The sequence below is a fragment of the Corythoichthys intestinalis genome, chromosome 6 (genome assembly GCF_030265065.1).
Source record: "Corythoichthys intestinalis isolate RoL2023-P3 chromosome 6, ASM3026506v1, whole genome shotgun sequence".
In the NCBI taxonomy this organism is placed as follows: domain Eukaryota; kingdom Metazoa; phylum Chordata; class Actinopteri; order Syngnathiformes; family Syngnathidae; genus Corythoichthys; species Corythoichthys intestinalis.
In genome coordinates this window covers 16,917,688-17,148,549 of record NC_080400.1, presented here as the reverse complement: position 1 = coordinate 17,148,549, position 230,862 = coordinate 16,917,688, and the positions used below count along the sequence as shown (strand labels likewise).

Sequence of the window (230,862 nt, the reverse complement as noted above, 5' to 3'; positions counted from 1 at the left end):
TTTAATAGGGAACATTTATCTTTACACTGCCAACTAGAGGCCTGGCATGCATATTACACTTGTATTTCTGTGCGTGAAACTTGGCTGCCTCCCCTTTCACACGCGTATGCTAACTGCGGCAGGATTGGACTTTATGCAAACACTGGAGCTCAGCTTTGATTGTACGCCCAATCCAGGGATTTAGCGCCACATTTCTTACCCGTCGCCCCGTCAGCACTCAGGTTTGAAAATCTGCTGCATCGTGACAGAATGTTCCTTTTAGATAACATGCACTAATATCTCCAGTTTTGTGTTGTTGTTTTTTTTGTGTCGCACTGCTGCAGCTATGACTCACGTGAATTGTTTTTGATGTATTAGCTCCAAAATGACATCTGTTGTATGTTGTGCACTGGAAATTTACCTTTGTTGTACCTCATTATTGTTTTTATATACTGTATGTTAATGTATTTTGTGCTCATTTTGTTTTTGTCGTGTTCGACTCAACCACCTTTGACACACCTAGAAAGCATGGAAAGAAAACCAATGCCTGGTGGTTAAGAAGCCCGCCATGTTTTGGGTGACCCACCAGTGTCATGTATTGTATATAATTTCCTTTTTCATTTTTTTAAAACATTTTTTCCATTCTATACATGTATGAATGCTGTTTTTAAGGTATTTTTTCCCCCATGCATTTGAAAGGTAAAAATCTGACTTTGTTATTTGTTCCACGCTAGTTCAGGGTTGGGCAAACTTTTGAAGTTGGAGTGACATTTGTTTTTTTCAGACAGACATAGGTTAAAAGGTACAATTTCTTAAATACTTTTATAAATCTAATTTTCTATATTTTCTCTGTTTTTCAGTCATTTGTGACGGTAATGAATTGAAACAGAGCCAGCTTTTTCACAGCACTTTGACTGATCTTCAGAAAATAGTATTCTGTGACAACAACAACAAAAAAAAGCAAACAATTGTCACATGCCAGACAGAGGACGACCACAAATGTGTCATGTTTTGACAGTTTTTGTCCTTTTATTGAAGGGTTTGGGGAGCACACACACAACAGCAGGGCAGGTGAAAAAGAGGCAGCAATACATATAATGGCTAGGCAGAATTCGGAGCTCCAAAAACAATGGACGTCACGTTACCGGGGCAGGCGAACAGACAGAAGTCAGGCGGGTTCAAAAGTCAGCTTTAGAGAGCTAAGCAGGCATCCCGCCAGCCAAACCGTCAGAACCACACTCGTGCAGTTCCAACGACCCGGGCTGGTGGAACCCTAACAACCCAGCCAAAAGGCCAAACTCTGCACGTCCACCTTAGTTTTAACCAGTGTTGTTAATAACAGCGTTAGAATATAACGGCGTTACTAACAGCGTTATTTTCTTCAGTAGTGAGTAATCACCGTAATTTTCGGACTATAAGCTGCTACTTTTTTCCTTCATTTTGATACCTGTGGCTTATAGTCCAGTGCGGCTTATTTGTTGATTTTTTTAGGTAACACTTTATTTGACAGCAGTGTCATAAGATCATCAAAATTATGACATGACACTTATCGTGGACATTACTGAATGCTTATGTCATTAAGTGTCATTTGGCAAATTATGTCATTAACTCAATTTTTGTCCATCATGGATCTTTTGCATCCATTCAAAAGTGAGATCATTTGCCGGATAACACTTAATGACATCTGTTATAAGCATTCATGAGTGGTCAGGACAGAGACATGTCATAATTATGATTGTGTAATGACATTCTTATGGCACCACTGTCAAAGTTTAGCAAATACCATAACTAGCAATTGATGAAACAATTGGAACAGTAACTGAAGAAATATTTAGCACAGAACATGATTTTTGATTGTTATTTAAATCTGTAGCGCTGCAATGCATGCTAAGAGGCATGTTGGATGGCAACAGTCAACAGCAGGTGGCAGCAGAGGTTGAATGTCTTCCCCAAGGGAGCGGTGATGGCCAAATAAAGCTTCTTGAAGCAATAAAGCTTTGCAGTAATTGGTTCAAAGTTTAATGATGGTTCATTTGGTCTTATGACAGTCGGTCGTATGATGCCGCTGTCAAGTAAGGTTGTACCGGTTAATATCTTTTGGTGTAAATATCCCATGACACAGTGAGGACAGCTGCGGCTTATAGTCCAGTGCGGCTTATCTATGAACAAACGCCGTTTTCATGCCAAATTCGGTGGGCTGCAGTTTATAGTCAAGTGTGCCTTATAGTGCGAAAATTAGGGTAATTACTTTTCTCATCTTGGCAACGCCGTTACTGAGGCGGGAAAGGCGTGCGTTACTATGTCGGTTTACTGACGCGAGAAAAGTCTAAGAAAGAGTGACTCATGGAGACAAGAAAGCAGAGCAGGAGTGGGGAGGAGGCAAGTGAGGGTGACGCAGTTGCAAACGCGATGCTACTATGCTAGGTGGCTCCAATAATACCTGACTGTAGCAGATAGCCTACCAACTACGCCCACGTGATGCTTCGGTAGATATCACATACATACAGAACTAGATGCAAATGACGGACACAGCTGCATTAGCAACATGTATAATAAAGAACTAGATGCGTTAGTAAACAGCCGCCATCTTAAAGCAGTAGACTTCTCAGGAAGGCTCTGTTGTAGAGAACCTTCCTAGCGAACCTGAGTCACTTTTTATCTAAAATGCTCCGAGATCGGCAAAATCTTGACAGAAATCTATCTTTAAATGCTGAAATAGTTTTAAAACTTACACATGTCAAAAGTAGACAGAAGGGAAATAATGCAATAACGGGAGCAATTTTAACAACTTGAACGGTTGATTCACAACATTAAATGACTTCCACACATAGCAAAGGTTACTATCTAGTTATTGCAATATCCGCAATACCCCTGTGTCTAGTTACAGTATAAGGGCTAGGCAAAATTCGGGGTTCCAAAAACAATGGTCAGGTTACCGGGGCAGGCGAGCAGACAGAAGTCAGGCGGGTTCAGAATCAAAAGTCAGCTTCAGAGAGCTAAGCAGGCAGGTGTAGGAATTTGACTTTCTAGCCAGACTGCTGGAATTCCGCCAGCCAAACCGTCAGAACCACGCTCATGCAGTTCCAACGACCCGGGCCGGCGGAACCCTAACAACCCGGCCAAAAAGCCAAACTCTGCGCGTCCACCATAGTTTTAACCAGCGTCGTTAATAACGGCGTTAGAATATAATGGCGTTACTAATGTTATTTTCTTCAGTAGTGAGTAATCTAATTAATTACTTTTCTCATCTTGGCAATGCCGTTACTGTTACTGAGGTGGGAAAGGCGTGCGTTACTGTGTTGGTTGACTGACGCGAGAAAAGTCTGAGAAAGACGGACTCACGGAGACGAGAGAGCATAACAGGAATGGGGAGGAGGCAAGGGAGGGTGACGCCGTTGCAAACGCGATGCTACTATGCTAGGTGGCTCCAATAATACCTGACTGTTAATACCATTATTAACAACACTGGTCAGCAGGCATCTTGTATCTGTTATGTCCTTATCTGCCCGTTGTCTTGGCACTGCAAATTCCACTCACTCCAAGTCCAACTACTCATAATATCTAACAGATTCTACTTGCTTTCTTAAACTATGATTTAAATGCCATTTATTTTATATTGGGTGTGTTAGACGTGCCCAATGTATTTTTGCAATCACAAAACATGTTGGGACCCCTTAAATAACAACAAATATTTTGCCCAACCCTTGGACGAGCTTGTGAAATTGTTGGGATTTGTCATGGTTATTCCTTTGAAAATAATCAAGATAGTGTGTCTTTAAGCATCATCGAATTTGTAGTCCACTCCTTCCTCAGCTGGTCGGCTTAAATTTATATACATTTTTTTTCTGTGTGTTGTGAAAAGACCGAAAGCAAAAAAGAAGCTAAAGAAAATCTGATCACGTGGTCATGTGATTCCCATTCCTGCATCCTCAAGTGCAATTAGTGAAAAACTCAACCACGCAATGTATGATCCTCCACATCACTAATGACAAAAGTGCCACACAAAGTTCTAATTGGTGGCAATGTAATTCATGTAATGTGCCCTTTTGTTGAAAACATTGAAACTGTTTTGTTGTGTTGCTGCTCTACCATGGATTTCTTTATGCAAAATTCTACTATGGAGCAACACTCTCACTCCTAATGCTCTTCACTGTACAGTAGAGTCACTATAAAGTCTTTTAACAATGATTTCTGCCGTTGTCAAGCCTCCTTTCTTACTGCTTTCTTTCCAGCAGTCAATCAGGTTCCACATTCAAATTGGTTTGTCCTGGTCAAGTTAGGGGAGAATGGAGTTGGATAGGGTTGTTCCGATCATGTTTTTTTGCTCCCGATCCGATCCCGATCATTTTAGTTTGAGTATCTGCCGATCCCGATATTTCCCGATCCGATTGCTTTTTTTTTGCTCCCGATTCAATTCCAATCATTCCCGATAATTTTTCCCGATCATATACATTTTGGCAATGCATTAAGAAAAAAAAAAGAATAAAACTCGGACGAATATATACATTCAACATACAGTACATAAGTACTGTATTTGTTTATTATGACAATAAATCGTCAAGATGGCATTTACATTTTTAACATTCTTTCTGTGAGAGGGATCCATAGAAAGACTTGTGACTTTGTATATTGTGACTAAATATTGCCATCTAGTGTATTTGTTGAGCTTTCAGTAAATGATACTGTAGCCATGCTCAAATGCATGATGGGAAGTGGAACCATGACTGTGCGTAGTGCTACCAATTGATATATCTTCTCTGCGTTGGGAAATAACATAAGGTGTTAAGAAAAAGATCAATTGCTACCTTGCTTCCCCACATTGCTTCCCATGATATTTCTAATCGTAGGGAGAGGGATTGTAAGGCTTTAGCCAATTAAAAAAATGTTCCAAAGGCTGCCAAAATTCACTCTACTCGTTTTACGCTGCCTTTTAGTTCTCTATATAGGTAAAACGGTGTCATTGCAGATTGAGCGCAACAATGAGTGAGAGTGTCGTGCAGCGCATACATTAATTACGTTAAATATTTTAACGTGACATTTTTTAATAAATTAATTGCCGCTGTTATGGGGATATTTTTGATAACCCTACCTTAAGCCTAAACTAAAGACTCTGGATGAGTGTAACATATTATGTCTGTAACATTAAAAACAATTAGAAAACAATTTAATTAATATATATATATATTAGGGCTGTCAAAATTATCGCGTTAACGCACGGTAATTAATTTTTTAAATTAATAACGTTAAAATATTTACGCAATTAACGCACATGTCCCGCTCAGACAGTATTCTGCCTTTTGGTAAGTTTTACAGCAACGTTTTTGTGCTGTCTAACAGCGAACTCTTGTGGTCGCTTTGCGACATGGTTTATTGCTTTCTTGCCAGTTCAATATGGCTGCACGACGTCTCGGGCTGATGCCTACGTTGTAATGTTGTGCTTATATGATCCTTGGACAAGATTTGTCCGTAAGTATGGTTGTTGTAAAGAATGTACATATTATGTTAGTAAGCGAACTGTTATATTTTTTGTGTGAGACGCTTTTTGTTTATGTTTAGTGAACCTGTATAGCGTGCTAAGCTAACGTTGTTGCTAATGCAATGCTTGTGTACTTTTTTTTTTTGTAGTTTCACTACGGTCTAAAGAGGACAATGGTTTGAGGCCATTTTATTAATAAATCAGATGAAAAAAGAAGAAGTCTGATTATTAAGGCGTCGTTCACTAGCTGTCTAGCTTTGGAAAAAGTAGACGCTTCGGAGTGAGGACAGCATAGATAGATTTAAATGACAGTAGAGTGAAATGCCCACTACAGTCCTTATGTACCGTATGTTGAATGTATATATCCATCTTGTGTCTTATCTTTCCATTCCAACAATTTATTTTACAGAATATATATAATTTCCAGAAAAATATGGCATATTTTATAGATGGTTTGAATTGCGATTAATTGCGATTAATTAATTTTTAAGCTGTAATTAACTCGATTAAAAATTTTAATCGTTTGACAGCCCTAATATATATACAGGGGTGCACATAAGTGGTCCGCATGCGCGCATGCGTACTGGACGTAGACAAACGCGCTGGCCCTCAACGGCTTCCATACGCTTTTGCGTACCGATGGCTGACCACTGTATTTGCGGCGGACACGAGAAAATAACTTCTCAAAATGTCGAAGAGGCAGGCCACACTGAGTAATTACTTCCGTATTCCCCCACCCCCGTCTAAAGACAGACAGACGACAGAGACGTCACCGGAGCTACCGAAAAAAAGGACTTTTGCTGAAAAGTGGCTACAGGAGGTAACTATAGGTGACTACAAGCTATTACCGTATTAGGCCACTGCCATTGATGGCGATAGATGTCCAATCCATTCTGACTGTGAGGTTCTGTCAGCGATGGAAAGGGTTAAATGCTGCTATTGGTGACGTCGCAGTTTAGCTCTCCTGCACCGGAATTTAATTTTTTAAAATGAATCTACTGAAGGATCTTATAACTTGAATTTAAAAGATATTAATTTTTACTACACTTATCCCATTGATAATAGTTTTGAATATTTATTAGGTTTCGTAATTCTTTGCTGTTTTTTATTCACGAACAAAGGTTAGTTAAGAAACCTCCTATATTTGCAATTTTTCTAACAAATAGATTAGACACTAAAATCAATAAGACCAATTAGCAATTAAAAAAAAAAAAAAAGACATAAACTGATGAGAATATATGATGTATTTTTTCCCTAAATTCTCTGGTTAAAAATTCTATATCATTTTTACATGTTAAACTGTGGATATTATGCTTTTGATTACTGTCTATTATTTTTGGAATGATGATGTCACCAGTATCGAATACATCTGTCAATTTTTCTCACTTGTTTTTGAAGCAGATGTTTGTAAACAGGTAATTATGAATTTAAAAAAATAATTCAGTAGCAACATGTTAAAATTAGGGCTGTCAAATGATTAAAATTTTTAATCGAGCTAATCACAGCTTAAAAATGAATTAATCGCAATTCAAACCAATAAAATATGCCATATTTTTCTGTAAATTATTATTGGAATGGAAAGATAAGACACAAGACCGATATATACATTCAACATACTGTATATAAGTACTGTATTTGTTTATTATAAAAATAAATCAAAAAGATAGCATTAACATTACATTCTGTTAAAGCAATCCATGCATAGAAAGACTTGTAGTTCTTAAAAGATAAATGTTAGTACAATTTATAGAAATTTTATACTAAAACCCCTCTTAATGTTTTTGTTTTATTAAAATTTGTAAAATTTTCAATCAAAAAATAAACGAGTAGCTCGCCATTGTTGATGTCAATAATTACACAATGCTCATGGTGCTGAAACCCATAAAATCAGTCACACCCAAGCGCCAGCAGAGGGCGACAAAACACCAAAAGACACAAGTAACAAGTGGACATGACACTGTGCTGTCATTTTAATCTGTTTGAGCGGGTGTGTGCGTTAAATGCATCAAATATTTTAACATGATTAATTTAAAAAATTAATTACCGCCCATTAACATGATAATTTTGACAGCCCTAGTTAAAATGTATGTTATTTTCATTTTTATGCATACGCGGAGATTAAGGGGGGCCCGGTGGGACATAGCCCCCCTCTCCCCAGGTGGCCAAAAATGTCATTGCATATATTTGACTTTCCAATATATTAATTAAGACTGCTGGTAAAATGTTGTCTATTAAAGTTGTAAAGCAACAAAACAACAAAAATGAATGAAATTAACAAAAAAGTATATATATATATATATATATATATATATATATATATATATATATATATATATATATATATATATTTCAAACAGATCATGTGCCTAGCACCTTACAGACGGTCATTTGCTTTGCTTAGCCCAAAAAAATTATAGAATAGAATTCCCCTAAAAAGTGATGGGAAACAAAAAAACGCTTATTTTCAATATATTTTAAATATTCCTGGCTGGAATATTCAGTCAAAAAGGATGCTGTCTCCTGATTTGCCTGCCGCTGTTTTCAAACTCACCACGGTGAGAATTCGTTTCACAAGAGTGTGAGAGACTGGAAAAACATTAAATCGGATATCTCAGCGGAACGCAAAAATCGGCGTCTACTTAACCACAGAAAAACGCACGCACACCCACACCCACATAGCCTGGATGCCTGTATTTACGAACATTGGCTATGCTACTAACCGAGCATATATCTTGTAAGTTAATTTTGCTCTCGCAGTCAGCGTGATGTCACAATGACATCATCTCGCATAGCTACGTGTCGCTATTTTGAGATGGGTGCACGCACAGGTAAACATACGTAGACAAAAGTTGTCTGAAATTCATATATTTCAGCTGTGTTTTGCATCTTTTTTTTTAAAAAACGTCTTAAACATGACTTATTATTATCACGAGTCACGGCCGACAGACGAGAGGAGGCGATACGACTTAAAATTAGCGTGTATTGGCCTGCAAATCTGCCCATACAAAGTCGCAGCTGATAGCTGGATAAACAATCCAAAGGAATTGCCTGCAGTGGAGTTCGGAAACATCTACAACTACCTCATAAAGTCACCCAGTAAGTTGACCTTTATCAATTACATGGAGTATGTACTGTGTGGAACTAAGAAAACTGGTAGTATATACGCGGTGATTATTTCTGCCGTCACCGGTAATTCGCCTCCAAGCGTTATTGAGCCGTGAACACGTCACGGCAAAATAATCAATTCCCGCCAGGCCAATAATTGGATAATTGACCGATCAGAGCAGTTCACGGCAAAAGAAAAATAACGCTTTGCGAGTTCTCGGTTATGGTAATAATAACCACTGCCTAGTCTATTGAATCATAGCAGCTAATTGGGGCAAGAAAAAAAAATTGATTGTTTACTCACCATTAATAAAATGTCGTCTGCAAACGTAAATGTGCCTGGATTTAGGTTTCCACTGGCGAGAATGGTCCACAGAACAGTCTTCTTTTACTGTTCCTCAATTGATTGCTTTCCGCCATTAGCTTGTTCTTTTCTTCTCACGAGGAAGAATGAAGAACTTTAAATGCAGCTCCGAACTCTTCCTTGTGTTACAATCCGCAACACGGCAACTTTTAGTCATTCCGACGGGAAAAAAAGACCGCAAATAATACAAATGTTCAACGGGTTTGTACTACAATGCACGGCAGAGCAACTGCTTGTGACTCATGTTTTGCCCCCATTTCAATATGGCAACGCTTTGTTGTGGCTGGTGACGTCATTAATGCCCGGATGTCCGACTTCGAAAATTGCTCCCACACAGGGGTGAAAGTGGCTAGAATTTCTTCGGAGCTAGAAATTGTATTTATTTATTACTTTTTTTTATTTGGGGGGGTTGGGGGGGGGGGGGGGTCAAACCTCTAAAACTACTGAAATTCAAAGAAACTTGTTTTAGCACAGTTATTTCTATAACACATACAAAAACTGATTTTCATTTAAAATTGTATTTTTTTCAATGATTTGCTAAATAAAAGTTAACAAAAGCAGCAATAACCCCAACCTCCATCTCCTAATTTTTATTTTCCCTCATTTCCTCACATACTAAATGCCAAATGCAGGGCCGGCCCAGCTTTTACGCAGATTATGCAGCTGCTTAGGACCCCTGACCAATAGGGGGCCCACAATCTGGCAATTGTTTAATTTATATTCTATTTTGTTTACTACAGTTTGCTTTATTTGACTTTTGTGAGTTTTGATACTTGATTACAAGCTTAAAAAAAATAAAAGTTCTTCTTTAACTTCTTTCTTTCCTCTTTTAGAAAAAGGTTTGGCGCTATCTACTGTAAGTACTGACAATCATTTGGGGTGAGAAGTTTGAAGTATGCAGTGCAACAAAATCTGATTAATATACAAAATATGGACGTATGGGTTGGATTGCATGTATGGGTTTCACAGTACACTGTGACGAAATGGTGGGCCAAAAATGTGGGCCCCTTTGCATTATTTTGCTTAGGGCCCCCAAATGACCTGGGCCGGCCCTGCCAAATGTCAATTTTAACTACTTAAGAACACAGGATATATATAGACATTGAAGTTAATGTAAACATTTACTTTTTTTGTTTTTTTATAATAAAGATATTAGTAACATACATTCAGGAAAATAATTACAAATGACTGCAGAGTGAAATGGAATATATTTTGAAGATTGCACAAACATTGACTTTTTTAAATCATAAGGAAATGAATAAGTAGCCTAACATAAATGAACAAATATAAGTCCAAAGTGCACATTGACAGCTAAGATGTTCTGAACCTCCCCATCAGAGTAAATCAACTAAATATGATAAATAAGCCTCCTCAACTCTTTCGTTGCTCTTAAAGATTTGATCCATTTTATGTTGCATTGCCCTTTTTTTGTCGCATCAATTCAACAAGCTTTTTTTTTTTTTTTTTTTGCTGTTCCAGAAAACATGCACATTTGAACCAATCAGAGCTAACCATCTCTGCTGATCACATGTCAGTATGTCAGCCAATTGAACGGATAATTGAGTTTAGGCGTTTTGCCTTGCATTTGCACATTGACGTGACTCATCATCGTCAGACTCAGATACCAGCAACAGATGGGGAAACCTCCATGCCGTCCGTGGAATAAAATAAATAATAAATATCGGTGGAAACGGATTATCCTACACAAGCACTTTATTATGCTTGTTTTTAACACTTGTGTATGTAAATCTGATGTTGATTGTTTTCTTCTTGGAGATGAAATGCATGTGTGGCAGCTTAGCATTTTTTTGTTGTTGTTGACATTTGCCGTCATATTTTTGGAATCAAAGCACCGTGAACCGGAACAGCATTCCGGCCCTGAATCTTACACCTGAACTGCGTTCCGGCCCTGGATCTTATACCGGAACTGCGTTCCTGACCGTTCTTGTCTACTTTCACCCCTGCTCCCACATCACACTGCGATTCGGGGTCATCAGCATGTTTTGCCTCCCCTCCACAAAAGTCAAACTCCGCCTATGTTTTCATAGTCTATTAGGCTCGAGCGTATGACGTGGCACTCGCGAGGTTTCCGCCGCTATCGCCATTTTGGAAGCGGGAAACATAAACAGTGAGGCATTTCAACACAAGTCACTCTTTAAAAATGGTTGGAAATTATTGTGCGGTAAAGAATTGCAACAACCGATCGAATAGAAAGGAGAATGTACAGCTCGACGGAACACCATTGAGTTTCTTCCGGATCCCTACATGGAGAAAAGGCGAGGGAAAGGTCATATCTGAACTTACCAAACTTCAAAGAATGGCATGGGTGGCCTCGATCAGAAGGAAGGGCATAACGTTTGATTCTCCAGTTACACACAGTTTGCTCTATGCACTTCCACTCCGGTAAGTTAATTTCGTTTGTTTACGCAAATTTCGGTAACTTTACGCCCTAAGTCGGCCTGTTGTTAGCTATAGCTACAGCTAAACAACTAGCATGCATACATGTGCATTGTCTTCATAAGACATAATTCCTGTCGTTGCTAAATGAAAAAGCTGTAATATTTTGACGTGAGAGAGTGGCAAAGAATTTGTACACAGGCTACATTTTCTGCAACAAAAAATGTGTACATCCGTGGTCACAGACTAATGTAAACACACATTGCCTACCTTTGCTAGAAAGATGGTGTTGCCGTTTGCTATGGTCATAATGTGCAGATCCTGCACACATCCGCAGCAAAACTGTTCGTAGCTTTGTAGCGATTTGTAGTTTCAGAATTGCTGATGAGTGTAGTAACTTACACCAAACACTAAATACAGCATGATGTCTATTTCGCGTAGTGGTGGAAGCTTGTCGACATCTTTATTCCATTTGTGTTCGGCTTGCTCGTAAGGGTCAACATTGTTCTCATCCTTAAAATTGCTCACATATCTGTCCTTCGCCATTGTAACAAGTTTGTCTCTGTAACGAACTGGCAAGTTTTCCTTACTTTTTTCCATCTTTGGCACTCGTAGTTGAATTGTATTTGACGTTAAAGTGCCTGTGACACGAAAAAGCATGTTTATTTCATAATACATGCGGTATTTTATGCCCCTGAATGATATGGACCGCTTGGATGTGTGTGGAAGCGATCGCTATTTTTATTTAGTTTTTTTAATCCCGCGCCATGAAAATGAGTGACTTCCGGCTTCGGTCTTGCATTGAGGAGGAGGGCGCTGTGACGTGTACGGTAGAAGATGTCCTCTTCACGCTACTGTGTACTTTTGTGTATGAGGATGAAGGATTCAGCTGATTTTGCGGATTAATAAGTTTATTTTTCGCATCACGCCAGCCAAACGGCTGCAGAAAAATCATTCTGTATGAGGGAGAGGCGTATGCGCCTTTTTGGAGTTTTAAAAGGTTCCCATTCACCGTGGATATTTACTGTGGGACCATTGGACTTACGAGGAAGTGAGTAAACATCTTGTTTTGTATTATGTCAAATACGAATACAGCGATTACAAAGTAAACACTACAAACTTCCTTTAAATGAAGAACTACTTACGTTTGATCATTGATAGGCATGTAAAAAGCTCTCCTAATGCTCATTAGCAGCAGCACGTTAGCTGCACAACAACTCCAGCCACCCTCCTCCGGGGAACGAACTGTAAATTGCTCTCCGCCAGGCGGTTTAGCGATCCGCAAAGACAATCGACAACCGGGTCGTCATGTCAAATAATCCAGGATAGTTATGTGTGATTTTCCGCTTCGAAGACTTTGAAACATCACTCGGTTCGGGTTAGCATGTCGGCTAGCTGTCATGCCTTCTGGTTTGTTTACATTCTCCGAAGCCGGGGAAGGGAAATGACATATGTCAAATTTAGGTGTCATAAAATATTGTTCGGGAGGTGCGACAGTAAAGGTGAAGTCAACAATTTTGACCATTATGGAGTCATTTTGCCATGTCATCCTGAATGAATGCATTTTTATGATTTCATATTCCATTCAGCACAAGACTGTTATTTGTCATGACCATGCCATTTATTTAGCAATTGGGGAAAATACTTGGATAAAAAGAATATCCTGTAAAAATATTGAAGTAAAGAGACAGAAACAATGACATTTTGTGGCTCTCTTCGTCGCGTTTTCCTCGTTGTGAATAGTTCCCCCTCGACGGGCTGACTGGTCCTTCTCAAGCCATTTATATAGCTATTGAGGAAAATACTTGGATAAAAAGAATATCCTGTAAAAATATTGAAGTAAAAAGACAGAAACAATGACATTTTGCCGCTCTCTTCGTTGCGTTTTCCTCGTTGTGAATAGTTCCCCCTCGACGGGCTGACTGGTCCTTCTCAAGCCATTTATATAGCTATTGGGGAAAAATACTTGGATAAAAAGAATATCCTGTAAAAATATTGGAGTAGAGAGACTGAAACAATGACATTTTGCGGCTCTTTCGTCGCGTTTTCCTCGTTCTGAATAATTCCCCCTCAATGGGCTAAATAGTAAAAGCGATGAGCCCAGTCTACCGCTGACATCATCCACCTGTTGGGGACGCTAAAGCCCTATAATGGTAGGCGTGGCTAACCGGCAGATTAAAAAACTAATTTATCGTCATCTGTGCTTTGCTAAATTGTTGTATATAGACCCTACCCACCGACGTCACAAAATCACGTGCTCGCTGTATGGTTCCGCCCCCTTGTCCGTCATTTTGTGTCTGTATTATCAATGGTCTCAATTGATCGAGCAATTTATAATGCATTTCATGGAAGACCCGGTGCTTTCGGATGCCGTAAACTCACTTGATGCGTTGCATAAAAGGCGTTATGTGGAAAAGCTTCAGTTTATCCATTCGCCAGATCCATATTTGATGCCTAAATCGATGTTTTTCGAGCCGCTGTCTCCGCCGTATTTGCCTGACATCTGCTAGCTAGCCTGATATGTACAACTATCTTGTCCACACAAAATCAGCCTATTCTCACGAAAGTTTGAAAAACTTTAAGAGCTTGGAGGCTTATAAATACTTCGTTGCTGGTTGGGTGAAACAGGTCCTCGTCCACGAAAATTCGGCAGGAATCTATCTTGTGCTTGGAAAGGTGAGTTACGAAATTTTCAATTCAAAAGCTTTTGTTATTGCTAACATCCACTGTCAAGTCTAATGTATTTCATGTCGTTTGTCAATGGAGTTAGGGCTTTTAATGTTTATATGGTTTAGCGATAGCACTCTCACTTCATACATACGTGTATGTTGTCGGCGATTAGCCTAGCAATGACCTTAATTGTGGTTGTCAGCCCAAAACCCTCTATATATATATTAAATGCATCTTACCAGATATAAAATGACTACTACATAATCTGTGGTAATCGTTTGGAGCCCAGTTTTCTTGTCGAATTGCAGCAGCCCATCTCGCTCTCTTCTCTCCGGGTCTCTCGGAATCCGGTAGAACTTCAAGTCTCTCCGTCTATCTTCTCTGTTATTGCAACCGACCGCCACACACGCCTTCACCATTTTGATTATTAATGTTAACGAGCAGAAAAACACGTCGTAAATAGGAGGAATGTACGTAGCCGTAACAGGTAAACATGATGTGTTGACGGACAATTGGGCGGCACCAGTCAGGAGGAAGGAGTTGTGACGTCACGTGGGTAGGGTCTATAGTCGAATGAATCGTCTCAAAATATGATTTTAATTCACATAATAACGCAATTTAAGACTTTTTTTTCTCGTGTCATTTGCTCTTTAAGTTTAAATGTCCCGTGATGCAGACGTGCTTCCGAAATGGCTGCGTTGTCGCAAATCTCGCATGATCCCGTGCTGCTGTGACGTAAACGCTCGAGCCTAATTGTAAATTATGTTCTTTATTAACTTATTGGCTGCCATTGACGGCGATAGACGTCCAATCCAATTTGACTGGGACGGTTGACAGCGATCGCAGTTGAAATGGATTTGATGTCTGACACTGTCAAATGCAGGTTATAAGTCAAAAGCTAAAAGACTGAAAGAGACTGAAAAAGAAACGGGAGAGAGAAATTGGAAGAGGGAGAGTTGGAGGAGAGAGACTTTGATTGGATGACAGAAAGAGGAGAGAGATTGGTAGAGCAGCAAACGTTCGAGAGACATTGGAAGACAGAGGGAGAGAGAGCTAACGAGAGGCGCAGGTGAACGCAAGAGCCTCGGCGGGAAAACAAGCTCTTTCTTCGGCTGATTTTCCCGCTCTTTCACCTCCATTTTGACTAGCTAGCTTCCCTTCGGGTTGGTAGACATTGTCGGCCGGGTACATCGACGCACCCTCCCGGCAACGCGTGTCGACTCGCCCTTCTGAGCCAGAGAAAAAGGCGACGACGAGAGGATAAACGCCGGACTGAGCTGCCGAACCGAGCTGAGTCGACATGGAAGGCAAAGAGAAGGCACCGGCAGGTAGGAGGGAGAAATGGCCGCAAGTTTGCGGTGCGGGATGTCGGGCAGGGAAGTTGGGGAACGGAGGGTGGGGACCACCACGACGGGAGGGAGGAGGGAGTGATGCATGTTGGGTAGAAGTGGACTGTATTGCGGTATCCTCAATGCAGCTCCCCGGATCCTAGGTGTGGTTATTATGGGATGGGGTGCAGTCGGTCTGTGTGTGCTGGGTTTTTAGCAGTCAAAAATAAATAAATAAAACCTGATGCAGCTAAGGAACGATAGACAGGTGGGCTAAGGGAAGACAGACAGGCAGAGAGACAAATGGGCTAGAGGACACAGAGATTCGTGAGTATGAGAACGCAGACAAGAAGTAAAGCAACTACTGTAGCTATATAGCAGTGAGACAGGCAGATTCTAATTGAGACAGGGTTGTAAATAAAGGCAGTGAGACAGGTAAAGGTAGCAGAAATAGGAACTTCGGAGAAGTTTGACAGACAGGTAGACAACAGGCGGCACTAATGAAGATTTACATTGCAGATGATAGAAAGGTGATAGTAACAATGGCAGGAACAAGGACATATTCTAGTAGGAAGCAAGAAGACAGACATTCTCACTGAGACAGTATGTTGGACAGTAAAACTGGGCGGTAGAAAATGTATAGGTTACAAGTAGATTAGTTACTGAACATTCTTGAGTTATGTCTCAATGTGACAAAGTTTGAATCAGTCAGATTCAGGATCACCTTTTAGTATTAAATGACAGTAATCACAACATATCTTACAAATGTAAAAAAAAAAAGAAAAGAAAGCGAGGGATCATTCGAACAACTGTGCCCGTCATCTTAACTGTATGCTTGTTAGTCTCCCCAAGAATGTGGCGGAAAAGCATGGATTCTGCAGATAACAATTCTGATTCTGCGGAGAGGAGTTGTTGATTCTGCAGCCTTAAAGTTTGCAATTAAAAACAACAACCTAAAATGACCACTTACAAAGCAAATGTATGCAATAATGATGTAACAATTCTCTTATGAGATTATGAGCAGCACATACATACACTGCAAAACTTTGTAGTTATAAATAACAAAAATCAATATTGTCCTTGTCATTCTTGATCAGATTTATTTGCAGTACTTATAAAGTGCAAAAAATGTAGTCAAAGTATTAGTTTGAGGCAGAAGTGGTATTGAAGGAAAAAATTAATAAAGTGCTAAAAAAAAGGATATCCTTTTGACCTGGATATTGTAAATGTAAGCCTGTAAGCATGTGTCAGAAGAAATGACATATATACAGTGGTATGAAAAAGTATATCGTATATAATATAGGTTTTCATATTTTATTGAGGCTAGTATGCAAACAGTGGCAGAAGGGGGAAAGATAAGTAAGTGAACAATCACATTTTGTATTTAATTCCATTAAAGTACACGAAACAAACAGTCAAATTAATGTATACTACAGAGGTTGTCCGAATTAAACGTACAGTGTATACTAACAGTGGTATGAAAAAGTATCTGAACCTTATGGAATTTCTCACATTTCTGCCTAAAATCACCATCAAATGTGATCTGATCTTTGTCAAAATCACACAGATGAAAAAAAACAATGTCTGCTTTAACTAAAACCACCCAAACATTTATACGTAAGTTTTCATATTTTAATGAGGATCGTATGCAACCAATGACAGAATGGGGAAAGATAAGTAGGTGAACCATCACATTTAATATTTTGTGCCCCCCGCACCCTCGGCAGCAATAACTTCAACATGACACTTCCTGTAGTTGCAGATCAGTCCGGCACATCGATCAGGACGAATCTTAGCCCATTCTTTTTGACAAAACTGCTGTAGTTCGGTCAGATTCCTGGGATGTCTGGCATGAATCACTGTCTTTAGGTCACGCTACAGCATCTCATCTCAATAGTGTTCAAGTCTGGACTTTGACTTGGCCACTCCAGGACATGTATTTTGTTGTTCTGAAACTATTTTGAAGTTGATTTACTTCTATGTTTTGGATCATTGTCTTGTTGCAGCATCCATCCTCTTTTAATCTTCAACTGTCTGACAGACGGCCTCAGGTTTACCTGCAAAATATCCTGGTAAACATTTGAATTCATTCTTCCATTAATGATAGCAAGTTGTCCAGGCCGTGAGGTAGCAAAACAGCCCCAAAACATGATGCTCCCTCCACCATGCTTCCATTGGGACAAATCATGATGCTCCCTCCACCATGCTTCACGGTGGGGATGAGGTGTTGTGTTGGTGAGCTGTTCCATTTTTCCTCCACATATGACGTTGTGTGTTACTCCCAAACAATTCAACTTGGGTTTATCGGTCCACAAAATATTTAGCCAAAACTTCTGTGGAATGTCCAAGTGCCTTTTTGCGAACATTAAACGAGCAACAATGTTTTTTTTTAGACAGCAGTGGCATACTCCGTGGAGTCCTCACATGAACACCATTCTTGGCCATAGTTTTACAATAGTTGATGTGTGCACAGAGATATGTGACTGTGCCAGTGATTTCTGTAAGTCTTTAGCAGACATTATAGTGTTCTTTTTTTACCTCTCTCAGTATTCTGCGCTGGAACACTTGGCGTCATCTTTGGTGGATGGCCACTCCGCAGGAGAGAAGCAGCAGTGCTAAACTCTCCATTTGTGGACAACTTCTCTGACTGTTGATTGATGAACATCCAAACCTTTAGAGATCCTTTCCCAGCTTTATACAAATCAACCATCCTTGATCGCAGGTCTTCAGACAACTCTTTTGACCGAGCTACGATGCACATCAAACAGTGCTTCTCATCGAGACATTTCTTCCCAGGTGTGTGTTTTATCGTGTCCAGGGCAGCTTTAAACCACTCATCAGTGATTGGGCACACACCTGACTTCAAATGTTTGGTAAAAATTTGTTTCATTTGCTCTTTAAGTCTCCTTAGGCAGGGTTCACTTACTTATTTTTCCCCCTTCTGTCATTGTTTGCATGCTATTCTCATTAAACTATAAAAACCTATGAATGTTTGGGTGGTTTTAGTTAAAGCAGACACTGTATTTTCATCTGTGTGATTTTGACAAAGATCAGATCACATTTGATGGTGATTTTATGCAGAAATGTGAAAAATTCCAAAAGGTTCAGATACTTTTTCATACCACTGTAAGTATATAAGTATAATTTGAGCAACCTCTGGAGTATACATTACTTTGGCTGTATGTTTCGTGTACTTTATTGGAATTAAATACATCACTTTAAGCATATCTGCTTCTCCTACCTATTATCTATGTAATTTTGACTCTCCAGTAAATAAATGCAGGCATCCAAGTGTAGACTTAAACAGTAACAAAGACAGGTTGGCAAATCACCATGAATGGAAAATTCTTTATCTCATTCATGTTCACTTCAAGCCCTCCGAGTAGGCCTGTCGCGATAACAAATTTAAGTGTTAGATAATTATTGTCATAGATTCTTGCGATATGCGATATTATTGCGCCCCCCCCCATTTTAAAAAAAAACCAATTTACAATAACATAGTGAGAATACAATATATATGAATAGATCAAGTACACCCATTTAATTGCGATAAATATTTACTCTTAAATTCAAAAATACTTTTTAAGAAATCACAACTAAAAACAATAGACCATGCCTCTTAAGTAAAAAAACAACAATATTGATACCGCACAGAAACACAGAATAAATAAAATGTGTTTAAAAAAAAAATTGCACTTAATAACTTGAAAACTTTTCCCGTCATAGCTTCTGCAATGGTGTTCCATAGGGATGCAACGATACAGTTAAGTCACGGTTCGGTACGATTTTTGATACGTTGGACAGAATTTTCGATCCGATTCAATACATTTATACATTTATAATTTATAATTATATTGTATGTTTTTTGTTTCTTTTGTGTGTGCATGCTCGAAATAAAAAAGTTTCATCATCATCATTTAATGCTCTGTAAAAAAATAACAATTATGTTTTTTGTTTCATTTTTTGTTGTTGTTGTTGTTTTTTTTGTAACGAGCAAAAATTAAATTGCCATCATATAAACATGCATTTTAGTGCATAAAATTTATGTGCTTACTTCTTACTGATCTGAAAAAAAATTGTATAAAAGTGCTGAGAACAATCTTTACTGTTTGTAAAGTGATGCAGGGCACACTGTTGATTGCTACAGCTCTCTTAGCAGCTAGGTTTACTACATGAGCAAGACATCCTATTTGTGGTCCGAATCCATCTGTGTCACGTACTGAATTAACAATATTTGCAACATTATCTATAGTCACTGGTATGGATTGATTTGGCCTTCTTAACTTCCATTCACTCATGGCGGTTTATAATTCATCGATGTAGTATATGGACTACGTGTCCCATAATCACTCTGGGCTCACTTAGCCAATGGCATGGGCCGTAGCACATCTAGTTTGCCATTTCATGATATCTAGTGTGTGCGCGCATTGAAAAAGTTAGCAAGCGCCGCTGAAGTCACGTGTGCTCATTACTACACAACACCAGCATATGACAATCGACTTTCATAAACAGGACGAGTTTGAAGCACAGCGCTCTTAATTTCATTCAGCTGTTCGTTGTTGTTCGTAAGGTTGTTCGTAGCAGCCAAGTCGGTAACAATGGTTTGGCGGACTTCGTGTTAAATATCCGGCATTGTGCCGAAAAATAGCCGCCCCGCGTGAAATGTAACTGCTGACGGGAGCGCCCACACGTCAACAACACCGGCGCGCCGTAGATGGTCCACAGTCACTCCGGAGCAGGCCAGTATACGTTGAACAATAGGATATAATGGGAACGATTGGCTCCGGCGCTAGTTTTTGCCGGACCTGGAACGAAGATGCATTTTGCGCAGTTGGTAACGAGGAATCTGAACTTTTAACAGCAGTCTGCCGCACGTGCACACGCACGTGCACGCGAGGCGATAATCGCAGCGGGAAAATTACCGCCTTCATTTTTATTTATCGCGCGATAAATGGAATTATTGCATATTGCGACAGGCTTACTTCCGAATTCGAATGGCTTGGACGTCAGTTACCGTCAATGGCAGTAAATTAGTTGTTTAAGGTTAAACAAAATATCCATAAACTGTGTATTCCTGGAAATATGTAGCTGCTGTCAATTTGTTGCAAGCATTCATTTGCTATCCGTAATAGTAAGACAATTCAACTTGCCAGATAGATATTAAATAACTGCTCACACAGCATTATGTCAAACAATTTGAGAATTTATTCAATATCCTACTACAGCACAGAAATAGATATGAGAACTAGTGCGCTCCGAAACAATACTCTAAACGCTTTAGGGCAAGCTGTTTGAGCATATCCAGAACTACTACAAGCACATTGCTAGTAAACATGGACACAATGTGGGATATCAATCTACAAACATATTGCTAGTAAACATGGACACAAAGTGGGATATCAATAATTAGGGATGTAACGGTACACAAAAATCTCGGTTCGGTACGTACCTGGGTTTTGAGGTCACGGTTCGGTTCATTTTCGGTACAGTAAGAATACGAAATGCAAAATATAAATGTGCTAGTTGTTTATTACACACCTTTGTGCTTTCAACAATAGGAACATTAGCCTATACAAAGCTAGAATTCTGCTCAGAAAGTAGCGGGTATTTAAAGATAATCCAACAACAATTTGCCTTGCAGACCCTGCGTATTGGTCAGCTTTCTTTCTGAAAGAATGAAGAAAAAAGAAGTCCTGTGCTACAGAGAAAAGCAATACCAATGACAAAGATTTTAACATGTATTTTACAAATTAAATGACTCAATGAATCATTTTTTTTCTTATGAACGGTTTTCAAAAGCTTTATTGTTGGATTTTCTCAAGTTAAAGCGCCACACAGAAATTAATACATTTAATTGTGTAAGCAGGATCTGTGTATTATTCTTATTATTTAATTACAGGTGTTTTAGCTCATTTCAATTTATTTTATTTAAATGGGCTATTATTTATTTTATTATGTGTTTATATTTTACAAATGTGATGTATTTATTTATATTGTATATTTGGTGTTGTATAACTTTAGTTCCTATGTGAATATTAGTTCCTACTTGTTTTGTTGTGGTAGGAGGGTTTTGTATTGAACACGGGGCCGTGTTGGTTATTATTATAGCAGAGAAGATAGCAGTAAATCAGCAAAGACAAGTTAACTGTGCCCCGATCTACCACTCAAGAGATCTGATGGACTCAAAAAGTGGGTTACGATTGCATATTTTTTTGAAAATTGACCGGCTCCACCGTATTTTTACACGTGTGACTTCCGCTCTGCCCGATCCTAGCTACCGGTAGTAGTATTGCTGCAGGAGGGTCGCGTCTCGCGTCAAATAATAAACTCTGCCATTCTTTTCACCTGCTTCGTGTTGAGCCGCTTCTGGGACGCGTCTATGGCTGATTGACTTTAACGCCCGCGTTTCACGTTATCGCGCCGTTGACGTTTCTGGGTTATACTGTCCTACCGTGTTGGTCCTCATTATGGTAGAGAAGAATGAGTAAATATAATCTACAAAAAGAAACTGTAACCTGATTTACTCACAGCCTCGAAAAGTAAGGGTTACATTACGTCAGAAACTCGTTCAATACGCCTCCGTTCCGAACCGAGCACCCCGTACCGAAACGGTTCAATACAAATACATGTACCGTTACACCCTTATCAATAATCTAGAATAAGTGTACCTAGTAGGGGTGTGACAAAATATCGAAATGGTGATATATCGTGATACTTTGTATCCCAAAAGGTTATTGATATGCTCCTGCCAAGAATCGAGATATCGTTTTAAAAAGGTGTCAATGTGTAAAACTAAATAAATAAAAAGGAACCAACAAGTTGCTACCAAAATCTTCCACCATAATAGTGTCTCATTGACGGTGCGTGAAGCCCAATCCATTTAGAATGGGAACGTTCATTCATTCGAAACCAGAGCATTCACAGTCATTCTGTCCGATTTTCAGGGCATTTCTAGGTCACTTGCGGTTCATTTTAGGGCATTTACAGGTCGTTTTCTGTTGAGTTTGAGTCACTGCCTATTCATTTGGGTGATTTCCAGGTCACTTCCTGTTCTGTAACTCAAAATAAACAGGAAGTGACTAGAGGTGTGCGAAATTTCCGATTCTTAGATTATTCGCGATTCCGCCGTGCAAGATTCGAGAACGATTCACAAACATCCAAATTCTGATTATTGAAATATGTCAAGTAAAGCGGAACTAAAACACAGTCAGCGCAATCTTCGGGACGCAATGAGGAACGGACCGCATTGCGTCCCGAGAGTAAACATCATGCTTGTCATTACCTGGCTAATGATAATGCTCAACTCATGGCTCTGGCTCAACTCATGCCGCTAGATAAAAAAAAAAAACAATAATACCTGACTGCTGCGGACAGCCGCTACAAACTACGTCCATATCATGTTAGGGTAGGTAATAGTAATCATATGTATACAGAACTAGATACAAAATAACAGACTCAATGGCGTTCGCAGCACATGTATTGAAAACTAGATGCGAAATGACAGACTTGCCGGCATTGGTAAACAGCCGCCATCTTAAAACAGGAGACTTCTCTAGAAGACTCTGTTGTAGCAAATTTAATTAACTTTTTATCTAAAATACTCCTAAATCGGCAAATCTTAACTTGAAACTATCTTTAAAACAGTTTTAAAACTTTCACATGTCTAAAGTAGACCGAAGGAATAATGGGAGCAATTTTAACAACTTTAACGGTTGATTCACAACATTTAAATGAATTAAATGTAGTTTAAAGCTGCTGATACAGAATGGGGACTTGAATATTTTATTATTATTATTTTATTAACTTGATACTGAAATAGTAGTTTACTTAAGCCTGAGAGGCTTTTTGTACAATTTTTGTAACTAATGTACGAAGCATTGAAAACTGCTAATAACTTGGGGGCTTTGTGGGTGTCATCAATAATCAATTTATAATCGAATCGTTGCCTCTGAATTGTAATCGAATCGTTAGGTGCACAAAGATTCCCACCTCTAGAAGTGACCCATAAAATACCAAAATCAACAGGAAGTAACTGAACATCAACAGGTAAATGACCTTAAATGGCCCAAGATGACCTCATTGCCTGGCATTTGCTGCCAAAGACGGCCATAGACGTTCAATAAGTTTGAAGTGGGAGGGATGGCAGCAAATGAACACCTCCCAATTCAAACGGATTGGATGTCTACTAGTGATAAACTCATTCCAATTCACAGCAGAAGCTTGTTTTTCTGTTTATTAGTTGTTTGTCAAATATCCTAGAATGATTTCCTGACCAATGTATCGATAATCGTTGTATCGCCATATCGTCAGATCATCGTTATCGTGAGCTTTGTATCGCGTATCGTATCGTGAGGTACCAGGAGGTTCCTGCTCCGAGTACCTAGTATCCAATGTATTTTCTTAGACCAGCTACAGAATGTTATGTAGAAATACTGCAAGCCTGAGACGTATCAAGGTATCCTTTAACAGGAATTCCACTTCAGTCGATATAATACGCAATAATAAAACACTTAGTTGCCGGAATGCTATCACAAAGAACAGACTGCTGAGTCATTCCCACTTTTTCCTTTTCAAGTGTTTCGCTGACACGAGCACAGCCTTCGTTCACTTCATGTCCCACGGGGCCCCGCCAATCCAACATGTCTGTCTGACCGTAAATAAAGGGACATAAATACTGTAAAGTAAGTTGAAGTGAAGTTTTTGAGAAGGTAAAAAATGAACAGTCATTCTCGTGCTAGTGCGTGTTTGTTTACAGCAGACATCAATCAGTGTGTGTGTATTGATTGCGGTATGAGCTCGATACCATTATGTATTGTTGTGACCCGCTGCCAGTAACCTGAGAGACTCCATACCAGAGGATGAGTGTTTTTTTCTTGTTAGCTTTCTGTCGAGACACACCCAAACACGATGTAATAGAAGCCGGAACCCCCTAGTTCATAGCTGGAAATGAGTTTTGAGTCCACCCGCAAATGTGAACATTTCGAGATGTAAGCGTAGTGAGTGTATTAAAGTGCCTGTGACACGAAAAAGAATGTTTATTTCATAATGCACGCGGTATTTTATGCTCCTGAATGAAATGGACCGCTTGGATGTGTGTGGAAGCGATGGCTATATTTATTTAGTTTTTTTAATCCCGCGCCATGAAAATGAGTGACTTCCGGCATTGGTCTCGAGTTGAGAAAGAGGGCGCTGTGATGTGTACGGAGGAAGGAGTCTATGAGAGCTCTATGAGAAGGACTAAGGATTCAGCTGATTTTGCGGATTAATGCGTTTATTTTTCGCATCACACCAGCCAAACGGCTGCAGAAAAATCTTGCTGTACGAGGGAGAGGCGTGTGTGCCTTTTTGGAGTTTCAAAAGGTTCCCATTCACCGGTGGATATTAGCCAAAACAAGCCCTACTACTGTGGGACCATGGGACTTATGAGGAACTGAGTAAACATCGTGTTTTGTATTATGTCATATACTGGGATCATTTTAATACGGAGGTGGCTTGCATTTTGTGGCTGACATGCTCCTTGTCCCCTCTGCCGACAATCGGCGGCTTGTCGCACATCCCCCCGCCGGGCGAGCACTTTACTCGGCTTTTGCCCTCTTGGTGTGCCCTGTGTACTGTGAAATTTTCCACCCGATCAGAAATTGCAACTTTCTGTTAAAAATAGCCGCGAATTAAGCGATTACAAAGTAAACACTACAAACCTTCTTTAAATAAAGGACTACTTACGTTTGATCATGGATAGGCATGTAAAAAGCTCTCCTCATACACATTAGCTGCACGTTAGCTGCACAACAACTGCAGCCGCCCTCCTCTGGGGAACGAGCTGTAAATTGCTCTCTGCTGGGCGGTTTGCCGACAATTGGCAACCCAGTCATCATGTGAAATGATCCAGGCTAGTTATATGTGATTTTCCGCTTTGAAGACTTTAAAACATCACTCTGTTCGGGTTAGCATGTCAGCTAGCTGTCACGCCTCTTGGTTTGTTTACATTCTCTGAAGCCGGGGAAGGGAAATGACATAAGCCCTATTTAGGTGTCATAAAATACCGTTCGGGAGGTGCGACAGTAAAGGTGAAGTCGACAGTTTTGACCATTATGGAGTAATTTTGCCACGTCGACCTGAATAAATACATTTTTATTATTTCATATTCCATTTAACACAAGACTGTTATTTGTCATGACCATGCTATTTATTTAGCAATTGGGGAATAATACTTGGATAAAAAGAATATCCTGTAAAAATATTGGAGTAGAGAGACTGAAAGAATGACATTTTGCGGCGCTCTTCGTTGCGTTTTCCTCGTTGTGAATAATTCCCCCTCAATGGGCTGCATATTAAATCAGATGAAATCGTGACTCCGCTGACGTCATCCACCTGTTCGAGACGCTAGAGCCCCATAATGGTAGGCGTGGCTAACCGGCAGATTAAAAGACTAATTTCTCGTCATCTGCGCTTTGCTAAATTGTTGTATGTAGTCGAATTGTCTCGAAATATGATTCTAAATCACATAATTATCCCATTTAAGACTTTTTTTCTCCTGTCGTACGCACTTTAAATCATTCATTTTGAAGTATTTCTTAAACCCATGCTCTTGCTGTTTGGAAATGCAAAATCGTGCAATTTATAATCAATTTGAGGAAAGAAAATAAAGAAGACTTGATCCAAAAGAGATGCTAAGAGCGCTTGTGTCTAGTGATTTTAATCGTAAAGCCAAATGCATCCATATTCCATAAAAAAATATACATTTTGTGCACTAAAACTCAGGATACAGGGTTTCCCCTAGGATTTTTGAAGCTGTGGTGGTGTTGGGCTGCATCGGAGTCGAAATTGTTTTATATCATGACAAATAAGATTTTTTTTCCCAACAACATTTATTTTTTTTTCCCAAGAAGAACCATAACAAAAACCTGTTTGCAAAGTTTGGTTCCTGCCTGCACTTTATTTTCCTGGATTTAACAACAACAACAAAATTGAGGGCTCTTTCATAAGGGAAATCAGCAATCGGTGGTCACATTTATATGATTGTGAGGCAAGCTCTCAGTCCCCCTGCAGCCGGTTCCTCAGGTCTGTCTACGCGTACACAAGAATTAAAAAAAAAAAAAAAAAAGATCTAGGAAATGAAGACATACATCTCTAACTGACATTGTACAATTCTGTACATTATACAGTTGACCAAATGTCTTACTGTGTTCATTGCAGAGAAATCTCTCTCACAGTTCACTGTTGAGATGGGCACTGTCAACGCAATGGCTAACTGTTGGCTTAAGCAAGGGTACAGCCCTCCCCATTCATCAGTCAGTGATGCCATCTTTGCCATCATGCTGACCTGGTCCATATTCTGAAACACATTCAATGGATTAGCCATTAGGACTACTCTGTTTCAATCCCATGTTTTCACAGATTATATCAAATCAATTCAATTTTTTGAGTTTTTTTGTGGGAGTTACTTTTCTGATTGTTTTTAAGCTACTCCCTTGTGCAATCTGATATTTTAAAAAAATAATTTGTTTCAATGACATGAAAAACATTTATTTCGCCATCTGTTTTGTAATCTTTGGATAAGGAATATGCCAATTTATAAACAATGAACCTATTTCAACACCGTAGCTTTAGTTAAAACAAAACAACTGTGATAAATAAAGAATAGAAGTTACACAATTGTTCATACTCACCTTGATTTACGCGGTATAACCAGGGTTTGAACTTTGCCATTTCTGTGCATGTTGCGTCCCAGCCAGATTCCCTGTTGGCTTAGTTCTCCTTCCCTGGTCTTATAGTGCGCCTTCCTGATTTGCATCCCCAGCTGTGATCTTGCTTAATTCAGTTTTTGAAAATGTTATCTCAACATTAAAATACAATGCTTGCCATAACCATTTGGTAACTTTCTACTCCTTAGAAAGTGAGAGCTAAATACATTCGGAACCTGGGAGCATGAGCATCACATTCCAAAATATTTAATTAGCACGCTAATTGAACATGACACTCTACATCACCACAAAAAGAATAGTCTTTTTGTTACATGACCCTCCTCTTCAGGAACTTTTCTCTTTCCAAAATACTTCAAAGTACTAATCTGAAATTAAAACGAGTGACGTCAGCAACGAACAAATGCTATGCTAAGACGCGACAATTTGGGTTAATTAAGCCATAAAGAACTTAAAGTGCGTACAACAGGAGAAAAAAAGTCTTAAATAGCATTATTACGTGAATTAGAATCATATTTTGAGACGATTTGACAATATACAACAATTTGGCAAAGCGCAGATGACGAGAAATTAGTCTTTTAATCTGTCGGTTAGCCCCGCCTACCATAATAGGGCTCTAGCGTCCTCAACAGGTGGATGACATCAGCGGAGTCGCGATTTCATCTGATTTAGTATGCAGCCCATTGAGGGGGGAATTATTCAGAACGAGGAAAATGCGACGAAGAGACCCGCAAAATGTCATTGTTTCAGTCTCTCTACTCCAATATTTTTACAGGATATTCTTTTTATCCAAGAATTCTTCCCCAATAGCTAAATAAATGGTAAGATCATGACATAACAGTCTTGTGCTAAATGGAATATGAAATAATAAAAATGAATTTATTCAGTACGACATGGCAAAATTATTCCATAATGGTCAAAACTGTCGACTTCACCTTTACTGTCGCACCTCCCGAACGATATTTTATGCCACCGTACTTAGTCGGGCTTTTGTCATTTCTTTGCCGGCTTCGGAGAATGTAAACAAACCAAGAGGCATGAAAGCTAGCCGGCATGCTAACCCGAACCGAGTGATGTTTCAAAGCCTTCGAAGCAGAAAATCACACATAACTAGCCCGGATCATTTCACAGTGCGGCGGGGTTGTCAATTGTCTTCGCCGATCGTCGAGCAGCCCGGCGGCGAGAAAGTTAGAGCTCGTCGTTCCCCTTCTGAGGGCAGAGGGCTCGTTTGCTGGGAAGCAGCTGGACAATGACCGCCGGACCAACTGGCCAACGTTGGAGGAGAGCGTAGCTGCCAAATGGTCAACACGAATATGGCAAAATAATATTTTACTACACGGCGAAGACGTAAACAGCGAGAGAGTCATAGGAGAGCCGTTGCAGTTGTTGTGCAGCTAACATGGCAGAATGTGTCTTAGGAGATCTTTTCTACATGCCCATCCATGATGAAACGTAAGTAAATAGTCCTTTATTTAAAGAAAGTTTGTAGTGTTTACTTTGTAATCGCTGTATTCGCGGCCATTTTTAACACAAAGTTGCGATTTCTGATCGGGTGGGAAATTTGACAGAACACCGGGCACATGAAGAGGGCAATAAGCCAAGTATAGTGCTCTCCCGGCGGGGGGATGTGCGACAAGCCGCAGGTCGTCGGCAGAGTGGACAAGGAGCATGTCGGCCACGAAATGCAAGCCACCTACGTATTAAAATGATCCCAGTATTTGACATAATACAAAACACGATGGTTACTCACTTCCTCGTAAGTCCAATGGTCCCACAGTAGTAGGGCTTGTTTTGGCCAATATTCACCGGTGAATGGGAACCTTTTGAAACCCCAAAAAGGCTCACCCTTCTCTCCCTGGTGCAGCAACATTTTTCTGCAGCCGTTTGGCTGGCGTGACGCGAAAAATAAACGAATTAATCCGCAAAACCAGCTGAATCCGCAGTTGTTCTGCATACTGTAATATTGGCTGCATACTGAAGATGTATATTCCGCTGACGTCACATTAGCAATCCTCGTCAAAACAGGAAGTCGCTCATTTTCATGGCGTGGGATTAAAAAAACTAAATAAATATATCGATCGGTTCCACACACATCCAAGCGGTCCATTTCATTCAGGAGCATAAAATACCATGGAAAATATGAAATAAACATGCTTTTTGCTGTAATAGGCACTTTAAACGTTAACGTCGATGCCCATGTTAAATTCGTTTTTATTGTCTTAATCCACAATTACATTAATTAAGTTGAAATATCTTTCTGTGGATTTTTATCCCTATTTCCAACTCCGCGCGGACGAACTCAGGCGAAATTTAACAACAGGAGAACCGATGTGATTTTCAAAATAAGGTGTGTAAAGTAACAATTTGTATTTCAAGTGCTATTTCAGATTATTTATGGCAAATAGTACGCAAATAATGAGATATACTCTATACTATATATTCTTTTAGACGTCATTTTGAATTATACAAATTATAAATTAGAATGTACTGTATCTTTAAATCTTAAAATTCTCATTTGCAATGCGTGGCGGCTTTTATTTTGGTGTGGCGGCGCACCACAATCTTTCCTATGCACGGGAAACTTTTGATTTTTTAAGCGCCAGCTTGGCTAATGCTAAAATAAAACGATAGGCGCCGTTGTATACAAAAAACTTAAAAATAACACAAAAAAACCAAACAAATGCAACCACATAAAAACTAAGTTAAAAAAGAATCAAGAAGAGAATAAGATTGGAAAATGTTTTTAAAAATTTGTGTTTTTTGTCCAGATCGCCTAGCCCTAATGTAAATAACAGCCAATCAATTAACTCATTCACTGACATAGACAGCGATAGATATCAAATTCAGTCATTTGAACAGGGATGACTGCCACCGAATTATTATGTTTCAGCGATGTTTAAAATAAGAATCATGTAAAAATGTGTGATATTGTGGGAATTTCCACCAAAATGTGTGAATGTGAGTTCATGATTGTCACTTGCTAAACTTCTTAACTGTTTGCAGCTTTCAGTGCCAAGTGCACTTTGTCAGCACTACTGACAGAATATTGAAATAATTCTCTTAATGAGCCTTAAATGACTTTGGAGTTGTCAGTCACAATGAAAATGTCTCACTTTTTGTGGGATTCAGGGCTGCATCTCACATTAAAGACCATGTCCATATTTTTACTGTATATCAGTTCCTTTACAGTATTTTTATATTGATTGGTATACAAGAATTGAGTTTTGTACAGTCCACAGACTTCAATGAAGCAGCCCGCCACTGCCTCCTATTAACTAAATACTACTTCTATTGCAAGTCAGTCAGTTTCCAATGCTGTCCAATCATTCCAACTAACGTCAATCAACCAATCCGTAAAGATCAATTAACCTCCATTGTTGTCCTGAAGTGCATTTCCAATACCTGCCATTGGCTTCAATTACTTCAAAGTCCTCTAATCAGTTTGATTTGCCTTTAATATCTTTTATTGTCTTTAATAGACTTACTTCCACTACCCCTCAACTAGTTCTAAATATCATTTACACTTATGTCAATCAACGCTCATACGTTCCATTTACAAACTTCTGTTTAATTCAAACAACTTCAATTACTTTCTAGTACCTTCTAGGGATGTCCCGATCCAGGTTTTTGCACTTCCGATCCGATACCGATATTGTTTTGCACTTCCGATCCGATACCGATACTGGCCGATACTGATACCGGCCTACCTGAGCATGTATTAAAGTTTAAAGTTATTTAGCCTCCTTACTTAGTTGTCAGACTTATGTTGAAAAGGGTTTTAATACTCTTGATAACAACTAGCCAGCTGAATTAGGCGAGTTGAATAACACACAATGGTTGGTAACAAGAAACTGACCTGTTTATTCAGTGATAAACACAAAATATTATAAATAACAAACAGAAATGGCATAGTCAGTCAGTTACTCAGTGCAGTTACTTCCGGTAATGAGTGGCGAACAGGAGGGGTTCTTAAAAAAGAACTAAGCTGAAATATTTACTAGTTGGTAATGTATCAAACACTTATTTCATGCAGTTAAATTCAAATTTATTATTTAAAAATTATACAATGTGATTTTCTGGATTTTTGTATTAGATTCTGTCCCTCACAGTTGAAAAGAACTTATGATACAAATTACAGACCTCTACATGGCTTGCAAGTGGGAAAACCAGCAAAATCGGCAGTGTATCAAATACTTGTTCTCCCTACTGTATATATAATTTTTAAATGTATATTAGGCCTGAACGATATATCGTTTAAACATTGCCATCGCGATGTGCGCATGCGCAATAGTCCCATCGCAAGGACGTGCGATAGTTTTTTCATTTCATTTTTTTAAATCCACAAACGTTTGTTTTGAGGAAGGAGCGCGAAGGAGAGCGCACAGCCTCTCATCTCATTCCCTCCAACTCGCAGTCATCGGCTCCTCCCCCTCCCCTGCTACAGCGGAGTGGAGGGAGGAGGGGCCGAACAGCAGAGCGGAGGGAGGAGGGGCCGTTTTCAAAGTGAAAGCAAGCAACACGTTGAATAGGGAAGACTGTCTCCAAAAGGAGTTTTGGAAGTATTTTGGCTATCGACAAGAATATAAGGAACAAAAAACAGCCCTGTTGACAGTGCCTCGCCATGGTTGCCTCAACAAGAAGTAATCCGTCGAACATGTGGGACCATTTAAAACGCAGGTATCTATGCATTCCTGCTACGAGCTTCCCATCAGAGGCTTTTTAGTACAGGTGGGAACATTGTTACGTGCCAACGTTGTTGTCTCAAGCCTGCAATGGTGGATAAACTAGTAGTCTTGGCCAAAAACCTATGAGACCCAGTTGAGAATTGCTGAGCAAGGAAGGTGGACGATATGCAGACAAATACATAACACAGCTGCAGGAATGTCTTTTCTTCTTTTTATTCATGTGACAGCTAACAGGAAGGCAGGAAATTTGGGAGTTAAAATGGTTCTGTTATTCATCAGTTATTTGCTGTTATTCAGTTCAATTATTTACAAGTTCAATTGAGTTTCTGTTTCTTTTATATTTAAATTAATTGTAAATCGTATTTTTCAAATAACTATAGTACAGCTGCACATAAAGTTTTGATACTTAATATTTTTAAAATATTTTTACAACTTTGTTGCAGTTTTGCAGTTTTATATTGTTATATTTTGTGTAAACAACTCAGGGGACTAATGCACTTGCACTTTTATTTGACAGATTTAATATTTAAGTTCAAATATGTTGACAACTTTATTGTTTTACTGAGGTTTTTATTTATTGTTATAGTTTGTGAACAACTCTTATTTGTCATATTTAATATTTTTGTTCAACTATGTTTACAACTTTGTTGTTATTTTACAGAAGTTTTTATTTATTGTTATATTTTGTCAAAAACTTAGGGGACGAATGCACCTGCTCTTTTATTTGTCATTTAATGTATTTGCTGCTGTTGAAGTGTCAAATATTGTGTTCAATAAATTATTTATTTTGTGCAGACATTGCTTCCTGGATCCCTTCATAATAATACAGCAATCTTAATCATTCACAAATGAAACGGTATTATATGAATACACTGTGGTCACGGTGTGTCATGCAAAGTATTTCCAAACAGCTATTCAAGTCATCTAGTGAAAATTTCTTTAAAAAAAAAAAAAAAAAAAAAAAAAAAAAAAAAAAATATATATATATATATATATATATATATATATATATATTTTTTTTTTTTTTACTATCGCAATATAATATCGCAATATATTGCACACCTCAAAAAAATCGCAACAATAGTTTTTTCCAATATCGTTCAGGCCTAATGTATATTCACGTGAGTTTCTGAACACCTATAAGTAAAAAATAATAGTGGTGAATTCAGCATAGATTTGCCTTTGACCTAACCAGAATTTTTATGATGACATGAACATTATTATGATGAACTAAAACAAAGACAAGAAGTTTTTATTTTTTTTCAAATAAACATAATTTGAGTCAATCACAATAAATTAGTCAGTGTCATTGAAGATGTGCTCCCTGAACAATAAGCACTGAACTAAAACATAAACCCAACAGGTATTGTGCTTTGTCATCAGATAAAAACATTTGGTGCAACAGGAGAGGAGACTTTTGTGGTCTTGGCCCATGAAACAACTTTCTTAACCTGGCAATTATAGGACCACAAGCCTATCAATCCCCAAAAGGCCTCTCAATAACTTACTAACTTATAACTAAGGTTTATCACTCAGTGATGGAAAAATACGGCCTCAAGAACAGTAACGAAACTTTGCATACTGGCAAAACAGGAATGGAAACAAACGCACACATCCGAATCCACCGACACCGTGGCAAAATTATTATACAGTATATTATAAATAATAGATATAAAATAAATAATGTTATTGGATTTATTGGGATGACGTCATAATTCCTATTATCGAATCGATAATTATCGTGCACCTCTATTTGAGATTGACACCTTTTTAAAACGATATCTCGATTCTTGGCAGGAGCATATCGATAACCTTTTGGGACACAAAGTATCACGATATATCACCATTTCGATATTTTGTCACACCCCTAGTAAACTCAATGCCTCGTGATCGTTTATTTTTTTTCTACAACTAATTCACAAATTCAATAACACCAAAACGTGCAGCTGCCTTTATCATTCTATTCTGCTAAAAGTCTTGAACATGGTCCTCGATATGGCTTGCGACTGTAGCAGCTTCTGTTATAGGGAGGGGTCAGGTTATGTGCTAGAAGCCAGAGGAGACTCTAACAGCCGTTGAGTGTTCTCCATCGATTAAAAAGTCCCATTAAGTTTAAAATATACTGCTGCGCTGGCATGGATCATCAGCGTTCAAGTGCAAGGACGACGTGACCGCAAAGCCTCATGCAAATGCTTTTACAGTCGTGTCGAGAACTTAAGGGGACTCCGGCCTGACCGTACGGCTCCTTTAACACTGTCGCTATGGAGACATGTGAGGGATAGTGAATATGAGTGACGATATCTTTAAAGTGTTCGTCGTCATGTAGCGGCATTATGCGCCCCTTTCAATTATTTATGAGATACGTGCGCTATATTATTGCATGTTGAACATCAGTTTTGATGCACGGTTTAGTGTGACGCGACTGTGTGGCTGCAGCAGTTGGAGGGCAGAGCTGCATTAACGGCCTCACCGCCACCACTGCTGCAACACGGATCACTTCCTGAATGAGGAAGCATTTTCCTTAATGCGATGTCAGTTTGAGATGATTGATTTAAAGCAGTAATGTGAAGTAAGGTTGGCCAACCATGTTTTTGAATAATATCAATGGCTAAACAGTTATAAGCATATTTTCGTTTTTTTTTTTTAACGCAACCCTTCCAGATTCTTTGTTTAACCCGTAGCAACGCCCTTGACAACGAAAATGCTTCGGCAGTCTTCGGAAATCTTCGGAAATTATGTCACACCTAGAAGTGCGAGGGAAGTCCGCCATAGAACAGTATTGTCTGTTGCATTGCTTCTCGGTAAGATGCCACGGCGGTGCGTGGCGATGTTTTGTTCTCACTCAAACGAAAAGTTGTATGAGTGGCCAAAGGATAGCAGGGCACGTAAATGGACATCTTTCGTTCGCACAAAGCGAATGAATTTCACGCCATCATCGAGTAGTGTTCTCTTCTGCAAACACTTCGAAGATGCCTGCTTCCTTAACCGCTCTGCTTATGAGCACGGATTTGGCAAAAAGTAAGTGTGATTTTTGGATAGATGACTGATGACTTTGTCAAAGCATAGCAGCCAACTGTTGTGGAATGAACAGTATAAGCCAGGGGTCCCCATCTGCCGGGCCGTGGACCGGTACCGGTCCGTGGCGCATTTGCGACCGGGCCGCAAAGAAAAAAATAATTTAATAATGACCGCATTCTGGCGGAATTAACCCTGTGCCCCTGCTTAACACACCAATATCTCAACATCTTGTTTGTGTATATAAAAAATCTATGTGCGCTTGTCCTCGATTATAGCGTATTACTAGGCCGCGGCGCAGCACATTTGTTCCCGGAAATAATTAGCCCCCATACGAGCGAAGATAACAGGAAAACAGACGTCTTTGGAAATATTTTTACGGCGAAAAGGGCACCTGACGAGCCTACAACCTCGAAGACCCACGAACTGCGAAGGAGTGGATTCGTGACCCGTTTGTGAATAAAGAGAGAGAGATCGCAAATGACGGCGACCTTATTAAACGTACATTTGAGACAACAAGTCTATCGAGGTTCTGGATTAAAGTCATTCTGGAATATCCTGACATCGCGACAAGACCGTTGAAAACCTTGCTACAATTTCCAACATCGTATCTTTGTGAAGCGGGCTTCTTATTTAATGTTTAACGACCAGGCAAAGTCGTTAATGGTGAGCGCATTGTGCAGCTGTTGTGTGAAGCTTACATGGCAGGATGAATCTGAGGAGAACTTTTCTACAAGTCCTTCCATGATCAAACGTAAGTTAATATTCCTTTCTTTCAAGAAAGTTTGTAGTGTTTACTTAGGAATCGCTGCATTTGCGCATTTTGCGGCTATGTATAACGTTACGCGCATGCGCAGAACCGCATCGTTGCAATTTTTGATGGGTTGCAAAATTTGTCAGAACACCGGTCCGTGAAAAAAAGACCCAAATAACACCGGTTCGTGGTGCAAAAAAGGTTGGGGACCCCTGGTATAAGCTAGCGATGTTAGCCAAAAGTTAACTCGTTGCAATCCCCGATCATAGTTGTTGTTGTGTTCGCTACGTTAAGCGTGTTTAAATTGTGCTTCATCGACGATCTTGTCCGAAAGGGTTAATCCACTGTTAATCGGGAAAGGGTTGTGTGGATGTGCATATAAGCGGGTCGGCGTCGCGGTAATTCACGGTCACGTTGCTGTAAGAGACACACAACGCCGGTGAGTTTGTGCACATTTATTTGGATTTGTATTATGTATTTCCACCTTCATGCTTCAAGCATTGCATTGCATTTGTACGGTTCGGCGTTTCTTTCACGGTGATCGCTTGATAGCCTTCTAGTTTTTGTTTCGCGAGAGCTGCTGACAGGTGACAATTTAGCGAATTGGCATTGAGTCAATCTCGCAGCGAATCAGCCAGCGGCTCAAGTCACGCAGTGAATCATGGCAAATGTAGTCTCGGGACAACACTGAAGTGGTGCTTTGTAATCTGTTCGCTTGTGTGAAAAAACTACATTTCCTCACGCCATTAGACGCCACTTCCTGCCGAGAGCCCCGAGCCGTGTTGTACTGTTAGCTCCATGTGTTAATAAAGAAACAAAGTTGTCAGCACGTCGTGTGTTCGATACATTTGTAAACAAAAAGCTCATAACAAGACACTATGCACGATCCGTTTAAGAGACGCTGGAGTAGGAGGCGAGGAGGAGATCAGCGATAAGCAAAACTTCGCGGTCGAATGTGGCGGCAGTCCGCTATTATTTTGTTTTCTTATTGTTGCCACAATAAAGTGGAGAAAGCCATCGACGACTCATCTCCATCTTTCCCCCCAACGTTTTTATATTATTATTTTAAATGCATGAGAGCTGCCGGATCTGCCAAAATGAACATGAAGTCTGATTATTATTTTTTTTAACAATGTCATCAGATAGACAAAAACATAAAATTATGTGCAAATGCCTGCATCTTCAAATCAGGAAAATAATAACAGCCTATATCTTACCAATGTTGTAATCTCGATGGGTCTTGTATCCATTCCATGTCAGGTAGTCTAGGCACATTGTTTGCATCCTGTATAGCGTCTGGCTAATACATGTTAGGTCCAACATAAAATTCCAAGCTCCTCTTCTTCCTCCAACGCTTCAAAAACTTGGATCTCCTGCCTTGCGCTCGATCTATCGCTTATATCGCTGTATGAATAATTGTTTGAAGGGCTTTGTATGGCGGCCGTATGTATGGAGCTGCCACCGCTGTTACCGGTGTGACGTATCACTTCCGGGTTCGTCCCCTTTCAGGCTCGAACTTCGGAAACGCGATTATTTTGTCAAATATACAACATATAGATTATTTTTTCATGCTTTATTCGTTGGACAATGTTTAATTACTTTAATTGTGACCCTATTTGGCATGTGAAGAAATTACTTCACATTACTGCTTTAAGATAGACGTGAATCTTCATCCAGTGTGGTGACTGTAAAGTAGGGGTGTGACAAAATATCGAAATGGTGATAATCGTGATACTTTGTATCCCAAAAGGTTATCAATATGCTCCTGCCAAGAATCGAGATATCATTTTAAAAAGGTGTCAATGCCTAAAACAAAAATAAATAAAAAAGAACCAACAATTTGCTACCAAAATATACCACCACAATAGTGTCTCATTCGCCCTTTTCACACATATATCCAGGGAAATTCCCGTGTAAGGTGACGCGGGATTTACCTGCGTCATTGCTTTCACACACAAAAAATTGTCCCGAGAATGAAGCGGGTTGGAGCATTTACAGACTTGACCCGTGTTGCCCACTGGCGCTCTCTGTGTGGGGAGGGCTGCTGGCGCGATTTTATAACCAGGATATTAAGTCATTTTTGGTCGGCACCGGCTGTCACAATAATGTTGGTCAAATCGTGTTTTGTTCCAGAGGGAGCGTTCCGATGTCACTTTAGCCAATTTAAGCTCGACCTGATCCGAGTCCGCGGTTATCCCGAGCCCGAAAAATGAAAAACTAAATTTTATATTTTATTTGTAGGCCCCTAGCTGCGTCTCCACCCCAAAAGTAGAAGCAACTGAGGAAACAGGCTTTTTGTGAAATAAAACATGATCCTAGTATTTGTCTTTTTTGTGATACCACGAACATTTAAACATTTTTTTTCTGTACTGAAACTATTGTAAAACAGCATTTTGGATTTATTTTTGATTGGAAAACAGACATGTATTTAGCAATGTCTATTGCTGTCAATAGCACTGAATGATCATGTTTCTGTGCCATTGACAGCGATAGATGTCAAATGTATTCGACTTTGGAGAGGCTGGCAATTTGCATTTATTGATGAATATAGACATTCTAGAATATTTACTGTACATTTTTTAAAAAAATATTTATTTAAATTAAATATTTAAATGTACACGCACACACACGCACCCCCCCATATATATATATATATATATATATATATATATATATATATATATATATATATATATATATATATATATATATTTACACTGCTGGCCAAAAGTATTGGCACCCCTGCAATTCTGTCAGATCATGCTCAATTTCTTCCAAAAAATGATTGCAATTACAAATTCTTTGGTCGTAATATCTTCATTTATTATTATTATATTCATTTATAATATATGTATATATAATATATACAGTATATTTATGCATAAATATATCAGATAATTTTTCCTATTAAGAAACCCAAAAAAGGATCTGGAATTCTTAGGTCTACAAAGGCGCAAAGTGGATAATCGAATATTAAAATAGTTGCCAATTAATGTGATAAATCATTACTTTTAGATTAGTCGGGGGCGGCTCTATACCACTTACAAGACCTGAAGTCACTTCACAAATGTATAAATATAGCTTGAAACAGCTCATTAGGTAATCAAACTGAATAAAGCATATTAATTAAGCTGCTGCACTTCCAAACATGATCAATACAGTATTGTATGTAGCACTGAGACAAACTGGCAAGTGCAGCTGTAGGTACAATAGCGCCCCCTTACAGTGTTTGTGGAACACTCCTGATATAAATAGTTCCTGTATCACCTTCCCCTCCTAAAATAACTCCTCTCCTCTTACTGACACATCACGTTCTCCAACCCCAATGCGGATCTCAGAATCACACTCCTTCGGAGACAAATCACTAGATCTTCATTTCAGTCCATGTCAGTTGAACTCCAAAATAGCCACACGCTAACACAATTTCAAAGTCATCCTATCAAGTTCTGGCCAAGGGTCAGATGCTTCGTCTGTCTGGTTAGTCTTTTATTACCCGCGATTCCTCAGTGTGTTGACACCATTGCTGGTTAAAAGTGTTGCAGGGAAAACAGCTGAGAGGTGTTTTATCATAATACAAGCTGTGCTCAGCTCCTAACACTCCACTCAATTCATCAACTTCTACATTTGGCCCTCTGTTCGATCGTTCGAGGAACCCAATGAGTCCGTATTGCGGTCTTTGTGAGAAGTCGAGCAAGGAGGTCCACCAGGATGAAGGCAACGTTGTCAAAGAGCGCTGCAAGCCGGGTGAGTTGTCACGTCAAGTCATAACAGCCAAGTCAGTTGCGTCGGCCTTTTCCATCAGCTTGCTTGTCTCTCGCTCATGACAGCTTCAGTTGACAGAAATACCATTAGAGAACTTGCACAAGAAATGACAAAAGATTGTAGATATTATGCATCAGGGTGGAATATTTGCAAATGGGGGTTAGGGCAGTCCTCCGTCGTTTATTTTTTTGTTAGAAATAAGGCATTTGTGCTACATTGGTATGAAAAGGTATCTGAACTTTTTAGAATTTCTCACATTTCTGCATAAAATCACCATCAAATGCGATCATTGTGAAAATCACACAGATGAAAATACAGTGTCTGCTTTAACTAAAACCACCCAAACATTTATGGGTTTTCGTATTTTAATGAGGATAGTATGCCAACAATGACAGAAAGGGGGAAAATAATATAATATAATATAATATAATATTGCCCTTTTTGGCAGCAATAACTTCAACCAGAAGCTTCCTGTAGCTGCAGATCAGTCTGGCACATCGATCAGGACTAATTCTTGGCCCATTCTTCTCTACAAAACTGCTGTAGTTCAGTCGGATTCCTGGGATGTCTGGCATGCCATAGCATCTCAATGGGGTTCAAATCTGGACTTTGACATGGCCACCCCAGAACGTGTATTTTGTTGTTCTGGAACCAATTTGAAGTTGATTTACGTCTGTGTTTTGGATCATTGTCTTGTTGCAGTACCCATCCTCTTTTTAGCTTCAACTGTCTGACAGACGGCCTCAGGTTTTCCTGCGAAACATCCTGATACATTTTTTGAAATCATTCTTCCATTAGTGATTGCAAGTTGTCCATGCCCTGAGGCAGCAAATCAGCCCCAAATCATGACGCTCCCCCCACCATGCTTCACGATGGGGATGAGGTGTTGATGTTGGTGAGCTGTTACATTTTTCCTTCATACATGATGGACACGTCTGTTACTCCCAAACATTTAAAATTTGGTTTCATCAGTCCACAAAATATTTTGCCAAAACTTCTGTTAAGTGTCCAAGTGCCTTTTTGCGAACATTAAACGAGCAACAATTATTATTATTATTATTATTATTGTTATTATTATTTTTTTTAAAAAGACAACAGTGGCGTCCTCCGTGGAGTGCTCCCATGAACAGCATTCTTGGCCATAGTTTTACATATAGTTGATGTTTGCACAGATATTGGACTGTGCCGGTGATTTCTGTAAGTCTTAGCAGACACTCTAGGGTTCTTTTTTACCTCTCTGAGTAGTCTGCGCTGAACTCTTGGCATCATCTTTGGTGGATGGCCACTCCTTGAGAGAGAAGCAACAGTGCCAAACTCTCCATTTGTAGACAACTACTCTGACTGTCGATTGATAAACATCCAGGCTTTTAGAGATGGTTTTGTATCCTTTCCCAGCTTTATACAAATCAACAATCCTTGATCGCAGGTCTTCAGACGGCTCTTTTGACCGAGCCATGATGGACATCAAGACAATTCTTACCAGGTGTGTGTTTTATAGTGGGCAGGGCAGCTTTAAACCACTCATCAGTGATTGGGCACACGCCTGACTTAAATTGTTTGGTAAAAACATGGTTTCAATTGCTCTTTAAGTCTCCTTAGGCAGAGGGTTCACTTACGTATTTTTCCCCCTTCTGTCATTGTTTGCATGCTATCCTCATTAAAATATGAAAACCGATAAATGTTTGGGTGGTTTTGTTAAAGCAGACAGTTTTTTTTTTCATCTGTGTGATTTTGACAAAGATCATATCACATTTGATGGTGATCTTATGCAGAAATGTGACAAATTCCAAAAGGTTCAGATACTTTTTCATACCACTGTATAAAAATTAAAGGTGCACCTGTCGATTTCATAATTTTTGTGAGATTGGTTCCATCTTTAGTGATCATCCAATCACCGATCTTGTACCTTGAGTTAGAGCAGGGGTGGGCAAACTATTCCACAAAGGGCCGCAGTGGGTGCGGGTTTTTGTTCATACTCATCATGAGGACAACTTTTCACCAATCTGGTTTCTTACAAGTGCAATCAGTTGATTGCAGGCAGGTGCTTCTTGTTTCCACTGAAATCTCATTGGGTAAACTGTCTGTGCTGAATCAGTTGGAGCAAAGACCAGGACCCACTGCGGCCCTCGAGGACCGGTTTGCCCACCCCTGAGTTAGAGTCTGTTAGCCATATTAGCCCACTAGCATTTGGTTGTGGATCAAAGTGTTTATCAATAAGGGCATATTAGTGCACTTGTTTGGTATTTTCATGCTTTCATGAACGCAACATGTTTATGACTGTAAAGTCTAACATTCTTTGGTGCCTTAATGTGTGAAAGGATGGAATTTGTATTGCCATTTGAAGAAGAAAAACATCAATTTTCTCTTATTACAGGCTCTTTTATTCTCCTAATAAATAGGAGATGACGGCACACAGTTAAGGAACAAAATGAAAGCAATAATCATCTAAGATAGATAAATTTACCAAGGAAAGAGGGCGATTCGAGGGCCCCCCGCAGGTTCCCTCGAAAAGATCTGCCCCAAACTCAACACATACACTTTTTGTTATTGCCAAAGCAAATAGGCAGGCCCCCATGTTAACACATGAAGTGGAAGTGGCTCAAAAGAAAGTGGAATTTTATTAGGCAGCTGTGTTATATGTTTATGACCATGCGTCTGAGAAGAAGCTGCGAGTTTGAAAATGTTATCCGGTACAAAATTATATAAAAATGAATGTACCAAGTACAATGAACAGGCATATGTGAACAAATATCTCTACAAATATCTCTACATGTTCCATATTGTCATTGTGTGGCAATTGTGGGGATGCCAGATGGCCTATTTACTAGAGGTGTGCAAAATTTCCGATTCTTAGATTATTCGCGATTCGGCCGTGGAAGATTCGAGAACGATTCACAAACATCCAAATTCCGATTATTGAAATATGCCTAGTAAAGCGGAAGTACAACACACTCAGCGCGCCGCGCGGTCAATGAGCAACGGAGCGAGAGTAGCTAAACATCATGCTTCTCATTACCCGGCCCCTCGGGTAATGCCAATGCTCAACTCACGGCTCTAGCTCAACTCATGCCACGAGATAAAAAAACACAACAACATACCTGAAGCTGCTACAAAAGTACGTCATCCACATAATGTTACGGTAGATATCATTTATATAAGACTAGATGCACTACGGTAGCGGTAGCCTTTGCAGCACATCTACAAAAAGCTAGATGCAGACGTAGTAAACGGCCGCCATCTTAAAGCAGTACACTTCTCTGCAAGGCTGTTGTAGCGAACCTTCCAAGCAAACCTAATTAACTTTTTATCTAAAATACTCCTAAATCAGTAAAATATTGACTTGAATCTATCTTTAAAATAGTTTTAAAACTTTCACATGTCGAAAGTTGACAAAAGGGAAATTATGGATTAACGGGAGCAATTTTAACAACTTTAACGGTTGACTCACAACATTAAATTAATTGAATGTAGTTTAAAGCTGCTGATACAGAATGGGGACTGAAGTTTTTTATTTACTGTTATTTTTGTATATTTGTTTACTGCTATATGTTAACTTGATACTGAAATAGTAGTTTGGTTTAGCCTGAGAGTATTTTTGAACAATTTTGGAACAAATGTACAAAATATTTAAAAAAAAAAAAAAAAAAAAAAAGGGGGGGGGGGTGCATCAATAATCGTTTTAGAATCGAATCGGACCATCTGAATCGTAATCGTAATCGAATCGTTAGTTGCCCAAATATTCCCAGCTCTACTATTTACTGTTTTTCCTTTGTCACTGAATTCAGTTTGATAATACCTTGTTGTTTAGTGAATGCTCACATTTGATGCTACACTAAGGCTGTTCCAGCATTAAAAAGGTATTAAGATGCAGAAGAGAAAAAGTGTGATTTAGCTCTGTTCTCCAGAAATTAGAATTTAGTAGTTTGGAAAGGTTAACCCTGGATGCTGTTTTTAGAAATCAGGATCTGCAAAAATCGAGGGTTGGCCATAAATTTGTGATTAGTGTACCACTCGTGCCAACACATGTACATTCACAGTGTGTCTCCAATTAATTCATTGGCTTCCACTGAGAAGAGCTGGCAATACTCACTTACTCAAATCACTTTTAACTGGAGTGGCAAGCATTGAATGATCATGTTTTCAGTGCCATTCATCTTTCAGTGCCATCGATGGCGATAGACATCCAGTCCATATGGACTAGGAGGGACTGTCAGTGATCGTTCGATCCAGTCTACTTCCCCCCAGTCTAAATGGATTGCATGTCTATCACCGCCAATGGCAGCTAATGAGATCATTTAGAAATTAAAAAAAAAAAAAAAAAAATTTAAAGCCATTAGAAGAGTATGAAGGATGTTCATCTTTTACCGTAGTTTCAGTGTTGTAAGTCGTAATTTCACAAAAGTCTCTGTGTGCTCAATTTAAAAACTGAGTATTAGATCAACTCTGGTCAATCTGTCTACCTCTAATGTCAGGCAATGGGTTAACTCAAATGTTGTCAATAAACCTATCAGAAGCCTCCCAAAGCATGACTTCAATACTGGGTTTTGTTGGAGTCTTTCAGGTCCTCCGCGTGTTCTTTTTCAATTCAGATGAGACGGCTAGACTGGATTGTTAAATGAAGACTGGAGGCAAGAGATCAATACTAGGCAGTTTTAATTTCAGAAATTTCTGGGTGGATTCAGTTACAGAGCGAGCCGTGTAGAGAATGCACGCTCAACAGATGACTCTGTTTTCCTTTTATACAAATAAGGAGGTGTGTTTGTGATTAACTCTTCATGCTTATCTTGCAAAATAGGTCATGAACCTTGCTGGTTGGCAGTTAAAAGTCCATGATTATCTGAGGCAAAACTAACTATCAGCAGTTTAAGTGAAAAACAACTGGTCATGCTTGCAAGCTTATCAGAAAATTGCATTAGGCGAGATGCATACTGGCTTCAGTTTTCCTATATTTTCTGCGACAGCAATCTTAATTCAGGTAAAATTTTGACTTTGAAGAAAATAATGAAAATTGTTGCTGTAACTAGTTCAAAATGAACTCACTCCCTAAATGTCTCATCATTTGAGAGACAAAAAAAAAAAAAACAACAACAACCAATGAGTAGGCATGCCCACCACTGGTTATCTCGGAACTTACAGGCAACAATAAGTCAATAATTAATACATCTAATCAATCAGCACTGAGATTAAAAAAAAAAAAAAAATCAGGCTCAGAGGATCAGTGCATTTACATCCCTGAGTGTCGACAAATAACCGAGGAGAAGCAATTAATGGTGGCCATCTTGGGGAATATGATACAAACATACAGTGCATATAGCCCGTTAAAACTTATTAGTATGCCTCAGTCTTATAAGTCATTCTTCAGTGAGGATAGAACCAGGGGTGAAAGTGGACCAGAACGGTCAGGAACGCAGTTCTGGTATAAGATTCAGCGCCAGAGCGCAGTTCCGGTATAAGTTTCAGGGCCGCAACGCTGTTCCGGTATAAGATTCAGGGCCGGAATGCTGTTCCAGTACACGGTGTTTTGATTCCAAAAATATGACGGCAACTGTCAAAACGCTGTGTTAAAAAAAAAAATGCTAAGCTACCACACATGCATTTCATCTCCAAGAAGAGAACAATTTACCATCATCAGATTTACATACACAGATGTTAATAATAAGCATAATAAAGTGCTTGTGTAGCGTAATCCGTTTCCACCAATATTTATTATTTATTTTTTTATTCCACGAACGGCATGGAGGTTTCCCCAGCTGCTGCAGTTATCTGAATCTGACGATGATGAGTCACATCAATGTGCAAATGCACACAGCAATGCAAAACACCTGGACTCATTTATCTGTTCAATTGGCTGACATACTGACATGTGATGAGCAGAGATAGTTTGCTCTGATTGGTTCAAATGTGCATGTTTTCTGGAACAGCAAAAAAAAAAAACAAACAAACAAAAAAAACAAAACAAAAAAAAAAAAGGTTGTTGGATTGCAGCATAAAATGGATCAAATCTTTAAGAGCAACGAAAGAGTTGAGGGGGCTTATTTGTCATATTTAGTTTAATTTGCTGTGATGGGGAGGTTCAGAACATGTTAGCTTTCAATGTGCACTTTGGACTTATATTTGTCATTTATGTTAGGCTACTTATTTATTACATTATGATTTTAAAAAGTCGATGTTTGTGCGATCTTCAAAATATATTCCATTTCACTCTGCATAACATTTGTACTTATTTTTCTGAATGTATGTTACTTATATCTTTGATATGAAAGAAAAAATAAAATAAATGTTTCCATTAACTTCAATCTTAATACACATCCTATGTTCTTAAGTAGTTAAAATTGTGATTAGGCATTTAGTATGTGAGGAAATGAGGGAAAATAAAAATTAGGAGATGGAGGTTGAGGGTATTGCTGTTTTTGTTGACTTTTCGTTTTGCAAATCATTGAAAAATACAATTCTGAATGAAAATCAATTTTTGTATGTGTTATAGAAATAACTGTAAAAAGTTTTCTTTGCATTTCAGTAGTCTAAGAGGTTTCTTTCACCCCTGGATAGAACATTATATGCCTGTACAGTGAGAATTGCAGTATTTCATAAAATGAAGAGGTCTCATAAGGCAGGGGTCTCCAAACCGGTCCTCTATGGCCACTGTGGTTCCTGGTTTTTGCAGTAGCTGACTGCAATCAACTGATTACACTTGTAAAACACTTGTTTTGTTGGAATGAAATCCTGCACCCACTGCAGGCCTATTTGGAATAGTTTGGACACCCCCTGTTATAAAGTAACCAATGTATTTTTGTCTTTAGAGGTTCTCTATAGTGTCTCTGTCTCCATCTAGCGGCTGAAATAATATTACGTCTTTATCGTGGGAAATCCACACCCCAAAAACTCATCAAATTCTTCTACTCTTATATAAGTTGATGTGAATTTTAATGACTATGACAAAGCGATGCAGTGAAACGTGAGCAAACTGAGACCACTCACTGCTACTTCTTGTTGTTTTCACATTCATAAATGTTGCAGTAACAGAGCGTCCTCAATTAAGGATTTGCCATCAAATATTTAAAACACGCACTCACACTCAGGATCTACTTTCATACGCTGCTGTTCACTTTACGTGTGTTAACTAACTCACCTCAGTTAAAGTTGCCGCTGACGGCGATGGACGTCCAAACTATTTGAACTGACGTCTTCTCACTCATCGTCAATGGCAATGAAAGAGTAGTCAGTTGTTTTACATACCTTTCACTTGCAATTAATCTTGCGTCCAGGAGGTGGCGACATTGCCCCACTCATCAAGTCCTCTCATATCTGGCGTAGATGGAATTCCATGTTTGTCATTTGTTGTACCCCCTGATACTGGCGACCAGTGTAAAGCCAAAAAAAGCTGCATTGAAAGTAGAACGCTAGTAACTATGCTTTCTCCTGACTTTGTTTTAACCCATTACAGGGGAACTGACTTTTTTTTTTTTTATCGTGAAGTAACCTCATTAAAAAACCGTTCATATCCATGGACAGCACATTTTGGACATGACCCAAAATATGAGTCAACATATGTGGGAGCCAGAGCTAAATTTTAATTATTCTTATAAAATAATGTGTATGAATTATACAATTTACTTCTATTCTATTCTTCATTTTTTAAATATATTTTAATAAAATCTGAATCAAAACCAAATCATTAATTATTAAATAAATTAAAAAACCATCAGCCCCAATAACATTCTAAATAGAGTGTATTATATATTGCAGGGTTCACTAAATCCGGACCTCGGTGCCACTTTTCCTGTCGTGTTTTCCACGTCTCTCTCCCCTAAGACACCTGAATCAAATGAATCGATTATGTCATCAGCAACCTCTCCAGAAGCCTGATAATGATCCTGATTATTTTGATTCAGGTGTGTTTGAGGAGGGAGACATGGAAAACACGACAGGAAAAGTGGCACCGAGGTCCGGATTTAGTGAACCCTGATAGATAGCATTTAACTCATTGCCTGCCATTGACAACAATAGACGTCCATTTCATTTATACTGGGAGGATTGGCTGTGAAGATTCAGTGCTATTGACAGCGCTAGACATCTCATCCAGCTGGCCTTTCTCAGTCCAAATGGATTAGACAGCTAGCGCTGTCAATTCACACATCGGCGTCTAATCCATTTTGCTTTTTTTTTTTTCTTTTCTAAACTTTCCCAGTAGTATGGTGTTAAATCAAGGAGAAAAGTATTGTAATCTGAAAAAAAGAAACAATTGGAAAATAAAATTGAAACAATGTTTAAGTTTTATTCTTGAATCTTTCAAAAACGGGGGGGAAAAAAAAAAAAAAAAAACGTAATCAAAACAGTTTTTTTCAGTTTCAATTTGTTTTTCACATGTAAATCTTTTTTTCTACTTTCATATCTTTTTTCCACTTTCAGATCTTTTTTTTTTTCCCCCCAATTTCAGAACTGGGTTCCCCGTTTTAACGCGGGGGTTGGGGGGGGCACGTCCTCAACGAGAGGAATGTTGACTTGTGAGACAAGCAACCCCTAAATGATGCTGCCTTCAGGAAACGTGTGTACTTTGATGAATTATCACTCCACTCTCTCTTCACTTTATTTTCTTGATACATGTAGTTAAAGTAATGCTAAGAATGGGGGCGGGCTTTGTCTTCTTTAACTCAAGACGACTCTTGGTCAGTTTTGATGAATACAAATTGAAAAATATGCCAGGTTGTTGGCTTTTACCTAAAGAAATGATGTGTCTGAAATTCAATAGAAAACGCGAACACAGCGTAGCATCTTTTTTGCCAGTTTCTGCTGTAATATTTTTTGTTTGTGCTGATATCATTTCTGAGATATGAGTGCAAAATGGACCCGAAGTGGTGCCATTTGTTTGTCCTAGTTCATGATGCTACGGGTGTAGCGTCTGATAGGTCTCATAGATATCACACATATAGAGCACTAGATGCGAAATGAAAGACTCAGCGGCGTTAGCACATGTATATACAACTCAGAGGTTGCGCTAGACTTTTTCGTTGTCTGTCATTTTGACTGACAGTGTCATAAAAATCCGGTCATAATCTATTTTTACCCGTCACTAACATTTTTAAAATGATAGTAGTGACATATTCAATAGTATTTAGTTTTCGTTCATTTTTAATTAATATTCTGTCCGAACAAGCTTAACAAGAGGCAAACAGACAGCGGAGTGCACCAATCAGCGACGTGCAGACGTGCCGTTAGCGACGAGGGCAGGACGAGGAACTTGCGCGCGGAAGTAAACATACGAGGAGAACGGAGTTTATTCAACATGGCTAGCGCGAGACAGACTGTTGTCAATGTCTTGTGTCGATGTGTTTTAGCTCATTTAAAACTGAATTTACCGCGGATTGGAACATATTGTCGGCTCTCCCGCCATCCGTGTTATTGTAGAGACGACTTTCGGCGCGCAAGAGTGACGTTGCTCGTGAAGAACGCGTCACGCAAATAAACAAACCTGATTTGTCAATTGATTTTGTACCTACTCGAGAGGCTGTGTCCCAGACTTTTCTCTGTGTTTGAAAAATACAGGGAGAACAGTCTGGCCGTGCCAAGCAAACACTCAGTTGCCTTGACATTTTTCCGAGTAAGGCCAACGACGTCATGCATCAAAAGAGACAATAGCTAATTAATATGCTCACTCGCCCCCTTGTGGTCTGGGGTGTGAATTGCAACCTGTCAAAATGACGGATGGACTTCAGTTTTTTCCGTCACCTTTTAAAAAAAACGGTCAACGACGGAAAATATTCGGTTAACGCGACCCCTGATACAACTAGATGCGAAATGAGAGACTCGCTGCGTTAGTAAACATTCAGTTTCAATTTTTTTTTCAATCGTTTCTTTTTTTCAGATTACAATACTTTTGGCCTTGATTTCAGTTCATTGAATGCCATATAAAGGGTTAATAAACTAACGTTTTGATTAATACATCATTATCAAGCTGACTTTACTTTGCGTTATTGATTATTGGGGTATGTGTGTGCAACGCGGAGGTTTCGTCTTCAGCGTTCGACTTTATTCTGCCCTCTGATGTTGGCACTTTGTGTATTGATTGGGAAACATACCTGCGGGTGTGTGATGATACAGCAGGTCAGGTCCATCTCAGCAGTAAGTTGACATACAGTACAAAACAGCTATGTAAAAGTCTTAAAGCTAGGGGTCCGCCAGTCACAAATTTCTGACTGATCACCATTTTTGATAAACCGGACCTGCCAATCTGGATTTTTTTTGCCGATGTCGATTTCTTTTCATAAACAACAGCATGCACCTTTCAGTATTCATCAATCAAACAGGTTTTATTTTAAAGCATTCAACATATGCTATAAGACTGTTTTTTAAAACTGTACATATCGCAGATCTCCAAATATAAAAAATGGAAAAGTTTATAACTTTTTAGGAACTCCAAAATATATCTTCATTATTTACCAAAACTTAAAATTCAGGTATATTTTGGTTTACAAAAAGAGAATCACAAGGTTTAAAAGAATTGTTAAATTAAATGTCTGTAGTAGGGAACTACTAAATCACAATCAGATCTCTTTTCCCATCTTTAGTACATTTTAACGCAGAAACAATCTGAATGCGAGCCAAATATGAGCATTCACTAAACAACATGTACAGTCTTATCTGACTGAATTCACTCACAATGTATAGCGTCGTACAATGACTATATGTGATGTCAAATCAAATTTCACCCCTTTACTCATTAATGTAGCAAAGAGCGACAGACAGTTGTAAACATTATGCTGGCATTGTGGAAGTATTAAAATACCCAACAAGTGCACTTATATATAGTATATATATATATATATATATATATATATATATATATATATATATATATATATATATATATATATATATTAGGGCTGTCAAAATTATCGCGTTAACGCGCGGCAATTAATTTTTTTAATTAATCACGTTAAAATATTTAACGCAATTAACGCACATGTCCCACTCAGACAGTATTCTGCCTTTTGGTAAGTTTTACAGCAGGCTTTTTGTGCTGTCTAACAGCGAACTCTTGTGGTCGCTTTGCGACATGGTTTATTTTTTTTCTTGCCAGTTCAATATGGCTGCACGACGTCTCGGGCTGACGCCTACGTTGTAATGTTGTGCTTATATGACCCTTGGACAAGATTTGTCCGTAAGTATGGTTGTTGTAAAGAATGTACATATTATGTTAGTAAGCGAAATGTTCTATTTTTTGTATGAGACGCTTTTTGTTTATGTTTAGTGAACCTGTATAGCGTGCTAAGCTAACGTTGTTGCTAATGCAATGCTTGTGTACTTTTTTGTGTTGGAGTTTTACGACGGTCTAAAGAGGACAATGGTTTGAGGCTATTTTATTAATAAATCAGATGAAAAAGGGAGAAGTCTGATTATTAAGGCGTCGTTCACTAGCTGTCTAGCTTTGGAAAAAGTAGACGCTTCGGAGTGAGGACAGCATAGACAGATTTAAATGACAGTAGAGTGAAATGCCCACTACAATCCTTATGTACCGTATGTTGAATGTACAGTGGGGAGAACAAGTATTTGACAGTGTTGGCAGTGTATATATACTGTATATATATGTATATATATATATACAGTATATATCTCTCTCAAATTAATCACCACAAATGTTTAAGACCATGATAGCGTCCTAATTGGTTAACAGTGCATTCTGACATCACTCCTGTAACGAGTCACATGACATTTTGGAGGGAAAATGACAAGCAGTACTCAATTTGGACATTTAGGGATGTACTGTACGTTTTTTCAAAGGGGTGCACTCACTTTTGTTGCCAGGGATTTAGATATTAATGGCTATATTTTGAGTTACTTTGAGGGGAAAATAAATGAATTATATTATATGGGCTGCATACAGACTACTTTTCATTGTATCAAAAAGATATACTTAAATATCTGCAGAAATGTGAGAGGTGTACTCACTTTTGTGATACACTGTATATTTATAAAGGCCGTAAATTTTGTTAAAAGAATAAACAGCGGCCACATTGAGCTGTAAAATACAGTGGTACCTCTACATACGAATTTAATTCGTTCCAGGACCTGGTTTGTAAATCGAAATAGTCATATGTAGAATGGGATTTTCCCAATAAGCTTGCGACTTCCTTGCCGATGTTACAATAATAATAATTGTCACCTTAACTTATAAAGACTAGCGAACGGAGTGGACTGTCGAGATCGTAGACATATTCCGGCTGTATTGTCAAGCCAGTTCACTGATGAGCACACCACGGTCATAGTTTTCTATCATTTCCTTCACTCCCAGCCATTTTCACTGGCGCAACCCCCTTCGCTCCCGGCCGTTTTACTGGATTTTGACAGATTTTGCAAGGCCCACAGAAAATTCTGTTCTATTGTTATATAAACATGGAACCCACCAAAAGAAAGATTAGACTCTCTTCTTTCATCAGGAAAAAAAGTAAGTTCATGTCTTTTTCCATTCTTTACATATCAGCATTCGAAAAAAGCTTAGTTTGAGCAATTTTCCAATTTCTGATGAAAAAACAGAGAAATTGAGCTTTTTGTAAAAGCATACATTTCAAACATAACTTTGACTTTAACACAGCTATTTTTTGCTTTTGTGACATCCCAAACATCTGAATAATGTTTTCCTTCTACAAAATAACATAAACAACAAGACAAATAGAGCTTTTGTTAGCAGAGTAACAATTTATTTACACATAACTAAACTATTGAACTGAGTGATGGCGCTGTTGTGGCCGTGGCTGTATCGGCAGACGGGGTAAATTTTTCCCTCATTACCGCCTGTCTGTCTCATCAAGATAGATTTTTTTTTTAATCTTTCTTTTGTTGTGACCGCTACCTCATAACAGAATTCACCTAGGGAACTTGTGTGGGGCATGTGCCTTGTGTTTACATCGTTCTCCACATTTTATTCACGCTTCTTATTTCTTCCAACTTCCGTTTCCTGACTATTTCTCTTCATTCATTTCCTTTCATGGTCCGATATGAGTTCTTACTAGGGTTGTTCCGATCATGTTTTTTTTGCTCCCGATCCGATCTCGATCGTTTTAGTTTGAGTATCTGCCGATCCCAATATTTCCCGATCCGATTGCTTTTTTTTTTTTTGCTCCCGATTCAATTCCAATCATTCCTGATAATTTTTCCCAATCATATACTGTACATTTTGGCAATGCATTAAGAAAAAAATGAATAAAACTCGGACGAATATATACATTCAACATACAGTATGTAAGTACTGTATTTGTTTATTATGACAATAAATCCTCAAGATGGCATTTACATTATTAACATTCTTTCTGTGAGAGGGATCCACGGATAGAAAGAGTTGTAATTCTTAAAGGACAAATGTGACTTTGTATATTGTAACTAAATATTGCCATCTAGTGGATTTTTATGAGCTTTCAGTAAATGATAATTCAGTCATTTAACTTCTGTCCAAATGCATGATGGGAAGTGCGATCATGACTGTGCGTAATTGTACCAATTGATATATCTTCTCAGCGTTGGGAAATAAAATAGGGTGTTAAGAAAAAGATCAACTACTACCTTTCTTCCCCACATTGCTTCCCACGATATTTCTGATCGTTGACAGAGGGATTGTAAGGCTTTAGCCAATTAAAAAAAAGGCTTCAAAGGCTGCCAAAATTCTCTCTACTCATTTTATGTTGCCTTTTAGCTCTGTGTATACGTAATACGGTGCCATTATAGATTGAACGCGACTATGCGTGAGTGGGTAGTGCAGCGCATGCGTTAATTGCGTTAAATATTTTGATGTTATTACCGCTGTTGACGCAATACATTTGACAGCCCCACTTTAAGCCAAAACTAAAGACTCTGGATTAGTGTAAGACATTTTGTCTGTAACGTTAAATAAAATTAGAAAACGATTTAATTAAAAAAGAATATATATATATATATATATATATATATTAGGGCTGTCAAAATTATCGCGTTAATGGGCGTTAATTAATTTTTTTAATTAATCACGTTAAAATATTTGACGCAATTAACGCACTAGGCCCGCTCAGACAGATTTAAATGTCAGTGCAGTGAAAGGCCAACTTGTTAATTGTTTTTTATGGAGTTTTTCCGCCCTCTGCTGGCGCTTGGGTGTGACTTGCATATGTTATGTGGCGTAATGTCGCCCTCTGCTGGCGATTCAGTGCAGCTGATTATTTGGGTTTCGGCGCGCTTTTCTGACGTGATTATATGTCCACGCGAACTCACACTAATAGACAGTGCTATTCAGACCAGCTAACGTCCGCATCCAGTATTCAGTGGCAGTTCTCATAGCCACATCACACTGTTTGTGTCTAATACATGCATCGCTTGTGAGTTATATTCCTCCTTTGTTTATATTCATGAGCATTAGATAGTTACTGATGATGTGTATTTGAATTTGTTCACATATATGGTGAAATGCAGTTACATTGTTAGATGCTTGTGAGCTAATTGGCTAGTGCTACTGCTCAAATGGACACGTGTGTGTACATTTTATGTTATTTTATGATTTATGCAAGTTATTGACACATTGCCTTGTTATTTTCAGTTTTACAAAAATACAAGAAACGTGCTCCTGTCAAAAAGAGATGACTTCAGGAAAGCCCATGCAACTTTGCCGCACCGTCTGATTTCTTTTTGGAACTTATGTTCGCTATCTGTCAATTTGTATACTCACACACATTGAGGACAGAATAGGGCTACTAGTTTATTTTTTGATTGAAAATTTTATTAAAACGAAAACATTATGAGGCGTTTTAATATAACATTTCTATAATTTGTACTAATATTCATCTTTTAAAAACTACCAGTCTTTCTATCCATGGATCACTTTAACAGAATGTTAATAATGTTAATGCCATCTTGTTGATTTATTGTTATAATAAACAAATACAGTCCTTATGTACCGTATGTTGAATGTATATATCCATCTTGTCTTATCTTTCCAATCCAACAATAATTTACAGAAAAATATGGCATATTTTATAGATGGTTTGAATTGCGATTAATTGCGATTAATTACGATTAATTAATTTTTAAGCTGTAATTAACTCCATTAAAAATTTTAATCGTTTGGCAGCCCTAATATATATATATATATATATTAAAAAAGGCATGTCCGATACTTTTTTGCCGATTCGGATACTTTGAAAATGACATGATCGGACCCGATCGATCGGGGTCTGAAACGTTAAATACAATTAGAAAATGATTTAATTAAAAAAAAATAATAATAATTAAAAAAAAAAAAAAATATATATATATATATATATATATATATATAATATATTAGGGCTGTCAAAATTATCGCGTTAACGGGCGTTAATTAATTTTTTAAATTAATCACGTTAAAATATTTGACGTAATTAACGCACTAGGCCCGCTCAGACAGATTTAAATGTCAGTACAGTGAAAGGCCAACTTGTTAATTGTGTTTTATGGAGTTTTTCCGCCCTCTGCTGGCGCTTGGGTGTGACTTGCATATTTTATGTGGCGTAATGTCGCCCTCTGCTGGCGATTCAGTGCAGCTGATTATTTGGGTTTCGGCGCGCTTTTCTGACGTGATTATATGTCGACGTGAACTCACACTAATAGACAGTGCTATTCAGACCAGCTAACGTCCGCATCCAGTATTCAGTGGCAGTTCTCATAGCCCCATCACACTGTTTGTGTCTAATACGTGCATCACTTGTGAGTTATATTCCTCCATTGTTTATATTCATGAGCATTAGATAGTTATTGATGATGTGTATTTGAATTTGTTCACATATATGGTGAAATGCAGTTACATTGTTAGATGCTTGTGAGCTAATTGGCTAGTGCTACTGCTCAAATGGACACGTGTGTACATTTTATGTTCTTTTGTGATTTATGCAAGTTATTGACAGATTGCCTTGTTATTTTCAGTTTTAAAAATACAAGAAACGTGCTCCTGTCAAAAAGAGATGACTTCAGTAAAGCCCATGCAACTTTGCCACACCGTCTGATTTCTTTTTGGAACTTATGTTCGCTATCTGTCAATTTTTGTGTACTCACACACATTGAGGACAGAATAGGGCTACTAGTTTATTTTTTGATTGAAAATTTTACAAATTTTATTAAAACGAAAACATTAAGAGGCGTTTTAAATATAACATTTCTATAACTTGTACTAATATTAATCTTTTAAGAACTACAAGTCTTTCTATCCATGGATCACTTTAACAGAATGTTAATAATGTTAATGCCATCTTGTTGATTTATTGTTATAATAAACAAATACAGTCCTTATGTACCGTATGTTGAATGTATATATCCATCTTGTCTTATCTTTCCATTCCAACAATAATTTACAGAAAAATATGGCATATTTTATAGATGGTTTGAATTGCGATTAATTGCGATTAATTACGATTAATTAATTTTTAAGCTGTAATTAACTCGATTAAAAATTTTAATCGTTTGACAGCCCTAATATATATATATATATATATATATATATATATATATATATATATATATATATATATATATATATTAAAAAAGGCATGTCCAATATGTTTTTGCCGATTCGGATACTTTGAAAATGCATGCAGAAACATCTCTAGTTCTTACCAAATGTGCTACTGCCCTTCAGTGGCCAGTTTTATTGCTTTAAAATGGATTTTGCTTTGGAGCGAACTTGCAAAGAACCTAGAGGTGTCTCTTGTGAAAAAAAAACGTAAAAGATGTATTAACACGTTTTTTGGGAAACTGAAACAATTAACTTATAGTATTTATACATTTTTGGTCGCAAATGAGTTCATTTCAATGGTAAGCGTCACCTTTTTCCTTTTTTCATCACATGCACTAACCTTTTTGGAGCCCATGTTGATTTCTCTCACAAGAAAATCCGCTGTGCGCCCGTCTTGCGGGAAAACTATGAATGCGTCGCTGTCATAAATCGCCGTATTTCGAGCATGTCGACATATGTCGAGACAAATGAAAAGTCAAATTTTACGTCGGGTGTCGAAAGGATCTTGTACTTGAACAACCAGTCCCAGTGGGTAGGTACACAAATACACGACAGTAATTGAAAGCGCCAACCTGTTTTTTTTTCCCCCTTCCTCTTTCCTGATGATGAAGTTCTACTTTATCTGTGCATATTGTGGTCGCTGTGGCCTGCGTGTGTGCGCGGGTCTGCCTCGGGCAAACTGATTGGATGTGGTGGATTAGTTTTTAATAGCATCAAAGTGTTGGTACAGCTTGCTAAAATATTCAGTGAACTGCGAAGTGTTCGGCGAGCAAACATTTGGATCTTAAAAGCTGCGTCTGCTTGTGTGACACCGGTCACCATAAACACAGGGGGTACTTCTAATCTGAACGAATTCAATTATAGGAACTACAAAATTTACCAGTTCCTTGGAAAAATGTTTTTTAAGATGTTTTTGAGCACAAATTCAAACTTATTCGAACGGCTCCAAGTCAAAATGGATTGAACGTCTATTGCCGTCAATGGCAGTGAGTTAAGATCATTCAACGCTAGCCAGCCCAGTTAAAATGGTTTTGATGTCTATTGCTGTCAGTAAATGAGGTAATGTAGATTAATTCAGACTGCATAATTCCTATTTCCCCCAAGAAATAAAACTTAAAGTCGATGTCAAAGACTCTTGACTTCTCACTTGAAAACATTTTCAAAGTACTTCCGAAACATGTGAGCTCTCCGGAGTTTGTCAGGGGTGCACCGGCACCCTTTGAGCAGAACAAAGTTGCTTCTGCTGCATCTGATTTTTTGATCCTCTTAGTTTCTGACACACGCTCGACTGCATCGGTGTGGAATGAATTCCTTTAAATTGACAACAAACTGGATTTTTTTGGGGGGGGGTTGTGTCCACTAAGAGTTGGCGTTTGTCGGTGGAGCTAAACGTTGTGATGTGGGAGCAACATGAAACATCAGGCTGACTATTTTTAGGAGCTTCTTCCAAACCAACACCTCCCTCCTCTCTCGCTCTGCCTCTCTTTCTCTCTCTCTCTCGCCCTTATTTCTCGTCCCTCGGAATCCCACCTCACTCGTCAGCTTTCAGTGGGCAACGAAGACTAAGACCGATCGAGCGTCAGGTCCATCTCAACGCCTCCTTATTTTGGATTTCCCAATCCTTTTATCTGGTCAACTTCTCCCGTGTTGCCGCATTGTGCTGGGTGAAGTTGAAGCCGCAGAAGAACCTCCTGCCAGGCATGTACTGTAGACACCCTCGCTGCTGTCCTTATGAATATTGATGAAGAAAGCTAAAGCGGAGGTTTGTTTTTTGGTGGTGCATCTTCTTTGCGCCTCCGAGGGGATACCCAGGATGCATCGTGACTGTGGTGGCACTGAACTTGGATAAAGGGAAGTTTTTTTCAACTCCTTTTTGTCATTACGTGATCACGTTTTTGCTTTTGTACGTCCGTCACAAACAAATCGAGGTTAACTAACTGGATTTTTCACCGCTTTCATAGTTTGATGCAACTTTTCAAAGTTCTCGTCAAAGGTTGGATTAAAATACTCCACATATTTTATTCTTCATCATAGAGCGAAAACAGTACGGATGTCTAAGTCAAGGAACAACAATGGACTTGCATCTGGATTGAAATTTATGTCCGCAATAGAGCATTTTATCAAGGATCCTTCAAATAATTTTGTGCCTGAAACTGAACACGGAAGCACGTGGATATCGACTTCATGGCAAACAAGCAAAATTGCCATATCATCAAGAATCCTTCCGATACCGAAGAGCTTTTTCCAGGTCTTTTTGTTTTATCTTGGTTTGTAATTGAAACATTCACAGAACAATCTGCTTTTGAACCTTTTCACAATAGTCATCTGAATTGAAACAGAATTCCAGAAAGTCTACTTTGACATCATCAGGGATCCTTCAAATGCAGTAGAACCATCTCCAAGTCCCTTTGCTTTATCTTGGTTTGTAGTTAAAATATTTACAGAATAATCTCGATATCAACTTTTTACTAAATTAACTGACTCTTCATCTGCCTTGAAACAAATTTCCAGAAAGTAAACTTTTTCATCGTCATGGATCCTTAACGTGAAGAATCTTGTTCAGGCCCCTCCAGGAACAATATATCTTTTACAGAACACTCTGGATTTCAACTTTTGCACAAACGAGTTGGTTGGTAATCAGGAACTGAAAGAGAAATCTTGAAAATACAGTTGAACCTTCTGCTCGATATCATGATGCAATAGCAGTCGACAGCCTCAGACTCTTGGGCATGAAGTCTGTCCTGGACTAAAATTCGCCCTCTTACCCGGCAGAGGGTATGGCTGCGGCCATCGCCAGTTCCCTAATCCGACAAAAGCGCCAGGCCCGCGAGTCCAACAGTGAGAAGGTCGCCACCAACAAGAGGCGCTCTAGTCCCACTAAGGATACTAAATCATTTAGACATATCTTCAGTGTCTTTAGCAAAGTCCGTTTCTGCAGCGGCAACGGCAAGAAGAAACCAGTACGACGGAAACCAGGTGGGTTGACTGAAACCTAATCATTCGCTGCTTGCATACTCATTTGATGTTTTCCAACTGATCTGAGTCAATTCAGTAAGAAAAATCCATCTTGTGATCATCATGTTTCCCTCGGAAGAAACGACATTTCAGCACATGTGACAGATTTCACGTTACACATTTATGAGCTGCGCGTTTCCACGGTGATACTCTGAGCTGCTTCTTATAGGGGCATCGTGACTGACACCATTTGAAGCATCTGGAATTCAATGAGCATTTATTTCATACCCTTGGAAACCTGGAAACATTTCATGGCAATTTAAGGCAAGGCAAGGCAAATTTATTTATATAGCACAATTCAACACAAGGCAATTTAAAGTGCTTTACATCACATGAAGATCATAAAAAAACACATTAAAATCAATAGAACGTAAAAAATAGACAATCGAAATAGGAAATAAAATTATACATAAAAATCTCATTTATTCTCGAATAGAATAAAAATAAATAAATAAAAATTAAAACATACTACTACTACTGCTAATAATTGAAATCAGCATTGGAGATAAGAATAGAGAGCAAATAGAAATATATAGACAGTTATGGATATGCAGTGCGTTTTTAGCCCCGATTTAAAGGAGCTAACCGTTTGAGCATACTTCAGATCTTCACGTAACTTGTTCCAGAGGTGAGGAGCATAATAACTAAATGCTGCCTCACCCTGCTTGGTTCTTGTTCTTGGAACATACAGGTGACTGGTTCCAGACGACCTTAGGGGTCCAGATGTTTCATAGGAATCTAACAAATCAAGCATGTACTTTGGTCCAAGGCCATTGAGTGTTTTGTAGACAAGCAGTAGTATTTTATAGTCTATCCTTTGACTCACTGGAAGCCAGTGTAACAATTTCAAAAGAGGTGTAATGTGGTCCAGTTTCCTTGTATTTGCGAGGACTCTGGCTGCAGCATTCTGTACTAGCTGCAGCTTCCTGACTGATTTTTTATCAAGACCTGTAAATATACCATTGCATTAGTCCAATCTGCTGAACATGAATGCAATGAATTTAAAGGGAACCACGGATAGAAAGACATGTAGTTCTTAAAGGATAAATCTTAGTACGATGTATAATAATTTGATATTAAAACTAGGGCTGTCAAACGATTAAAATTTTTAAACGAGTTAATTACAGCTTAAAAATTAATTCATCGCAATTAATCGCAATTCAAACCATCTATAAAATATGCCATATTTTTCTGTAAATTATTGTTGGAATGGAAAGATAGGACACAAGATGGATATATACATTCAACATACGGTACATAAGTACTGTATTTGTTTATTATAACAATAAATCAACAAGATGGCATTAACATTCTGTTAAAGCGATCCATGGATAGAAAGACTTGTAGTTCCTTAAAGATAAATGTTAGTACAAGTTATAGAAATTTTATATTAAAACCCCTCTTAATGTTTTCGTTTTAATAAAATTTGTAAAATTTTCAATAAAAAAATAAACTAGTTGATGTTGATGCCAGTAATTACTTACACAATGCTCATGGGTGCTGAAGCCTATAAAATCAGCCACACCCAAGCGCCAGCAGAGGGTGACAAAACTCCGAAAAACACAACAAGTACACATTTCACTGTGTTGTCATTTTAATCTGTTTGAGCGGGGCATGTGCGTTAATTGCGTCAAATATTTTAATGTGATTAATTTAAAAAATTAATTACCGCCCGTTAACGCGATAATTTTGACAGCTCTAATTAAAACCCCTCGTAATGTTTTTGTTTCAATAAAACTAAAGTAAAAACTAAACTAAAACTATTTTAACTAGTAGGTCGCCATTGTTGTTGACATCACAGGGCGGTGACGTCACATGGTCACGCTACAGGAATTCCACATGTCACCCTTTTAAAAAAAAAAAAAAAAAAAAAAAAAAAACGGATGCAAGGTAGTGATGTAAATACGCCAGTAGGTGTCAGTAGTTTAAATTAATTAGGGATCAAGCCAATGAGTGCCTTTTGTCCCTTGACTGACGCCATTGTTTTCCTTTAATCCACAGTGGGGTGTAAGGCAGACAGAAAGCAGAGTGGACACAGATTCGACACAGGCTACTCTTTCACAACAAACAGAAGTTTCACATAGTGAAAATACAATAAAATTAATGTTAAAAAAGTGCTTCTATCTATTAATGAGGCCATATCTCACACGGTTAAACAACGCATGCAAGAGAACTGCAATTGCAAAGAGAACTGGCATTCGCAAATTCAAAATCGATATACAAAATACACATAAAACTTACTCAGACTTTGGTCAAACTCAAAACATTTTAGGAACTCGTTAAGCTCAACAAATACACTGGATGGAAATATTTAGTCACAATATACAAACTATGATGCTGGGAGCCATTATCAGGAGTCTTGTTTGTTGTGAAGACACACTCAAATGAACGTAAATCACAATGGACCCGCACAAAAAAGAAAACTACGGCGTCAGTCGAGGAACAAGTCAAGGAACGCAATCGTTGCCTTGATCTCTTATTAATTTAAACCTCGCCATTGACACCTTGTTGTGTATTTAAATCACTACCTTCCATAGTTAAAGAGTGACACTGTGGAGTACGGCTGCGTGGCCATGTGACGTCACCGCCCGGCGACGTCAACAACAGTGGCAAGCTACTAGTTAATTTTTTTATTTAAAATTTATTAAAACGACAACATTAAGAGGGTTTTGATATCAAATTATTATAAGTCGTACTAACATTTATCTTTTAAGAACTTCTATGTCTTTCTATCCGTGGTATCCTTTAAGGTTGAACACTCAACTAAATTAAACATGATACCTCTTTTGTCCCACAAATTCCTGGTATTTCTAATGAAAGTTTGCAATTTTAAAAAATTGCCACAATTTATCACTGTTTATAACGGCCTATGGCTAAACTGTTAGATTTATTTATACATGTAGGTTTGTTGTGTGGTGATTTATCACTCCCCTTGTTTGCTTGTATTGGGACATCTAGTGGCCATTACACGTTACTGATTTAAGTATTAACAATGTAGAATTGGAACAGTCCATATGTATAATGACCGTTCCACTCTGAGACCCCCAATTTGGCCAAATTTCAAAATTGATATATATGCACGTGTGATACATAATTGGAAAGCTTTAAATCTAAATTTTCTGGGGGAAGAAAATTTTTGAACAGGAGGGCATTTAAAAAAAAAAAAAAATTAAACAGCAAAACCCTTGCCTGGCACGGCCAGACTGTTCTCCCTGTATTTTTCAAACACTGTGAGAATAGTCTGGGACCCAGCCCATTAACGGCCTCTCGAGCACGGACAAAATCAACCGTACAATCAGATTCGTGTATTTGCGTGACGTGTTCTTAACGAGCAACGTCACTCTTCCGTGTCGGAAGTCGTCTCCACATTAACACAGATGGCGAACAGGAGAGCAGAGAATATGTTCCAATCCACGGTAAAATCAGTTTTAAATGACCAAAAACACATCGACACGAGTTATTGACAACAGTCTGTCTCGCGCTAACCATGTTGAATAAACTCCGCTCTTCTCGTATGTTTACTTCCCCGCGCAAGTCCCTCGTCCTGCCCTCGTCGCTTTACTAACGTCGCGTCCGCCCGTCGCTGATTGGTCCACTCCGCTGTCTGTTTGCTGTGGCTTGCTCCGCCCTGGAAATTGGATTCGCTGAATGGTGGCCAGACTCAATAGCTTGAACAGTGAGTCTGGTGTACCAGGCTAGCAAAACCCTAACTAGAGGTGAGAGCATGAGAGAGCATAATTAAAGACGCCATGATTTTAACGAGATATTATCGCGTACTTACCTTGTTTCGATCCAAAAACTCCATATAGCATGTATTACCGTGTGTCAAGACACAGCTGTGAATGGCCACAGCTGGATTTTTGGGGGATTTTATGGTTGAAACATGGTAATATAACGATGCACCGATACTAGTATCGGCAGGGGGCGCCGATCCGGCCCGAAATGGTGGTATCGGTATCGGCGAGTACCAACAAAGACGGCGCCGATACCATTTACCGCTCCATTATTATAACATTTGACCACAGCCTTTTTCTCCTCCTGGCGCTCACTACACTCTGTCTCTGTGTTGTGTGATGACACGTGAACACCAAGCAGCTATCGCTATTGGCCTGCTCCAGACCAATGAGAGCGGGCCAATAGCCACTCCTGACCAATCAAAAGGGGGCTTTTTCATATGGACGAAAAACAAACCAGGAAATATGGCGGCGGTCGGGAAATATTTCCAAATAGAAATCCCGTCGATTAAAATCAATGGCTGCATGCAAGATTTGCGGCCTGAAAGTTTGGAGATGTGGAGTTAAATCGGCCAGTTTCAATACCTCGAACTTGATAAAACATTTGAAGACGAAACGTGAATGAACACAACGAGTTTGAGCCTGCAAAAGCAGGACTGCTATCGAGAGGAAGAAGGCCGCTGGAGGGGAGCAACAATCTCTGGTCAGTTCACTTCGTCTACTTTACTTTTATTGTCTTTTACTGAAAGAAATGCCGCAGTAATTTGGGAAGTGTTTCCAAAGTAGGGTTGCCACCTTTCAGAAATAGAAATAAGGGACTCACACCTCCCGAAAAAAAGGAGAGACGGGATGCTGTGGTCAATTATTATTACTTATAATTGTTAGCGTCCGCAAATGCGGAAACAAGGTTGAACCTCGAAGCAGACAACAAGCGGGGGATACATAAAAGGGTTTAATGATTGCAAACAAAAAATAACATGCGATCGCGGGATAGTAGAAATAACAAAAGGAGTCCGTGACAGCAGGTCGACGGACAAACTCGAAGGTTAACTAGAAGGTTAACTAAGACGATAGGCAGCGGTTACAAACGAGAGCAGCACACTAACAGAAAAACCCAATGCAGGGGCGTAACAAGCAAATGTAGCGAGATTATTGTGCCAGATGTCAAATAGCGATCAGCAAGGCAAATATCTCGGCAGCCTTCTCTGAGATCACCCATGCTTAAATGTTGTGTTGATGAGCCTGCATTGGATTCAAGTGCGATGTCAGGAACGCCCCCACTACCAGCCCAGCAACAAAACACAATCTAACCAGCAGCAGAATGTGACAATAATTTCATGAAAGTTGCACTGTTTGGACTTTGAGAGGTTTAAAAAAGTGTATTCAGTTCATTCAGAGTTTATTATTATGAATTTATTTTTACTTTCTTACTGTTGGGCTAGTATTATACATGTTTTATTAATTTCACAAATTTAGCACTATTTTGGCCTTTGAGAGCCAAAGGTTTATTCAACTATTGTTTACTAGGGTTTAGTGTACTTTTTCCTATTTTGCAAAGGTAAGCAACAGCCTGACAAAGCCTTGATAGCAATGATTTCACATCCAATTATGTAGCTCTTTGGGGGAAAAAAAAAAAAAAAAAAAAGGGTCGCGATGCAGAAATCGCAGACATCAAGGAGTGGTTGAGATTTTCTTCTTCCTATATTTACCCTATTAAACGTGTTCTTTCTATTTTTCTTTGTTTGGCTCAATTAATTATCATCTCACATATCAGGAAAAATGCGATAGTCACAAAAAAAAAAAATGCAATTAAGCGATAGTTATGAGGTAGATATCCGTGACTTTTTTACCAACGCCATTTTTTTCATTGTGACGTAATTGTGGACGAATGTTCATTCGCTGCCACCCTCCCATTTCAAATGGATTGGACGTCTACTAGTGATAAACTCATTCCAATTCAAAGCAGAAGCTTGTTTTTCTGTTGATTAGTTGTTGGTCAGAAAATCAAGATATTCTACAAATGTATCGATAATCCTTGTATCGCCGTCTCGTCAGATCATCGTTATCGTGAGCTTTGTATCGTATTGTGAGGTACCAAGAGGTTCCTACTCCTAGTAGTTGGTGTGAGAGCAGAGAATGCAGAGGACAGGGTTAGATGGAGACAACTTGATTTGCTGTGGCGACCCCAGAAGAGAAAAGCCGAAAGTGAAAGAAGAAGAATACCAGCGATTACTGTCCATGGGCTGTCCTGTCTTGACAGCTTAGTAAATAGCAGCGGAGAAAACTTTTCAGCAGAACCAAATTACAGTACTTGCACTCGTGAGTAAGTGGCCAACAGCCATTGGCTGTAGCGTTCACAAGTCTTGATTCACAACAGAAAAAATTGAGAAATAAATAAAGAGAAGTAAATTCATATGCTGTGCAAGTAATTCCGTAACTCCAATTTTCCTTCAAGTCTTTTGTACATTTTTCCGGGTATTGATGCGAAATAGGTCTTAAATTGTATTCATTGTGGTCTTAAAAAGTCTTAAATTTGGCTTATCGAAACGTGCAGAGACCCTGTTGATGGTGTTCTAATATTTTTTTCTAGGGCTGTCAAACGATTAAATTTTTTAATCGAGTTAATTACAGCTTAAAAATTAATTAATCGCAATTAATCGCAATTCAAACCATCCATAAAATATGCCATATTTTTCTGTAAATTACCGTATTGTTGGAATGGAAAGATAAGACACAAGATGGATATGTACATTCAACATACGGTACATAAGGACTGTTTTTGTTTATTATAACAATAAATCAACAAGATGGCATTAACATTATTAACATTCTGTTAAAGCGATCCATATATAGAAAGACTTGTAGTTCTTAAAAGAAAAATGTTAGGAAAAATGTTAGTAAAAGTTATAGAAATTTTATATTAAAACCCCTCTTAATGTTTTCGTATAAAATTTGTAAAATTTTCAATCAAAAAATAAACTAGTAGCCCGCCGTTGTTGATGTCAATAATTACTTACACAATGCTCATGGGTGCTGAAGCCTATAAAATCAGTCGCACCCAAGCGCCAGCAGAGGGCGGCAAAACTCCATGAAACACAATTAACAAGTGAGCGTTTCACTGTACGGTCATTTAAATCTGTCTGAGCGGGGCATCTGCATTAATTGCGTCAAATATTTTAACGTTAATTTAAAAAATTAATTAACGCCCGTTAACGCGATAATTTTGACAGCCCTAATTTTTTACATTGTTAAGGCTTGTCTGGTCAAAACTAAAGTTGTATTTGCTAGTGTATCCAAAGCTTTAAGACAGGGGTGCCCAAGTCCGGTCCTCGAGTGCCCCTATCAGCTTGTTTTCTATGTCTCCCTCCTCCAACACACCTGAATCAAATGATCAGCTCATCATCAAGCTCTGCAGGAGCATGATAACGATCCTGATTATTTGAATTCAGTGTATTGGAGGAGGGAGACATAGAAAACAATAGGGGCTCTTGAGGGCTGGACTTGGGCACCCCTGCTTTAAGACTCACAAACAGAAAAGGACATCGTCCCAACCAGAATGCATGTGGCCCCAATAAACCTTTACATAAGTTATAAAAGCCTGGAAGAATGTGTTAAGGCCCCGAAAATGCATTTGCACGAAAGGCAAATCAGCAAAATATATGACTTTATATAAACAAATGATAGAAGGTACAGGAAAATGATGAGAATTCAAGAGCATGACTGAATCTTTAATTTATAATAATACAATTGGAGAATCCAAAAAAGCTTAGCATCTCACAAAAAGTAAGACAAGGCAACACAGAAAAGCACTGAGGAGGCACAATCGTGGGCGGTCGGGGTGAGGAGGTAAAACGTCCACCAACATGGCGGCGCATGTCGTTCGCTGCGCTAACGTCAAATATAAGCCTCCGCTTGAATTATGAATGTGCTAAGAGTGTTTAGAGTGGACAGATGGGTGCTGATGGCACAGCAGCACTCACTCAAACTGTATATGTTCATATTTTGTGTGTGTTGGGTTGCAGAGCCGCAGCTGAAGGGCATCGTGACGCGTCTCTTCAGCGAGCAGGGCTTCTTCCTGCAGATGCAACCTGACGGAACCATCAGTGGAAACAAGGACGAGAACAGCGACAACAGTGAGTCTACGCTACTCCTTAATAAAAAACTGCTGAAAATGCTCTTATTGAAAAGTTCGTCACAAGCAAATGCTTGAAAGTAGTACCACATACTATTGACGAATGGATGAACATTGTGTGTGACTTCAACCTTTTATAGGGAAAATGACTATTTTTGGTACTTTTGGAGTCTACATCTTGGGTTATATAGGCCATTATATATATTAACATTTGGCATACAAGAAAAAATATCAATATGAAATAAATACAACGAAATAGAAAAGGCAATTCGCAAATTACTAGAAAAATTCTAAAATATTTAGCTATTTTATCAAATTAATATACAGGTAGTCCCCTGGTTACGAACGAATTCAGTTCCTACGCTGGCGACGTAACCCGAATTTCCGCATAAGTTGGAATTAACCCTTTAAATACCCCCCCAAATCTAAAAAAAAAAACTATCCAAAAACATGTACTATACATCATTGTACCGTCCTTGCTAAGATGTTGGCGCTAAGTGCTAGCTAGACAGTGAACGAAGCTCTGAAATGTCAGCAATGTCAGACGTCCGTGTGGTTTGCTGAATTTATTCAGCTGCTCATGACCAGTGTTGTCACGGATTACTTAAAAAAGTAATTTAATTACTGATTACTAAAGATGTCCCGATCGATCGGGATGCCGATCGATCACGTCATTTTCAAAGTATCGGAATCGGCAAAAAAATATTGGACATGCCTTTTTTAAAAATATATGTATTTTTCAATTAAATCGTCTTCTATTTGTATTTAACGTTACAGACAAAATGCCTTACACTCATCCAGAGTCTTTAGTTTTGGCTTAAAGTAGGGCTATAAAATTTATCGCGTTTACGGCGGTAATTATTTTTTAAAAATTAATCATGTTAATAAATTTCAAGCAATTAACGCATGCACTGCACGACGTACTCACGCATTTTCGCGTTCAAATTATAATGCCGCCGTTTTACCTATATATAGAGTTAAAAGGCTGCGTAAAATGAGTAAAGTGAATTTTGGCAGTCTTTGGACCATTTTTTTAATTGGCTAAAGCCTTACAATCCCTCTCTCAAAAATTAGAAATATCGTGGAGAGCAATGTGGGGAAGCAAGATAGTAGTTGATTTTTTTTTCTTAACACCCTATGTTATTTCCCAACGCAGAGAAGATATATCAATTGGTGCCACTACGCACAGTCATGGTTCCACTTCCATCATGTATTTGTGCAGAACAGTTAAATGGCTACAGTATCATTTACTGAAAGCTCAACAAATACACTAGATGGCAATATTTAGTCACAATATACAAAGTCACATTTATCCTTTAAGAATTACAAGTCTTTCTATCCGTGGATCCCTCTCACAGAAAGAATGTTAATAATGTAAATGCCTTCTTGAGGATTTATTGTCATAATAAACAAATACAGTACTTATGTACTGTATGTTGAATGTATATATTCGTCCGAGTTTTATTCATTTTTTTCTTAATGCATTGCCAAAATGTACATGATCGGGAAAAATTATCGGGAATGATTGGAATTGAATCGGGAGCAAAAAAAAAAAGCAATCGGATCGGGAAATATCGGGATCGGCAGATACTCAAACTAAAATGATCGGGATCGGATCGGGAGCAAAAAAAACATGATCGGAACAACCCTACTGATTACACCTCAAAAAAGTAATCTACCGTAATTTCCCGAATATAAGGCGCGCCCATGTATAATGCGCACCCCAAATTTACTTGTAAAATCTAGGGGAAATTATTGTACCCGTTTATCACGCGCACCCTAATTTTAGCACCAATAAATAGAAGAATACAAGAAAACAGAGTTCGATGTACAGATACAGAAATGTCATTTTACTGACTGGTGAAACACAGCACAAGCATAGCATATTGGTAGTTCAAAACATTACCATAAACTGACAATATTTACGGTACTAATATGATTTGACAACGTCTCCAACTTACCAGAATCTAGGAGAAAACAAAACAGATGTGACTTTTCTTTTAAAGGCTTCTGTATGACTTGCTCGTTTCATCATGATGAATAAATGTTTCTTCCATGGATTTATACAGTAAAATGAAAGTGAGAACATAAGTCGGAAATCCAAGAGAGCTCATCGCTGTCGACACGACAGTAAAAATAGGAACTATTGTTATTTGGGTTTGAGTTTCCCGAGGGACAGATATAGTTGACGGACACACACAGGAAGTCTTTGTTGTTACGTTTGTTATGGTCCGAGTTGCGGAGCTGCAATGAACGTTGACTCAAATGAGTTCAAGAAACTAAATTCTGTGCTTTATGAAGAGTGAAAAAAGCAGAATTTACAACAGATGAAATCATTCGGCCGATCAGAGTGAAGTATTACCGAAACAAAATGGTGACGTCACGTACCGTAATGGTCGGCAACTGATCGCTGCATACGTTTCTTCCACACAACGTGGCCGTGTCAGTAAAAAAAAAAAAATCGGTTTATATATATAATTCTGTATCCATCCATGTACCCGTTTATAATGCGCACCATGATTTTACAAGTTGATTTTGGGGAAAAAAGTGCGCGTTATATTCGGGAAATTACGGTAGTTACTTAACTGATTACTTTATTATCAAAGTAACTAAGTTACTTTAAAAGTAACTTATCAGTTACCTTTTACTCCTTTTACTGCCTCAAAAATAACAGAAAAATGTAATCGCATGTAATTGAGTTTTTCACATAAGGCTTAATCTTTGAGTTAGCGTGGGTTTAATTAGTCGATGGAGTTGATTTCAACCACCATTGACACGCCTTAGCTTAACCCTAACCCCTTAAATCAACTCTAACGACTAATCAAGCCACCACTAACTCCAAGATTAAGCCTAATATAAAAAATTCTGAACTTCCCCTTTGAAATAAAGACCTAGCTGTTAAAATGTTGCCTATAAAAGTTGTAAAGCAATAAAACAAACAACAAAAATCAATGAAATGAACAAAAATCCTACAACGTAAAGATTTCATAATGGGTCAAAATCATTTTTCGAACAGATCATGTGACTAGCACCTTGGAGACTATCCTTTGCTTTGCTTAGCCAAAACTACACCAGAGGAGGCAAGATGGATATTTAGAATTTCTTTAAACCTAAGCTTTCTATATATATATTAGGGCTGTCAAAATTATCGCGTTAACGCGCGGTAATTAATTTTTAAAAATTAATCACGTTAAAATATTTGACGCAATTAACGCACATGTCCCGCTCAGACAGTATTCTGCCTTTTGGTAAGTTTTACAGCAAGGCTTTTTGTGCTGTCTAACAGTGAACTCTTGTGGTCGCTTTGCGACATGGTTTATTGTGTTCTTGCCAGTTTAATATGGCTTCATGACGTCTCGGGCTGACGCCTACGTTGTAATGTTGTGCTTATATGATGCTTGGACAAGATTTGTCCGTAAGTATGGTTGTTGTAAAGAATGTACATATTATGTTAGTAAGCGAAATGTTGTATTTTTTGTATGAGACGCTTTATGTTTATGTTTAGTGAACCTGTATAGCATGCTAAGCTAACGTTGTTGCTAATGCAATGCTTGTGTACTTTTTTTTTTGTAGTTTCACTACGGTCTAAAGAGGACAATGGTTTGAGGCCATTTTATTAATAAATCAGATGAAAAAGGAAGAAGTCTGATTATTAAGGCGTCGTTCACTAGCTGTCTAGCTTTGGAAAAAGTAGACGCTTCGGAGTGAGGACAGCATAGACAGATTTAAATGACAGTAGAGTGAAATGCCCACCACAGTCCTTATGTACCGTATGTTGAATGTATATATCCATCTTGTGGTGTCTTATCTTTCCATTCCAACAAATTATTTTACAGAATATATATATAATTTACAGAAAAATATGGCATATTTTATAGATGGTTTGAATTGCGATTAATTACGATTAATTAATCTTTAAGCTGTAATTAACTCGATTAAAAATTTTAATCGTTTGACAGCCCTAATATATATATATATATATATATATATATATATATATATATATATATATATATATATATATATATATATTAGAGCTGAAACGAATACTCGAGCAACCGGAGTAACTCGAGTTTAAAAACTGATCCGAGTAATTTTATTCACCTCGAGTAATCGTTTATTTTGACAGCTCTAAGCATCACGTTTTGCTCGGACTACTTTTAATGCGGGACAACGCGCTGATGTCACGTGCGTAGAGGAAGAAGCAAAAAAAAAAAAAAACACTGCAGCCGACAACCGCTACAAACGACGCCGACGTTGCTAAATACTAGCCCGCACATGCTACGTTAGTTGCATGTAGCGTCCAATGAGTCTCATAGAGATCACATGTATGTTGAACTAGATGCAAAATGACAGACTAGGCCGCGTCTGGGCAGCGTTAGCAAACAGCCGCCATCTTAAAGCAGTAGAGCGCTAAGCGCTAATAAAGAACGCTAAGCGCTAATATATAAGATTGACGTTACTGTCACTACTAGCACACCTTACGTTAGCACTGCGGAGGGCTAGGTTTCAATTAATTAAGACCACTTTCGATGCGTGGCTAACGTGTTTTACATACAGGCTTTAACATAACATAGCCTTGTGGAGTGATGAGGGTGTCAAATAAAAACTCAATAATGCTAACTATCAATTTTAGCTCAGTAGTCATTGCTGGATAAAACACCAAGTAGCACTAGTCCCTAATGTGCTCCAATACAACCTGTATCATACATTTATTTTGTACAGTGCAAAAACTCAAAATCCTATCAGGACTTACAGTTTAGACTAACTTAAAACTTAACTAGAACTTAAAAATGGCTTGACACAAATAGAAATTCAATTGAAAAACGTGGGAAAAAATCGTAACTTTTAAGTGATGTGTGTTATCAAGCGTAAAGGCATTTTTAGGTGTGTTTATATATATATATATATATATATATATATATATATATATATATATATATATATGTATATACTTTTCTAAAATAAGATCTAAAGGTTTTTTGAGTGAAAGCAGTGAATTAGTAATTTTTTTAAATTCTAGTTACATCTGAGATGCAATTGTTGGCTGTTTTCAAAAATATACATAAAAAATAAAGACATTGATTGACTGAAAATGATAAAATGTCTTGTTTTCTCATGTATATCTATAATTGCTCTTCACCTAAAAATATATTTGTTTTATCCGATTACTCGATTAATCGATAGAATTTTCAGTCGATTACTCGATTACTAAAATATTCGATAGCTGCAGCCCTCTATATAAATATATATATATATATATATATTGGCCAAAAGTTTGGAGACACCTCAAAGGTGGATACTTTGAAGAATGAAGAATACAAAACCTGTTTTCAGTTATTTCACTTTTTGTTGCCATTCGTTCGTTCGTAGTTTTGATGTCTTCAATGAGAATTTACAATAGTAGTGAAAATATATAAAACGCAAAAATGATGAAGTGTGTCCAAACTTTTGACTTTTGTTTCAGTCTTCAACATGCTTTTCCCCCAGTCCCACAAATGTAAAACTCCGCCTATGATTACAAACTCTAAGTATAAAATGTACATAATTACACATATCATAAAGGCTGGTTACAAAGTGTAGAAGTGTCTCGTTACCTGTCGGCTTTGTTTTGTGTTTTTTCGCGTTGTGCTGTAATTCCAAGTGCTTCCTTGTTGAATTGGATGTCGAGTTTTTAGCAGTCGACAGTCTTTCGAAGCCAGCGCAGAGTTTGCAACGCACAGAGATATTTTTGTCATTTTTACTGGACAGAAATGTGAAGTAATGGCTTTATTTCCATTGAGCAAATGCAGCTGTTTGTGGTATATTCTGACAAGGTAGCCAGGCTATATTGTTGACCGCCGTGGCAGACGGCGCACACACAGCACGGTAATACACGTGACCCTTTTTTTTTCCCGATGAGAAAACGTGAGACGTGATGTCACTCCCAAACTCAAGAGCAGTATTTTCTATTCAAATGCTCTTCGTACATGACTACAGTATTCTTCATTCTACATACAGTATGAGGCAACAACAAAATAATAACGCACAGGCACTGAGGAAACTAACTTTAATCAGATTACTGGCTTGGAAAAATGAAGGCGTTAGATTGCTCGTTACTGAAAGAAAGTAATCAGATTACAGATTACACTGCTCATGACATCAACACTTGCAGAATGAAACTAAAATAAAAATGAAATTACCGTATTGGCCCGAATATAAGACGGCCCTGATTATAAGACGACCCCCTCTTTTTCAAGACTCATGTTTGAAAAAAAAAGACTTTTTGAACACCGAATTAATTTTTATACAGAAAATAATTACAGTACATCCGAAACAAATGATTATAATAATATATTTGAGAGAAAAGGCATACTATTTTGCCTCATTCAAATCTTAATATCTGAACATTTAAATATGTAAACTAAAGTGCAATCACATTGTAAATGAATGGCTTCTGGTTTTTGAAATGTAAATAAACCAATCTATTGTAATAAAAAAACAAGATTGCAATAACTGCATTAACCATCATAGTGAAGTCAAACTGTAACTGTACTCTTTAAACAAATCTGAATAAGGAAAAACATTGCAGTAAAATAATGCAAACTGGTTAAATTAAAAAGAGTAGCTGAGATCTATCATGACAGAACATTGCTTGCTTCAATGATATCTGGCGCCATCTAGCGTTGTGAATGGGGAGAGTAGCTGAGATCTGTCATGACCGAACATCGCTTCAATGATATCTGGCGCCATCTAGCGTCATGAATGGGTATTATTTCGAGACCGCGAACATAAGACGACCCCCTCTTTTTCAGTGTTATTTCAATGCAAAAAACACCGTCTTATATTCGGGCCAATACGGTAAATAAGTTTTCAACTTCAATAACAGCAATTCAAATTTGGATTGATAACTAGCTGCTGATACACCAATAACAATCCACAAAAATGATTAGAATGTATCCGTTAGCGTCCGCACATCATCAAAAACGGTCACGGGGGGTGGGGGGGGTCACACGCGGCTGGACTCAAATGTAAGAGACGACAAAAGAAATGCAGTTTTCAATTACTTTTATTTTACTGGCATTCAACAGGCTATCTTCAAAGTCCAGAAGAAATCAAAGTAACAACATAAAATCTTCGGCACTGTAGACTTGGGACAAATCACACAAGGTTTAAAGATACGTGATTCAAGAAAGGTTTAGGGCAATGACTATTTTTGGTAATAAAAAACAAATTATTATCATATTGCAGCATCCACAAGGACAACGCGCACTTAGTGATGATAATGCACTCTCAATTGGAAAATAGTCCATTATTATAAATTTATTGTACCCACCTGAATGCCACGAACTGTATGTTAACAAAAAAGTTGCCCGAGAGTTTAAGATGACGCTGGCTGCGCTAAATGCTAATGTTAGCAAGATAGCAAATGCTATGTTAACTCTCCGAGCCACCTAGCATCGCGTTTGCAACAGAGTCACAACCTTCTTCCCGTTAGGAACGCTGTTACAGTAGTATGAAAAAATATCTGAACCTTTTGGAATTTCTCACTTTTCTGCATAAAATCACCATCAAATGTGATCTGATCTTTGTCAAAATCACACAGATGTAAAAACAGTGTCTGCTTTAACTAAAACCACCCAAACATTTATAGGTTTTTCATATTTTAATGAGGATAGTATGCAAACAATGACAGAAGGGGGACAAATAAGTAAATGAACCATCACATTTAATATTTTGTGGCCCCCTTTGGCAGCAATAACTTCAACCAGAACGCTCCCCAAAGAGACTTAAAGACCAATTGAAACCAATTTTTACCAAACATTTGAAGTCAGGTGTGTGCCCAATCACTGATGAGTGATTTAATGCTGCCCTGCCCACTAAAAAACACACACCTGGTAAAAAAATGAAACAGATGAGAAGCATTTTCTGATGTATATCATGGCTTGGTCAAAAGAGCTGTCTGAAGACCTGCGATCAAGGATTGTTCATTTGTATTAAGCTGGGAAAGGATATAAAACCATCTCTAAAAGCCTGGATGTTCATCAATCGACAGTCAGAGAAATTGTCTACAAATGGAGAGAGTTTGGCACTGTTGCTTCTCTCGCAAGGAGTGGCCATCCACCAAAGATGATGCCAAACGTTCAGCGCAGAATACTCAGAGCGGTAAAAAAGAACCCTAGTGTATCTGCTAAAGACGTACAGAAATCACTGGCACATTCCAGTATCTATGTGCACACATCAACTCTATGTAAAACTATGGCCAAAAATGGTGTTCATGGGAGGACTCCATGGAGGAAGCCACTGCTGTCTAAAAAAAACATTGTTGCTCGTTTAATGTTCGCAAAAAGGCAAAATATTTTGTGGACTGATGAAACCAAAGTTGAATTATTTGGGAGTAACACACACGTCATGTTTGGAGGATCAGCATATAATTTGGGGCTGTTTTACTGCCAATGGGACTGGACAACTTGCAATCATTAATGGAAGAATGAATTCAAATGTTTAGCAGGATGTTTTGCAGGAAAAACTGAGGCCGTCTGTCAGACAATTGAAGCTAAAAAGAGGATGGATGCTGCAACAAGACAATGATCCAAAATACAGAAGTAAGTCAACTTCAGAACGGTTTCAGAAGAACAAAATACACGTTCTGGAGTGGCCAAGGCCAAGTCCAAACTTGAACCCCATTGAGATGCTGTGGCATGACTTAAAGACAGCGATTCATGCCCAACATCCCATGAATCTGACTGAACTACAGCAGTTTTGTGGAGAAGAATGGGTCAAAATTAGTCCTGATCGACGTGCCAGACTGATCTGCAGCTACAGGAAGCGTCTGGTTGAAGTTATTGCTGCCAAAGGGGGGGCCACAAAATATTAAATGTGATGGTTCACTTACTTATTTGTCCTCCTTCTGTCATTGTTTGCATACTATCCTCATTAAAATATGAAAACATAAATGTTTGGGTGGTTTTAGTTAAGAGTTTTTTCATCTGTGTGATTTTGACAAAGATGGGATCACATTTAATTGTGATTTTATGCAGAACTATGAGAAATTCCAAAAGTTTAAGAAACTTTTCTATACCACTGTATACTCTAACACCGTTATTAACAATACTGGTTTCAAAACATTTACTCATTGGTTGCCATTGACAGCGCTAGACGTCCATTCCATTTGGACTCAAATGGATTGGGCGTCTATCGCCGGCAATTTCCATAAGTTATAATAACCTCCAAAGTAGATAACGAACTAGGAATTGCATAAGCAGTGCAAAGTAAATGCATGTTGCACAGATTGGAAAAGAAGAGGTGAGAGAGATATGGTTTTTTTTGTTGTTTCCCAGTTCTCCCTGAGAGGATTAACACCACGGGTTCCTTCTTTCCTCCTCCTCCTCCTCCTGCTCCTCACCCACAATGCCGCGCTCTTTTTATCTTTGAGCTCGTCCACGGCGATTAGAATCGTCAGCGTTCGTCCACACAGATGTTGATGTTCTTTTGTGGAGCAGCTTCATCATCCCGGTTCCTGATTGGCTCCCCTGCGTTTCGAAGCAGCATTATGCAACATTTGAGGCTTACGTAGACCTCAGCCAAGGCTTAAATTTGCTCACGAATGGAAATTAAAATGGATTTGAAGGTTCACATATGACATATTGATGCCATCTTTTGAATAAAGTGAGCTGATTTAAGTCAAATTTGGAGATGTGAGTGCTTTTTTTGTTTGTTTTTCGATGTCGCCATTGTTCTCATTTTTGTGTGCGTTTGCAGCTCTCTTCAACCTGATCCCAGTGGGCCTGCGGGTGGTAGCCATGCAGGGCGTCAAGGCTGGACTGTACATGGCCATGAATGCCGAGGGCTTTCTCTACACGTCGGTGAGAATGTCGTTTGATCATTTGGGGAAAAAAAGTTGAATATAATACATGTCTTTTGATAACATGGCAGTGAAATTGGGATGCCGTGATTAGTTGATAACTAATTAACTATCAAATTAAAAGACAGCTATTTAAAAGAGGATTAATTGAAAGCCAAAAGAACTGTTGTGTTTGATAGAACAATATGTCTACTATATGCTGCCATAGCAGATTCATGGCGCATTAAGTCCCCGAACTATTTTTAATTTGTCCGTTTTACCCTGGAAACCCCCTTTTACAGACATCACGCAACCTCTTTTGTTTCAACCTAGCCATAAAAAGAAGGTAAATAATTATATTTATTATTTGAAATGTCTGTCATTTTTAGCTTAGAATCATTATTTGATGTCTAATATTTAGTTTCAAAAACTGAACTAGTTCATACCACTGAGGTCACAAGAGGTATATTTTTATTCATTAAATTATTAAAGAAGAAAATTCCGATCCAACATTTCTTTTTTGTAATAGTACCGAAACTAAAGAATTTCCTGAAAATGTTTGGTGCAAAATTATGATAGTCAATGTCATTTGTAATTGACAATAACAGTTTTCCTTTATTGGTTTCCCAAAAATATGTGGTTACTATATAGGCCAATCAGGACATCATTGTAGTTATTATCGACTTTAAAAAAAATTATTCACTCGCATATTTTTAGTTTTAAACAAATTACGTCACAATGAAAAAATTGGCGTCTGTAAATAAGTCACGGATATTTACCTCATAGCTATTGCTTAATTGTATTTCTTTTGTTTTTTGCATTTTCCCTGATATTTTAGATGATAAATAATCGTTCCAAACAAAGAAAATTTTAAAAATAACGTTTAAAAGTGTAAATATATGAAAAAGAAAATCTTGACCACTCCTTGTTGTCTGCGAATTCTGGGTGAAACACTGTAATTTAACAAAGGTCATAGTCATAGACAGAAATGGTCGAGATTTTCTTTTTCAAATATTTACCCTTTTAAACATTTTTTTCCCCAATTTTTCCTTGTTTGGATTGATTATTTATCATCTAAAATATCTGTGGTCTAATTATAACAAAGGACATTTCAAGAGACTACAAGTGGCATATAATGATTCCTTAAGAATTTTGTTGTTTATCTATCTACCTATCTATCTATCTATCTATCTATCTATCTATCTATCTATCTATCTATCTATCTATCTATCTATCTATCTATCTATCTATCTATCTATCTATCTATCTATCTATCTATCTATCTATCTATCTATCTATCTATCTATCTATCTATCTATCTATCTATCTATCTATCTATCTATCTATCTATCTATCTATCTATCTATCTATCTATCTATCGGGGAAAATGCATCATGACAAAAAAATACAAGTACCATATTTTTCGGACTATAAGTCGCACCTGAGTATAAGTCGCACCTGCCATAAAATGCCCAACGAAGAGGAAAAAAACATGTATAAGTCTCACCGGAGTATAAGTCGCATTTTTGGGGGAAATTTACTTGATAAAATCCAACACATAGAACAGATATGTCATCTTAAAAGGCAATTTAATATAAAAATACAATAGAGAACAACATGCTGAATAAGTGTACAGTAACATGATGCATTAACAACGAATTGCGAATTTACTGTCCTCACCAGGACGCTTTGGCTCGGTCCTGGCTATACAACGAGCTAAACTCCCAAATGATGATGCTGGACGTCCGTATAATTTGCTGAATCAATTTCGTCCTCGATACCAAAAAGGTTCGCATCAACGTAAATAAATGATGATTAGGTGCTATTACAGCAATGACACAAACGATTAGCATGTGTTCGCTAGCATTAGCACATCGTTGAAACAACCACACAACTGGCTCTAAGTGTCCGATCGCGGGTGGAAAACGCACAACAACAAAAGAAAAGATGATACACACAGGCGTTGCCTCTGTAGAGATATTTTAAAACCACAAGCAATGACCGTAAGTTCGCAGCCGTGTTTCTCTCTCTCTCGCTCTCTATCTCTCTCTACCCACTCGGTCAGAGACGCTGCATAGCTGTCCGTCTTCTTCCAGCGTGTGAGCGCTCTTCTTCGCGTAAACAAGTGCGAGTGTGCCCCCACTTGAGTGTGAAAGTGCCACAAACTAAAAGCATGCATTTCAATATAAAAAATTCAAATATACAATTGAACACACATTGCCAAAGGCAGAACGCGAACGTGGCCATAGCTATTTAGTTATTCAGATAACTATAGCATAAAGAACATGCTAACAAGTTTACCAAAGCATCTGTGTCACTCCAAAACACCAAAATGACATGTGAAATGATATCATAATGTGTTTATAATTTCACACATAAGTCACTCCTGAGTATAAGTCGCACCTCCAGCCAAACTATGAAAAAAACTGCAACTTATAGTCCGAAAAATACGGTAAGCGATAGTTATCAGATGTGCAGGACAGCTACAAATACCTGGGGATCCCGCAGACAAATGGGAACCATGAGGAAGCTACTAGGAGGTCTGCCACTACCAAATACTGACAGAGGGTGAGGCAGGTCCTCAAGAGGCAGCTGAATGGCAAGAATAAGATCCAGGCGATTAACAGCTATGCCCTACCAGTAATCGGATACCCAGCTTGCATCGTATCCTGGCCGCTGGAAGAGATGCAGGCTACTGACATCAAGACAAGGAAGCTCCTTACAATGCACGGAGGGTTTCACGCTAAGTCCAGCATCCTAAGGCTTTACACAAAGTGGAAAAAGGGAGGCCGAGGACTAGTGAGCATCAGAGCCACTATCTAGGAGGAAACTACTACCTCCAAGAGTACATCATGAAAATGGCCCCCATTAATGACCTGCTCGGTGAATGCCTCAGGCAACAGAAGCCCAGTAAGGAGGAGGACCCTGAGGAAATATCATGGAAGGACAAGCCCCAGCATGGTATGTACCACTGACAAATTTAGGGGGTAGCTAACATGGGGAAAACATACCAGTGGCTGGAAAAGGCCGGACTGAAAGACAGCATGGAGGCACTGATCATGGCAGCACAAGAACAGGCCCTAAACGTAAGCTCAATAGAGGCCGGGGTCTATCACACCAGACAGGACCCCAGGTGCAGGCTATGCAAAGAGGCCCCTGAGACAGTGCAGCACATCACAGCAGGGTGTAATATGCTGGCAGACAAGTCATACATGGAACGACACAACCAGGTAGCAGGCATAGTGTACAGGAACATCTGTGCCGAGTGTGGACTGGAGACTCCGGAGTCAAGGTGGGCGACACCTCCAAAGGTGGTCGAGAACAACCGAACCAAGATCCTATGGGACTTCCAGATCCAGACAGACAAACTGGTAATGGCCAACCAGCCTGACATAGTGGTGGTGGATAAACATCAGAAGACGGCAGTAGTGACAGATGTCGCAATCCCAAGCGATAGCAAAAACAGGGGGAAAAAAAGAACACAAAAGCTGGAGAAATATCAAGGGTTGAAGGAAGAGTTGGAGAAAATGTGGAGGGTGAAGGCAACAGTGGTGCCAGTAGTGATCAGGACACAAGGGGCAGTAACGCCCAAGCTAGGTGCATGACTCCAACAGATACCAGGAACAACATCCGACATCTCCGTTCAGAAGAGCGCCATCCTCGGGACAGCTACGATCCTGCGGAGAACCCTCAAGCTCCCAGGCCTCTGGTAGAGGACCCGAACTTGAAAGGAGAGAAAAAGAGAGAGAAGGCGAAAAATATATACAGTGGGGCAAATAAGTATTTAGTCAACCACTAATTGTGCAAGTTCTCCCACTTGAAAATATTAGAGAGGCCTGTAATTGTCAACATGGGTAAACCTCAACCATGAGAGACAGAATGAGGAAAAAAAACAGAAAATCACATTGTTTGATTTTTAAAGAATTTATTTGCAAATCATGGTGGAAAATAAGTATTTGGTCAATACCAAAAGTTCATCTCAGTACTTTGTTATGTACCCTTTGATGGCAATAACGGAGGCCAAACGTTTTCTGTAACTCTTCACAAGCTTTTCACACACTGTTGCTGGTATTTTGGCCCCTTCATCCATGCAGATCTCCTCTAGAGCAGTGATGTTTTGGGGCTGTCGTTGGGCAACACGGACTTCAACTCCCTCCACAGATTTTCTATGGGGTTGAGATCTGGAGACTGGCTAGGCTACTCCAGGACCTTGAAATGCTTCTTATGAAGAAACTCCTTTGTTGCCCTGGATGTGTGTTTGGGATCATTGTCATGCTGAAAGACCCAGCCACGTCTCATCTTCAATGCCCTTGTGGATGGAAGGAGATTCTCACTCAAAATCTCTTGATACATGGCCCTATTCATTCTTTCCTTTACACAGATCAGTCGTCCTGGTCCCTATGCAGAAAAACAGCCCCAAAGCATTATGTTTCCACCCCCATGCTTCACAGAGGGTATGGTGTTCTTCGGATGCAATTTAGTATTCTTTCTCCTCCAATCACGAGAACCTGTGTTTCTACCAAAAAGTTCTATTTTGGTTTCATCTGACCATAACACATTCTCCCAGTCCTCTTCTGGATCATCCAAATGCTCTCTAGTGAACCGCAGACCGGCCTGGACGTGTACTTTCTTCAGCAGGCGACACGTCTGGCAGTGCAGGATTTGAGTCCCTGGCGGCGCATTGTGTTACTGATAGTAGCCTTTGTTACTGTGGTCCCAGCTCTCTGTAGGTCATTCACTGGGTCTCCCCGTGTGGTTCTGGGATTTTTACTCACCGTTCTTGTCATCATTTTGACGCCACGGGGTGAGATCTTTCATGGAGCCCCAGATCGAGGGAGATTATCAGTGGTCTTGTATGTCTTCCATTTTGTAATAATTGCTCCCACAGTTGATTTCTTTACACCAAGTGTTTTACCTATTGCAGATTCAGTCTTCCCAGCCTGGTGCAGGTCTCTGGTGTCCTTTGACAGCTCTTTGGTCTTGGCCATAGTGGAGTTTGGAGTGTGACTGACTGAGACTGTGGACAGGTGTCTTTTATACCGATAATGAGCTAAAACAGGTGCCATTAATACAGGTGGAGCCTCGTTAGACCTAATTAGACCTCGTTAGAAGAAGTTAGACCTCTTTGACAGCCAGAAATATTGCTTCTTTGTAGGTGACCAAATACTTATTTTCCACTCTAATTTGGGAATAAATTCTTTAAAAATCAAACAATGTTATTTTCAGGGTTTTTTTTCACATTCTGTCTCTCATGGTTGAGGTTTACCCATGTTGACAGTTACAGGCATTCCTAATCTTTTCAAGTAGGAGAACATGCACAATTTGTGGTTGACTAAATACTTATTTGCCCCACTGTATAAAAGGTAGGGATTATAAATATTAACTTTTTATTTATTTCCTAAATTTGTTTTATTTTTATATGAAAAATAAAAAGCGGAAAAAATGTAAATGTGCTGTCATTTCTAGAGTCCTTGTTGAAAGTAGATTTTTTAATGTACTTTTTCTCATTTAAAAAAAGGAATAAACACTTTTATTTCATGTATTTTTTTTCAAATATTTTGAATGAAAAACGAACAAGGAAAAAAATGTTCGCCTTTTGCATTTTTTTTTTAATTTTGTAAAGCTTACTATTCATTCTCATTTACATTAAAAGAATTACAAACAGGAGAGAGAAAAAACGTAAATACATTAATGCTATAGCTATTATAAAAATATCTTTTTAATGAGTATAAATGAGCTCTTTAAAAACATCTTCTTTCGCTTAGTAAACAATGATATACTGTACTGTTCTTCCAAAATATTTATCATCCAACTTTTATTCGAGCATCGCATTGCTCTCAAGCTAAAATGTAAATCCAAGAGTAGTATAACAGTAAACTCCATGTAGCCAATCAATTGACAAAATAATTTCTGATTCGTCAACTATCAAATAATCATTTGTGGGAGCCCTACTCTGAAAGACGATCATTCCATTTTCAACTGGATCGGACTTCCTCATTGCAAGAGCTTTCTCGGCGGAGCTCATGATGCCGCGTTATGCATTATTCATCCTTCTGCTCGCATGAAACTTTAAAATGTCATTCTTTGCTGACTGAGTGGTGCGAGAGATGTTGTGTTGCCTTTGCGTATGCTCAAAACGTCTGAAAAATTAAATACAGTTCACTGCTGCTAAGTCGCTTATTTTTTAATTTAACTTTAATTTTGAATTTCGACTTACCATTGATTATTTTTCTGATTAGTCGACTAATCGGCTTTTATCTAAATCATGTTATTTACAGTTATATTACTCTGGGCTTAACATTTTAACTGGAAATGCGAATTTGAGCCAAAATCTACATTTTTAGTAAAGTTACTATACTGTATCTCTACTTTTATTGACGACTACACAAATCAAGAATATTTACTTTTAACTGGCTCAGAGACGACGATTTTGACATTTAGGTAATCATTGTCTCTAAATTGTTAAATCATTGCCTGCCATTGATAGCATTTTTTATTTACACAATTTAAAGGGATCCTCTATTTTTAAGACAAGTAATTCTTAAAACATAAATGTTAGTATGAGTTATAATAAATTGATATTAAAACCCCTCTTAATGTTTTTGTTTTAATAAAGTTTGTAAAATTATTTTAAGTGATAGGTCGCCATTCTTGTTCCGTCGCAGTGCGTGACGTCACTGGCCCAGAATGCCGAAATTTTAGCTTGTCACTCATTAGCTTTCCCAACATGTCGTCAGTTCTACCCTTCCTATTTTAACCAGATCTGAAAAGTGAAGAGCAGGACAGCACTGTCGGTCGTTCACAAGACGAGCTTCAGGGAAAAATGCGTGCAGCAAATACCTGATAAGACAAAAGTTGGGCAAAACTGGTGATGCGAGAGAGTCCTGTTGGGAAGTCCGGTTGGGAGCGAGAGTGTATGCTGTTCGGTTTCGGGAACTCTGGTTTTATTAGCAGATATTCAAGGTAAGCATATTGCATTTTCAAACGTTTTCCCAATATAATTATGTAGATTGTTAGCATCCAGAGCTGTCGTGTGCTTTACATACAGTACAGGCCAAAGAGCACACCTTGTGTAATCCAGGTCTTGTACATTGTAACGCGTGGTAGCTAGGATACGTGTATAAAAGTACCAGAAAGGGGAGAAGCTTCCACTTATGCACATTTATTCACAAAAAATAATATTTCCACCTTGACCACTCTTCACTCGGGAGCTCAGCAGTGCGCAAACACGCATTCCCTGACGAACTCCAACATTGTTGTAAGGTCCACTTCAGTGTCACTGTCGTCACTGTAGCGTGCTATAGTGCTTTAATTATTTAGTATGATTTGGGGAAAACTCCCACGAAGAATAGTCAACAAAAAAGACCGCAATACTAATCCAAATCCGCGTTTTTTAATCACTTGAAGATCCAGGAATTAGACCGTTCCCATGGCAATATCGCAGCCGCGATTAGGCCGTCGATTCCACAAAATAGACTGATCCGAAAAGCCGCTGTGGGACCGACGAATAAAAATAAATGGACAGATCCAAAACCATTATTGCAGACGCGATGGGACCCTTACTTGACTGAGGATCCAGGAAAAATGTTCGGGCGCCAGTTGTAACGCGTGGTGGGTAGGATACATGCCTACAGGGACCAAAAAGGGGGAGAAGCTTCCACTTATGCACATTTATTCACTAAAAATAATAATTCCACCTTGACCACTCACTTCACTCCCCTTTTTTCCATTTGACTGGAAATTGCATCCAAAAGCAGCACATCGTGGCATTTTACTTCGCGAGTTTAGGCAGCAATAAGCAATTGTTGAACACGCTACACATTCGGAAAGATGCCAATGACGTCATCACTGCGAGCCCGCAAACCATGGCGCCAACTAACGGTCAAAATATGGACTAAATTTTATAAAATATTGCCATTGATTTAACATTTTATGTGTTTCTAACAACATATTTTAGTGCAAGAGAACAATTGTGGTTTATTAGAGCCTACATATATTTAAATCAGAGGATCACTTTAAGAAAAAAAAAAAAACTTTTTTTTTTAAATTTAAAAAAGGGGAAACGATAAAGATTCTCATTGAATTTAAAATAGATGGGAAAGCCAGCAAATATTCTTTTTTATTTTTTATTTTTTCCCTTTAAAATAAAACCCAAAAGGAAAATATATACCGTAATTTTCGCACTATAAGGCGCACCTGACTATAAGCCGCCACCCACCAAATTTGGCACGAAAACAGCATTTGTTCATAGATAAACCGCATTAGACTATAAGCCCCAGCTGTCCTCACTGTATTATGGGATATTTACACCAAAATATAATAACTGGTAACACTTTTATTTGACAGCGGCATCATGTGACTGTCATAAGACCAAATGAACCACCATGAAGCTTTGAACCAATTGGCTGCAAAGCTTCATTGTTTCAAGAAGCTTCAATTGGCCATCATTGCTCCCTTGTGGGAGGCAGTAAACCTCTGCTGCCACCTGCTGTCAACACTGTTGTCATCCAACGTGCCTCCTAGCATGCATTGTGACGCTACAGATGTAAATAACAATCAAAATTCATGTTCTGTGCTAATTATTTCTTCAATTACTGTTCCACTTGTTTCATTGATTGCAAGTTATGGTATTTGGTAACACTTTATTTGACAGTGGTGTCATAAGACTGTTGTTAGACAATCATAATTATGACAAGGCATTGTCATGAGAATTCATGAATGCTTATAACAGATGTCCTTTAGCGTTATCCGGCAAATTATCCCACTTTTAAATGGATGTAAAAGATCCAAGCTGGACATAAATGGAGTTAGTGACATAATTTGCCAGATGACACCTAATGACATAAGCATTCAGTAATGCCTATGATAATGTCATGTCATAATTATGACTGTCTTACAGTCTTATGACGCCGTTGTCAGTGTTATCTATTAACCCAAATATATGAACAAATAAGCCGCACTGGACTATAAGCCGCAGGATTCAAAATGAGGGAAAAAAGTAACGGCTTATAGTCCATAAATTACGGTACATAGCCAGTACATAGTATTAGTTTTTATTTTTTTCATATAAAAAATATATTTTAAAATTAAAAAATTTAAAATATATTTTAAAACTCATTTACATTATTTGTTCATTTATTTCAAATATAAGAAGCTGAGAAAAAGCATGAAACAAAATCCGTAAAATTCAGTTTTTTATTTATTTAAAAAACTATATATTTTGTAGTTTTTGTAGTTGGGGGGTTTCAGCGCAGCCCAGCAAAGACCCCCCTCCCCTGGGATCCATTGGGGTCCTCCGGGCCACCCGCGCACCCATCAACCGGCCTTCAGGGATGGCAATAGGGGACGCACCACCAACCCCACGCCCACGCCACAGCACCTGTTACTTACCCGTGGCACATAACAGTTAGTGGCAATAACCAAATCACTCCTGCAGCCAGTTAAAATGGATCAAAGCTGATTTAACCTATGTCTTCTCTCCTTGTGTGTACCACATTGAGCATGGAGAAAAGAAAGAAGACTAAATAACTGTCTGAGGACTTGAGAAGGAAAATTGTGAGGAAGCATGGGCAATCTCAAGCCCACAAGTCCATATCCAAAGACCTTAATGTTCCTGTGTCTACCGTGCGCAGTGCCATCAATAAGTGTAAATCCTATGGCACTGTGGCTAACCTCCCTAGACGTGGACAGAAAAGAAAAATTGACGAGAGATTTCAACAAAAGATTGTGCGGATGGTGGATACAGAACCTCAGCTAACACCAATCAAGTTCAAGCTGTCCCGCAGTCCGAGGGTACAACAGTGTCAACACGTACTATCCGTCGGCGTCTGAATGAAAATGGATTCTATGGTAGGATGCCCAAGGAAAACCTCACTTCTAACCCTGAGACATAAAAAGCCAGGCTGGAATTTGCCAAAACTTAACCTGAGAAAGCCCAAAACGTTTTGGAAGAATGTTCTCTGGTCAGTTGAGACAAGAGAAAAAATTTTTGGGAAAAGGCATCAACATAGAGTTTACAGGAAAAAAACAAGGCCTTCAAGGAAAGAACAAGGTCCCCAGAGTCAAACATGGTGGAGGTTCCGTGATGTTTTGGGGTTGCTTTGCTTCCTCTGGCACTGGACTGCTTGACCGTGTGCATGGCATTATGAAGTCTGAAGACTACCAACAAATTTTGCAGCATAATGTAGGGCCCAGTGTGAGAAAGCTGGGTCTCCTTCAGAGGTCATGGGTCTTCCAGCAGTACAATGACCCAAAACACACTTCAAAAAGCACTAGAAAATGATTTGAGAGAAAGCACTGGAGACTTCTAAAGTGGCCAGCAATAAGTCCAGACCTGAATCCCATAGAACATCTTGTGGAGGCATCTGAAAATGGCAGTTTGGAGAAGGCACCCATCAAATCTCAGAGACCTGGAGCAGTTGGCCAAAGAAGAATGGTCTAAAATTCCAGTAGACCATTGTTAGAAACTCATTGATGGATACCGGAAGCGGTTGTTTGCAGTTATTTTGTCTAAAGGTTGTGCTACCAAGTATTAGGCTGAAGGTGCCAATACTTTTGACCTGCCCATTTTTGGAGTTTGGTGTAAAATGATAATGATTTCATTTTTTTTTTCATTCTCTTTTGTGTTTTTTCATTGTAAGCAAAATAAATGAATATATTACGACCAAAGCATTTGTAATTGCAGTCATTTTCTGGGAGCAATTGAGAATAATCTGACAGCAGGGGTGCCAATACTTTTGACCAGCAGTGTATGTCCAATCCATTTGAACTGGGAAGGCCAAAGTGACATTCGCTTCCTATTAGTGACAAAGTCATTTAACCCTTTAACACCGAACGTGTCGGCAGCGACGCGTTTACGCATATCGTCTTTGAAGCTTCGTCACGCTGTAATTACGTCACCCACGTGCCGCTGGTTGGTCCCATTTGAAAGTGCGGAAGTTGATGTCCACACCAGTTTTTATTTCAAGTCAATTGACTAAGAAAAACGGGAGATAATGTCATTTGAGGTGCATAGTTTTACTGCACTCATAAATATGCATTAAAATGGACCATGTATCTATCTCCATATTTCCATCATTTCTTGTCCTTTTTCAAAACCGAAAGCAGCACAAAAGACTACATATCCCAAGAGCCGTTCTGATGTCAAGAAGGACGAACCGAATGTGATCATTTTTAATAAATTTCCGAACGAGGCGCCAACTAACGAAAGGGAGGCATGCGACGCAAGCAACGGCCGCTTAGTTTGAGCGAGCGACTTTGGAACGTGCAGAATGAATACATTTAGCGCAAGCTAATGCATTATTTCATTAACTCAAGGAAGAAGATGAGCGGTATTTGTTGTCTTTTTCTTTGCATGAGTCGGCGTCTCGGCGAATAGAAGTGACGGCAGCGCGCAAACGGCGAAAGAGTAGGCTTTGTGACGTTGTGTGTGACGCAGCTCCGTGACCTGTTCAAGCTCTATTGAGTGCGCAAAAAAAAAAAAAAAAAACTTTATTGGGTCGCATGCCTGAAAATTTTGAATTGAACTGAACTACTTGTCAATATTTTTAAAAATAGTTCTTTTCAATGTTATATATATATTTTCTTTACTTTAATCTTTTCAATTTTTATGTAGATGTGTGTTCGAGAAGCTTGATTGCATGTAGGTATATACTTTTGATAAGGTGATGGGTACAACACCTAACTTCACAAAGAGATATCCTCCAAACCCTTTTTGTGTTAGATGATATATATATATATATATATTTTTTTTTTCTCACTATTTTGCACTGTATATAACCTGTTTTGACCATAGTATGTGTAAAGGCCAAAAAACGCCTATGACCATACCTGCTGTTTGTGTTGAATTGTCAAACATAAAAATATTCAATCTTATTTTTTTTCTATTGAATGTTTATCCTAACAAGTTGAATAAATATGATCAAGCTTCAAAACGGTTGGTCGAGCATGTTTGGTTGTCAGTGGGACGTCAACATTACAAATTTTGAAAAAAGATTTTGGGATTTTTTTTGTCTTTTTGGGTCCAAAATGTGGATTAAAATTGGTCAGTGAAGAAAACAACAGGTTGGACATGAAGTTCAAGGTGTCCAGAAAAAAGGGACCCAACTTGGCCATTGTAAACAATTTTTTCTTTGAAATATAAAGGCAACCTCAAATGCATGCAAATTCGGCCAAAATAGGCTTAGGTGTTAAAGGGTTAAATCCACAGTAGAAGGATGAAAACAGCCACATGGTTGGGTGTGTTTCATACTCAATGGAACTGAAAAAGTTAATATATACTATATGTGTGTGTTTTAATCAGGACATCTTCACTGCTGAGTGTAAGTTCAAGGAGTCCGTGTTTGAGAACTACTACGTCATCTACTCGTCCACCCTGTACCGGCAGCACGAGTCAGGTCGGGCTTGGTTCTTAGGCCTCAACAAGGACGGTGTCATCATGAAGGGCAACCGCGTGAAGAAAACCAAACCCTGTTCTCACTTTGTTCCCAGACCCATTGAAGGTATCTTCACTGACCCAATTTAGACATTTAACATTCTGCAGAAAGGTTGAACTATTTTAGCTGTAATAACGGAAATGGAATGAAACGTCTCATGGGACAGAGACAGAAGACAAAGGCCTCAGACACTCGTCCGACTTCCAAAACGGTAGTATTTGTAACCCCTATAATCGACAAAGCGTCGCTTAATCTAATGAAAGTTGTGCTTAGGTGAATTCCCAAGTCATGCCGTTGACTTAGCGAGGTCGTCGTGGGTTCGCTTCCAGAGATCCGGTGTCACATTTGATGTTGCGAGGGGGGACGTCGAGCTCCGTGTCCGCTTTCGCCACTCCCGTCGCTCAGCCCTCCCCTCTCTTCATCCCGGCTCCCATGACTCTCATTTAAAAATACCTGTCGACTCCCTTGTCCTCTTCATCCTTCTGACCTTGCCTCTTCTCTTGACTGTAGTATAGACTTCATAATACTTGACAGGACACGGGAAACGGGGCCGAGCCGTAGGGGGCCTGTTTTAAAAAATTTAAAAGATAAATATTTTCAAAACCGAAGCTGCTAGTGACCTAAAACCAAAACAGGCACCTACCTTAGGCATATATGAGTCTCCATGAACAGCAGCATTAAAAAATTCAAAGTCGTTCCATAATAAAATCCTGATTAATGATTTTTTATATAAGTATAAAAAAACTTAAAATGGCTATAAAATTCTCAGATTCTACGCTAGATGCACGAAAATTACCAAATTCAGAGATAATCACCTATATTTTCAGGATCAATAGCAATATTTAAACATGTTAGTTTTTGCCTGAAATAGCAACTTAAATGTCACGTATAGCAATACAAAATCCAACTTGGCGACCGTCAAAAAACAAAGAGCTTTTTAAGTTGAAAATTCTTGTAAATAAAAGCTTAAATCGCGGAATTTCTATAGATATGAACGTAAAACCGTCTAGATTTTTGGTTAAAAGCAAACGGGCGGTTATGGTTCATTTTACGTAAATATTTCAAGCAAAAGTTAGGGTATTTTTTAATCCAACATGGCGGCCGTGACGAAACAAAAAGCTTTTTAAGTTGAGAATTATTGTAAATAAATGCTTAAATCGTGGAATTTCTATAGATATGAACGTAAAACAGCTTACATTCTTGGTTAAAAGCAGTTATGTTCAGTTATGGTTCATTTTACGTAAATATTTCAGGCAAAAGTTAAAGTATTGTGTAATCCAACATGGCAGCCGTCACGAAACAAAGAGCTTTTTTAGTTGAAAATTCTTGTAAATAAATGCTTAAATCGCGAAATTTCTATAGATATTTAGGTAAAACAGTCTAGATTCTTGGTTAAAAGCAAACGGGCAGTTATGGTGCATTTTTCGTAAATATTTCAAGCAAAAGTTACGGTATTTTTTAATCCAACATGGCGGCCATCACGAAACAAAGAGCTTTTTTAGTTGAAAATTCTTGTAAATAAATGCTTAAATCGCGGAATTGCTATAGATATAAACGTAAAACAGTCTAGATTCTGGGTTAAAAGCAAACGGGCAGTTATGGTTTATTTTACGTAAATATTTCAAGCAAAAGTTACGGTATTATTTAATCCAACATGGCGGCCGTCACAAAACAGAGCTTTTTAAGTTGAAAATTCTTGAAAATAAATGCTTCAATCGCGGAATTTCTCTAGATATAAATGTAAAATTGTCTAGATTCTTGGTTAAAAGCAAAAAATTGGATGTTATCATTCATTTTACGTAGATATTTGAAGCCAAAGATACTAGTTTTATTTATTGATTTTTTTACAGAACGTTTCAAAGTGCATGCATGGTGCTAATTTATCTAATAATTACCTTGATTCCTCGACTAATTCACTCTTGAGACACTCCTGCCTGCTTGTATACAGAAAAACCTTGGTCTGGTTTCCACCTAAGAACTAGGGGTCAAAGTGGGCTGGAATGGCCCGGAACACCGTTCCGCCATGACTTTCCGAGCCAGAACACTGTTCCGGCATACGGTGCTTTAATCCCGAAAATATGACTGTAACTGTCAAAACTCTATGTGTGATGCTTTGTTTACAGTATTGCATTTTGTGAAATGAGGCCCTGTGGTGGCGGCGTTGGGTGTGGCTGAACTCTTTACCTTTTATGACTGAGAAGCAGACATGTCTGACATGGCTAAGGGACAGCTACGCTCTGGTTCAGCCCACATCACATGAGGCTATAAATTGTTTCAGTTGATGTATGTCGGTGTAGGCATTTGTGGTTAGGTTTGGAAACACTGTTTGTTTAGTTTTGTTTAGCGATTTGCTTTGAGAGAAATGTTAATTCGTTAGCATTCGTAGCATCTAAGCTAGCGGACTTTATTATGCAGATAGGGCTAATTTGATTTACTAAATTTACATACCGATTGTACTGGAGGAAGTTTGACATATATCTTACTTCAATAAAAAATGAAAAGTAAACATTTGCATTAGCTTCAATTTTAAAGTACATCCAATGATCTTAAATAGTTGAAATTTAGGTTTTGCAATTAGGAAATGTGAGGGGAAAATTTGGAGATGGAGGTTGAAGTTACTGCTGCTTTTGTTGACCTTTATTTTGCAAATCATTGAAAAAAATACATTTTTGAATGAAAAGCATTTTCTTGTTTGTATGTGTTATAGGAATAAATAGAAGTGTGCAAAATTTCCGATTCTTAAATTATTCGCGATTCGGCCGTGGAAGAGTCGAGAACGATACACAAACATCCAAATTCCGATTATTGAAATATGTCAAGTAAAGCGGAACTAAAACACAGTCATTGTGGTCTTCGGGACGCAATGAGGATCATTCCGAGAAACATCATGCTTGTCATTACCGGGGTAATGACAATGCCCAACTCACGGCTCTGGCTCAACTCATGCCGCGCTAGATAAAACAACAATAATACCTGACTGCTGCCGACAGCCTTTACAAACTATGTCCACATAATGCTACGGTAGATATCACATGTATAAAGAACTATATGCAAAATGACACTCGGCGGCATTAGCAGCACATTTATAGAAAACTAGATGCAAAATGACAGACTTGCTGGCATTAGTAAATAGCCGCCATCTTAAAGCAGTAGACTTCCCCGGAAGGCCGTTGTAGCGAACCTTCCAAGCGAACCTAATTATTTTTTAATCTAAAATTCTCTGAAATCGGCAAAATCTTGACTTGAATCGATCTTTAAAACAGTTTTAAAACTTTCACATGTCAAAAGTAGACAAAAGGGAAATTATGGAATAACAGGAGCAATTTTAACAACTACTGTATAACGGTTGATTCGCAACATTAAATTCATTGAAATTAGTTTAAAGCTGCTGAGACAGAATGGGGACATCAGTATTTTATCTGTTTTGAACTGTTAACTGAAATCGTCGTTTATTTAAGCCTGAGAGGATTTTTATACAATTTTTGTAACTAATGTACGAAACACTAAAAGCAGCTAAATAGCTGTGGAGTGGGGTGGGGGCATCAATATTCGATTTATAATTAAATCGTAGCCTCTGAATCGGAATCGAATCGTTAGGTACCCAAAGATTCCCACCACGAGGACTAACTGTGACAAAAGCAGTTTTATCTGCATTTTAGTGGTTTAGGAGGTTTGATGAACCCCGAGAGCAACTTAAAAAAAAATTCTGGCTCCCTGGCGACGTTCATGTCATGGAGTTCCGGCAAGAAATTCCAGCCACCCTTGGTTAGAACGCAGCGTGTGATAGAGTTTATCAGAGTGAAAGCCAACTCAACGTTCTGCCTGGGTCGGCCCCCTATCGGAAGGCGTGGCCCAATATCTGTGGGAGCTGTCTTGTCAACTGATGGTGGAGTCTATGTTGCATCCTTCGATTTTTCTGAACGCGCCCCCCAGAAGAAAAAGTTTGAAAACCCCTGTTGTAAAGGGTTGATTTGATTGATTTTTTTTTTTATCTCAGTGTGCATGTACAAAGAGCCGTCACTGCACGAGCTGGAGGAGAAGCTTCTCCAAACCTCGCGAAGTCCCACCCTGAACGGCGAAGAGCCAGCCAGGAGCCCGCGGAGAGCCACAGAGGGTCGGGACGAGGACGGCCAGCGGGAGGACGACGACGAGGACTGCACAGAGCGGGAGGGCTCGTAGCCTGCGGCGCCCTCTGCTGGTGGAACTCCCGTGCAACACTCCTCCCCTTCACTGTTCAGCACCAAACAACCAACGCCATGACGACGGAAACGCCAACCCGAACGAGCAGGAAAAAAAGGGCAAGAATCTTCTTTCAACCTTTTTTTTTTTTTTTTTTTTTTTGGGTGACGACGATTTACATTTTATGCAAAAAGCCAGGAGGCTAGCACATCCACTCTTCATCGCCGCATCGTCTCCGTGACGACAGAGCGTTTCTTTTGCTGAGAACTTCGAAGCTTTAAGCCATGTAGAAACATTGCCACTATCAAAGCGTCACGCGTGCTTTTTTTTTTTTTCTTTAACAAACACTATAGCACTTTTTTAGCTTTTTATTGTGGTCAGTAACATTTGAGCATTTTTGAAATGCCACATGGCAGCCTGTATTAATGATTTTAATTTGAAAACGGTGAATGGAAGTTGTCCAATTAGATGTTAAACTCGCAGGCCATGGTTTGACTCACTCCCTGTCAGAGGCCATGTCCATCAAACATGGTCATTCAATTCCAGCCATCCTAGTTCAATAGCTGAAATGAGTTACAGGTAAATATTCTCAAATTTATTTTTTAAAGAACTTGGTTCCCTTTTAATTTTTAATTTTTTTTCCTAAGTAAAAAAAATATTTATATATATTAATATTATAAATATATTAATATATTTCTTTAAATTTTGTTTACTGTTTAATTGTTTGTTTAATTTTTACAAAAAAAACCAAACAAACTCAAAATGGATTGGACGTCCATCGCCTTGAATGTCACTGAAACGTATATATTATACAGTGGTATGAAAAAGTATCTGAACTAGGGCTGCAGCTATCGAATATTTTAGTAGTCGATTAATCGATGGACTAGTTAGTTCGAATAATCGAGGAATCGGATAGGGAACATGAAAAATTAAAATACCTCAGCTGAGCCTCAAACGGTATAATTATTATTATTATATATATATATAATTATTATAATTTTAAAAATGAGGATCTATGTACAACACAATAACATTTGGCTAACTTACATAGAAAAAGTCCGCTAGCTTAAATGCTATATAATGCTAAAGTTTTTTTTTTTTTTTTTTTACAACGGTCTTAACAAATGGTTCAGGCACATATTCCCACAAAAATGGCTAAATATACCCATAAACTACATTTTGAATGCATTAAAAAACGTTACCTTACGTTTGTCTTAACAGGGAGCAGTTGAATTCAGCCATGTGAACAGAGGCAGACCAGAGGGCAGTGTATCCACCCTAATCAATAAAACTAAATGCAAACACTTTCAAAATAAACCATTACAACGCCACTTTTATTGAATACTCGAAGCAACAAAACTGAATTCGAATATTTTTTTGTAATCGAATACTCGAGTTAATCGATTAATCGTTGCAGCACTAATCTGAACTCTTTGAAATTTCTCACATTTTTGCATAAAATCACCATCTAATGTGACCGGATCTTTGTCAAAATCACACAGATGAAAAAACAGTGTTTGCTTTAACTAAAACCACCCAAACATTGATAGGTTTTCATATTTTAATGAGGATAGTATACAAACAATGACAGAAGGGGGAAAAACAAGTAAGTGAACCATTAGATTTAATATTTTGTGACCCCCCTTTGGCAGCAATAAATTCAACCAGACGCTTCCTCTAGCTGCAGATCAGTCTGGCACATCGATCAAGACTAATCTTGGCTCAGGCTTCTCTACAAAACTGCTGTAGTTTAGTCAGATACTTGGAATGTCTTGCATGAATCACTTTTTTGGTAATGCATATTCTCTCTAAGGGGTTCAAGTCTGGACTTTGACTTGACCACTCCAGAATGTGTGTTTTGTTCTTCTGAAACCATTCTGAAGTTGATTGGCCTTTGTGTTTTGGATCATTGTCTTGTTGCAACATTCATCCTCTTTTTTAACTTTTTAAGTCATTCTTCCATTAATGATTGCAAGTTGTCCAGGCCCTGAGGTAGCAAAACGGCCCCAAATCATGATGATAACCTCCACCATGCTTCACGGTGGGGATGAGGGGTTGATGTTGGTGAGCTGTTCCATTTTTCCTCCACACATGAAGTTGTGTGTTACTCCCAAACTGTCAGGTAGTGCGGGTCAAGCAGGAGGTGTTGGACCCAAATGCAGGGAAAGTGAGGCGAGGCAGGTAGACGGTACAAACACGTTTTAATCAATGCCAACAAAAAACAAAGTATCAACAAAATGACCGGGGAATCCAAGAAGTCTTAACAAAGTCAGTCTAACAAATCAACTTACTTCAAAAGCAGGACGAGGAACACGAGGAACTGGGAAAAAATGCTGACATGAACGTGGACATGCGCGTAGACAGACATTGACAATGACGCAACAAGGAATGAAAAGAAACTGGGAGCTTATATACACACACGCAGACAAGGGGTAACGAGACAACGAGGAACAGGTGAGCACAGGAGGATGCAAGTTCAGAGATAAACTAGGAGAAGGCACAACAGGTGAAATTAATAGGCAATCACGGGGACACACTAGGAGGAAACTAACACAAAACCTAACACAAACAATTCAACTTTGGTTTCATCAGTCCACAAAATATTTTGCCAAAACGTCTGTGGAGGGTCCAAGTGCCTTTTTGTGAAGATTAAACGAGCAATTATGTTTTTTTGGACAGCAGTGGCTTCCTTCATGGAGCCCTCCCATGAACACCTTTCTTGGCCATAGTTTTACATAGAGTTGATGTGTGCACAGAGATATTGAACTGTGCCAGGGATTTCTGTAAGTCTTTAGCAGACATTCTCCAGTAGGGTTCTTTTTTTTTTACCTCTCTGAGTATTCTGCGCTGAACTCTTGGTGTCATCTCTGGTGAACGGCCACTCCTTGCGAGGGAAGCAAAAGTGCAAAACTCTCTCCATTTGTAGACAACTTCTCTGACTGTCGATTGGTGAACATCCAGACTTTTAGAGATGATTTTGTATCCTTTCCCAGCTTTATACAAATCAACCATTCTTGATCGCAGGTCTTCAGACAGCTCTTTTGACCGAGCCATAATGCACATCAGACAATGCTTCTCATCAAGACATTTCTAACCAGGTGTGTGTTTTATAGTGGGCCGGGCAGTTTTAAACAACTCATCAGTGATTGGGCTCGCCCATGACTTAAAATGTTTGGTAAAAATAGGTTTCAATTGCTCTTTAAGTCTCCTTAGGTAGATGGTTCATTTACTTATTTTTCCCCCTTCTCTCATTGTTTGCATGGTATCCTCATTAAAATATGAAAACCTATCAATGTTTGGGTAGTTTTAGTTAAATAGACACTGTATTTTCATCTGTATGATTTTGACAAAGGTCAGATCACATTTGATGAATATTTTAAGCAGATATGTCCGAAATTCCAAAAGGTTCAGATACTTTTTCATACCACTGTATGTTATATATGTATTGGACATCAATGACATTGAATGTGTGGATTTCGATATTTTGTCACACCCCTAATAATAAGACCAAACAGTTTGGGTGAACGGCGGTCAGGGCTACATTTCTCACCAATACGAACCTAATTAATTGATAGGCTAAATGATTAATGCAAAATAAATCTGTATTAATTTGTACTAACTTTCACACTGCAATTTTTACAGTATAATGTCTTAATCTGATAATTTTTCTTAAATCTAGTCGAACATTTTTTTTCATCTTGTTTTGAGTTTTAAAGCCTAGTTAACAGTTAAATGCGTCAGATTCTTCCACTTAGTTTTAGTAAATATTACATTTGTTCTTATTATGCCCATACATCTAAAAGTCGGTCATTTTTCACCTAAATCAAGAAAAAAATGCCTTCAAATAATGTTTTTAAAAATATCTATTCTTGAATCAGGAACATTTCTGACAAACAAGATTTTTTAAAGATTGAATATAAGAACTTTTTGTTTCAAATAAGTAGGGTTGTTCCGATCATGTTTTTTTGCTCCCGATCCGATCCCGATCGTTTTAGTTTGAGTATCTGCTGATCCCGATATTTCCCGATCCGATTGCTTTTTTTTTTTTTTTGCTCCCGATTCAATTCCAATCATTCCCGATAATTTTTCCCGATCATATACAGTACATTTTGGCAATGCATTAAGAAAGAAATGAATAAAACTCAGACGACTATATACATTCAACATACAGTACATAAGTACTGTATTTGTTTATTATGACAATAAATCCTCAAGATGGCATTTACATTATTAACATTCGTTCTGTGAGAGGGATCCACGGATAGAAAGACTTGTAATTCTTAAAGGATAAATGTGACTTTGTATATTGTGACTAAATATTGCCATCTAGTGTCTTTGTTGAGCTTTCAGTAAATGATACTGTAGCCATTTAACTTCTGCCCAAATGCATGATGGGAAGTGCAACCATGACTGTGCGTCGTGGTACCAATTGATATATCTTCTCTGGGTTGGGAAATAACATAGGGTGTTAAGAAAAAGATCAACTACTACCTTTCTTCCACCTCATTGCTTCCCATGATTATTCTAATCGTTGGGAGAGGGATTATAAGGCTTTAGCCATTTAAAAAAAGGCTCCAAAGGCTGCCAAAATTCACTCTACTCATTTTATGCTGCCTTTTAGCTCTATATACTGTATGGGTAAAACGGTGCCACTATAGATTGAATGCGACAATGCGTGAATGGGTCGTGCAGCGCATGCGTTAATTGCGTAAAATATTGTAACGTGATAAATGTAAAAAATATTAATTCTCGCCGTTAACGCGATAAATTTGATAATCCTACCTGAAGCTTAAACTAAAGACTCTGGAAGAGTGTAACACATTATGTCTGTAACGTTAAATACAATTAGAAAATGATTTAATTAAAAAAAATATATATATATATTAAAAAAAAAAGCATGTCCGATATTTTTTTGCCGACTCCGATACTTTGAAAATGACGTAATCGGACCCGATTGATCGGCATCGGGACATCTCTACAAATAAGTGTTATTTTCATTTAGCAATTTTTATTTCAAGAAATTTGAGTAAAATTTACCTGAAGCACTGGTAGATCATTTCACTTATTCCTAGTAGATTTACAATGCAAACAAGGGAATTTAAGTTTTTTTTTTTTTTTTTTTTTTTTTTTTTCCCAGTTTTAAGGAGGTGGTGATACACCATTCAATTTACCCTTTGTTTTCAAAAAGTACGAAAGACACATTTTGAAAACTTCCAGGATAAATGTCTGGATTTTAATATCAAATTTAAATTGCATTATGTGAACACAAATTATATTAACATACACAAGAAATACAAACTTGTTAATCATCTCTTATCCAGGAATGCAAAAAAAAAAATTTTTTTTCTTACTACCACTCAAAATGGTCTTACTAAATACATTAAATATGTTAAAAAAAAGTTCTTAGTCATGGAATAACAAAAATATGTAAAAATGGAGCCTTCTGTCAGGATTAACACTACTGTTTTTGTCCGCAAGCACAGCCAAACGCAACAAAAAATGAAAGCACCTTTGGGCTGCTTTAAGACCACATAAGAAAAATAAAAATGAAAACTGGGGAGGAGGGTGTAAACCTTGGTTCACTACATTTCTTACAGCTGAGCAGAGTTTACTATATATCACAGTTTAATTATCGTTAACATAGTGGAAAACACATACAGGAGGTAGGGATGTACGATATCCATTTTTTGAAACCGATAACTTCCTGCTCCTCAAGGCCGATACCGATGTGATAACCCATAATATATATAATTTTTTAAATGTATATCAATCAGTCAATATCGTTGACGATGTGTTCCCCTGAACAATGAGCATTGATCTAAAACAAACATAAACCCAACAGGTATGTGCTTTGTCAGCAGATAAAATATTTGGTGCAACAGGAGAAGAAACTTTTGTGGTCTTGGTCCATGAAACAACTTTCTTAGCCTGGCAATTATAGAACAGCAAGCCTATCAATAACCAAAAGGCCTCTCAATGACTTGTAAACATACAGTGGAACATATATTTGATACACCGCCAATTTTGCTGGTTTTCCCACTTGCAAGCCATGTAGAGGTCTGTAATTTGTATCATAAATTCTCTTCAACTGTGAAGGACGGAATCTAATACAAAAATCCAGAAAATCACATTGTGTAACTTTTAAATAATACATTTGTATTTAACTGCATGAAATAAGTATTTGATACATTACCAACTAGTAAATATTTCAGCTCTTAGTTCTTTTTTAAGAACCCCTCCTGTTCTCCACTCATTACCAGAAGTAACTGCACCTGTTTGAACTTGTTACCTGTATAAAAGACACCTGTTCACATGCTCAAACAAACAAACTCCAACCTCTCCACAATGGCCAAGACCAAAGAGCTGTGGAAGGACATCAGGGATAAAATAATAGACCTGCACAAGGCTGGTATGGGCTACGGGAAAATGAGCAAGCAGCTCGGTGAGAAGGTAACAACTGTTGGAGCGATTATTAGAAAATGGAAGAAGTTCAAGTTGACAGTCAATCTGCTTCGTTCTGGGGCTCCATGCAAGATCTCACCTCGTGGGGCATCACTGATCATGAGGAAGGCGAGGGATCAGCCCAGAACTACACGGCAGGACCTGGTCAATGACCTGAAGAGACCTGGAACCACAGTCTCGAAGAAAACCATCGGAAACACATTACGCCGTCATGGATTAAAATCCTACAGCGCACGCAAGGTCCCGCTGCTGAAGCCAGTGCATGTCCAGACACGTCTGAAGTTTGCCACTGACCATCTGGATGATCCAGAGGAGCAGTGTGAGAAGGTCATGTGGAGACCAAAATTGAACTTTTTGGTCTAAACTCGGCTCGTCGTGTTTGGAGGAAAATGAAGGATGAGTACAACCCCAAGAACACCATCCCAATCGTGAAACATGGAGGAGGAAACATCATTTTTTGGGGCTGCTTCTCTGCCAAGGGTACAGGACGACTACACCGTATTGAGGGGAGGATGGATGGGTCTATGTATCGCCAGATCTTGGCTGACAACCTCCATCCTTCAGTGAGAACCCTGAAGATGGGTCGTGGCTGGGTCTTCCAGGATGACAACGACCCAAAACACAGCCAAGGCAACTAAAGAGTGGCTCCGTAAGAAGCATCTTAAGGTCCTGGAGTGACCTAGCCAGTCACCAGATCTGAACCCAATAGAAAATCTATAGAGGGAGCTAAAAGTCCGTGTTGCCTGGCAGCAGCCCCGAAACCTGAAGGCTCTGGAGAAGATCTGCATGGAGGAGTGGGCCAAAATCCCTCCTGCAGTGTGTGCAAACCTTGTCAAGGACTACAGGAAATGTTTGGTATCTGTAATAGCAAACAAAGGTTTCTGTACCAAATATTAAGTTCGATTTTTGTGATGTATCAAATACTTATTTCATGCAATTAAATGCACATTTATTATTTAAAAATTATAAACCGTGATTTTTCTGTTTTTTTGTATTAGATTTCGTCGCTCACAGTTGAAGAGAACATGATAAAAATTACAGACCTCTACATGCTTTGCAAATGGGAAAACCAGCAAAATCGGCAGTGTATCAAATACTTGTTCCCCCCACTGTAACACTTTAAAATGCAAACATTTGCTAATTGCCATAGAAAGGTTTATACGTAACTCAGTGAAGGAAAAATACGGCCTCTAGAACAGTAATAAAACTTTGCATACTGGCAAAACAGGAGTAGAAACAAACGCACACATCCCAATCCGACACCAAAAATATTATTAAAAGGACCGATAAAATATATTGTTATTGCATTTATTGGGATGATGTCATAATTCCTATTATCGGACCGATAATTATCGGATCGATAATTATCGTGCGCCTCTAACAGGAGGACACTTCTACTGTAGCTAAGCAGCTTCCTACTCAAGTTAGCAAGTTCACACAGTTTATCTTAATGTCAACTCTATTACTTCCATTACTGACAGTGGCTGCTTGCCGAAAAAAACTTCTAATATCCTCCTTTTCAAAGCGGCAGGAGGAGGGCATGTCGACATGCAACATAATTCTGAACTGTGAGAGTGTGCGTGTGTGTGTGTGGGGGGGTCAAGTCATCAGCCAATCAAACATGAGTTTGAGGGGGGAAAAATGGAGCGGCACAAAATTTTGGAGTCTGAACATAATGAAAATAATTCATCTTATAACGGTAGGGTCAATTCTATCGTTTCAACATATGGGGAAACAATTTAAATGACCTATATAACTGAACGGATTATATAATGCAAATAAGGTTGTTTAAAAGAAAGAGCATCCTGAAAAGTTGGTAGTGTTTTGTCCCTACCATCCCTATACAAACTTACGCCCTTGGTTCTGGAATTGAATGATCATGTTTCAGTGCTAATGATGGTGATATACAGCCAACCCACTTGAAGTTCTTAAAAGTCTTAAAATTACTTATCTCAAAAAGACATTCAGTTTTTTTTTAGGTAAGTCTTAAATTCCTTGAATTTTAACTTGGATTGCAGTGCACGAAACCATCTGGAGAAATTACAAATTTTTTTTTCCTTCTGAGATTGGCTGAAAGAAATTGCCCAGAAGTTAGCGTTATATTTTCTTTTAAGTGGTCCTAATTTTTTTTTTTTTTTTTTTAATTTTTAACAGGATTGCTCCATCACTGGCAGCTAATCCTATGGACATGGCCTTGGACTGACATTTACAATTGCTGACATTTCACCCAAAAGACTCATACACATGTTGAAAAATGGATAAATTTTTTTTTTTTAATGCAACTGATCACTGCCATGTGCATGCCGGGCCACTAGTGGGCGCTGTTTAGTCAAGTGGATGAGTGAAAGCGCATGCGTAACATGACAAAATCTGTTATGTTTAAGTTTGCTTGTGTGCCGGCTTTTGGTTGGTTCTAATCAAAATAGGTTGTTTTAGACAATGCGTAGGAGCCTATCATGTGGTACAACATTGATGATGTCATTAGGCTCTGTCAATCAGGTTTCAGTGCCATTGACGATGCTATGAGGTCCAATCCATTTTAACCGGGAAACGCGATCTCTTCCTGCCCCATCAATTCAAATGGATTGGACGTCTATTGCCGTCAATGGCAGGGAAGGCGTTAATCATGAGAATATTGAGTGTTGTAATACATAGAAATCAAACTGGATATCAACAAAATCATTTTTTTCACCTGTCATGACACTCTAAAGTCTTAAGGGGGCGCTACAACATGCATACCAGGAAGAAGTCACCCCTCGTGTATTTTGAAACTTCTGCTGCTACAGTAAAGATTTATTAGTGCTGAGTGAAAATCATTTTTCAGATATTGTCTTCCACCGCTCATGCAGGTAAAATATGAATTAGCAGCTAACAGCAAAGTTTATTTTCTGCCTAAAGAAGCTCATTTGTAGGGAAGCGTATTGCTGACACGCACGTGGAAAAAAAAAAAAAAAAGAGAACAGTTTCACATTTTTACATGATAATTGTGATTTTTCATCAAATAAAAATGTGACAATTAACATGTTAAAACATCTAATCATGCAAAAATGCTATCAATATCATGTAAATTTATCTAAAAATGTGAAAACTTATGATAAAATGTTTTCTCATGATGTTTTACATGAAAATTATGTTTTTACATGCTATCACGATTTTACATGATACGCTCATGATACCGTCATGTTAAATGCCATATGTAAAAATTTCATGTAAAAAGGTGAAAATAGATCATGATCACACTTTCACATAATAACACAATTCTATTTTACATGATAATTATCATGTGTTTATGATACCATCATGTTAAAACGTGATTGTTACCATGTAAAACATCATCATGTAAACTCGTGCTATCATGTAAAAACGTGTTACGTACATAAATGTAAAAACATGAAAACTTGATAACACGTTTTCACATAATGACAGCAGGTTGAGAAAAATGAGATCAGTTCACGTTTTTACATGTTTTTACATCATGTAAAAAAAGTGATCATTATCATGTTAAAACATAATTTTTCGATAGATTCACATGATAATGATCACATTTTTACATTAATGTAAAAACAATTATGTAAAAATGTGATTTTTACATGAGTTCACTTTTTTATGTTTGGTCTCATTTTTCTCATCCTGTTATAATTATGAGTTCATTTTTACATTCATGCAAATGTGACTTTATCTAAAAATTGTTTTAACATGACAATGATCAAATTTTTATTTGTTATATTATTTTTATATGATGTAAAAACATAATATGTAACATAATTTTTTAAAATGCGATCATTATCATGTGAATTTGTCGAAAAATGTTTTAAAATGATAACAGTCACTTTTTACATGATGTAAAAACATCCGTTTTTAAAAATATGTAACAATAAATTATGTAAAAAAAACATGATAAACAATGTGTAAAAATTTGATGATTATCATGTAAAACCTTATCATGAGAAATCATTTTCACATGCAAACTCGTGTTATCATCTAAAAACGTGTTATGCACATAAAATATGAAAACCTGATAACGTTTTCACATAATAACAGGTTGAGAAAAATGATCATGATCGCTTTGATCATTATCATGTTAAAACATTTAGATGAATTCACATGATAATCGCATTTTTACATGAACATAAAATTGTGAACTCAACAGGTTGAGAAAAATGAGAAGTTTTAACAAATTTTTACATCATGTAAAAATGCGATCATTATCATGTGAATTTATCTAAAAATGACGTTTTTACATGATAATGATCACTTTTCTACATGAATGTAAAAATGTTTACATGGAAAATGAATGATGTAAAATTCATGTTTTTACATAATTATGCTTTACATCATGTAAAAACGATTGTTATCATGTTAAAACATCATTTTTAGATAAATTCACATAATGATCACATTTTTACATGAGTTCACGTATTTACAACCATGTAAAATTGCGATTATCATCTGAATTTATCAAAAAAATTGGTTTAACAATCTTTTTTACATGATGTAAAAACATAATTATCATGTTAAAGCGTGAACTGGTCTCATTTTTCTCAACCTTTTATCATTATGAGTTCACTGTTTACGTTCATGTAAAAATGCGATCATTATCGTGTAAATTTATTGAAAAATGATGTTTTAACATATAATGATCACTTTTTTACATGATGTAAAATCATCTATCATGCAAAAACTTGAACTGGTCTTTTTTCTAAACCTGTTATTATTAACGTTTTTACATACATGTAAAAATGCAATCATGTGAATTTATCTAAAAATGATGTTTTAACTTAATAACCATCTTTTTCACGATGTAAAAACATAATTATCATGTAAAAACGAACTGGTCTCATTTTTCTCAACCTGTTATCATGTGAAAACATGTTTTCGAATTTTATGTATGAAACACCTTTTTAGGTGATAACACGAGTTTGCATGTGAAAATGTTTTCTCATGATAATGTATTACATGATAATTATCACATTTTTACATCATATTCATCCTGTTTTTACATATTTTGGGGTGTGGTGGCAGCAATACAATACGCTTCCGTACATTTGTGCCCTTTATTTGTTTTGCTTTTGGCTTATATATGGTAGCATTTCACTGTAAACACCATAGAAGCAAATGTTATGTAATTGTAATGATATCGTTTATTTTCATGCAGATTTAAAAAAAAAAAAAAAAACCTCAGAAATGGTTTTCATCTGAAACACAATCTATTGACTTTTTTTTTTTTACAGCAACCCCGCAAAATATTTGCATGTGACTCCAACCAAAGTGTCCGTCCACCCGACAGCCGAATTGTGATGCATGCCTTGTGGTTTGTCATTTTGTGTGTCTCGCACCGACGCGGGAAACGGACCAATTGCAATCCACGTTGCGCTGCCTCTGAGAATGTCTTCCAATCGGAGTTTTGGCATCGTTTGAAGAATGTCGGACGATTACGAAAGCTCTCGAGGCTTGTTTGTAAGTCAACACTGTATTCACCGTCTTCTTGCGTTTTGTAATATTTTTGTGAAAACGACATCTAAATATCGGACAAACGTCACATCAATCATTTTACTGATTATTATGATTGAAAAACAGGATGCCGAGTGACGATGTCATAGCCGGAGGCAGCTGGTCGGCAATGTTGAACAGTTGTTGATCCCGTCATATTTCATTTTTTGCACCTTTTCCGCAACACGCTCATCATGTAGTAGAAATTATCATCGCGAATACTCAGCAGCAGGATGAAAAGATTGAAAAATCAAATTAAAAAAAGAATGACATTTCACGCTTGGTGTTTTTATTTCTTCCAAAAAAAAAAAAAAAAGTAACACATATTGTGTTTATTATTTTTTCAAAAATTGTCATGACAAATTCAGATTCTGACATTTGTTTTGAATAAACACAAAACTAAAAATACAAAGCACTCAAGCACCTACTTTAGTTTCCAAAAGATGGACATCATAAAATTACAGTGGTCTGAAAAAGTATCTGAACTTTTTGGACTTTCTCATATTTCTGCATAAAATAAGCATCAAATGTGATGTGATCTTTCTCAAGATCACACAGATGAAAATAATGTGTCTGCTTTAACTAAAATCACCCGATTATTGATAGGTTTTCATATTTTAATGAAGATAACATGCAAATAATGACAGAAGGGAAAAAAAAAGTGAACCCTCTGCCTAAGCAGCCTTAAATAGCAATTGAAAACTATTTTTGCCAAACATTGTAAGTCAGGTGTGTGCCCATTGATAGGCCCAATCACTGATGAGTGGTTCAAAGCTGCCCTGCCCACTATAAAACACACACCTGGTAAGAAATGTCTTGATAAGAAGCATTGTCTGATGTGCATCATGGCTGGGTCAAAAGAGCTGTCTGAATCATTGAGGATGGTTGATTTGTACAAAGCTGAGAAAGGATACAAAACCATCTCTAAAAGTCTGGATGTTCATGAATCGACAGTCAGAGATGTTGTCTACAAATGTAGAGAGTGGCACTTTTGCTTCCCTCGCAAGGAGTGGCCGTCCACCAAAGATGATGCCAAGAGTTTGGCGCAGAATACTCAGAGGTTTAAAAAAAAGTACACTACTGTAGAATGTCTGCTCAAGACCAAAAATCCCTGGCACAGTTCAGTATCTCTTTGCACACATCGACTCTATGTAAAACTATGGCCAACAAAGGTGTTCATGGGAGGACTCCATGGAGTAAGCCATTTCTGTCCCAAAAAATTTATTTGCTCGTTTAATCTTCACATAATGGCACTTGGACCCTGCACAGAAGTTTTGGCAAAATATTTTGTGGAGTGATGAAACCAAAGTTGAATTGTTTGGGAGTATAACACAATGTCATGTGTGGAGGAAAAAAATGGAACAACTCACCAACATCAACACCTCATCCCTACCATGAAGCATGGTGGAGGTTAGCATCATGATTTGGGGCTGTTTTGCTACCTCAGGGCCTGGACAACTTGCAATCATTAATAAAAGAATGACTTCATTTGTTTATCAAGAGGATGAATGCTGAGGCAAATCAACTTCAGAATGGTTTCAGAAGAGAGAATTTGGCACTGTTCTCTCCCAAGGAGTGACCGTCCACTAAAGATGACGCCAAGAGTTTAGCGCAGAATACTCATAGAGGTAAGAAAAGAACCCTAGCGTGTCTGCTAAATACTTACAGGAATCACTGTCACATTCCAATATCTTTGTGCACACATCAACTAAATGTAAACCTATGGCCAAAATGGTGTTCATGGGAGGACTCCACAGAGGAAGCCACTGCTGTCCAAAAAAAACGTATTTGCTCGTTTAATCTTGTCAAAAAGGCACTTAGACCCTCCACAGAAGTTTTAGCAAAATATTTTGTGGACTGATGAAACCAAAGTTGAATTGTTTGGGAGTAACACACAACGTCATGTGTGGAGGGAAAATGGAACAACTCATCAACATCGACACCTCATCCCCACCGTGAAGCATGGTGGAGGGAGCATCATGATTTGGGGCTGTTTCGTTACCTCAGGGCCTGGACAACTTGAAATCATTGATGGAAGAATGAATTCTAAAGTTTATCAGGATATTTTGTAGGAAACCTGAGGCTGTCTCTCAGTTGAAGCTAAAGAGCGGATGGATGCTGAAACAAAACAATGATCCAAAACACAGAAGTAAATTAACTTCAGAATGGTTTCAGAAGAACAAAACACAAGTTCTGGAGTGGCCAAGTCAAAGTCCAGACTTGAACCCCATTGAGATGCTGTGGCATGACCTAAAGGCAGCGATTCATGGCAGACATCCCAGGAATCTGACTGAACTACAGCAGTTTTGAAGAGAAAAATGAGGCAAGATAGTCCTGATCGATGTGCCAGACTAATCAAAAGCTTCAATAGGTGTCTTGTTATTGCTGCCGGGGGGGCACAAAATATTAAATGTGATGGTGCACTTACTTATTTTCACCCCTTCTTTCATGGTTTGCATGGTAACCTCATGAAAATATGAAAACCTATAAATGTGTGGTTTTAGTTAAAGCACTGTTTTTTCATCTGTGTGATTTTGACAAAGATCAGCTCACATTTGATGGCGATTTTATGCAGAAATGCGAGAAATTCCAAAAGGTCCAGATAACTTTTTCAAACCACTGTACTTAGCTTTACCGCAAAACATGAAAACACTGATTTAAACTTTCCAGAATTGCAAAACATGCAAAAAAACAAAAATTAAAATTCATGAATGTACTCAAATACATTCTTACATTCACGTGGCCAGTAGAAAGGATGCACCAAAATAACCTTCTGATTCATTCTGGTGTTATAACACGTCGTACCATCATTATCAATTATGACATTAATTCAGTCAAATGTAAGCAGACTGAAAATATTATGAATACATCCTACATGAGTTAAATTGCTTCATAGCAATCAAAACGACACAAAGAAACAAGAGAAGCAGTGCAAATAAATACATCAATTACTTTGATGATGTCCTCCTTAAAGTTTATGATGGTAGAACTGGTCACATGATCGCATAATATTTGAGCTAAGGCAGCAAAAAATGACAAACAACATGCAAATGAGCTGGATGGATATGCAAATGTGATGATGTGGCGGAAACATCGGCGGCCAATCACATCGCTCGCTGCCGCAGAGCTCCGCCCTCAATGTTTATTCTACCGCCAGTCACGTCTCCGTTGCCCGGCAACAAGGGAGTCAACTCTGCAAAGGAAATTGAGGGATATTGCACTTTTCAAAACAAAATATTTCATTTTCGTATATAACATTGCATTCACACATAAAAACCGGTTTCTGTTCCTTTTAAATGACTATTTTTGGACATAAAAAAACCCAACAAATATTACAATTCTTTCAAGTATCATATTTTTTTATCTTTTCAAATTAGGGATGTCCTCGATCCGATCACATGATCGAAAAAAATTTCATCATTCATCTCCCTACAGTGTGGCAAATAAGTATTTAGTCAACCACTAAATGTGCAAGTTCTCCCACTTGAAAATATGAGAGAGGCCTGTAATTGTCAACATGGGTAAACCTCACCCATGAGAGACAAAATGTGGAATGTGTGAAAATCAGATTGTTTGATTTTTAAAGAATTTATTTCCAAATTGAAGTGGAAAATAGGTATTTGGTCACCTACAAACAAGCAAGATTTCTGGCTGTCAAAGAGGTCTCACTTCTTCTAACGAGGCTCCACTTGTTACCTGTATTAATGGCACCTGTTTTAACTCATTGTCGGTAAAAAAGCCACCTGTCCACAATCTCAGTCAGTCACACTCCAAACTCCACTATGGCCAAGATCAAAGAGCTGTTGAAGGACACCAGAGACAAAATTGTAGAACTGCACCAGGCTGGGAAGACTGAATCTGCAATAGGTAAAACGCTTGGTGTAAAGAAATCAACTGTGGGAGAAATTATTTGAAAATGGAAGACAGACGAGACCACTGTTAATCTCCCTCGATCTGGGGCTCCATGCAAGATCTCACCCCGTGGCGTCAAAATGATAACAAGGACAGTAAGCAAAAAATCCCAGGAACACACGGGGGGGACCTAGTGAATGACCTACAGAGAGCTGGGACCACAGTAACAAAAGCTACTATCAGTAACACAATGCGCCGCCAGGGACTCAAATCCTGCACTGCCAGACGTGTCCCCCTGCTGAAGCCAGTACACGTCCAGGCCCGTCTGCACTTCGCTAGAGAGCATTTGGATGATCCAGAAGAGGACTGGGAGAATGTGTTATGGTCAGATGAAACCAAAATAGAACTTTTTGGTAGAAATACAGGTTCTCGTGTTTGGAGGAGAAAGAATACTGAATTGTATCCGAAGAACACCATACCCACTGTGAAGCATGGGGTGGAAACGTCATTCTTTGGGGCTGTTTTTCTGCAAAGGGACCAGGACGACTGATCTGTGTAAAGGAAAGAATGAATGGGGCCATGTATCCAGAGATTTTGAGTGAAAATCGCCTTCCATCAGCAAGGGCATTGAAGATGAGACGTGGCTGGGTCTTTCAGCATGACAATGATCCCAAACACACAGCCAGGGCAACAAAGGAGTGGCTTCGTAAGAAGCATTTCAAGGTCCTGGAGTGGCCTAGCCAGTCTCCAGATCTCAACCCCATAGGACATCTGTGGAGGGAGTTGAAAGTCCATGTTGCCCAAAGACAGCCCCAAAACATCACTGCTCTAGAGGAGATCTGCATGGAGGAACGGGCCAAAATACCAGCAACTGTGTGTGAAAAGCTTGTGAAGAGTTACAGAAAACGTTTGGCCTCCGTTATTGCCAACAAAGGGTACATAACAAAGTATTGAGATGAACTTTTGGTATTGACCAAATACTTATTTTCCGCCATGATTTGCAAATAAATCCTTTAAAAATCAAATAATGTGATTTTCTGTTTTTTTCCCCCCACATTCTGTCTCTCGTGGTTGAGGTTTACCCATGTTGACAATTACAGGCCTCTCTAATATTTTCAAGTAAGAGAACTTGCACAATTGGTGGTTGACTAAATACTTATTTGCCCCACTGTATTTTATAGAAATGTCCCGATCCGATCACATAAGCCTCTCACCCTCCCTCCAGCTGCTTTTCTTATTCACCAGGGCAGCTGCTTGTTAAAGTTAACAATAAGTGACAGGTGTACCTTTGGTTTTCCAAATCAATAGTCTCACCCTTCATCTCCGTTCCGCTCCTGCCGTCATCTTGCTGTTTGCGGTGCTTGGCCGCCTCTTCCTCTTGCACGACGAGCTGATCGGGTTTGGCGGCGACTTGCGCCACTTTCTTGGCATCCACCGTGTCCATCTTGACCAGACACAGCGTCTGCAGCAGCCCCATGGCGTCAAACTCCTCACCTGAGGATTCCCCTCCTTTTTTTAGCAGCTCCAAAACCTGTCGACAAGAAATACTTGGTGAACACCAAACCTAGAAAGTTTAAGAACGGCAGAGTAATGATACCGGAGGTTTCCTACCTTGATGTACTTGTAGGACTTGAGCTCGCTGATGTTCTCCTCCAGAAAGAGCAGATAAAGCGAGAGGTCGTCCCATTGGCCGCTGGACGCGGGCAGGACGCTGACAGTGGGCAGCAATTGGTAGGTTTCCAGGAAGCGTGCGTAGCGCTGACACAGGAGGGGGCGGAGACTGGCGTAGATCACCACGGGGATCAACGCCGAGAAGATGATCAAGTTGACCAGGCTGGGAAAAGAATACTTCCTGTTGACTTTCAAAAGAAAACTTTCTGGTACAGCACTGCCTTGTCTCAGGTCGCCTTGAATTTTCAAAGTAAAACTTGCATTTAAGTTATTTCTCACAGTTTGATGCATCAGAATAAGACTTCCTGCTTAATATCTCGCCTTTCAAAATAAAATTGCTTGCCCTCGTCTTATGCGTTTAATTATAATTTCTATAATACAACCACGAGCAAAAAGTATGGAATCACCAGTCTTGGACGAGCACTCACTCAGACATTTTATTATGAAGAGCAAATTCAGATTAAAAGCTTGAAAAAATAATGGATTAGTTCAAAAGACTAAAACTAAAAGAAATGAATAAAAAACATTGCGTTAGTCAGTAAATGTTACTTTTATAGAGCAAGTGCAGGGAAATAGAGAATCACTCCATTCTGAAGAAAAATATATGGAATCACTCCATTTTGAGTAGAAAATACAGACAAACCCAGTCAATTTCCTTTCCTTAATTGGGCCCCTGCCTCGGATTAGATCTGCTTGTTAGTCAGCAGTTAAAAACAGTGCAGTGATCACACCTTGGAAGGCTGCTGGACCAAGTGGATTTACAAGAATCATGGCTCCAACAAGAGAGATGTCTCTTGAGACCAAGGAGAGGATTATCAAACTTGTTGAAGAAGGTAACGCTAAACGTATGGTTGCCAAAAATATGGGCTGTACACAGTGAGCTGTATCAAAAATCTGGACCAAGTACAAACAGCATGGCAAGGTTGTAACAGTTAAGCATACTGTTAGACCAAGGAAGACATCCAAACGTCATGACCAACAACTAAAGGCCATATGTCTTGAAAACAGAAGATGTACAACAGGACAAATGAAGAAATGGGAGGAAGCTGGAGTCAAGGTATGTGACAGAACTGTGCAAAATCACCTAAAGGAAATGGGATTTTCATACAGGAAAGCTAAAAGAAAACCATCATTGACACTGAAACAGAAAAGAACAAGACTGCAATGGGCTAAGGAGAGGTTCTCATAGACTGTGAATGACTGGATGAAGGTTATTTTCAGTGATGAGTCAAGAACCTGCATTGGACAAGGTGATGATGCTGGAACTTTTGTTCGGTGCCGTTCCAGTGAGATTTAAAAAGGTCACTGCCTGAAGAAAACATCAAAATTTCCTCAGTCATTGATGATATGGGGCTGCATGTCAGGCAAAGGCATTGGGGAGATGACTGTGGTTAAATCGTCAATAAATGCACAAGTTTACATTGAAATTTTAGACTGCTTTCTTATCTTTTCAATTGAAAATATGTTTGTCATTTTCCAAGATAACAATGCATCATGCCACAGAGCTAAAACGGTGATAGCATTCCTTGGAGAAAGACTCATCCAGTCAATGTTATGGCCTGCAAATAGCCCAGATCTGAACCCTATTGAAAACCTGAGGTGGAAATTGGGGGAAAAATAATGGTCCACAGCAAGGGTCCGACCTGCAAGGATGATCTGGCAACTGCAATCAAAGAGAGTTTGCACCAAATTGATGAAGAATACTCATCAAGTCCATGCCTCAGAGACTGCAAGTTGTCATAAAAGCCAGAGGTGGTGCAACTTAAATCAGCAGGGCCGAAAACCAAAAGTGTTTTTTGCCATGAGGCAAAAAAAAATTTGCCATGTGACAAAATTTTTCTGCCATGTGGCAATTTTTTTTGCCATGTGGACATTTTTTTTTGCCATGTGGCATTTTTTTTGCCATGTGGCATATTTATTTTTGCCATGTGGCATATTTACTTTTTTGCCATGTGGCAATTTTTTTTTTTTGCCATGTGGCAATTAATTTTTTTTGCCATGTGGCAATTTTTTTTTTTGCCATGTGGTATTGTTTTTGGGTATGTGGCAAAATGCGTTTTGGTTTGTGGGGGGGGGGGGGGGGTATATGGAATTTTTGGGGGTATATGGCTGTTTTGCAAGCCATCCAAGTCCATGCCAATGACGGCACTGCACGTCCAAATTTTACTTTCATTTTAAATCGCAGAAAAACGTGTGGCTGTGATTTTTGACCATACACTTTACATTACAGTGCATTGACATTCAACCGGGCACCCAAGTAAGGCTCTGCCATTGACGGCTATGCACGTCCAAATTTTATATTCATTTTAAATGGCATAAAAACTTGTGCTGTTGTGATTTTTGACCATACACATTACATTAGAGCGCATTGACATTCAACTGGGCACCCAAGTAAGGCTCTGCCATTGACGGCTATGCACGTCCAAATTTACAGTGCCTTGCAAAAGTATTCGGCCACCTTGAATCTTGCAACCTTTCGCCACATTTCAGGCTTCAAACATAAAGATATGAAATTTAATTTTTTTGTCAAGAATCAACAACAAGTGGGACACAATCGTGAAGTGGAACAACATTTATTGGATAATTTAAACTTTTTTAACAAATAAAAAACTGGAAAGTGGGGCGTGCAATATTATTTGGCCCCTTTACTTTCAGTGCAGCAAACTCACTCCAGAAGTTCAGTGAGGATCTCTGAATGATCCAATGTTGTCCTAAATGACCGATGATGATAAATAGAATCCACCTGTGTGTAATCAAGTCTCCTTATAAATGCACCTGCTCTGTGATAGTCTCAGGGTTCTGTTTAAAGTGCAGAGAGCATTATGAAAACCAAGGAACACACCAGGCAGGTCCGAGATACTGTTGTGGACAAGTCTAAAGCCGGATTTGGATACAACAAAAATTTCCCAAGCTTTAAACATCTCAAGGAGCACTGTGCAAGCCATCATATTGAAATGGAAGGAGCATGAGACCACTGCAAATCTACCAAGACCCGGCCGTCCTTCCAAACTTTCTTCTCAAACAAGGAGAAAACTGATCAGAGATGCAGCCAAGAGGCCCATGATCACTCTGGATGAACTGCAGAGATCTACAGCTGAGGTGGGAGAGTCTGTCCATAGGACAACAATCAGTTGTACACTGCACAAATCTGGCCTTTATGGAAGAGTGGCAAGAAGAAAGCCATTTCTCAAAGATATCCATAAAAAGTCTCTTTTAAAGTTTGCCACAAGCCACCTGGGAGACACACCAAACATGTGGAAGAAGGTGCTCTGGTCCAGGGGTCGCGTTAACCGAATATTTTCCGTTGTTGACCGATTTTTTAAAACGGTGACGGAAAAAAATGAAATCCATCCGTCATTTTGACCGGTTGCAATTCACACCCCAGACCACAGGGTGGCGAGTGAGCTTATTAATTAGCTATTGTCTCTCTTGATGCATGACGTCGTTGGCCTTACTCTGAAAAATGTCAAGGCAACTGAGTGTCCGACGTTTCTTCAAAAAGCCCCAAAACGACGATGGTGTTGATAAAAGAGGTGAAAAAACAGGGACTGCACAAGCGGGAACGCAATTCAAGTCCATGCGTACCAGGAGGAAAGTGTGAGACTACGTTCAGGCCACAGCAGGTGAACTGTTAATTTCATTGTTCCATATGCTACATATGGTAGGCTACCTAACTACTGGGGCCACAATTAGCTGTTTTTGTCACTGCGGAGAAAAAGTTACATATTCATCTGCTTGATGTGTGATGGCACGGTGTGGATTCTCTGTTAAGCTTGTTCGGACAGAATATTAATTTAAAATGAATAAAACTAAATACTATTGAATATGTTGAAGCGGTATGCAATGTTAAGAGTCTTGTTAGCTGTAGGCGCACTATCCTAGACCCCTCACTATCCACTCGCGGGGGCCTGCGCTTGTCAGTGACGTTCCTTATTCTCGCTATATGATTATACAACTTTAACATTTGTTAATAATACGCTCTGTGTGTAGTATCATCCATCGCTTTTCCTTTTTAAATGGGCACTTATAAGCGAACGCAAGAAGTAACAACGGGAACATTTTTAAACGGGCATTTCACGGGAGAGCATTTCGACTCTTCGGCCAATCATATAGCGAGAGCGAGTGGAAAGTGAGGGGACCGCGCGCGGCTCTTAAGTGTCTCTGTCACGTGACTGTCGTAGCCGGTAACGCGCTCGGCCAAATGGACACACAAGTACGGAAGGTGAATTATGCCAAACAAAGGGTCACCACAATGTCATTATCATCATTTTAAAAATTTAATTGACGGGTAAAAATAGATTATGACCGGATTTTTATGACCCTGTCAGTAAAAATGACAGACAACGAAAAAGTCTAGCGCAACCTCTGCTCTGGTCAGATGAAACCAAAATTGAACTTTTTGGCCACAATGCAAAACGATATGTTTGGCGTAAAAGCAACACAGCTCATCACCCTGAACACCCCATCCCCACTGTCAAACATGGTGGTGGCAGCATCATGGTTTGGGCCTGCTTTTCTTCAGCAGGGACAGGGAAGATGGTTAAAATTGACGGGAAGATGGATGCAGCCAAATACAGGAACATTCTGGAAGAAAACCTCTTGGTTTCTGCACAAGACCTGAGACGGAGATTTATCTTCCAACAGGACAATGATCCAAAACATAAAGCCAAATCTACAATGGCATGGTTAAAAAGAGCTGAAGACTGCTGTTCACAAACACTCTCCATCCAACCTCACTGAGCTCGAGCTGTTTTGCAAGGAAGAATGGGCAAGAATGTCAGTCTCTCGATGTGCAAAATTGATAAAAACATACCCCAAGCGACTTGCAGCTGTAATTGGAGCAAAAGGTGGCGCTACAAAGTATTAACGCAAGAAGGCCGAATAATATTGCACGCCCCACTTTTCAGTTTTTTATTTGTTAAAAAAGTTTAAATTATCCAATAAATTTTGTTCCACTTCACGATTGTGTCCCACTTGTTGTTGATTCTTGACAAAAAAAATAAAATTTTATATCTTTATGTTTGAAGCCTGAAATGTGGCGAAAGGTTGCAAGGTTCAAGGGGGCCGAATACTTTTGCAAGGCACTGTAAATAAATACTACAGATGTGTTTTGATTGTTATTTCTTTGTCTGTTTCTCATGATTCCATATATTTTTCCTCTGAATGGAGTGATCCTATATTTCCCTGCACTTGCTCTATAAAAGTAACATTTACTGACCACCACAATGTTTTTTTTATTCATTTCTTTTAGTGTTTCTAAATGCTAAGGAGTTGCACTTTTGAACGAATTCATTTTTTTTTTTTTTCAAGCTTTTTAACAGAGTTTGTTCTACACAACAAAATATCTAAGTGAGTGCTCGTCCAAGACTGGCGATTCCATACTTTTTTGCAAGGGATTGTATTAGACTTTTGAAAGTACTCGCCGAGCAGTCTCATGTTTGTCATATATTTTTTCGACTTATTTGTCATCCTTAGTTTTCAAAATTAAACGTTCCACATGGCATCTTGTGTTGCATCCTTTTGGAAAGTTTGGCTTTAAAACATCTTGCTCAGTAGCATATCAAATTAAATGTATTTTTATAGCCCTGCTTAACTCACGAATTTATTATTTGAAGTTTTTTTTTTCCTCAATAATTCAATTTGAAATTTTTTATAATTTTTTTATTTTCTTTTTTTTTTTAATGTATTAAAAAATGGATCATTCATTCAACCCCTATACTACTATTAGATGTCAAATTGGGGCTGCAAGTGTGAGACCCATGTCCTATATGAATCGAATAAAAACACCACCGCCCACCAAAAAAAAAATTCATGCATGAAAGGGTTGAAGCTCTTAGAACAGTAGAAAGCTGGATGATGCCAGTGTTGTAATTTAAAGTGTGGTCAGTGTCGACACTTCCCTTTTAGAGCAACTCTGTTTATTCTATCGCTATCAACGCAGCCAATCAGTTCCTATTTATTTCTGCTAAGTTACATCTTTCCTTGTACTGATTTCTTACCCTGTAAGCATGTTTTTCTACAGAGCGTTTCACCTGAGCAGCGTGAAGACTCCCACGGCGATGAGTTTGCACTCCACCTGTTCGGGCACGGCCGAGTCGTTGGCCAGCAGCCCGACTCTTAGCGTGCAGCCGAAGTCGTCGGTGAGCGAAGCCAGGCGCAGGTAGTAGCCCAGGTAGAGGCAGGCGCACAGCAGCGTGGCTAGCGTCAAACCTCGGCACAGCAGGTAGCGAGCTAGCAGGGTGCGACAGCTACGCTTGGTGGTCAGGAACTTCTCCACTAGCGGGTAGTTGAAGCAGCCCTCCGTCAGGTCACTGCAACTTTACCGCGACAGCATTAAGCACACCAAATAACCGTCAGACAAATGGAAGAATAATCCTTTTATTCATTCCTGAGTTATCTTGAACAGAAATGTGCAGACACACGGGACAGAATACAGTGGGGCAAATAAGTATTTAGTCAACCACCAATTGTGCAAGTTCTCCTACTAGAAAAGATTAGAGAGGCCTGTAATTGTCAACAAGGGTAAACCTCAACCATGAGAGACAGAATGTTGAAAAAAAAAAAAAAAAAAAAAAACAGAAAATTAAATTGTTTGATTTTTATAGCATTTATTTCCAAATTAGAGTGGAAAATAAGTATTTGGTCACCAACAAACAAGCAAGATTTCTGGCTGTCAAAGAGGTCTAACTTCTTCTAACGAGGTCTAACAAGGCTCCACTCGTTACCTGTTTAATGGCACCTGTTTTGACTCATTATCGGTATAAAAGACACCCGCCCACAACCTCAGTTAGTCACACTCCAAACTCCACAATGGCCAAGACCAAAGAGCTGTCGAAGGACACCAGAGACAAAATTGTAGACCTGCACCAGACTGGGAAGACTGAATCTGCAATATGTAAAACGCTTGGTGTAAAGAAATCAACTGTGGGAGCAATTATTACAAAATGGAAGACATACAAGACCACTGATAATCTCCCTTGATCTGGGGCTCCATGCAAGATCTCACCCCGTGGCGTCAAAATGATAATAAGAACGGTGAGCAAAAATCCCAGAACTACACGAGGGGACCTAGTGAATGACCTACAGAGAGCTGGGACCACAGTAACAAAGGCTAATATCACTAACACAATGCGCCGCCAGGGACTCAAATCCTGCACTGCCAGACGTGTCCCCCCCCCTGCTGAAGAAAGAACACGTCCAGGCCGGTCTGCGGGTCGCTAGAGAGCATTTGGATGATCCAGAAGAGGACTGGGAGAATGTGTTATGGTCTGATGAAACCAAAATAGAACTTTTTGGAAGAAACACAGGCTCTCGTGTTTGGAGGAGAAAGAACACTGAATTGCATCCGAAGAACACCATACCACTGTGAAGCATGGGGGTGGAAACATCATGCTTTGGAACTGTTTTTCTGCAAATGGACCAGGAACACTGATATGTGTAAAGGAAACAATGAATGGGGCCATGTATCGTGGGATTTTGAGTGAAAATCTTCTTCCATCAGCAAGGGCATTGACGATGAGACGTGGCTGGGTCTTTCAGCATGACAATGATCCCAAACACACAGCCAGGGCAACAAAGGAGTGGCTTTGTAAGAAGCATTTCAAGGTCCTGGAGTGGCCTAGCCAGTCTCCAAATCTCAACCCCATACACAATCTGTGGAGGGAGTTGAAAGTCCGTGTTGCCCAACGACAGCCCCAAAACATCACTGCTCTAGAGGAGATCTGCATGGAGGAATGGGCCAAAATACCAGCAACAGTGTGTGAAAAGCTTGTGAAGAGTTACAGAAAACGTTTGGCCTCAGTTATTGCCAACAAAGGGTACATAACAAAGTATTGAGATGAACTTTTGGTATTGACCAAATACTTTTTTCCACCATGATTTGCAAATACAATAATTCTTCAAACAATGTGATTTTCTGTTTTTTTTTTTTTTTTTCACACATTCTGTCTCTCATGGTTGAGGTTTACTCATGTTGACAATTACAGGCCTTTCTAATATTTTCAAGCGGGAGAACTTGCACAATTAGTGGTTGACTAAATACTTATAATACTTAACCTCCACCCTCTGTCGGTTTTACTACTGGCATTGGTAATAAAGGAGGACAAATAGGCAGGAACTTTGATGCTGAAAGGCTTAACATGACAGTTTGAAAAGACTTAAGAGGAAATCAAAGTTACTGGAAGAGGATTTTTTTTTGGATGGATAAAACAAAGGACAGAAATAGAATTGTTGGAATTGAAGTTTTACTTTGAAATTTCAAAAGAGGCCATATAGTAAATCAGTGTACTGTACATCATTATTATATAGCCAAATATAGAAATAAACTACAATAAAAAAATATTTAAAATGGAAAAACTAAGACAATAACACAACAATAACAAATATAAAAAAAAACCAAAATAAACAGTAAAAAATAAAGCACTGTAAACAAAAAACACAAATGTATTGTAAGTTAGTCAAAATACATTTATAATAAATTTGTAAAAATGTAAAACACAAAATAACAAAAGTTTTTTTAAACCAACGTAAATGAAAAATTCATGGAAAAAAAAAAAAAAAAACTCATCAAAAATGTAACTAATGCGCATTAATGTTAAAAACCAATGCTAAATATCTTTTAAACTAATGTAAAGTAATAAAATGAAAATACTGAAAACCAAAAATAAATAGAAACAAATGTGAGTTAAAATAAAAATACAAAACTGAATAAGTGTTTTCGCGCATACCTTTCAGCGCCCTGCAACCCGGTGCTGGTCATTCGCTTAGCCAGCGTGACAGCCCGGTTGTAGCAGCGGTCCAGCTCCTCCATGATGAACGCCAGGTCGGATTGCAGCAGCGGAACCGACCAGAACCTCCAAAACAGAGCCGGGCTGTATGTCAACATGGCCACCAGCAGCAGGATGTATGGAAAGAACTACAGCCCCGGCAAATGTCAATCAATTGGTGAGCAAGCCAACGTGCGAGCATTGTTGTAAGGATAAGAGCTACACTTTTGCGATACATTTGCAGTAACAACGTGATGCTCCTATAGGTGCGTCTGGAAGCACAAAAAATTACGAGTGCCCTTTTTTGAGTGGAACCATCACCGTAAATAGTTCTCTTTTGTGTTTTTTCATTCCAAGCAAAAAATGAAGATATTACTACCAAAGCTTTTGAAATTGCAATCATTCTGTGGAAGAAATTGAGCATTATCTGACAGATTTGCAGGGGTGTCAATACTTTTAGCCAGCGTGTGTAGAGCTGAAACGAATACTCGAACAACTCGAGTTTAAAAACTGATCCGAGTACTGTAATTTTATTCACCTCGAGGAATCGTTTAATTTTGCCAGCTCTAAGTGTAACAGGTGTTAAGATTCCCTGATTTTAGCCAGTACTTGATTTTCCCACACTCCCTGAATGCACCACAGCACATGACAAGTCACATTACACCAATAATCCAATCACCAGTCACCTAGGCTCTATATAAGCTTCCTTGACTCCTCTCCCACACAAGGAGCAACAGCTGCAGGTCAGTCTCAAATGCTTTTTGATGCATCCAACCAATCAGTGATGGCAAACTGAAGCATCATGAAGCAATGAGGCTTTCCATCAAACTGGTTCGCCCCTGGGCCGAAACATCATGAGGCTTCATTTGTTCTATTGCGCCTTCATGTGGAAAATAAATGTCATGACAGACAGAGTGATTAAAATGATACCATGGATTTGATGGGGTCAAAAGGGCAGGGAGTTGTTATGTGAATGAATGTGCGTGTGTTACTTGAAAGTAGAGCCTAGATTGGGCCTAAGAAATCCAGCCCGAGCAATTAACTTAACTTTCAGGTCCGAGCCCGAAAAAACCCGAAATTGTATTTTTTTATTTGTATCCCCGAGCCCGAAAAAAAGCCCAAATTTTATTTTTTATTTGTGAGGACCCAGAAGGAGGAAATACAGGGATGCAATGCGTCAGTCAGACCTGGACAGAGCACTGCTTGGAAAATGGTTGCATTTTGTGTGATCACATTTGTGACAACACCTATGTGAATAATGATAACAAATTAAAGCCTGTCTTTTGTAACAAATTCTCCCAGTTGAACAAGACTGTAAAATGCATATTCAAAAAACATTTATATCTTTCATATTTGTGTGTCTGTTCCATCAAGTGGATAGTTCATGCGTCATTTCCTTGGCAAAATGCAGCAAGACATTTATTTTAATTTCTTCAAGTTGGCAGAAAAGAACGCAATTTTTCTTCATGTTTAAATAGTCTACATATTTTTATGATCATAATAAATGCATGTACACAACGAAATAACGCTGGATAGGTTTGTTAAATATATTTCTGTGTGGGATATTGTGCTCTCATGGACGCGCCTCTCTGACAAGGAGAGGAACAGCAGCATATACAAAAATAAACTAAAATACTTTTAAATAACATTCTTTATTTTAATGACTCGCATCAAAACAAACAAAAGAACAACCTGCCTTAAGGAGCACTGAAACAAAATAAGAACATTTTAAAGAACACCACGGAGTCCTGCTTTGCACAAAGAGGTGCGGCCCTTGAAACAAATGATAATAAAGATGTTTGACTAATATCATATACATATCAAAATTTGAAAAGGAAATATCAGGATGCAGATTCGCGGAGAGCCCCAGAGCCTTCATGTGCGCAAACAATGCAGTGGCTCAACTGCGGCTCATGTTTGGGATTACCACAGCGCCCTTTTTATCCAATTTATATATTATATAACAAGTATTCCTTAGTTTAACATCCATATACAAATATACATTTATTCTAAAAAAGAAAAAAAAGTTTAACATCCATATACAAATATACATTTATTCTAAAAATAAAAGTTAGCGAGAGAAGAAGTCCGACCCGACCCGACCCGAACGTAAATGAGTGACATTTTGGGCCCGACCCGAGCTCAAGATCTAGGCTCTTCTTGAAAGAATGATTGCTTTATTTTAGACACTGACATATAAACAAGGAACAAGACACACCTTTTATTCTATTTTATTGAGGAAAACTTTCCTAATTTTTTGTTTTTGGCTTTAACCGGTTTCATTTTTTTTTTAGATAGGATTTCTCCTGCTTTTGAAAATAGTATTTCGCAAGGGACGGATGAGCCTGGGGTACAATGCCTCAACATAGATGAAGTGTTCTATTGCTAAGTTCTTTAGAACAAAGTTTGCACTTCACCTTTTGAAAAATCAGCAAGTAGAAGAAAGACATTACAACGAGGGATACACTGTGTTGTCACAATAATTTACAATATATATTCACACTGGTTATTAGAATTTGTACCTTTTAAGGAGAGAACTGCTCAAAATGATCCCAGACAGGGGATGTTCTCTTCTTTTTCGATGTTGGACAGTGCGTCCATTGCAAAACGAATCCGATTGAATTTAGGTTTGAAGATGCGAGTTGGGTGTGTCAGTGTCACCTGTCCGCTCATTGTCGTCTCGGTGCGCCATTTCATTTCGAATCACCGGCGCACCGGCGAAACTATGTGTTGGCGATGACGTAGGAAGCCCGTCTCGTGAGGCTTCGGACGTAGCAACGTGGCTTCCGAGGCTTCGGGCGGGGCCACAAGCGTAATCAACACATGCCTCGATGCGCGCGTTGCAGATTTTTTTCCCCCGGTGTACTCGGCACACGCATCGGCGCCTCGGCACAGTAGGGCACATCACTACAACCAATTGTACTTTTCAAACTTGTTTAAAGGCTGTTTTATAACTTGTAGAACCAGACCTTTTTATTTGTGTTGGCGACCTGTTAGTGTGAGTTCTCCACTACATCCAAGTGAACTGGTGAGTCTGAATTTTTCAATCTGTTGTTAGCGGATTAGCCATCATGCTAATTTAGGCTAATGTATGTGTTCATGTGATTTTCTGTGCCCGTAGGTGCTTTATTTTTGTATTTCTGTATGTTAGCATGCTAATGATAACGTGCTAATGCTAACATGTGAATACTTTTGCATTTCCATGTCTGTCGGTGCTTAATGATTGTATTTTGTTATGTTACAGTTCTGGTGCTAATGCTAACACAGTATTGCATTTAGTCATTTCGATCGTTTAATTGGGTTGGTTGGTCCATACAGGCCAGGTGGTCCTGCCCTGCCTTGGGACCACTCCAACAGAAGGATGGCAAGCTAGAACTTGAGTCATTTGTACTCTTGACTGTTTGTAACTTACGAACGTTAGGGTGGGGAAAGTGAACTGGGTTTTTGTCTCCCTGTTGACCAACTGTAAATTGTGTACACACTGGTATTTTGTAAATATTTGTTTGTTTTTTGTGTCACTTTTTGTAAAATACATATTTCACTCAAACCAACTCTGTCTGTCTTTATTCATTGCTGCTGCCCTCTAGTAGCTGAACTAGATCTTCCTGATTTGCCCACTATTTTGTCACCTCAGTGGTGCTTTTAACACGGTTTATACTTGTTAAATCAGATTTTGCCCGGACTACTTTTAATGTGGGACAACGCGCTGACGTCACGTGCGTAGAGGAAGAATTAAAAAAAAAAAAAAAACTTACCGCAGCCGACAGCCACTACAAACTACGCCAACGTTGCTAAAAACTACACCCTCATGATGCTAGTGTGGTAGCAGGTAGTGTCCGATTCGTCTCATAGATATATCGCATGCATTTAGGACTAGATGTGAAATGAAAGACTCGGCCGCGTCTGGGCAGTTAGTAAACAGCCGGCATGTTTAAGCAGTAGACTTCTCATCGCTAATAAACATAACGTTACTGTCACTTGCTCACAGCTCTTCGGAGGGCTAGGTTTCTATTGATTATGACCACTGTCGATGCGTGGCTAACGTGTCTTACATACAGGCTTTATTTAATCTGTAAAAACACAGCGCTGTAGAGTGATGAGGGTGTAAAATTTAAGACATAATAAAGCTAACTGTCAGTTTTAGCTCTGTAGTCATTGCTGAATAAAACACCAAGTAGCACTGGTCCCTAATGTGCTCCAATACAGGAGGTATCATACCTTTATTTTGAAAACTGCAAAAACTCAAAATCCTATCAGTACTTAGTTTAGACTAACTTAAAACTTAACTAGAACTTAAAAATAGCTTGACACAAATGGAAATTCAATTTAAACACGTGGGAAAAACACGTAGCTTTCAAGTGATGTGTGTTATCAAGCGTAATTACATTTTTAGGTAAGAAATGTTTTTCTTTTATAAGATCTACATGGTTTTTTGAGTGAAAGCAGTGATTTTTTTTTTCTTCTAGTGACATCTTAGATGCAATTGTTGGCTGTTTTCAACAATGTACATCGAAAATAAAGACATTGATTGACTGAAAATGGTTCAATATTGGATGTCTTTTTTCTCATGTATATTTACAATTGCTCTTTACCTAAAAAAAAATGTGTTATCCGATTACTCTTAATCGATAGAATTTTCAGTCGATTACTAAAATATTCGATAGATGCAGCCCTACAGCAGTGTAATCATAATTTTAGAAACAAATGTTACTATAAACAGAGGTGGCAGAGAGTTGGCGGGGCGCGAAACGTTTAAGTCTTCCGTCAAGGGAAGCTAAATTTCGCCGTGAATTCTCACAAGCCCCACATTGTGACGGAAATGAAATTGAAATTTTGCGACCGAAGCGAGGTGAAAAGAGTTTTCATGGTCGACTAAACCGAGACGAAACTTTAGGGAAGTTTTGTTGACAAAAGTTAAGACGAATATGAAGAAGACGAACAATTATTTTCGTCCAAAATATGAAATTTAAAAAGACTGCCAAAAAAACATCAATGCCAGCGAGCGATCACGTACCTTGTGCAGCCACAGAGGCAAGGTGTGCGTGTGTACTGACGCCCAACAGTACGAATCCACGTAAGCCGCCTGTCGCCACGAGAAGTTGCTGGGAGCGAAGCAGCTGATCTGAGTTCCTGAAGTCAACAGATAAATGACAAGGCACATCAGAACAACTTCTTTTTGCACTCGGCGGAGGAGATGAAATGGTGCTGACCGACGGAGACTTCCTGCGCAAAGGCGAGCGAGATGAGAAGGAGAGGGAGGCCCACCGCCACACAGGTCACCATCTTGTCCACCGCCAGCTCCGTGCGTATATTCCGGTATCGGGTCTGGTTGGGATCCTTCAACAGGAAATCGCTGAATACGTACTCGGTGGCCACGTGGGCGATAGCCATGATGGCGCTCTGGGACACAAGATTGGGAGGGGTGCAATGAATAACATTCAGAATTGGAGGACATTTTAACTTCATAACCCTTGAAAAATACGCCTTTGTTTTTTTTTTATTTTCAACTACATATTCATCAATAATACAGTGGGGCAAATAAGAATTAAGTCAACCACTAATTGTGCAAGTTCTCCTACTTGAAAAGATTTGAGAGGCCTGTAATTGTCAACATGGGTAAACCTCAACCATGAGAGAGAATGTGGGGAAAAAAAATCACATTGTTTGGAAATAAATTCTTTAAAAATCAAAGTAGAGTGGAAAATAAGTATTTGGTCACCTACGAACAAGCAAGATTTCTGGCTGTCAGAGGTCTAACTTCTTCTAACGAGGTTTAACGAGGGCTCCATTCGTTACCTGTATTAATGTCACCTGTTTTAACTCATTATGGGTATAAAAGACACCTGTCCACAATATCAGTCAGTTACACTCCAAACTCCTCTATCGCCAAGACCAAAGAGCTGTTGAAGGACAACAGAGAGAAAATTGTAGACCTGCACCAGGCTGGGAAGAAGAAATCAACTGTGGGAGCAATTATTAGAAAATGGAAGACATACAAGACCACTGATAATCTCCCTCGATCTGGGGCTCCATGCAATATCTCACTCCGTGGCGTCAAAATGATAACAAGAACGGTGAGCAAAAATCCCAGAACCACACGGGGGGACCTAGTGAATGGACCTACAGAGAGTTGGGACCAGAGTAACAAAGGCTACTATCAGTAACACAATGCGCCGCCAGGGACTCATATCCTGCAATGCCAGACGTGTCCCCCTGCTGAAGCCAGTACACGTCCAGGCCCATCTGCGGTTTGCTAGAGAGCATTTGGATGATCCAGAAGAGGACTGGGAGAATGTGTTATGGTCAGATGAAACCAAATTAGAACTTTTTGGTAAAAACTAAAGTTGCACCGATACCGATACCAGTATCGGCAGGGGGCGCCGATCCGGCCCGAATTGCTGGTATCGGTATCGACGAGTACCAACATTTAGGGCGCCGATACCATGTACTGGCATCATTTGAACGCAAACATACTGTCCTCCCCATGTGAGCTAACTTCCCAAATCATTACATCTGTATGTGTCTCGACATTACCACACGAAATTTCCATCTTTGTCTTCAATATTATGGATGTACACAACAACGCATATCCGCGCTGTTACGCTGCTCATTTCACATGGTATTCAGAAACGATTAGCATGCGTAAGCTAACGCTTGATGTTGTAGCGCCGATGGGATCAGAAAGGTTAAGACCGTGGGAGACTCGGCAAACTCATGGTTTCATGATGAACAATGAGTGGCAAATTAAGAGCGCCGTACTTCAAACTCGTCCTGTTTATGAAAATCGATTGTAATATGCTGGTGTTGTGCAGTAATGAGCAGAAGTGACTTCTGTGGCCAGAAAACACTCAAGCGGCGCAGCGCGCACACTAGATATCATCAAATAGCAATCTAGATGTCCTGTGTTAGATCCCATGCTAACTCTAGCGCGCACACACTAGATATCATCAAATAGCAACCTAGATGTACTACATTAGATCCCATGCCATTAGCTGCGTGAGCCCAGAGCGACGCGTAGTCCATAGACTACATTGATTAAATAGAAACCGTCATGACTGAATGGAAGTTAAGCAAGCCAAATTAACCCATACCAGTGACTATAGATAATGCTGCAAATACTTTTAATTCAGTACATGTTACAGATGGACTCGGACCACAAATAGGATGTTTAAATATAGCTGCTAAGAGAGCTGCAGCAATCAACAGTGTGACCCACTTTACAAACAGTAAAAATTGTTCTCAGCACTTATATACAAAATTTTTCTTCAGATCAGTAAGAAGTAAGCACATAAATATTATGCACTAAAATGCTTGTTTATATGATGGCACTGTTATTTTTGCTTGTTAGCAAAAAAAAAAACATTAAAAAAAAAATTAATTAATAATAATAATAATAATAACAGTTGTATTTTCTGTTTCAGAGCATTAAATGTATTGAATTGTTTCGAAAATCGTACCGAACCGTGACTTAACTGTATCGTTGCATCCGTTATACGCGCACACACATACACATATATATATATATGGCGGAAAACACTCAGGTGACTTGAAGTTCCGCTCAGAGACCCCCAATTTGGCCAACTTTCAAAATTGTCCGATATGCAAGTGTGAGACATCATTGGAAAGCTTAAAATCTCAATTTTCTGGGGGAAGAAAAATTTTGAACAGGAGGGCACTTTTAAAAAAAAAAAATGTTTTTAAAAAGTAAAATCCTATCTGGAGATGAGAACACGCGAGAGCAGAATTACAGACGCCATGACTTTAATGTGATATTATCGCGTACTTATGTTGTTTCAATCCAAAACCTCCATCTAGCATGTATCACTGAGTGTAAAGACACAGCTGTGAATGTCCACAGCTGGATTTTGGGGGGATTTTATGGGTGAAACATGGCCATTGAACAAGGGTCGCGATGCAGAAATCGCAGACATCAAGGAGTGGTCGAGATGTTCTTTTTGATATATTTACCCTTTTAAACGTTTTTTTCCCCAATTTTTCTATGTTTGGATCGATTATTTATCATCTAACATATCGGATAATATGCTACAGTATCCCAAAAATACAATTAAGCGATAATTATGAGGTAGATATCAGTGACTTTTTTACAGACGCCATTTTTTTCATTGTGACATAATTTGTTTAAAAGTTTAAAATATGTGAGTAAATAATTTTTTGAAGTCGTTTTTTTTTTTAAACGAAATATGAGACATCAATTAATAATTCTAAGCTAAAAACGACAGACATTTTGAATAATAAATTTAACTAATTACCTTCGTTTCATGGCTGGGTTGAAACAAAAGCGGTTGCGCGACGTCTGTAAACGGGGGTTTTCAGGGTAAAACAGACAAATAAAAAATAGTTCGGGGGCTTCATGCACCATGAATCTGCTGTGGCAGCATCTAGACATATTGTTCCATCAAACACAACAGTGGTTTTGGCTTAAAATACAGCAGTTTCTTTTAAAGAGGAGTGCGAGAGCAGAAACTGCTTTTTTAGTCTTGTCTGTGTTTTCCGCCATATTTTGTTGTTGCAAACAGAGTGGTATCGGAATGGTATCGGTATCGGCCGATACTGCACAGCCAGGTATCTGTATCGGTATCGGGCCCAAAAAATGGTATCGGTGCAACACTAGTAAAAACACAGGTTTTCAGCATGCTTTTCAGCAGTCCCCAGTCCCAGGCTTCAACTGGGACCGTGTGCTTTGGTCAGATGAGACCAATATTGAGCAAACTCTCTAAGTGGGTCTGGCGTGCCACGAAAGATGCGCATGGTGAAAAGCACCTCATACCCACTGTGAAGTATGGGGGTGGGTCAGTGATGCTGTGAGGCTGTTTCGCTTCCAAAGGCCCGGGGAACCTTGTTAGGGTGCATGGCATCATGAATGCTTTGAAATACCAGGACATTTTAAATCAAAATCTGTTGCCCTCTGCCCGAAAGCTGAAGATGGGTCGTCACTGGGTCTTACAGCAAGACAACGACCCTAAACATATGGCCAAATCTACACAGAAATGGTTCACCAGACACAAAATCAAGCTCCTCCCATGGCCATCTCAGTCCCCAGACCTTGTTTTGTTGGCAAAAGGGGGTTGTACAAAGTATTAACACCAGGGGTGCTAATAATTGTGACACACATTATATGATGTCAAACAATTATTTTTTATGTGGGATTTTTTCCCCACTGAATAAATGCACTTGTATTGAAGGTTGGATTTTGCTCTTTTTTTCCCATTAAGGTCCCATATTATTTGAATTTTTAAAAAATTATTAGAAGCTAAAAAACACATCTTAACCAGAGGTGCCAATAATTATGGAGGGCACTGTATGTGCCACAGGTAAGTTACTGGATGTGTTTATGACACAAATTAGAGAAGCATCACATGATTTTTCACATGATTTTTCAAAGGGTTTGTCCGGCTCATTTTTTGAGTTTTGTGTAAAATGATGAGGATTTTATTTTATTTTTTTTCATTGCAAGCAAAATAAATGAAAATATTACTCCCAAAGCATTTGTAGTTGCAATAACTTTCTGGGAGTAAATGACCATTATCTGACAGAATTGCAGGTGTGCCAATACTTTTGGCCAGCACTGTAGGTGTTTTGCTAAGATATGAAAAATGGAAGCAAAGGCATCAATTTTCTCATTCCATTTTACAAGAAAAGTTTACAACCTTGATCAAAAGTTCATTCCGATGCGGCTTAAGTCATCGTTAAACTTGTGGTCAAAGGTTTTGAGACTCTTTGGCATTAAACTGAACGATAAGTCTCCAGGCCTATGACTAGGTTTGGGCATCGAGCATCGATGGGAACCGGTTCTAACACTCTGATGCTCCCGGAATCGTTCCAATTTTTAAATTTCGATTCCTTGTTTCGATGCCCTGACCGCCGAGCGGAAAAAAAATTGCTCGACTTCAAAAACTGATATTTATATACAAATTAGAATTAGCCCTGTGAGAAGTTCATTTAATTTAAAAAAATCGAGAAGTTTAAGACTTTAATATAAACTATGCCATTTTTTTTGACGCTACATTTTTTTCTTTGACCCTGCTTCTTAAAAGAATCGGAATTGAGAATCGTTCGGAACCGGAATCGAAATATGGAATCAGAATTGTTCAATTTCAAACGATGCCCAACCGTACTTATGACCGCAGGTGTAGGGTTATCATATTCATTTTTTTAAAATCCACTACTGCAAGAATTCATTTTCATTCTAAATGGAATAGTTGCAATTTTAATCACACAAAACTGTAGCCGCACCAAAATTGAACAGGAATTTGACCATGAACCAACGAACACAGCTGCCTAACTTTTTGTACCTATGCACGAAAATACAGATGTAACGTGGCGTCTACTTTGTCATCCATTTTTTTTGGGTCACATCGCAGCCTGTTATTATGAGTTGACACTGGCATCCACACTATGCAATAGATGCCACGCAGTTAAAGTTGCGAAACACGCAGCCACAACACCCAATGTGACTCATCACTTGACATTTGAGTGACACACGACCGCCATCACATGAAGCATTGTGTTTTTAAGTCATACACTGGCATTAACAGCCATGAACGTCAAATTCATTGTAATTAGGCTAGCATTGTATGACCATGTTTCAGTGTCACTGACGGCAATTGAATGATAGCTGCCGACCCCTCCCAGTCCCAACGGATTGGACGTCTAACTCTGTCGATGGCAGGCAATTAGGTAATTTAAGTGCTGCAACGATTAATCGATTAACTCGAGTAATTTGATTAGAAAAAAGCTTCGAGTAGTCTAGTCTACCTCAATTTACATGGCTGAATCCATTTGCTCCCTGTTAAGACCAACATAAGCTAAGTTTTTGTTTGAGGATTTTTTTTTTTAATGCATTCGTAATTTATGGGTATATTTAGCCATTTTTTGTGGGAATATGTGAACCATTTGTTAAGAGAAATGTAAAAAAAAAAAAAAGTTAGCATTTTATAGCATTTAAGCGAGAAGACTTTTGCTATGCAAGTTAGTCAACTGTTCTTTTGTTGTACATAGATCCTAATTTTTCTTTTTTTTTTTTTTTATACCGCTTGAGGCTCAGCTCAGGTATTTTCATTTTTTATGTCGTTATCCGATTACTCGATTAGTCGAACTAAATAGTTCATCGTTTAATCGACTACTAAAATAATTGGTAACTGCAGCCCTAGTTTGTTTTGACAGTGTTTGCATTTAGTTTTATTGATTGGGAGATGCACTGCCCTCTAGTAGCAATAGTGACTATAAGTCAATTAACATGGCTGAATCCAGCTTCTCCCTGTTAAGACCCACATAAGGTAATTTTTTGTTTGAGCTAATATGTGTTTTTATTAAGGGTGTAACAGTACATGTATTTGTATTGAACTGTTTCGGTACGTGGTGCTCTGTTCGGAACGGAGGCATACCGAACGAGTTTCTGACGTAATGTAACCCTTACTTTTCGAGGCTGTGAGTCGATCGGGTTACAGTTTCTTTGTGTAGATTATATTTACTCCGTCTTCTCTACTATTATGAGGACCAACACGATAGGACTGTATAACCCAGAAACGTCAACGGCGCGATAACGTGCCCACCGCGAGAACGCAGTGAAACGCAGGCGTTAAAGTCAATCAGCCAATGCACACCCGTCTCAGTGCGGCCGTGTGTTAGATGCGTCCCAGAAGCGGCTCAACACGACGCAAGCGAAAAGAACGGCAGAGTTTATTATGTGACGCGAGACGCGACCCTTCTGCGTCAATACTACTACCGGTCAGTGTTGTTAATCTTACTTTTAAAAAGTAATTAATTACAGTTACAAATTACTTCTCCCAAAAAGTAATTGGATTACTAACTCAGTTACCTGAATGTAAAAGTAATTAATTACTTTGCAAAGTAATTTATGATAATTTTCATGTTTTTTTTCCTCCAAAAAAAAAAAAAAAAAAAAAGCAATGTTCTGAATCAACCGTTAAAGTTCTTAAAATTGCGTTATTGCATTAGTTCCCTTCTGTCGTTCGAAATGTGTGTTTTAAAACGTATAAGTTTTAAAACTGTTTCATCATTTAAAGACAGATTTAGTCAAGATTTTGTCGATTTAGGAGCATTTTAGATAAAAAGTTACTTAGCTTCGTGAGGAAGGTTCTGAACAACAGAGCCTTCCTGAGAGGTCTACTGCTTTAAGATGGCGGCTGTTTAATAACGCATCTAGTTCAATATATATATATCTTGCTAATGCCACCTTGTCTGTCATTTGCATCTAGTTCTATAGTATGTGATATCTAACGTAGCATCATGTGGGCGTAGTTTGTTGGCTATCGGCTACAGTCAGGAGCCACCTAGCATCTCGTTTGCACTCCTGCTCTGCTCTCTCGTCTCCGTGAGTCCGTCTCTCTCAGACTTTTCTCGCGTCATTCATAGTAACGCATAGTAACGCACGCCTTTCCCGCCTCAGTAACGGTAACGGCGTTGCCAAGATGAGAAAAGTATTTAATTAGATTACTCACTACTGAAAAAAATAACGCCGTTATATTCTAACGCCGTTATTAACAACACTGCTACCGGTAGCTAGGATCGGGCAGACCGGAAGTCACTCGTGTAAAAATACGGTGGATCCGGTCGATTTTCAAACTAATATGCAATCGTAACCCACTTTTTGAGTCCATCAGATCTCTTGAGTGGGAGATCGGGGCTCAGCTGACTTGTCTTTGTTGATTTACTGCTGTCTTCTCTGATATAATAATAACCAACACGGCCCCGTGTTCAATACAAAACCCTCCTACCACAACAAAACTAGTAGGAACTAATATTCACATAGGAACTAAAGTTACACAACATAAAATATACAATATAAATGAATACTACAACACATTTGTAAAAATATAAACACATAATAAATTAAATAATAGCTCATTTAAATAAAATAAATTGAATGAGCTAAAACACCTGTAATTAAATAATAAGAATAATACACAGAATTAAATTTATTGATTTCTGTGTGACGCTTTAACTTGAGAAAATCCACCAATAAAGCTTTTGAAAACTGTTCATAAGGGAAAAAAATGATTCATTGAGGCATTTCATTTGTAAAATACATGATAAAATCTTTGTCATTGGATTGCTTTTCTCCTTAGCACAGGACTTCTTTTTTCTTCTTTTAGAGAGAAAGCTGACCAATATGCCGGGTCTAAAAGGGAAATTGTTGTTGAATTGTTATCTTTAAATACCCGCTACTTTTTAAACAGAATTCTAGCTTTGTATAGGCTAATGTTCCTATTGTTGAAAGCACAAATGTGTGTAATAAACAACTAGCACATTTATATTTTGCATTTTCTTTTCTTACTGTACCGAAAATGAACCGAACCGTGACCTCCAAACCGAGGTATGTACTGAACCGAGATTTTTGTGTACCGTTACACCCCTAAAAAACATGTTAGCATTTTGTAGCATTTGAGTTTGCGGACTTTTGTATGCAAATGAGCCAACTGTTCTCTTGTTGTACTTAGATCCTCATTTATTAATTCATTTTATATACTGTTTGCTAAACTCAGGTATTTAACTTGATTTAATTTATTAATCATCATTATCATTTATTTAAAAGAAAGTGCAATTCTGTATAGTTTGAAGAAACACCTGATAATTTTATCTTGTACTTCCATTCAATGCTCTTTCGAAAGTGCAATGTTAGCCCTCCTGTTTTCCATCTCCTAAAATTTAATCTGCAACGCAGTAAATGTTCCTAATTAGATTACTCGATTATTCGAACTAAATAGTTGAAAGATTAATCGACTACAAAAACAATCGATAGCTTCAGCCCTAGTTAATCTATGATGATAATGCCTGTAGGTGAGATACCTTGACGTTTATTTTAATAGTCAACAAACACACCGAGTCGCAAAAACACCAACACACCACACAGACGAAATGTAAATGTTACAAATACAGCAGCAGGCGTGAACAGGCTTGTCTCAAGCATCCCGTGCATTGCAAGTGCAGCTGTTTGCTTGCAAGTTATAAATAAAAGCAAACGCAAAAACAAACCGCGACAAGGAAAACAAATACAACGATACATCGTTTTCGGCGATATGAATGCTTGCAACAAAATATACGTTTACCAAGCGTCTAAAATGGTTTTCCATCTTATTCAAATTTCAAAAAGTGCAATGAAATCGATATTGTAACATTGGCAAAAGTCACCCAGTGAATCAGATTGCAATTCTTTATTTGTTGGAACCAGGGGCGGACTGGGACTAAAAAGCAGCCCTGGACTTTGACTCAGCCCAGCCCACAAGATACGCTATACGAAGGGAAGGGTGTCCGGGGGCATACCGCCAAACCCTCGGGGAGAATTTTTTTTTTTTTTACATTTTATTGTAAAATGCATCAATTTCTTGCACTTTAAGAGAAAATGAAGAAAATATGTCTAGACTGTCACTGTCTGACTTGGGGCGCTCAAAGTACTGCAAGGCTGAACTGGAGTTGGGTTCATTTTCTGTACTAGCTCTATGATAGACCTGAATAAACAAATGAAAATGTATTCTTCAAAGCAAGTTTTATGTATTCGGGCAAATTCCACATTCTGAAACTGTCAATGATTATGATGATGATGACAATAAATTCATTCATTCATGTATCCAATTGATTATAGTATATCTCTATATATCTGTCTATAAAACGATTTCATTGTTTATGCCATAATTCAGTGGTCTCCAAACTATTCCACATAGAGCCGCAGCGGGCACAGGATTTCATTCCAACAAAACAAGACAACACCTCTGCACCAATCTGGTGTCTTACAAGTGTAATCAGTTGATTGCAGTCAGGTGCTGCTTGTTTTAGCAGAAACTTCATTGGTTAAACTGTCGGTACTCGATCGGTTGAAAGAAAAACCAGGCCCCGCAGTGGCCCTTGAGGACCGGTTTGGAGACCCCTGCCATAATTAATCTTCCCATACAAATAATACATTTCAATGAAAATACAAAAAACATTTCAAGACAAATCCTGTATACATAACCTTCATTGGAAAGTATTAACCAGAAAACAAAACGATATATAAATGATTAAAAATATATATCAATTTAACTACCCAAACTTTAAAGTAAAACCATTCATTTTATTAATATTTTGTTATATTTCTTCTGAATTAATATTGCTGCTGCGTGTGCATACGTTGTTTTACAGCTATAATATTTTTTCTTAGGAGAGTGATAGTAGGACTAGCATATTATAACTTGACACGATTGCAAACGGGTACATCGACTAGCTGGCACTAACCCTTTAATTGTCATTTATTTCATTTAAAATGTACCTACCTTGTGGATAACAATTGTCAGTATACCGAGCAAGTGACCCTCTTCATCCCTTTTTACTTGCTCTGCGCTTGTCTGGGGAACTTCCCTCTCGAACTTCCACCAGCTTATCATTACCTCCTCCCTCTATTTTTCTCCCTCCCTGCACCGGCTGCACGTCAGAGCGGCTGCCCCCTCTCACCATCGCCGGGGCTGGGCTGCTGTTACCCAACGTGGCCGTTGCAGCCAGACTGCTGCTTGCGAAAATATTTGTCAATTTATGACATTTTAATGCTTTGCTCTCCAGTTTCTTTAATTTTTTTCTTCCTAACCTTCTCCGCGCCACCCTTCTCTTTTCTTTTTTTGCCACCACCATCCATATTGGGCATTAACGCTCGTCGCCATTTTGCTTCCACAAGGAACCAATGAAGGCAACTTTGTGCTTCTTTCGTTCTTCAATCGGACTGGCGATGAACAGCCAGGCGCATTGCTGCCACCTGTCGGATTGGATGCAAACTGTAGATAATCAGAGGCTAGGGGGGACAAAAACAGTGATCTATAATGAATGGCGGCCGCCGGCCGTCCAGGGCACCGGCCGTTCTGTGATCCTCCAGAACCCACAGATTACCAGTCCGCCCCTGGAACTTGGAACTTATGGAACAACTCAACTGCTGTCTGCCGCAGCTAACGCACTCATAACTCGCCAGAACAATAGCAACACCGGAAGGCACGTCCCCCCGCTCTCCCGCACCTCCCTCACTCCCGCACGTTACGCGGTGCATTCAGGAACATATGCAAACATTAGAATCCCCACATTATGACCCGATTCGTTACAATATGTACCGCATTTAATTCGTTGAAAGGGAGCAATCACAACAAGATGACTTGAAATGTCAAATTAACAGAATGTACCTGAACGCATATTTTCGTCGCTCAAAATTTTAATGAAAATTCATTAGCAAGAACAGCTAGTTGAAATCATTCAATTTTTGCAGCAAAAGCTTCGTAATGAATGAAAGCATACCTCTGCGTTCTTGACACGCTGTTTGCTAGTCGGACATGTCTGATTTTGAACGGGTTTGGCGGTAACGAGGACGAGCAAAAAGAAGTTAAATAGTGAGAAGACGAAAGATTCAACAGTTGGAACAAAAGGTAACTTTCACTCTGAATCCAATCCACTTCCGGTGTGCTTCACTGACCAGACCTTAGCTCGGATTTGACAACGTGCTGCCTTCAGGTTAATCGGGAAGATTCAGACTCAACAAACCCTTCAGAAACAATGTTAGGGAAGCCATGCTATGGTTGCAAAATCTAAAATTTGCCGTTTATGTAATCGTTCTGATAGCACATATACGCGATATAACACTTAACTTTTTTTAAGTCATTCACTGCCATTGACAGCCAAAGACGTCAAATCGATTTGTACAATCCAAATGTTTGAAGTGCCACTGACAGAAATAGACGTTCAATCAATTTTGGCAACTTTCTGATTAGGATTTTTTTAACCTTTGAAATCTTAGATAAAAAGTCTCCCATCGTCAACGAATAATTGAGGACTAAGGAAATCAGAAAATCTTCACTTATTTTAACCTTTAAATTTTTTTTTTCCAATTTAAAAAAAGAAGAAAAATCAGATCATATTTACTGCTCCACTTAAAAAAAAAAACAAAACTATATGGCGGAAAACGCTCTGAGACCCCCAATTTGGCCAAATTTGAAAATTGTCCTATATGCATGTGTGATACATCATTGGAAAGCTTAAAATCTCAATTTTCTGGGGGAAGAAAAATTTTGAATAGGAGGGCATTTAAAAAAAAAAAAAGTGAGAGCATGCGGGAGCATAATTAAAGGCGCCATGATTTTAACGAGATATTATGGCGTACTTACCTTGTTTCGATCCAAAAACTCCATGTAGCATGTATCATCGAGTGTCAAGACAAAGATGTGAATAGCCACAGCTGGATTACGGTGGGATTTTATGGGTGAAACATGGTAATATAACGAGGGTCGCGATGCAGAAATCACAGACATCAAGGAGTGGTCGAGATGTTTTTTCATATATTTACCCTTTTAAACGTTTAAAAAAAAAATTTTTTTCCCAATTTTTCTTTGTTTAGATCGATTATTTATCATCGAACATATCAGATAAAATGTGACAGTAAAAAAAAAAAAAAATACAATTAAGTGATAGTTATGAGGTGGATATGTGACTTTTTTACAGACGCCATTTTTTTCATTGTGACATCATTTGTCTAAAAGTTTAAAATATGCGAGTGAATCATTTTTTAAACTCTTTTTTGTTTTAAACGGAATATTGGACATCAATTAATGATTCTAAGCTAAAAATGACACCAACGTCTGTAAATGGGGGTTTCCAGGGTGAAACAGACAAATTAAAAATACAGTGGTACCTCTACATACGATCACTTCGACACACGATCTTTTCGACATCCGACGTAAAATTTGAGCCGCCATTTGTTTCTACATCCGACGAGTTGCTCGAAATACGACGACATGACAGCACTGCAAACGAACACACGGTGGATTTTCTTGTGTGAGAAATCAACACAGTTTTCAAAAAAAGTTGATACAGTTGGAGAAACAAGGAAAAAAGTGATGCTTACCTTTGAAATGAAGATGCAAGTTATAGAAAAATATGAGCTTGGGGTGCGCGTCCCTGAACTGGCTCAACAATACAGCTCCATGGTCCTCTTCCGACCACCGTTCGCCACTATTTATAAGTTAAGGTGACAATTATTATTGTGGTAACATTGCCAAGGAAATCGCCAGCTTCGTCACGTTTTTATCATTTATTTAAGAACTTATCCAACACAAAACGCCCATTGTCTTAAGCAGTTGACTGCTCTCAAGAAAACGAAAGTATTATCTCTACCGCACCGACCTATCTCACTGTGACGTCAGCTTCGCGGTGCGTTCAGGGACAGTAAAAAGTGTCCGCCATATTAGAATCCAATTCGTTACATTATTTACAGGAATAATTATTAATTATTCTTCTTATTATTATATTATTCTGACTTATTTATTTATAACTTATTTGTTTTTCTATGTTTAATTGCCATTTGTAACAGTGCCAGCAGTATTTATTAAGAATTTAGTGTATGTTTTTAGGCTTTGGAACGAATTAATGGAATTATAATGTATTCCTATGGGAAAATCCTGCTCGACATACGACCATTTCGACTTACAAACAAGGTCCTGGAACGAATTAAATTCGTATGTAGAGGTACCACTGTACTGTAGTTCGGGCACCTAACGCGCCATGAATTTGCTATGGCAGCATATAGAAATATTGTTCTATCCAACACAACAGTTCTTTTGTCCAATTTTTCTTTTTTTGGATCGATTATTTATCATCTAAAATATTGGGGGAAATGAGTACCAAAAAAAAAAATTAAGCCATAATTATGAGGTGGATATCCGTGACTTTTTAACAGACGCCATTTTTTTCAATGTGACGTAAATTGTTTAAAAGTTTAAAATATGTGAATGAGTAATTTTTTAAAGTCATTTTTTAAAAACTAAATATTAGACATCAATTAATCATTCTAAGCTAAAAATGACAGACATTTTGAATAATAAATATTAAATTAGGTTTAAAATATGCGAGTGAATAATTTTTTAAAGTCGTTTTTTTTTAAACTAAATATTAGACATCAATTAATAATTCTAAGCTAAAAATGACAGACATTTTGAATAATAAATATTAAATTAAATTAATAATTACTTAGCTTCTTTTTGTGGCTAGGTTGAAACAAAAGCGGTTGCGCAACAACTAGCGTTTTCAGGGTAAAACGGACAAATTAAAAATAGTTTGGAGGCTTAATGCGCCACGAATCTGCTATGGCAGCATATAGACATATTGTTGTATCAAGCACAACAGTTCTTTTGGCTTAAAATACAGCAGGTTATTTTAAAGAGGGGTGCAAGAGCAGAAACTGCTTTTTCAGACTTGTCTGTGTTTTCTGCCTTATATAAAAAAAATCTGAGAAAAATATTTACTGTTGAAGGGAATATTTATTTATTTATTATAGGGCTGACAAATGACACAAGATGGATATATACATTCAACATACGGTATATAAGTATTGTATTTGTTTATTATAACAATAAATCAACAAGATGGCATTAACATTATTAACATTCTGTTAAAGCGATCCATGGATAGAAAGACTTGTAGTTCTGAAAGGATCAATGTTATAGAAATTTTATTTAAAACCCCTCTTAATGTTTTCGTTTTATAAAATTTGTAAAATTTTCAATCAAAAAATAAACTAGTAGCCCGCCATTGTTGATGTCAATAATTACACAACGCTCATGGGTGCTTAATCCCATAAAATCAGTCGCACCCAAGCGTCAGCAGAGGGCGACAAAACTCCAAAAAACACAAGTAACAAGTTGGCATTGCACTGAGCTGTCATTTTGATCTGTTTGAGCGGGGATGTGCGTTAATTGCGTCAAATATTTTAATTCAAAAAATTAATTACCGCCCGTTATCGCGATAATTTTGACAGCCCTAATTTATTATTAATGAAAAATAAATACATGTTTAAAAATATAAAAATACATTTTCATCGGACCATTTGCAAAGCCTGGTGGTAGAGGAGTCCATGAATAAATAAATAATACAAAAATGACAAGAATCTTCAAATTATGGTGGGAAACCCCGATAGGAAAGAGAATATTACTTTACTTTCTCATTTTTAAAATCTAGAATACAAAATAAATAATGGTAATAATCAAAAAAGATTTTTTTCCCCATCTTCCATCTTGTTGTCAAATCTTTTATGCTGAAAAGGCTAACCGGAAGTCTTAGTCTTTCCACCATTGCCCGGGCCAGTGTCCCCCATTCATTCCCGCTATACTGGGGCCCTCCCCTCCCGCTTCAGTCCGCCTGGAAAGATGGCTACTCCGGCGCTGCTCAGGAGCTCCGAGCCGGCGCTGTGCCCGAGCTTCGCGGAGGTCTGCTCGTTCCTGGAGCGCTACGGAGCCGTCCTCGACCTACCCGAGATGACGTTCCCGCAGATGGAGGGCTACCTGCGCGAAAAGTCGTCAGGTGAGAGGCCCATTTTGTTCAAATGTGGCGGAGGGAAATAGTGGTGGAAAAGCTGCGACACTCGGAGCCCGGAGGAGGAGAAGGAGGGGGGCTTCACGGGCACCATCATCGCGAGGATGGTGAGGAAGATGTTTGGTGACCCTGGAGAACATCACCGCTTCGTCTGACGTCTCAGCCACTAGCCTCGTTTTACCCTCGCGTTTTAGCTTTCCGCCATTTGACAAACAAGCACACAAAAATGAGAACAATTTCCCAAGTTTAGAACTGGAAGAACCGTCACTGTAGCTAACACCAAGCTAGCACCCACCCCCTGAAACAAAAACATTTACTCGTTTATGTGTGGATAAGCCGACGTTTTGAAGTTAAAGGTTAGATATCGTCCAAGATTATTTGGAAGCGACGACACCGTATGGGAATTGTTTAAGAGGGAAGACACACCAAAACAACGAGACTAAATGTGTGATTGTGAAGAAGGTAGCCATGATGCAGTACTTTTCTCGAATTCACCGGCAACAGGGACTGAATTTGAACTGGACGTTTTAAATTACGTTTGTCTTGTCTTTTTGTCGTTCGTTGTCTTTATTTAATCGTGACGGTTAAGGCAAAACGGGGGGGAAATGTAGGTAGCTAAAAACTAGATGCGAATTGGAGGCTGTCAATTATGCGCATGCGCAGTCGCGGCCTGAAGCGCTCGCTAGCTTGTGAAATAGCATCGATGCTGAGAGTTGATATAAGCGTGATTTATGATTCTGTTGCTATCATTTTACATTCACGAATGCGACGTAAATCGCAACGTTTCGACTATACATTGCTGGAACGTATGTCGTGAATAGAAGTTTGTTTTCAGCCTGAAATGCTGTGTGACGTCGTAACGGCGGTTTACGACAACACTTCCGAATCAAGTGGAGGATGGATTTAGATTTACTGTAACTAATGATAATAAAAACTAGCAATGGCAGCGATTATGATTTAATTCACTGTTGTTTGTATGTATATAAACGAATGTCGAAACCCAGCAGTTGCTTTCAGTAATACATTGGTCCCTCGTTTTTCGCGGTTAATTGGTACTAGAACCCCCCCCGCGATAAGTGAAAAATCGCGAAGTAGCGCCCCCCTCCAATTAAAAATCACAAATATTCACATTTAGCATTAGAAAGAGATACATTTAAGAAATGTTCTTTCCCTTTTTCCCCAAAGTATAATTAAAAAAAATATGGATGTAAATATATTTTAATGTTTTTAAGCAAAATGTAATGTAAATGGAATGTAATGATTATGCTAAGTTTAAAAAAAAAAATTACTCTCCCATCGAATTTTTAAAACAATAATAAAGTAGAAAAATGCCTGGCTTTACTAATTCATTCACTCCCAGCCATTTTCACCAGCGCAAGGCCCTTTGCTCTCAACCGTTTTACTGGATTTTGACTGATTTTGCAAGGCCCACAGAAAATTCTGTTCTATTGCTATATAAACATTGAAACCCACCAAAAGGAAGATTAGACTCTCTTCTTTCAGCAGGTAAAAAGTAAGTTCATATCTTTTTCCATTCTGGAGATATCAGCATAGAAAATAGCTTAGTTTGAGCAATTTTTCAATTTCTGATGAAAAAAAGAGAATTTGAGCTTTTTGTAAAAGCATACATTTCAAACTAGAGCTGAAACGAATACTCGAGCAACTCGAGTTTAAAAACTGATCCGAGTAATTTTATTCACCTCGAGGAATCGTTGAATTTTGCCAGCTCTAAGCATCACGTTTTGCCCGGACTACTTTTAATGCGGGACAACGCGTTGACGTCACGTGCGTAGAGGAAGAAGCAATTAAAAAAAAAAAAAAAAAAAAAAAACTTACTGCAGCCGACAACCGCTACAAACTACGCCGATGTTGCTAAAAACTACGCCCGCATGATGCTAGTTTGGGAGCAGGTAATGTCCGGGGCGTCTCATAGATATAGCATGCATTTAGAACTAGATGCGAAATGACAGACTCGTCTGGGTAGCGTTAGTAAACAGTCGCCATCTTTAAGCAGTAAACTTCTCTGCGCTAATAAATATAACGTTACTGTCACTCACTCACGCAGCGTTAGCCCTTCGAAGGGCTAGGTTTCTATTGATTATGACCACTGTCGATGCGTGGCTAACGTGTCTTAAATACAGGCTTTATTCAATCTGTAAAACCAGCGCTGTAGAGTGATGAGGGTGTAAAATTAAAACATAATAAAGCTACAGTGCCTTGCAAAAGTATTCGGCCCCCTTGAACCTTGCAACCTTTCGCCACATTTCAGGCTTTAAACATAAAGATACAAAATTTTAAATTTTTTGTCAAGAATCAACAACAAGTGGGACACAATCGTGAAGTGGAACAAAATTTATTGGATAATTTAAACTTTTTTAACAAATAAAAAACTGAAAAGTGGGGCGTGCAATATTATTCGGCCCCCTTGCGTTAATACTTTGTAGCGCCACCTTTTGCTCCAATTACAGCTGCAAGTCGCTTGGGGTATGTTTCTATCAGTTTTGCACATCGAGAGACTGACATTCTTGCCCATTCTTCCTTGCAAAACAGCTCGAGCTCAGTGAGGTTGGGTGGAGAGTGTTTGTTAACAGCAGTCTTCAGCTCTTTCCACAGATTCTCGATTGGATTCAGGTCTGGACTTTGACTTGGCCATTCTAACACCTGGATACGTTTATTTTTGAACCATTCCATTGTAGATTTGGCTTTATGTTTTGGATCATTGTCCTGTTGGAAGATAAATCTCCGTCCCAGTCTCAGGTCTTGAGCAGATACCAACAGGTTTTCTTCCAGAATGTTCCTGTATTTGGCTGCATCCATCTTCCCGTCAATTTTAACCATCTTCCCTGTCCCTGCTGAAGAAAAGCAGGCCCAAACCATGATGCTGCCACCACCATGTTTGACAGTGGGGATGGTGTGTTCAGGGTGATGAGCTGTGTTGCTTTTACGCCAAACATATCGTTTTGCATTGTGGCCAAAAAGTTCCATTTTGGTTTCATCTGACCAGAGCACCTTCTTCCACATGTTTGGTGTGTCTCCCAGGTGGCTTGTGGCAAACTTTAAACGAGACTTTTTATGGATATCTTTGAGAAATGGCTTTCTTCTTGCCACACTTCCATAAAGGCCAGATTTGTGCAGTGTACGACTGATTGTTGTCCTATGGACAGACTCTCCCACCTCAGCTGTAGATCTCTGCAGTTCATCCAGAGTGATCATGGGCCTCTTGGCTGTATCTCTGATCAGTTTTCTCCTTGTTTGAGAAGAAAGTTTGGAAGGACGGCCGGGTCTTGGTAGATTTGCAGTGGTCTGATGCTCCTTCCATTTCAATATGATGGCTTGCACAGTGCTCCTTGAGATGTTTAAAACTTGGGAAATCTTTTTGTATCCAAATCCGGCTTTAAACTTCTCCACAACCGTATCTCGGACCTGCCTGGTGTGTTCCTTGGTTTTCATAATGCTCTCTGCACTTTAAACAGAACCCTGAGACTATCACAGAGCAGGTGCATTTATACGGAGACTTGATTACACACATTTGGATTCTATTTATCATCATCGGTCATTTAGGACAACATTGGATCATTCAGAGATCCTCACTGAACTTCTGGAGTGAGTTTGCTGCACTGAAAGTAAAGGAGTCGAATAATATTGCACACCCCACTTATCAGTTTTTTATTTGTTAAAAAAGTTTAAATTATCCAATAAATGTTGTTCCACTTCACGATTGTGTCCCACTTGTTGTTGATTCTTGACAAAAAAATTAAATTTCATATCTTTATGTTTGAAGCCTGAAATGTGGCAAAAGGTTGCAAGATTCAAGGGGGCCGAATACTTTTGCAAGGCACTGTAACTGTCAGTTTTAGCTCAGTAGTCATTGCTGAATAAAACACCAAGTAGCACTGGTCCCTAATGTGCTCCAATACAGCAGGTATCATACATTTATTTTGAACACTGCAAAAACTCAAAATCCTATCAGTACTTACAGTTTAGACTAACTTAAAATTTAACTAGAACTTAAAAATAGCTTGACCCAAATGGAAATTCAATTGAAACACGTGGGAAAAACACATAGCTTTCAAGTGATGTGTGTTATCAAGCGTAATTACATTTTTAGGTAAGAAATACGTTTTTAATAAGATCTAGAAGTTTTTTGAGTGAAAGCAGTGAATTCTAGTCACATCTGAGATGCAATTGTTGGCTGTTTTCAACAATGTACATCGAAAATAAAGACACTGATTAACTAACAATGGTTCAATATTGGATTAAATGTCTTTTTTCTCATGTATATTTATAACTGCTCTTTACCTAAAAAAAAAAAAAATGTTTTATCCGATTACTCGATTAATCGATAGAATTTTCAGTCGATTACTCGATTACTAAAATATTCGATAGCTGCAGCCCTATTTCAAACATAACTTTGACTTAAACACAGCTATTTTTTGCTTTTGTGACATCCCAAACATCAAAATAATGTTTTCCTTATACAAAATAACATAAACAACAAGACAAATAGAGCTTTTGATAGTAAAGTAATAATTTATTGACACAGAGCTAAACGATTAAACTGAGAGATGATGCTGTTGTGGCCGAGGCTGTATCAGCAGACGGGGTAAATTTATCCCTCATCACCCATCACCTGTCTGTCTCATCAAGATATATTTTTTTGAATCTTTCATCATAACAGAATTCACCTAGGGAACTTGTGTGGGGCATGTGCCTTGTGTTTACATCGTTCTCCACATTTTTCTCACGCTTCGTACTTCCAAGTTCCGTTTCCTGACTATTTCTCTTCATTTATTTCCTTTCATGATCCGATATGAGTTCTTACCAAATGCGCTACTGCCTTTCAGTGGCCAGTTTTATTGCTTTACAATGGATTTTGTGTGTTGTGCTTTGGAGCGAACTTGCATCAGAACCTAGAGATGTTGCTTGTGAAAAAAAAAACGTAAAACACGTATAAATACGTTTTCGGAAACAAACTATAAAAAATAGAAGATATTTATGTTTTTGTGAGCAAATGAATTAAATGCTTCATTGACTGAGGCCACTCAAATCCGCTCAAGCTGCTCACTTACACACAGTGAGTTGCTACAACAACTGTTTAACAAGTTCAACGACGATAGACGCATGAGGCGCTTTGAAGTCCTTCGAAATCCGCGATGGACTGAGGGAGCGGAGTAGCGAGGGATCACTGGAGTTGAAAACAAATCATTTCTAGCAATCGTGCTACGTTTTCAGGTTTTTGATTCAGGGACAGTTTTTTTTTTTTTTTTTATCATTGTCTTTAAAGCGCAATGCAACATTAATATACATGACATTCATATAAAAAAGAAACATCTCAGTATGCAATTTGCAAATTTCTTTGACCTCTGATAATAGAGAAACTAATGTTAAAACACAAAGAAATGACAGCGCTTATTCGCGCAGCCATTTTGTGATGTCAGTTGTACCCATGCACACATACACACATTAATAGCACGGGTAGGTGTGATAATGAATATTAATGACGTGTAATTTGGGATGCTCACATTTGATTGGCTAAAATAGTACCGGTAGTGATAAAAATGTTTGCCTCTTTGTCAGCTGGACTACTTAGTGGAAATACTGGCTTTGAACGAAATTCTGAGTTTTTTTTTTTTTTTCGATGTACAGCAGTGCTGCAACGATTAATCGATTAACTCGAGTATTCGATTTAAAAAAAAAAAAATTGTTGCTTCGAGTATTCGTTTAATTAAAGTGGCATTGTAATGGTTTACTTTGAAAGTGTTTGCCTTTAGTTTTATTGATTAGGGTGGATACACTACCCTCTGGTCTACCTGTTTTCCCATGGCTGGATCCAATTGCTCCCTGTTAAGACCAACATTTTCAGTTTTTTTTTTTTTTTTGTGTTTTTGTTTTTTGAGCTAATGTTTTTAATGCATCCATAATTTAGTTTATAGGTATATTTAGCCCTTTTTTGTGGGAATATGTGTCCGAACCATTTGTTCAGAGCATTGTAGGGCTGCAGCTATCGAATATTTTAGTAATCGAGTAATCGACTGAAAATTCTATCGATTAATCGAGTAATCGGATAAAACAAATATATTTTTAGGTGAAGAGCAATTATACATATACATGAGAAAACAAGACGTTTCATCTAATCTTGAACCATTTTCAGTCACTCAATGTCTTTATTTTCGATGTATATTGTTGAAAACAGCCAACAATTGCATCTCAGGTGTAACTAGAATTAAAAAGACTAATTCACTGCTTTCACTCAAAAAACTTTTAGATCTTATTAATATATATATATATATATATATATCTTACCTGAAAATGCCGTTACGCTTGATAACACACATCACTTAAAAGTTAGGATTTTTTTCCCCACGTGTTTCAATTGAATTTCTCTTTGTGTCAAGCCATTTTTAAGTTCTAGTTAAGTTTTAAGTTAGTCTAAACTGTAAGTCCTGATAGGATTTTGAGTTTTTGCAGTGCATGATTAAGTTTTTATTTTACACCCTCATCACTCCACAATGCTATGTTATGTTAAAGCCTGTATGTAAGACACGTTAGCCACGTGTTTACAAACGCTGCCCAGACGCGGCCGAGTCTGTCATTTCGCATCTAGTTCAACATACATGTGATCTCTATGAGACGCGCCAGACGCTGCCTGTTACCAATGTAGCATTGTGCGGGCTAGTATTTAGCAACGTCGGCATCGTTTGTGGCGGCTGTCGGCTGCGGTAAGTTTTTTTTTTTCCTTTCTTTCTCTCCGCACGTGACAGCGCGTTGTCCCGCATTAAAAGTAGTCCTAGCAAAACGTGATGCTTAGAGCTGTCAAAATAAACGATTACTCGAGGTGAATAAAATTACTCGGATCAGTTTTTAAACTCGAGTTACTCGAGTTGCTCGAGTACTCGTTTCAGCTCTAGAGCATTGTAAAAAAACTTTAGCAGTTTATAGCATTTAAGCTAGCGGACTTTTTCTATGTAAGTTAGCCAATTGTTCTTTTGTTGTACATAGATCCTGATTAAAAAAAAATACAGTTTGAGGCTCAGCTCAAGTATTTTAATTTTTCAAGTCTCTCATTCGATTACTCGATTATTCGAACTAAGTAGTCCATTGATTAATCGACTACTAAAATATTCGATAGCTGCAGCCCTATTGTACAGTGTATCACAAAGAAATACTGTATTCAGGGTTTATGCGAGTCATTAAAAAGAATTGAAAGTCATTAAGTGGATTTTGTCAAAATTCAGGCCTTAAAAAGCATTAAACGGAATATTCAAGGCATTCAAAATTATGTAAATTTGACAGTAAATGAAACTTATTTTTACATGATTCATTAAGCGTTAAAATGATAAAAACCTTTTAAAATCTTCTTTTCCTTTTGGCTTCGGTGAAACTGGTGATGTTGTTTGTTCTGGAGACGGAGCCACTCGGCAAAAGACAGGAGGCAGCGCTGGAAGTCGCAGAAACGAAGATGCTGAAGCTCTCTTTGGAGTGACCAGGACGGATAGGATCAGGAATGAGCATATCAGAGGAGCAATGCATTTTAGAGCATTTGGAGATAAAGTCAGAGAGGCCAGACTGAGATGATTTGGGCATAATTAGAGAGATAGTTAGTATATTGACAAAAGGATGCTGAATTTCCATCCGCCTGGCAGGAGGTCTAGAGAATGACCAAAGACGAGGTTTATGGATGTAGTTAAAGAGGACATTGAGGGAGTTGGTGTGAGAGCAGAAGATGCAGGAGATTGGGTAAAACGGAGCCTTATTCACAGTACTGGGGCTGTTTGCCTTTGTTGTTATTTTGAGCCAGAAGCACTGTGTAAGTCATATGTGATATCGCAGTGCCTTATTGTATTTTTTTCACTTGAACTTGATCGAAAAAACGAATGTTTGCACTATTTTAATTTCAACAATATACAGTGCTGGCCAAAAGCATTGGCACCCCTGCAATTCTGTCAGATAATGCTTAATTTCTCCCACAGGTAAGTAACAAGTGCTATCAGTTACACAAATTAGAGAAGCATCACATGATTTTTCAAAGGGTGGCAATACTTTTGTCTGGCCCATTTTTGGAGTTTTATTTACAATGATAATGATTTAATTTATTTTTCATTCTCTTTTGCGTTTTTCATTGCAAGAAAAATCAATGAAGATATGACGACCAAAGCATTTGTAATAGCAATCATTTTCTGGAAGAAATTGAGCATTATCCGACAGAATTGCAGGGGTCAGCACTGTAGTGGTGCAATATAGGCACTTTTCCTATAACTTCGGTTGAAGTTGTTCCCTTATTTTTCACAGAATGTTTATTGGAAAACCTTGAAGTTGTTACATCCATCATTATTAAAGTGTTCAGTAGGGCATCACAATACAGTAAAATTAGCCATAATATGTTAAGCCCAGGACCCCATATATCGGTATCGGTTTGATATCAGTATTGGATTTTTGGAGTTGGACAATATCGGGATATCGGTTATCTGTTAAGTCATTATCGGACAGCTCTACTTACAATTTGTGTGTGTGAAACTATCTGCAATTGGGCATGGGCATTAAATTTGTTCAAAGTGGCATTAAAAATGATTATTATTATAAAATTATTATATGAGATTTGCTGATACCTTTAGAAACCCGAGTATTAAAGACTTTTTCAGTTGGTGTTGACAGGATACAGATGCAGTCTTTTCCTTTATGTTTTCTGTATGCCTCTCCGGCGCTTTCTATAACTAGCGTCAAAATAGTGTTGCTTTCAGAAGGTCTGTTCGACCTACTGACCTACCTCTTTGACTCACTAGCGACAGTAAATACAGTGGGGCAAATAAGTATTTAGTCAACCACTAATTTTGCAAGTTCTCCCACTTGAAAATATTAGAGAGGCCTGTAATTGTCAACAATGCTAAACCTCAACCATGAGAGACAGAATGTGGGAAAAAAACAGAAAATCACATTCTTTGATTTTTAAAGAATTGATTCGCAAATCATTGTGGAAAATAAGTATTTGGTCAGTACCAAAAGTTCATCTCAATACTTTGTTATGTACCCTTTGTTGGCAATAACAGAGGCCAAACGTTTTCTGTAACTCTTCACCAGCTTTTCACACACTGTTGTTGGTATTTTGGCCCATTCCTCCATGCAGATCTCCTCTAGAGCAGTGATGTTTTGGGGCTGTTGTTGGGCAACACGGACTTTCAACTCCCTCCACAGATTTCCTATGGGGTTGAGATCTGGAGACTGGGTAGGCCACTCCAGGACCTTGAAATGCTTCTTACGAAGCCACTCCTTTGTTGCTCTGGCTGTGTGTTTGGGATCATTGTCATCCTGAAAGACCCAGCCATGTCTCATCTTCAATGCCCTTGCTGATGGAAGGAATTTTTCACTCAAAATCTCTCGATTCATGGCCCCATTCATTTGTTCCTTTATACAGATCAGTCGTCCTGGTCCCTTTGCAGAAAAACAGTCCCAAAGCATGATGTTTCCACCCCCCTGCTTCACAGCGGGTGTGGTGTTCTTCGGATGCAATTCAGTATTCTTTCTCCTTCAAACAAGAGAACCTGTGTTTCTACCAAAAAGTTCTATTTTGGTTTCATCTGACCATAACACATTCTCCCAGTCCTCCTTCTGGATCATCGAAATGCTCTCTCGCGAACCACGGATGGGCCTGGTCGTGTACTTTCTTTAGCAGGGGGACACATCTGGCAGTGCAGGATTTGAGTCCCAGGCGGCGCATTAGTAGCCTTTGTTACTGTGGTCCCAGCTCTCTGTAGGTCATTCACTAGGTTCCCCCGTGTGGTTCTGGGATTTTGGCTCACCGTTCTTGTTATCATTTTGACGCCATGGGGTGAGATCTTGCATGGTGCCCCAAATCAAGGGAGATTATCAGTGGTGTTCTATGACTTCCATTTTCTAATAATTGCTCCCACGGTTGATTTCTTTACACCAAGCGTTTCACTTATTGCAGATTAAGTCTTCCCAGCCTGGTGCAGGTCTACAATTTTGTCTCTGGTGTCCTTCGACAGCTCTTTGGTCTTGGCCATAGTGGAGTTTGGAGTGTGACTGACTGAGGTTGTGGACAGGTGTCTTTTATACCGATAATGAGTTAAAACAGGTGCCGTTAATACAGGTAACGAGTGGAGCCTCGTTAGACCTCGTTAGAAGAAGTTGGACCTCTTTGACAGCCAGAAATCTTGCTTGTTTGTAGGTGACTAAATACTTATTTTCCACTAGTTTGGAAATAAATTCTTTAAAAATCAAACAATGTGATTTTCTGTTTATTTTTTTCCACATTCTGTCTCTCATGGTTGAGGTTTACCCATGTTGACAATTACAGGCCTCTCTAATATTTTCAAGTTGGAGAACTTGCACAATTGGTGGTTGACCAAATAGTTATTTGCCCCACCGTAGCTTTTATTCATTTGAAGGTAAGATGGTAAAACCGGCTGGACCACACATTCAAAATTTTGACTTTCCTGTCATTTGCGCTTGTTTTTCAGTTCCCAAACCTCTCATTGAACTCCACGTCAAGCTGCTCCGAAAGCTCTGCAAGTCCGTGACGATAGAGCGCTGGGAAAAATATCTAGCCAAGGCAAGCGTAACGCACAGTGTATCCAATTTTGACATGTGCTGCGCGTGAGAGCAAGGCTTCCGAGAGCTAATTCTGCTGCTTTTTAAAAAATTTTTTTAGATGTGCCAAGAGCTGAACAGCGCCTGGGCTTGGGAGCTGGAACAGAACGGATACCAAGACATGTCCATGGAGTGCAAGTCCAGCATCCTCAAAGTATGATAATATCTCATTTCAAAAAGTTTCGTTTTGGCTCCCTCAAAACTGAAAAACCTTTTCTGTGTCCTCAGTATTTATGCGAGTGCCAGTTTGATGATAACTTCAAGTTCAAAGCGGTGATCAACGAGGAGGAGCCGGACAAAATGCGCCTGCAGCCTATCGGGCGAGACAAGCAGGGCCTTATGTACTGGCTTCAGCTGGACCAGGAGCAGAATATCCGGCTGTACACGGAGGAGCAGGACGACTTGGACGGATCCACTTGGAGATGCATCGTTAGGTAACAGAACTGAACGAAATGTCCGTTTTGCTGTTCGGCTGGTACTTTTATCAACTCTACAGGCATGAAAATCTCTCACCTTTCGGCGAAATTTGCCATTTTGAAATCAAACAGGGTGACCTACGTGAATTGTGTAGATCAGAGGAGAAATTTTTTAAGGGGAAGGCGGGTCGGGAGATTTTTTTTAATGTCGGTTGCTTGGTATGCAACCAGGGAAAGCGACACAAAGCCATAAAAGTGCACCAGTGGCCAGAACACTGACTTATTTCAACGAAACAAGGGAGGGTTCACTGTTGTCCTGTCTCTTCATTGCCAAGCTTGGCTGCACGTCTGTCGTGAATGAACATTTAAAGCGCCATCACCCAGTTTGTAAGTCCATCTAACTAACTAACAACATGTTTTATTGAAGTTGCTAAGCCTGTCGCGATATGCGATGAGTCCATTTATCGCACGATAAATAAAAATGAATGCGGTAATTTTCACGGCTGCGTTTTATCGTCGCGTGCGTGTGTGCATACATTTTTGATTGCGTGTGCACGTGCACTTTGATGCTATATGAGACTCAAGTCCCTTTCACAGACGTTTATTGATTAGCAACATGCCGTAGAATTAAAGTTCAAACATACAAATTAAGGAAACATATGTATAATAAACACTGTAAACCAGACATGTCCAAAGTCCGGCCCGGGGGCCAAATGCGGCCCGTGGTCAAATTTCATCTGGCTCCCCAGCCTCTGTCATAAAATCAATAACATCCGGCCCGCACACAGACTTAATAAATTGGTCAGCAGTACTGCATTTACCCACTAAAAGGCAGCAGCACTCTAAGCAACATTATCCCATGTGAGCCTTGACTTCCAATTTTCTAAAATGGCGACAATCAGCAAAAAAAGAAAGTTGACTGCGACAGCCGACGCTTCAAGGATAGGTGGAAATTGGACTATTTCTTCTCCAAAATACGCAACAACAGTGTCTACCTCATTTGCAAAGAGACAGTCGCTGTTTTTAAAGAGTTCTATGTGAGGCGATATGTACGACATGTACGACAAGATTACAGGGAAGATACGCAGTGGAAATTGAAGAAACTTGAAGGTAGTTTAATTTCACAGCAGCAGTATTTTTCAAGAGCCCGAGAGTCGAAAGAGAACGCCACAAAGGCTAGTTGCAAGATTGCGAAATGTGACACACAGAATGGCTTGCTAAAATTTGCTTAAATATATTATTCTACGCAAAGGATGTCAACCAAGGTCGGCCCCCCACATTTTTACCACACCAAATCTGGCCCCCTTTGCAAAAAATTTGGACACCCTTGCCGTAAACGTTAGCATTGCTACATTGAGGCTAATGTAGAAAACAGACAACCTACTTTAGCCTGCTATAAAACATTGGCAATCTTCTCCAAAACACAAACTTGCGGGTAAAAGGTGACACTTCAAACATGAAAAATTGCTGGTTAACAGGATCTGCAAACGAATAAAAGATTACTGACACCTAAGCCTGTCGCAATATGCAATAATTCCATTTATCGCACGCTAAATAAAAATGAAGGCGATCATTTTTCCGCTGCGATTTATCGCCTCACGTGCACCTGCGTGCTGTAAAAAGTTCGGCTTCCTTGTTACCAACTATGCAAAATGCATTTTAGTTCTGTTTTTAGTTTAGTGCAGTTTAAGTTTAGTGCAGGTGGAGAGAAAAAAGAAAAGGTGACGCTTACTATTGAAATGAAGATGTGAATGATAGCAAAATATAAGCATGGTGTGTGCATCCATGAACTGGGTCGTAGAATGCCAATCTCGGCGGGCGGTCCACCTCCGTTGCCAGTCTTTATAAGTCAAGGTGACCGTTCTTATTGTGGTAACATCGCCTAAGAAATCGCCAGCTTCGTCAGGTTTCAAATCATTATTCCATCAACTCGCCGAGTGGTCCACGCCAGGATCGAAACAGAAAGTAAAATAGCGCTCTCCTGCTCACCGCAACCCCCGCGGTGCGTTCAGGTATAGCAAAAAAAGTCCGCCACATTAGAAGCCGATTCGTTACATTATTACAGGTACTGTACTGTATTATTGTTGTTATTGCAATGATTATATTATTGTTATTCTGATTTTTATTCATATTTTGTTTTGCTCTTTGTAATTGCTATTTGCAATAGTAACAGCAGTATTTATTAAGGATGTAGTGTGGGTTTTTGGGCTGTGGAACGAATTATAATGTATTCTTATGGGAAAATCCTGCTCGACATACGACCATTTCGACTTACAAACAAGCTCCTGAAACGAATTAACTTCGTATGTAGAGGTACCACTGTATTACACATGGAACGCCATAGCAGAAGCTATGAGGGGAAACGTTTTCATTTGCCTAGATGCTTAAATTATTAAGTGGAATTTTATTTTTCTTAAAAAACACATTTTATTTCTTCGGTGTTTCTGTGCAGTATTAATATTGTTGTCTTTTACTTAAAAGAGGCATGGTCTATTGTTTTTAGTTGTGATTTCCTAAAAAGTATTTTAGAATTCAAGAGTAAACATTTATTGCGTTTAAATGGGTGTACATGATCTATTAATATATACTGTATTCTCACAGTGTCATTGTAATTTTTTTTTTTTTTAAATTGGAGGGGTTGCAATAACTTTGCATATCGCAATAATTTATTAAATAAACTATCGCACACTAAAATTTGTTATCGCGACAGGCCTACTGACACCACATGCAATGACAAAAAGAGCTTTTTTGCCGAGTGTAAAGCTAACTGTGCTTTTCGGTAAACATTTCAAAATAAAAGCACGTCATGTTCGTCATAGAAATAACTACCGGTACTTGTATTTCTGGAGTTAATCCCACATACAGTACTTAAGAATTCAGATTCCACACTAAGAATAGCTTTAGAATGACACTCTTTGTGAAAAATCTGATTGGCAATGATTATAATACTATTAAAAAATTGTAGTATACTATAATATTAATGCTAGATATTTTTTTAATAAATTGTTTTGAATCATGTTGGAAAGGTGGTCAGTGTTCTGAATCTATTTACATTCCATTTTTTTGCACTCGTTGATGCTATCAGCATTTGACCTCATTGTTTATTAGTGATTTATTGTTGTTATTTACGTGTTTATTGGTACTTTAATAAAGAATTTAAGTGTTCCAAAATGTTTTTGTGAATTAATAAGCGTCATCAAGAATTTCATTTTTAAATTAGTGAGAAAAAGAAAGTAAAAAATGTTATTAGGTTAGTCGACTAATCGTAAAAATAGTCTGCTGACTAATCGGGAGAAAATTAGTCGTTTGGGACAGCCCTAGTTGTACAGTGTACCGGAACATATTTCCTCCACACCCTTCTCACCTTTTTAACCCCTGACCTATTTTCATGCCTGACCTAACCTACTGTCTTCTAAGGACCCGCAATGACCTGGCTGAAGCACTGGAGCTACTCAAGGCTCAAGTTTTTCCAAACCTGAACCAGGACCAAGAGCAGAAAATGGCTGAATCTGGGAGCAGCAGTCCCGCTGACAGAGAAGCAGGTGAAATTCCGATATTTGAATCAATAATTTTTATATGTGTTTATGATAGACTTTTCTTGATGAACTCGGTCATCAGTGGATGTCTATCACCATCAACGGGTATCTTTACGTGTGCAAAATTTCGTCAATCCGATCAGCGTTCAGGTTGAAATAATTACACTAAAAATATTGATGCGATAAGGTCTTGCATGTTCATGCATCAGAATGTCAGCCGGAACAAATTATTTTGAGGTGCGCAGATTGATACTACTAAATGATGAAGCTAAGTTTTTATTGTGGATTTATCGCCAATTTGCATATTTTTTTATGCTGGTAGAGGTGCATCAATTAATCGACAACTAATTGATTAGCAAATTTATCGACTATTTTGATAATCGATTAATCATTTCGGACCTTAACTTTGAAGTGACGGGGTAAAAAATGTCTTAAATAGCATTATTATGTGAATTAGAATATTATTTTGAGACAATTTGACTATATACAACAGTTTGGCAAAGCGCAGATGACAATAAATTAGTCTTTTAATCTGCCGTTTAGCCGCTGGCTGTAATTGTAACGCTCTTGCGCCCCCAAAAGGAGAATGACATTGGCAGGGTCTTGGTTTTAACTGATTTAGAATTCAGCCCATTGAGGGAGAATTATTCAGACCGAGGAAAATGCGACGAAGAGAGCCGCAAAATGTCATTGTTTCAAACTCTCTACTCAAATATTTCTACAGGATATTCTTTTTATCTCAGGATTTTCCCCAATCGCTAAATAAATGGTACGGTCATGACAAATAACAGTCTTGTGCTAAATGGAATATGAAAAATGCATTTATTCAGTACGACATGGCAAAATTACTCCATAATGGTCAAAACTGTCTACTTCGTGCACTTTCCCAAACGATATTTTATGCCACCGGAGTTAGTCCGGCTTTTGTCATTTCCCTGCCCCGGCTTCTGAGAGCGTATACAAAGCAGGAGGCGTGACAGCTTGCCGACATGCTAACCCGAACCGAGTGATGTTTCGAAGTCTTTGAAGCGAAAAATCACACAAAACTACCCTGGATCATGTCACACAGCGTCGGAGTTGTCGATTGTCTTCGCCGATCAGCAATCCGCCTGGTGGCCAGCAAGTTACAGCTGGAAAAAAACGGCCGACGTCGTTGGAGCGCGTAGCTGTCTCATGGTCAACACGAATATGGCGTAAATTAATGCTTACCTAAGCGGCGAAGACATAAACATTGAGAGAGCGGCGTGCACTTCTTGTGCAGCTAACATGGCAGGATGTGTCTGAGGAGAACTTTTCTACATGTCCGTCCATGATCAAACATAAGTAAATAGTCCTTTATTTAAAGAACGTTTGTAGTGTTTACTTTGTAATTGCTGTATTCGCGGCCATTTTTAACACAAAGTTGCAATTTCTTATTGGGTGGAAAATTTGACAGAACACCGGGCACACGAAGAGGGCAAAAAGACAAGTATAGCGGTCTCCTGACGGGCATGCGAAGGACCGAGGGGGGTGTGCGAGAAGCTGCTTGTTGTCGGCCGAGTGGCATTCTTGGTGGACAAGGAGCATTGTCAGCCACAAAATGCAAGCCACCTCCGTATTAAAACGTGTGCCATGATCCCAGTATTTGACATAATACAAAATATGATGTTTACTCACTTCCTCGTAAGTCCAATGGTCCCACAGTGTTTTGGCCATTCTCCGAGGGTGAACGGGAACTTTTTGAAACCCAAAAAGGCTCACACGCCTCTTCCTGGTGCAGCAACAAATACCTGCAGCACATTTGGCTGGCGTGATGCAAAAAATTAACGAATTAATTCGCAAAATCTGCTGAATCCACAGTCCATCTTAATGCGATAAAGCAATCCTGTACTGTAAGATGCTGACCCATGTCCTCAAAACAGGAAGTTATTCTTTTTCATGGCGCGGGATTAAAAAAATTGGATAAATAAAACGATCACTTCCACACACATCCAAGCGGTCCATTTAAATCAGGAGCATAAAGTACAGCGTGAAATATGAAATAAACACACTTTTTGGTGTCATATATCTTTTTAACTTGTCTAAATTCTTGAAATGATAACATACATAGTATAACTTCTCAGTTGTAAATATCAGATTTCCTCATTTTTATTAAGTCAAAGTAGGACATGAACAAATATCTGCTTTTACGTTTGAAACCAATTCCTAGTTTTGCCAATTTTCGAACATCTTACTGTCTAAACTAGCTTCTTAATAAAGCTGCAACAGCTAATCGATTAATAAATTAGTTTCCAACGAATTTAATAATTGATACAGTTGAAGGACCATCCATTTGGTCTTCATTGCTACTTACAACATGCCAAAAACAGCTTCAACATAAATTGTGAAGGTAATTGAAAGAAGTGACATTTATCCGATTAATCGATTATGAAAATAATCGTTAGTTGCAGCCCTAAATGCTTGCACAATAATGTAGTGCACACAATTTGTTTTCATGCACGCCGATCAAATAATCAATTGGCATAAACCCCCCCCTCTCGTTCGAAATAGAATCTTGATCAGAATAGGCTGGATCAGGGTAAAATATTCCGAATGGGGTGTGTACACACGTTGCGTTTTTATTCTGACCAGGCTTTTAATTCGAATAAAACTGTCCTAGTTAACATACTGAATGGCTGTCAATAGGGATGTGACAAAATATCGAAATGTTGATATATCGTGATACTTTGTATCCCAAAAGGTTATTGATATGCTCCTGCCAAGAATCGAGGTTTCGTTTTAAAAAGGAAGAAGGTGTCACTGTTAAAAAAAAAAAAAAAAAAAAAGGAACCAACAAGTTGCTACCAAAATCTTCCACCATAATTGTGTCTCAGTTACCTCTAAAGCCTGAGTTATGCTCCCGCATTGCTGTGACGGCGCAGCCACTACAGCGTTATTCGACATTCGATGGTTCTCCGGCCAGGGGACGCGTTGCTCTGTAATTCACCGCCAAGCCAATAGAGGGGTGTTGCGTTATGTTTTTACGGTTTTGGGGCATGCTTGTTGACTTCCTCCCGTGTAGTTTAACGGAGAAAAAAAATAAACAATGCAAAATGGTACGCTTGAATATGGATCTTCAGCTCATCAACATTGAATAATGATCATACAAATGTTGAGGCGCAGGCGACGTAGAAGACTGTTTCAAGGCGGTCTGTCCAACTTTTGATGCCGCATAGAGAGTTCTAGCCTCGGGTGAAAACCAGCTAGCTGTGGCGGCTAGCTTCAAACTGGTGTCGAGCACAGAGTCCAGCGTTTTGTCCGAGGTCTGCAAAGCCCTCCAGCCCGATTTGTGTCCCGTGTTCTACAACCAGCCAGTGGGAAACCATAGCAGATTTCTGGCGTCAATGGAACTTCCTAAACTGCGTTGGAAGCCTTGATGTTAACGTTATCATAAAAGCACCGAGGCACTCTCAATCAGTGATGTATAGTGTGTGAACCTTCTGTTGTTGAAAATTAAACATCAAAACGACACTTTTGACACCAAACCTGTGCTTTATTCTTAATATACTTGAAGTGTGACACGTAAATAAGTCACAGACTCACAGCAAACATATGTACACAATAAATGAAGAAGTGCACTAACCAAAAAATACGACATAAAGTGATAAAAAGCTGAGTTTTTGGCCGATTGGGTCTTCGGTGACCCAATCGGTGGCCACTCGATTCTGAACACCCACGTCTCAGTGGTTCTCCCATTTTTATTTTTTTTTATTCAATCGCTGACCTTGCCATTTTGCAATCTTTATGATGTCTTGACGAGACTTGCTCTTCGATGATTCTCCCGGCGGCTTGGTCCATTTTCACGTGTAGAAAAAAAAATTGTTTTGCAATGGCAGTGATTTCGCGCTGAACTGGAAACGACAGTCTGAGGGAACCAATCACAGTCCATTTCCGGGTTTGAAAAATCAATAGGTACACATCAGGCTAAGGGGCAGAGTCGTAAATCGGGTCTTCCTTGGCGGCGCAGGTCTGACGCAGAAGCATAACTCTGCCTTAAGGCTGCATTGATGGTGCTCGACGCCCAATCCATTTAGACTGGGAGCGTTTGTTCATTCGAAACCAAAGCATTTACAGTTACTCTGTCCGATTTTCAGGGCGTTTACAGGTCATTTCCTGTTGAGTTTGAGTCACTGCCTATTCATTTGGGTGATTCTCAGGGCATTTCCGGTTCTTTAACTCAAAATAAACAGGAAGTGACCCATAAAATACCCCAAAATCAACAGGGAGTAACTGAAAATCAATTGACCCAAAATTACTTCATTGCCGTCACTGACGGTCACAGACGTTCAATCCGTTTGAAGTGGGAGGGTTGACAGCGAATGAACATTCGTTCATTCGCTGCCACCCTCCCAGTTCAAATGGATTGGACGTCTACTAGTGATAAACTCATTCCAATTCACAACAGAAGCTTGTTTTTCTGTTCATTAGTTTTTTGTAGAATATCCTAGAATGATTTCCTGACCAATGTATCGATAATCGTCGTATCGCAATATCGTCAGATCGTTATCGTGAGTTTTGTATCGCGTATCGTATCATGAGGTACCAAGAGGTTCCCACTCCTAGCTGTCAATGGTATAGGTGAGTAATGTGAATGGCAACTACAGCGTAATCTAATCATAATATTGTTTCTTGGATGTAGACGCCCAACTCGGTGAAATTTCTAAGGCTCTCCCTGATGATGGAAAAGTTAAAAAAGAAGAAAAACTCCTGAAACAAGGTAAGGAAACATCAGATAGTTCTTATTAATTAGGGCTGGGTGATCACTTAACTCAGTTATTTAGAAGGGTAATTTACAAACTTTTTAACACTTCATTGGACACCCATTGAACTTTTCGGCAACACTGACGACCAGTGTTGTTAATCTTACATTGAAAAATAATTAATTACGGTTACAAATTACTTCTCCCAAAAAGTAATTGAGTTAGTAACTCAGTTACCTCAATGTAAGAATTAGTTACTCGGCAAAGTAACTGATGTTACTTTTCATGTTCTAGACTTTATTACATGATCCATTTTATAATGTCTTTCACATCAAATATGTTTAAAATAAGTGGTTTAATTGAACTGTCTTTTTTATCCCAAAAAACATAGGCCACCCATTTTACATGTTTTAAAATTTCACCTAATATAAGAGTGTAATGGTGTACAAACATTTTTCCGGTTGTACTGAAGCGTGACTTGTGTGTACCGTCATACCCCTAATACAGTGGGGAGAACAAGTATTTGATACACTGCCAATGGGTTTTCCCATTGACAGTGTATCAAATACTTGTTCTCCATACTGTATATATACAGTGGGGCAAATAAGTATTTAGTCAACCACTAATTGTGCAAGTTCTCCTACTTGAAAATATTAGAGAGGCCTGTAATCGTCAACATGGGTAAACCTCAACCATGAGAGGTTGTTGGCAATAACGGAGGCCAAATGTTTTCTGTAACTCTTTACAAGCTTTTCACACACGGTTGCTGGTATTTTGGCCCATTCCTCCACGCAGATCTCCTCTAGAGCAGTGATGTTTTGGGGCTGTCGTTGGGCAACACGGACTTTCAACTCCCTCCAGAGTTTTTATGGCTTTGAGATCTGGAGACTGGTGAGGCCACTCCAGGACCTTGAAATGCTTCTTACAAAGCCACTCCTTTGTTGTCCTTGCTGTGTGTTTGGGACCATTGTCATGCTAAAAGACCCAGCTACGTCTCATCTTCAATGCCCTTGCTGATGGAAGGAGATTTTCATTCAAAATCTCTCGATATATGGCCCCATTCATTCTTTCCTTTACACAGATCAGTCGTCCTGGTCCCTTTGCACAAAAGCAGCCCCAAAGCATGATGTTTCCAACCCCATGCTTCACAGTGGGTATGGTGTTCTTCGGATGCAATTCAGTATTCTTTCTCCTCCAAACACGAAAACCTGTGTTTCTACCAAAAAGTTCTATTTTGGTTTCATCTGACCATAACACAGGCCTTGACGTGTACTGGCTTAAGCAGGGGGACACGTCTGGCAGTGCAGGACTTGAGTCGCTGGCGGCGCATTGTGTTACTGATAGTGACGTTTGTTACTGTGGTCCCAGCTCTCTGTTGGTCATTCACTAGGTCCCCCCATGTGGTTCTGGGATTTTTGCTCACCGTTCTTGTAATCGTTTTGACGCCACGGGGTGAGATCTTGCATGGAGCCCTAGATCGAGGGAGATAATCAGTGGTCATGTATATCTTCCATTTTCTAATAATTGCTCCCACGGTTGATTTCTTTACACCAAGCGTTTTACCTACTGCAGATTCAGTCTTGCCAGCCTGGTGCAGGTCTACAAATTTGTCTCTGGTGTCCTTCGACAGCTCTTTGGTCTTGGCCATAGTAGAGTTTGGAGTGTGACTGACTGAGGTTGTGGACAGGAGGTGTCTTTTATACCGATAATGAGTTAAAACAGGTGCCATTAATACAGGTAACGAGTGGAGCCTCGTTAGACCTCGTTAGACCTTGTTAGAAGTTAGACCTCTTTGACAGCCAGAAATCTTGCTTGGTTATAGGTGACCAAATACTTATTTTCCACTCTAATTTGGAAATAACTTTTTTAAAAATCAAACAATGTGATTTTCAGTTTTTTTCCCACATTCTGTCTCTCATGTTTGAGGTTTACCCATGTTAATATTTACAGGCCTCTCTAATCTTTTCAAGTAGGAGAACTTGCACAATTGATAATAATATATACTGTATGTATCTCTTTTCAATGCTGTTAGATCTGAATAAATACATTGAACACATCCCCCCAAAAATCATAAATGTAAATAAGCTCCGCCTCTACTTCGCGGGAAGGGTGGGTCACCATTAACCGCGAAAAATGAGGGATCACTGTATATGTCATTGTACTGTCCTCGCCAAGTTTGGAAGCTAAGGCTTAGCTAGACAGCGAGCTAATCTGTCTTTCCCCTCTCTCTCCCACGCGGCTGCGCGACTTCTTTGTGTGAGCAAATGTGCTCTTCCTAGTGTGTGTGCTCTTCTTTGTGTGCGGAACTACTACCTGCTCTACACTTCCTGCGCTACAAAAAAAAAGCATGTATCCAGGGCCGGCCCAGGCCATTTGGGGGCCCTAAGCAAAATAATGCAAAGGGGCCCATATTTTTGGCCCACCATTTCGTCACAGTGTACTGTGAAACCCATACATGCAATCCAAGCCATACGTCCATATTTTGTATATTAATCAGATTGTGTTGCACTGCATACTTCAAACTTCTCACCCCAAATGATTGTCAGTACTTACAGTAGATAGCACCAAACCTTTTTCTACAAGAGGAAAGAAAGAAGTTAAGGAAGAACTTATATATTTTTTTAAGCTTGTAATCAAGTATCAAAACTCACAAAAGTCAAATAAAGCAAACCGTAGTAAACAAAATAGAATATAAATTAAACAATTGCCTAGTGGTCAGGGGCCCTAAACAGCTGCATAGTCTGCGTATAGGCTGGGCATGTATCACAAAACCTAAGTCAACATCATAATAAAATACACATTTCGGTAAATGGCAGAACAGGCATATTAATTATTAAAGTAAAAAATAGGATATTGTGAGGTACATTAAGGTACTGTTTACGCAACAAAAAAAAATTTGACTTGAGACAAAATGGCGGACGAGATTCCGGCGTCGTAAAGTCGAAATGAAGTAAGTTTGTACGTCGTGACCCGGGGACTACCTGTATATAGAGACAGAAAATTTGCAAATCCCAGTGGTTACCAATGATTCTATTTTATTTTATTTTATTTTTTTTAAATGCAAAATCTTTGTGAATGTTCATTCGCCCCTCCCAGTCTGAATGGATAGGACGACTTTACACTGTCAATGGCCCTGGAAGATAAGCAACAAATGCAGATTTTAACTCATCAAAAATAGCCACTTGCCTTTTTCATCCGACCTTTAATCCAAAATCAAATCAAACAGCAACAAAACTTTGTTCAAGTGTCTTTTTAATTTCTGCTTCTAGAGGAAAACAAGGAGCAGACAGCAAACATCAAGCAGGAAGCAAAAGAAGAGAAAAGCAGCGATGGAGCGCCCCTCTTTGATAATCACGTGAGCACCATCACCTCTGTCATCAAATCCGAGTGCAGGGACTCGTCGGTCGTCACGACCGTCGCACCCAAGCAGGAAGAGGAGGCCGGGCGCGCCGTGGTCAGAAGCAGCCAGCAAGCCAAAATTCCGCTGAAAAAGAGAGAGCTCAAGCTAGCCGAAAGCTACCACGGCAATCACCTCACTAACAATAACAGCAGCAGCATCATAGTGTGCAACCCCTCAGTCATACAAACTAAGGATGTCTCGTTGACCCTACCCCGTGGCCAAACGGCATCCCAACAGCTCCTCGATCTGATGAACGGGAGGGCGTCCGTGGTGTTGCATCACATTGGCGTCATCCGCGGTCCAACAACCAGCGAAGAGAATGGTTGTAGAGCGGCTGAGGATGAGAAGAACGTTCAGGGCTGCATTTCAAGTAAGGAAAAATTAAAAAACAGACATTTCATATTTGAACATATTTTGAAGGGATCCACTGATAGAAAGACTTCTAGTTCTTAAAAGATAAGCATTATTATGAGTTAAAATAATTTGTTATTAAAACCCCTCTTGATGTTTTTGTTTTTATACAATTTGTAAAATTGGTTTAACCAGTAGGCCGCCATTGTTGTTGACGTAGTAGGGCAGTGATGTCACTTGGTTACGCTGCTGGGCTTTCAGTAGATGACTCTAGCGACATAAACATATCATCTGTTCAACCCTTTCAATTTGAACCCGAAAGGAACATTAATGAGCATGACGGCACTGTCGATATTTCACAAAACGAGCTGCAAAAGGAAAATGAACAGAAAGACTGGATGAGACAAGAAGAGAGTATGAAAAAACACTGGCGAAACCTCCTCCAAGAGGCGAAATTGACACCCAAAGTACTTCCGTGCGCTTTCAGCTTTTGTTTAGATGCATACAGACAGAACATACTAAAGATACCTTAAGAAAATACTTAAACGTAGTGATATCAAATATGGATGGCTACGTGACTAATGTGGTCAACAGATCAATAATTGGCTTTAAAGCTGCCATAAGAAAACAATGCTTAAAAGTATGAGAGGGAAACACATGCAAGAAGAATTTTGAGGCAATGGAAAGGTAATAAGACTGAATAAAAACACAAATTGTAAGTACTTGCCGCTTTTCACCGATGTGCATATGTGTTGGACGTCTCACTGCGTAGAAGGGATTGCAGAAGACAAGTAGTGTTCGTCTAGTAAGTGACAAATTAAGTCATCACGCCGAGCGTCCATTGCGTGCATAAACCGTGGCGCCCTCCGTTGGTCAAAACCTGTACTAAATATTAGAGGTGGGAATCTTGGTGCACTTAACGATTCGATTACGATTCAGAGGCTACGATTCTATTATAAATTGATTATTGATGCCCCCCCTCGCTTTTAGTGTTTCGTACATTAGTTCCAAAATTTCTCAAAAGTCCTCTCAGGCTAAACCAAACTACCATTTCAGTATCAAGTTAACAGTTCAAAACAGTAAATAAAATACTCAAGTCCCTATTCTGTATCAGCAGCTTTAAACTACATTCAATTAATGTTGTGAATCAACCGCAAAAATTGCTCCATTCATTCCATAATTTCCCTTCTGTCTACTTTCAACATGTGAAAGTTTTACAACTGTTTCATCTTTTAAAGATAGATTCAAGTCAAGATTTTGCAGATTGAGGAGTATTTTAGATAAAAAATTAATTAGGTTCGCTACAACAGAGCCTTCCCGAGAAGTCTACTGCTTTAAGATGGCAGCTGTTTACTAATGCCGCAAGTCTGCCATTTCGCATCTAGTTTTTACATGTTTTAATGCCGCCGTCTGTCATTTCATATCTAGTTCTATACAGTATATGGCGGAAAACACTCGGGTGACTTGAAGTTCCGCTCTGAGACCCCTAATTTAGCCAAATTTCAAAATTGTCCGATATGCATGTGCATCATTGGAAAGCTCAAAATCTGAATTTTCTGGGGGAAGAAAATTTTTGAACAGGAGGACATTTTTTTTTTTTAATGTTTTTTTAAACAGCAAAACCCTATCTGGAGGTGAGAGCATGCGAGAGCAGAATTACAGACGCCATGACTTTAACGAGATATTATCGTGTACTTACCTTGTTTCGATCCAAAAGCTCCATGTAGTTTGTATCACTGAGTGTCTAGACACAGCTGGGAATGGCCATAGCTGGATTTTTGGGGGATTTTATGGGTGAAACATGGTAATATAACAAGGGTCGCGATGCAGAAATCACAGACATCAAGGAGTGGTCGAGATTTTCTTTTTCATAAATTTACCCTTTTAGGCGTGTTTTTTTTTTTGTTCTTTTTTTTTGTTTGGATCGATTATTTATCATCTATTCTAACATATCGGAGAAAATGCGACAGTAACAAAAAAAAAATACAATTAAGCGATAGTTATGAGGTAGATATCCGTGACTTTTTTTACAGACGCCATTTTTTTTTATTGTGATGTCATTCTTTTAAAAGTTTAAAATATGTGAGTGAATAATTTTTAATTACATTTTTTTTTAAACAAAATATGAGACAATAATTAATGATTAGAAGCTAGAAACGACACACGTTTTGAAAAATAAATATAATTAATTACCTTCGTTTTATGGCTGGGTTGAAACAAAAGCGGTTGCGCGACGACTGTAAACTGGGGTTTTCTGGGTAAAACGGACAAATTAAAAATAGTTCGGTACCTTAATGCGCTATGAATCTGCTATGGCAGAATATAGACATATTGTTCTATCAAACACAGCAGTTGTTTTGGCTTAAAATACAGCAGTTTCTTTGAAAGAGGAGTGCAAGAGCAGTAACCGCTTTTTCAGTCTTATCTGTGTCTTCCGCCATATATATGTGATATCTACTGTAGCATTAAGTAGCCGTATGTTTGTAGCAACTAGCAACTGGGCGTTGTTTGTAGCAGCTGTTGGCCTCAGTCAGGTATTATTGTTTTTTTTTAATCTAGCGGCATGAGTTGAACATGATATTTACTCTCAGTCCGTTCCTCATTGCATCTTGAAGACCGCGCTGTCTGTGTTTTAGTTCTGCTTTACCTGGTATAAATAAATAAGAGGAATTTGAATGTTAGTGAATCATTCTCGAATCTTCCATGGCCGAATCGCGAATAATCTAAGAATCGGAAATTTCGCACGCTTCTACTAAATATTATAGATTTTTAAATAATTGGCAATATTTCATGGGTATGTAACATTTTAGTAAAAGAGAACAGTTGTGGCTTATTAGAGGGTACAAGTCTTTAAGTCCGAGGTTCCCTTTAAAGAGTTCCTGTGAAAAAAAACAACTTTTTGATGATTTTGAGTTGAAATAGCTCATCTGTTGCCATCGACGATGACAGATGTCCAATCTTTTTGACTTGCAGTCAAAATGATTGGAAATCTGAGTACACTACATTTATAAATGATTTATTTACTACCCACCAAGGTTAATATGTCAACAAAAACGAACAATCAAAGCTGATGCTGATAAAAAAATAAAATGGCTAATTGATTAAATAAAGCCAATTTTGTTAGCTGATATTTGAGGCCAGTATATAGTTTCTTAAAGCATGTTGATTATAAATGGCAGTTGAAACACTTATTATTTTAATGTAAATATTAGAAGTAAAAATGTATCATCTACTACTTGCTTTTTTAACACTGGCCACTAGGTGGTGCAAAATCACAATGTGAATTGTGTACAACGGCTGATCTTTAAAAAGTTTATATTGGTCGACCTTATTCAGTAAAGAGCATCACCCAAACAGAAAACGTAAGTTATTTTATCGTCCGATGGGTGATCTTTAAAAATGTCCATGTATCAGTTGATTTTTAATCAATATCATATCATAATGCTATATATTATATGTTTTTAATTAAATGATATATTTTAAATATATCTTGTCCAAAGAATCAATATTGTATTATAATTTTGAAATGCATAGGAACTCCAGAGCTGGGGCGCCAGTCAGTGCTCGTGAGGAACGAGCCGGTTCCCACGGAGACGCCGCACCAGGGTCCGAAAACGAGTAACGACAAAGAACCAGATGAAAGCGTCCAGCGGGGCGAGGACGCCGACTCGGGAACAAGAGAACTTCACACAGATAAAGAACGAAGTAAAGATGAACAGAAAAAGCACTCGAATGCTTTAGAAAAAGTGCAAGCGGCGCCGAAAAAAGGACAGGAACAGCAGTTGGACAAGGGAGAGAAAGGCGTCAATGGTGAATTACCGGAGAAAGGAGAGATAGAGGTGGATGATAAGCCACGTCCAAAAGAAAAAGCATCCTCAGAACTCCAGAAAGAAGGAATACGCTTGAAGATCAAGATCCCCCCTCATCGGAGGAACAAGATGAAAGCCAAGGAGCAGCAGCAGAAGGAGGCACCAGAAGGAGGGAGATCTCTAAGGAGGTCTGCCAGGATCTGCAGGTGGGAGAATTTATACTTTACTCACTGGTTACCATTTACATCACTGTAATTGTTGAAATGTAATGGGACATGTGCACTCTATTTGTAAGAGAACTTGTCTATGTTGTCCATGAGTTCATACTTTTCCTCTTTTTAGGCCAAGTTCCAAGGCGTCCGATAGCCCGAAAAAAAAGAAAGGTCAACAAAAACAGACAAAAGAAGAAGAAAAAGAGGACGACGAGGAAGAGGGAGATGAAGATAATGAAAAGGAGGGTGTTACTGCTAAGAAAGATGCAAAAGGAACAGCTGCCGTCCAAACGAGGAAGCGCAGGGTATCAGTCATTCCAATTTCTTTACTTTCTGTTGGCTGTTATCCAGCGGAAACTGTCCTGCTCTGATCAACCGGTCAGAGGATGGAAAATAGCTGAGTGGTTAAGGGCAGATTCGCGAGATAGCATGGCAACAAGTCATTTGTGCCTTCCAGTCAAAATGAATTGGATGTCTAGCGCTGGAAGGGATCCCGGAATTCCCCAAAAATGTACGGAAGTGACCTGTAAGCAGGGCTGTCAACAGACTTGCAGGGGCCCGGGGACAAGAGACCCTCTTAAGTCCCACCCACCCCACCAATGCCACTGGCTTGTCACGACAACATACGCAGTACTTCTAACACTTTGCAAGCAATGACAGTGTAAATTTTCTAATTATTTAATTCGGGATGGACAGTTAAATTTAACAGACCGTAATGTGATGTGACACAGTATAAAAAATTTCCATCTATTGTCCCATGTAGGCTACAGTACAATACAACTGAGAGTGTTATGCCTGCCTGCTAAGCAACAAAACAGTTTAACTAAACATCCTGTACCTGCCCCCTCCACATCCCTGGGGTTATCAAGCCCTCGAACAGTGATGCGCCTAGATTTTTTTGACAGCAGTCATTTATGACATCAGTGAAATCTAGTTTTTGAGCAAGCTCACTCTTAATGGAGAGTAGGGCTGCAGCTGTCGAATATTGTGGTAATCGAGTATTCGACTGAAAATTCTATCGATTAATCGAGTAATTGGATAGAACAAATATTTTTTATGTAAAGAGCAATTATAAATATACAAGAAAAAACTAGACATTTCACCTAATATTGAGCCATTTTCAGACAATTTTTTGTTTTCGATGTACATTTTTGAAAACTGCTAACAATTGCATCTCAGATGTGACTAGAAAAAAGGGATAAAAAAACAACTTCACTGCTTTCACTCAAAAAGCTTCTAGATCTTATAAAAAGAAATATTATTTCCTACCTAAAAATGTCATTATGCCTGATAACACACATGACTTAAAAGTTAAGTGTGTGTCAACTGAATTTCCATTTGTGTCAAACTATTTTTAAGTTCTAGTTAATCAAGTTTTAAGTTAGTCTAAATTGTAAGTAGGGCTGCAACTATCGATTATTTTAGTAGTCAATTAATCGATTAACTAGTTAATTCAAATAATTGAGTAATCGGATAGGGAACCTGAAAAATTTGAATACCTAAGCTGAGCCTCGAATGGTATAAAAAAATAAATAAATAAGGATCTATGTGCAACAAAAGAACAATGGCTAACTTACATAGCAAAAGTCCACTAGCTTAAATGCTAAATACTAACTTTTTTTTTTAAAACAATGCTCTTAACAATTGTTCAGACATATTCCAGCAAAAAAACTGTTAAATAAACCTATAAATTAAATTACGAATGCATTGAAAAAAACGTTAGCTAAAACAAAAACTTATGTGCATATGTTGGTCTTAACATGGAGCAGCTGGATTCAGCTATGTGAAATGAGGCAGACTAGAGGGCAGTGTATCCACCAAAATCAATAAAACTAAATGCAAACACTTTCAAAATAAACCTTTACAACGGCACTTGAATTAAACGAATACTCGAAGCAGTGAAATTTAATTTGAATCTTTTTTTCTAATCTAATACTCGAGTTAATCGATTAATTATTGCAGCACTAATGGAGAGCATGGCTAGGTTGTTAAGCCTGCCCTGTGACATAGTGGAGCGTAGGTAGTTTTTTTATTATTTTCATTTTATTGAAGGCTCGCTCTCCTCCAGCTACAGTCACTGGCAATAAGGCGTTATATTGCTGCCACTATTCTGAGCGAGCAATAATGGATTTTGAGCACAGAAAACACCCCTGCTGCTCTCGCTCAATTTCTGCACACCTGTGCTGCCTCTATTCTGACCAACAAAAACTGATTTTGAGCACATCCCTTGATCTCGCTAAATTTCTCGAATCCTGCGCTCGTCATTTTTTTTCCCTCTGCGCGCTCAGTTGAGCACACGCTACTAACGTGTCACGAAGCCAACCAATCAGAGAGCTAGCGGAGGACAAACGGCCAACCAGTGTACTTCTGCTAGCTCTCTCTAAGCGAGAGCAGGAAGTGTGCTCAAAAACTATTATTGCTCGCTCAGAATAGAGGCCGCAGTATAACACCATATGGCAAAGACAAGAAAATGAGTAGCAGTGTGCTCCGTGTGTAACAGTGTGCTTCGTAATAGCGTTTGCTATAATACACAGCGGGTTGTAAACCCAAGATAAATCCAGCCGCCGGACCCTGAGTCTGTTCAGCCTCGCGCACCTGATCCCCACAGACTAACATACATCCCTGATCTCCCATCACCTTCTGTCTCCACGGCTCAACGCGAGCATCATGTCTTGTCATACCGCAGCTCAATACGCTACTACGTAGGTAGTGTAGCCTTGAGTACGACAGAGCGGGGTCAAACCATTCTCTGCTAAGACGGTGGTGGGTTGGGGGGTCGTTGTGCAAAAAAAGGAAAAAAAATATATTTGAAATACCGTATTGGCCCGAATATGAAACTGTGTTTTTTTGCACTGAAATAAGACTGTAAACGTGGGAGTCATCTTATATACGGGGTCTACACATTATACCCATTCACGACACTAGATGACGCCAGATATCATTGAAGCGAATGCTGAACTTGAGTAATGTTCTGTCATGACGGATCTCAGCTACTCTCAAGTTTAACCAGTTTGCATTTTTATATTGCAATGTTTTTCCTTATTCAGATTTGTTTCAAGACTACAGTTACAGTTAGACCTCACTTTGATGGTTAATGCAGTCATTGCAATTTTGTTTTATGACATTAGATTGGTTTATTTACATTTCAAAAACCAGAAGCCATTCATTTACGAATATGATTGCACTTTAGTTTACATATTTAAATGTTCAGATATTAAGATTTGAATGAGGCAAAATAACATGCTTTTTCTCTCAAATATTTGTTAAAATCATTTGTTTCAGATGTACTGTAATTATTTTCTGTTTAAAAATTAATTTGGTGTTCAAAAAGTCTTTTTTCATACTTGAGTCTTGTAAAAGAGGGGGCCGTCTTATAATCAGGGCCGTCTTATATTCGGGCCAATGCGGTATTTAATAGGGTTGTTCCGTTCATGTTTTTTTGCTCCCGATCCGATCGTTTTAGTTTGAATATCTGCCGATCCCGATATTTCCCGATCCAATTGCTTTTTTTTTGCTCCCGATTCAATTCCAATCATTCCCGATAATTTTTCACGATCATATACATTTTGGCAATGCATTAAGAAAAAAATGAATAAAACTCGGACGAATATATACATTCAACATACAGTACATAAGTACTGTATTTGTTTATTATGACAATAAATCCTCAAGATGGCATTTACATTATTAACATTCTTTCTGTGAGAGGGATCCACGGATAGAAAGACTTGTGACTTTGTATATTGTGACTAAATATTGCCATCTAGTGTATTTGTTGAGCTTTCAGTAAATGATACTGTAGCCATGCCCGAATGCATGATGGGAAGTGGAACCATGACTGTGCGTAGTGCTACAAATTCATATATCTTCTCTGCGTTGGGAAATAACATAAGGAGTTGAGAAAAAGATCAATTGCTACCTTGCTTCCCCACATTGCTTCCCATGATATTTCTAATCGTAAGGAGAGGTTTGTAAGGCTTTAGCCAATTTAAAAAAGGCTCCAAAGGCTGCCAAAATTCACTCTACTCATTTTACACTGCCTTTTATCTCTCTATATAGGTAAGACGGCGCCATTACAGATTGAGCGTGACAATGCGTGAGTGAGTCGTGCAACGCATGCATTAATTGCGTTGAATATTTTAACGTGATACATTTTTCTTAAAAAATTAATTACCGCCATCATCGGAATAAATTTCATAACCCTACCTTAAGCCTAAACTAAAGATTCTGGATGAGTGTAACATATTATGTCTGTAACGTTAAATACAATTAGAAAACAATTTAGTTAAAAAATATATATATATTAAAAAAAAGGCATGGCCGATATTTTTTTGCCGATTCCGATACTTTGAAAATGACGTGATTGGACCCGATCGATCGGCATCTCTAGTTATGACATTATCACTGTTGCCACTAGAGGGCAGTGTATCCACCCAAATCAATACAACTAAATCCAGACACTTTCAAAACTATTACAATGCTTCTTTAATTAAACAAATACTCAAAGCAGCAAAATTTAATTCAAATCTTTTTTCTAATCGTATTAGTCGTGTTAAGCAATTAATCGTTGCAGCACTAATACAGTGATGAGCCTGCTCAGTGGAGTGCCAGCGGAAAACCTTGAAGTTGTTACATTTATCATTATTGAAGTATCCAGTGGGGCATCAAAATACAATTAGCCATAATACTGTATGTTAAGTCCATGATGGCATATACAGTATCAGTATCGGTTTGATATTAGTACCTGATTTTTGCAGTTGGACAATATCGGTTATTGGTTAAAAATTTATTATCGGACAACTCTACTTATAAATGGTGTTCGTGTGTGAAACTCTGCAATTGGGCATGGGTATTAAAATTAGTTTACGGTGGCATTAAAAAGAATTAAATGAGATTTGCTGATACCTGTAGAGAAGCCCTGTATTAATTTTGGGTCACTTTCTATTGGTTTTGGCACACTTATGGGTAGAGGTGTGCAAAATTTCTGATTCTTAGATTATACGTGATTCGGCCGTGGAAGATTCGAGAACGATTCACAAACATCCAAATTCCGATTATTGAAATATGCCAAGTAAAGCAGAAGTACAACACACTCAGCGCGCCGTGCGGTCTTCGGGACGGAACGGAGCAAGAGTAGGTAAACATCATGCTTTTCATTACCCGGCCCCTCAGGTAATGCCAATGCTCAACTCACGGCTCTAGCTCAACTCATGCCACGAGATAAAAAAACACAACAACATACCTGACTGCTGCCGAAAAGCTGCTACAAAGTACAGCCACATAATGTTACGGTAGATATCATTTATATAGGACTAGATGCATTATAGATTCGGTACCGTAAGCAGCATATCTACAAAAAGCTAGATGCGGGTGTTAGTAAACGGCCGCCATCTTAAAGCAGTACACTTCCCTGCAAGGCTGTTGTAGCGAACCTTCCAAGCAAACCTAATTAACTTTTTATCTAAAATACTCCTAAATTAGTAAAATATTGACTTGAATCTATCTTTAAAATAGTTTTAAAGCTTTCACATGTCGAAAGTAGACAAAAGGGAAATTATGGAATAATGGGAGCAATTTGAACAACTTTAACGGTTGATTCACAACATTTAGGCTACGTTCATACTACAGGTCTTAATGCACGAATCCGATTTTTTGTCATATCCGTTTTTTTGGCGTGCCCGTTCAGACTGCCTTTATCCATTGAGACCGTTCAAGTATTACCCATGCGCACTAATTCGCGGTCCGACACGCGCTGAGCAAGACGACCCGCATGCGCAGAAGCATCAAAACAAATGACATCCGTCATTCCAGGGATATCATATTTTGCTTTTCAAAAGGAGGACACAAATAACAGACATAAATAATCCCCGTTTAGGCTTATATTCAAAGTTTATATGGATCGATAGCATGCACGCACGGTCCGTGCACGTCACACACAAATACGGGTAGTTTGCCCTAAAGATACACGATAATATCGGCTACCGATAATTATCGGCCGATAATGGCAATTATGACGTCACACAGATAATACAGATAATAAAAAAATCAACCGATAATGCAATCCGATAATTATATACTTGATTTAGCCTCCAAATGTGCGCAACCAAGCAGTTTTCTCCACTTCTTCACTGCCGCCTGCTCAACCCCTCCCCTCTCTGAAGCCCCTGTGGGAGGAGGGGTTTAGGAGTACGGCGTCATAGAGGAGGCGGTGTTACACATCAGTGTTGACACTGTTGAGGCGCTCTCACTAGCGTGCGTTGCTTTTCCCGTGTGTGAAATGAAATAAACGATGCTCTCGCCATCTACAAAACAGTTCCTCAAGGCCTAAAGAAAGCGTCCTCATTGAACACCACTAGCACTAACCCAGCAGCCATTTAAAACTGCATCTGCATCACAATGATTTTTGGAACGAATATGAGGCTGCTGCTAGCACGAATGCTAAAGCTATTGTTAACAAATAAACTATAAAGGAAGCTACGGGGCTTGTGACTACACAGAGACGCTGCGGTCCTCCCGGAGTCGGGGTGTTTGGGAATGCAGCCCAAAGCGAGTGGTAAACTCCCATCTATGGCTAAACACCTCACGAGATCGATAGTTGACAAGTAGCTGTCTTCCGATGGAGCCCGCCGGTCCGGCGGGCCGCCGCCGCCGCCTCGCCCTAGGCGGGTAGGGGATGAGAGCAGAGCCATGCACCGAATGCGCCGCAGCGAGCCGGCCGGGGCGGGCGGATATCCGGTACGAACTTAGCTGCCGCCGCCACTCCGGTTCAAGACAGAGGCCTGGCGCGGGTGCTAATTTGGCAGCCGGGCGGACTGAAGGGCACAGGCGGGAGGAAATTCCCGAAATGACCCAATAGCCAAATCCCTGGATGAAAAAATAATGCAGTTTATACGACCACGATTCTTCGTGAAAGACATGCCGATCACATCAGTTTTACCACGAACATTTACACAGGTGATGTCAACAAACCATGTTTATCATGACGGCACAGTGGTTAGTTGATAATTGTTCATGCACCAAACGACACAAAGAAGTCATCCAGTCAGTAATGCATTCAGTACGCTTTAAATTTATGACGTCTTAATCAGATCATTCTTCTTAAATCTAGTCAAATAATTTTCCCCATCTTGTTTGAGTGTTGAAGACTAGTTGAATGCGCCAGATTATTCCACTTACTTGAACTAAATATTGCAATTTGTTCTTATTAAGCCCAAACATCTAAAAAAAATAAGGTCATTTTCACCTAAATCAAGAAAAAATTGCTTTCAAATAATGTTTTGAACCATACATATTCTTGAATAAAGAACATTTCTGACAAGTTTTTTTTTTTTTTTTTTTTTAGGATTATGTATAATAATTTATTGCTTAAAATAAGGCTGTTAATCTTATTTTCAGCTGGCCATTTTTCTTCAAGAAATCTGAGTGAAATATACTTGAAGTGCTGGCAGTTAATTTAACTTATTTCCAATAGATTTACACTGAAAACAAGGGACTTTAACTAGTCTTAAGGAGCTGTGTTTTTGCTGTGTAGTAATGTTATACTTTAGGAATGGCATACTTTTAAAGCCATTTTTGTGCAACTTATGTATTTACTCTGTAAGTAATTGTTGCCAAAAGTTTACCATTACACAATGTCAGACAATCTGTCTTTATTTAGATGTTGGAATTTACTACTACTACTACTTGTTCACATTTGATGTTGAAAAAAAAAAGAGCAATATTATTTTTGCACAGCAATATTTTCTCTTGTGTATACTTTAAAATTTTACATAAATCTTTAATAAAATTATCGGCTTGACATTATCGGTTATCGGTTGGAACGAGGAGGAAATTATCGGTTTTCGGTATCGGCTGAAAAATGCATTATCGTGCATCACTAGTTTGCCCCGACCTCGGCCGTGTAGGCGATGTTGAAATATTGCTCACTTGGAGCAGAGAGAAAACTGAGCATTCTCAGGCTTATCCTCAACCCATTTTTATTTTTTATGACTGTTGTCAAGCTCAGCCCTTCCCCAAAAGCCATGTTCACTGCAAGCTAGGCGCTAATAACGCACAGCGGCACCGCTACGGTAAGCGTCTCTCTCGCTATTTGATGACGTAATTGCTGCATGAAATCTGATTTGGGAGAATGGACAGTACAGACCGCCGCGACAGTCTGGAAAAATGTGTCCCGATCGGATTTGAACCACATACGAAAGTGACCCAGATCGGATTTGAAATGGTCCAGTTCTATGCGACTTGTCACGTTCAGACCGTCAAGTTAATGCCTGACTCGAGTCGGAAAAACGCGAAAAAATCGGATTCGTGCATTAAGACCTGTAGTATGAACGTAGCCTAATTGAATGTAGTTTAAAGCTGCAGATACAGAACAGGGACTGGAGTTTTTTTTATTTAATGTTATTTTTGTGTATTTGTTTACTGCTATATGCGAACTTGATACTGAAATCGTAGTTTGGGTTAGCCTGAGAGTATTTTGAACAATTTTGGAACTTATGTACAAAACTTTTAAAAAAAAAAAAAAAAAAGGAGGGGGGGGTGCATCAATAATCGTTTTATAATCGAATCGGAGCCTCTGAATCGTAATCGTAATCGAATCGTTAGGTGCCCAAAGATTCCCAGCTCTACTTATGGGTCAATTTCTGTTATTTTTGGGTACTTTCTGTTGAATTTGGGGCTTTTTCTGGGTCACTTCTATTACACTGTGTGTTTTTTTCTTATCGCAGTATTTTTTTCTGTGAAGGGGGGTGTTAAAGAAAAGGGATGACCACCGAGTGAATAATAATTTTGTTTTTTTAAGTATCGAAAATGGTATCGCGTCTTTTTTTGAGTATCAATATCGAGTTAAACATTTTTGTGTCCTGACAAGAGTAGTATAGATATAACCTGACTGGAAAACCAAACAAAACAAAAAAAAAGTCAAAGTATTTATTAGTTGTCAATGGAGGCCAGCGCTTGTGATTTTCATCCTCCGCTGTGGATTTTCTGCATTTCCAGGGTAAGCGGCGACACGGATGCCCCAGGTGGTCCAACGTACGCGCCAAGCGTCGTAAACTGAACGAAGATGACGACGAAACAGGTGGAAAAGCGCGGGAGGAAGCCAGCGACGGCGGAAACCGCTCGGACGACTCCTGCCAGTCTGAGGAGATTCCCAAAGAGGACGCCTGCACCCATTGCGGTCTTCCCAACCACCCGGAATTGGTAAAGAACGCCGGCTGAGAGACATCACCGGTGGTGCTTTCAGGGACTTCAGCTTGTTTGCGTGTCATCTTTAGATTCTGTTGTGCGACTCGTGTGACAGTGGATATCACACAGCGTGCCTACGGCCGCCGCTCATGCTCATCCCTGACGGCGAGTGGTTCTGCCCGCCGTGCCAGCACGTGAGTCACATGTGAAACAAATTTATCTGGGAAACAATTTGGGAAAAAAATCCAATCACGTAGCTTTTAAAAAGTAAATTGAAACTTTTTTTTTTTTAAATGAGGATCACTAGTAGGCGTCCAATCCATTTGAACTGGCAGGGTTGGCAGTTTTTTTTGTTTTTTTTTTAAAATAAGAAGAAAATAATTTAAAAAGGAGAATATTTACTATTTTTTTTTTAATTTTTTGATCAAGCAACAAAATTAACTAGTTTTTTTTTCCCCCAACTACAGTAAGCCTGAGTTCACGGTTAATAGAGACCAGAACCCCCTGCGAAAAGTGAAAAAACGCGATGTAGGTTTTGCCCCCAAACATCAATCCCCTCCACATCAAAAAAAAAAAAAAATTGGAAAAATATTGAAGTAAACAGTATTTATTCACATGCATTTCCGCAATCGATACCAAAGATATACCGTAAAATAAAGTGTATATATATCGATTTATAGTAAATATAGCAGGTTATATACATTCACTGCATGATGCTTACGGGGAACTCTGCACACCTGACATGACTCGTAAAACAAGTTAAGAGGCTGCGATGTGCGCAGCGAATCAGCTCACAGGAGAAAGCCACTGTTATTGGCGGTCGCGTTTGTCAATCACCATAGGGGAGGCTCCGACAGCGCGTAGCCCATCAGCTTACGGGATAAAGCCTCTCTTATTCGCCCATCGTAATTGTTGGGGGGGGGGTCGATGCTTATTGGTTTAGTCATTTGTCAATCTCACACCAGGAACCAATAACGCACCTCGTATGAGTGCCCGTGCTTATGTACAAAGACACTGAGTCATGTACAGCGGTGGTTCTGAAACTGTTTTGCACCACATACCGGTGTGATGTAGGCCTTTTTTCCGGACCGGCAATGTGTGGCAGAAAATTATAGTATTTATAAATTATAAAAAAGGCTAAAAACAAACATTAAGTACAGGGAAATGGTAACTCACCTTATGCTGAATCAACCTTTTTTAACAGCGGCCGCTCCTAAAACTTGATGGCAAACATCTTTAGTCGCAGGCATAATGAGTTATTCTCCAATCGTGAAAGTTATCTGAGCTATAGCAATACGATTCACCACGAGGTATGATGCTCTCAGTGCATTCGCTTTTGTTGCCTTGTTTGCTAGCTTTTATCCACTGAAGGAATCTGACCTTCTAGCCAGACCGGCGGAACCCCGGCCAGAAGGGCAAACTCCGCGCGTTTACCTTAGTCTTAACCCTTTGTACTGATTCCATTTTGAAAAGCTCACTGAGAACAAGTTGACAATTTATTCAGGTCGACAGAGATCAAAACGGTAAGGCCAAACAGAAACACTCAGGCGAGGAGGCAAACTCGTTCCAAAGTCACCATATCACAAGTCAACAAAAGGTTCCTGAGAAAAATGACAACGCTTAGTTAAACATTGTCTTTTGAAGGCTCTCGCGGGACGGGGCAGAAAGAAGGGTGCGTTTGGGATTATTGTCTGTTTGTGGATTGGACAGGGGGATTCGTGAGTTGCTGTTGTCCGGGCAGCGAGGGTTGTGGATTTTGCCACCTCAGCATCAAAGGGGCTCTTGGAGTCTTGTCAGTCGTGTTATCAGTTGGATATCGAGTGTTGGTTTTCCTTGTATCAGGACAGGGCGTCCCTTCATTTGTTCTGGACTGCCCTGGAGAACTGATTGCGAGAGTTGGTGCGTCAGTTGCATGACGCACGTGCTGAGCTTCTGTGATAAGAAAGCGTAGATTATTTCTTATGTCCTATATTCTGTTTGTTTTCCTTAAATAGCACTTATACCATAGTTTATTTTATATTGGGTGTGTTAGAGTAATACAAACAGTTAGTACCTTTTCTCGTAGGCACCATCTATCTCCTTCACCACATATTATGTAGAATGGATTTGGTTGTAGTCTCCTCTTCTGGCCCAGCAGGTGACCTTTTCCCCGTAAAAAAGCCCTCCAAAGACTTCGCCACCCACAGCACACAGTCAACAGCAGCTAACTTTACTGTTTACATTGACTTATGCTGTACTGCTATAGGTGTGCAAACACACCAGTAATGGCGGCCAACCACTAGAGAGCGACGTACGCCAATCTCTACTCGGATTAGTCGAGAGGTACAGGCCAGATTGCCTTTGTTAACAAATGATTTATTATTTGTCTGCGGCCCAGTAGCAAATGCCGGTCTGTGACGGTCGGTAGGGATCCCTGATGTACAGTATGTCTTGCTGTGAAACATTCTCAGCCTGAAAAAGAAACTTAAATATTTTATTTTTTATGAATACTTTTGAAAACCCCGTGCATAGAATCCACGAAACGTGAACCGCGGAGTAGCTAGAGCTTACTGTAATTTTTTATTTAAAAAAATTAAAGATATACGGTAAGAGAATATTTACTATTGAGACTCGACAAAGAGGATACCTACCATGGCCTGCTATGTGGAACGTAATAAAGATGAATTTGAGACACTTGTGTTTGACTAGTTATTAATGATTGAATCATCAGACAAATATAATTTGTGTGCGCAGAAGCTGTTGTGTGAAAGGCTTGAGGAGCAGCTGCTGAACCTGGACAGTGCTCTGAAGAAGCGAGAGCGTGCCGAGAGGAGGTAAACTCGCACACAATCGCAAACTGGTCAAGACGCTATATGTATAGTAGGCGTATAGTGTACACTAACAACGTGTTGATTATGAAAGTTGCACAGAAGATTTATTTCTATGTGCGATAGGCGGGAGCGGCTGGTGTACGTGGGAATCAGCGTCGAGAACATCATCCCTGTAAGTCGAGTCACAAAATCGCAGACCCCTGGGAGATGAGCGAGAACAAACACTTCTTTTTGTGTCCACGCAGGGCGATGAGGGAGACGAGGAAGACGAAAAGACTACCAAAAAGAAAGACGCCAAGAAGAGTAAAAATCTGGGAAGGAGGTCGACCAGAACCAGGAAGCATATAAGCTACAGGTGATATTAGTTGGATTGCACTTATGGTTCATCTATATGGAGGATCGGATGTGCTAAAATTAATAAATGAATAGAGAATTAGATATGAGAATAGGGTTTTTCATTTTTATAATTTTTGTTCATTGTTTTTTTGAGCTTTTTTGTCTTGGTCTTTTGGACAAAAATACTTATCAGTCTTAGTTATTCTTAGTCATATCAAATGTGTTAGTCTTGGTCTAGTTTTGGTCAACGAAAACTTAAATTTCATCTAGTTTTAGTCGAGAATGACTGTTTTCATCTGTAAAATTCAAATGTTTTATTCCAAAAATAAAGATTTTTAACAATTTGGAATGAACATTGACAGACGAGCACATAATTGTATCGCCTACAAGACAACGCAAATTCATGATGAATACACAGCGAGCAGGAAAACGGTACATTATAGTCGATTAATTACCATATTTTCTGCACGATAAGGTGCACCTGAAGCGAGGAGCTAGCGCGGCTCCATCTAATGGATGTATAACGCAATCCCAACCACTACTAGTAATACTGTGCCTTACAATGCGGTGTGCCCTATATATGAAAACCACTTTTAAAATTGAAGACGCGCCTTCTAGTGTAAGTACGGTAAACCCACCTGAATGCCACAAACTAATTGTAAACAAACAAACAAACAATCAAAAAGTTGCCCAAGAGTTTAAGACGACACTGGTCACGCGAAATGGCAATGCTAAGGCAAACGTGTTGCTGACGCTACAAATGACATTTAGTGTGTGATGATCACTCAGCAACATGACATATTCTCTCGAGCCAAGATAAGAAAACAAATCTTAATATGTGTTTTCAAAATAAGCACGTCTGGAGCCTGGAGAGGACACCATTGAGTTAGTGTGTGTGTCTGCAGCAAGTCACATGAGTGACACGACCAAACACTAGCAGTCATGTTTTAGTCTCCCAAGACATGATTTTAGCTTGTCATCATCACGTCATTGTCATTAAGAAATTGTTCATGGATGAAATATTTTCGTCATCGTTAACAAAAACACTACTTTTGTTTCATCATCGTCACTTAAATATCTAAAAATCTTTTCATTTCTATGTTTGTTCCTTAGATTTGACGACTTCGATGACGCCATTGATGAGGCCATTGAAGAGGACGTCGGAGATGTTACCACTGGTAAGGGGACTGAATTAAGATCATGAAAAATAATACAGTGCTACTTTGCGCCTTAAACTTCGCGCCCTCAGTCCATCGCGGATTTTTTTTCGATTAAAAAAAAAAAAAAAATAGATGATATGTCCCAAGCAGATCGCATAGTCTCACTCACTCACCCTCCCTCCCTCTCCCTGCTCATTGTTGGTCAGGCAGTGAGCGCACTGGGGTTGCTTATCAAAGTTAACAATGATTGACAGACCTTAATGTTTGATGTTGCTAGAGAACCGAGCTTCAAAGCGCCGCATGCGTCAATCATCGTTTTACTTGTTAAGCAGCTGCTGTGGTTAGTAGGTTGCTGCTTACTAACACATGTGTGTTAGTAAGCAGCTTTGGATTTGAGTGGACTCACTCAATGAAACATTTCATAAAGTTAAGCATGTTTCTACTTTATTTCTGTTTAAGAATAATTTTCTATGACTGTAACATGTTTAAAATGATCATAATTGTTACATTTGAAGTGCTTAAAAACCACTTATTAAAATATATATATGTACATAAAAGTTTTTTTTTTTAATTATTCTTTGAGGGGAAAAAAGGGAAAAATCATGTCATATGTACTGTATATGGCGGAAAACACAGACAAGACTGAAAAAGCAGTTTCTGCACTCTTGCACTCCTCTTTGAAATAAAGTGCTTTATTTTAACCCAAAAGAGCTGTTGTGTTGGATAGAACAATATTTCTATATGCTGCCATAGCAGATTCATGGCGCATTAGGCCCCCGAACTACAGTATTTTTTATTTTTGCTTAGAATCATTAATTAATGTCTAATATTGTGTTAAAAAAAAAAGAAAAAGAATTCAATGATTCACTCGCATATTTTCAACTTTTTAACAAACACTCCAAACGCACTGTGGCCAAGATCAAAGAGCAGTCGAAGGACACCAGAGACAAAATTGTAGACCTGCACCAGGCTGGGAAGACTGAATCTGCAGTAGGTAAAACGCTTGGTGTAAAGAAATCAACTGTGGGAGCAATTATTAGAAATTGGAAGACATACAAGACCACTGATAATCTCCCTCGATCTGGGGCTCCATGCAAGATCTCACCCCGTAGTGTCAAAATGATAAAAAGAAGGGTGAGCAAAAATCCCAGAACTACACGGGGGACCTAGTGAATGAACTACAGAGAGCTGGGACCACAGTAACAAAGGCTACTATCATTAACACAATGCGTCGCCAGGGACTCACATCCTGCACTGCCAGACGTGTCCCCCTGCTGAAGAAAGTACACGACCAGGCCCGTCTGTGGTTCGCTAGGGAGCATTTGGATGATCCAGAAGAGGACTGGGACAATGTGTTATGGTCAGACGAAAGCAAAATAGAACTTTTTGGTAGAAACACAGGTTCTCGTGTTTGGAGGAGAAAGAATACTGAATTGTATATGAAGAACACCATACCCACTGTGAAGCATGGGGGTGGAAACATCACGCTTTGGGGCTGTTTTTCTGCAAAGGGACCAGGAGGACTGATCTGTGTAAAGGAAAGAATGAATAGGGCCATGTGTCGAGAGATTTTGAGTGAAAATCTCCTTCCATCACAAGGGCATTGAAGATGAGACGTGGCTGGGTCTTTCAGCATGACAATGATCCCAAACACACAGCCAGGGCAACAAAGGAGTGGCTTTGTAAGAAGCATTTCAAGGTCCTGGAGTGGCCTAGCCAGTCTCCAGATCTCAACCCCATAGAAAATCTGTGGAGGGAGTTGAAGGTCTGTGTTGCCCAAAACATCACTGCTCTAGAGGAGATCTGCATGGAGAAATGGGCGAAAATACCAGCAACAGTGTGTGAAAAGCTTGTGAAGAGTTACAGAAAACGTTTGGCCTCCGTTATTGCCATCAAAGGGTTCATAACAAAGTATTGACATGAACTTTTGGTATTGACCAAATACCTATTTTCCTCCATGATTTGCAAATAAATTCTTTAAAAATCAAACGATGGGATTTTCTGGGTTTTTTGTCCACATTCTGTCTCTCATGGTTGAGGTTTACCCATGTTGACAATTACAGGCCTCTCTAATATTTTCAAATGGTAGAACTTGCACAATTGGTGGTTGACTAAATACTTATTTGTCCCACTCTGGGTGTGTGTGTGTGTGTGGGGGGGGTGTATATACAGTGCCTTGCAAAAGTATTCAGCCCCCTTGAACCTTGCACCACATTTCAGGCTTCAAACATAAAGATATAAAATTTTAATTTTTTGTCAAGAATCAACAACAAGTGGGACACAATCGTGAAGTGGAACAAAATTTATTGGATAATTTAAACTTTTTTAACAAATAAAAAACTGAAAAGTGGGGCGTGCAATATTATTCGGCCCCCTTGCGTTAATACTTTGTAGCGCCACCTTTTGCTCCAATTACAGCTGCAAGTCGCTTGGGGTATGTTTCTATCAGTTTTGCACATCGAGAGACTGACATTCTTGCCCATTCTTCCTTGCAAAACAGCTCGAGCTCAGTGAGGTTGGATGGAGAGTGTTTGTGAACAGCAGTCTTCAGCTCTTTCCACAGATTCTCGATTGGATTCAGGTCTGGACTTTGACTTGGCCATTCTAACACCTGGATACGTTTATTTTTGAACCATTCCATTGTAGATTTGGCTTTATGTTTTGGATCATTGTCCTGTTGGAAGATAAATCTCCGTCCCAGTCTCAGGTCTTGTGCAGATACCAACAGGTTTTCTTCCAGAATGTTCCTGTATTTGGCTGCATCCATCTTCCCGTCAATTTTAACCATCTTCCCTGTCCCTGCTGAAGAAAAGCAGGCCCAAACCATGATGCTGCCACCACCATGTTTGTCAGTGGGGAGGGTGTGTTCAGGGTGATGAGCTGTGTTGCTTTTACGCCAAACATATCGTTTTGCACTGTGGCCAAAAAGTTCAATTTTGGTTTCATCTCACCAGAGCACCTTCTTCCACATGTTTTGTGTGTCTCCCAGGTGGCTTGTGGCAAACTTTAAACGAGACTTTTTATGGATATCTTTGAAAAATGGCTTTCTTCTTGCCACTCTTCCATAAAGGCCAGATTTGTGCAGTGTACGACTGATTGTTGTCCTATGGACAGACTCTCCCACCTCAGCTGTAGATCTCTGCAGTTCATCCAGAGTGATCATGGGCCTCTTGGCTGCATCTCTGATCAGTTTTCTCCTTGTTTGAGAAGAAAGTTTGGAAGGACGGCCAGGTCTTGGTAGATTTGCAGTGGTTTGATGCTCCTTCCATTTCAATATGATGGCTTGCACAGTGCTCCTTGAGATGTTTAAAGCTTGGGAAATCTTTTTGTATCCAAATCCGGCTTTAAACTTCTCCACAACAGTATCTCGGACCTGCCTGGTGTGTTCCTTGGTTTTTATAATGCTCTCTGCACTTTAAACAGAACCCTGAGACTATCACAGAGCAGGTGCATTTATACGGAGACTTGATTACACACAGGTGGATTCTATTTATCATCATCGGTCATTTAGGACAACATTGGATCATTCGGAGATCCTCACTGAACTTCTGGAGTGAGTTTGCTGCACTGAAAGTAAAGGGGCCGAATAATATTGCACGCCCCACTTTTCAGTTTTTTATTCGTTAAAAAAGTTAAAATTATCCAATAAATGTTGTTCCACTTCACAATTGTGTCCCACTTGTTGTTGATTCTTGACAAAAAAATTAAATTTCATATCTTTATGTTTGAAGCCTGAAATGTGGCGAAAGGTTGCAAGATTCAAGGGGGCCGAATACTTTTGCAAGGCACTATATATATATAAATATATATATATATCTATCTTTCCAGTGCTAAATCTGAATAAATAAATTGAACACACAATTTTTGGGGGGAGAGGGGTGCGCTACTGCAACGGGTTCTGGTCCCCATTAACCACGAAAAACGAGGGATCACTGATCACTGTATTTCGTCTTTACTTTAATCTTTTTTAATGTTATTCTAAAAATACGCAGTATAAAAAAAATAAATAATAATTGACACCCTGAAAATGATGGTGATGTCCCAGCAGTTGAATGCAGAGACATTGTCGGCGCCCCGTTACCCGAGCACGGTGCGGCGGGCCGACGTCGGCCAGTGAAGGCCGCCGCCCGAAACAGGAAGCGGCGACGTCTGAATGACCTGGAGAGCGACAGCACGGCGGTGGAAAGTGAAGACGACTTCACACTCAGCAACAGGTGACATCATCATGTTGGATACACATGGTAATAGGATGATTGCACACATGTATGCAAATGCAAATTTTGGCGTTTCCTCGTTCAGCTCTGAGGATGAAGAATTCGGTGCTTCGGGCTCAAACGACGACGAGGAAGACGACGACGAAGGGGGCAGCTGGGACGGTGCGTCGCGGCCCAAACGCACGGCGAGAGCAGCGCTCAAACACAAAACGGGCAGGACCAAACACAAAGTCGGCAGACCACCCGGACGACCGCGCCGAAGGAGACGCTCCTCTGACGAAGACGATGAGGATGGCAGCGATGAAGGTGAGTCGGCGCCATTGCGCCACCTCGTCCCATCTAACTCTCTCACGTTTTTTCCTCCGTCAGACTCTGATCAGTACAGTGACATGTCGGACAAAAAGCGCGGCGGGCTGAGACGCGGCCAGCGGCAGCAGGTCAACTACCGCGAGGCTTCCGAGTCTTCCGACAATTCGCGAACGTCCGGTAAAAAGAAAGAAGTCAAACCGTGCGGACGGCCGCGAAAGGAACGGCTTTCCAGCGACTACAGCGATCGTGAGTGGGCTTTTTTTTTTTCAACTAGCGGTGAATGTTTCAGCGCCATTGATGTTGATAGATGTCTAATCAGGTGTCAGCACGCTGTGTTGAAATTTGTTTGTCCAATGTTCATCCGCTGCCAGCCCTCCCAGGTCTAATGGATTGGACGTCAATTGCCGTCAATGGCAGCAAATGAGTGAACAAATATACATCAAAAAGCATTGAGAGAAGACCAAAGTACATTAAGTTGATAATGATAATGACACAATAGAAAATGAATTTAAAAAATACAGCTAAAAATGTGAAGGAAAAAAAAATTGAAAAATTTATTAAAAATAAAGAAATGACAAAAATTAAAAGAATTGGAAAATATGGAAAATAAATGGATAGTAGATTCATTCATCATTTATAATTTCAGCCTTCAAAAAATATTTTAAAAATATACAGTGGTACCTCAACATACGATCATTTCGACACACGATCTTTTCGACATCCGACGTAAAATTTTGACTAGCCATTTGTTTCTACATCCGACGACATGCTCGAAATATGACGACATGACAGCACCGCAGACGAACGCGCGGTGGATTTTCTTGTGTGAGAAATTAACACCAAAGGTTTCAAAAAGTTGGTACAGGTGGTGAAACAAAGAAAAAGGATATGCTTAACTTTTAAATAGAGTTGCAAATTATAGAAAAATATAAGCGTGGGGTGCGCATCTGTGAACTGGCTCAAGAATACATCTCCACTGTCCTCCTCTAGTGTTGTATCGGTCATGAACGATTCGTTCTTTTTGAACGAATTGTTTGGGTGAATGAGACCAAACTAATCACCTTCTGCACTGATTCGTTCTATGAAGTTGGGGCTTGTTAGCTGCGTGGGAGGGCGTTGAGCAAGCGGCAGCGTCTTCTGACATCGCACACGACCAATCAGACGCCAGCCCCATCGCGGGCAGGGGAGGGAGCGGAAACAGAATCAGGGCGTCTGTCACTCACTTCCACATGTGGCCAATAAGCAGCCAGCGTGCATGCAGGGGGCAAGATTGAGTTATGTCACTTCCCGTTCACTTACTCGGTCCTCCGGCTTCTGACCGAGCTTGTTGCTCACTAGACTTGCCAGTCACGCAGTGAACGAGTCAAAAAATGAAATGAAATGACTTTGTCACATATTTGTTAAGGTGGAGCCAATCATATCTTGCTCAAACAGACAAAAACACCACGCAAACCTAGCGAGCATGGTTTAGTTTACTACTTTTCTCAACAGACTCGGGACTGCATATGACGACATACTATCAAATTTACAGTAGTATAAAACTCTTTCGCTAGTCGTAGGCAAGCAAAAGCTGAGCATTGGACACGTCACGGCAGTGCATGGGGGAGAGAACTGTCAATCTATGGAGGCTTCATGGCAGCGATATTTACCTCATCTGTGCACAGGAAAATGAATATTTAATATGATCACCATAATACTGATTTGCAATTAAACAGTATATACTAGGGTTGTTCCGATCATGTTTTTTTGCTCCCGATCCGATTCCGATCGTTTTAGTTTGAGTATCTGCCGATCCCGATATTTCCTGATCCGATTGCTTTTTTTTGCTCCCGATTCAATTCCAATCATTCCCGATAATTTTTCCCGATCATATACATTTTGGCAATTCATTAAGAAAAAAATGAATAAAACTCGGACGAATATATACATGCAACATACAGTACATAAGTAGTGTATTTGCTTATTATGACAATATATCCTCAAGATGGCATTTACATTATTAACATTCTTTCTGTGAGAGGGATCCACGGATAGAAAGCCGTTTTGAATAATAAATATGATTAAATACCTTTGTTTTATGACTGCGTTGAAACAAAAGCGGTTGCGTGATGTCTGTAAACGGGGGTTTTCAGGGTAAAACGGACAAATTAAAAATAGTTCGGGGGCTTAATGCGCCATGAATCTGCTATGGCAGCATATAGAACTATTGTTCTATCAAACACAACAGATATTTTGGCTTAAAATACAGCAGTTTCTTTTAAAGAGGGGAAAACTGCTTTTTCAGTCTTATCTGTGTTTTCCGCCATATATAAATGTGCGAGTGAATAATTTTTTTAAAGCCTTTTTTTTTGTGTGTGTGTGCGAAATATTAGACATCAATTAATGATTCTAAGATAAAAATGACATTTTGATTAATGAATGTAATTACTTACCTTTTTTTATGGTTTGGCTGAAACAAAGCGGTTGCGCGACTTCTGTAAACGGGGGTTTCCAGGGTAAAAGGGACAAATTAAAAATAGTTCAGGGGCTTCATGCGCCATGAATCTGCTATGGCAGCATATAGACATATTGTTCTATCAAACACAACAGTTCTTTTGGCTTAAAATATAGCAGTTTCTTTTAAAGACGCATGCAAGAGCAGAAAGTGCTTTTTCAGTCTTGAAAAGACTGAAAGAGGGATGTAGTTTGCTCCTGGATTGTGGCCCTGATGCTCACTCGTCCTCGGCCTCCCTCTTTCCGCTTTGTGAAGAGCCTCAGGATGCTGGACTAAGGATGAAACCCTCCGTGCATTGTAAGGAGCTTCCTTTTCTTAATGTCGGTAGCCTGTATCTCCTCCAGCGGCCATGATACGGTGCCGGCAGCGGTATCTGATTACTGGTAGGGCATAGCTGTTAATGGCCTAGATCTTATTCTTGCCATTCAGCTGACTCTTGAGGACCTGCCTCACCCTCTGTAAGTATTTGGTCGTGGCAGACCTCCTAGTTGCTTCCTCATGGTTTCCATTTGCCTGTGGGATCCCCAGGTATTTGTAGCTGTCCTGCACATCTGTTATGTTGCCTTCAGGTAGTTCAGCTCCTTTAGTTGAGATCACCTTCCCTCTTCTGGATACCATTCGCCCACACTTCTCTAGTCTAGTCTTTTGCCCATATTAATTGTTTCATTTTATTATCCAGTCTCAGATAAAGCTTTTTCCTTTGCCACGCTGCACTGAAAACCAGCATCCCGTAGTCATCTCTTCACTGTCGACTAGAGCTGAAACGAATACTCGAGCAACTTGAGTAACTCGAGTTTAAAAACTGATCCGAGTAATTTTATTCACCTCGAGTAATCGTTTATTTTGACAGCTCTAAGCATCACGTTTTGCTCGGACTACTTTTAATGCGGGACAACGCGCTGATGTCACGTGCGTAGAGGAAGAAGCAAAAAAAAAAAACCACAAAAAAAAAACAGTGCAGCCAACAGCTGCAACAAGCGATGCCGAAGTTGCTAAATACTAGCCCGCACGATACTACGTTGGTAGCAGGTAGCATCTGATGCGTCTCATAGAGATCACATGTATGTTGAATTAGATGCGAAATGACAAGAGTCAGCGGCGTTAGTAAACAGCCGCCATCTTAAAGCAGTAGAGCGCTAAGCGCTAATAAATAAGATTAACATTACTGTCACTAGCTCACGAAACGTTAGCCCTGCGGAGGGCTAGGTTTCTTTTAATTATGACCACTGTCGATGCGTGACTAACGTGTCTTACATACAGGCTTTAACATAACATAGCGTTGTGGAGTGACGAGGGTGTAAAATAAAAACTTAATAATGCTAACTATCAATTTTAGCTCAGTAGTCATTGCTGGATAAAACACCAAGTAGCACTGGTCCCTAATGTGCTCCAATACAGCAGGTATCATACATTTATTTTGAACACCGCAAAAACTCAAAATCCTATCAGGACAGTTTAGACTAACTTAAGACTTAACTAGAAACTTAAAAATGGCTTGACACAAATAGAAATTCAATTGAAACACGTGAGAAAACGAACTAACTTTTAAAACTAACTTTTAAGTGATGTGTGTTATCAAGCGTAACGCCATTTTTAGGTAAGAAATATATATATATATTTTATAAGAGCAAAAGTTTTTTGAGTAAAAGCAGTGAATTAGTCTTTTTATTTATTTATTTCTTTTAATGGATGGATGGATGGATGGATATTCTAGTTACATCTGAGATGCAATTGTTGGCTGTTTTCAACAATATACATCGAAAATAAAGACATTGATTGACTGAAAATGGTTCAAGATTAGATTAAATGGCTTGTTTTCTCATGTATATTTATCAGGCATGAAAATCTCTCACCTTTCGGCGAAACTCGCCGTTTTGAAGTCAAAAAGGGCGACCTACGTGAATTGCGTAGATCCGAGGAGAAATTCTTTTGGGGGGGGGTCGGTAGGTTTTATTTAATTATTATTATTATTATTATCATCATGTGATTAACTTAGTACGTAAACTGAGCACTTAAGAAATCGGTTCTTTGAAAAAGGGACACTTGGACAGTCAGCAAATCCTTCTAGATTTTTCGCTGACGAGAACCAATCATCGGCCCAAGCTGCGTTCCATTATTCCAAACGCGCGCACTCCTTACGTTAACATGGAGTGCTCGGAGAGCCTTTGGTTGCATTGCAAAGCTGCGAAAAGAGAAAGCAGGCCTTATCCACTCCGGGGCAGACCAGAGCGCAGCATACACACTTGCCTGTATTTGCCAGCAGATTGAATTTGGTGAGTAGTAGTTTCAATCGTTTTCACATTTTGCGATATAAAAAAGTTACTGCCATTTGTTGCAGCTTGCGTTGAACACTGCCAGAGCTAGCCAAATCTCCCATGAGAAAAAAAATAGCTCCCGTTAAATTGGCGTCAAGCTTGTGTATTTAGCGGTAATATAAATGAAGAAACACACTGTTGAGTCAAATTAAGCGGCATGCTCTCGGATGGAGGACTGCGGTGAAGTGAGCCGCTTGACTGGGGCGCCTCGTATCGCTCCCGTCGTCCACCTGAGACGCGTTATTTTCAGCTGGGACTTGAGCTGACGGCCGGTGTCGGCACAACACCGGCCCGGCGAGTGGTGGGAATGACTCTTGCTTCTTAAAGCTTTTCAGACATACATGGATCCCTCGTTTTTCGCGGTTAATGGGGACCAGAACCCGCCGCAATAAGTGAAAACCGCGAAGAAGCGCCCCCCCCCCCCCCCCCCCCCCATTTTTTTGTGCGTGTTCAATGTATTTATTCAGATTTTACATTGGAAAAAAGATACATATATATAAGACATGTTTTTTTCACTTTTTTCATCAAAGTATCATTTATACATGGTTTTCAAGCACTTCAAAATGTAAGAATTATGATGTTTTAAACATGTTACTGCCCCACCGAATTATTTTTTAAACAAGAATAAACTAGTAAGAAAATGCTTGGCTTTATTAAATGCTTCATAGTGAGTCTACTCAAACCCTCTCAGGCTTTGTTAAACGGTGATTGACACATGTGCAAAGTTTTTCTTTTTATATATATTTTTTTGTTTGAAGCAACTTACTTGATTGAATAATAAAGACACAAATGTCCTAGCCAAAATGTGGCCCAAACGCAAAACAACATTACTTCAATGGAAAAATTTGTTTCAATCAAGAAAAATAGGTTTCAAATGCTTTTTTTGTCTCAAATTTATTTTTGCAATCAAAAACAATTTTTTTTTATTGAAGTGACTTTTTTGGGATTAAAAGTATATACTGTATTTTGATTGAAGCAACTTTGTTTTTGATAGAAGTAACTTTGTTTTTTGATTGAATAATAAAAACACAAATCTACCTCCATCGTTATTGAGAGAGAAAGAAATTAAGAAAGCTTTAAAACCAAAAGCCACCGGGGAGTCTGTTTTTTTGTTTTTTTAAATATTTATATTTCATTACATAGACATTCCTCGTAGGGAAAGGAGATTGAGGGATAAAAAAAGGAGTTGGATGAGGCTGCTAAAGGCAGTAGATACCTCATCAGCTGGGTGAATAGCAGACCTGGTAAGAACAGGTTTGCAAGGATAGTCGGGTATTAAATACAATTATAAACACAATTGCAATGTTATTTTACTATAAGATTTTATGTCATTGCTTTATTAATCATTAGGTGCTAGAGTTGTTAAGTATGGACAATAATGAAATAATAGTTTTGAGAAAACTGTGCTGTTGGTGGCTCAGTGACCATCTGATGTGGTTTGTTCTCAGGTGAACAAGTTGAGGAAGGAAGTTTTGATGCAGAGGTTGAAGGAAGAAAAGAGGCAGACTGACTGAGTCACAGCCAGAAAGTGTTGATGACAGTTTTGATTTCTATTCACTGTTGCCCCCTCCCATTTAAAGTATGTCACAGTCGCAGCCAATTATTATCTAAAGCTGGTTAAAATTGAAGTTATGTTGTTTTAAGGTGTATTAAATACTTGTTCATGTGCTTCTTTTGATCTACGAGCACCCGCCCCTCCACCGGTCTCTGCACGGCCCTGCTGAAACACAGTGTGGGTCGACAGAGCTCAATATTTTGTTGGGGTGTACAGTGTACTGGAACATATTTCCTCCACACCCTTCTCACCTTTTTAACCCCTGACCCATTTTCATGCCTGATTTATAATTGCTCTTCACCTAAAAATATATTTGTTTTATCCGATTAATCGATAGAATTTTCAGTCGATTACTTGATCACTAAAATATTCGATGGCTGTAGCCCTACTGTCGACATTGACGCTGGAGTTTTATGGGTACTATTTAATGAAGCTGCTAGATGAGGACCTGCGAGGATCTATTTTTCAAACTAGAGACACTTATGTACTTGTCTTCTTGCTCGGTTGTGCAGCAGGGTCTCCAGCTTCTCTTTCTACTCTGGTTAGATTGCATTTGTGCTGCTCTCTGAAGGGAGTGGTACACAGCGTTAAAGGAAATCTTCAATTTCTTGGCAATTCCTCTTATGGTATAACCTTCATTTCTAAGAACAGATTGTCGAGTTTCATGTGAAAGTTGTCTTTTTCTGGCCATTTTGAGAGTTTAATCAAACCCACAAAGGTGATGCGCCAGATATCCTACTAGCTCCAAGGAAGATAAGTTTTATAGCTTCTCTAACCACCTAAACTGTTTTGAGCTGGGCCAACATCATTGCACAAGGTTTTCTAAACATCTATTATCCTGCTAAAGCAACTTGCAAGCACAATGTACCATTAGAACACTGGAGTGTTGCTTGGTGTAAATGGGTCTCTTTAATAAACTACGTAGATATTGATGAAACCGGACGTTTCCAGCTAGAATAGTCATTTACCACATTAATAATGTATAGTGCAAGGGTCATGAATTAAAAATCCTCTGGGTCCGAAATTAAAAAATTACAACAATCTCGGGTCCGGAAATATTTTTAATGCTTCTTTTTTTCCAAAAAATACAAACGTATCTTTACGTGGCCATGCTGATAATTACAACATTCAAAAATGTAAATAAAATATAAAAAATAAATATAAGGAATAAATAATATTTAATAATAATTAGGGCTGTCAAACGATTAAAATTTTTAATCGAGTTAATTACAGCTTAAAAATTAATTAATCGTAATTAATCGCAATTAATCGCAATTAAAACCATGTATAAAATATGCCATATTTTTCTGTAAATTATTGTTGGAATGGAAAGATAAAACAAGATGGATATATACATTCAACATACGGTACATAAGGACTGTATTTGTTTATTATAACAATAAATCAACAAGATGGCATTAACATTATTAACATTCTGTTAAAGTGATCCATGGATAGAAAGACTTGTAGTTCTTAAAAGATGAATATTAGTACAAGTTATAGAAATGTTATATTAAAACGCCTCTTAATGTTTTCGTTTTAATAAAATTTGTAAAATTTTCAATCAAAAAATAAACTAGTAGCCCTATTCTGTCCTCAATGTGTGTGAGTACACAAATTGACAGATAGCGAACTAAGTTCCAAAAAGAAATCAGACTGTGTGGCAAAGTTGCATGGGCTTTACTGAAGTCATCTCTTTTTGACAGGAGCACGTTTCTTGTATTTTTGTAAAACTGAAAATAGCAAGGGAATGTATAACTTGCATAAATCACAAAATAACATAAAATGTACACACACGTGTCCATCTGAGCAGTAGCACTAGCCAATTAGCTCACAAGCATCTAACACTGTAACTGCATTTCACCATATATGTGAACAAATTCAAATACACATAATCAATAACTATCTAATGCTCATGAATATAAACAAAGGAGGAATATAACTCACAAGCGATGCATGTATTAGACACAAACAGTGTGATGGGGCTATGAGAACTGCCACTGAATACTGGATGCGGACGTTAGCTGGTCTGAATAGCACTGTCTATTAGTGTGAGTTCGCGTCGACATATAATCACGTCAGAAAAGCGCGCCGAAACCCAAATAATCAGCTGCACTGAATCGCCAGCAGAGGGCCACATAACATATGCAAGTCACACCCAAGCGCCAGCAGAGGGCGGAAAAACTCCATAAAACACAATTAACAAGCTGGCCTTTCACTGTACTGACATTTAAATCTGTCTGAGCGGGCCTAGTGCGTTAATTGCGTCAAATATTTTAACGTGATTAATTTTAAAAAAATTTAGTTAACGCAATAATTTTGACAGCCCTAATAATAATTAATTAATAATAAATAATAAAGCGATCATATTGAGCCCTTAATTCCGCTATTTTTTGAGAACAGATGGCAGAGTTCATTTGGAAACTTGGAACCGTGCTTCGTTTCATAGTGCCTTTTCAAATGGCTGCTTTTTACAAGCGCTTCCGTTGTTTGGCCATTCCTTTCTACAGCGGCGAAACGTCTACACAACGCTCAGCGCGCTTGCGCAAGCATCCGCACGCATGCGCACATCGGTAAGAAGCGGCAAGTATTCAATATTTTTGTTTTTATTTAGTTTTTTAGAACCTTTTCATTGCCTGAAAAATACTTTTTGCATGTATTACCCTCTCATACTTTTAACCATTGTGGTTTTTTGTGTTAGCGTTGAAGCAGTTGACCACATTAGTTACGTAGCGTATTTGAACCGTCCTTATTTGGTATAACTGCATTTAAGTATTTTCTTAAGGCATTTTTTTGTACGTTCTGCCTGTACGCATCCAAACAAAACAAGTTTAGCGCGCACGGTAGTGCTTTGGAAGTCAAATTCGACTAATTTTATGTTTCGCCGATATAGCAGATTTTGGCAGAACACCGTCTCTGAACAGATGAGGATAGCGGTCTTGTGCTGCCGCCAGGTAAAATGAACAAAAATGTGTTGGTCTACTCCTCCTTAAACACTGTTTTCTGCATCAATTTCGCGTAGTTTTGACTACGCCATTTGCCGTACCTTTTCGCCTCTTCCTCCAACTTCATTCGGCTCAGTTTTTGGCTGTCACTCCGCGGAGTCTGGAAAGCGAGTGTGAGACATGCTGTTCTAAAAATTAGAGGTGCACGATAATTATCGGTCCGATAATTATCGGTCCGATATTAGGAATTATGACGTCATCCCAATAAATCCAATAACAACATATATTATCGGGCCTATTAATATTAATTTTGGCACAGTGTCGGTGGATTGGGATGTGTGCGTTTGTTTCAACTCCTGTTTTGCCAGTATGCAAAGTTTTGTTACTGTTCTAGAGGCCGTATTTTTCCATCACTAAGTGATAAACTTTACTATGGCAATTAGCAAATGTTTGCATTTTACAGTGTTATGTTTACAAGTTCTTGAGAGGCCTCGTGGTTATTGATAGCTTTGCTGTCTTGTAATTGCCAGGTTAAGAAAGTTGTTTCATGGACTAAGACTACAAAAGTCTCCTTTCCTGTTGCACCGAATGTTTTCTCTGCTGACAAAGCACAATATTCAAATCCACCACTAGTATTTTTGACCTACAGGTGTTCAAAAATTCAGATGAATATTCATTTAAAAATTATATATATAATTATCGGTTATTGTATTGGTATCGGCTTTGAGGAACAGGAATTTATTGGTATCGGTTTCAAAAAATGGACATCGTGCATCCCTACTAAAAATAACTTTCAAATGCTTCACTCCCATTGGCTGGCTCACGCGCGTCACCGCTAAGGTTTTTGTTTGTTGCCCATCTCCGCTCTGCAAACCTATAGAAAAAAAATGATTTTTGTTGTTGCAAACGTGTATTAGTCCGGACAGCTTGAGATCCGGTCCAGACGGCTTGGGGGTCCGGAACCGGACCGAGGTCCGCGGTTCCGTGGCCTCTGGTATAGTGTTTTTCTGATTAGTTTACTGGTCTTTCCATTGAAAAAAAACTGCTTTTCTTTCAAAATGGAGGAAATTTCTAAGTGACCCCAAACCTTTGAACGGCACTATAGTCATCCATTTTGTCTTGTTACTTTCAACATGCCTGAAACAACTTCGAATTAGTAATTTAAAGTAATTGAAAAAAAGTGACATTTATCCGATTAATCGTTGAATGAATCGTTCGATGAGTCAATTATGAAAATTAATTTGCAGCCCTAAAAGCAAACTTTTTTTATTCCAGTGTCACCTTCTTCACGGGACTCGGAAGAGGAGGAGGAGGATCAAGGCGATCAGAGAAAGCGGAAGCGAGAGAAGCGAAGGCGACGTGACGAAGAAGAGGAAGAAGACGAGCGGGCGGGAGGGAAACGACACAGACGGCAACCTTCGGAGAAAGATGAGGACGAAAGGAGGAGAGTCCGGAAGTCGGAGGGAGAGGAGGACGACCCGACGAAGATGGGCCGAGGGAAGCGGCGGGAGATGTTGTCCCAACGGCGGCGGAAGCGGCTAGCTCAGATGCTGAAAAAGCGAAGGCCTTCCACAGACGAGTCCCAAGAATCGGAATCTTCCTCCGAAGAGGACCGACCGCTCCGGAAAAGACTCAACCGCATCGATTCGGACGAGGACGAGCAAGAGGAGTCGGAGGAGACGAAAGACGAGAGCGACGCTCGGGACGAGAGCGACACTGGCGAGGTCGGGCGGGACAAACTCAACGGCCCCACGCGCACGGAGGACGAGGAGGGAGAGGCCAAGTCGGACTCGTTAAACTCTGCCCACAACAGTCCGCGCTCATGATCCCTTCTTTGGCGCTAGTTCTGCTAGACTGGCGGTTCTCAAACTTTTTGGCAAAAACATGCATGTGGTCCCTAAATGCAACACCAGTTAATTAGAAGGTTAAGAAATTCATACCTTATTCGAGAAAATAATTTTATCTCAAGCGGTTATCAGAATAAAAGTGTAAAAACAAACATGTACAGTGTAAAATATGCTTAGGATTTGGATATTTTTGGTACATTTTATCAAAGTCAAGGGGAAAAGATGTCTGAACCCTTTATAGAGCACTCATTCACTGCCATTGACAGTGATATACGTCAAATTCATTTGAACTATGAACATGTTGCCCTGCCTTTGGCGGTGCTAGACGATCGCTTACAGCCTTCCCATTCAAAATGGACTGGACATCGAGTGTTGTCAGTGGTAGCCAATGAGTAAATTACATGTATAATTGATGTATTCACACCAAGGTTAATATCAACAAAATGGCAGCCAATGAGTTAAATAGTTTGAAATTAAAAAGAGTAAAGTTGTAGTCATGGTATTTACCAAAATATCAATAGGAAGTGACACGAAAATTCCCCAAAAATGACAGGAAGTGACCAGGAATTGAACCTTAAACTGTAGAAAGTGGCCCACGAATACCCCAAAATCAACAGGGAATGACAAGTAAATAAGCCAATTTTAACAGGAAGTGAACCAGAATCAACAGGTGAGCCATAATTGCCCCGAAAGTTAACAGGAGGTGACCATAAGAGCAAAGCATCACCATGCAATTTTTATCCAATAATTGCTTTTTTTTGTTTTGTTTTTAAGTTTAATCATTTGGATGAACATTTTATCTATAAATACAGTGGTATGAAAAAAGTATCTGAACCTTTTGGAATTTCTCACATTTCTTCATAAAATCACCATCAAATGGGATCTAATCTTTGTCAAAATCACACAAATGAAATAAACTCTGCTTTTAACTAAAACCAGCCAAACATAAGATTTTCATATTTTAACAAGGATAGTATGCAAACAATGACAGAAGGGGGGGAAAAAAATAAGTGAACCATCACATGTAATATTTTATGCTACATACCCCCCCCCCCCCCCCCCCTTTGGCAGCAATAACTTCAACCAGACACTTCCTGTAGCTGTAGATCAGTCTGGCACCATCGACCAGGACTAATCTTGGCCTATTATTCTCTACAAAACTGTACTAGTTCAATCAGATTCCTGGGATGTCTGGCATGAATCGCTGCCTTTAGGTCATGCCACAACATCTCAATGGGGTTTTGTTCTCTGGAAACCATTTTAAGTAGATTTACTTCTGTATTTTGGATCATTCTCTTGTTGTAGCATCCATCCTCTTTTTAGCTTCAACTGTCTGACGGATGGCCTCAGGTTTTCCTGCAAAACATCCTGATAAACTTTTGAATTCTCCATTAATGATTGCAAGTTGTCCAGGCCCTGAGATAGCAAAACAGCCCCAAATCATGATGCTCCCTCCACCATGCTTCACATTGGGGATGAGGTGTTGATGTTGGTGTGCTGTTCCATTTTTCCTCCACACATGACGTTGTGTGTTACTCCCAAACAATTTAACTTCGGTTTCGTCAGTCTACAAAATATTTTGCCAAAACTTCTGTGGAGTGTCCAAGTGCCTTTTTGTGAACATTTAAACGAGCAACAATGTTTTTTTTTAGACAGCAGTGGCTTCCTCCGTGGAGTCCTCCCATGAACACCATTCTTGGCCATAGTTGATGTGTGCACAGTGATATTGGACAGTGCCAGTGATTTCTGTAAGTCATTAGCAGACACTCTAGGGTTCTTTATTACCTCTCTGGGTATTCTGCGCTGAACTCTTGGCGTCATCTTTGGTGGACTGCCACTCCTTGGGAGAGAAGCAACAATGTCAAACTCTTTCCATTTGTAGACAACTTCGCTGACTGTCGAATGATGAACATCCAGACTTTTCGAGATGGATTTTCGCAGGTGCTCAGACCGCTCTTTTGACCAAGCCATGATGCGCATCAGATAATGCTTCTCATAAAGACAATTCTTACCAGGTGTGTGTTTTATAGTGGGCTGGGCAGCTTTAAACCATTCATCAGGGATTGGGCATACACCTGACTTAAATTGTTTGGTAAAAATTGATTTCAATTGCTCTTCAAATCTTCTTAGGTAGAGGGTTCACTTACTTATTTCCCCCCTCCTGTCATTGTTTGCATGCTATCCTCATTAAAACATGAAAACCTGTAAATGTTTGGGTGGTTTTAGTTAAGTTTTTACATTTGTGTGATTTTTCCAGAGATCACACTTAATGGTGATTTTATGCAGCAATGTGAGAAATTCCAAAAGGTTCAGATACTTTCTCATACCACTACATACTCTTTAACCTAATAATATATATTTTTAGGGGGTATATTACCAAAAATAGACACTTGCTCCTCAAAGGGTTAGGTAAATTTTAAGAACACTTTATTCCCATATATTACGTCCTTTATTCTGGAAAAGTTTCTAAAACGAGTGTGCTACTACTGGCTAAAGGTTGTCAAGAAGAACATGGATGCCCTCTTCTGGCCAACTGAACATAAAGGAAAAAATATATTTTTAAAAAATGTCTGCAATTAATTAATCTTCCCTGATACAAAAATTGAGCCCCAAAGATCGATGCATAAACGTTCCAAGAATATACCAAATTTTATCGTGTTGCGTTCACGAATGCTGGAGAAATGATAAAAAATGATAGTGTACACCCCATCAACAACAACATGACAGACCTTCAGCCTTTAATAAAAAAAAGAATACTGTACTGAACCCTAGCTATGGATGAAACGCCAAAATTTGACAGCATTTTCTCATCATCCAAAACTCAACTCACTTCAATATAATTCCTTGACACCAAAGTTCCCTAAACTGTGCCAAAGTAATACTTTTATTGAAAGAGCGTTCGTTCAGGATTTGTGTGAGAAAACTAAACCGATGAATTAAAAAGTTGCTTATTTTCTCAACTAATTTCTAAAATAACCATGATAAAATCATAATAGTTATGCAAAAAAATTAAAAAATATTTCACGTTTTTTTTATTTCAAGTACAGCAGATGCTAAATCAACTTGAGAAAGTTAATTAAAATACACAATTATAAAAATACGGTAATAAAATACATGAATAAATTGGACATTTAGCACCGTCGTTGGCAGCCAATGTCGTTTATTATATTTAATCCCAACTTTTGAAACCAGCCTCTGAGTTTGAGAACCACTGTTCTAGCCCCGCCCCCTTATCGACGCACTTGTAGCGCCCTTGCAGGTTGTCGTGACCATAAAAAGACCGTCGGGCGATCACATGACTGACAAGACAGTGACTTTTTCAACACTGCTGTACATCTCTCTATCCTTTTTGTAAAATAATAGATGTTGCGTTTTAGTCTTCTTGTAAAATATAGTGTTCTATTTTCTCTATGAAGGAGAGGAGCATTGCGGCGGAGAGCAGATTGCGAACACCGTGCGTTACGCATCGGGCCCACAGAAGTGCTGAAAAGGCAGACAAGATTGCCACGAAGACGACAGATTTTTTTTTTTTTTTTTTTTGAGAGGTAAATTTCCGTATGATTTAAAAAAATTTCCACTTGAGGAACTTGACATGGGAATTAACCGGAGATGAATTTGTTCTCTATTTGCCTAATCGTGATCTTCTACTCAAAAGCGGTGCAATTGCTGACCTCTACAGGTGTGTATTTGTAAATTCAGCTGAAATTCACAGACAAGCTGGTTACATGGTGACTCTCCAAGAAGACGAAAAATGTCATGTTTGCATTTATATGGCCCCGTCTCCATTCGAACAATGTTGCAATTCCGCATGAAAACGATGTAGTATTCATGCCAGGCCCTGAGGCGGCAGTACAGATTTACAAGGCAACAGCGAATGATGCACTTTGACCCCACCAAAGTTCCTCAGTCTGGAATAAAATATGCCCGCCCACTCGAAGCGATGGCATTTTTCTTTTGTTAAAAAAGGCACAACAATGGAAACATTCAACATATTTAATTTAAAAATATTATTAAAACAGTAAAAGCTGAAATTCCGTCATATTTGCTGTTTTTAATGTTTAATAGCAAAGCTGCGCACTGCCAATGTGACGTGTTTGAGTGCTGACGTGCCGCAGGATTCTTTGGTATGCATGTGGAGATAGCGCCCCCCCCCCCCCCCCCCCCCCAATCCCCCGCAATTGAATTCTTCCACTTTGGAGGCAGGATTCAGAGTTTTTCGTCTTGGCCGACACCATATGCACGCGAGGCAACTCCGCAACACAGTCATTGCGTCTTCGTGTTGCAGTCGCCATGTAAACTGCCCCTGAAATTAAGAGAAGGGTCCAGCTGCGGCCTGCAGTGCTCACCTTCTGCGCCCCCTGCTTTCAGCCAGTAATCAGATCAAGCTTTGTCATTGGCCTTCCGCGCCCCCTGCTTTCAACCGTTGTTCTTTTCGTCAGCGATGACGATAACAAAAATATTTCGTCGACAAGCAATTTTTTTCAAGACGATGACAAGACGATAACGAGCTAAATACGTGTCTTGGGAGCCTAAAACGTAACGGGACAACTAGACGAAAATGCGGCGTAGTCTCTGTTATTTGTTGACAAAGTGTGGCATTTTCTTATTCTACGCGTAGTTTGACAGCAGTGTTTGGCTTGTGTCACTCCTTTGACATGTCTTCCTGTCATCAGTAACTAGTGGTTAACTCATTCACTACCAAAGACGTGTAAACAAAGATGTTCTTCCAGTCAGGCTGCGCTCTAGGCTTGCTTGTTTTGTCTTATCTTGGCAAGAGAGAATACGCACTGTTACTTTCGTCTTCAAAGGTGTGTGCTGAGTGATCATCACACACTAAATGTAACATAGCATTAGCATTAATTTTAGCGTAGCAAGCGTCCTCTTAAACTGTATTGTTTTCGTTTTGTTGGCGTCGGCTACGGTTTACAGCAGTAGTGCTCTGTGCTTCCAGTTAATTCAACTCAATTTTATTTGTATAGCTCTATATCACAACAAGGTTGTCTCAGATGGCTTTACAGAGTCAATTTGATACACAGTCAGATACAGTAGATGAATGAGATGAGTTCATGTCCTGGGCATCCCCCATCCTTAGACCCTCCATGGCGGCAAGGAAAAACTCCAAAAACCCAGTGGGAAAAGAGAAACCTTGGGGAGAACCACAGTCAGGAGAGATCCACTCCCAGGACGGACAGGCTATAGACCCTACTCACCAACATCACAGAATGACGTGTCGCTGTATCCGGCCGCCATATTGTCCGTCTTTGTTTATCCGTATTCTCAATGGTTTCAATTTGTCGTGCAATTTATAGTGCAATTCATGGAAGCCCCGGTGCTTTCAGACGCTGTAAACTCATTGGATGCGTTGCATAAAAGGTGTTATGTGGAAAAGCTTCAGTCTATCCATTCGCCAGATCCATATTTGATGCCTAAATCGATATTTTTCGACCCGCTGTCTTCGCCCTCTTTGCCTGACATCTGCTACCCTGATATCTACAACTATCTTGTCCACACAAAATCAGCCGATTCTCACAAAAGTTTGAAAAACTTTAAGAGCAGCACTCTAAGCAACATTACCCCGTGTGACCCTTCCAATTTTTTAAAATGGCGACAATCAATTAAAAAAAAAAAAGTTGACTGCGATGGCCGACGCTTCAAGGATAGGTGGATATTGGACTATTTCTTCAATAAAACACGCAACAACTGTGCCTCATTTGCAAAGAGACAGTCGCTGTTTTCAAAGAGTTCGATGTAACGCGATAATGATATTACCGAACAAGACACGCTGACATGTACGACAACATTACAGGGAAGATACGCAGCGAGAAATTATAGCAACTTGAAGCACAGCAGCAGTATTTCGCAAGAGCCCGAGTGTCGAAAGAGAACGCCACAAAGACGAGACTTTTGAAATTATGAATTAAAAAAAATAAAGCAAATTTGATACACAGAAGGGCTTGCTAAAATTTGTTTAAATATATTGTTCTATGTAAATCAGCCAAGGTAGCCCCCCGCATTTTTACTACAGCAAATCTGGCCCCCTTTGCAAAAGGTTTGGACACACCTGTTTAACTGATGATCCATAGACGAGGCCAGCTTCTTTCACTTGGTACCAGCTAAATATTAATCAAAATGTAATGATGGTGGAAGAAATAAGCATCTTGAATTTGAAACTGTATGTTGTCGGCAATTAGCCTCGCAATGATCTTAATTGTGGTTGTCAGCCTAAAACCCTCAAATTTATATTAAATGCATCTTACCAGATATAAAATGACTACTACAAAATCTGGGGTGATCGTTTGGTGCCCAGTTTTCTCGTCGAATTGCAGCAGTCCATCTCGCTCTCCTCTCCGGGTCTCTCGGAATACGGTAGAACTTCAAGTCTCTCCGTCTATCTTCTCTGTTACTGCAACCAACCGCCACACACGCCTTCACCATTTTGATTATTAATGTTAACGAGCAGAAAACCACGCCATAATAAGAGGAATTTACGTAGGAGTAATGCGTAAAAACGACGAGCTGACGGACAATATGGCGCGGAGCCGTGGTTGTGACGTCATGTGAGTGGGGTCTATAGCAGAAGGAGTTCCAGTTTGTAGAGAGGCAATGAGTTGAGGGAACATGAGGGGGTCTATCTTGCTGGATGAGATGGGGGGGGGGCTGGGGCAAAGACAATGTCCATCCAGCCAGGGGTCAGGATAGTCAGACGGCTGCGGCCAGAGGCGTAGCAAGGGTCCCCGGGGGCCCCAGGCAACATGGGGCCCTTCGAGCGTGTCCAAGTAAGGGGGACAGTTGGAAAGAGTAGCAACACAAAAATAACACCATCAGATGCGGAGGTCTATACTTTTGTGTGAAATAAGTAGTCAGATTGGCCCTAAAACCCACCAAATTCAAATTATTCCATAAAAACCACTGATTGGTGGACTACCGACCGAAATCAGTATTAAATTTGCTAATAAAATTGTTTAGGATTATTTTAGATCCATATATGTTATATTATAGAGTATTCGACAAGGAATACGATCCATTTTTGAATCAATGGCAATATTTTATGTGTTTTCTAATAACTTATTTTAGCAAAAGAGAACAATTGTTGTTTATGAGAGCCTATAAGTCTTTAAGTCCAAGGTTCCCTCATAGCCATCATAATGGTATTGACGGGTCACTTCGGCCAGCCGCTGCGCAACGCCTTCAAGCAGGGGGCCAGGCATCACACAATTACCTTCAGTTATTCGCAGTCGGTCGCAGCGACATGCAGCATTCAACGCAGTATTTAGGATAAAAGTAGGAAACCTGTACAGCAAACAAACAGGAAGGATTGTCCCGGGAGTGATTTGTTCGAGGATTCAAGATAATTATTATATTTTTCGTACCATGCATGCATTTCGAAACGTGAAAAAAAATCAATGGGAGAAACTAGCTGCTACGGCATTGGTACCATAGTTCGCAATTTTTACGTAAAATAAATGCTTAATGCACATGTTTTTTGTTTTTTTGCTTTTAACCCAAGAATCGAGACTGCTTAACGTCCATATCTGTAAAGGATTCAGGGATTTAAGCATTTATTCACAAGAATTTTCACCGGAAAAGCTCTGTTTACACTAGGCGGCCGCTAGCTACATTCACTAATGTACTTCGACATATTTACGTAAAATATTTGCTTACTGCACGTTTGTTTTTTTTTTTTTTGCTTTTAATCAAGAATCGAGACTGTTTTACGTCAATATCTATAGAGTTCTGGGATTTAAGCATTTGTTCACAAGAATTTTCATTGGAAAAGCTCTGTTTACATCAGACGGCCGCTAGCTACATTCACGAACAGACTAGCATTGTACTTTGACATATTTACAAAAATTAAATGCTTACTGCACTGTTTTTTTTTTGCTTTTCAACAATAATCGAGACTTTTTTACATCCATATCGAGAAAGAATTCTGGGATTTAAGCTTTTATTCACAAGAATTGTCAAAGAAGAAGTCCGAGATTCTACTCGGTCAGCTTTGATGGCCCCGCCAACAATGTAGGCCCCCTACTTATCGGTAGAGGTGGGAATCTTTGGGCACCTAACGATTCGATTACGATTCAGAGACTCCAATTCGATTATAAAGCGATTATTGATGCCCCCCCCATTTTTGTTTTTTTAATGTTTTGTTTATTTGTACCAAAATTGTTCAAAAATCCTCTCAGGCTAAATAAACCAAACTACTATTTTAGTATCAAGTTACCGGTTAAAAACAGTAAATAAAATACTCAAGTCCCCATTCTGTATCAGCAGCTTTAAACTACATTCAATTATTTTAATGTTGTGAATCAACCGTTAAAGTTGTTAAAATTGCGCCCGTTATTCCATAATTTCCCTTATGTCTACTTTCGACATGTGAAAGTTTTAAAACTGTTTCATCATTTAAAGATAGATTCAAGTCAAGAATTTGCCGATTTAGGGGTATTTTAGATAAAAAGTAATTAGGTTCTCTATAACAGAGCCTTCTAGAGAAGTCTACTGCTTTAAGATGGGGCCTGTTTACTAGCGCGGCAAAGTCATTTCACATCTAGTCTAGATGTATGTGATATCTACCATAGCCGTATGTTGCCGTATGTTTGTAGCAACTCCCAACTGGGCGCTGTTTGTAGCGGCTGACGGCCGCAGTCAGGTATTATTGTTTTTTTTACCTAGCGGCATTAGCTGCACATGATATTTACTCTCTGTTCGTTCATCAGTGCGTCCCGAAGACCGCGCTGACTGCGTTTTATTTCCGCTGTACCTGGTATATAATTCAATAATCGGAATTTGGATGTTTGTGAATCGTTCTCGAATCTTCCACAGCCGAATCGCAAATAATCTAAGAATCGGAAATTTTGCACGCCTCTACTTATCGGCCCCATGTCCTGTCAATACATTACGAAGTCTATGGTTCCCTTTAAAGAAACCAAGGAGTGCTACGTGAAGCCCCGTGAGAGCCCGCGAAACCTCACAACGTAGGGATTGACTGGCACATAATTGCGCAATGCGTCACATCTACGCAGAGCTACGCCGTCGGCCCGGCGGAAGCATAAAACCATGCATTTGAGAAATGCCCAAATTTAAAGGGCTGCCAAAAACAACACTGCTTTTAGCAACCCTAACCTTAACCGTGGCTCAGTGGTAGAGTAGTTGTTGTGGGTTCGATTCTCTCCCCTTATGAACTCACCTAAGTATCCTTGAGCAAGATACTGAACATTGCGTTGCTCCTGGTGTTGCGTCACCAGCAGGTGGATGGCGATGTAGTGTAAAGCGCTTTGAGAGACTTGGATAGGTGGAACAGCGCTATACAAGTATAACACCATTATACCATCTAACCCTAACCGCTTTTCCACGTCACGGACGCGGAAGGCACCAAAAAAGGGCGTGGAAGGCGTGTACTGGTAGCTGCAGCTGAACCTACTTGAAAATTCAGGGCTATCAATTGACAAAACGTGAAAAGTTGATGTCCAAAAAAGCAGTGTAATTGCTGACATCTACAGGTGAAATACAGCTGAAATTAAAAAACAAGCTGGTTAAAATTCACGCCTACCAGTTGAAAGATAATTATGTATCCGGCATTGAAAGTAGAATCTTGAATTCTGTAAATCTTATTTCAATTGCGGTTAAGTCCCATTAAAAATTTCCAGCTTTGAAAATTTCCCAAATTTTGGAGAAAATACCAATCATTCTTAAAATTGGCTGAACTTTTCCGACCCAGAGTGGCATTTATTCCACGTCGTTTTGCCCCTTAAAATTCCAGGTACTTGTATGTCCTCACTACTAAGGCAATTTTGCACTCTACTAATAGTAGAGTAGTTTTCATTCTAGCTCCCAGTTGAGCTGATGTTGTCTTCTCAATCCAATCAGAACCAAACAAAACAGCTTTTGTCTTAAGTGTGGATTAATGGGCTGCTTCTCAATCTCACGCACATACAAAGAAAATAACTGTTCACATTTCCAAAGTGCAACTTAATAGTGTTTGAAACGGAGCCAGACTGGGCGTGAACGTGAGACTGTTGTTCTGTTCCTGTAGTGTCACAATAATGTCACTTCAATGTTGTCCAAGTTATTAAAAACCAGCACTGCGAGCGTCTCCTCAAGAATGTACAGCAGCCATGTCTTCTTTTGTTTTTGTATTTTTTACAACAATTATTCTTCGTAGGTAAATTGAGTGTGAAATTTTGCAATTGAATCTTTTGTTAGCTATGAATGCAGCCGCAATCTTTTGACGGCAGTTTCTGTAATGTCTTGTCACATCTCTTGACTTGAGGTGGAAGAGAACACATCGTCATCCAAAGAGCAGAAGAAATTTCTTCTTGAGCTGATGTATGTACAGTGGGGCACATAAGTATTTAGTCAACCACCAATTGTGCATGTTTTCCTACTTGAAAAGATTAGAGAGGCCTGTAATTGTCAGCATGGGTAAACCTCAACCACGAGAGACAGAATGTGGAGAGAAAAAACAGAAAATCACATTGTTTGATTTTTTTAAAGAATTTATTTCCAAATTAGAGCGGAAAATACGTATTTGGTCACCTACAAACAAGCAAGATTGCTGGCTGTCAAAGAGGTCTAACTTCTTCTAACGAGGTCTAACGAGGCTCCACTCATTACCTGTATTAATGGCACCTGTTTTAACTCATTATCGGTATAAAAGACACCTCCTGTCCACAAACTCAGTCAGTCACACTCCAAACTCCACTCTGGCCAAGACCAAAGAGCTGTCGAAGGACACCAGAGACAAAATTGTAGACCTGCATCAGGCTGGGAAGACTGAATCTGCAATAGGTAAAACGCTTGGTGTAAAGAAATCAACTGTGGGAGCAATTATTAGAAAATGGAAGCCATACAAGACAACTGATAATCTCCCTCGATCTGGGGCTCCATGCAAGATCTCACCCCATGGGGTCAAAATGATAACAAGAACAGTGAGCAAAAATCCCAGAACCACACGGGTGGACCTAGTGGATGACCAAGAGAGAGCTGGGACCACAGTAACAAAGGCTACTATCAGTAACACAACGCGCCGCCAGGGACTCAAATCCTGCACTGCCAGACGTGTCCCCCTGCTGAAGCCAGTACACGTCCAGGCCCATCTGCGGTTCGCTAGAGAGCATTTGGATGATCCAGAAGAGGACTGGGAGAGTGTGTTATGGTCAGATGAAACCAAAATAGAACTTTTCGGTAGAAACACTGGTTCTCGGTTTTGGAGGAGAAAGAATACATCCGAATTGCATCCGAATTTCTAACCTTGTCAATGTCTTGACTATGTTTTCTATTCATTTTGAAACTCATTTTAAAAATAAAAGTGTGACTTTTGAAGGAAAGCACGAAATTATCTGGGTGAACCCAAACTTTTGAACGATAGTGTATATAGTCATTCTACTCGGTATTTTCAGAGCTGCACATGGCTGTCATGTTTTTAGTATATTAAGTTTGTGTGCCGTTTCAGCCCTCTTTTGGGTTTTAATTTCTCCGAATTCATTAGGGACTATTATTATAAACGGACAAGCTTAAAGCAGAAATGTGAAGTAATTTCATAAAATGCCAAATAGGGTCACAATTAAAGTAATTAGACATTGTCCAACAAATAAAGCATGAAAAAAATAATTTATATCTTGTATATTTGACAAAATAATCGCGTTTCGAAGTTCGAGCCTAAAAGGGGACGAACCCGGAAGTGATACGTCACACCGAGAACAGCGATGGCAGCGCTCCATACATACGGCCGCCATACAAAGCCCTTCAAACAATGATTCAAACAGCTATATAAGTGATAGATTGAGCCCAAGAGAGGAGATCCAAGTTTTTGAAGAGTTGGAGGAAGAAGAGGATGTTGGAATTCTATGTTGGACCTAACATGTATTAGCCAGACGCTAATCAGGATGCAAACAATGTGCCTAGACTACCTGACATGGAATGGAGACAAGACCCATCGAGATTACAAGATTGATAAGATATAGGCTGTTATTATTTTCATGATTTGAAGATGCAGGCATTTGCACATAATTTTTTTGTCCATCTGATGACATTGTTTAAAAAAATAATAATCAGACTTCATGTTCATTTTGGCAGATCCGGCAGCTCTCGTGCATGTAAAATAATAATATAAAAAAGTTGGGGGGAAAGAAGGAGATGAGTCGTTGATGGCTTTCTCCACTTTATTGTGGCAACAATAAGAAAACAAAATAATAGCGGACTGCCGCCACATTCGACCGCGAAGTTTTGCTTCTCGCTCATCTCCGCCTCGCCTCGTTAAGTGGATCGTGTATAGTGTCTTGTTATAAGCTTTTTGTTGACAAAGGTATCGAACACACGATGTGCTGACAACTTTGTTTCTTTATTAACACATGGAGCTAACAGTACAAACGCAGCTTGGGGCTCTCGGCAGGAAGTGGCGTCTAATGGCGTGAGGAAATGTAGTTTTTTCACACAAGCGAACAAATTACAAAGCACCACTTCAGTGTTGTCCCGAGACTACATTTCCCATGATTCACTGTGTGACTTGAGCCGCTCGCTGATTCGCTGCGAGATTGACTCAATGCCAACAGGCTAGTTGTCACCTGTCAGCGGCTCTCGTACAACACAAACTAGAAGGCTATCAAGCGATCACCGTGAAAGAAACGCCGAACCATACAAATGCAATGCAATGCAATGCTTGAAGCATAAAGGTGGAAATACATAATACAAATAAATGTGCACAAACTCACCGGCGGTATGTGTCTCTTACGGCAACGTGACCGTAAATTACCGCGATGCCGACCCGCTTATATGCACATCCACACCCCTTTCCCGACTGACAGTGGATTAACCCTTTCGGACAAGATCGTAGATGACGCACAATTTAAACACGCTTAACCTAGCGAACACAACAACAACTATGCCACGACTATTGCCACGAGTTGGCTTTCGGCTAACGTCGCTAGCTTCTACTTTACATTCCACAACAGTTGGCAGCTCTGCTTTGACAAAGTCATCAGTCATCTATCCAAAAATCACACTTTTTGGCAAATCCTTGATCATAAGCAGGCCGGTTAAGGAAGCAGGTATCTTCAAAGTGTTTGTAGCAGAGAACACGACTCGATGATGGCGTGAAATTCATTCGCGTCGTGAGAACGAAAGATGTCCATTTACGTGCCCTGCTATTCTTTGGCCACTCAAACTTTTCGTTAGAGTGAGAACAAAACATCGCCACACAACGCCGTGGCATCTTACCTAGAAACAATGCAACAAACAATACTGTTCTATGGCGGACTTCCCTCGCACTTTTCGGTGTGACGTCATTTCCGAAGATTGCCGAAGAAAAGCATTTTCGTCGCCAAGGGTGTTGCTATGGGTTAAACAAAGAATCTGGAAGGGTTGCGTTAAAAAAAATAATGAAAATATGCTTATAATTGTTTCGCCATTGATATTATTCAAAAACATGGTTGGCCAACCTTACTTCACATTACTGCTTTAAACTATTCAAATGCAAAGAATCTAGCACATTGGTTCTAAACCAAGGTTCTATCGAACCTCAGGCCAGTTAAGTTCAAACAAAACATTTATTCTTACTCATTCATTATGGTATTTGCTTCGAGAATATTTCTAATAAAAATATATTTAGATTGTAAAAGGGCTTTAGTACATTTCTTATAGATGATATCAGTCTATTCATTATTGCTCTATACCTGTATGTCTACATAAATATATTTTCATCTTAAATTAATGCAGAAAATGCATAAATTAGTGTGTAAAGATTCACCAGAATGCAGGAAATTACGTGGTTGATACTCTAAATGTGTGTGTTCCCCCGGCACTGGTGGTTGGGCCCAAAGTGATATCTTTTCATGGGGCCCAAAATCCCTGGCAGCGCCCCTGTTGACACGGTCACCTAACCTACGCCCTTGGACAAAATGAAGTTGGCCAACAGATTTGATGCGGTGTCTTGACTGCTCACAGGTTGCATGCATTCTCCTTTTTCTCCAGCAGAGGGGAGCAGACGCAAACAAATCGCTTTGCCGTTGAACGGTGAAGTTATTTTTGCAAAAATATCAAATTTGCAAACTTGTCTGCTTTCCTCAAAAACATTTAACGCAAACCAAGAGAACACACGCCCAAACGGCTCAACACCTCAATCATTCCCAATGATAAATGTTGCCATTTTTTATGTATTTTGGTGCTAGCCCACCCAAAATTCATGAGGTTTATTTGTTGTCCATGTGGCTAATTCGGTCCACATGGTGTTAAGTGTAAACATGATAAATCAACAGAGATGAAAAAAATGACTTTGGATTTATTTGACTTTTTTTATTTCTTTCAGAAAAGCAGTCAGAGAACAGAAAATCTACAGGCAATCTGTCAAGAGTTAGTAGCCCTTCACTGTTATTGAACATTATCAAACACAAAGTGCAATAGAATATGTTGTGTATAATATGCTTATGTATTGTACATCTAATTGCATAAACACAATCGATATACCCACCACATACCACTTTTATCATGATTGTAACATTCATATATCAGTGAATTATGCTTTTCCTGACACAGTCATTTATAAATGGTTCTGAATGATTTCTTTTCAGCCTAATATTGTATTCATTGGTAGGACTACAAAACAGTGGAGTGTGCAGATCTTGTTGGTTGGACTACAAAACAGTGGCGCGTGCAGATGTAACAGCTTGGTCAGGACAAGTCAGACGTGATGGACCAATCCTGGCAACGGAGAGGCAAGGCAGCAGAGCAGGTGCAAACTGAAACATATTTCTCTTCCACAACACATGAAGCAATGCACTCAATACATACCGAAGCAAAAATATGCAAGGGTAAACAGGAAAGGGTATTGGGAATGTGCCCGGAACGCCACGCGCAGAAGTTGCATTTCAATGTTTCAAATGTGATCACGTTTAGTTTTCAATATGTTGGTGTCACAGGAGCCAGGCTGCAATATTTGCAAAGTGACAATGTGCTTAATAGCTCTTCTAAACCAGGGGTAGAACGTAGCGTATATCAAGGGGTTCACACACGAGTTCAAATTATACAAATAATAGACATACTTCACCGCGGATCTCATCTTCTCATATTTTATAGCCAGCAGAGGGACAATGTAAAAAGGACAGAAACACAGTAGAAAGACCAGAACGAGAACACCCAGGGTGTTGGCGGCCTTCAGCTCCGATTTCTTGGCTCTGGAAGGGGCAGAATGTTGAACACATTTATTGAGAGACCGCATGGCTTTCGCCTGATGCACCACAACCACAAACACTCTCATGTTCAGTGTGACAATAATGCTTAGAGGAAGCAAGAAGTTGACAATGATGTCCAGAATGCCTCCGATCATACCGAAACCGATAACACATTCTCCAATGCATGCGGTGTACAATTCGGGATCAGCCAAATTGTCCTTGAAAGTGATAGCGCAGTAGATAACGGAAGCTGACCAACAGAGACAAACACAAAGTTGAATTTTTTTCACAGTGACTTGGACAGGATAATGCAGAGGATTGCAAATAGCCGCGAAACGGTCTGCTGATATCAGCACCATGTTTCCTACTGAGGCAGACTGACAAATGAAAGTCAGGTAATTCCACAGAATACATGCCATGTGACCAAAATACCAGCAGGATGTGCTCATGATGATCAAAAGAGGCATCCCCGCCAAGCCCACCAGGACGTCAGAGATGGCGAGGGAGAGCAGGAGGAGGTTGGTGGGCGTGTAGAGTTGCCTGCAAAAACACACACAAACACATAGAACAATCGATAACGCAAACCACATGTTATTAAATGCACTTTCCAGGCGACAAGGAGTAGGCAGATACATCATTCAAAACACCAGAACAATACATTGCGGTCACTACCCAATCCTGGGATCAGAGCAAAAGAACATGTGCCTGAAGTGGGAGATAGAGATGATGATGAGGAGGTTGAGCAGCACAGTGAGGACGCAGGCGACGGACAGGAAGACTCTGGGAAAAAAACTCAAAGACCCGTCAGATGTAGGCTTCCTGCAGGAGATGTTGCCTAGCTGTGGGAAGCAGAGATCTGATTGGTACTCAGAGCCCATGGAGGAGCTTGAGCTGAGACAGTGTTCTGTCTGAAGCTCCCTGTTGTCCATCTCTCTAATTTATTGTGTTCTTGTACCTCCCCCAAGAAATTGTGATTGGTCAGTGTTGTCAAAGTATGATGTCATGTTTAGCCCCATGCCCAAGACATTACGTTGTCCAATTTGACATATCCTAAAACGCTTTCATTGCCAAATTGTGTCATGACTAAAAGCTAGAAAGAGGGCCCACCTCGGGTTTAGGTTCTGAGTTGGGTTAGTACCTAACCTAACTCAAAACCCAAATGCGAAATGTTTTTTTGACCTAACCGTTAGGTTAAAAAAAACAACAACAACAACAAAATTTCGCTCCCTGATAGCCATAATAGTAGCGTCAGCTGGTGCGTTCACCATTCAGGTTAACTGTTCACTGAGCTCTCAATCTAGGAGATGTTGTAGCAAGGGAATTTTGAATCTCTGGCATGATGACCATAGTGACATTGCCTGCCAAGATGTAGCCTTACGATATCAGGTGCTCAGTTTACATGGCACACCCTGCTCGGTCCGATTCACTTGTGTTAAATAGCCTGCCAGGCTGACGCAGTAGAGGCCCCTGCTGGCCTTTATCCAACAAAATTAATGTGGCTCTTACAAGGAGTATCAAATAAAATACTAAGTGGTGGACAGTATAAACACATTACAGTATGATACACTGGGACAAATAAGTATTTAGTCAACCACTAACTGTGCAAGTTCTCCCGCTTGAAAATAATTGAGAGGCCTGTAATTGTCAACATGGGTAAACCTCAACCATGAGAGACAGAATGTGGGGGAAAAAAAAAAAAGAAAATCAAACTGTTTGATTTTTAAAGAATTTATTTGCAAATCATGGTGGAAAATAAGTATTTGGTCAATACCAAAAGTTCATCTCAGTACTTTGTTATGTACTGTACCTTTTGTTGGCAATAACGTAGGCCAAACGTTTTTTGTAACTCTTCACAACCTTTTCACACACTGTTGCTGGTATTTTGGCCCATTCCTCCATGCAGATCTCCTCTAGAGCAGTGATGTTTTTGGGCTGTCATTGGGCAACACGGACTTTCAACTCCCTCCACAGATTTTCTATGGGGTTGAGATCTTGAGATCTGGAGACTGGCTAGGCCACTCCAGGAACTTGAAATGCTTCTTACGAAGCCACTCCTTCGTTGCCCCGGCTGTTTGTTTGGGATCATTGTGATGCTGAAAGACCCAGCCACGTCTCATCTTCAGGGCCCTTGCTGATGGAAGGAGATTTTCACTCAAAATCTCTCGATCATGGCCCCATTCATTCTTTCCTTTACACAGATCAGTCGTCCTGGTCCCTTTGCAGAAAAACAGCCCCAAAGCATGATGTTTCCACCCCCATGCTTCACAGTGGGTATGGTGTTCTTCGGATGCAATTCAGTATTCTTTCTCCTCCAAACACGAGAACCTGTGTTTCTACCAAAAAGTTCTATATTGGTTTCAACTAACCATAACACATTGTCCCAGTCCTCTTCTGGATCATCCAAATGCTCTCTAGCGAACCGCAGACGGACCTGGACGTGTACTTTTTTTCTGCAGGGGGACACGTCTGCCAGTGCAGGATTTGAGTCCCTGGCGGTGCATTTTGTAACTGATAGTTGCCTTTGTTACTGTGGTCCCAGCTTTCTGTAGGTCATTCACTAGGTCCCCCCGTGTGGTTCTGGGATTTTTGCTCACCGTTCTTGTTATCATTTTGACGCCACGGGGTGAGATTTTGCATGGAGCCCCAGATCGAGGGAGATTATCAATTGTCTTGTATGTCTTCCATTTTCTAATAATTGCTCCCACGGTTGATTTCTTTACACCAAGCGTTTTACGTATTGCAGATTCAGTCTTCCCAGCCTGGTGCAGGTCTACAATTTTCTCTCTGGTGTCCTTCGACAGCTCTTTGGTCTTGGCCATAGTGGAGTTTGGAGTGTGACTGACTGAGGTTGTAGACAGGTGTCTTTTATACCGATAATGAGCTAAAACAGGTGCCATTAATACAGGTAACGAGTGGAGACTCGTTAGACCTCGTTGGAAGAAGTCTTTGACAGCCAGAAAACTTGCTTGTTTGTCGGTGACCAAATACTTATTTTCCACTCTAATTTGGAAATAAATTCTTTAAAAATCAAACAATGTGATTTTCTGTTGTTTTTTTCCACATTCTGTCTCTCATGGTTGAGGTTTACCCATGTTGACAATTACAGCCCTCTCTAACCTTTTCAAGTAGGAGAACTTGCACAATTGGTGGTTGACTAAATACTTATTTGCCCCATGTGCTTTGAACAAAATGCTCCTCAAATTTAATACTGAAAATGGTTTTGATATAAAGCTGGCACAATGCTGGCCCAGATTAGGTAAAATGTTTGACATATTTGGGCTATAGATTATTGTGGTTTCTCCTCCTCCTCCTGCGTGTTCCCCTGTTTACTGTTGCAGAGCAGATGCTCGTCTTCAGGGTGCGCGCTGCTTTGGCGTCACATGTTGACCGTTAAATTTCAAGCACATCTGGTCTGCACGGTCCGCCCCAGAACATCATTTGGACTGTCAGAACTGATATTACGGGCCTGCATCTGGTGTACTGATGTTCAGCGGATGTGATTGCTATGTGGATCTGGCGAGCTCCGGCCGGATCCGGCACGGAGTCACCTGCTATCGGGGTATTTACACTGTGAGGCTAGCATTGTTGAGCAATACACATAGGTTGTCTGTAACAGTGAGTGGAAAATCTCTCATCGAAAATGGAAATCTCAGATGAAATTTTCCAACCAAGTACTGAATGAAACTTTCCGTATCCAAAATATCCGTCAATTTAAACCAATTCAGCGTGTTTGTATGCGAATCTTGATCGAGGAAAGAGACCTGTTAGCATGCCTACTAACAGGTTATGGGAAATCATTGATCGCTATTCTGTTCGTTCGTGTTGAGTCTCCTGTTACCCATTTCCTCGGTGTCCGGAGATGACATTAATAATCGCTAACTAAATCACCAACAACAACTAAAGAGGTAACAATCGTGGCATCAATAGATAAAAATAAAGGAATACTTACACCCAGACCGGATCCGGAACCGTAGCTGGGGGGCAGCGAAAACCGGAAGCCAAGGGGAAACGCGGTGCCAGTCCAGACTAGCTAAGGCCAACTTGTGACTTCTTTCTGTAACATCATGGCAAAGTCAAAAGAAATCAACAGAGATATTAGGAATACATTTGTGGGCTTTCATAAGTTTGTGCAGCAAAAAAGAGAGAGTCTCATCCTTGAAGTCAAAACCTCAATAGAATAGCCAAGAAGCAAAATCGCCACAAATGTTTTTTTCAGATGGACAAGGACCTGAAGCAGAGGTGGATTGGCCACCGGGCGTACCAGGCACTTCCTGCTGGGTCGACACACATTTTTGGGCCGGTGACGCTGTTTAATAATAATTTTTTAAAAAGTTTCTCAGCTGTCCACGCGGCCCATTTGTTGCTCCAATTTTTGTTAGTCCAATGAAACCTCTCAGTGCTCCGCTCACCCTGCCCCACCCGGACAACTGTGATGGAAATTAATGAGAGGGAGCCTGAAGTATACTGCCAGACTTGGTTGCAAAGTCGTTTCAGGGTCAGGTTTCAGTCCATTGCAGAAGTCCTCACCTATGGGCAGACCTTTAAAATCGAGGTCGACAGATATATTGGGCCGATACATGGACTTTTTTTCCAATATCGGTCATCGGCCAAATAGCAAAAAAATAAGCCGATAAAATAGAATTTTGATCAGGCATCTGAGTGGGCAATTGCTCTGACTGACTAGGATTCCAGAAGGACCCTGCAGCAGCTTGAAGGCAGGCTGCTACAGGAAGCTTCAGGCGTTCCTGTTTTGTTAATATTGTAAGATTTTTTGTTTTTATCTTGCATGAGAGAATATGCAATGTTGCTTCAGCCTTTTAAGGTGTTTACTGAGTGATCCTTACACTCTAAATATAACTCGTAGCGTTAGCATGGCATTCGCGTTTGCATTAGCTTTAACGTGGTGAGCATCCTCTTAAAGCAACACTTGGTAACTTTTCAACCTTTATAAAACTTGTCATAGCATTTGTGATAATATGTCGAGTGAAAACTAGTTATATGACACCTCATTTATATCTTGAGGGTGTCTGTATAGCCACACGTTTTTTTCTGCCTTTTAAAATGAGTAAAAAATTTAGACGTTCATAGCTGTCAATGGCATAGCCTGATTTGGGTGCCAGTTGTATGTCAAAGCGCTGACATGTAAAGTGTATGGTCAAAGATCACAGCCACACATTTTTTTCTGCCATTTAAAATGCATGGAAAATTTGGACAATCATAGCCGTCAATGGCATAGCCTCCTTTGGGTGCCAGTTGGATGACAAAGTGCTGAAATGGTAAGTGTATGGTCAAAAATCAAAACCACACATGTCTTCCTACCATTTAAAATGAATGGGAAATTTGGTCGTTCATAGCAGTCAATGGCATAGCCTGACTGGGGTGCCAGTTGAATGTCCATGCGCTGTAATGTAAAATGTATGGTCAAAAATCACAACCACATGTTTTTCTGCCATTTTGAATGAATGGAAAATTTGGACGTTCATAGCTGTCAATGGCATAGCCTTTGGGTGCCAGTTGAATGTTAATGTGCTGTTATGTAAAGTGTACGGTCAAAAATTGCAGCCAAACATGTTTTTCTGCCATTTTATAATGAATGGAAAATTTGGACGTTCATAGCCGTCAATGGCATAGCCCTATTTGGGTGCCAGTTAAATGTCATTGAGCTCTAATGTAAAGTGTATGGTCAAAAATTGCAGCCAAACATCTTTTTCTGCCATTTTATAATGAATGGAAAATTTGGACATTCATAGCCGTTAATGCCATAGCCTTATTTGGGTGCCAGTTTTATGTCAATGCGCTTTAATGTAAAATGTATGGTCAAACATCACAACTACGTGTTTTTCTGCCATTAAGAAGCAATGGAAAATTTGGGCCTTAATAGCCGTCAATGGCATAACCTGACTTGGGTGCCAGTTGCATGTCAATGCGCTGTAATGTAAAATGTATGGTCAAAAATCACAACGTGTTTTTCTGCCATTATCAATCAATGGAAAATTTGGACCTTCATAGCCGTCAATGGCATAGCCTGACTTGGGTGCCAGTTGAATGTCAGTCCGCTGTAATGTAAATGGTGTTATACTTATATAGCGCTTTTCCACCTTTCAAGGCGCTCAAAGCGCTTTACACTATCTCACTATTCACCTACTGGTGACGCAGCACCAGGAGTAACATGGGGTTCAGTATCTTGCTCAAGGATACTTAGGCGAGTTCATCAGGGCGGAGAATCGAACCCACAACCTCTGGGTTGGGGGACAACTACTCTACCACTGAGCCACGCCACCCCGTAAAGTGTATGGTCAAAAATCACAGCCATACATGTTTTTCTGCCATTTAAAATGAATGAAAAATTTGGACATTCGTAGCCATCCATGGCATAGCCTTATTTGGGTGCCAGTTGAATGTCAATGCACTAAAATGTAACCGTATGGTAAAAAATCATAGCCATACATGTTTTTCTGCCATTTAAAATGAATGGAAAATTTGGACGTGCATATCCATTAATAGCATGGACGTGCACGGCCTGCAAAAATGCCATATACAGTGGGGCAAATAAGTATTTAGTCAACCACCAATTGTGCAAGTTCTCCTACTTGAAAAGATTAGAGAGGCGTGTAATTGTCAACATAGGTAAACCTCGACCACAAGAGACAGAATGTGGAAAAAAAACAGAAAATCATATTGTTTGATTTTTGATTTTTTTTCTAATTCCAAATTAGAATGAAAAATAAGTATTTGGTCACCTCCAAACAAGCAAGATTTCTGGCTGTTACAGAGGTCTAACTTCTTCTAACGAGGCTCCACTCATTACCTGTATTAATGGCACCTGTTTTAACTCATTATCTGTATAAAAGACACCTGTCCACAATCTCAGTCAGTCACACTCCAAACTCCACTATGGTCAAGACCAAAGAGCTGTCGAAGGACAACAGAGAGAAAATTGTAGACCTGCACCAGGCTGGGAAGACTGAATCTGCAATACGTAAAACGCTTGGTGTAAAGAAATCAACCGTGGGAGCAATTATTAGAAAATGGAAGACATACAAGACAATTGATAATCTCCCTCGATCTGGGGCTCCATGCAAAATCTCACCCCGTGGCGTCAAAATGATAACAAGAACGGTGAGCAAAAATCCCAGAACCACATGGGGGGACCTAGTGAATGACCTACAGAAAGCTGGGACCACAGTAACAAAGGCAACTATCAGTTACAAAATGCACCGCCAGGGACTCAAATCCTGCACTGGCAGACGTGTCCCCCTGCAGAAAAAAAGTACACGTCCAGGTCCGTCTGCGGTTCGCTAGAGAGCATTTGGATGATCCAGAAGAGGACTGGGACAATGTGTTATGGTTAGTTGAAACCAATATAGAACTTTTTGGTAGAAACACAGGTTCTCGTGTTTGGAGGAGAAAGAATACTGAATTGCATCCGAAGAACACCATACCCACTGTGAAGCATGGGGGTGGAAACATCATGCTTTGGGGCTGTTTTTCTGCAAAGGGACCAGGACGACTGATCTGTGTAAAGGAAAGAATGAATGGGGCCATGTATCGAGAGATTTTGAGTGAAAATCTCCTTCCGTCAGCAAGGGCATTGAAAATGAGATGTGGCTGGGTCTTTCAGCATGATAATGATCCCAAACACACAGCCAGGGCAACAAAGGAGTGGCTTCGTAAGAAGCATTTCAAGGTCCTGGAGTGGCCTAGCCAATCTCCAGATCTCAACCCCATAGAAAATCTGTAGAGGGAGTTGAAATTCTGTGTTGCCCAATGACAGCCCCAAAACATCACTGCTCTAGAGGAGATCTGCATGGAGGAATGGGCCAAAATACCAGCAACAGTGTGTGAAAAGGTTGTGAAGAGTTACAGAAAACGTTTGGCCTACGTTATTGCCAACAAAAGGTACAGTACATAACAAAGTATTGAGATGAACTTTTGGTATTGACCAAATACTTATTTTCCACCATGATTTGCAAATAAATTCTTTAAAAATCAAACAGTTTCATTTTCTGTTTTTTTTTTCCACATTCTGTCTCTCATGGTTGAGGTTTACCCATGTTGACAATTACACGCCTCTCAATTATTTTCAGGCGGAAGAACTTGCACAGTTAGTGGTTGACTAAATACTTATTTGTCCCAGTGTATCATACTGTAATGTGTTTATACTGTCCACCGCTTAGTATTTTATTTGATACTCCCTGTAAGAGCCATATTAATTTTGTTGGATAAAGGCCAGCAGGGGCATCTACTGCGTCAGCCTGGCAGGCTATTTAACACAAGTGAATCGGACCGAGCAGGGTGTGCCATGTAAACTGAGCACCTGATATCGTAAGGCTACATCTTCAGAGATCTGCGTTAAGGAATGGGCCAAAATACCAGAAACAGTGTGTGAAAAGCTTGTGAAGACTTACAAAAAATGTTTGGCCTCTGTTATTGCCAACAAAGGGAACATAACAAAGTATTGAGATGAACTTTTGGTATTGACCAAATACTTATTTTCCACTCTAATTTGGAAATAAATTATTTAAAAATCAAACAATGTGATTTTTCTGTTTTTTTTTTTTCACATTCTGTCTGTCATGGTTGAGGTTTACCCATGTTGACAATTACAGGCCTCTCTAATATTTTCAAGTGGGAGAACTTGCACAATTAGTGGTTGACTAAATACTTATTTGCCCCACTATATACAAGTTTTGTGAGGAACAATCTGTAAATCTTGTGAAAGGGTATCCAAAACCTTTGATCCAAGTCATGCACCCATTCGGTGTCCTGGAAAAATGGTGACCTTGACAGAGGAAGGTGAAACAACTTAAACGCAGCTGTGTGGCGAATGGCGAAATCAATGGATATTTTTATGGGGTTAATCGCATTCGACGCAAGATGACCGCCAGTTTCCGAATGCGTCGACAAAGTCTTGAGACAACGAGCTTGATATATATGGGAACTCTCTGGACGTGACTGCATCGACATGAGCTCATTGTTTTCTTAATTTAAGAGATTCTATAATACAATCATAAATTTTGGCATAGTGAAGTATTTTAGAGCAAGCCCACCAACAATTATTAGTTTATTTGTTGTCCATGTGGCTAATTCAGTCCACATGGTGTTAAGTATAAACATGGCATGATAAATCAAGAGATTAAAAAAAAAAAAAAAGACATTGGATTTATGACTTTTTTATTTATTTCAGAAAAGCAGTCAGAGAACATTATCAAACACAAAGTGCAGTAAAAATATTGTGTATATACATTAATATATGCTTATGAATCCTGCACATAATAGTATAAAGACATATGCCCACCACATACCACGTTTATCTTGATTGTAACTAACATTCATATCAGAGTGAATTATGCTTTTCCAGATTTTATAAAAGATTTTTACTGATTTCTTTTCAGCCTAATATTGTATACATGGTAGAGGTACAAAACAGTGGAGCGTGTGGATGTAACAGCTTGGTCGGGACAAGTCAGACGTGACGGGTCCTTGTTGGCAACGGGGAGGCGAGGCGGGAGAGCAGGTGCAAACTGAAACATATTTCTTTTCCACAATACATGAAGTGCTGCACTAAGTACATACCAAAGCAAAAATTGGCAAGGGCAAACCGAAAAGGGTATCGGGAATGTGGCCGGAATGCCACACGAAGCAATGGCATTTCAATGTATCAAATGTGAGCACGTTTAGTTTTCAATATGTCGGTGTCACAGGAGCCAGGCTGCAATATGTGCAAAGTGACAATGTGCTTCATAGCTCTTCTAAACCATGGGTAGAAGGCGACATATATCCAGGGGTTCAAAAATGAGTTCAAATTATACAAATAATAGAAATACTTCAAAACTGAATTCACATTGACATTATAAGACAGCAGAACGACGATGTAGAATGGACAGAAACACAGCAGAAAGACCAGAACGAGAACACCCAGGGTTTTGGCAGCCTTCAGCTCCGATTTCTTTGCTCTGAATGGGGCAGAATGTTTTAACTGAACACATTTAATGTGAGAACGCGCGGCTCTCACCTGATATACAACAACCGTAAACACTCTCATGTTCAGCGTGACAATAATGCTTAGAGGAAGCAAGAAGTTGACAATGATGTCCAGAATGCCTCCGATAAAATCGAAACCGATCACGCATTCTCCAAGGCAAGCGGTATACATTTCGGCATGAACAAAATTGTCCTTCAAAATGATACCGCAGTGGATAACGGAAGCTGTCCAACAGAGACAAACACAGAGTTGAATTTTTTTCACAGTGACCTGGACAGTATAATGCAGAGGATAGCAAATACCCAGGAAACGGTCGGCTGATATCAGCACCATGTTTCCTACTGAGGCAGACTGACAAATGAAAATCAGGTAATTCCACAGACTACATGCCATGTGACCAAAAAACCAGCAGGATGTGCTCACGATGATAATAAGTGGCATCCCCGCCAAGCCCACCAGGACGTCAGAGATGGCGAGGGAGAGGAGGAGGAGGTTGGTGGGGGTGTAGAGCTGCCTGCAAAAAAGGAACACACACACATAGAACAATTGATAACGCAAACAGCATGTTATTAAATACACTTTCCAGGCGACGAGGAGTAGGCAGACACATCATTCAAAACCAACTAACCCTAGAACAATACATTGTGGTCACTACCCAATCCTGGGTTCAGAGCAAAAGTGCAAAATGTGCCTGAAGTGGGAGATTGAGATGATGACGAGCAGGTTGAGCAGCACACTGAGGACGCAGGCCACGGACAGGAAGAATCTGAAAAGAAAACCCGGAGACCCGTCAGACGTGTGCTTCCTGCAGGAGATGTTGCCTAGCTCTGGGAAGCAGAGATCTGATTGGTACTCAGAGTCCATGGAGGAGCTTGAGCTGAGACAGTGTTCTGTCTGAAGCTCCCTGTTGTCCATCTCTCTAATTTATTGTGTTGTTGTACCTCCCCCAAGAAATTGTGATTGGTCAGTGTTGTCAAAGTATGATGTCATGTTTAGCGCCATGCCCAAGACATTACGTTGTCCAATTTTACATGATCCTAAAATGTTTTCATTGTCAAATTGGGTCATGACTAAAGGCCAGCAAAAAGGCCCACCTAAGGTTGGGATACGACCTAACCTAACTCAAAACCCAAATGCAAAATGTTGTTTTGACCCAGTGCTTCTCAATTATTTTCTGTTACAAGGGATGGCAATTGATAGGTTTTTTACGATTCCATTGTCGATATTGCTTAACCCTTTAACACCTAACCCTATTTTGGCCGAATTTGCATGCCTATGATGTTGCCTTTATGTTTCAAAGAAAAAAATGTTCACAATTTTGGGTCCCCTTTTTCAGGATACCTTGAACTTCATGTCCAAACTGTTGTTTTCTTCACTGACCAACTTTAATCCACATTTTGGACCCAAAAAGACAAAAAAAAATCCCAAAATCTTTTTTCAAAATTTGAAATGTTGAAGTCCCACTGACAACGAAACATGCTCGACCAACTGTTTTGAAGCTTGATAATATTTATTTAACTTGCGAGGATAAACATTCAATAGAAAAAAATAAGATTGAATAGTTTTATGACAATTCAACACAAAAAGCAGCTATGGTCATAGGCGTTTTTGGCCTTCACGCATACTACAGGGTGACCCCAAAAAAAGTTTACACTGCCATAATACAACTTAGATGCCATGTTTATTCAGTTTAGAATTAGAATTTAATCACAAATTATACATTATTGTAAAGAACATGTACAGTACACTCTATTTTTCAATGTGTCCTCCCTTAAGTGTCACAACAGCCTCCAGGCGTCTGCGGAACGCTTGACAGGTCTTCTTTATGGAGGATGCTGTCATCTTTTCCCAAGCTCTAACAATTGACCTCTCCAAGGCTGCCACAGAAGTTTGTGGCTTCTTACAGGCACTGTCCTCCACAGTCGCCCATATGCAATAATCCAGGGGATTGAGATCTGGACTCTGGGGTGGCCACATATCATCTTGTCAATCAACTTTTTGGTCCGCACAGATCGGGTTTTCCAGACCCAGGTTTTTGTGAGGCTGTTCCAGTATCTTTCAGCTTCTTTTTAACTTTGTAGACTGCACATCTGGATATTCTCAGATTTGCTGCAATCTCAGTAGGTGTCAGACCGGCACGCAGCAGTTCAGGTACAGCTAAAGTTTTCTTCATATTCAGCAGAAGCACAGGAATTGTAAAGACGAGAGATTACCAGCTGCATTGAGTGACCTTAATGATTCACTTAAGCATGACAACCTATTTAGCTATGTTTCAATGGCTTTTAAACAAGCAGTCAACTGAGTTTAAACTTTTTTTTGGGTCACCCTGTATGGTCAAAACATGTTATATACAGTGCAAAATAGTAAGAAAAAAAATTATGTCTATTATCCAACACAAAAAGGGTTTGGAGGATATCTCTTTGTGAAGTTAGGTATTGTACCCATCACCTTATCAAAGGTATATATCTACATGCAATCAAGCTTCTCGAACACACATCTACAGTTGTGGTCAAAAGTTTACATACACTTGTGAAGAACATAATGTCATGGCTCTCTTGAGTTTCCAGTTATTTCTACAACTCAGATTTTTCTCTGATAGAGTGATTGGAACAGATACTTCTTTGTCACAAAAAACATTCATGACGTTTGGTTGTTTTATGACTTTATTATGGGTGAACAGAAAAAAGTGATCAAATCTGCTGGGTCAAAAATATACATACAGCAACGCTAATATTTGGTAACATGTCCCTTGGCCATTTTCACTTCAATTAGGCGCTTTTGGTAGCCATCCGCAAGCTTCTGGTTGAATCTTTGACCACTCCTCTTGACAGAATTGGTGCAGTTCAGTTAAATTTGATTCTTTCTGACATGCACTTGTTTCTTCAGCATTGTCCACAAGTTCTCAATGGGGTTTAAGTCAGGACTTTGGGAAGGCCATTCGAAAACCTTAATTCTAGCCTGATTTAGCCATTCCATTACCACTTTTGATGTGTGTTTGGGGTCATTGTCCTGTTGGAACACCCAACTGCGCCCAAGAGCCAATCTTCGGGCTGATGACGTTAGGTTATCTTGAAGAATTTGAAGGTAATCCTCCTTCTTCATTATCCCATTTACTCTCTGTAAAGCACCAGTTCCATTGGCAGCAAAACAGCTCACAGCATAATACTACCACCACCGTGCTTGACGGTAGGCATGGTGTACTTGGGGTTAAAGGCCTCACCTTCTCTCCTCCAAACATATTGCTAGGCATTGTGGCCAAACAGCTCAATGTTTGTTTCGTCTGACCACAGAACTTTCCTCCAGAAGGTCTTATCTTTGTCCATGTGATCAGCAGTAAACTTCAGTCGAGCCTTAAGGTGCCGCTTTTGGAGCAAGGGCTTCCTTCTTGCACGGCAGCCTCTCAGTCCATGGAGATGCAAAACACGCTTGACTGTGGACACTGACACCTGTGTTCCAGCAGCTTCTAATTCTTGGCAGATCTGCTTTGTGGTGATTCTCGGTTGAATCTTCACCCTCCTGACCAATTTTCTCTCAGCAGCAGGCGATAGCTTGCGTTTTCTTCCTGATCGTGGCAGTGACAAAACAGTGCCATGCGCTTTATACTTACAAACAATTGTTTGCACTGTTACTCTTGGGACCTGCAGCTGCTTTGAAATGGCTCCAAGTGACTTTCCTGACTTGTTAAAGCCAAAATTAAAAGTCAAAATTGCCAATTCGTGTTGCTGTATGTATATTTTTGACCCAGCAGATTTGATCACTTTTTCTGTTAACCCATAATAAAGTCATAAAAGAACCAAACTTCATGAATGTTTTTTGTGACAAAGAAGTATCTTTTCCAATCACTCTATCGGAGAAAAGTCAGAGTTGTAGTAATAACAGGAAACTTAAGAGAGCCATGACATTATGTTCTTCACAAGTGTATGTAAACGTTTGACCACAACTGTATATAAAAAATGAAGATTCATGGTGAAGAAAAAATAACAACATTGAAAAAAAAGTGTTTTCAAAAATATTGACAAGTAGTTCAGTTCATTTCAATTTTTTTAGGCATGCGACCCAATAAAGTTTTTTTTTTTTTTTGCGCACTCGATAAAGTTTGTTTTTGAACATGTCACTAAACTGCGTCACATATAACGTCACACAGCCTACTCATCCGCCGTTTACGCGCTGCTGTCACTTCTACTCGCCGAGACGCCGACTGATCCGAGGAAAACAATGACAAATACAGCTCATCCTATTCCTTGAGTTAATGAAATAATGCATTAGCATGCGCTAAATTTAGTTTTCGATTCATTCTGCACGTTTCAAAGTCGCTCGCTCAAACCAACCAGCCGTTGCTTGCTACGCGTGTCTCCTTTCTCTTGGTTGGCACCGTCAATTTATTAAAAATGTTCACATTAGGTTCGTCCTTCTTGACATCACAACGGCTCTTGGGATATGTAGTCCTTTGTGCTGCTTTCGGTTTTGTAAAAAAGAAAAGAAATGATGGAAATATGGAGATAGACACATGGTCCATGCAGCGTTTTAATGCATATTTATGAGTGCAATAAAACTAGAAAACTCAAATGACATTATCTCCCCTTTTACTTGGTCGATTGACTTCAAATAAAAACTGGTGTGGACATCAATTTCCGTACTTTCAAACGAGAGCTACCAGGGGCACGTGGGTGACGTAATTACAGCGTTACGAGGCTTCACAGATGGTATACGTAAACGTGTCACATCCGACACATTCGGTGTAAAAGAGTTAATAGAGATGGATGCCGATCGATCGTGTCCGATCACGTCATTTTCAAAGTATCGGAATCGGCAAAAATATATCAGCCATGCCTTTTTTTGAATATATATATATTTTTTAATTAAATCGTTTTCTAATTGTATTTAACGTTACAGACATAATATGTTACACTCATCGAGTGTCTTTAGTTTAGCCTTAAGTAAGGTAGGGTTATCAAATTTATCCCAATAACAGCGGTAATAAGTTGTTTTAAATTTAACGCAATTAATGCATGCGTTGCACGACCCACTCACACATCGTCGTGCTTAAACTGTAATGGCGCCATCATACCTAAATAGAGAGACAAAAGGCAGCATAAAACAAGAAGAGTTAATTTTGCCAGCCTTTGGAGGCTTATTTTAATTGGCTAAAGTCTTACAATCCCTCTCCCTACGATTAGAAAAATCATGGGAAGCAATGTGGGGAAGCAAGGTCGCTTTTGATCTTTTTCTTAACACCTTATCTTATTTCCTAACGCAGAGAAGATATATGAGTTGCTAGCACTACGCACAGTCAATGTTTCACTTCCCATCATGGTTCCACTTCCCATCATGCATTGGGGCATGGCTGCAGTATCATTTACTGAAAGCTCAACAAATACACTAGATGGCAATATTTAGTCACAATATACAAAGTCACAAGTCTTTCTATCCGTGGATCCCTCTCACAGAAAGAATGTTAATAATGTAAATGCCATCTTGAGGATTTATTGTCATAATAAACAAATACAGTACTTATGTACTGTATGTTGAATGTATATATTCGTCCGAGTTTTATTCATTTTTTTTGTTAATGCATCGCCAAAATGTATATGATCGGGAAAAATTATCGGGAATGATTGGAATTGAATCTGGAGCAAAAAAAAGCAATCGGATCGGGAAATATCGGGATCGGCAGATACTCACACTAAAACGATCGGGATCGGATCGGGAGCAAAGAAACATGATCGGAACAGCCCTATTGCTTAACGATTCGATTCTTTATCGATTCTCTTATCGATTCTAATTTGGGGAAAAAGAAGAACAAACATTTTGATTGGCATCAAGTTTGTTTAATCGGAAGTCACAACCTTACAAACTCACAACGAGGTCAAAAGAGGCACAAAGCCTCAATGTTAACTGTGGCAATAAGTGGCAAATGCACAAGAATGTGTAAACATTTCACTGAAATTTTTTTCTAATAAAAATAAAAAATATTGGTATATATTGGCATATAGGTCGTTGTTCTGCCTTTGGCAATATGTGTTAAAGCAGGGGTCCCCAAACTTTTTCCTGTGAGGGCCACATAACTTTTCCCTTCTCTGTTGTAACAGAAAAAAATGCGACGATTGCAGGAGTGCCTAAATGTAAAAAAATATTGTTTTTCAGAAAGCCACAATCAAATAACCCTTTCTGGATTCTTCACGTAACAAAAGTAAATAAAATAAAAATGACAATATAGTATAATATAAAATAATTATAATAATAAATAATAGTAACACCCTCTCTGAGTTCTTCACAGAAAAAGGCCAGGAAATAAATAACTCTATTGAGAAAAAAAATAAAAATAAAGAAAACTTCGAAATGCTCTCTGGTATTGTTCAGGGGGCCATATCCGGCCCGCAGGCCGTAGTTTGGGGACCCCTGTGTTAAAGTGTATTATTTACCATTATATTGAAATGCATCCCTTTTAGTTCTTATGGTGCTTTCACGCTCAAGTGGGGGTGCTCTTGCGCTTCCTCCCGTGAAGAAGAGCGCGCTTACACGCGAAGAAGTGCCGCATCCAAGCGAGTGAGCGAGTTTGTGAGAGAGGGAATTACTGCTACGAGCCTACGTTCTTTATTAATGTTTGTAAAATATCTACAGAGGCAACGCCTGTATGTATCATCTTTTGTGTTGTTGTTGTTGTGTGTTTCCACTCGCGATCGGACACTTAAATCCAGTTGTGTAGTGGTTTGAACGATGTGCTAATGCTAGCGAACGCATGCTAACAGTTTGTGTTACTAATGTATTAGCAGCTAATCATCGCTGATTTACGTTGATGCGAACCTGTTTGTTATTCGGGGCGAAATTGATTTGTTTCATTTCCATTTTTAGTTTCACTCTTCAAGTGATGGTTGAATAAAGTCAGCAAATTATACCAACGTCTTCTGCATCATCATTTGGGAGTTTAGCTAGCTGTATAGACCCCACTCACATGACGTCACAACCACGCCTCCGCGCCATATTGTCCGTCAGCTCGTCGTGTTTACGCATTACCGCTACGTAAATTCCTCCTATTATGGCGTGTTTTGCTGCTCGTTAACATTAATAATCAAAATGGTGAAGGCGTGTGTGGCGGTTGGTTGCAGTAACAGAGAAGATAGACGGAGAGACTTGAAGTTCTACCGTATTCCGAGAGACCCGGAGAGGAGCGCGAGATGGACTGCTGCAATTCGACGAGAAAACTGGGCACCCAACGATCACCACAGATTATGTAGTAGTTTTTTTATATCTGGTAAGATGCATTTAATATATATTTAGAGGGTTTTGGGCTGACAACCACAATTAAGATCATTGCGAGGCTAATCGCCGACAACAAACAGGTTCAAATTCAAGATGCTTATTTCTTCCACCATCATTATTTTTTGAATAATATTTAGCTGGTAACAAGTGAAAGAAGCTGGCCTCGTCTACGGATCATCAGTTAAACAGGGGTGTCCAAACTTTTTGCAAAGGGGGCCAGATTTGGTGTGGTAAAAATGTGGGGGGCTACCTTGGCTGATTTACATAGAACAATATATTTGAACAAATTTTAGCAAGCCCTTCTGTGTGTCACATTTGCTTTATTATTTTTTTAAATTCATAATTTCAACAGTCTCGTCTTTGTGGCGTTCTCTTTCGACACTCGGGCTCTTGCGAAATACTGCTGCTGTGAAATTAAACTAGCTTCAAGTTGCTATAATTTCTCGCTGCGTATATCTTCCCTGTAATGTTGTACATGTTAGCTTGTCTTGTTTGGTAATATCGCGTCACATCGAACTCTTTGAAAACAGCGACTTTCTCTTTGCAAATGAGGCAGACACAGTTGTTGCGTATTTTATTGAAGAAATAGTCCAATATCTACCTATCCTTGAAGCATCGGCCATCGCAGTCAACTTTTTTTGGGTATTGATTGTCGCCATTTTAGAAAATTGGAAGGGTCACACGGGGTAATGTTGCTTAGAGTGCTGCTCTTAAAAGGTTTTCAAACTTTAGTGAGAATAGGCTGAGTTTCTGTGGACAAGATAGTTGTAGATATCAGGGTAGCAGATGTCAGGCAGAGACGGCGAAGACAGCGGGTCGAAAAATATTGATTTAGGCATCAAATATGGATCTGGTGAATGGATAGACTGAAGCTTTTCCACATAACGCCTTAATGCAACGCATCCAATGAGTTTACAGCGTCTGAAAGCGCCGGGGCTTCCATGAATTGCACTATAAATTGCACGACAAATTGAAACCAATGAGAATACGGATAAACAATGACGGACAATATGGTGGCCGGATACAGCGACACATTATTACACGTCTATAGACCCCACTCACCAACGTCACACAATCACGTGATCGCTGTATTGTGCCTCTATATTGTCCGTCATTGTGTGTCCGTATTGCCATTGATCGTAGTTTGTAAAGGTGGATTCACTTGCAAATTATGGAGGCCCCGGTGCTTTCAAACGCTGTAAACTTGTTGGATGAGTTGCATAAAAGCCCTTATTTGGAAAAGCTTCGGTCAATCCAGTCGCCAGATCCATATATGATGCCAAAACCGATGTTTCCTCCCGTCCGGTCCCGTCCCGTGCGTCAGAGCTCGTTCTGAGACCACAAAATTTCCAATCCTACTCCAGTTTATGTCACGATGAGGAGTCGAGTACCCAAAATCGGCACTGGCCCGAATATAAACCCATATTTGGTCAGCGGAGCGTCACCGTCGTCACGATTGTAAAATGAAACCTGATCGACAACGGGCCGGTGTGTACCGAAAAATAGCTGCCCCGCGTGAAATGTCCCCCCTGACGGAAGCGCTTATTTATAACGCTTTATTGACGTGAAAACATCACGTTTTTAAAGCTGAAAGGAATACTCGAGCAACTCGAGTAACTCGAGTTTAAAAACTGATCCGAGGAATTTTATTCACCTCGAGTAATCGTTTATTTTGACAGCTCTCAGCATCACGTTTTGCTCGGACTACTTTTAATGCGGGACAACGCTCTGTCACGTGCGGAGAGGAAGAAGGGGGGGAAAAAAACTTACTGCTGCCGACAGCCGCTACAAACGACGCCGACGTTGCTAAATACTAGCCCGCATGATGCTACGTTGGTAGCAGGTAGCGTCTGATGCGTCTCATAGAGATAACATGTATGTTGAAGTAGATGCGGAATGACAGACTCGGCCGCGTCTGGGCAGCGTTAGTAAACAGCCGCCATCTTAAAGCAGTAGAGCGCTAAGCGCTAATACATAAGATTAACGTTACTGTCACTAATAGCTCATGTAATGTTAGCCTTGCGGAGGGCTAGGTTTCGATTAGGGCTGTCAAAATTATCGCGTTAACGCGCGGTAATTAATTTTTTAAATTAATCACGTTAAAATATTTGACGCAATTAACGCATATGTCCCGCTCAGACAGTATTCTGCCTTTTGGTAAGTTTTACAGCAAGGCTTTTTGTGCTTTCTAACAGCGAACTCTTGTGGTTGCTTTGCGACATGGTTTATTGTTTTCTTGCCAGTTCAATATGGCTGCACGACGTCTCGGGCTGACGCCTATGTTGTAATGTTGTGCTTATATGATCCTTGGACAAGATTTGTCCATAAGTATGGTTGTTGTAAAGAATGTACATATTATGTTAGTAAGCGAAATGTTATATTTTTTTGTATGAGATGCTTTTTGTTTATCTTTAGTGAACCTGTATAGCGTGCTAAGCTAACGTTGTTGCTAATGCAATGCTTGTGTACTTTTTTTTTGTAGTTTCACTACGGTCTAAAGAGGACAGTGGTTTGAGGCCATTTTATTAAGAAATCAGATGAAAAAGGAAGAAGTCTGATTATTAAGGCGTCGTTCACTAGCTGTCTAGCTTTGGAAA

At 39.2% G+C, this 230,862-nt stretch overlaps 5 protein-coding genes across 10 annotated transcripts; 2 read left to right on the top strand and 3 right to left on the bottom strand.

Moving 5' to 3' along the window:
- The first annotated feature begins 15,047 nt into the window (after positions 1 to 15,047).
- Positions 15,048 to 103,109, top strand: LOC130917413 (fibroblast growth factor 12-like). 3 transcript variants are annotated; one of them, XM_057838794.1, is made up of 5 exons: positions 15,048 to 15,319; positions 66,510 to 66,620; positions 76,361 to 76,464; positions 88,744 to 88,942; positions 92,874 to 94,530. In XM_057838794.1, exons 1-5 carry the CDS (start codon positions 15,292 to 15,294, stop codon positions 93,053 to 93,055), a joined length of 624 nt encoding a protein of 207 aa, XP_057694777.1. In that variant the 5' UTR covers positions 15,048 to 15,291; the 3' UTR covers positions 93,056 to 94,530. The 3 variants fall into 3 exon arrangements, with proteins under 3 accessions (XP_057694777.1, XP_057694775.1, XP_057694774.1); XM_057838792.1 differs by lacking the exons at positions 15,048 to 15,319; positions 92,874 to 94,530 and adding exons at positions 55,874 to 58,714; positions 101,672 to 103,109; XM_057838791.1 differs by lacking the exon at positions 15,048 to 15,319 and adding an exon at positions 55,874 to 58,714.
- A 1,747-nt stretch (positions 103,110 to 104,856) lies between these two features.
- Positions 104,857 to 137,778, bottom strand: LOC130917953 (pannexin-1-like). Of its 3 annotated transcripts, none has more exons than XM_057839755.1 (8): positions 137,183 to 137,778; positions 124,506 to 124,695; positions 124,310 to 124,425; positions 119,257 to 119,444; positions 116,563 to 116,847; positions 110,471 to 110,693; positions 110,174 to 110,390; positions 104,857 to 108,200 (listed from the first exon to the last, which is right to left on the bottom strand). In XM_057839755.1, the coding sequence occupies exons 2-8, from the start codon at positions 124,684 to 124,686 to the stop codon at positions 108,112 to 108,114; spliced, it is 1,299 nt and encodes a 432-aa protein (XP_057695738.1). In that variant the 5' UTR covers positions 124,687 to 124,695; positions 137,183 to 137,778; the 3' UTR covers positions 104,857 to 108,111. The 3 variants fall into 3 exon arrangements, with proteins under 3 accessions (XP_057695738.1, XP_057695735.1, XP_057695736.1); XM_057839752.1 differs by lacking the exon at positions 137,183 to 137,778 and adding an exon at positions 134,583 to 135,222; XM_057839753.1 differs by lacking the exon at positions 137,183 to 137,778 and adding an exon at positions 135,583 to 135,729 and having other exon boundaries at positions 104,858 to 108,200.
- A 1,643-nt stretch (positions 137,779 to 139,421) lies between these two features.
- LOC130917751 (remodeling and spacing factor 1-like) lies at positions 139,422 to 196,855 on the top strand. Of its 2 annotated transcripts, none has more exons than XM_057839418.1 (19): positions 139,422 to 139,632; positions 150,120 to 150,211; positions 150,311 to 150,403; positions 150,478 to 150,683; positions 154,083 to 154,207; positions 158,859 to 158,936; positions 162,189 to 162,689; positions 166,205 to 166,685; positions 166,822 to 166,996; positions 175,686 to 175,889; positions 175,964 to 176,068; positions 178,608 to 178,687; positions 178,808 to 178,856; positions 178,930 to 179,039; positions 180,134 to 180,198; positions 184,229 to 184,394; positions 184,480 to 184,700; positions 184,764 to 184,949; positions 195,288 to 196,855. In XM_057839418.1, exons 1-19 carry the CDS (start codon positions 139,479 to 139,481, stop codon positions 195,836 to 195,838), a joined length of 3,642 nt encoding a protein of 1,213 aa, XP_057695401.1. In that variant the 5' UTR covers positions 139,422 to 139,478; the 3' UTR covers positions 195,839 to 196,855. The 2 variants fall into 2 exon arrangements, with proteins under 2 accessions (XP_057695401.1, XP_057695400.1); XM_057839417.1 differs by having other exon boundaries at positions 184,226 to 184,394.
- Positions 196,856 to 210,191: 13,336 nt separating this feature from the next.
- LOC130917991 (trace amine-associated receptor 13c-like) lies at positions 210,192 to 211,938 on the bottom strand. Its single transcript, XM_057839821.1, has 2 exons — positions 211,693 to 211,938; positions 210,192 to 211,560 (listed from the first exon to the last, which is right to left on the bottom strand). The coding sequence occupies exons 1-2, from the start codon at positions 211,896 to 211,898 to the stop codon at positions 210,726 to 210,728; spliced, it is 1,041 nt and encodes a 346-aa protein (XP_057695804.1). The 5' UTR covers positions 211,899 to 211,938; the 3' UTR covers positions 210,192 to 210,725.
- Positions 211,939 to 220,350: 8,412 nt separating this feature from the next.
- Positions 220,351 to 221,920, bottom strand: LOC130917717 (trace amine-associated receptor 13c-like). Its single transcript, XM_057839370.1, has 2 exons — positions 221,661 to 221,920; positions 220,351 to 221,609 (listed from the first exon to the last, which is right to left on the bottom strand). The coding sequence occupies exons 1-2, from the start codon at positions 221,918 to 221,920 to the stop codon at positions 220,682 to 220,684; spliced, it is 1,188 nt and encodes a 395-aa protein (XP_057695353.1). The 3' UTR covers positions 220,351 to 220,681.
- Positions 221,921 to 230,862: the final 8,942 nt, after the last annotated feature.

Coding starts and splice junctions, on each gene's coding strand:
- LOC130917413 (XM_057838791.1), top strand. CDS start 58,516: ATGGCTGCGGCCATCGCCAGTTCCCTAATCCGACAAAAGCGCCAGGCC. Junction 76,465..88,743: donor AGGGCTTTCTCTACACGTCG/GTGAGAATGTCG, acceptor TGTTTTAATCAG/GACATCTTCACTGCTGAGTG. Junction 88,943..92,873: donor TGTTCCCAGACCCATTGAAG/GTATCTTCACTG, acceptor TTTTTATCTCAG/TGTGCATGTACAAAGAGCCG.
- LOC130917953 (XM_057839752.1), bottom strand. CDS start 134,693: ATGATAAGCTGGTGGAAGTTCGAGAGGGAAGTTCCCCAGACAAGCGCA. Junction 124,426..124,505: donor TGCGCAGGAAGTCTCCGTCG/GTCAGCACCATT, acceptor TGTTGACTTCAG/GAACTCAGATCAGCTGCTTC. Junction 119,445..124,309: donor TGCCTCTGTGGCTGCACAAG/GTACGTGATCGC, acceptor CCGGGGCTGTAG/TTCTTTCCATACATCCTGCT.
- LOC130917751 (XM_057839417.1), top strand. CDS start 139,479: ATGGCTACTCCGGCGCTGCTCAGGAGCTCCGAGCCGGCGCTGTGCCCG. Junction 150,404..150,477: donor GCAAGTCCAGCATCCTCAAA/GTATGATAATAT, acceptor CTGTGTCCTCAG/TATTTATGCGAGTGCCAGTT. Junction 178,857..178,929: donor GCGTCGAGAACATCATCCCT/GTAAGTCGAGTC, acceptor GTGTCCACGCAG/GGCGATGAGGGAGACGAGGA.
- LOC130917991 (XM_057839821.1), bottom strand. CDS start 211,898: ATGGGCTCTGAGTACCAATCAGATCTCTGCTTCCCACAGCTAGGCAAC. Junction 211,561..211,692: donor TGCTCTGATCCCAGGATTGG/GTAGTGACCGCA, acceptor GTGTTTTTGCAG/GCAACTCTACACGCCCACCA.
- LOC130917717 (XM_057839370.1), bottom strand. CDS start 221,920: ATGGACAACAGGGAGCTTCAGACAGAACACTGTCTCAGCTCAAGCTCC. Junction 221,610..221,660: donor TGCTCTGAACCCAGGATTGG/GTAGTGACCACA, acceptor TGAATGATGTGT/CTGCCTACTCCTCGTCGCCT.